General features: G+C 43.2%; 3 protein-coding genes, 2 non-coding genes and 2 pseudogenes across 9 annotated transcripts; 3 read left to right on the forward strand and 4 right to left on the reverse strand.

Annotated features, from left to right (window-relative positions):
* The first annotated feature begins 2,257 nt into the window (after positions 1-2,257).
* FIGNL2 (fidgetin like 2) lies at positions 2,258-30,661 on the forward strand. Of its 3 annotated transcripts, XM_043883886.1 has the most exons (3): positions 2,258-2,577; positions 21,800-21,897; positions 26,136-30,661. In XM_043883886.1, exons 1-3 carry the CDS (start codon positions 2,570-2,572, stop codon positions 28,115-28,117), a joined length of 2,088 nt encoding a protein of 695 aa, XP_043739821.1. In that variant the 5' UTR covers positions 2,258-2,569; the 3' UTR covers positions 28,118-30,661. The 3 variants fall into 3 exon arrangements, with proteins under 3 accessions (XP_043739821.1, XP_043739829.1, XP_043739840.1); XM_043883894.1 differs by lacking the exon at positions 21,800-21,897; XM_043883905.1 differs by lacking the exons at positions 2,258-2,577; positions 21,800-21,897 and adding an exon at positions 7,950-14,616.
* A 2,822-nt stretch (positions 30,662-33,483) lies between these two features.
* Positions 33,484-34,404, forward strand: TMDD1 (transmembrane and death domain 1). Its single transcript, XM_043891182.1, has one exon. The coding sequence runs from the start codon at positions 33,484-33,486 to the stop codon at positions 34,402-34,404; it is 921 nt and encodes a 306-aa protein (XP_043747117.1).
* An 831-nt stretch (positions 34,405-35,235) lies between these two features.
* On the reverse strand, positions 35,236-232,100 carry SCN8A (sodium voltage-gated channel alpha subunit 8). 3 transcript variants are annotated; one of them, XM_043883928.1, is made up of 27 exons: positions 231,979-232,100; positions 158,935-159,264; positions 130,271-130,389; positions 128,184-128,273; positions 127,220-127,348; positions 125,345-125,436; positions 115,944-116,165; positions 114,397-114,460; positions 113,175-113,316; positions 111,450-111,656; positions 109,933-110,226; positions 98,660-99,022; positions 86,141-86,273; positions 81,130-81,368; positions 71,445-71,618; positions 69,209-69,565; positions 65,931-66,401; positions 65,072-65,189; positions 64,411-64,565; positions 63,449-63,622; positions 58,015-58,137; positions 51,995-52,279; positions 49,994-50,047; positions 49,349-49,486; positions 48,056-48,160; positions 45,179-45,449; positions 35,236-41,809 (listed from the first exon to the last, which is right to left on the reverse strand). In XM_043883928.1, exons 2-27 carry the CDS (start codon positions 159,208-159,210, stop codon positions 40,662-40,664), a joined length of 5,943 nt encoding a protein of 1,980 aa, XP_043739863.1. In that variant the 5' UTR covers positions 159,211-159,264; positions 231,979-232,100; the 3' UTR covers positions 35,236-40,661. The 3 variants fall into 3 exon arrangements, with proteins under 3 accessions (XP_043739863.1, XP_043739854.1, XP_043739868.1); XM_043883919.1 differs by lacking the exon at positions 231,979-232,100 and adding an exon at positions 231,660-231,783 and having other exon boundaries at positions 98,627-99,022; XM_043883933.1 differs by lacking the exons at positions 125,345-125,436; positions 231,979-232,100 and adding exons at positions 125,594-125,685; positions 231,660-231,783.
* Positions 158,559-158,665, reverse strand: LOC122686528. Its single transcript, XR_006338808.1, has one exon. It is a non-coding gene; the product is annotated as a U6 spliceosomal RNA (small nuclear RNA).
* On the forward strand, positions 204,136-204,208 carry TRNAE-UUC. The gene has a single exon. It is a non-coding gene; the product is annotated as a tRNA-Glu (tRNA).
* A 19,154-nt stretch (positions 232,101-251,254) lies between the features above and the next one.
* LOC122686088 lies at positions 251,255-252,077 on the reverse strand (annotated as a pseudogene).
* On the reverse strand, positions 251,470-251,562 carry LOC122686228 (annotated as a pseudogene).
* Positions 252,078-276,892: the final 24,815 nt, after the last annotated feature.

Consider the following 276,892-nt stretch of genomic DNA (forward strand, 5'->3'; position numbering starts at 1 on the left):
CTTGGGGAGGAGGAGCCACACTTCACTGCCTGAGCCTGGTGGGCAGAGGAGTGACCAGACCAACCTCACCCCCATCTACTAACGTAAGTCAACCTATGCCTGTTTGCCCATCAGAAACAATTCAGTGCCTCCAAGTTGCAGCCCTTTCCCTTGTGAAGTCAGGTAAAGGCCTCTCGGTGTGCTATCTTACCGGGAAGGCCTTCCTGCGGTCTAACCTCATCTTTCATACCAGCTCTGGAGGAATGGGGGAGGGGTGTGTGTGGAGGAGAACCCCCTCCCTGCTCCAGGGGAGCACCTTATCAACTTGTTCCTCCACCCTCACTCCTGTCATCCACCCCACCCTGGAGCCTGGAGGAGCACGGCCTCCACTGACACCTAGCCACACTGCCCTAGCAGTGCCAGGCTTGGCCTCTAGGCACCAGTGCTGCTGGCTGGGGTCACTCAGCTCATGTGGATATTCCCCTTATTCCTGCCCCTGACCCCTGGGGACCCTGACAGATAGGGTGGAAGGAGTACAGTCGATTCTAGATCCAACTTTGCTGTGTGACCCCAAATGCGTCTCTTCTCTCTGGTCCTCAGGTACCTCATTAGTAAAGAAATTCTCAACAAATTCCTTCTCCCTCTGCTGTCTCGGGATTGTCCCTTCAACTTGGGGTTCAGTTTTCCTACAGCAGCTATAGCTCCGTTTCTTCTGCCTTTCTGATTTTGAAGCCAGAGGTTTCAAATGCCCCACCATTCTGACCCTGTGCCAAGGTGTGGTCCTAGGGATGTAGAATAGAGAGGAAGAGTGAGTTCTGGGGTCAGAGAAGATCCTGACTTTGGTGAATTCCAGAAACTGCCTGGGTTCTAGTCTTGCTTCCTTCTGTGGATTGGGAAAAATATAGGAGCCTCCTGGATTCCCTTAAGGGTACTCTGGGAGATCAAAACCCAGAGCTACCAGAGGAGGCTGGTGAGACCCCAGAGACCCACCACTAGCAGAAGGGAAGGGGAGAGTTTAGAATTTTACAAAACACTGAGGACAGAACACTGCTGGGCAGCTGGAGTGAGAGCACAAGGGTAACCTTGTCCAGCCAGTGCTCAGAGAGGTTGAGCAGCGCCGGAAAGAAACAAAAAAACATCTCAGAAGACGCGACCAGCAAGCTCTGCACTTGCGTGGGAGCACAGGCGATCTTGGGACCCGTGGTGCTCAGCATCTCCTAAGGAGGAAATGTATCTGGAATTTCCAACCTAAGCTCGGATCTCTCTCCTACAACCTCCTGGGGCAAAGTGGGTTCTGCGGGCTGCTCGCTCTGCTGGTTTCCTTTCCTGTCTGGATCGCTGGCTGCTGAAGCCTTGTGTCACTGTGTCTGACAGAATTCTACCCTCGGAGGTGCTGCCCCGGGAGAAGGATGTACCTTTGGGACGCTAGGGTGTTCCCGGCACAGAGTGGACGCTTGCAATGTGTTGAATGAGTGCACTCATCAGTGAACGCCTTTGGACAACTCTAAGCAGATCACATGTGCGGGATTCATCCTGCTTGGCTCAGTGTGGCTGCCGTCTTCTTGGGGAAAGCCCTCCAGTGAAGCCTGCAGTTTAGACATCACATCACACCCTCCATTGCCCACCTCCTGGGCTCTCGGTCTTCCCCCCGAACCCACCCCACTTGGAGTCCGCGAAGAGCAGTGGACTTGAGCTGCGTGTATCCCATCTGTGCATCCGGGCTGGCAAAGCCAACAGTTCACCTGCGGCAGGTGGGAGGGTGGGAATGAAAGAGTGAGTCCACCAGGCTTTGGCCGAGAGGCCGAGGCAGTCCAGGGAGTGGGGGTCGAAGGCAGCTAGCGGACGGGGCGGGCCGGGCCTGCTGTTTTCCCCTTTGCCCTTCGACCCAGGAAGCCGCTCACACCCGGCGGACACGCTCGGCCGCCCTACTGCTCAGTCCCGGCCTCCCGCTTCGGGGACCGCTCCCCACCCGGCCCGGCCTCCACCCCCACCCCAACTTCCCGCTCCAGCGGCCCAGGAGAGGCGGGGGCGGGCCTGAGAGTGGCGCAAGGACACTCCACACCAAGGGTCATTTGCGCTTTTTTCCCCTCGGTGGCTAATTTATTTTAGAGCTAGGGAGGAGAGGGGCGGGGCCAGGCCGGGCTGGTGGAGGGGAGGGGCCCGGCGAGCCTAGGGGAGATGGGGGCGGGGCGGGGGCGAGGAGGGGAGGGCGGGGAAGCGGCCGGGGGTGGGGAGGACCGGGGAAGGGGCGGGAGCTGGGGGAAGGGAGGGGCACTCGGGGAGGGGAGGAGCGGGGAAAGGGGAGGGGAGCAAAGGCCTGCGAGGGAGGGCGCTGGGGGCGGGCGAGGGGAGGCGGGGGTGGGGGTGGGGGTCCTGCCTGCGGGGGGAGCCGGGGCGGCCCCTTGTCCGGCCACCCCCACTGCCCAGTCCTGCTCCCGCCCGCGGCGGCCGCAGCAGCCGCAGCAGTAGCGGCTCCAGGATGGTGAGCGCCGCTGCCCCCCAGCCCCGGCCTGTCGCCCCCGGCCCGCGCCCCGGCCTCGGGGCCGGACGCCCCCTCAGGCCGCGCACACTCACCTAGGACCCGGCCGGGATGCCGAGGTACGAGGCCGCGGGCCCGGCGGGGGCAGGCACGGGAGCGCGCGGGCGGGCCGAGGTCAGGGGGTGGTGACCGTTCGGTCGGGGTGTCCGGAGCTTTGTCCGCGGGCGCGGGGCACTGCGAGGGCCGGAGAGGGCGGGGGCTGCGGGTCGCGGGGTTCAACGAGGAGGGGGTCGAAGGGCAAGGCCAGCGAGAGACCCGGGCGGGTGCGTGGGAGCTGAGGGTCACTTCCCGGGGGGAGGGGGCGGGCAGGGAAGGGGCTCTCCTCTCCGCCGCCGACGGGCACCCTCTTCGCCGCCCCCTTTGGTGCGGAGGCTGCAGCAGTAGCGAGCGGCAGGCTCTGGGGGGAGCCTGCGGGATTGGGGGGTGGGGACCCAGAATTTGCGGGTTCGGGTCCCAGAAGGATCCAGTGTCCAGAGCCCGAGGGCCGGCCCGAGGCCCCTCCCACTCCGTCAGGTCTTTGTCCAGCGGCCCCTGTGTGTGAGGGAGGGGGGTGGGGACTGGGTTCCAGGCCCGGAGATTCCCCAGCATCGTGACGGGGCAGTGACAGGAGACTGAGGCCACTTGGGGCCCTGCGTCTCTCACGCCCACCCCCTGCCTTTCTTTTCTTCTGGTCCGGGAGAGCATAGCCCCCATCTCCGAGTCAGGGTGTTGCGGGAAGCCGCACTTACCTTTACCCCTGAGCTACAGGCTGCTAGGGAGAACCTCTAAGCTCCCGGCTCTCTCTCTAGAGCCCTTTAAACTTCCCCACTCCGAGAGCCCTCTCTTGGTCTACACAGAGATTCCCTTGCTAAGGACCCCGCTCTGTAGAGGGTCCTCCGTTAGGGTTGGGCACACAGTAGGTGCGCAGGAAATGTAGGCCTCCTCCTTGGGCCCCTCCAGTCCCGGTGGCCTCTTGGGCGGAGGAGGCCTGGGAAGGGGTCTGCGCGGGGGCGAGGGTAAGCGGCCTGGAGCCTGCGTCCAGCGGCAGCCAGGAGCCCGGAGCGGAGGGGTGGGTGGGCTGTTAAAGGGACGGTCACTAAATCAGGATTAGGCCGTGGGGCTGTCAGGCTGCCAGGCCCTGTCTCCATGGATACCTAATTTGGAGGAGAATAGAGGACGGAAGAATGTTTGCGTTGTCGTCCGCCAGGGCTGCAGAGGCTAAGCGGACTCCAGCCCTCGGCCAGGCAGCAAGGAATGGGGACCCGGTTCGAACCCCACTCTGGGCTGCGGCGGGGCGGGAGAACTTTTCGGTCTGGGGGCCCAGAGCCTTCCCTGAGGAGTTGCTGGAGTGGGCCAGGTGGTGCGGTGGTCCAAAGAACTCTGACCGTGCACAGGGAGCCCAGACCCTCCCCGAGTCCAACCTGAACCCCGGTGCATCCTCCTGGGAACGGCCGGGCTGGGGTTCCTCAGAGCCCCCCTCCCGGAGCTCCTAGCCGGGAGCAAACGCCGCCCTCCGCTGCTCCGTAGGCGGGGAGGACGGACGCTGGGCGGCTGGAGGTTGAGCGCGGCGGGACCTAGGCGCGCGCGGGTACCCGGCGGCCGCCAGAGCCGCGGGGCAGGGGGCGGGGCGGACTTCCTGGGGTGGGCGAGAAAGGGGCGGGGCTTGCCTGCCGGCCTCGCTCCGCCGGGTGACAGGCCTCGTAAATCCCCTTCTCCCATTTTTAACGCCATTTCATTTATTTCCACTTGATTCCCTGGGAGTCCGCAGCAACCACCGCTGTAAGGAGCGACCCTTGTGCCCTCCCTGTAATGTCTTCTTGAGGAAAGTCCTCTTGGGCCAAAGGGAATTAGCTCTGTGGGGACAGTGGAGTGGCTCCTGGGAGAGGCCCAGTGACCTCCACTTTTCAGGGGGACCCCCCCCCATCTCAGGGGAAGAGGAGGGCTGAGAGACACATGGATGAGTTTGGTCTCCGAGGGCCTGCGGGGTTTTCTGGCCATGGTGTAAGGGTGGGCTGGGCTGAGGATGGGTGAGTGGACAAGTCCAGTGCTCCGCCTGGAACGGGGCAGGAGAGGGACCCGACCCTAGTGTAGTGTTCTCAGAGCCTTGCTCTCGGTCATCCATGGCCGCAGCTTTTTATGGAGCAAGAATCCCCTCCCCTCCCCTGCCTGGGCTGCCGCTTTATTGCAGAGACCTCAGACTCTCTCCACGCAATTTCACGCCTCTCTGCCTTTGCTCTTGCTGTTCCCTCAGCCAAATGCCTTCCCATTGTCCCTGTCTCTCCACAGCCTCCTCATTCTTCAAGGCCCGACTCGGATGCCACACTTCCCCCATGTAGCCTCCCCCAGAGCCCCCAGCTCCAGTCACTCACTCCTCCCTGCATGTTCTCCTAGCCCTGCACCTGTGCCTCCCGTCAGCCTCGGAGGCTGTGTTGGCACTAGGCTTTGCCTCACGGAGGCCAAGGATGTGGCGTATACTTCCTGGCGCCCCATCCCCACTGGGCTTGGCACTTTGTAGGTGCTCCATAAATATTTGTTGGTTGAATAAAAGGGTTTTTGTAAGGGCAGCCTGCAAACCATGGCTTTCCAGGCAAATAGCTCTGTGCTGCTGGGTGGGTGGAGGTCCCTGGGTGGGTCTCTTCCTCCTCCTCCTGGCCAACCCTCCCCCACCCCCAAGTCCAGGAGGACTTTGCCCCTTCCTTTCCCCACAGACCAGCATTCTTTCTCTGCCATTATCATCCTGTTAAACAGAGAGGCCAGTCAGGATCCATATGGATCACATTAACAATTGCTTATTATCTGGGCCAGGACTGCCCCCACTCTCCACCCCCAGCTCCTACTGCTGCAGTTGCTGGACCCTTAGGAACCCAGCTTCCCCCTCCCCCACCATTGGTCAGCCAGGGATTGCAGGGGACAGGCTGATCTCCCTTACCCTCCCTGTGTCTTCTATTTAATTTGCTTCTTCTTGACTTGGCTGGCTCCTCTACCTGATTTAATGAAAACTAGTTTCCCCATGGGAGCATGGCTCAGTGAAGTTACAGGGTTGCTGAGGAGAGGGGTGGACCTGAGTTCAGATACACCTGTGGTCCAAAACACTGAGAGCTTCTGCCTTCCAGTGAACGGAGGCTGTGGGCTGCGGTAGGCCCCAAAGGACTGACTGTGGGGTATACTGGTATATTTTGCCATCTCAGCCCTGAGCTGGCCCTGCTCCCTTTTGGGAGCTGGCAGGCTAGCAAGGAAGATGAAGACAGGAGAGACCCTGCGCAACTGTGTGGGTCCCCACCTTGTGTTTCAGTCGAAGAATCAAGAAATTCAAGAGTGGCTGCTGAGTTAGCTTTGAAGGATGAGGAGTGGAGTTTCTGTTTAAATGCATATAGCCCAAGATGGAATGGAAGGGATCTTCAAGATTACCAGGCTCCACCCCAACCAGGCCTGGGTTCATAACTTTTTTTGATTTACAGACCCCCTCAGAAGGACCAACAAAAGCCATCCCCAGAAAAATCCATTTTTATCAGCTGACACCAGACTTTGCATTCTGCTTTAAAGGGCTCTTGGACCCCCTGAACCCCACGGGGTCTGTGCATCAAGAACCTCTTGCCCTAGTCCAGACCCCCCTGAAGGGCTGAGAGCAGAGTGAGGCCTAGAGCCCAGTATTCTTGCCCTTCACTCTGTGCTTTCTCCATGGCCTGAGGACAGGATGAGCCAAGAGACCAGGGGTATGGGATAGAACTGCTGGGCCCAACTTTGAGTGGGAAAGGTTCACCCTGCCTGGGTCAGGCTATGGGCCAGTCATCTCATCTCTGAGTGTGTCACCTGGAGTGAGGAGATCCAGGGGTTAATTTGTTTCAGGACCCACTCATGCCAAGGATGAGTGACAAGAGAGTCCAGCTCTTCTTTGAGCATTCTCTTAAGTGTCTTGATGAATCATAGCTAACACATAGAACTTATGTGTATATCTTATTCGATATCTCATCAGTGAATTACAACTAATTATGGCACTCTCCTTGTAAGCATTTTTGTGACAGTTAAATGAGGCAGGAGCCACAAGCCCTGAGCTCCAGTCTTGAAGGACTATGGGCCTGTGAGGGTCTGGTTAGAAATGCAGTGGACAGCGCTCAGGGCTATACAGACCTTTCTTGATTTATGATAGGGTTATGTCCTGATAAATGCATCATAAGTTGAAAATATTTATAGGTCAAAAACACATTTAATACACCTAACCTACTGAACAGGCTTCCCTGGTAGCTCAGATGGTAAAGAATCCACCTACAACGTGGGAGACCTGGATTCGATCCCTGGGTTTGGAAGATCCCTTGGAGGAGGGCATGACAACCCTCCTTGCCTGGAGAATCCCATGGATAGAGGAGCCTGGTGGGCTACAGTCCATGATGTTGTGAAGAGTTGGACATGACTGAGTGACAGCACAGCACAGCACAACCTACTGAACATCATAGCTTAGCCTGGCCGACCTTACAGGTGATCAGGAATACTTACGTTAGCCTAAAGTTGGGCAAAATCATCTAACACAAAACCTACTTTATAATAGTGTTCAGTATCTCATGTTAGTTATTGCAGACTGTACTGAAAGCGAAAAACAGAATGGCTTAATGGGTGCAAAATGGTTGTGAGTGTATCACTTGTTTACCCTTGTGATGGCATGACTGACTGGGAGCTGCACCTCATTGCCACTGTCTGGCATCACAGGAGAGGATCCTACTGTGTATCACTAGTCTGGGAAAATATCAACATCCACAATTCAAAGTGTGGTTTCTACTGGGTGAATAGCACAGCATTGTAAAGTCAAAAAGTTTTAAGTCAAACTATCATGGGTTGGGACTGTCTTTGATTACTACTGATGTTGACATTTTCCTGCTTGAGCCAGTCAAGGAGAAGGGACTGCAGTGGAGCCACCTAGGTGCCTTGCTCTCTTTTCCTTTGTACTGAGAAGGCACGGACAGTCAGCCTTTGCAGTTCACCTTGGGGACTAGTGGTGAGGTGGACAGTTCTCAGTGAATGGGAGCATTAGTCAGTGGCTTCAATCCAGCCTCCATAGGCCCCATCCTCAATTTATGATGATCATTCTTGCCTCCCACCCAAGGGGCCAACCCCTGGGTTGCAGTGATCCTGCCAGTCATGTCCGACTCTTTGCAACCCCATGTACTACAGTATGCCAGGCTTCCCTGTCTATCACCAGCTCCCAGAGCTTGCTCAAACTCACGTCCATCGAGTCAGTGATGCCATCCACTATCTCATCCTCTGTTGTCTCCTTCTCCTCCTGCCTTCAGTCTTTCCCAGCATCAGGGTCTTTCCCAATGAGTCAGTTCTTTAGGTGGCCAAAGTATTGGAGTTTCAGCTTCAGTATCAGTCCTTCCAATGAATATTCAGGACTGATTTCCCTTAGGATTGACTGGTTTGATCTCCTTGCTGTCCAAGGGACTCTCAAGAGTCTTCTCCAACACCACCATTCAAAAGCATTAATTCTACGGTGCTCAGCCTTCTTTATGGCCCAACTCTCACATCCATACGTGACTATTGGCAAAACTATAGCTTTGACTAGACCCTGCCACTAGACAGGTCTAATTGCATGGAGAAGTCACATACTCTGTGTCTCAACATCTTCATCTGCAGAAGGGGGATAAGAACACTGGCGAGTGAGCTTGTAGGTAATAGAGGCCTTGGTTTCACATAATGTGCTCTTTGTCTCTGAAGTACATGCCTACCTCTGGTGACCTTTTCAGTGACTCAGAACCCATGCAGGGAACCTCCTCCCAGCACAGGAGGAAGGAGAAAAAGAGGACATGTATGTGAAAGTTCTGGCCCAGGGCAGGGCTTGCCCTGGCCATCTTTGAAGTTCTCTCCAAAGCCGAGTTCAGGCAGTAGGGGGCTCAGGAGTGGGTGAGAGGAGAAGCAACTTGGCTACTACCTCTGGAGTCCCTCCAGCTCCCCTCACTGTCTGGAAGACCCAGGCCACCTGACCCCAGCCCGGTGCTGGGATTAGTCAATCGGGGATGGAGGGGAAGACGTGACAAAGAGACTACATTTTACTCTAACAAACCAGTGTCGAACACCTGCTGGGTCCTGGCACTGTGCCAGGTCCTGGGTGTATCTCAGCCAGGCTCCCAAGGGTGCCCAGCCACGGCCAGGATTCCTGGGCCCCTGAGACTCCACACACACTCGCCGTGCACCTGAGTGGAGCTATCATGCCTTGAATCTCCCGGAGCCACCCTCCGCTTCCTGTGCGGCCTGGGAGGAGCAGAGCACATCTGCAGGCAGCCCTGGCCCTGTTCGCTTTGCTGCAGGCCCCTGCGTGAAGCCCAGCCACACTCCCCATACACTCTGCAGGGCCCTGAGCCAGGCCTGAATACTTTATCCGAGTAGCCATTCATCCAAGGCTTCCCTGGTGGCTCAGACAGTAAAGAATCTGCCTGCAACGCGGGAGACTCATGTTCGATCCCTGGATCAGGAAGATCCCCTGGAGAAGGGAATGTTAACCCACTCCAGTATTCTTGCCTGGAGAATTCCATGGACAGAGGAGCCTGGTGGGCTACGGTCGGTCCATGGGGTTGCAAAGAGTTGGACACGACTGAGTGACTGTCACTCACTCAGTCTTTCATCCAGTGAGCGTTATTTCTAACGTGGTCCCACTTTCAAGGAGATTATAAGACAGTCAGGGACCAGTGGGCAGGCCAAAGGACAGGCTGAGCTTTGAGAGCCACACTCCTGGTTTTCCCTGCATAGAAGGGAGCCACTGAGGGTGGTTGAGCTGGGAGTGGTGGACGGGCCTCAGGATGGGCTGAGGGGAGACTTGTGCAAGAGACTGGTTCCTTCACAGCAGGGCCTTGCATCATTGGCAGACTCCCCAAGAGACTTCTTTTCCCCAAGGGGGCCTTTCATAGGTGACAGAGGTGCTAATTTAGTGGGAATTAAGAAACTGGGAAAGTCCACCTGCTGCTGACTGGCCTACTGGGCCCTTGGATGCTTGAGAGTCTGGGGTGTTATCTTCTTCTTTCAAGCCAGCAGCGGAAAGAAACTAGTGAGATTTGGGTTATACTGAAAAATGACACCTCCCCACCTCATCATGTTCTTCCACACCTACCCGGTCTGCCTGAAGGTTTCTGTCAGGGCAGAGGGGCTCCAGGGAACTCTGGCCATCAGGGGGTATCACTGCTCCCAGCCATCTCCTCAGAGAGACAGTAGCCACTGGTGGCCAGTGACACTCATCCCTTTATGAAGAGGCTCCTTTTCCAAGTAGACTTTGTCCTGTGTGGGATGGCCATTCTCCTATCTTTGTCTTCCACACTGTAGCCCTCTTCAGGCCAGAGTCTCGGGGCCTCAATCCCTTGTTGGGAGAGTGGAAACTGTCTCATAGGGGTAGGGTGGCCAAGAGTTCAGTTTCTGGACTTGCTGGGTTTGTAGTGTCTATTAGACATGTAAGTGGGAATGACCCAGAAAAACTGCAAAGGAGCCCATCAACCTGCCTGGAAGTGCCCCTCCCAATAGACAATTTCTCATGTTGAATGCCTCTACTGATGGGGAGCTCATCACTTTTAGAGAACCCACATGTTATCAGACAGCTAACATTAAGCCCCAAATCTTTCATGGCAAATTCAACTTATTTGAGGATGGTGGGAAGGGGGACAGGTGGGGAGGGGCTGCACAGAGCTGCCACCCAGAGATGGCTCAGGTATTCAGAAATATTTGATCCCCAGAAGTCTCTCCCTCCGAGTAAACACTCCCCATTCCCTAGTCATGGTCTGCTGCAGCTCGCTGCCTCTCTGATCCCTCTCCTTAGGGCTGTGACTATAACCAGGGTCTGGGGTCTCAGACCTGCAAGGACTTACTTGGTGCCAAAGTAAAGTATGGACAAGTTAACTGTGCCTCAGTTTCCTCCTCTGGGAGTTGTTGTGAGGATTACACCAGCTCCTGTGCTTCCAGCAGTGCCCGGCTCTTGTGTTGGGATCTCAAACTGGCACAGACAGGAGTTGCCGTGGCTGTCTGGTCTTTGCCTAGCACCGTCCCCCCACCCCAGCTCCTCTTTCTCTCTCTGTTCCTGTGGCCCTGCAGGTGTGGGGGCCACCCCCTTGAGGACAGCCCTGCCCACTCACACCCAGGTAGACCGGCCAGGCTGCATAGCTGGAGTTACTCAGCTTGGCTCCCCCAGGGCTGGGAAGGGAAAAGAAGCAGGCAGAGGCAGCCACTGGGGAATCCAGGGTGGGCTGCCTGGGCCTGCCCCCTTACCACTGCTGGCCAGGCCGGTGGGGGCATCTGCTCTCACCGACCCCTATGCAGGGGTGGGGAGGCTATATATGGGGCTCCGGAAGGTGGGGTCACCCAGACTTTAAAGCTTAAGCTTTTTGGAGATCACGTGCCACCCAAACTGACTCAAGCCAACTTTGGATCCTAAACCAGGCTGTGGGGAGGAGGTGGGGTTTGAGAGGGGGGCCTTTGTCTGTTTGGCTAAGACCCGTGGTCCACGATCCCTGAGAAGTTCAGGAATGGAGCTGTATTCCAATGTTATTAGTTCCCTTTGTAGCTCCATGTTTTTAAAAGTTCTACCCCCTACAGCTTTATTAAGGTGTAATTGACAAAGTAGTCCTGTGTATCATTTTTTACAAATTGAAGTGTAATCGACATAGATCACTGTGTTAGTTTCAGGTATACGCATAATGATTTGATGTTTGTGTATATGAAGAGATGGTCACCACAATACGTCTAGCTAACATCTGTCACCATATGTAGTTACACCTTTTTTTCTCTTGTGTATTTTTATCTTATGTATTGACAAGTAATTTTGAGAATAGGCCATGGGTTTACTAGGCTGCACAAGGGGCCTATGACTGAAAACTGGTCAAGAGGCCTGCCTGTAGACAGGAAAAGTATGGCTCAGGATGAAGTTGGGTCTGGCACGGAGGGCTCTCAAGAGGGACCTTAAGGGGCATGTGGCTTATCTAGGCAATTTCCAAGTAGCACAAAGGACAGAAGAGACAGCAGGGTCTTGGGGCTCCCCCCTTTATTGGCAGAGGAGGAGTAGGTGAGAGGTGCCCCAGGATGCAGGGCAGCAGGGCCAGGGGTGAGGCTAGGACATCCAGGGAAGCTCTGGTCTGGGACTCAGGCCCCCCGCCCCCACAGTCATACCCAAGAGTGGAGAGCCAAGGGGCCTCACACAGCAGGGCAGAGCCCCCCTTCTCAGGAGGCCCAGCTGGGAGGCTGCAGTTCTCTCCAGGGGGTCCCTTGTTCCACTGGGTCCTTTTGGTGTCAGAGATCCTCCCCCACCCTGCCTTTTCCAGGCTGAAGTACTTGGCCAGCCCCCTTGGGATCCAAGTCCCAGAGTGCCTGGTATGTCGCCCCCATCCCTGGCCCTCTTCCAGGTAGTCCTGAAAGTACCACTCTTCTTCCATTGCCTTCATACTGGCCTGGGGGCATGCTGGGATATGCTGGGTCCTCTGTTTCACAGTGGAGGAAACAGAGAGGTTTAGACACCTACCCCACATCTCTGAGGCTGACCCACTCCCCGAATCATCTGAGCCCCGAAGGAGGTGGGACTGTGACCTACAGATGGACCCCTGGGCTCAGAGACCCACCCCCCTAGTCTCAGGTCAGTCCAGATACCTGAATAACTCAAGTCACTCATGAGACCAGGCTGCATTTGAGGGTCCCTGGAAGCAGCCAGTGAAGGTGAGAAAAGGAGAAAGAAGGGAAGGAGTGTGTTCTGCTGTCCAGTGGGCTTGCACCATAATCCCCTCCTAGCAGTCTGTTGGGGGTACTCAATGACGTCATGAAGATCAAGACCCCGGCCCAGGATGCAATGACCTCTGGAAGATAATAGCCTGACCCTCCAGCCCTGGAAAACACAGACATAGAGTGGGCCCTCCTTCCCTTTCTGTCCTGCCCCAGGGCCCAGGAGTTGAAGTCCACCCTAACCTGCTCCAGAGCAGCTCAAGTAGTGAGAAGGGCATGTGGTGGGGTGGACTGTGCTGTCCTTAAAGCAGTTATCAGCCCCAAAGATTCGCTTTTTTTGGCCTCCATGAAAACTCTATTTGCTCAATACGGTGCCTCACACAGACCTGGGAAGAAGCCCATCGGCTTTGCTGACCTTCACTGAGGGGCAAGCAACTGATACCCTGGAACCTCCCAGAGCTGTAGGTGGTTTAAAAGAGGATGCCTATTAATCAGAACGATTTTCTGTTGCTGAAGTTTCAGGCAGCCTAAGTAAAGCAAACCAAACTGAGGCAGGCAGAGACAAACTGGGTTTTCTTTAGAGGAAGGGGCAAGGGTGATAACTGGGCCAGTTCTCCCTACCTGGTGTCTCCAGGAAGATGAATTGGGGAAAGGAAACCAGTATCCCCTGCCCCGTGTTTCTGGATATCTCCCAGCCCGGGGAAGGGGTGAGATTATGTGGCTGGAAGGAAAGGTCTCTGAGCATCTCCCAGCAGCTCCAGCCGTCAGGAAGGTAAGAGAAAACATGATGGAGGCGCTGTCGGAAAGAAAGGGCTGGGTAGCAGAGCAGAGCTGGAAAAGTGATTAGTAGCTCTGTGATGAGGCTGAAATCAGCCCCAGCGGCCCCGGGGTAGCTCAGGAGAGAAAAAGAGCTGTCATTCATGGAAGGCAGACCTGAGAAGCTCCCCCAAAGGCAGCCAGAACCCAGGGGGTACAGGGTGGTCCCCAAGCCCTGGGGACAGATGCCCTTCATGGAGCTGGGAGTAGGACTGAGTCTGCTACTCAGATAAAGCACTGGCTGCCCGTGTCCCTGGTCCTGCACCCCAGGACCTTCTGCAGGAGTGAGGCAAGCCCGGGAGCCATGCCCAACCTTCTAGGGGAGTAGATGGGCTGTTTGATCAGTGAGTGTGTAAATTGGGATTTTATGGATCGCTTATTCACTGCTGGAGCTGGGGCCCCCAAATTCCTCTGTGCCCCAGAATGCTTAATTTAGTCCTGAGCTTTCCCCTGGGAGAGGACGGAGGACAGCTCCCCACAGGCCCCCTCCCCTCCTGCTGTGTCTCCTCCCAAGGCCCCAGGCTTTGTCATTGCAGGTTGAGCGGTTCAAATGTGCTAATACACTCCCTGGGGGTCACTGGACAGTGGGACTTACCCTTCAGTGCTGTGATTGGCCAGAGAGACCATGGGAGGGAGGTTCATGGCAGCAGCTGGGAGTGTGTGTGTGTGTGTGTGTGTGTGTGTGCATGCACTCACACATGCTTGCTGTGCGCCTGTTTGAGGGGAGGGGTTTGGGGGGTGTCCGTCCTGCTCAGACCACTGGGCAGAGACAAAGGATCTTCATCTAACCTGCAATGAGGATTAAGTCCAGAACAAGCCACATGCCTACCTGGTCAAGCTGGTTAGGGAGCCCACCTGTCTGTCTGCATCCTCTTATTACATCTTGACGTGGTGGGACTTACTCAGTGTACACTGAATGGATGGATGGATGAGTGACCACAAGATGGACTGCGTTTTTAACTGGGGTTGTGTGTGCTCGAATGATTCAGCATCTACAGATTCCTAAATCTGCCCCTAGGATTCCTAAGTATCTCCCCTTCCTCTCACTGCTGACACAAGGCCGGACCTGAAGGACTGACCAGGCCTCGGGGGACACAGCTGTGACCCCCAGACTCTGTTGCCACTGGAGAGTGCTTTTGCCGTGGTCAGCTTTTCCCCTGCCGGCCCCCATCTGTCCATGGCATTTGTGATGAGGATGAGGATGGTAGGGGAGGGGGGACCGGTGTCGAGCAGTTGATGGGGGAGGGAAGGAGGCACAGCCCGAAGGGCTGGATGACAAACTGCCCTGTCCTACTGTCCTCTCCTCCTCTCCAGCCTGCCCCTCCTCTCCTGATGGCAGGCGGGACAGGCTAAGCTGGCGGGAAATGCTTGGTCTAGTTAGTTTTCTGCCCTTCCTCCCTGGCTCCTGGGGAAGCTGGAGTCCTGAGCAACAGAATCCCAAGTCCTAGGGATGTCTTACCTGGAGACCCTAAGAAATGAGAGTTCAAGAGAAGCCGGAGGAGGCTCCAGCTATAGCGTGAAGCACCCCAGCTGCAGAACCGATCCTGGCTGAGATGAAAGCAGTGCTGTCCTGAGGAACTTTCTGCAGTGGTGGGGACGCTCGTGGGTACCACCACTCCATGTGACTAGTGAGTGCTTAGGGTGTGGTGAGTGCTATTGAACCGAATTCTTAATTGAATTTCACTTCAATAATATATTTTTATTTTTAAATAATAGTCATAATAAATTATTTCATTTAGAATAATTGATACATTTTAATGAATTTACATTTAAATAGTTTCCCACAGCTAACGGCTGTGATGCACAGGATTAGAGGCTGTGTTCAGAGATGGAAGCCAGGCTCTTGCGTGCAGAGCCCTTCCTGCCTGTGTGGACCTTAGGCGGGGTTCTTCCCAGGGTGCAGTGCCCTCTCCCCAGTCTGTCAGAGCACCCCAGCCCCAGGGTGGATCATCTGCTCCTGTGGGTAGCTGAGTGGCCCTTAGGAGGTCCTGGCCAATGAGAGGGCCCAATACCCAGGGACAGACCCACAGCCCAGAATGGGAAAGGAGTGGCTTCTGGAGCTCTAGACTTTGAGGCATCTTAGAACTTCCTTGGGGGTGTCAGTCCTAGAAGGCTTCCTGGAAGAGGGAGTGGGGAGTGGGCTGGGGCTTGTGCCTTAGAGCCTAGCCCTGCGTTTGGTGCCCAGACACCTTGGCCAAGACTGGGTGAGGGAGGGGCTGGCAGCATAGGCTCAGAGTCCCAGCTTCCCTGCTTACTAGCTGTCGTGACCTTGGGAGAATCAGCCCCCCTTCTCTGAGCCTTCATTTTGTCTTCTGTAAAATGGGGAGAATGCTCCTATCTAGCAGGGAAGCTGTGAGGATAAAACTGAATGGCAGTTATTAAAAATTCTTTGCAAACACTAAGAGGATGGTAGAAAGGGAAGGTTTACCCTCAAGGGTGCTGGGCCCCTGGCCTGGCCTCTCAAGATCACAACAGATGGTCATAGCTTGTCTGTGGCCCTGACCGCGGACACAGGCAGGGATTTCTGCACTCTCCCCTCCCCCCAGCGCATGTGCACACACACAACCCAGATGGGGGCCACTTGGCTAGCCTCCTGCTGTTTGGCATTTGACATATGAGGAGTCCAGGGCCAGAGCACAACCCCCCCACCCCAGCCACCCCCATCCCAGAGAGGAGCCAGGCTGGCGGGGAGGCCTTACTACCTCAAGGAAGCAGGATCCCAAGGGCCCTGATCTCTTTACCATGTGTCCGGTGGCCTTTGATGGGAATTCCATTGCCCCTTTTGTCCCCTCTCAGAGGCCTGGCTGGGGAAAGAGAGAAGGAGGAAGATTTTTTTTTTTTGGAAAAAAGAAAAAAGCCAGGTGGGGTCCCTGGGGGCTATTGGGCTGAGTGCCCTTCAGCTCCAGTCAGATCAGGGCTGGGTATTTCCTCTGGTGTTCACAGACACGAATTCCCCTGTCCACGCCTGAAGAAGTTCCCTGGCTTTGCCTCTTGCTACTCTCAACAGCTGGTGTGGGCTCAAATTTCGTCACCTGGATTTTTTTATTTGGACACAGAGGTACTTTCAAGCCTCTTTGCTCATTTATCCATCCATCCATTCATTTATCCATCCATCTATTCATCCATCCATTTATCCAGGCATTTATCCATCCAGGCATCCATTCATCCACTCTAGAGAGTCTATTAAGAACTTATTGTGTGCTCAGCACTGACCTGAGTTCTTGGGAAATGAAGTGAACAAAACCAAGTACCTGCTTTCATGCAACTTTCCAGTGGGTAAAAGACGAGAAAGAACAAGTAGGTCAGATTATGATGAGTGCTACAGAGGACATCAAGCTGGGGGGTCTGGGTCTGCTGCGATGACAGCTGAGCAGAGGCCTGGCGTGAGGCAGGGTGAGTCGTGTGGAGATCTGGGGAAATAGCATCACAAGCACCAAGTTAGCAAGGACAGGGCCTCCGAGTGGGAGCAGAGCCACTGTGGAGGGAGCTGTGAGGAAGCCACTGTGCCTGGAGGGGAGGCCCCAGGGGGAGTGGCGGGAGGGGAGGACTGGAGGAGAAGGGAAGCAGATCGGGAGGACGAGGTTGGCCACTGGGAGGACTCTGACTTTTATTCTCTGTGACATAGGAGACTCTGGAAGTTTCCAGGTGGAAGAATGACATGCTCAGACATGTTTTCAAAGGTCCTGTGGCTGCGTGTTGAGACTGGAGAGTGGGGGACAAGGGTGGACGTGGGAGGGGAGGTGGCAGGCTGCTGCTGTCCCCTGGGTGAGAGGTAGTTGCAGTTTGGATAGATTTGGAAGCCCGAGCCAGTCTGATCTGCTGGTCTGGGGTGTGAAAGAGAGTGGTTAGAGACAACCCCACGGTTTCTAACCTGAGCACTTAGAAACGATGAGACTGCCATTTCCTGAGATGGGGACTTGGGGTGAGGGAGTGAGAAACTCGGAAGTTTGATTGGGACATGTCAGTCATGCCCATTTAACATTTAAGTGGGAGAGTCAGGGAGAAGTTTGACTGTGCCAGTAGGGTGTGTGAGGGAAAACTAGCTGGAGAATCCTCAGTGTACAGCCAGTTGTCAAAGCCATGAGCCTGGATGGGGTCTCCAAGAAATTAATGTGGAGAGAAGGATCCAAGACAACCCTGGGCTCAGCAAGGCTGAAAAGAGAGGGGGTGAAAGGAGGGCATGAAAGAAATAAAGGAGGAGAGGGGGTGGGGCACCCAGTGAAGAAGCTTCAGGAAAGAAGGGTGATCAGCTGAGTCCACACTGAGCCGAGGACTGGCCCTCAGACTGACTGTCAGATTTAACAACACGCACACAGGCAGCTGGAGTGCTGGGTATGAAAACCTGGTTGGAGGGGGTTCAAGTGAGAATGGGAGGGGAGGAATCAGAAATTGTAGTATAGGCATCTTTTGAATTCTTTCTTTGTTTTGTTTTTTATTTTGGTAAAAAGCAAGCAGAGAGCAATAGGATGTAGTTGGAAGAGGATCAAGAGATTCTTTTGAGCTCCCTTGACTCCGAGATGGGAGAAGGAGCAGCCTGTTTGTGGGCTGAAGAGGATGACCGGTAGAGGGGAAATTGATCACGCAGAAGAGGGGAGACTTGAGGGAACACAGTCCGACCTTTGAAAGGGGATGGGATCCAGGAGCAAGAGGAAGAACAATCTCTATTTTTGTTGCCAGGAGGGACTTTCTCTGGCTCCCTCAAAAGGCAAGGGGTCAGTTAGGACTGGAGTGGCCAAGGAGGATGCATGAAGAAGGAAGGGACTGCTGTGGGCCCTGAAAGATGGGACAGTGATGGTTGGCAGAGGGAGGACTTTCAGTGGGTGGCCTTGGGTAAGCAAGGCCCAATAGGCCAGAGTGAGCAAGCAGGGCTGTTTTCCAGGTTTCTTTTGGCTCCAACCATTGCGACCTCCTGGCACACATCCCCTTCCTCATTTCCCTAGGCTGTCCCATCTCCCTTCTCCAGTTCCAAGTCTCCACCATTCTCCAGCCAAGGAGCAAATTTAGGGACCGGGAGGAGAGTGTTCAAATCTGCTGGCTGGACTCCTGCTCCCCTGGGATCTGCTCTTCAACTGGATATCCTTGCCTTCCCACAGCCTGTGGAGGTGGAAACCAACGGCCAGAAGGAGGAGGCCCTCTTTCTGAGCTTGGGCAAGTGGGACCTCCTCCCTGGGACCCAGTTCTATAATATCTACTTGGGTGGGGTGTTGGGCTTCTCTGGTGGCTCAGCCTGCATTTTGGGAGACCTGGGTTTGATGTCTGGGTTGGGAAGATCCCCTGAGGGAGGGCATGGCTACCCACTCCAGTGTTCTTGGCCAGGAGAATCCCATGGACAGAGGTGCCTGGGGGGCTACAGTCCATGCAGTCACAGAGTTGGACACGACTGAGCGACTAAGCACAGTGGGTGGGGTGTTGTGCGGCTAGCGATGACAGGGACGTGCCAGCACTCCCTGCTCAGCCCAGTGGCCGAGGACACACCCCAGTGCTCTCTGCCTGCAGAGACCCATTTTAGGTGCTGCTCTGATCCCCGCCGCCGCCGAAAATAGGCTCCACTGCTTCCAGAATTGATTCTTTTCTTTCTTGCTCTTTAGACTTTTCCCTTTTTTTCTTTTTAAGGTTTTTTTTTTTTTTTTTTTGCATGTGAATGGCTTTTAAAGTCTTTATTGAATTTGTTACAGTATTGTTTCTGTTTTATGTTTTGTTTTTTGGCCCTGAGGCATGTGGGATCTTAGTTCCCCAAAAGGGATGGAACGCAAACCCGCTGCATTGAAAGCACAGACTTTAACTACTGGGAAGTCCCTCCCCTTCTTTCTTTCTCTTCCTTCCCCTCTTTCTTTTCCTTTCTCTTCACCCCTCTTTCTTTCCTTCTTCCTTTTCTTTTCTCTTTCTTTCTATGGACACGATCACTCTTACTTTATCTTCCCTGTTAGATGATAGAGTCACAAGGAAGGGTCACAGTCTGATTCATTTTGCCCCTCTGACAACTTCTGCTCAGTGGCCAGCACTCTGAAGGTATTAATACATGGAAGCGTTTTCTGGCTGGATGCGAGCAAGACAGTGAACCTGCAGAAAATGGGCTCCAGCCCACAGACCACAGAGTTCTGTAGCTGCCTTTCAGGCCTCCTTTGGCTCATCCCTTAAGCACTTCTTGAGCCCCATCTTGTGTCTAAGGCAGGGTGCGGGGGACCCAGCTGTGCTGGGGCTGCTCTCTGACCAGACTGGGGGAATAGCTTCCTAAGGTGGGCACAAGAGCCGAGGCAGGCGACCCGTCCTGTCCTCCAGAGTCCCCTGCGTGTCCCCTGTCCTCTCCTCTTACAGTAACTGGGGGTTGGCACGAGGTGGGGTCAGGGCCCCGTGGATGGGGAACAGTCCCCTTCAAGCTCTGCCAGGCAGCTAGAGAACCACTGCACCTCCCCACCCCCCAAACACCACCACCCAGGGCACCAGTTGTGAGCAGGAGACAAAAAGCCAGGACAAAAGGCCTATGGGAGCCGTGGTGAATAGATTAATGAGATTTCCATACGAGGCCGACAATAGGATTCTCCACTCCAGCCCCTTTGTCCCAGGCTGAGATAATGGAGCCCGAGGAGCTGCCCCAGGAGGGCGACATCCACCCGGGCCCCTGTCCTCACAGGCCTGGAGCCCCAGCGCAGCTGCCCCTCTTTCCGGCCCTGCCCCCAGCCCCGTGGGTGAGGGAACTCTGAACCAGAGAAACCCCATGAGTAGGGAAGGGGTGTTACGGGCCTTCTTAGGGAGTTGGAGGGGTGTACTGGGGTCCCTGCCACCTCAGCCTGTATAAAAGTTCCTAGTGAGAGAAAGTTTGCTGTCCACCATCTATACTGTCTCATTTGAGAGCTGAAGAAAGTGAGGCTTGGAGAGGTTGGGTGTCTTGCCGGTGAACACATGGGGACCGCTCAGGGTATCTGCTGCCTCTTGATGCCACAGTGGGGATGGAGGAGCGTCTGAGGCCTGTGTGAGGGAGAAACACACTCTTGAGTGTGCCCCCTTCCTCTCACACACCTCTACCTCGGTGCTCCCCTTCTGACACCAGATGTGAGGGTTTTCCACACACCAACCCATTCTGGGACACCAGCTGGGTGTCCTAACCGGCCTGGTGGTAGCGGCAGATCCCAAGGGGTAAGGGTGGTCCTGCAAGACCGCCCCTTCAGGTGCCAGTCACACATCCAGGCTGTTACCTGTGCTTCTGACTGATGGGGCGTGAATCAGAGGTTCCCACGACCCTCTTCTCGGATTGATGAACTTGCTAGAGTGGCTCACAGATCTCACAAAACCAGTTTACTTACCAGATTATCAGCTTATTATAAAAGGATGTAAGGCAGAAGCAGCCAGATGGAAAAGATGCACAGGGCAGATGTGGGAAGATGCCCAGAGCTTCCATGCCCTCTCTCCCAGCAGTCACCCAACCACTCCTCCCCAGTAGCTTTCCCAAACCCACTGACTAAACCATTGGCCACTGGTGATTGAGCTCAATCTCCAGCCCCTCTCCTTTCCCCAGGAGGTGGGGGGTAGTTTGTGTTTGGGGGAGCTGAAGGGTCCAACCCTCTAATCATGGCCGGTTCCTCTTGCCACCAGCCTTCATCCTTAGGTTTCCCAGGAGCTTTCCAAAAGCCCTCATTAATATAAACTCAAGTGTGGTTGAAGGGGGCTTGTTACGAATAACAAGACACTCATTTCATCTTTATTGCTCTGAAGCTATTTCAGGAACTGAGGACAAGAGACCAAATATTATGAAGTATGTTCCTGTCACACTTATGCTTAGGAAATTCCAAGAGTTTGGGGAGCTGTGAGCCAGGAGGAGTGGATGAAGACTAACTATATATTTCTTTTAAAAAATATTTATTTATTTTTGGCTCTGCTGGGTCTTTACTGTTGCGTGGGCTTTTCTCTAGTTCAGTGAGCAGGGGCCGCCTTCCAGCTGCAGTGCGCAGGCCTCTCACTTTGGTGGGTTCTCTCTTGTTGCAGAGCACAGGCCCTAGAGCTTGCAGGCTTCAGTAGTTGCAGCACACAGGCTCAGCAGTTGTGACTTGAGGGCTCCGGAGCACAGGCTCAATAGTTGTGACACACGGGCCTAGGTGCTCCGTGGCAGGTGGGATCCTCCCGGATCAGGGATTGCACCCGTGTCCCTTGCATTGGCAGGTGGATTCTTCACCACTGAGCCACCAGAGAAACCCTAAATATATATTTCTTACTGTAAATCACACTACCACAGCCCGTGTCAGGCCTGATGCAGTGTCCTGGGCCTGGTCCACAGGGATGGGAGAGGCCCATGAGGGCTAAGATCAGTGCGCTGAGTGCCTTGGCCTTTTGTAAAGGCCCAGACACTCCCTCTTTGATCCTGGAAGACTTCTTGCAAATGAGGGGGAGGGTTTATGGAATTCTTTTCTCCTCTTTCATCCAGCAATCCTTTCTGTTACTATTTATTGATCACCTATGAGTTAGAAGGACTGGACTCTGTGTGGAGTCACGCAGAGTTCCAGCCTTCAAGGGTCCACAGACAAAGAGCTTAAGTGACAGTTTCTCCATGGAGCCCCAGCCACCCCCAGGGAAGGCGGTCGACTCAAATAAGGAGCTGTCTGCACAGCCTAGGGGCATGGATGCTTATCAGATGGCGAGTCTGCTGGGAAAGAAGAGCTCTCCTTGGGCTGCTTTGCAGTGAGAGGACACACATTCTTCCGCCTGTGGGGGCGCTGGAGACTGGGGCTCCCCCAGGGGAAGATTGCAGGTTTGAAGTGTAAACACGCAGCTCTTGAGGTGTAGCCACATTTCCGGGCAAACACAGAAATGTTTCCACAGGGCCAAGGGAATGGGCCTTGGAGGCTGTGTCACGGCCTCAGGCACTTCTGTGGCTGTGAGTACCGAGGACTGGACCAGGGAGCCAGTGCAACCAAGAGGTATGGGCCTGGGGTCTGTACTTAAACTGCTGGGGTCTGAATCCTGCTCCCCTTGGTAAAAGCTGGGTGACCTTAGGATGTATCAATCTCTCTGTACCTCAGTCGCTTCACCTGCCAAATGGGGATTGAGACAATAGCATTTCTCCCGAGGTTCTTATGAAGGCTACACCAGATAGTGCGTAAAGCACAGAGTGGGGGCTGGCTCTCCCCCCATGGGGACAGTGGGGAGCCAGCATAAGGACCAGTCTGTTTATTAGAGCTGGAAGGAACCTCCCTCACAGAGCATCCTCCACATTCCCCCAACCTCAAGGGGAAGTGACTTGTTCAGATTCACTCAGCAAGGCTGGGCCACTGCTCAGGTTTCTACCTGTACTATTTGTCATACTGCTTCGTACCTGACCCCGGATTCTGTAGTTATTTATTTGGCCATGTCAGATCTGGGCTCTCCAGTTGTGTGATGCTTGGGCTCAGCAGTTGCACTGAGTGGGCTTAGTTGCCCCAGGGCATGTGGGATCTTAGTTCCCTGACCAGGGATCGAACCCTTGTCCCCTGCATTTCTAGGCAGATTCTTTAACCACTGGCCCACCAGGGAAATCCGTATTTATCTTTTTAAATCCTCATGGGCACTGTGCAGGGCAAATGTTACGCTGTTTTTCAACAGAGAAATTGAGCTTCAGTGACGTCCAGCAGTCGGCCCAGCCTAACACTGTAAGGGTCAGAGCCTCGATTCAAATCCAGTTCTCTGATTCGAAACACACATTTTCCCTCAAGTCTCTGGGGCCTGTCTTAATGACTAGCCCAGCTGATATAGGGACTGGAGTATGTCCTATGAACCTGGGGAGGAGGTGGGGAGCCTCTTCAGGGGAGATCCCTCCTGCTCCTGTGGGAAGCAGACCACAGAAAGGCCCCCGCATCTCTGTGTGAGAGAAGAGGGCTGTAATTGGCCTGAGGGCAGGAACAGGGAGACAGCATGCTCTGCCTGCTCTCACCGCAGATAATATCATGCAGGTAGATGGTGATGCTTCAGGGAAGAATGAAGGAGGAGGACAAGAAAGATGGGCTAGTAGTCAGTGGAGGACTTAGGGTCAAGGAAGTCTTTTTGAAGCTGGGAAAGAATTAGGCCTGCTGTGGGGGCAGAGCCAGGGCATGGTAGTGGGGAAGCATAGTCAATTAATGGAGCAAGGTCCCAGCCTAGGCTGGAGAGGTTGAGCTGGAGAGACCCTCAGGCCTCCTGGTCTCTAAAATGGATGTAGATGTAGATAAAGGTGAAAACGAGGCCAGAGGTGATGGAGATGTGCCCCCAGCTACCATGGAAGGGAATTGCCTGAAGCAGAAGGCCTGTGTCTGAGCAGATTGAGGGTAGAGATCAAGTGGGTAGGATGAGCTGCAGGGGCTGGGAAACCCCAGAAGGGGCTGAGTCCAGAGCAGATGAGATTGACCAGTGTGGAACTGGCAGGACAGGTTTAGAGGGCCAGAGGTAGTGGGTTTCTGGAGTCCACAAGGACTGAGGTGGGAGTGATTCAGTGTGGACCACGGCTTGAGTGCTTGGTCTGGAGAGTGTGGACCTGAGTGAAGACCACTGCCGGCCAGGGCAGGAGCTGGTGAGAGGGGCTGGGAAGATACCCCATGATGCTGAGGAGGAGCAGCAGATCTGGCAGATGGTGAAGGAAATGTGTGTGAACAAGTCCAGACCCAGAGTCTTCTTTGCTGTGTCTGTGTCTGTCCTTCTGGGAGGGACCACCTTTCCTTCCAGCATGCCCAGTTACTAAGTTCAGGGAGAGTGCTCTCATCAGGTCAAATCTCTTTTCTCTATGTTAAGGAGCCAAAGTATACATAATAATGAACAGAAAAACAGCAACAACATAAAACAGGTTTAGGGCCCATGTCGTAACACAATCTGTACAATTCTGACGTTACCACATATGACCCTGTAACAGGAACCACTTGAGATTTCTTATGTCCCAGGAAATTATCTCTTTTGACAACGGGTAAAGCCTCTGTTCTCTGGAGACTCCTCAGTAGGAGCTGCACATATGCCTCCCTCACACCTCCCCCTCAGTTCTGCTGTCTCTGCTTGCTCTCTTGTCATTGGTGGCCAGGATCACCTCTCAGATGGAGGTGAAACAATTCTTAAGAACTCCCCTTCTGGGACTTCCCTGGTGGTCCAGTGGTTAAGACTGGGCGCTTCCAATGCAAGGGGCGTGGGCTCAATCCCTGTTTGGGGAACTAAGATCCCAAATGCTGTGCAGTGCAGCCAAAACAAACAAAAAAAGAATTCCTCTTTTAAAGCTCTAGTATCTATGGCTCATGCCTTCCCTAGGGCAGCAGGAATGAGGGTAACCCGTTTTATTTTCAAAGACTGACCTCACCTCACTGATGCCAGGTCAATCATAACAGGTGGTGCAGTCAAGCTACTACAATAAGGGCAATTGCCTGAGAAGCAACCTGATAATTTTCAAACTCTTCTTGTACCACTGCCCCACAGATACCCACTTCCAGGGTTCCGGTGACCCAGCAGTTCTTGGTACTCCCTCCAGGCTTGCAGTGTATGGTTATACAGGTTGTGCACTACACACAGGTCCTACTTCTAAAGGGGCACAGGTCACATCATAGACACAGATTTGTTTTATCACAATTTCTCAGAAGGTGGCAGTAAGGCATCTTGAGGTGGGGAAGAGGGCATATGAGCTATTCTAGCCCTAGCTTTCTCAATGCACTGTGCTCCGAGTCTTTGAATTGCTGGAATCCTCTAGCCTGTCAGGTCAACTCGGCCTATCACCCTTCAAGTTCCTGTAAAGACACCCCTCCCTGGCAAGGCCTTCTCGACTAGGCACAGTATGCTCCCCTGAGCGTAGAGCTCTGGGCACACACCTCTGCTTTTCACCTCCTAAAGGATGTTATCTCTTCCTCCTGGTTGAAACATCATATCCACTTTTCAATCTGCTCCCATGCCTGGCACAGCTTTTAGTATGTGCTCAGTAAAATTCTGTTGAAGCAAGAATATTGACCTGTAAGCTTAACTTACTAAGAGCTTAGGACTGAGAAATAATCATTGGCAAAAACTGTCTCTGGCATGTCATGGGCCCATTTAGTCTTTGAGCTGTTATTCTCAGATCAGGCAAACGAATTGGAGCATACATTTGGAGAGTGCCGTTCCCCAGGCCTTGAATCCCTTTTACCAGTTGGGCTCATGCCTGGACCGGTGCTGAGGGACAGTGTATGAAGTAAATACTTCTGCAGTGTTTATATCATGACCACCTAAGAGGCCATTTCTTTAGGTCCATGAAAAAAAGTTCTATGATCTCTATGCCAGGAATATTTTTGCTTGTTTTGAGTATGATGGTGTGTTTTACTTTGCAGAGTTATTTGGTTCCTGGGAAGCGCAGATAAACTTGTGAACAACTTTCTGTTTTGTAATATTCATTTTTATTTATTTTGCTGTGCTGGGTCATAGTTGTGACACACAGGATCTTTGTTGCCACAAGTGGGATCTTTTGTTGAAGCATGCGATCTCTTAGGTGGGACATGTGGGACCTAGTTCTCTGACCAGGGACTGAACTCGGGCCCCCTGCATCGCGAGTCTTAGCCACTGTACCACCAGGTAAATCCCAATTCTATGATGGGCACTAACTTTGTCCCATCTTCTCCAGAAGACATTTATGTCTATTCGAAACAACCTTTTTGTATTGTGGTGAAACATTCTGGGAATGAGGCAGGTGGCAGCACCTGCTCTGGGTATGCACCCATCACTGGCAGAGTTGGGTCTGGAACCCAGGTGCCCTGACTCCATCAGGCAGATACTACAAGAAACCACGTGGAAAGCAAGTGATGCTTCTGGGTCAGCCTCTGGGGTTTCCCAGGGACAGTGAGACTCTGCCACAGACACCATCCTTCACTACAGTAGGTCTGACCGTGTGTCCTACAGCGCATGGCTGGAGGCACCAGGACAAAACAATAGTCATTGCCTAGTAGGTGAGGTTAGGACCCAAAAAAACCATCATTTTCAGATGCATCTTGATTCTGAGGAAAGTTATTTTCAGACAACTTTAATTGTGGGACAAGACAAATACGGTGATTTTGGTGCCTGAAGATGGCCCGGGTAGGGTGGAACGCTGTGGGTGGATGCGGGAAAACCAGCCTGTCCCAAGCTACGGTTTAAGAAGGTTCGCCTGCGGCTGGCAGTCAGTGGGTCCTTAGAGGCTCTTCAGGATCTCACTAGGTGCTTCTCTTGCCTGCAGCTCTGTCGAAGATGCACTGGACACCGGAACACGCCCAGCCCCTCAACCAGTGGCCAGAGCAGCACCTGGACGTCTCCTCCACCACCCCGTCGCCGGCCCACAAGTTGGAGTTGCCCCCTGGGGGTCGCCAGCGCTGCCACTATGCTTGGGCACACGACGACATCTCTGCCCTCACTGCCTCCAACCTTCTCAAACGCTACGCCGAGAAGTACTCGGGGGTCCTGGACTCGCCCTACGAGCGCCCCACCCTGGGCGGCTACGGCGACGCCGCCTTCCTCAACGGCGCCAAGGGGGACCCCGAACCCTGGCCGGGGCCAGAGACTCCTTATCCCTTGGCCTCGCTCCACGAGGGCCTCCCGGGAACCAAGTCGGGCAGTGGGGGCGGCTCCGGGGGTCTCGGCGGTTCCCCGGTTTTAGCCGGAAACCTGCCTGAACCCCTCTACACCGGCAACGCGTGCGGGGGCCCGTCGGCGGCGCCGGAGTACGCGGCGGGCTACGGCGGGGGGTACCTGGCGCCGGGTTACTGCGCGCAGACAGGCGCCGCGCTGCCCCCGCCGCCCCCGGCCGCGCTCCTGCAGCCCCCGCCCCCGCCGGGCTACGGCCCCTCTGGGTCTTTGTACAACTACCCCGCGGGGGGCTACGCCGCGCAGCCGGGTTACGGGGCCCTCCCGCCGCCGCCCGCTCCGCCCCCGGCCCCCTACCTGACCTCTGGTCTGGCGGCGCCCACGCCCCTGCCCACGCCCGCCCCACCCCGGCCGTCACCCGCCTCCTACGGTTTCCAGGGGGTAGCGGAGGCCGGGGTGTCGCTGAAGCGCAAGGCTACAGACGAAGGAGCCGAAGGCCGCTACCGCAAGTACGCCTTCGAGCCCGCCAAAGCCCCGGCGACCGACGGCGCCTCCTACCCCGCCGCGGACAACGGCGAGTGTCGGGGCAATGGGTTCCGGGCAAAGCCGCCAGGAGCGGCGGAGGAGGCGTCAGGGAAGTACGCTGGTGGCGTTCCCCTCAAAGTCCTGGGCTCCCCCATCTACGGCCCGCAACTTGAGCCCTTTGAGAAGTTCCCGGAGCGGGCCCCGGCGCCGGCTCCCCGCGGGGGCTTCGCGGTGCCGTCCGGAGAGCCTCCTAAAGGTGTGGACCAGGGGGCTCTGGAGCTGGCGACCAGCAAGATGGTGGACTGCGGACCGCCGGTGCAGTGGGCGGACGTGGCGGGCCAGGGCGCGCTCAAGGCGGCACTGGAGGAGGAGCTGGTGTGGCCCCTGCTGAGGCCGCCCGCTTACCCCGGCAGCCCGCGCCCGCCGCGGAGCGTGCTGCTCTTCGGACCGCGGGGCGCTGGCAAAGCGCTGCTGGGCCGCTGCCTGGCGACGCAACTGGGCGCCACCCTACTGCGCCTGCGCGGAGGCACGCTGGTCGCGCCGGGCGCTGCCGAAGGCGCGCGCCTCCTTCAGGCCGCCTTTGCGGCTGCGCGCTGCCGCCCGCCCGCGGTGCTCCTCATCAGCGAGCTGGACGCGCTGCTGTCCGCCCGGGACGACAGCACGGCCGCCGCAGGCGCACTGCAGGCGCCGCTCCTGGCCTGCCTGGACGGCGGCTGCGGTGCGGGAGCCGACGGCGTGCTGGTCGTGGGCACCACTTCACGGCCCGCGGCCCTGGACGAGGCGACCCGCCGGCGCTTCGCTCTCCGCTTCTACGTGACGCTGCCCGACGGCCCGGCCCGCGGGCAGATCCTGCAGCGGGCGCTGGCCCAGCAGGGCTGCGCGCTGAGCGAGCGGGAACTGGCCGCCTTGGTGCAGGGCACCCAGGGCTTCTCTGGGGGCGAGCTGGGGCAGCTGTGCCAGCAGGCGGCGGCCGGGGCGGGCCTCCCGGGTTTGCAGCGCCCCATCTCCTATAAGGACGTGGAGGCAGCGCTGGCCAAGGTGGGCCCTAGGGCCTCACCCAAGGACCTGGACTCGTTCGTGGAGTGGGACAAAATGTACGGTTTCGGACACTGATGGCGCACCAGGAGGCCCAGAGAGCTGCCGCCCACTCCCTGCCCTTCTGTCTGCGAAGGGTCTTCTTTAACCCCACCGGGCTGGGGCGTGCCGGAGTGAGGGGTGTGGGGTGGGCGAGCGGAGGGGGCTGCCGGTGGATTTTTTTTTTTTTTTTCCGTGGAAAGGAAAATGCTTGTGCTAGGCAGAGAGATGCCATATGCGCTGTGTACTCAGGTTTTTTCCTATTTATTGTGGACGGGAAGCTCGCCATCTCTGCCCCGCGGAAGACTGGCCCCGGGGCCTAAGGAACTCCTGCTCTCTCGCCACAATCCTTTTGTCTCCTCGCTGTCTGAATTGCTCCCTCCCCCTTCTCCACTTCTCCCTTTCTCTGCTTCTGGTGGTTTTCTTTCTCCGTTGCTTTGTCACTGACCATACACCCTTCTCTCGCTTCCCCCCTCCGGCCGGGTTTCCCTTTTGCTCCTCCCCACCCTGTCTCTCCGTCTATCACCTTCAGTGCTTCTGTTTCTGTCCCTTGCTCTCCATCCTCTCTGTGTCTTGGTCCCTGTCCCTGCCTTCTGTCCCTCACATTCAAAGACTGCAGTGTCCCTTTGCGGAAGATCTGGAGGTTAAGGGGCTGAGGAGGAGGGGGTTCCCTTCACCCCTTATCCCTCATCCAGCTGAAACCTTAGGTCTGTGGGAGTCAAGCAAAAAAGAAAAACACCCAAAGAAGGGGGTTTTGTTGTTGTTGTTTTTGAGGAGGAAAATTCCAGAAATGTAGCTTGTTTAATATTTTAGGCCTCTTATTTTTGTAAGATGTGTAGACTTTGCTGTTTTTCTTTTGACGACTCAGGAAGAAACTGACCTCAGAAAGAATGTTAGATTTTGGCTGCTTTCCTGTGTGTGTTCCCCCCACCCCCAGCCCTTCAACCCCTTAATCCCCAGGGAAGCAGGTTCTCTCAGAAGACTCAGAAAGTGAGACCTGAGGGGAAGGGGAGAGGAAGACAGAGAGGCCACACTCCAACCCCTGCGCTTCTTGGGATAGAAGCAGAATGTATTGTAGGGGCCTCCCCCTCAGGGCCAAGGTTGTAGGCAGAGGTGATGAGGACTGCGTTGTGGCATTTGGAAGGAGGTAGGTCTTGCTCCCTTCCTGCAGGCCCCACCCCTCAGCTGAGTGGGGTGTTTTGTGTGGAGGGTTGGTTACCCAGAGTTGGGATGCCCTTGCCCACTGCCTGCCCCAGACCTAGCAGGTAGGCTGAGAGGGCCCAAATGGGAAGATGACCCAGGTGGAAAGTCCCCAGAGAGGTCCTCCCACCTGGTCCCTGTCTAGGCAGAGGTCTCCTGTAACTTATGCTAAGATTTCTTCTGGAGGGAAGGTAGTCTGGCCACAGGTCTGATTGGGCACAGAGTTCATTACAGACTCAGCCTCCATGGTCTGCTGGGAGGCTCTGAGGAGGGGTGAGTGAGTGTCCGTCCATTGCAGGAGAAGGTTCTGAGGGGACTCTTACCTCTCCTGTTCTCTTAGGGTCCTAGGTCTAGAGCTCCAGGGGCTATGAGAGGGTGAAGGAGATGGGCAGCTGTGTTCCTCTGAATAAACATTGGACTTTTATTCTCAGTCCCAAACTCTCCACCGGAAGCCCAGGCTTAGGCACCCTTCCTTGTGAGAACTGTATTCTTCTTCCCACCAACTTTCCTGTGATGGGGCTTTGGGGAGCCCATTTCACAACTCTGACCTTGGTCCAGAGGTGGGGGACAAGCCACCACCCCACTTCTCTCTCCCACCACCTTGACAGCTCCTGCAGTCTCTCCCACCTCCCACTCCCAGCTGGAAGGAAGTCCAAGGGGATGTTTCAGGTGCCAAGGTGCTGAGGGTCTGTGCTGGCTGGCCTAGGAGTGCTAACAGGAAAGCTGCTCTGTTCTCTCTTCTCCCTCCCTGCCTTGGTCCCTGCCCTTCCTTCTGCTCCTCGGAGCTGGCTGACTGAAGGTCTCAGAAGCAGGGGTGCAGGGTCTCCGCTGTGAAAAGCCCGTGGGGGGAGCAGGGAGTGAGCAGGTTCTCTCAGGTGTGTGTATGTATAAGGGGGGTGGGTGGGTGGAGGGCATTGGGGAGGGGGTTTGGGATCTCAGCCATCCCTTCAAGAGGCAGACAGCTCTGGGGGTTGGGGGGAAGAGCTCACTGACCGAGACCCAGGGCCCCCACCGCCTCCTCTACTGGCCTTGGGGAGCTTTGCACAAGGAGACAGCCCCTAGTCTACTAGCACCTACCTCTTGGGCACTGGGGCGAGTGGGAGAAGAGCAGGTCCAGCTCTGGCAATGTTGTGGGGGGGGGGCATACCAAAGAATCCAGGGGCAGGGATGGGGGGAGGGCAGGCTGGCTCTCTTCTTCCTTTACCCACGTTGGGGTTGGGGTCCTCCCCTCCAGCTGTAACCATTTCTACCTCATTTTGATGCGTGTTGTACATGGATGTATTTATCTCCTGTCTGATGACGCTCTGCAGTTCGGTCTGTCTACCTCAGAAGAGACTGTATTTTAAAAGAAAGTATGACACAGTATTAAAGCGATGACACGTGGTTTCCAGAGGATTTCTTGGGGGCAGCAGGACGTGGGGAGTCCTCTGGGGAATGCGTGGGCTTCCAGGTCTGCTGGTGCCACGGATGTGGCTCTGGGTGAGTTTGTTTCTTCAGCAAAACATGACCATTTCTGTTACTCTGGCACTGTGAGTGCCTACCACACAAGTGAAACCACGGCGGGGCGGGGGAAACTCCTCAATAGGGAAGGCCTGCCTGCAATTCTGAGCTCCTAGAGGCTCAGTGTCGGGGCTGACTTAACAGCCCCAGCCCCGACCTCTGAAGCATGAGGGATGAAGAAGGGCTCATATGTTTGCTGAGTGAGTGAGTGGGTGAATGAATAGATGAATGCTGAAGAGGAAGTTTCACTTAGAACCTGGACAGCAGCCCTTGTTGGCCAGAGCTAGGATCATATTTGTAGTCCATCCTTGGATGGAGGGAAAGGGGACAGAGGGCAGGGTGGAGACACCGTGTGTTCCAGTCTTTGAGGTCACTTGGGATCCTTCATCCACCACCATCTGTCAATCCCCAGACTGACAGCTCAACATAAACTGGGACACAAAAAACTGGGGAGGAACATCTTGTTAAAAAGGCTGTATGGAGATGTCCATGAGAGGTTTGGACCCACAACTTGCTGAGGACCTGAATGTGCTCAGCAAAATGATCAAAAATGCATGGAATGGCCAGGGAAGCAGGCCCCCTGGCTTCCACTGGCCCAGGCTTAGAGCCTATCCAGGGCTTTCCGGAGCCAAAGTCCGCCCATGGCCAGATTCTATGAAGCAGTTTCTGCTCCGAGAGAAACAATTGGTGTGCCTGGGTATGTGGGCTCCAGCACAATGAACTGCAGCTCAGTGACCCCAACCCTCTCGGCCCTTGGAGGTTCAGACCCCCCTTGCCATCTAGTTGGTTTACTGCACACCTACTCTGTGTAGACAGCACTCAGGATACAGAAGTGGTTAAGTACAGCCTCAGTTCTGGAGAGCCCACATTACAGGATGGGAAAAGCTCAACAATGGATCATTTGAAAATATAGCTAGATAAAGCTGCTCGAGGAGGGACCTTATCCAAATTTTTATATTCTTACATCTAGCACAGTGCATATAGGAGACACTGAATAAATCCTCGAATTCATTTCCAGCAAGTGTCCTGATGAAGGATGCACAGGTTATTTCGAGAATGCCCAGAAAAGACCCTGACTCGTGGGGGGGGGGGGGGGCGTGGTACTGGCGCTGGGTCAGAACAACTCCCTGGACGGGTTTGGGTGGGTTCAGCTTGACAAAGTTATGGAAGCTGGAAACTGTACCATACCTGTGACTATAGTTACAAGAGCATAAAGTGAGGGCAAGAGTGAGGGGAAGGGAGAGGAACAATGGGACCATAAGGCTGCACCAGGAGGCTCTTCCATGAAGCCTGTGGGAGCGGGGTGGGGAGGGGATTAGTCGCTGGTGGACAGGGACTGATTTGCAAGCTAAAGAGTTCACACATGGATTCAGCAAATCTTTAACTGAACACCTGTTCTGCACTAGTTGCTACAGGGACAACAGGTAGCCCTTACAGTCAAATGGGGCCGCTTCCCAGGCACAGTGGTAAAGAATCCACCTGCCAATGCAGGGGACGCAAGACAGGTGGGTTTGATCTGTGGGTTAGGAAGATCCCGTGGAGGAGGAAATGTCAACCCACTCCAGTATTGCCTGGAGGATCCCATGGACAGAGAAGCCTGATGGGCTATAGTCCATGGGGTCACAAGGAGTCAGACATGACTCGGCACCCACACAGTCAAATGAAGGAGACAGTATGAAGACAGAGCTGTAGGGTGCTGTGCGAGCAGATAGGGGTGCCTAGAGAAGACATAGGGCCAAGGCTGTGGGTGGGAGGCAGGGAGGGCATCCCAGAAAGGACTTGTCAGCTGAGGAGTGACTGAGGCAGAGCAGAGAGTGCAGTCCAAGATCTAAAGAAGTACCTGAGCTGAGCTTACTTGGGGAAAGAAAGTGAGTTCAGCCCCTGTGTGTGGAGGCAGCGTGGGGACGTGAGGATCGCTTACCTTATCCAAACAGAGCATGAGGGTTTGGATGCACCTGCGGGAGGACAGGAAAGGGTAGTCTATACATATTCAGTAGGTAATAAGAAAGCTTCCCATGTGGGCTAGTGGTAAAGAACCCGCCTGCCAAAGTAGATGTAAGAGACGGTTTGTACCCCTGGGTTGGGAAGATCCCCTGGAGGAGGGCAGGAAAACCACTTAAGTATTTTTGCTTGGAGAATACCATGGACAGAGGAGCCTGCTGGGTTACAGTCCATGGAGTTGCAGAGTCGGACACCACTGAAGCAACAGCACGCAGGTAATAAGAAAATTTGGGAATTGATTGGATATAGGAAATAAGGAGAGTAAGGGGCCTAAGGCTTCTGGTGGAGGGTGAGGGGCAGTAAATGGGAATCATGAGATGTTGGAGACCTGCTAAGTTTGACGGAAATGGGCCAGGCAGGAGGCCTCCAGCAGGCATTTCAATATAAGGGCAGGGGATCCTCGCCTCCAGTACCCCTACCCAATCTCTGGGTATTGAAAACTCATTTCAGCCTCGGGGTTTTTACGAGCCTCCCCTTGTAACTCCTCCTTTCTGGGTGTTAGGAGATCCTCCTCCAAGTTGTGTTGGAGGACCCCCTTCTCATCCCTGGGTGTTCCCCCCGCCCCTAGTCCCTGGATGTGGGAACCTGGTTCCTGCCACCCAAACCTGGATGTTGGCCCCCCCTCCCCCACCCGCGGGCATTCGGAGCTCCTCCCCCCACTGTCGGTGGATCGCAGTCACCCACCCCCACCCCACCCCCCGGCGATGGCGGCACGGGCTCCGGCGGGGACCCTGGCGCTGGCGCTCTGGGGCTGGGCTTTGGCTCCAGCGGGGGCCGTGGACGCCATGGGCCCTCACGCGGCCGTCCGCCTGGCCCAGCTGCTGACCCCGGAGGAGTGCGGCCACTTCCAGTCGCTGCTGAAGGCGCCGGAGCCTGACGTCGAGGCTGAGCTGGCCAGGCTTTCGGAGGACCAGCTGGCGCAGCCCGAGCCTGTGCCCACGTCGGCGATGCCAGGCCGACGGCGGCGGAGGCGCGAGGCAGCGGGGGAGCCGGCGGGCCCGGCGGCCGAGCCTGCCGACGTGTCCGACGGCTGCCGGGAGGGGCTGGCGGCCTGGCTGGCTGCCGAGGCCCCGTCCTTGTCGTGGGACCGCGTGGCCCGGGCCCTGCGGCGAAGCGGCCGCCCAGACGTGGCTCGGGAGTTGGGCAAGAACCTCCACCAGCAGGCAACGCTACAGCTGCGCAAGTTCGGGCAGCACTACGTGCCCACAGCCGACGCCCCCGCTGTCCCCGTCCCGGCCCCGGCCCCAGCCCCGGCCCCGCGTTCCCGCCGCTCCTCGGTCCCCGAGCCCAACTGGGACGAGCTGGAGCTGATCGTGGAGCGACTGCCCCAGGGGCCGTATCAGCGGAGCCCCGCGGGCTGGGCTGGGCCGCTGGCTCTCGGCTTCCTCACCGGCTTCGGGGGGGCGCTGGGCGTCGGGGCGCTGCTCATCCTGCTCATTCCGTGGATCACCGGCGGCGATGGCGACTGGGAGTGGCTGGGCAGCCCCCGACCGCCCACCCCGCCCCTGCTTGGGTCCGCCAGGGCTGCTGGCTGCGGGGAAGCGGAGCCGCTCTTGACTGCAGAGCCGCTGGCGTCCCCTGAGGCCTGGGCTGCAGGCGGGCCCCGTACCTCCTTGCCTCTGTGACCCCAGCTGTGAAATGGGAGCACAGACCTGGTGGTGTGCCGCTTTTGACATATAAAAGTTACAGAATACGCAACAGTGGGAAAGATCAGTTTATCAGTTGTTTGGGAATGACTGCATAGCCAGTGGGGCTGCCAGTGGAAGAGGAGGGGCTCAGGTGCCGGTCTGCCGGCTAGGGAAGGGGAGGCAGGGCCCCCCCAGTTCGTGTCAGCTTTTGTTCCTTCTTCATCTTGCACTTAACTCTTCCACTAAGAGCTACCGTTTATTGAGCACTAACTGTTCCAGGCCCTAGGCTAATAAGCAGTTACATACATTATTTGTTACCCTCTTCAGAAACCCAAGAAGGAAGGTATTATCTACATTACACATAAGGAAACTGGTCACAACTAGTTAGTGGCATAGTCAGGTGTTTGAATGCAGAACTGCTTTGAACCAAAAGTTTGAGCTCCAGAGGGGAAGATCTGTGAGCAGCAATGGAGCTGGGGGAGAAGGAGGAGGACACAATGAGATGCAGGGCTTCAGGTTACTCTGAGGCCCTGCTGGAGCTGTGCCCACTTCCAGGGGTTGCTGCCCCCAAGCTGCTCTCTCCACTCAGGCAAGGCCTCCTAAAGCTCTCCCTGGAGTCCCAAACTCTCCCTACCCACCTGAGTGAGTGGGGCATTGCCAGCCCCACTAAGGGAGCTGAGCCTGGGTGAGACCCCACACCGACTTCACTGACTGTGCCCCCACCACGGGGAAGGACAGCAGACGCCCTGGGGTCCTGCTAGGTGGGCATCCCTGGGCCAAGGGGCTCTGGTGTGAGAGTAATGACAGAATGACAGGCCAGTCCAAGAGGAGAGTTGAAAACAAGATTGACGTAACCCTTTATTGCAAATTCTAAAGTAAAAAGATGTACAGTACAAAGTAAAATTGAAATTTCAGACTATAAACTTCCAATCCACTTATACATTCTCATTTCTCAAGCATTTCTGCCATTTCCGCATAAACGGAACAGGGAACAAGTCGAGGGGGTGAGGGAAGGAGATACAGCAAGGGTAAAAGAATTGTGTCTAGAACAATCACAAACCCCAGAAGCAAGTGAAAGGAAAGACATTTTCTCGACCTGCTGTCCTGGTGATGAGAAGCGGGGGTGGTTGGAGCAGTGCAGTTTAAAATGGCTCTCAGAATAGCAGCATTTATGGTACCATTTCATCTTCCGGAAGTCCAAATAAATACTTTGCCCTTCCCTAGTGCCTTTGCCTCTGTATCTCAAAAAACACTTTACAAAACATTTAGTTAAAGCCTCACAACACCCCTGTGAGGTAGGTCAGTATTATTATCCCCATTTTACAGATGGGGAAACTGAGGCACAGAGAGGTTAAGTGACTTGCCCAAGGCCACACAGCGAGTCAGTGGTCGAATTAGGGATGGAACACAGGAGTTCTGTCCCTTTTCTGGAACCACTGGACCGCGCTCCCCTTTACCTATATACATTCTTCACACACACACACACCACACGTGCACACCTGCCCACCCCACCCCACTTAGCCTCTATGTACAGCAAAGAGCAGTGGGGGGCAGGGGCAGGGGGTGCCTCAGGAGCGTTTTGACAGGAAATCTTGGTGCTCTTGGAAGGGGAATCCAAGAAACCACAATGCTGAGCCACAGCCCAGATGGCAAAACTTGGGCCCCTCCCCACCCAGACTCCCTCTTCTCTCCTGATGTCCCCCCTGGCTGGCTAGCTGCAGCCAATTCTTTAGGGGGTGGGGGTACCTGAAAATGAACGAAGCTTTTTGCAAAACTTTGGGCAACATCTGAGAAAAGAAAGAGGCATCATTACAGAAGATGCCCAGGACTCAGTCACTAAGTCACAACCATGGCCATCTAACCTCCACAGTAGGCCTGGAGGCTGGGGGCCGAGAGGGGAGGATGGGGACTGACCTACCAGCCATCTCTCTCCAGAGCGGAGCTCCTGGAGCGGACTAGAGTGGGCACTTCAAAATCCTCCTGAGTGTTCCTGGACTGGGAGACGTGGCCTAGAGAGGGGTGTCCCCAAAGCGGGGCGGGGTGGTGCCAATGAGACCAGCTGAGTCTGCTGGTTTGGTGGGGGAGATGGAGGGCAGGGCTCAGCAGTAGCTAGCAGAGTGGAGGCTGTTGGGCATTGTGCTCGCCCGAGCTGTGGGGCGTTGGAATGGTTTTCTTCTTAAAATACTGGTGAAAAAGGCAGGAGTAAGGCCAGCCCAGCTGGGTTGGCTGACATCATCTCTGGGGGCTCTGCCGGGGGACCGGTGAGGAATAGGTATCATGGGCCTGGAAGCAGTGGCCCAGCAGGGGGACGAATGCCACACACGGTGGGTGAGTGGGGACCTGGGGAGATCAGGACTTCGTTTTTCTCTCCAATCTTGGCTTTTTAGCCAGAACTTTGTGAGAAATCCTCATTTCTCTCCCTTTCGTTCCCCTCCTTTCCCCAAATGTGCTAAAGTCCCACTTCCCAGGAATAAAAAGTATTGGGAGAGTCAAGCAACAAACGCACACCAAGACAGGCTTCCCTTGTACAGTAAAAAGGGTCGTTTTTATTTTGTTTCCTTTTGGCTTATAGAAGTGATGTACGTTTCATCATGTCTTGGTTAGAGCAGTGCTGGCCTCCATGCATTCACTAATACACTAGTCTTTACTACTGGTCTTTTACAAGCTTACGTTGGTTGCAGCAAAAAATGAGAGAACTCTGGGCATTGCTGTTCCAGGGGCTTTGACCGGGAGTTTCTGTTAATCTCTCCTCAGTCAACTTCTGATGCCAAGAGTGGCTTATTCAGAGGGGCGGGTGCAAGGCAGCTGACTTGGGAAGTGTCTCCTGCTCTCGCCCTCGGCTTTAAATGACGGAGTCTCCTCATCCTAAGCAACAAGGAGGTTAAAGAAAAGAAGAGGGGAAAGTGTTTTTCACACACAAACCAGCAACCATGTCAGCTGCTGCTCGGTGGCTTTGGCTCTGCGTTTTAAATTAACAGCATCACACATGTCTTTTTGCTTTTTGTCCTTTTTTTAAAGGTGGATTCTGGAGTATAAATACTGCACCAAGGACCTGGCTACAAAAAATAAATATTTATATCGTATTTATATATCTATATATATATATGTGCAGTGATACTGTGGCTGCTGCTGCTTTTTGATTGGCTTCGTTAATATTTGGCAAAGCGTTGCCACTTATCCACTGGGTGAAGACATGCGAGAACGCCTTCACTGACTCTTTCAGTTCAATGCCTGTTAACTGCGGGTGTAAACTGCTGGTGATGGTGTCACTTACTACCAAAGAAGTGTGGAGCAGGGCGGGTGAGTGCGAGAGTGCGTGAACGAGTGGGTGGGTGGAGGGCCATCAGGTGAGGAGAAAGAAGGTGGGAAAAGTTTTTTAGAAACAAACAAACAAAAAAAAAGTGAAACTTCAAATAGAGTGGAGGTGGCTTCTTCCCTATGAAGCTGGCTGATGGGTGTCAGATACCAAGGCCTGTGTGTGTCACTGAGGAGACAGCCTGCTGGGTGGGGAGACCAGGGCCTGGGGGAGGAAAAAAGATCAGAGCTCAAAAAATCTCATTAATATGCTCTAGTAGCTTAATGACATCACTAGCACGAGCACTTGGAGGACGAGCGGGATCTTATAGCTCTGTGGCCCATCTCAAGACCTAAGAACAAGAACAATTATGAAGTTTTAGCCAAATCTTGCATAGAAGTGGTTAGAATTTATTGCACATTGGAACAAAAATATATATATTTTTTTGTTGTTTTGGAAAAGACCATTAGCAATAAAAAATTTTTTGTCTGTCTGTCTGGTTTGGGGATGTACATTGGCTGACAGCATCTAAGTTCTAAGAAGAAATAAAAGTATAAAAAATAAAAATAAACATGACAATGGCATAAGCCAGAAGCCATTTCCTATTTAATAAGTTAATACTTTGTATTTACAAAAAGGCATGCCAATAAAATAAAATAATATATTACAGTATTTATAATTCTCTTAAAAAGAATAACCACACGTCAGCTTCTGTTTTGTGCTGTTTACGATGTAGCCTGTACATGTTAACTATACATTCATCCTAGCAGTTAGCAGGGTCACTGAAGAAAACGCCTTCCCAACCTGGAATCGGGTGTAGTACAAAAAGTTCTATGGATGGTGTCGCAGAAGCAGGCTTCTGAGAACTGGACAGAGTTTCTAATGGTCCAGCAAGATAGAAAGCTCTGCTTACTGACTGGCTGCGGTTTGTTCTACGCAAAACTAGTCAGGTGGACTGTGAAATTACATCCAAAGTGCTCCTACTGCAAGGCCGATTGGTGTGTCTGACTATGGGTTGTTTTTCCCCCTCTACCGTATGGTTCAGGAAGAATTCATTTTGATTTGGTTTGCATGCTGAGGTCTCTCCTCATTCTTTGAATCGACTTCCTGACACATTCACCTGCAGCATCTTAGCTCTGAAATCTAGTCATCGGATGAGAAACCCCTGGACTAAGAACTCTCTTCCCGGAAGTGGGAGACAGAACGGAAGCTATGACGCTCCCCGCCAAAGCCACCCTCCAATGACAATGTGCAGGTCGCTAAGCAGATGGCAAAATTGGCTGAAAGGGAATGTGCTGGGGGAAGCTGGAAGTTCTTAAGGATTCATATTAAATCGCTTTCTCATGAGAACCAGTGCAATAAAGAAATCAAGTGGGGCTGGGTTCAGAGGCGGCTCCATCTCTCCTGAGGTCCCACCAGTGACCATTTATCCTAATAAGAAATGAAAGAAACCACAGCCATAGCTCAATGCTGCTGCCCTCACCCACCTCTGTGGATAAAGGAAGCCCTGCATGGTGGAAGAATGTGATGGAGGCAAGAGGAACTGTGCAGCGATTGAGCTTGTGACAACTACTCCATAGAAGAGAGAGGCCCGTTCGGAATATCTGAACCCCTCGTCATGTGGACCCCAGCCCGGAGAAAGCCACAATGCAGAAGGACATGATACTGATGAAGTGAGCACCCCTTTACCCCCAACGAAAGGTTGTTTTAAGTTCCCCAAATGACCTTCTAGAGATAACATGCTACTCTGAATAGCACTTTTATCTCTGCCCCCAAAAAGTGTCAGTTGTCCAGTATGAAGGCTAAACAATCATCATAAATATTGCAAGATATAAATGAAAAAAACTTTTTTGATTTTTGTTTTTAGCCCTAAGATTTGGTTTTACAGTGACATTAATACAAGCCATTCGAGATCAAAGTTTCCCCACGTACAGGACACAGAGCAGCATTAAAGAGTTCATCTTTCAAAATGTGCAACAATGGCTGTATGTTAGAGATGTCTGTTAAACATATACACACAACGGATCCATCTGCTTGTTGGACTGGGTTTGTTTTTTTTTGTTGTTGGTGGTGGTCAATTGGTTGGTTATGTTTCCCTACTCAGAAGGTGTATGAAAGACTTCTAAGAATTCAGAAAGAATTGCAGCGGGTATGGAATGCTTACCATTTTTTCTCCAAATACAGTGAACGGTGCAGGGCTGGGTCCTGTCCAAAGGCTGACCCAGTGCAGGGGACAGGATCAGTAGTGTCCTGTGGTGTATGGTTCTCATGCATGACTCCTGATCACGGCATGCCATCATGCAAATCATTTCTACGCATTGAACGAACACAATGTTTGGAATCGGCCTGAGCAAGTCCTCCTCAGCCTGAAGAAACCTGATTGTTTTCCCCCACCCATCTCCAAACCACGTGAAGCCCATGTGGAGAAGATGCGGCTTTATGTCAAAGAAACTGACAAGTAAATGACATGGGCTAAATGTGAGTGTGTGTGTTTTTTCTTTTTGCTGCTTAGCTTAACTAATGTAAGAATGCAAATAGAGTTTGCATGAACAAACAAACTTTTAAAGTGATGCTTTCTGCTTCTGAGAATCAACAAAATGAAAAACAAACAAAAAAATCCATCTGGCTGCAACGGAAATACACTGGTCCCGGCAGCCTCACCTCTGTTTTATGTATCCTGTTAGTTTTGTCCTAAGTTGCATTGACTGATGTGGAACATGCAGTAACCACCTGCCCAAGCATTAGAAAATCTGTGAGTCCAGGGAGCAGGGTCCTTTGCCCTTGGCAGGTCACTGCTCAAGATGCAACCGTGGTACGTGGTAAGCAGACTACGTTTGGTATAGATCTTCGGGATAAAGTGTCTCCACAGCTGTTCTGCATTGATAATATTCAGGAAGTTTGTAAACAATCTTTCACTTGCAAGTTTTAAGTCTGTACAATGTTGAATTTTTGCTTTCCTCTAACACTTGGATTCTCTGACCTCTTTTTGTCTTTTGGCTCTTTCCCTTCGTCCTTCCTCCGCCCGTTGCTGTTTCTCCTTCTCGGGTTTAGTCACACTGTCATAGGAGGGGAGGGAGGCTGTGGACGGGGTGCTCTCTTTTTTCTCCCGGTGTGTGCCTCCATTCTCCAGCTTATTGGAAGTTGTCTTTTTGCAGATGAAGCCCCGCCTGGCTAAATGTCCCCGGTAGGCGCGCTGCAGGACCACTGCTGATACCTCTTCCTGCTTGCGCCGCAGCGTGGTCGTGATTGGCTCATAAGACACTTTGGAAGGATTGGATGCCACGAACCTCTCCTCCATCTGTTGCCGAAGGATGTCTAACTCCCCGCTATCTCCCAGGACCCGCTTGGTGAAGGCAAAAAGGATGTCCAAGCAGTGGATGCGATCCCCGCTGACCATTGGCAGATCCATGGCGATGAGCTCAATGGTGTTGGGCTTGGGCACGCGGAGAGGATGCTCCAGGGCATCTGCAAAGTCTGCCAGCTTACAGTACTCAATGAACTGGGTGGCATCGGGGTCGAACTTCTCCCAGATCTCATAGAAGGTCTCAAAGTCGTCCTCGCTCAGAGGGTCTGCACTTTCCTCTGTGGCTACGCTGAAGTTTTCCAAGATGATGGCAATGTACATGTTCACCACAATCAGGAAGGAGATGATGATGTAGCTCACAAAGAAGAAGATGCCCACCGAAGGGTTCCCGCAGTCTCCTTTAAAGCCGCTCCCTGGGTGTTCCTTATCCAAATTGCAGTCAGGGGGCCGGTTTAGGATGGGCAGCAGGAGGCCGTCCCAACCAGCCGAGGTGGTGATCTGAAAGAGGCAGATCATGCTGTTGCCGAAGGTCTCAAAGTTGAACATGTCATCAATGCCAGCCTCGTGCTTCACGTATGCAAAATTAGACATCCCAAAGATGGAGAAGATGAACATGACCAGGAAGAGCAGAAGGCCGATGTTGAACAGAGCAGGCAAGGACATCATTAAGGCAAAGAGCAGGGTACGAATTCCCTTGGCGCCTTTGATCAGACGCAGGATACGCCCAATACGGGCCAATCGGATGACTCGGAACAGGGTTGGGGAGACAAAGTATTTCTCAATGATATCAGCCAGGAACATTCCTAAGAAGGGGAACGGGAGACATGTTACTGAGATTGGAGATGCCCCTCCTCTTTACTTATGTCACCTGGCACTATGGAACCCTTAACTACAAAGGACTTTATAGAGTAAGTGCCTTACTAGCCAATCTGAACTCTCATAATAAAAAAAAATTTTCTTAAAAGAAAATCACGTTTCATACATGTAGAAAAGCAGAGAAAACAACAGTACCCAGAGACCAAGTCTGCTTCCACTTATCACCCCGAGAAGCAACCACTATCCCGTAGATGGCATGCATCATCTCTGTCTTCATAATTTTGCTAGGTATGAAATATATAGGTGGCAGTCTACAAGGTTTAAGGAATTATACCATATCTATCTTTCTAGATCTCTAATTTGCCTTTTTTAAAATGTTTTTTTCCTTCTAGATCTCTAGTTTGCTTTTGAAACCTAACATCACGTTTCTGAGATTGATCTCTGGTGTTAAATTTGGGTTTTTGTTTTTGTTTTCAGATTTGTCTGTGCATGACTTCCTGAGATGTTATGGATTCTCCTCCAAACTGCTGTCAAATTGCCACATTCACAAACAGTGAATGAGAAGTCCCGGCTCCACCCTGTGGTTGCAAAATCTTAGTCAGTCTGCTAAGGTCATCAATTCTCAGGGCATTTTCTTCCTGACTCTGGAAAGACATTTTTGGTTTCTCATGGCCTCATGTCCCTGCCCCACCAAACTCGCCTGCAAACTAAAGGGACTTCTCAGGAGTGGTTTTCAACTCACAGTTTCTAGATTTTGTGTTTAAAGTCATAAATCAGAAACCAGTATCAGCAGATAAAAATGTCAAGGCATTAACAGGATATGAAACACACATATCAAAGGGCCTGTTTCTGTTCACATTCCTCCAGGGGTCCACCTCCACCAGACCACTTGCCTTTAAAACTACAGAGCGAAAATGGGACGGTCACAGAAGGAAGAGGCAATGAAACGGCTGGGAGACGACAACTGAAGGGCGGCATTGACACCACGTGCTCTTCCTTCCGTGTCCTCTCCTGCCGTGGAGCCCCCATGAGACAGAGTGAGCTTCAGCCCACAGGAGACTTCACTTAAATAAAGAAATAGCCTCCAATCCTGGGGACTCATAAACACTGGGGCAGTGAACTGCAGAAGACTTATTTGAAGGTCTTATGCTAGGAAAGAATCCTAAATTTCAGTAAGGGACGAGGTACAGGAAGTGCACAGTAGGCAGACAACCTGTTGGGGTTTCGTCTGGAGCTAGAATCTCGGGAGGCATTTGAACTTTCAAGAAAATCTACCTCAGCTGGGACCCAAGAGGACTTTCTCAGCTTTCCTCTTTTTACCTCTCAATTAGGTCATAACCAGTGACCTTAAGAAATCAGGTAATAAAAAAAAAAAAGTCAGGTAATGCAGGTGATGTTTGCATTCCTTATATGATGGAGAGGAGGCTTCAGAGAGGAGACGATGCCTGAGTAGGGTTTTGAGGATGAATGTTTTACTGTGCCAGAGAAAAGTGGGGAGAGATAGGCAGACAGCTATCTAGGCAGTGGAGTCAACTTTTAAGGGGTTCTCTAGGAGGTGCCTACAAGACCCAGTGCTGGGCTTCCCTGGTGGATCAGATGGTAAAGAATCTGCCTGTAACACAGGAGACCTGGTTCAATCCCTGGGTTGGAAAGATCCTCTGGAGAAGGGAATGGCTACCTACTCCAGTTATTCTTGCCTGGAGAATTCCATGGACAGAGGAGCCTGGTGGACTATAGTCCATGGGTCGCAAAGAGCTGAACACAATTGAGTGACTGGCACTTTCATTTTCACTTTCTCAGAGGTTCCAGGGTCAGTTTTACCCCAACTCCTCTTAATTTAAAAAGATTTAAAAAAAAAAAAAAAAAAAAAAGATTTTTTCCCACACTTTTGTTTCTGAACAAATTAATGATATTAAAAAAAATCCCAAGCATCAAGAGAAAACACTTCTTCCTACTTATTTTCAAGTACCATCTGAAAATAGGGGGCATTGATCTGTGGGTTTTCCATCCCACTCAATGATGGGTGGGCAGAAAAAGTTCAAGAACAGTGGTCAAGGGCAGCATTATCCAAAGTGTGTTTGGTAGGAGGTTTCGAATGTGGAGCTGAGGCCAGGGGCTGGGCTTGCTCGCTCATCAGCTGCATATCTCAGTAATTGCTCTGTGCCTTGGTTCCTCAGGATATTTACAGGGCTGTTGTGATGACTACATGAATTAAAACATGTAGAACACTTAGAATGATGACCGGCACAGAGGATATTCCATTGAAGTCTGAGAAACACTATTACTTGAAAACAGGGTGTTGTGATTGGATAAAGGTGGGATGGTGTTTTAAACAGAATTCTTTACTCCAAGACTTCCAAGAGCCTCCTGTGGACTAATGTGCCCTGTGACCCTCTGAAGGGAAATACAATGTACAGTGTTGCCCAAAGTGGTTTCATTATGGGATTCTTTCCTTGAGGAGAAATACGTGAGATCATTCAACACATTTTTGGGCCTGGTGCTCTGGAGGACAGAACTAGACAGCGGGAGAACAGGTGCTTTCTGGTGCCCACAGTCGCTACCTCAGCTCTGGGACAGGTTCCCTGTCTTGGGCACTGTGGCTCAAGTCACACCCACCTGGGACCAAGGCAGTGCGGCATCATTAAAGAAGCCCATGAGGAAGGCAGGGAAATTTTGAAGAGGGTGGGCAACAGGACAGCTTTTCTGCTGCCTGCCAGGACACCAGCCCTTCCAGGCCCTTTGTTGGTTAAAACAAACGCCACAAAGTCACTGTTAAAAACCAACTTGAGTTCTGTTTCTGCCACCTCTGAGTTGAGTGACTCTGGACATCTTCACAGCAAAGAGATAATAAAATACCTTGATTCCTGGGCTGTCATAATGAGATAACACAAGTGAAGAAACTCTCAAACTACTTGGCACCGTAAAATCGTAGTAAATGAGTGTTGGCAACAGCAGAAGTGTTAACACAGCCATCATCACCAGAATTCTCATTAATATCCAATGTAACAATCTCTTAGCATGACTATTTTCCACGTTATACTGCTACTGATAGCCAGATTTTAAAACACAATTTTTTTTACACCTTCCCCATTAGAATGTAAACTCTTTGAAAGCAAGAACCAAATCTAATTTTTTCCCCCTCTTCAACCACAGAATTTATAGTCCAAGACTACTGTGAACACTCATAGAAACTTGCTGACCCATGTCAATGATGTAGGGCAGACCCACAAGATGACTGAGGGTACCCCGGGTGTAACCCTGGGGGCCCCTCGGCCCCGTGTCATTTGCCACACTCCCAGGAATCCCATCCTCAGGGTCAGCCGGGTCCCTTCCCCTGCCCCTCCTGCCCCACTCACCCACAATGGAGAGGATGACCACCACGAAGTCGAAGATGTTCCAGCCAATGGTGAAGTAGTAGTGCCGCAAGGCAAACATTTTGAGCACACACTCACAGGTGAAGAAGATGACGAAGACCAGGTTGATCCAGTAGAGAATGTTCTCCATCTGCTTGCTCTGAGTATCTGTCTCCACCATCATCGTCACCATGTTAAGGCAAATGAGCATCATGATAACAATGTCGAAGGCTTGTTGAGTGACAAAATCAAAGACGATCCCTTGGATTTTGTTCTGGGTGGGGAGAGAGGAAAGACAGAAAAGGCTTCTTGAAAACCTTCCCCAGCAGACTGTGGGAGCTGCCACCCTATGAATCAAAGTTCTCTCTGCTTTCTTGGTTGCAGTGCTGGCCAGCAGCAGGAGATGGACAAAGACCACTGTCAACGTTCCCTCATCAAGAGCTCTTTAAAATCACCACTCTTTTCTTTCTGCCATCACATGCTTCCGTGTGCCTTCCTACCTCTCCAGCTGTCCCTTTTTGGTCTCATTTGCTGGCCATTTCTTCTCTCCCTTCATCTCTTCTTTCTTCCCTGGAGAGCTCAAGTACCATCTTTTCCTACTGCTCACACATTATCTCTATACTTAGCTTCCCAAGTGTTTTCTCTTCCAACTTGTATCTTTCCTCCGAACTCCTGGGCTGTTTGCTTGGCACTGCTCCTGGATGAATCATAAGCATCTCGAGCTCAACAAGTCCTTTCTCCCACCATCCCCCAACTTGCTCCTTTCTCACTGCGATTATTCACCCAGTATCTAAGCCAGAAATCTAAGGGTCACTCTTGCTCTTCCCTTTCCCTCATCCTCATCCCACGCACTGCAGGAGGCCCTGTTGATTCTTCCTTGAATTCATCCACTTCATTCCATTTCTGTTGCCCTACTCTAGCCTAAGCCACCATAGTCTTAGACCCTCTGGACCTCTAGAAGGGTCTCCTGACTGGTCTTCCTGCTTCTTCTCTTGCCCTTATCCAACACAGTCTCCACAGAGTGGCAAGTGTTGATTACTTAAAAACAGAAATGGATCGCATCACTCTCCTACTTAAAAGCTCTCACCGGTTTCCCATCAGGCTTGCAACAAAATTCCTGTGGTTAACCTAGGTTTAAAAGTGCCTTCCACAGTCTGGTCTTGCTCACCTTACACCCCCTCCTCTAGTTGATCACCACCTAGCTACACTAATATTTCCCACTTTTAAGGCCTCATTTGCTTTTCCAGGATCTCCTTCGCCAGCATTCTGACTCCTTCTCATCCACTCAAATAGACCCGACTCTGTTGGAAGAGATCCTCCACGCGAGGCTTCCATTATTTTCTATCATGGCCCTTCAGTGCATTTTTTTCCCCTCACAACATTCCACATTTTATAATTACTGTTGGTTACTTATTATCTATAGCCCCACTACACTGTAACCTCCATGATAGTGGTGTCTAAATTTTATCACTTTTTGCATAGTGCTTGGCACACAGTAGGAGATCTGTAACTATTTGTGGAATAACTATTGACACTTCCTACCACACTGAACATTTCTATGTTAGTGGGGGAGAAAATACACGCAGGGTCCCATGTACAAAGCACTGAAGAGAGTTTTAGAAATGTCAGCCCTCGTCCATTCCCTCTGGCCACACTTCTATCACAATGCGGAAACTAACATCAAAGAAATATAAAAAACATTCTCTTTCTTAAGAGCTCCCTGATTTTTTTCGGGTACCTAGGCACTTAAGCATATGCTTGTTTTTAGGATTACTTAACTTGGGGTTTTCAAACTGTTCTGCAATGAGCAAGGGCTTTCCTCTCCCTCAGGATTTGGGGAGAGGAGGTCACCAGAAACAGGGGATGTGGGGCTAAGTCAGGAAAAGGCTCTCAGACACCCATTCTTGTCTTTTGCTCTCCTCAGAAGACTGGCCCGAACCTGGGACTCCCATTCTTGACTCAAACAAAATAGCTCCACTTTTATTTTTACAAATTAGGCTGTCAGGTATGCTTTTAAGCATTCTGCTGTAGGTTTTTTAAATTTTATTTTAAATAAAAAGTTACTTTAAATAAAAGTTACAGAAGATGGTACTCTGAGCCTGGCTTTTGGGGGTCACATCCCACCTAGCAGGGTGTATGGCTTCAGGAACAGCATCTCTTTCTCTGAAGCAAAAGGACAATCCCCAACACAAGGGCCATGCAGAATCACTGTCCCCAAGTCTGTTTTACAAAAGGCTCAGTTCAAGGGAGGAAATCGGACCACCTGACTTCCCTAGTTTCACCCTTTCCTGCTCTCACAAATAACTAGAAAGAAGCATTATTTTCACTTTCAGGCACATCCCTGCAAAGACTTACTTGTTAAGGACAGCATGGAGAAAACAATGACCAAATCCTATCTTGTGCTTATAGGAAAGAGATCAGCTTTCACTTCACATTCTGCTGTTAATTTTTATGTGGTCTCTTAAAACAAACATCTCTCTACCAGGGCGAGAGAAAATGTGGTCAACACGTCGACTCTCTGTTGCCACCCAAGGAAGGCTCAGAGAAAAGGCTGGGTGCAAATGCAAAAGCCACCCACTACCTTAATCCCTGTCCTCCCTTCTTCCTCAGATCTTTTTGTTTTTGGCCGCTCTGCACAACTCACCGGATCTTAGTTCCCTGACCAGGGACTGAACCCGTGCCCCTGACAGTGAAAGCACAGAGTCCTAACCACTGGACCACCAGGAAATTCCCGTCCTCAGATCTTGTGGATGGACAGCAGGGGTGGACTGGAGGGCACAGGCTGCCCCTCATTTGCCCCCTCCTTTCTCTGCAGTAACTCTGCCATGTCTTTCTTCGTAGGGAGTCTCACCCTGCCCTGGGCTGGCACAATGAACTCACCAGAGGGCGGGGGATGGGTTTCTGTGGTTTCTTTGAGCCCAGCTTTTTCATGGCATTGTAGTACTTCTTCTGTTCTTCGGTCATGAAGATGTCCTGACCTCCAAAGTAAACGAGGGAAAAAGAAGATGCGCAATTACAACTGGCTCTTACATGCTGTAGGTACAGCCCTGAGAACCCAGAAGGCCTTACGCCCTTCACTGTAAACCAGGGGTCACCCTCTTCACTGTAAGCCAGAGGTCAGTTTAGCTAATGGCCATCCCAGAGTGAGGAAGACCTGACAACTATTCTAACTCAAAAATACACCTATCTTTGTTTTCAGCTTGGGATTTCTGAGACCTGCTAGGAGATGGGAAGGAAGGAAGGAAGGAAATAGACTGACAGACCCGCAGGGAAGGGTAAATTTTTGAGAGCCATGATTCCAAACACATCTTCATAAATTTTGGAGGGGCCTTCTTTCCTATGGAGAAGGAAACGGCAACCCACTCCAGTACTCTTGCCTAGAAAATCCCATGGATGGAGGAGCCTGGTGGGCTACAATCCATGGGTTTGCAAAGAGTAGGACACGACTGAGCGACTTCACTTTTCACTTTACTTCTTTCCTAATACAATTCTTGATAAAGACATTTTATTTATTTATTTATTTTTGAAAAAGACGTTTTAAAATGAAAGGATTTTTAAGTCCTAGCTAGTGGCCCATTTCTGACAATATTAAAAATTCAGAAATCTTGGTGGGAGCAATTTGAGAAGTTCCTTGGAGTTTGTTGGGACACACTTGATTTAGAAAATGAACAAGAGTAATCTTTTCAATTTGCTTTAGAAAAAGTGTTAACCATCTGGGACAAGTGAGGAAGTGAGCTTTCCAAGGTTGATCTCTCAAATCCCAATGTGCTGGTGGTCCAGGAAGTAACAAAGATAATGACAAGTCGACAGAGTTTCTACTTCTCACTAAAGCTGTTCATCTGCTGCTTTCCTTTTCAGCTGTTGCTAGACCCTCTGGGACCCAACCTCCCTCTGGTGGGAGGTCAAACCCAGTAAAGAGCCTCAAGGATTGCTAGTAAATTTGGTACCAGTAAATTGCTGGTTTGGTCTAGTAAGTGTGGAAAACCTCATACTGCAAAATCCAGCAGAAGACAACGAGCTGGCTGGGGCTAATGTACTGTCGGGCTGTGCCACAGTGATGTCATGATGTGGATTCTAAAGAAAGAGAGGAGTTTTTCTCCAGACAGAGGGACAGAAGTGCCGAGAGGCACTGGGTTGACCTCTGGCCACCGGCAATGCGGGGAGGAGACCTATCTTTTTCTTTTGTTGATTGAAGTTATCAATGATGACACCAATGAACAGGTTCAGGGTGAAGAAGGAGCCGAAGATGATGAAGATGACAAAGTAGATGTACATGTAGATGTTGTCCTCATACTTAGGCTGCTCATCAGGCTGTCAAAGGAAAGGAGAGAAAAGAGAGTCAGCTCCTAGCTTGGGGGATCAGGTAGGAGATTTTGACATGCCAAGGCCATCAGCTACATCAACCACCTGAGCTGTTGAGCAAGCTGGGGTGGGAGCCCTAGATTCTGTCTGTCTGCTTTTCCACACTGGCAGGTCCTGCCCTGATAAGGTGTTATTCCTGCCAGGACACAGGTGGAGAATATGCAAACTGTGAGGGGTAGGAGAAGGGAGGGCTGTCTGCTAGGAGCCACACTTAGTTCAAATCAGCACCAAGAGTAGACAGTTCCATGAGGGTCAGGTGAAAGCCAGCAGCCTAAGCATCTGCACCCACTGTTAAGAGAGTGAGTGATAACTCACTGAGAGAAGTAAAGTGATCTATAATCAATAAGACAAGCAGTAACTGTTCTAACCCTTTCTCTCTTTCTCGACTGAGCTTCACCATGCCATGAGCTTTCTAATCATTTAAGAAGGTTGTGCTTTCACCAGGTATATCCTTACCTTTCGGGAATCTACAGCTGCATACATGATGTCCATCCAGCCTTTGAAGGTTGCCTGGCAAACAGAGTCAGTCATTAGACTGTGCCTGTTAGGGGGTGGGTGGGTGGAGTCTAGGTAGGGTCAAAAAGGCAGGCTTAGGTTCTGTAAGAACACAAGTCAGGGAGTTTGGGTGCAGCCTCACGTGGACACAGAAATTTTCTGTTAATACAGGTCCCAAGGGAGCTTTGTCTAAGTCCCTGAGTATAACATCAAAGTCTGGCAGAGGAACATGCTGACAATGGTAGTTGAGTCAATACTTTTACAAAAGGTCTTCGGAATGAGTCTAAGAAGGTTGCCTAAAGCAAGGGCAAACTCATATTTATGAATGGCAGGGATCTACTGAGGTTACTTAGAACTTACCTCTCCTCCATGAAGGGGTTGTTTTAAAAAACGGTGTTAAACTAAGTAATGGCGGTTTGAAAAATTCATAGTTGCATTAAGAAAAAACCTCAACCAGAACTTTTCCCTTTTAAGTAACACAAATTCACCCTACTGTAGTGGCAATACAGGCTTTATTCTAGGCAGCCCCTACCCAGTTCTCATTGTGCCTAACCTGATTTTGGAAACTAATATGGGCAACCAATTTAACAGCCTCCATGTTTACCATTTATTTTGTTTCATTAACTCAACCAGATTCTAAGTTTTCTCAGGGCCTGGGTAGTTCTTTATTCATCTGATGGCCCTGGTAATGCCCAAGCACAGTGCCTGGCATATGGTGGGGACTCAGTACAACGTTTGGCCAGCTGATGGGCACTGGTTTCTTGAAGCTGCTCCAATTCTGGTTCAATTTGTGGGTCCAATTTTTTTTTTTTTTTAGTTCTACCACTTTATTGCTACCAACCCATTTCCCTCCACCCTTGTGCACACATGCTCAGTCATGTAATCCCATGGACTTCAGCCCGCCAGACTCCTCTGTCCATGGACTTTTCCAGGCAAGAATACTGGAGTGGGTTGCCATTTCCTTCTCCTGTGGGTCCAATTTTTTGAACTGGGACAGAACAACTAAAGAGCTGTGGAATGGGTTAAACCACTGCTCATCCCATTAACTCAGCCTCCTTCTACTAGCTAACAGTTAAGAGTTTACTATACTCAAGTGCTTCACCTGCACTATCATATTTAATACTCCCAGAAACTATATGATGTAGAAACAGGTGTAATAGTAACAAAGAAACAAAATAGCAAACATTATTAATTAAGCATGTGCCTGCTGTGTGCCAGGCATTGTGCTAGGGAACGTTAATAAGTCACCATGAATCTGCTTAACCACCATGCAAGGTATTACTATTCAAATTTAACAGATGAAGAAAAAGACTCAGGGAGGTTGAGTAATTTGTCCGAGGTTACATATCCAATAAACGTCAGAGTGTGGCTCAAACCTACATTTGATTTCAAAGCCCAGGAGCCTTCACTGCATCATACTATCTTGTCAAACACTCCAAAAAATTGGCCAGAGAGAAAGAGAAAACTAGACATGATGAAATGCTTCATTTCTTGCTCTGATACATTGAGACCCTTCTCTGCGGTTGAGATGACACAGTAGCAACATCATAGCACCGTCATATTGTCATATTCTTCCGTTAACTCTAGCATAGCAGTAATGTGGGATTGTTCTGCTCCATCAAAATTGCCCCTTTTTCTTCTTTTTGGTCTGTGACTTACCTACTTTAACTACATACTTCTGTCCTGGAGAGAGAAGGTGATTTCTCTGCAACCATACTGCGTTGCAGAAATCCTTATTTGTTGCTAAGCAGAACTCAGCTTCTAAGCACAATGACAGATTCCCTTGACTGAGGTCTTGGAGACCTCACAGTACTCAGGAGAGGTGTTTCCCTGGAACTGCTTTGGGAAATGACAGTGACCCCTGACTTAAGAGCAACCCTGATTCTGGACACAGGGCTGAAAAAGAACGAAATGAGATTTCTGCTAGCCGTCCAATTCTCACAGGACTGAAAACAACCTTACCACTTGAAGAAGCGCCAGATATCCTGCCCCAACGTTGTCAAAGTTGATCTTCACGTTCTTCCATCTGATTTCTGTGTTGTTCCCCTCCATGAGCTTTTCACACTCTGTTTTATTGTTGACATCTTCAATTTCAAATCGGATCTCAGAAGACTCATTAAAGCAATAGTGGTACTTTCCCGCAAACAGGTTAACTCCCATGATGCTGAAAATCAGCCAGAAGATGAGACAGACCAGCAGCACATTCATGATGGAGGGGATGGCGCCCACCAAGGCATTCACCACCACCTGCATTGGAAGGGGGAGGTTGCTGAGTGTCGGGAAGAAGTACAGGCACGCGCACTCTTTTGATTTCCAGGAGGGGAATGACACTGTGTGGCTTGTTATGACTATGGAAACATTATGTTCCCTTTGGAATTAAGTTTATCAGACAGATCCATAAACAGGACCAAAATTTTGTATATTTCTGAAGTATACTTTGGGGGATTCTAAACATTACTTATTTATTTCATTGAACACAAAGTCCCCTGCCCAAGTTGACCTAGCTAGGTCTCTCTCCTAGGCACCAATCTGGGACCAAAAAAATCATTTCATTGTCTAGTCTTCCTTCTTACTGACTCATGAAATATGGCCCCCATAGGACAATCTGAGTGATTTCAAGCTCACCAGTTGCCTTTCTACAGACATTCCCCCTCTGCAAATCAAGGTGAGATTGTTCAAAATCACAGAGAACTACCCTGTGGGGTTAGCAGTGAATCACTCAACAGTACATAAAATCTCTTTTATGACTATGCAAGGCCAGTTATCTTATTTCAGGCAAGAGCTGAGCATGCATCATTTTGCAGGCTCAAGAAAAAAAAAAAAAAAGCTATATTCCCTCTACCAAACAGTATAAAATAAAATCTGAACAGTTGTGTTTTTCACGCAAGGTTCATTATTCTTCTTCAGTCTTTTTATTTTTCTGACTTTGCAGGCTTCTCAGTCTGAGTCGGCCCCTGCTTGGCTAATGCTGATATCTCTCTGGTCAATCCCGGGTGTGACTTGACTCTTCACAATGTACTATTGGAAAAAGGAGTGACTTAGGGTTTTTGGAGCATTTCGGGTTAGATCACTGCTCTTGAAACCCCCCAAACTGGCATACTGTTAAAAATCACTGACTACAGTAGACTCGGGAATGAAAAAAAAAAGGAAAAGAAGTCCCATTAGGAATCCAAGTTTCTGGGTTGTTTTTAACTTTGCTTCATACTATAGATGAGAAGAGCCAGACAGTACTTCCACTGTTGTAGCAGTTTTCACTAGAGGAGTTCAAAGTGCTTACAAAAATAGCATTTCAGGTAGTGGGACAGAAAACAATGCTGGCGATCATTCCTGCCCTGATTCTTAACTGCTGTTGTCTTAAGCAGGACTAAGGCCCAGAAAGGTGACCCTGAAATGGGAAGCATGTTTCTTTTCTAGCATCCTCGGAGGATAAGTGGAGTTAAAACAGAGATCCTGGATATAAACAAACTCTTCTCATGTTTTGTTAGAAGGAGGTGACAAGTATCACCACGCTCCTGCATCTGTTTTTCAGTGTAGGGAAGAAGATAGGATCCGCTGCCAACCAGCACGGGACCAAAAGGGCGACAAGGGTCGTGCTGTACAAGGAACACCAGGGGGCAGCTCTGGGCTCTAGTTTGAGCCTGATCGGGATCCGATTTTCCTTATCTTCTGTTGCACCTTAGATTGTACTGCCACTCATTGGAACATGTGGCTCAGAAGAACTGTCTCTTCTGTCCTCTATCAGAAAGGCAATGATATTCTGCTAAGGGGTCACTCTCCCTTAAATTAAAATATTAGTTTTGTGTTTCTCCAATTCATGTATGAAGGCCTTTAGACTGAGAGGCAGTTATTTCTTAATTCTTAGACCAAGAAATCTCTTTTAGATCTAATAGTTTTGTCCTTGGAATAAAATAATTATACTTCCATTGTTCATCACTTTAAGCAAGGAGAGCCAGGATATCTGAAATCTGGAAACTCCCCAAGGTTATTTTTGAGAATGATACTCATATTTACTTATGTTACCAAATTTGTCAGGTGATCAGACTTGAATTTAATCTCCTCTTTCTATAGCTGTTCACCCTTTGATGGGAGCACTACGAGGCAATGAAATGTGCAAAAGAACAGTCAAAAGGAGGATGACCCACAAATGAAATAATTATTTCTCAAAAGTAAGAGAGTAGGTTATGTAACGTTTCAAAAGCTCCAGTCTATGTGACAGCATTTTGCAGCAGTGCTTGGATGAGAGATGATGACCTTCTATTAGACCATCACAGGTCTACAATATGGAAGTTGGTCCCCAAAGAGCTGAAACCTAGAAATCTTGCTTTTTATATCAATTAGAATATACCTACTCCAGGAACTCTTCTGGCTACCTTAATCTAGTCTAACCTGTCCTACATGGTGTGTGTCTTACAGTCAAGTATGGGGTAATATTTACAGCAGGGAAGAATAATCAGCTACTTTCACTTTTATACTCACGGATCTGCACAAAGGAATCCATACCCAAAAGTATTTACTGGGTGTTCTGTGATACGTAGAACATAGAAATCCCATAAAGTCCAATGTGTACTTAAAGATGTAAATGTGCTTTCACTTATAATGAAATGTACTTTCATTATAATCAAAGACGAACTTAGCTTCATTTCATGAATAAAACAGTAAAGAGAGTTGATGAAATTTCTAATAATTCTTCCTTGTGAACATTAGCTAATATTCTCAGCAACCAAAGAGCAAGAAAATATGCTTTCTTACTTTGACTCTTAAACTACAGATATATATGTATATATATATAAAAATAAATGATGTTTCCAAGGATAGTTACATAATAAATTGGATCTCCTCTTCTGCCTTCTAATAGCTCAAATTACTCTATATTGTTTTTAATTATGATGAAATTCATTATTTTTAAAGATTAGGTATACAAATATTACTTAAAGCTGGGATCTAGCAATCTATAAAGCTACTTTTTTCAATAGAAGTTTATATTTAGCGATTGATACAAATCTCATTTAATTGATGAAAAATTCCAATGTGTACTAATTCTTTCAGCATTTTTGTCTTCTCTATAACGCCTGGAACATTATTGCTCATTAAATACTATAAAACCTGTCAAATAGCTTTTACTACATGGCAGAGGGAACATGGCTTTAATGGACAACTATGTACCGACAATCAACAAAAATGCATGCATGTTTCATAGCATTACTATTGTGTACCCTCAAAAAATTTAATAGCACAGCAAAATCCTTAAATGAAGATTACTATGGAGGAGAGAAAAGCAAAGAACTCCATTAAGTATTCCTTTGCTGATAGCATGAGTATTTCAGTGTTCTGGTCTTTGGTTTGAGGAAGAGACTGAAGTCAGGGTCCCAGGACAAGCTAGGGCCTTATGGTCCCTCACAAGTGAAGGTCTGAGCCTCTCACTGGAGCAGCACAGTGACAGTTGAGTCCATCTGCGTTGACGGTACTTAGTTCTTGTTTAACAATTTCTAAGGGTAAGTCTCTCAAGTGGTGGCATACCCAAGGACTCAAACCAATAAGTGGAAAACATTCCTGTGGAAGAGCAACGTTCAAACGAAACATTGGTCCCTAAATCTGCTTATTACTGGGGGACTTATGATAAGCTCAGGCAAATTTGTCTTCCCTTCTTGCAGTTCTTGCACAAAAGGGCTGGGGGACTACTGCCCAGGAATGGGTTGTAAGCCCTCACCTCCGGCTCAACCAGAAATGGCCATGCTGTCGATGACTGGAGTCAACCAAAGGCGGGGACATCTGTTACCAGAACTTTCCTTACTGAATGTCTATTGTTTGAAAGTCTGATTTGGGGTTCAAACTTGTGCCTGCCTTGATGATCTCATCTCAAAAAAACCTTTGCTAATGCTTTTCAAATAAAACTTTCTATTCTAAGGTCACCCATTCCAATCTCTGGGTTCCTAAATGACTAGAAAGTTGACAAGTTTTGAGGGAATGAAACTGGGAGTCCAGGAAAGGAGAGGAAAGGAGGAGGAGCTAAAGGGAAGAGGTATGGCCACTAGAAGGGCCCTGGTGTTCAGACTATTCACACAAGGTCCTTGAGAGTCAACTGGCCATAGCCGGTCAATGAGGGCGATCTCTGCCACAGGGTGGGACTGGCAGTAATGGGCACCCAGACGGAGAACAGTTGTAGCAAGTGTCAACTGGGCATCTTTTTTTCAGGCTTTCTTTGGGTATTACTGGTTTCATTTTAGGAGATCTGGGACCCATCCTGGGGCATGTTGGAGGATCACAGGCTACTGAGTTGAGGCACAATGTTGCCATTATTGCCTTCAGTCAACAAAATGGATGATCAGCTCTGTAACAAAACCAGTACAACTTATTTAAAATATTTAACTAACCTCTTCTGAAAATAGTAGGAAGGTTGGGGAGGAGGGAAGAGCATTTTAACCCTATTTTCAATGACACCAGAGCCCCCTAAAATGCTAAGCCCTCTTCAATAGACGCTCTCCCCACTTACATTTAGCCTGAGCATAACAATGACCTAATTGCACACATTCTGAAATCTCTTATCTGTGGGAGAAAGACTTAGAATCCCAACTTTTGTTCCTTAAATTCAAATAAATGTATGCTGCTGTGGAATGGACCTTCCTGCAGATGGTTTCAGGTGGGCTGCAGAAAGGTTATATTTAGTAAACCAAACTGTGACTGTGCTACAGCAGAAATGCAAATGTCTTACAGAAAGCATTTGTCTGGATAAACTAAAATAATACAATCCCCAAGTCCAAGAGAGATTGTTCATCTTCCTGGACAGATGTGGGTGGCTTCATGGAACAGTGGCCAGGAACCCACAGATGAGAACAGACTGAGGCAGTACCGTTCTGGTTCCTAGTTTCCCTGAGCAGTCTTGCTCTGTGTGGGCCACTGCCGACAGTTTAACATTTGATCTCTACACGTTGAAAAAATATCCTCTGGTTTGCTCTCCTGCATGTACTCAACATGTGAGTTAAAGTGAGTTTTCTTGGTCTCGTTAAGTATAACAGACCTCTCTGATTACCATGGGACAACTATTACCACCAAAAGCCAGACGTCCATTTGATTTTAGGAAACTGACTATGTGTGTGTTCATGCACACACATGTGACCACACGCAAAGTTTTTTTAAACCAAGAGAGACAGCAAAAAGGCACCAAAAGAGGGAGCCTTATTTCTCAGTTGGCAGGGTGACAGCACCTTGCACTGTTTGGAGTATCGCCCAAGCAGGTAACAGCAGGGGTTGAGAAATTTCAGAAGAATTAGCTGATAGTCATCTATTATTGTATCTGGTTGTTATTTTAGCCGTGTTACGATAGGGGACCAGAGAGCATGGGAAGAGGGGGAGGGGATGAGGAGGAAAGCTTTGCCATCAGACAGAGGCTGCCAGTCCTTACCGGACTGGGCTGAGAACAACAAGGTGCAATAAGAGGAATCAGAATAGGAAGAAAAGCATTTCTTTTCCCAGGGTCATGCCAAATTCTGTTCTATCCCCATTTCCAGGCCTACCGTCCCAGTTTCTAGCCCCTTCTCAGCTGCTTTCTCAGTGACTCCAAGGCCACGGTCCCCACTGGCTCACGCCCCTATCCAGCACTCTCCCTGTCTGTGGCCTCTGCTTTTCAGTAAGTCTGTGGGTGACAATTCCCCTTCTTTGCACCTGGTGATTCTCCCTATTGAATCAACAGCCCAGAAAGCCGCCCCAAGTGCTACAGGTAAGCCAGGCCAAATGAGAATAGCCAATGTTAACATGGTCTGCAATGGCATGTTGTTGGGGGTGGGGCCAATATTAATATGATGAGGCAGCTTAATGTGAGTCCCCTTCGCACGGGGCAGGTGCGGGGGAGAGAGAGTGGAGGATCAAGACAGCAGCTGCATCACAGAATTCGTGTTTGAATGATCTTCCCACCGTGTGATCAGTTCTAGCATGCTTAAACAGTTTCCACTGGCATGCAGAAGGATCAGCTGCTCTTAGTATCTTACCCTCATCCCTTCAAATCGTGATAAGGCTCTTAAGGGTCTCAAAGCTCTTAGGGTCCTAAGGGACTTTATGGCACCTAGTTCCGAGTAGCCCAGGGCATTAGCTATAAGGCTGACTAAAGAGACCTACACGGAAACAGAAGAGAAAAAGAAAAACAAAAAAAAGGAAACAAAAGATAAAACAGCAACAACAACAAAAAAGAAACAGAGGATCCGGAGTGTTAGAATAAAACCCCTAGCACTGATTATACAGACTGGGCCCCGCCCCCCCGGAACAGGAAGTGTGTTACACCAGCTGCCTACTTCAACTTGGACTCAAACGACCTGGAAGGAAAGGTGGTTGAGGCAGAAGAAAAAAACACAAAGGGAAGAGAACGTCGAGAGAGGGCAGTAGAACAAACATACAAGTTGGCAAAGGGAAGAGGCTGACGGGATAGGGAGAATGAGGAAGTTCCATTGGAAGGAGAGGAGCCTGAACAGATGACAAAAACCTTACCCTCGCCCTTTACAGTCTCTGCAGGTCCCAGAAGTTCCCATTAAATTAAGCCAGACAAATTTAATGGTACCTATGGAAAAGAATACAGATAAATACATACACTCCACACTGGCTGCCCCCTCCTCAGCTCATTCACCACGGACTTCCAACAAGGACAAGCTCTCTTACTCCTGGTTGACGAGAAACCATTTGTTTGAGAATTGGATGAGTTACTACATCAACAAGGATACAGATTCAATAAGTACCACAGTAGACTTTCCAGTTCCCAACAAGAAAAGGACCAAACGAAGAAACTTCTTGACAGAACTTTGGCTCCATGGGAACTCAAGTGACTCTCTCACTTTTAACTGCAACAATCCTTCCATCTTTTTAACTATGATCACGGCTCCTTCATGGTCATGAGAACTTGGGTGGGTCTGGACAACTGAATCCATATTTTCCCTTATAATTCCCATACTTTCTCTCCACAAAGCCCCAAAAAGAATTGGCCTTGGGTCTAACTTTTCTAGGAAAATCTTCTCTTATTCTTATCGTCAGGATAATGGCTGGAAGGCTTCTTGGATGAATTTTTACTTTACAGATAAGGAAACAGACTCATACACAAGAATTTGCCCAGTGTCAACACTGGCAGTTCTGCAGCCAGGATTAAAGGCCCAAGCTCCTGATTCCCAGGCAGAACTCTTTCTTTCATAGACAGGTCAATGCCCCCACTGGCTGGATGACAAAAATCCCAATAAAGGATTATGGTATATGCACAATTTGGAGCTGTGTATATTGCCATCCTGGACAGAAGTAGTCTGGTGTCTAGGCCTGGAGTCACAGTCAAACGCTTTCCTGCTTTTACAGAGGCAAACCCACCTTATTCTACCAGAGCTCTCAGAGTGGCTATCTCACAGATCCCTTAACTACATGGAGGGCTGCCTGGGCCTAACCGGAGAGAGGCACAGAGCTCTTCAGGGGGAAGACTACCTGAAATACCTTTAGTTAGACTGTTTGGACTCTGGGTTTCTTAGAGAAGTATTTCCCTGATACTGTACCACAAGTCTGGGATAGGTTGATGCTCTCATCAACAATTCTTAAATTCCCTGTACTGGGAAGTAATGATTATAGCTTGGTTTAGCCTAAACTGATGATATTTTAAAGCAAATTTAGAGGCAAAAAGAGAGAAACAATCCACAACTTGGTTCTTGGTTTCATTTGATGCTTTTTATCTATAGCTGAGGGATTTACTTCTTAAGATTCTGTATCTCTGAACTGTACAAAAAGTTTTTGTTTTTTTTTAAAAAAAAACAAAGATATTTATAATTAAGCAGCAGGCTGGCAGGGGTAGAAGTAGCAGGTCAATGGCCTAGTGAGAGTCAGGGATGAGCGGGCTCAGAGGTTTCAGTGTTTAAAGCAGAGTGAACCTTCGGCTATGCCTGTCTTAATAATCCATGAGTGGAGATCTCTTCCCTGGAGGCCCAGGCAGTAGCCAAAGCAAATCTGGAATGAACTGCTGCCCTCTTTGGCTACTCAGGTTCTTCGAAGGGTAGATGGCTCAGAGTGTAATTTCTATTCAAAACAACAGCCTCAAAAGCTTTATCTAGAACACAGCAGTACCAACCAATCATTTTCCCTCCATCCATCATTGACAGTAAGAATCTACATGGAGGTGTCTTTTGTCTAAAACTGCCAGGTGCAGCCAACTCTTAACCCTGAAGCATCTAAAACTGTCATATTCTTAAGTGAGACCTGAGTGGGTAAATCTGAAGGTAAGCTACTTCAACCAAATACTCGAGGTCAAAATATCCTGCATAACTATGCCAGGTAAAGATTACAGAAAACTAAGCTTCATACAAGGCAAGATGATTCTGGTTCTTGGTGGGGGAGAGTGGTGATTTATCTGATAATAAATAGGTCCAAAGTGGGGAGAAGGGTGGAGGAGGTACAGATGCCAATTCAGAAGCTGGCTGTAAATGCTGCTGAGATAGTCTGCTATTCAACTGACCAGTCTAACCAAGGTCTCCTCCTAAGACAGCATTAGCAAGTGTCCTATCTGGGGAGTTAGTGGTAATTTTAAAATCTGCTGAGTCTCCACGTTAAACACTCACTGGACATAATCAGAACATTGCTTAAAATAACTAAGGAAAGAATAAAACCTGAAAAAGAAAAGGGACTGAGGGCCAGTAAAAATCCAGGCTACCTGTGGCTGCAGGCCTAGAAGAAAAGGGAGACACTGGATGACTTTTTTAAAATGACATGAACATTTCCAAACGGAGAGTGTGTTCAATAGTGAATTCAGGATGAGGTGAATGGTCTTTGCAAGTTCCCATCCCTGGAACAGATATGCTGGCTAATCTCTGGATTTGCTGGGGGTAAATTTCCCTGGGAAAAGATGATGAAATTCTTTTCCAGGACACCATCTCCAGGGCAGCCAGGGACCTGGGCAGGAGAAAACGTTGCCTCTGGGAACGCACATGGCTTATACACAAAGAAAGTTCATCTTGGAAGTTGTCTAGATCATCTCCATGATTCTAAAAAGTACTCTTAGCGGCTCTAAGAGGCAATGAGGAAGAATGAAAATCCATCAGAGGAACAAACATGGTGATGAGTAACAGGTTCCGGCATCAAGTCACTGGTGGATAAAATGGGAGGAAAGAGTTTCTCAGAGGCTGCCAAATTAGGACCGAAAATTTACACCTGCTGGATGTTCCAAAATGCCAAAGGGACCAGACATTTTATTTAAAAGGACAGCAAAACCTCTGATGGTTCCAGCTGTCCAGGTGTCAGTCTAAACCTTATTCTCAACTCATAACTCAAACAGTGCAGCCAGGGCATGGACTGCGGCTGCCACCCCTACCCCACTCCAGCACACTCTGCTTCACACTGGTTACGTGTCTGTGTCGCATCTTTTCAGCCCTTTGAGAGAAGTAATCTTGTCTTCTATTCTCTTGTATTCCCCACAACACCTGGCAGAAGGTTTTGTGCTATGGGTGTTGAATAAACATTTGATACATGAAGAATAAATGCACTGCTCTGCCTGAGAGAAAACAAGAGTCCTAGGAAAGACCTGTTCCCAGAATGCTGGATTTCCCCAAGCCTGGAATCAGGTAAGAGTGGCCTGGACAGCCAAGGTGAGCTTCCCAAGGGCCAGGGCCATACCTCCCTGCCCCCTGTGACTCCCTATGGCTCCTAGGACAATTCTACATGGAGAATGGTATTTTGTTTATTTCTGTTTACTCATTACTGGTCCAGAAGTGTTTCAGGGGTCAGAGCCAGGTCTCATGGCAATGTAAGAATCTAGCAACTCCCCAAAGTTAGGTGGATTTAAGGATTACTGTCAGCAGGCTCCATGTCTTTCTCATGTTTTTTGCTTCCCCGTCACTTAATATAAAGAGTGCTAAAAGTATTTGCTAAATACACAGTGACCTGCAGAACTGTTAATTCTTTTATAATAGCAGCAGAATGTGGGGTACTTGATTGCCCACCCAGAGGGAAGAGGAGGAGATGGCACAGGTTAGGGTGAAGAGGAGGCAGGTCAAGGTGGGGAAGGTTAGTGCTGAATCACAGCTTCCCTAGGGCTGTTGGAAGTGTGGGAGTGGACATACCTATCTGAGTTCCCGGAACGTCTAGAAGACAAGGGGCCCCTAGGTCTCCTGTGCGTGTCCACCTGACTCTAAGCGGTCCTGAGGAGTCACAGTGAAATAAAGGCTCCAGGGTACTTCCGCTGTTCTGTAGAAAGAGAACTGGCCTGTGTCACCTCAGTTCTCTGGGTCTGATCCCAAACCCATTCCTCACCTCCTAGAACTCATGCTTCCCACCTGCGGGAGGAGGTAGAGGCCCTTCCATCACAAGGGGCTGCCACCTCTGGCTAGGAGGGGCCCATGCCGGCCACCATGGGGCAAGACCTCCCTGGTTCACTGTAAGGGCAGTGACCTCCTCACCTCATTGGAGCACAGTGCCAGCTCTAGGAAGGAGTCAAGGAGGCTGTGTTGGGAAAGGAGTGCATTAACCCAGCAGAGACCACCCTGGTGCGGAGTGCCAGGTGCCTCTGACTTCTGTGCTGCTTCGTGCCAGCCCAGAGGAGCTCCATAGGTGGTTCACCAATGAAACCTATTTTAAATGGACCAACCCAGCTGCCAAACACTCCCCTTCTCCGCCCTCAGAAGGACATGAAGTCACCTTCAGCCCTGCTCCTGAAATTCCCATTCGTTCTCATTCAAATGCTGATTTGACTAGGAGAAAAAAGCTTCAGTGATCAGACAGAATAAGAAGCACTCATCATGGTTAGAAAGCCCAATAAGGAACAGTTCCTGGCGGAGTGAGAAATAGTTACAGGTGATGCGGCTTCACCCTGAAAAATAACACAGCAGGTAAAGACCACTGAGCCATGGAGATGGTCTCGAAACCTGGAGGAAAAAAGGACTTTTTAAGTTTGATCACCACTGTGGAAATAGCCATGTGTGGGAAGGAGTAGGAGTCGGGGGAGGGTTTCTTTTGCGTTCTTTCCTCTCCTTGACAGATTTGCTCTCATGAGTCTGGTATGAAGACTTGAGATGGATGGGAGTGTACCTGGGGACGGTCAGCAGGAGAGTCTACTTAGATCCCACCACCACCCACCCCATCCTCTCAGCTCTCTCCTGGCAGCAGAAGGAGGACAACACTGCTGGTTTGGGGCCAGAACCTTTCTGTTCCCAGTCTAATAACAAAGCTTGGACACCAATGATTTCTCTTCCCATTCCTGATCTCAGAAACTTCTACAAACCACTAGTGAACTGGTGACTTAGGCCCTGGAGCAAATACGGGGACTTCAGGGTCGCTTCCCAAGTCAGCACCTGAGTGCTCCGAAGAGAACCCAAGCGTCCTATCGGGCTATCCCCTGGGCCCCAGGCAACTCTAGCCACAGTCCCTGCTTCTGTTTCCCTGCTGGCAGCGGAGGGAAGGAGAAAGCAGGACACGTACAGCCACGATGAGGAAGTCCAGCCAGCACCAGGCATTGGTGAAGAACTTGACGAAGCCATAGGCTGTCCACTTGAGCAACATCTCCAGGATGAAGATGTAGGTGAAGACTTTATCAGCGTACTCCAGGATGGTACGGATGGTCTTCCTCTGCTCGATGTAGATGTCCTCAAAGGCCTGGAAGAGAGGCAGCAGCTGCCTACAGTGCCTACAGAGAAACAGGCAACACGGAAGTACCACCCCCCCCACCCCCGCAACCCCTGGCAGCCTTCCCACCTGTGCTGGCCGGTCATCAGCTCCCCATCTTCCTTCACTCTACCCCTTGCTACACGTGGCTTTTCTTTGTGAAAAAGTTTTCTTGAGATGTCATTTTCATCCCTCATAATTCATCTATTTAAAGTTTACAGCGCAATAGCTCTTAATGCATTCAGAGTTATATATTCATCACCATAGTCGATTTTAGAATATTTTCATTAACCTCCAAAGAAACCCCACACCCTCCAGCTGTCACCCTGTAGTCTCCCGATCTCCCCCTAGTCCTGGCAACCACCAATCTGCTTTCTGTCTCCGCAGACCTGCTCCTTCTGGACATTTTGTATAAACTGAACCATATAACATGCAGTCTTTTGTGAATCAGGGATACTAGGGAAGAAAGGGAAGTTGCTTTGAATGAGGCAAGCTAAGCAGTGAAGATACTTGGTCATTTGTATTCTTATCCTGATGAAAAGGGGGTCTTGGACTCAAGAGGGATCATGCTGAGGTCTAGGATGAAGATACAGACAAGTGTGAATTCTAATCCCCAGGGCTCAAAACACCAGCCCGAAGCACTGGAGTAGATTGTTACTCTTGGTCTACAGCCAAACTGTGTTATTAGAAAAACTGGGCTTAGGCCCGTCCAGTCTTTTCTGCTGGTCGCTATACCCCTGCCCAGTCAATCCCCCAGTAAATTCTCCCCCGGACCTCACCAGGGCACCACTGCTGAGTAGAATCATGAAGATGATGAAGGTCTCGAACCAGTTGTGCTCCACGATGAGGAAGCAGGTTTTCCGCAGGATCCACCAAGACTTGCCCAGTCCTTCCTCAATGTTGACCTGGCAGCACTTAAATCTCTGGACACAACCTAGCACCGGTGGGAGAGGCAGATCAGATTGTGGGACGTGCCCCGCCCAGACGCGCCCTCCTCTTCTTCTCCCAAGGCCCCCCGGGTGCTGCCCCACCACACAGCACAACAGTTCAGCAGCTGACTCAGAAGTGGAGAGGGTGGTGGGGCTGAGGCTATGCTGCCAGGCAGCCAGGGCAAGGCCCTCTGATGATGGGAAGATATCCGATAAAGAAGCAGTGAGAGGGAGGAGGAGAGGGTAGTCAGGAGGCAGACACGGTGGAAGTCTTGGGACTGATGTCGAGAAAAATGGACAAACAAAAATTTGAGAATAAAAACTTGTTACAGCTGAGAATCAAATGGGGAAAATGGTATCAACCTCCCTGAAATTGATGAGGCGGGGAACAAAGTTCCTGCAGATACCCACAGAGCCCCCCTCTCCCCGGCCAACCACTGACCCTAGCATAAACATTGTCTGCAAGCCATGCAAGTGCTACATGTCATCCGCCCTCCTGGCCCCCTTTCACCTTCCGTGAAGCAGGCATCTGGATCCAAGTACTCCTCAGGCTGCTCCACAGGGACTTCTTCAACTTCTGGTTTGATGTCAATGGTGCTTCCTTCAGAGGAGCTGGTGTCGTCCAGTTTCTAGATACATAAGGAGAAAGGAGAGAAGCAATGCTACAGCAGCATGTCCGCTCTATGCTGACTATGCTGCCTTTGGCACTGATTTTGCAGCAGCTACAATTCAGGCTAGAAACTCATCCTCATCCAATTGACCATGGGCTACCAATTACCACAGGGCCTTCAGAACCTGTCAGGAGGGAGTACAACATCACAGCCTGCTCACGGATGACAGGGATCCTCCCTAAGCAGAAGGTGCCTATAGCTGGTCTCAGTGGTACAGCTCAGACAGATTGACGGCAGGGAAGTATGCGAGGGTTTCCTGCAGCCTCTGATCCAGATGACTCAGAAGCAACAGAGGCAGATCTGGGAACATCTCAGGAATCTAGCTCGTCTAGGGGTGGGTAGAACTGGTTCTCAAAGTTGAAAGTGAAGTGAAAGTCGCTCAGTCTTGTCCAACTCTTTTGCGACCCCATGGACTGTAGCCTGCCAGGCTCCTCTGTCCACAGAATTCTCCAGGCCAGAATACTGGAGTGGGTGGCCATTCCCTTCTCCAGGGGATCTTCCTGACCCAGGGATTGAATCCAGGTCTCCTGCATTGCAGGCAGATTCTTTACTGTCTGAGCCATCAGGGAAGCCCAAAAGTTCAAAGTTGACAGTTGGCTATTCCAGAATCTCTCTGCCAGGCCCACGGCTGGACCACTGCCAAGGCTGATCATTTGCTCTTACACAGGATCAAGACAGGTTTCTCAGCTGGGACCTTACATCTTTGCTGCCTTCAGGATCCGACTCGCTGCTGACGTCCTCGGTGTTTAGGTTCTCAAAATCGGACTCGCCGACAGCGATGGGCACTCGCACGGTCAGGTTGGGATTGTTGATGAAGGACATGTGGTCCTCGTCGATGATGTACTTCTCCACGCTGCTGCCTATGCCGCTGGTGGTGCCATTGCCATTCTTCTGGAAGTCACCGTTCCGGTGGATGTCGGCGCCGGTGTGGTTGGCGATGCAGTTGGCTTTCTTCTCGTACAGCTCGTCCAGAGGTTTCACTTCGTCGGCCTCGCGCTGCTTGAAATGGGCCTGCATGAAGGCATGCACTTTCAGCTTGATCCACGCTACGCCCTTCTTGATCCGGATCACGGAGATTTGCAGGTTGTTCATTTCTCCATCATCGTCCGTGGCGGCCAGGTTGTCAGCACTGAAGGAGCTCAGAAGCAAGGCCAGAAACAGGTTCAGCACCTGCGCCAGGAGCAGTAGGAAAATGGCGAGTGAATGGAGAATGGTGTTGGGTACAGTCATCCACCAAACTAGGGCTGTAAACTGCAAGCTCACAGGCTTACGTAAAAGACTCGAGAGTTTCTACTGTGTACTGTTTCACTCACATAGTGTTTTAAGTGCTCATGTCACTATGTGTATATTTTGTTTGGCTTTGGTTGTAATACGACGAGTTTAGTACTCCTTTTTTTGGTTCTTTTGTAGTGCTATTCACATATATATGTACTTCAAAACATACTGCTTTTCTTATAATCAGAAAAAGCAAAGGTTATATCCATTTTGGGAGAAAATTCTCCAAAAATACAAACAAAAAGGTGGGCATGGATTATTGAGAAGGATCAAAGAATGCCTAGATGCCATGTGTTCTTGAGCAGCAGATGTCCTGGAGGACCCAGGTTAGAAAAAAATTAGGCTTGGAGAACCAGACTTTCATATAACAAATCTAGAAGGTCGAACTGAAATATATTCCATGCTATCCTATTTTAAGAATTGATTTTGTTTTCCTAACATTTATCATAATTAAGTAGCTCTAGCAAGAGGGTGATGGTGACTTTTGCATTCTATATGTAAGTGTCAGGCCATTAGAAACAAGCTTCATTTATGTTTTTTCTTTTTTTTTTTAACCACGTTGGGCATTAAGATTCATTTATTTTTCTTAAGACTTACTTTTGAAAAGTGGGAGAGATGTTCACTTCTTGATTTACACTTGGCCCTTACTTTGTCATACTTCTGAAGAGTAAGGCATACATTTCAGGTGGAAGTAATCATATGTGCAAGGTGGGAGAAACAGAAATGATATATGAACTCTACGTATCTGGGTTACCTTGGCTACTTGCAGCATTACAGAGGAATACAGTCAGTTAAATGGAGGTCAGCTGATGAGGGCTTTGAAGGCCAGGCTGAAATATTTGAGTTTTAATTGGATCCACTATTGGTCCTTGAATAAAGGAGTCACAGATGATGACAGAGATTTGAGAAAGTCATTCCTACTAGGTACACACATGGTGGGTTGGGAGGAGGGGTTAGGAGTTAGGAGCCTGCTACTTCCATGAGTTGATACGGGTCTGGATCAGGCTATAGGAATCTCAAACCTCAGCAAGCAGAGGAATCTCCTGGAGTGGGATGCTTGTTAAAAACGAGCATCTCCTTGGTCTCACCGGAGAGATTCTGATTCAGTAGATCTGGTGTAGGTCCTGGGACCTGGCCTTTTTTAATGAGTGAAACTCAATGTGACTGTAACGAAGGTGGTCTTCCTTGGACTTTTAGAAATACCAGATGGGTTGTAGAAACGGAAAGGAAGGGGCAGATCTCAAAAATACTACAAAGAAAGATGCATATATAGAAATGCTAAGAAGAAAGATATGAAAGATATCAGATATTTACCTGGAATGGAGAGAAAAGTCACAAGAGACTTACAGATTCCTAGAGATGACATGGGCAGAAGGATTGAGCCAAGGGGAAACTGGGAAAAGTGTCATCACAGGCAGAAATAATAGTGGATTTTGTCGTGTGCTCAGGTGTCTGCAGCCAGTCATGGGAAGATGTCCCTGAGACTACTAAGCACAGGAGACTGGAGAAGTGGGAGCTCAGGGCTGGTGATTGTCCATTGACTCTACAATGGACAGTAGCTGTAGGCAGTAGCTGTCTTCACTGAAGGAGTGGGAAGACTGGAGAGATCAGGACTGAGGGGAAGATGGCTGGGAGTGGAGAATGGGAGTGACTAAGAAACATTATATTGCCTGTTTTTATAGGCCCAATGAAAGACTAGGGTGGGCAAGGCTGGTTCAGAGGTTAATGAGTAGGAATGCCCTACTGGTATATGCTTTTCTATGGCAGAAAAAGGAAGAGAACCACTCTGGATGAGCTTATAAGGGGTCATCTGAGTGTGTCTTCTTCCAGCCCTCCTTGTTGTACACTTGCAGGTGGGCTTTGGCCTGATTTGAAAGATAAGTACTTCTCAAACTATAACATGCATGTGGATCACCTGGGGATCTTGTTAAAAATGCAGATACTGATTGTGGGGAGTGAGTGGCCTAAGATTCTGAATCTCTAGTACACCCTTGAACGTTCTCATTGCTGCTAGTCCTCGGATGACACTTTGAGAAACCAGGTGTTAATTTCTGTTGGTGAACATTCTATTTACAGAGGCAAGAGACAGCAGGTGGATAGAGTGAAGCAAGGAAGTGATTTGAAATTTATAAACATCAGATAAAATCCTAGGATGGCTTAGATCCATGGTTCTCAAAGGAGGGCAATTTTGCCCACTGAGGACAGTTGGTAATGTCTGGAGACATCTTTGGTTTTTACAACTTGGGCTGGGGGTCACTACTGGCCAGTAAGGAGTAGATGCCAGGGATACTGCAAACACCTTACAATACAATACACAGGACAGTTCCACAACAAATAATTATCCAGCCCAAAAGAGCAGGCTGAGAAGTTCTGAGGTTTTTTTTAATAGTAGAAAGACCATAGACTTTGAAGTCAAGGATCTAATATAAGCCCTGACACTTATTAGTTGTGGGACTTTGGAGAAGTGCCTTAACTTTGCTGAATTTTGTTTCCACAATTGTGAAAAGGTTGACAGGTTGTGAGGCTCATGACCCAGTAGGCCTCTGAAAACAGCAGTCTCTTTTCCTTTGTACCTTAGGGTTCTTGGGCCAAGAAAGAATAAAGACCAACACAGACATGGAAGGACTAAGTAGACTGGGCTTCTGGGTCAAGAATAAAATGCTCAGAGCAAAGAACAAAAAGATGTACAAGTTAGTACTAACCACCAAGTTGCCAATAACCATGACCATCATGAAGACAATGAGGCACATGGCCTGGCCAGCCACCTCCATGCAGTCCCACATGGTCTCGATCCATTCCCCGCACAACACTCGAAAGACAATGAGGAAAGAATGGAAAAAGTCATGCATGTGCCAGCGAGGGAGTTCACAGTCCTGGTTGATCTTGCAGACACATTCTTTGTAGCTCTTTCCAAAGAGCTGCATCCCCACCACGGCAAAGATGAAGACAATAATGGCTAGCACAAGGGTCAGGTTGCCCAGGGCACCCACTGAATTTCCAATAATCTTGATCAGCATGTTCAGGGTGGGCCAGGATTTGGCCAATTTGAAGACTCGGAGCTACAGAAAAGAAACCCAAATGAAATTCAATTAATTTATTCTTATCACATGGCTACAATAAAAACATACTAAATTAGTAAGATCATTACATTTTCTGAGCACCCTTGGAAAATTCTCAGCGTTTTCTAACAGTATCTTAAAACTGAGAGAAACTGAGGCACAGATGAAGGAAAACTAATTAACTGCAAAATAAATGAAAGATTTAGAACTAAGAACCAAGAATACTAACTCTAGTCCCTGAATTAGTCTCTAGGTCAATCCACCTTTTAAAAATCCATACATGAACATATATTGATTTTCCCTTGACTTCTCAGCAGTCATATTAAAGAAAATGTGATTTGTAGTTAACCAAAAGATGAGCTTGGTAAGGACAGTGAGAATAAATCATCTGTCTTTTTAAAAAAGCAAGGATTTAAAAATTCTACATATTTCTCTTAAAAATTCTACATATCTCTGCCAATAAACAGGTAATGGCTGATACGAAACTTTGTGACATGCTTGGACTAACTGGAAGGAAAAGCACAGCTTCCAAGGGGCAGTTCCAATATACCAAAAACCTTATGAAAAGGGACTATACTGATATTAATTCAGAGGATAGAACTTTTGGTATCTGTTAATCAGAAAATTTTTGTATTCTGTGATGAATGATTATAAGGTCTTGACTAACCAGCTGAGAATTATAATGAATAAAGCCCATGAACAGAGATCACCATCATATGTCTTAATAACTACACATGTATAACAGAATGTAACAGGAATTCTGGTAGAAGGCAACCACGTTGATTTGGACAATTTTTTTTCCCTACTGAAAATTTGAGTTTTATCTGAGAGTTCAAGATTTAGCAGGTGATGCTCTGTACATAACCTGGGTCTCTCACAGTTTTTCACCATTCTGACTGGCTATTAATTTAATCAAAGTATTAGTGATAATGCTTCTACTACTTAATTCTTCATCTTATCTTCTAAATAGCAAGAACTACTCTCAAAAAGCCTACTGTTGGCTGGATCCTAAACAAAGACCAGTAAGCAGAGGTTCCAGAAATGAGACAGATGTTATTTGTGACTTGGACTGAATGAGATTTCTGTTTTATAAACAGTTTCACTCTAATCCAATTCTCTGTCTTAGATAAGCTGAATATCCTTAAATCCTTTCCGTTGTGAGTGCTTAAGTATTTTCCCAATAAGAGAAACAAATCTAAGCCATTTCTGATGCTCTGTCTGAGTGGGATACCCTCAAGGTAACTCAGCTTCTCAAGGGACTCAATCAGGACATCACTCATGCCTATGCTTCATGGGAAGCTATTCTGAGGATATTGTTAACTGTTAATACTTTCAGAGGCATGTTAGTAATTTGAACACTAATTTTTTCAAATACATTAAAAAAAATCCTTCTTAGCTAAAGATCTGTGTTCAACAACTAATTTCAATATAACTTTAAAAAACATTATTTTATTCTCATTTTCTGGAAGGGGTCACCATGATAGAAGATATGAGCCATCTCTGGAAAAGGGAGAAATTTTTGCCATTTCAGAGAGATGTTCAGAGAAAGAAATGGGCTCACCAGCGAATTCAAATCAGACCTCAGAATAGCTCTTGTGAATCCTTCTTCATCTTTTAGATTAACCATTATTTTCTGAGGAACTTCAAAAAAATTGATTTATGTTTGTTGACTGATTAAAAAAGCCTACTTTCTATATTAGGTAATTAGCAGAAAAGTTTTTCAATATTTTAGTTGATAAACCAATAGACAGTCAACTGCAACTGTGAGCAGAATACAGCTAAGAATTTTGTAAAATCATCAGATTAACTTATACAAAATTCTTCCTAGTAGCTACAAGACAGGAAAATGTAAAAAAGAAATTGGAGAAATATGGAATACCAATCGGAAAGATCGCAGCACCGAAAGCCCCTCCACGTCTGCTAGACTCAGTTCCATTAAACTGAGGGAGACAATAAATCCATCAAAAATGTTCCAACCTTCTTGGAAATAATAGTAGGGATCCATGGCTATGAGCTTCAGGAACATTTCCGCTGTGAAAATTCCAGTGAAAACCTAAAGAGGGGGAAGGCAGGGGTAAGAAAAAGAAATAATAGAAAGAAGATGCCTCTATCATTATCTTTGAATACGGCATGTCCAAGAAGCCATAAGCATCAGCCTTCACTTAATTCTGCCTCTGAAGACATCAATACCTGGATGTCCCCTGACAACTCCACCCGATGCAGGAAAGTCTTATTTTCCTCTTGAATGAAGAGGAAATGTTCCCATCTTTGTTGCCAGAACTACCCAATTCATATTGTTCAAGAGAGCAGTTAAAAAATTATTCTAAGCAATCAGGAATATCACACAGGTGACTCCTAAAGGGTCAGCAGTCATTTGAATGTGTATGCCAGATTTGGGATATTGACCAAAAAAAAAAAAAATCACTCACTGTGTTCTAATTACAAAAATACAGCATTATTCCTGATTTAACATTATGTGTCTTCTTGAATGCAGACATATACTGCAGAACTTCTTATTTTAAATGGTAAAAGCAACAGAACATTGCTTAAAGTGTGCAAAATATTAGAGAAATAGTCTCACTGCCTTGCATACAATTATTATTTTAATGTACTCCTTTTTTTTCAGATGCATAAAAATATTTTGTCAGAGTTTAAAACCACAGACTACATAATATCTTGGCTTTTCACTTATCTTGATTTATCATGACTCATTTCACTTAACACGTATTTCTCACTTATCATGACTCCATTCATGTTGCAACACAGTCTTCCTAGTTCCCACTTTCATTGCTTGTATAACATTCTACTGGGTAAATACATCCTCAAAGAATTTTCTCATTGTTGGGAGATTCTGGTGCTTCCTTCTGATTTTTTCAATATGATAATCAAGGATGTAATCATTGTTCTAGATTTGGAGCTTACTGGGTATGAGAATGATTTCTTCTCTCTGTTACCTGACCCACTCCCACCTTTCTGCCTTTCAGAGCATCGTGTGTTTCCCCAATGCCTTCTGTATCCTGAGGACCTTAGTAGCATAACATGTAGGCAGAAAGCAAAATCCCATGAACACCAGTTTTGACAAGATCAATACTCTCATTCTAGGCTGACCATGTAATATGTAACTATCACTGAATATCCTGTTTTTAGAGGAGAGTAGTTTATATGCATCAGATTTAAAATTCATAACAAGTTAATAACTGTAACCACTTGGTTACCAAGTTTACATATGAAGGGGCTTGAGAAAAACTTCAGAGATATGGTCTGAGGTCAGAATTAAAAATAGTGAAAAATAATTAGATTATACTTGTTTGGAAATACACTGAATTAATGTGTAGCAAAAACAAAACAGAATGACTTGATGAAAATAAAACAAAAGGGATAAGTGGTTTGGAAATTTTTGGTTTCCATATACATTTCTAAGCTTCCCCCATCCTGCGTTGGGAAGATCTGCTAGAGAAAGGATAGGCTACCCACTCCAGTATTCTTGGGCTTCCCTTGTGGCTCAGCTGGTAAAGAATCCGCTTGCAATGCGGGAGACTTGGGTTTGATCCCTGGGTTGGGAAGATCCCCTGCAGAAGGGAAAGGCTACTCACTCCAGTATTTTGGCCTAGAGAATGCCACGGACTGTATAGTTCATGGGGTGGCAAAGAGTCGGACACGACTGATTGACTTTCACTTCCCAGGTGGCTCAGTGGTAAAGACTCTGCCTACCAATGCAAGACACGCAGGTTCGATCCCTAGGTCAGGAAAATCCCCTGGAGAAGGAAATGGCAACCCATTCCAGTATTCTTGCCTGGAGAATCCCATGGACAGAGGAGCCTGGTGGGCTACAGTCCATAGGGTTGCAAAGAGTTGAACACAGTTGAATGACTGAGCACACTCGCATGCACTTTTTTAAACTGAAGATGCAGTATTCTAAAATTGAAAGAAAATACTCCCTGAAGAGATCTGGTCAACTTAAATCAAAAGTTCATAGTGCAAGCTAAGTGTGTACAGACGGAATGTTACTCTTTATGAGGTCAGTCAAGTAGGGGCAGCTAATCAAATCAACTCTTGACACACATTTTGCCCTTAGCGTCAGCCCATCAAAGATTTCTCTACTTAGAAACATTAACACACTTAACGCACACTAAGTAGAAACTGAATCTGCTGTCCCGTTGGTTCTTGCTGAACACACAGAAAGTGCTCAGTAACAGAACAGGGTGATGAACCTCAGAACAGCTATCCTGTGAATTCTGGTTCCTGAGAGAAGATGCAGTTCTGTGGTGCTGCCTTTTAATGGGAGGCTGGGCCTCCAGATGCCTGGTAGAAACACCTGTGATGGGGACTTCCCTGGTGGTTCTGTGGGTAAGACTTCACACTCCCGATGCAGGGAGCCCTGGTACAATCCTTTAGTCAGTCAGTGAACTAGATTCTGCATGCCACAACTGAAAAAAAAAAAAAGAAAAAAGAAAAAAAGATACCCTGCGTGCTGCAACTAAGACCTGGCACAGTCCAATAAATAAATAAACATTAAGAAAAAAAAAGAAATGCCTGTGACAGAGGCATGTTGCTTCATGCCTTCAGCCCACACAGTCGGCTGCCCTTGTTTGGAGTTTGGGTAAATATAAATTTGTAGCTGTTGGCTGTATGAAGGAATTACTTTTTTGAAAAACGGAGAAGAGCAGATTCAAGGTTATTCTTTTGATGCCATCAACAACTGTATATAAATGTCACTCTTGTGACTGTCATCCAATATTCACCTCAGAATTTATGTTCTAGTGCAGCTGCTATCTGTATAGCTGGGGATCTCTGAGGTCACTAAGACCCTTTCAAGGGGCCTGGAGTCCTCTCTCCCTTTAAAAAGAGGTATACATAAGGGACTACAGGGAAGAAAAATGACAACATGAAAAGGATTCCATTCGGCTGAAAACTTAGTTTAAGCTGCAGTTAAGAAACCATAACATTCCTGTGTATTTGGTGAAGGAGGAAAAAACAACTTCTTGTTTTTCCTTTTTGGCTCATAATCTCAGAAATTACACTTACGTGTCAGGTGAACCTTTTGCCCTTCCTTCCATACTCCTTCCCCTCAAAAGATCCGGTCCTAAAGCCCTATCCACATGGAGCGGGGCTTGGTGTTAGGTGCTGGGGCCCAAACAGGGCATCTGTGCAGGAGGGCGGCTTAGAGTGGGCTGTCAGAGCCGATGCAAGCCAAGGAGAGTGTCCACTCCGGGGGGACAGTCCCATGTCTGAGCAGGATAAGGAGAGTATTTGTGTTGCATGCCTGCCCAGCACAGGGTGTTGAAATCTAAGGCGGATGGGAGGGCGTCCCCCATGGAGAGGGTGGGAGACCTGGCAGAAAGAGTGAGAGCTTAGGCAGGTGGACGTGGCATCCCCAGGGGGAGGCCAGCCTGGTGAGGGGTGTCAGGGCCCGAGTGGGTTGATGGCATCCAGCCATTCAGAGAGGTGGCCCAGTGAAGGGTGTCAGGGCCAAGCAAGCTGAGGGGGAAGTGGCCTAGGATCTAGAGCAAGCTACAGAGGTGGGTGAGTGTGTGTGTGTGTGTGTGTGTGAGTCTGTGTGCCGAGTGAGAAGAATTTCTGGGGAGGAGGGACAGCGTGTATTTCTGCGTGATCATGTGTGTGTGTGAGTGATCATGTATGTGTTTGTCTGGAGCCAGCTACAGAGGTGGGTGGGTGTGTGTGTGTGTGTGTGAGTGTGAGTGCTGAGTGAGAAGAACTTCTGGAGAGGAAGGACAGCGTGTATTTCTGCATGATCATGTGTGTGTGTTTGTCTGGAGCCAGCTACAGAGGTGGGTGAGTGTGTGTGTGTGTGTGTGAGTGTGAGTGCTGAGTGAGAAGAACTTCTGGGGAGGAGGGACAGCGTGTATTTCTGCGTGATCGTGTGTGTGTGTGTGTGTGTGTGTGTGTGTGTGTGTGTGATCGTGTGTGTGTTTGTCTGGAGCCAGCTACAGAGCTGGGCGAGGAGAACTTCTGGGTGGAAGGACAGCCTGAGAGTGAGTGTGTGTGGGGGTGGGAAGTGTCCCTGCAGACGGGCAGCACGGAGCGGAGAGTCAGGGCCTGAGCAGGGCAAGGAATGGTGCCCCGGCGTGGGGTGTCTGAGCCCAAGCAGGATGTAGACAGCTTCTGGGTGCAGAAGCCTGGGCTGGGGTGAGGAGGAGTCCTTGCAGGGGAAGATCCACTCAGGTGTCCGAGCTCAAGTGGGGCAGGGGAAATAAGGCTGCGTGGGGGCCACCTGGCCAGGGAGGATGGGGCCTGAGAAGTGTGAGGAGGGGTCCAAGCAGAGGACACTTGGGTGCTGATGCTAGAGGGCCTGGCACGGGGACTCAGGGTCTGACCAGGGGGAGGGGACCCCCATATTGCAAGAGGTAACAGTGGCTTTTTCTTTTTTTTTTAATGAAATAATATACTAAGGATAGTGGCAACCAGGTTTCTTTTTGTGGGAGAAGGAGTTATAAACATAGAAAGAAGAAAGATAGAATGAGTCCTGTAATGCTAGGTTAGAATAAGTGGTGAGCCCTGTACAGAAAGTGCCCAGCTATGCGTATTGCTCCAACAGATGTTGATTTCTAAACGTCAGTTTCCACTAAAAACAATCAGAGTTGCTTGAGAAATGGCAGATTCCAGGCCTGAGACAGGAAAAAAACTATAAAGTTAGCCTGGAATATTTCTGAGAAAACAAGGCAATGAGGACTTGTTTAAAGAACATGAAAGCTACCTTGAAGGGACTCCCACTGCCAAATCAGGAAGGGATTAAACATCTACATACAGGATAATAATGGATTAAAACCCACTGAATAAAACTGAAAACTGGGAGTCCATACAGATATAATAGAGGAATGAATCAAAAGTTTAATGAAAAGCAGGAAGTTTAGATAGTTTCAAAGTGTCTTTCTCATGAACACTTATTAATTATAAACAGAAAAAGAGTAACTGTACATGGGAGAAGCCTGGCAGAACCTCCTCAATCAAGTGACCAAGGGACCAAGGGCAGAAATGGGACACATGGAAATCACATGCCACCTGGTAGATGCAATGAGAAAACAACAGCTTCACCTGGGTGACAGTCTCGCCAAATGCATGACCTGAGTCTGATCAGGAGGAGGCATCAGACAAAGCCAGATTGAGGGAATTCTACAAAATAACTGGACAGTCATCCTCACAGGTATCAAGGTCACAGAAGTCAAAGAAATACTGAGGAGTTCTCTCAGGGTGAAGAAGGTTAAAGAGACATGATAACTAAACTCAAAAGAGTAACTCTGGAATGTCATTTTTTTGGTATAAAGACATTATTGGGCTTACCAGCAAAATCTGAATGGGCCTGAGAATTTGATGGTAATGTACATGGAGATTTCCTGATTTTGGCAGTTATATCATGGTTCTGTAGGAGAATGTACTTGTTTATAAAAATGTACACTACAAGGACTTCCCCAGTAGTCCAGTGGCCTAGACTGTCTGCTCCCAGTGCAGGGGGCCCAGGTTTGACCCCTGGTCAGGGAACTAGACTCTACATGCCTCAACTGAATAAAAAAAAAAAAAAAAAAGATCCCGCACACAGCAACACAGACAGACAATCTTGGGTGCTGCAACTAAGACCTGGCTCAGCCAAATACACGATAGATAAATAAAAATAAATAAATAATTTTTAAAAACCACACATTACAGTATTCTGGGGTGATAGCCTACATCAGCAACTTACTCTCAAAAGATAGTTTTTTACACTGCACTTGAAACTTTTCTGGAAGACTGAGGTTGTTTAAAAAGCTACCGTATAAACTCACTATTGTGTTCAAATGGTTACCAAAACAACAACAAAAAGGCAGGAAAAGGACGATTACATTTACCTACTAAACAATACAAAAGTCACGTAGCCTCCCTGGCTTCAATTCTCTCTATAAACACGGGGGCTGGATGGAACTATCTTTATGCTTCCTCCTACTACGAACAGTTTTTCTTAGGGAGAGGCTAGAAGAGACAGGGATTGCTAATTTATAGACTGCTGCTCTTATCTTCCCTCAAAAACATCCAAGGACAAACACAACAGTGTACATCTATGTACAAACACAACCCAATTCACTGTCCCAGCTGTGGAAAAAGCCTCTCTCTCCAACCACAGGAGAAGGTCCTAGTCTATTTCACGAGCTAGTTCATCCATCTTTTTTTGGTTGTTGTTCTCTTACTCTCAGGTTCAGTCAAAGGTTGTATCCACATTTCGAAGTCTTTGAAAATTCTCCTACTGAACTACACTTACACAGTTCCTATGTATGAAGAGTACTTTTCACTATTTCCAAAACTTCTGTACGGGTTCTCGTTTTATCCTCTCAAATACTGATGACATGGTATTACTCTCATTTTATAGATGCAAAACATTTCTGGGCAGAAGTCAACGGCTTATTCACAGCTAATATGTTCAAACTAGTAAAGTAATGCTCAAAATTCTCCAAGCCAGGCTTTAGCAATATGTGAACTGTGAACTTCCAGATGTTCAAGTTGGTTTTAGAAAAGGCAGAGGAACCAGAGATCAAATTGCCAACATCCACTGGATCATCGAAAAAGCAAGAGAGTTCCAGAAAAACATCTACTTCTGCTTTATTGACTATGCCAAAGCCTTTGACTGTGTGGATCGCAATAAACTGTGGAAAATTCTGAAAGAGATGGGAATACCAAACCACCTGACCTGCCTCATGAGAAACCTGTATGCAGGTCAGGAAGCAACAGTTAGAAATGGACATGGAACAACAGACTGGTTCCAAATAGGAAAAGGAGTACGTACGACTCAAGGGTACGTATTGTCACCCTGCTTATTTAACTTCTATGCAGAGTACATCATGAGAAACGCTGGGCTGGAAAAAGCACAAGCTGGAATCAAGATTGCTGGGAGAAATGTCAATAACCTCAGATATGCAGATGACACAACTCTTATGGAAGAAAGTGAAGAAAAACTAAAGAGCCTCTTGATGAAAGTGAAAGAGGAGAGTGAAAAAGTTGGCTTAAAGCTCAACATTCAGAAAACGAAGATCATGGCATCCAGTCCCATCACTTCATGGCAAATAGATGGGGAAACAGTAGAAACAGTGGCTGACTTTATTTTTCTGGGCCCCAAAATCACTGCAGGTGGTGATTGTAGCCATGAAATTAAAAGATGCTTACTCCTTGGAAGTAAAATTATGACCAACCTAGACAGCATATTAAAAAGCAGAGACATTACTTTGTCAACAAAGGTCCGTCTAGTAAAAGGCTATGGTTTTTCCAGTAGTCATGTATAGATGTGAGAGTTGGACTATAAAGAAAGCTGAGCGCCGAAGAATTGATGATTTTGAACTGTGGTGTTGGAGAAGACTCTTGAGAGTCCCTTGGACTGCAAGGAGATCCAACCAGTCCATCCTAAAGGAGATCAGTCCTGGGTGTTCATTGGAAGAACTGATGCTGAAGCTGAAACTCCAAAACTTTGGCCACCTGATGCGAAGAGCTGACTCATTTGAAAAGACCCTGATGCTGGGAGGGATTGGGGGCAGGAGAAGAAGGGGACGACAGAGGATGAGATGGTTGGATGGCATCAGCGACCCAATGGACATGAGTTTGGGTAGACTCTGGGAGTTGGTGATGGAGAGGGAGGCCTGGCGTGCTGTAGTTCATGGGGTTGCAAAGAGTTGGGACACAACTGAGTGACTGAACTGACTGCATGTGTCCAAAACAGAGCTCCTGATTTTAAACTCCACCCTGTTCCTTGCTCAAGTCATCCCCATTTCCCCCTCGGTTACCCAATGCCCCAGTCTGGGTACCCTTCCTGCTATCTCTCCCTCCCGCTGCGTCCAGAATATCCTGGACCATTCACTGCTTTCTGGCCCCACTGCTCCTCGTACATTACTTCTCCCTTGAAGACTCTGCCCCTGGAGTGCTTTCCCATTTTAGAGCTTGCTCTGGTTGGCTTGGCTCCCTGAACATCAGCTGCTGACCTTCTCCTTTCTCCCTTTCTTTCACTGATGATTCTGAGCAAAGTTGTCTGAATGCTCACAACTCTAATTTCGGTGTGACCCTAAATTTCTAGGTTTTCGAGAAGGAAAAAATGATGTTATTTGCTGGCCAGTCTCAGGCAATTCTGTTGGTAGTATGTGGCAGTAAAAATCAAGGACTGATTCTGCCAAAAGCAAGTAAAGACTTTAGAAAAAAAAAAACTATAGAAAATATACCATCACTATCAACAAAAAAGTTGATCAAGTAGTATTTCTCATTACATAACCATTGGGCAATAACATAAAGAGTATATCTACATGATGCTGTTGACTGGCTCAAAAATGCTGCTTGACGGCCAAGCCCCAGAGGTCAGTCAACCACACAGCGAGCTGACCCTCAGGCACCTTTCAGAGCAGGTTAACAGATTTCCTGGATAGTCTATGGGGGTGTCCTGCTTCAAGACTATAGGTATTTCATTGAACTGCCCAAAACAGTGGTGGGCTGAAAGTGCATCACTGACTCAGACATGGAGATTGGAAAGATTATAGCAGCATCTTGGATATATACTAGAGAATACAATCAGCTATGACAACTAACCAGATAAGGGATCCCTTTTGCCATGTATGTTTTCGGAATTAGAAGTCAAAATGATATCACTATTATAACACACTGATATAGCATTAAGACTTAAGGCAGAAACTCTGTGTGTGTATGAGAGAAAGAGAGAGAGAGGCGGAGAGAGAGGAACAATTACCAAGCAGTGATCATGCAAAATTACATGGTAACAACTAGAATGGTATGCCCATGGTGCAATTTCTAAGGAATAATGAGGCCAGATGACCTAGAGGATTCTTTCCAACTAATTTTTTACTATCAAAATTTAATCAACTCCTGAATTTTGCACTAAAGAAGACAGTCCCCAAATCACAACTACTTGACTTCTGGATACACTGTATAATCTATTTCTTTTTTAAACTGTGTACTTATCATCTAAATAATATAAATTAAATTTATGACTTGAGCCAACATTAAAATAAATTTGGCACAGATCAACTAATGGTTAGAAACTGGATGACAGCTCAGAAGTTGGACTGGGTGGGGAGACCAGCGTAGAATTTAAAATTTCCTGTAGATAGTCCCCATATCAATAATGAAGATATGACAGTGTGGGAAAATTTATCATTACATGTAACATACTAAAAGACCTCCCCTATTTTTCAGTGGTTGTTACTGAAGGTGAAAGGGGTAGTGATTTGCTGGAGTCATACAGAATTAAAGTGAGAAGCAGAAAGAGAAAGACATCCACAAGTCCTTGGCTGAGGTTGCTGAAACCAACCCACTGCACCATGCCTCCCATTCTGTCACCGGGGTTGGATGCCTGCCAAGAGCTCCTAAATGACGTCTTCAAAGTTCTGCAGAAAGAGAAAACAGCCAAGGGATCACAACAGCTAGCAGAAGCGGCTGGGGCTGTGGCATATGTGGGAGCATTTGTCTTCCAATTAACTATTACTTTCTTTTTGACTAAACTCCAGCTCTCAGTATCAGAAAAAAAATATTACCCACAGGCAAAACCTGTTCAGATGGTGCAATCCGAAGGCCATGCTCCATCTTACCAGATTTCCCACAGCCAAGACGTGTTCAAACTGTGGTGTCATGGGGTGGTGCTCCATTGCCATAAACAGGGTGTTCAGGACGATGCAGATGGTGATGGCCAGGTCCACAAAAGGGTCCATGACAATCAGGTTCACAATCTCCTTCAGCTTTATCCAGTAGGGGTGACACTCCCAGATGAGAAAAGTGTTGGCAAATTTATACCAGCATGGGGGGCACTTCCTCTGAGACTCTTCCAGCTCTGTAGTGAATCAAGAACAAAGGGAGCCCCTCAGTCTTGGGAAGGAAACGAAAGGGTTAGGCTTGGCTGGTCTGTCTCGCTGTTACTGACACGAGAAGGAAGGTGGCTGGGGAGTGCTGAGTATCCTGAGACTTTCCCTCAGTTTTCCTTCTCTTGAAGGCAAAAAGGAGGCTGACCAGCGCCAGGTCACGTCCCTGTTGACAATGAGCTAGTTATAAACAAAACTCAACACACCTGTTTGGGGAGCATGGCAGCCCTGGTTCAACTGGCTTTAACATGCACAACTGTATGATCTCAGGCGAGGTAGTGCTGACTTCTCTGCGCCTCTGTTGCCTCATCTGAAGGGGCACTGACTTCTAGGCTAAAGGACTAAAGGAGTCCTTAATGTTCCTCCATCGCTTACGCACTAAGCAGTTGACAACAGACAGCACAGGGCCTGGCATAAGGTAACTACATAAATGGTGGATACACATTGTATCATTAAACTATTATCAGAGAAGCAGAACACTCTGAAGCCAGACATATGTGGGCACAATCAGCTCAGACAATTGCTGAGTAAATTATTTCCATTTTCTGTGGGAATTAAATGAGCTAAAATACATATAAAGTGCCTCAGAACACCCTAGTGTATATCAAGTCTTTGCTACTGTTATACATTTTCTTTACAGCAGAATCTGCATCGTCAATCAAGCCACCATGTGGCTCTCTCTTCTACTCTTGCGGATGCGGGAGTTCACAGTGCCGTCAGGGGCAGAAACCATGTCCGTTCCTCTCTGTTCCTTCCCTCCTCTTTGTCATCTCTCCCCTCTCTCTCCTTCTCTTCCCTTTTACCCATTCCCACTCTCACCCTTCCCTTCTCTATCTCCTTCCTCTTCCCTTGAGCTCTTTCCTTTTTTCCTTTTTCTTACTCTCTTTTGTTTTCTCCTGTCTCTTTAGTCTGTTACTCTTTTAAAAGCAGAACCCGTTTTTTCAAACAAGTTCTTATTTGACTTCCAATACATAAAACAGACAACCCAGGAGCTGCTCTAGCTGAGGCAGGAAGAGGAGCCTGGAGTCCAGTGTAATCCAAGTCTTCCTTCCCTGAGGTACTGCCTCAGGATCCTAGGACTCTGATAAAACCAGACTGAGAATCCCTGGATGCAATGAGCTCAAAGGTAGTTTTACAAAGCGAAGATGGGAAAGGATGATCAACACAGTAAGCCATTCCGCTACAACAATCTAGGTGTGAGATCCCTTCAAATTAAACATAAAATATAATAGATAGCATCACTAAAGTTCAAGAACCTTGATCTGGACGGATGTTCTTTACGAGGTATAACTCTGAAAACTTGGCAGCATGACAACCCCTAAAGGCCAGGTCTTGGTTTTGTGGGGTTGGATACAACTGTGTCTCCTACTGCCCTAGACCTACTCAAATCCATTAATGAAATCAAATCATTTGGGGAATAGAAAAGAATTTCCCAACATTTCACCAAGAACAAGATGGCTGCTTTGTATCAATCTACTTCCCCCATTTTCAACCAGCTGGATGGTGCCCATGGTGATGGCTTTATTTTAGATGGGGTGCTTTGGTTGGGCTTTTGATTGGCTCCCTGGTTGCTAAGAAAATAGGTTGCCTTGGTTTTTCAGATTTAAGGGCCACAGTAAGCGCCACGTGGGAGTCTGCGTGGGAAAGGAAGTCTGTGAAGAAAATTTGCTTTGGCTTCTTCCTCACAGAACTCCCTCCCTTCCCAAGGTAAATTTAGTTTTCTCCCAAAAAAGAAAATTGAAAAGGTTCTCTTATTTCCATAAATTCTTATAGCACATATTTGGAAATTTGGTTCCGTTCCTTTTTTTAATCTCCCCCTTTCTCCAAATGTCTGCTGATCATGGGCACCTGGAGGTTGAAGCGGTGAGAGTTTCTAACAGTTGATACAATTGCAATGTTTTACAATGAACTAGGCTCCAAGTCCTCCCCAGACAGCAAAGGGTGGAGGGTGGTTTCCCTACCCTATGGGGCACCAGAAAGGGATACTAGGCATCTCCTCCCCCCGTTTATAGAGATGGGAAGATCCTCAGGATAATCTTTTCTGTTTCACAGAGACTAAGTAAAGCTGTGGAGCTAGAAAAGACCGACTAGGTGAATAAGGGGGTTTATGAAGTGACTCGCAACTCTGCAAACTATTATTGGCCCCACATGCCTGGAACGGTAGAAGAATGTGGTCTGGGGAAATGTGTTAACCTATGGGGGGGAGATGTCCAAAAGTTTGTGGAGCTGCTCTTAGTTTGTTCCTGAACATTTTCAGAGAGGTGATTATAGTCTTCTCAACCTTGAGGGCACTGGGGACTGCTTGCAGAGAGAGGCCTCAGGATTCCTCTAAGATGGCAGCCTCAGCAGACCAGGAAGTTTCTGGAGGCAAGGGCCTCTCCCAGCTCACTTCAACAATGGGCCAGGCACAAGGAATACATCTGGTGAACAAGAGTCGCCACTCTCACAGAGCTGACAGCCATGGTTGGAAAGGCAGATACCAGGTAAGCAATTGCACTGACACTTTTGAAGCTGCTTAACCTGAGAATCAATAATGCTAAGCACCATCACTTCCTCATTCTTACTTCAACTCTCTCCCGAAGCTCTACTGCTTTGAGAAGTAAGACTGCATCACTCTCTGCCGATATCCCATGCCTTATCCTCTGAAATACCCCCAAAGTTATGGTTCTGCTGACAGCGAATTCCACTGAGTTTACTGGATCCTGGTGTTTGCAATAGGATGGGGGGAGACAGAGCAGGCAGGATTATCCCGTTATTTACAGTATTCTGGAATTCTCCACTGTGGTTTCTAAACCATTAGATAAGAGGTCTGCTTCTTTGGACTAAAATGATGTCAGTTTCCTAACTGAAGGCCTGAAAAGAAGAAACAATTATTCATTCAACGCTGGCTTTCCTTGTTGCAGCAATCATGAAATACAGAGGGAGAGGTGGTTAAATAGGAATGGATCTTTCTTAATGTCCATTAACTCTTTCTCACAGTGTTCAGCTCCAGCCAACCACTGTTCTTTGCTTACAGCAGCTCTGTCTCATCAGCTTTAGCAAAGAAAATCAAATACTAGGAGAGGGGATCGGAGGGGAAGGCAGCACAGGCACTAAGGCCCCCAAAAGGACTCCTGCAGCCCCAGTACTCCTCCCCAGTTTCAAGCACAACAAAATTCAGTTCAGGATACATCTTTCGAGCATCAGCTTTTGCCACCACCTTGTGCTAGGCCTCTGAGGTAATCAATGAATCACTGATGTAATGCATGGATAGTTCTCCTGCTCTGATGCTTTTACCAGGAATAAAATATGCCTGGTGGAGGCTGTTAGCTTTTCCTTCTCAACTGCCATAGATAGAGAAACCTTGTCTTGCTCTTCAAATGAAGAATAAAATTAGCCAAGCTGTTAATAATATATCTTATCTTGGGATTCTTATGATTTGCAATTATTTACCTGTTATCTCAAAGTGTAAAGTTTAAAGATGTTATATTAGACAATGACCTCAATGAGAATTAAAGAAATCAGGAGCTGAAAACAGTTCAGCATTCCTTTTACTTGACATACTCTCAAGACCAGTCCAGGTTCAGTCTAACTCCTTGCCTACGTGTGCAGATGTGAGCAGTCCAGGGGAGCTTGAGGTTTGTTTCCAGGGATTCTCCTTGCACCACAGATGCCTGCCCCTGCCCAACACACCCACACCCACACCTGCCCACATACCCTCCCCCAAACACTCACAGACCAGAAGTGGTATTTCACTTAAAAGACTCAAAAAAAAAAAATATTCCAGGAACACCAGAATAATTTGAGTCGCCTTATCTCAGGGACTCTAAGTATTATGGCGTAGCCTGGGAGTGTGAACTCTGAAGAACTGCAGTCAGGAACAGTGTGGGTCTATCATGTGACAAATCAGCTAAATTAACATGAATCAAATGAAGAAGCAGCATTTGGAGTCAACCAGAATCCTGTGAGAAAAAAAATCCAGTCACTGACTCTACCACCAAAGAAATCCAGAAGGGCCTGGCATACAGACCACCATCTGGCATACAGATGGGATTCAAAGTGGACCTGGGCTGGGGGGCTTCGGGGTAATGGGAAATGCTCAGTTGCCTCTCAGCAAGTCAGGCTGTGATGTGCAGGAGCCCCTGACATGGAGTCCAGGCTCTGACAGACACGCTGCTGCAGACACGCTATGGTTCAACAGCAGCCGCTCTTCCCCGGGGCACCGGGTGCCAATGTAAGAGGGATTTCGGCTTACCTGTTCACATGCCCGGTGTATTTATGGATATGTGGGGGTGTTTAAAGATAGGCAGAATTAGGTATAATCAAAATGCACAGTGTACTTGTCCTTAAGGGAAAACCAAAAGTTTTGTAAGTAGCTAAAAAGGAAAAGGGGAAGGTACGTCTGGTGGTCGGGGGCATGAGGGGGTTCCGTCATTTTATGTCATGACAATTCTTCCGTCTGCGCTCCTCTCTGTCTCACATCATCTCACCTGTGCCTCACCTGTGATGATTACAGAGCCAAGATTCTCCGGCTCACTCTATGTTGTTCCTCTGTACTTCTTACCTATCTGTGCACAGCTTTGAAGTCCTTACTGGATTCTCCGCATGCAGATTTGGGATGCTGGGTTCTATAACCAACAGACTCTATTCCTAAAGCTCAGAGACAGTTTTTGCAAGCAAAACTCAGACCAAGGGACTATATTCATATTATGCACAGTACATATTTATATCCCAGCAGCTTGAACTAACATCACAGGGCACATACCTTCTACCAGTGTATTTGTAACAACGCTCAATATACTGTTGATCCTGTCCTTTCGTCCATAGGAAGCCAGCTGGTCCATAGAAACTAAGAGAGATCCAGGACCTTTCTTCTTAATTTCCACCTCAGTTGTAGCCTGAAAAAAAAACAAACAAACAAACAGGAAGTTGGGTGGGTGAAGTCTTATAAATGTTAAGGCTATGCCTTACTGGACATAGTCCAGAGGAACAAGAACATATGCTCTTCATTAGATCTTTTTATTCTAATCTTACAGTCCTAATTACTTCAAGAGGTAGAATGAAACAAATTGGCCATGGGTCATCCTTAGTTCCAGAGATGACAAGACCAAGTTGTTTAGATGTATACAAAATCTACAATGAATCCAAGAGCCTGGCTGGGACCCACGTACTTCACCTGCTCAATCTAAGCATGGAGTAGGAAGACCAGATTCCCTGGGGCAATGCCATCAGAAGTAGACCCTGAGGTTTTCCTGTCCTCGTCTCTTACCAACAGCATTTGGATAGAATTGGACCATATGATAAAATAAGTCAAATTCATCTGTACTCGAAATTTCAAGAAGGGCCAAGTCCCTGAGCACACTAAATATTACAGATACTGTCTCCTCCTTGTATAGGAACACCATCACTCTACCAGACTGCCACTTTCAAATGTCAAACCTGGGCCTCACTGAACATTAGCAAGTTGAAGGTCTACCCCAAATATCCTCCAAGCTACCATAAACAAGTATGGGAGGTTTTGTTATCTTAATGAAAGACATTGCCTCATATAGGTGTCCCTTGCCTTTTTACATTTTTATTTTATGAGTTAACCTGCAATGTTCAAATTCCCAACGAAATAAAAAGGGCAGAAAATACCATCAGATTGTTAAAGTATTTTCCACACACTCCACCCTGGGCAATGCTGGTACGGTAGACTACAGCAAAGGGTTTCTTCATGTCTCTCGCTTCTGTCCTTTGTGCCAACGTCAATATTCTACATCAGATTAGGCTTAATAGGGTGGCTTAAAACCCAACTTTCTAGTAACCATGTTGTCCACTGTAACATGTCATCCATATAAACTTGTAGGCTCCTTCCATGTGAAGGTAAGAATTCCATGTGAAGGTAAGAAGGCAGAGACAGTCACCGTCCCTCACAGGACAGGGAAGACATATGTTTGTATGAAGCTAGAGAAGTATTTGTCTAATCAGTGCCAGAGTGTTCTGAAAAGAAAACAATATATTTAGAAGAAACATACTGAAGAGAGTTCCTGGCAGACTATACTTTATCTTTATCCCATTGTAGTATTTTGTCAGACAGTTTCAGATTCAGAGATTTGGTTCACCTTAGGGTTTTATTTGTTCTATTTTGTTTGTTTGGCAGAGCTACAGAAGAAATGCAAAAGAAAAAGAACTGGTTTCCTTGGGAATTCCTATATGCAATACTATACAAACATCTGCATTTGTAAGAATGACTTGTTAACTATTACCTCAGTTCATGATAATGTATATTTCTTTGAGAAATCACTTTTTGCTACAATTCCCAGCCTGATATTCATGACACTTAATAAATGAGATTGAACTACTACATTTTAAGAGTGATAATCATCTAAAAATGAACATAGAAAGTCCCAATACAATGGACATTCTTATTTCTAACATCTATTGACTCTAGATTTTTACTGACCTGCCCTTGTACAAATCTACAGTAGACAGATTTCATAATGCTGACCTCCAAGGTGCTGTAATACCTAGTGGACTGGCTGATTCATCAAAGATGATGAAATTGCATTTAATATGGCTTTGGTATTAATCCAGTTTACTGTTTTCTGGGCACACTGGATATAAGAATACATAAATTCTTCAGACTCTAATAACACCAACTCTAAAAAACAAACTTAGAGAAAATGCTATCTAAAAAGACCTGGTCAAATTATTAGGTTATCATTTGTTGATACCTATCCAAAAGAAAACAATTTTTAGCTTGGGTTAAAAATATCCACAAAAATTAAAGAAAAATTAATTTCCAAACTTAATATTAAGATGGGACAAGTATTATTTATATCTTCCTATGTAAAATAAAAGTAAACTACAGCAGGACTATGTGGAGACAACTTTGAAATATTAAAATTTGTCCCATAATCCATAATGTGTTATAGAACTATAATACATACTGTACATCACTTAAGTTTCAAAAAAGAAACAGATAAAAGATGCCAAGAAATGAATATCTCAAAACCCATATTTAGGAAACTTTAGAGGGTCAAAAGAGAAATTCATAATTATTTTTTTACAATGGCAGGAGTATTTAGCATAGATCCAAATAAATGGCTCCACCAAAAATCTTGGTAACAATAAGATATCCAGAAAATTCCCACATATTTGCAAATTAAACAACAGTCTTCTAAAGATCCATGAATCAAAAAGATGATCACAGGGAAACTAAAAAAATATTTTAACTGATGATAATGAAAACATAATACATCAAGATTTATGGGATAAAGCTAATGAAACTGTTAAGAGAAAAATTTTCAGCTTTAAATGGTTATATTAAAAGATAAAAAAGATATAAAATCAATGCTCTAAGCTTATACTTTAAGAAACTAGTAAAAGAAGATCAAATTAAACCCTAGGTTAAGTAGGGTTTCATCTTATTTACCTTTCATCTAGGTTAGTAGATGAAAGGAAATAACAGTAAGAATGGAAATCAATGAATTGGTAAATGGACAAACAACATACAATTTTAAAAAAGGTCAAATATTGGTTCTTTAAAAAGATTAATAAAACTGACAATTCCCCCCCCAAAAAACAAAAAAAAACCTGATAATTCCCCTGGCAAGACTGATCAAGAAAAAAATAGAGAAAATGCAAATTATAATTTTTAGGAATGAAAAAAGCAGATATTACTACAAATCCTATAGGAATTATTAAAATAAAAAGGATACATTATGAACAGTTTTATGCTGTTTTATCTTAAATGAAATGGACAAACATATCCAAACACAACTTATAAAAACTGACATAGAAAAAATAGAAAATCTAAATAGCCCATATTAATTTACAAAATAATAATAAAAAATCTTATCACTAAGAGAGCTCTAGACCCAGACAGGCCTCCACAATTGAATTCCATCAAATGTTACAGATGGAAGAAATAATACCAATTTTACACAAATTCTTTCAGAAAACAAAGGTTAAGAGAATGCTTGTCAACTTGTTTTATAAAGCTAACATAACCCTGAATATTAAATCTGACAAGAATATTACAAGAAAAGAAAATTAGAGATGAAAATCTCCCATAAACAGAAATGTGAAATTCTTAACAAATATGAATATATAGAATCCAACAATATATACAAAGGATACTATATAATGACCATCAGGGCTTATTCCAGGAAAGCAAAGTTAATTTAATCCTAGGAAAAAAGTCAGTGTTATTCATCACATTAACAGAATAAAGGAAAAAACCATATGATCATCTTACTGATGCAGAAAAAAGAACACTTAACAAAATTCAACACTTCTGCATAAAAATAAAATTTCTTAGCAAGCCATGAATAACAATGCAGCAGTTCCAATCTGACAAAGAACATCTATGAATCTATAGCCAACATTACACTTCTCAGTGAAACATTAAATCCTTTTCCTCTAATACTGGAAAAAAGGAAGGATGTATGCTTTTATCAATTGTATTCAATTTTGTATCTAAAGTCTTAGCTAGAGCAATAAAGCAAGAAAAATAAATTAAGAGCATAAAGACTGCAGTTGCTGCTATTCACAGAAAATATGGTGCATGTAGGAAAAACTATGGAATTTAACAAACAAACAAACAAACCCAAAAACCAAACCCTAAAACAAAAAACCCTCCAAGGCTAACAGAACCAATACATTAATTTATCAAGGTCATGAGCTATAAGGTCAATATGCAAAAATCAACTGTATTTCTATATTCTGGAAACAAATAATTGAAAATGAAAACTTTAATTATACCTTTTACAATAGTATCAATAGTAATTTGAAATTAATTCATTTGAGTTGAATCAAAGACCTAAATGTAAAACTCAGAACCATAAAGCTTATAGAAGAAACACATCTTCATGATCCTGGGGATCAGCAAAGAGTTCTTGGATAGGATGCAAAAAAAACATCGTGGAAGAAAACTAACTGATACACTGCACTTCATTAAAATTAAAAATTTACCTACCTAATAAAAGACTTGAAGATGTACTCGTCATATGGAAATTTCTGGACTTTAGTAAAAAACAAGGCAAAACTTAAAAAAAAAAACAAAAAAAACTAAAAAAATCCATAAAAGATAAACAGTGTAGTTGAAAACGGGCAAAAGATGTGAATAAACAATTAACAAGAAAAGATAAATGTGAAGCCAATAAGCATATAAAGAGATAACCTCAAAAAAAAAAGAGATAACTTCATCATTTTCATCAAAGAAATGTAAATTAAAATCATAATAAATAAATAAATAAATACATTTTTAAAAAGGGACTTCCCTGGTGGTCCAGTGATTAAGAATCTGCCTGCTAACGCAGGGTTCGATCCCTGGTCCGGGAAGATCCCACATGCTGCAGGACAGCTAAGCCTACGAGCTGCAACTACTGAGCCCATGTGACACTACTCAAGCCCACACGCCTAGAGCCCGTCACTGCAACGAGAGAAGCCAGCACTCGTCACAGCTAGAGAAAGCCTGCGGGCAGCAACGAAGACCCAGCACAGCCAAAAATAAATATAAATAAATAAATTTAAAAATCATAATAACATTTCATATCCACTAAAATTCCAAAATCAACACTAATTATGGGCTAGGAATATGGAGCAACTGGAACTCTTAACACATTGTTGGTGGGAGTCCAAAAAATGGTATGACTATTTTGGAACACTTGTTTGGTAGTTTTTTATATAAATAAAGTTAAATGTATATTTACCATATGATCCAGGAATTTCATTCTGAGGTATTTATTCAATATAAACAAAAACACTTATCTACAAAAAGAGCTGTATAAAAATGCTCTCAGCAAGCCATATGACCACAAACTTGAAATAATCTGAATGTCCAACAACAGGAAAATGGATAAACAAATTGGGGTGTATTTATACAATAAAATACCACTCATCAATAACAAAGAATGAACCACTGATACACAAAACAACATAAACGTACATCCAAACATTCTGTTGAGTGAAACAAGCCAAATAAAAGCTACATATTGTATTTGTATATGAGCCTGCAAAAATGCAAGAAAACTAACCTATGATGATACAAATCAGAAATGGTGGTTTGGGGGAAGAGAGCTTGACTAGAAAGAGGCATGAGGGTACTTTTTGGGATGGTCTTATGATAAAGAGGAGTTTCTGGAACAATTCTCAACTGATTAGAGAGTGCCTCCTCCACCTCCCTTTTACCTACATCTTTGGTAATTCTTGGCTGCCAATTACCCAGTGCACTACCGAAATACTGGAATTCCTTTGAGAAGGAAGATGGAATGCAGAGTGCATAAATTTGTATAAGATGTTATCTGTATTGCGGAAATAAAAATCAACTAAGTAAGAAAATCAAAGGCTATTTATTCTGAGTTTGATGTAGTGAGGGAGTCAAGTCATATCATGCACGTTTTGGCAGAAATTCAAAGGCAGGCAGAGGAGTAGCAAAGTCTTGAACAGGAGTAGGAAAAAACCAAAAGGCTTCAGGTGAGCCTGATTCAAGGCTGCTGGTGGGAAGCTGCAGGCAAGCTAAGTAGCAGCAGGGCAGCCTACATGATTGGCTAGGGGTGCTTATTTGGCTTTCTCTGGGCAGTCCTAAATTAGAAACAGGGACAAAAATTAGGGAAGCTGTCAGTTATTAATCTAGTAATCAAGCCCTGGCTGCTTTGGGCTGATTGTTGCAGAAGTTACTGTTTAGCTCCCTGGACTGTCACTAGAGACAGCAATCTGGCTTTCTGAAAGTTTGATTTATAGCAGGCTGGTTTCTTGGTTATTTATTGTAGAGTGTGTCGTGTATGCCTCTTTGACACTTCGTGGACTGTGGCCCTCCAACTCCTTTCTCCATGGAACTAACTCTCCAGGCAAGAATACTCGAGTGGGTTGCCATTTCCTCCTCCAGGGGATCTTCCCGACCCAGGGATCCTACCAGTGTCTCCTGCATCAGCAGGCAGATTCTTTACCACTGTGCCACCTGGGAGGCCCCTGTTTATTGTAGACAAATAGATTAATTATTGTAGGTAAACAGACCTTGGGCAGGTTGCAGGTGAAAATTCTATTTTTATATATAGTCTGTTCATTGTCCATTTGTGTATGCATTTCTTAGTACTCAGCAGATCAGACTGATCAATGGAGAGACAGAGCAAACATATTCATCACTGTTAACTGCCTAAAATGACATAATCTGAAAAAGCCTATGAGGAGCACTACTTAAGAGTGCTAAGCACCAGTTGGGAGCTAAGATGGCATCCAGAGAAAAATGCATCTCTACTACTAAGAAAATTTAATCCACTGACATCAGGCTACATAGGATATACCAAGATGGGTGGGTAGCTCCAGCAGTCCCTCCTCCCTAGGTGAGGTTGTGAAAGCTGGGACTGAAAGTCCAGATACTTGGCCAGTGTTTCTGGGTTTTTTTGTTTGTTTGTTTTTTCCAATTAGAAAAAATTGAGATAAAATGTATATAACATAAAACTCACCATTTGAACCATTATAAAGTATATGACTCAGTAGCTTTTAGTATATTTACAATGCAGATGGGCTTCCCAGGTGGTACTAGGGTGCTGCCAATGCAGGAGACATAAGAGATATGGGTTTGATCCCTGGATTGGGAAGATTCCCTGGAGGAGGGCATGGCAACTCACTCCAGTATTATTGCCTGGAGAATCTCATGGATAGGGGAGCCTGGTGGGCCACAGTTCATAGGGTTGCAAAGAGTTGAACACGACTGAGGAGACTTAGCACACACGGGTGGATTCACAAGGCTGTTACTACTATTTAATACCAGGACATTTTCATCATACCAAAGAACACCACCTGTCAGCAGTCAATCCCAACCCTGCCTCTACCCAGCCTCTGCTGCTGCTGCTAAGTCATTTCAGTCATGTCTGACTCTGTGCGACCCCATAGATAGCAGCCCACCAAGCTCCCCTGTCCCTGGCATTCTCCAGGCAGGAACACTGGAGTGGGTTGCCATTTCCTTCTCCAATGCATGAAAGTGAAAAGTGAAAGCAAAGTCGGTCAGTCGTGTCTGACTCATGGACTGCAGCCTACCAGGCTCCTCCATCCATGGGATTTTCCAGGCAAGAGTACTGGAGTGGGTTGCCATTGTCTTCTCTGACCCAGCCTCTAGGAACCAACAATCTGCTTTTTGTCTGTATGGATCTGCCTTTTCCAGACATTTCACATAAATGGAATAATATGGTATGTGCCTAGCTCCTCTCACCTAGCATAATTTTTCAAGGTTTATTCATACTGTAGAATGTATCAATTCATGTTGGCTGAATGAGATTCCATTATAGGGATTCCATTGTATCATATTTTGTTTCTCCATTCATCAGCTATTAGGTACTTGAATTGTTTCTACTTTTGGCTATTATGAATAAAGATTTTAATAATACTTAAGTATACATTTTTGTGTGAACACATGTTTGACATTCTCCTGGGTATATACCTAGGAGTAGAATTTCTGGGTCACATGGTAACTCTATGTTTACCTTTCGGAGGAGCTGCCAAACTGTCTTTAAGTATTTGCACCATTTTACTTTCCTAACAGTAATGGTCGTCGTTTCTTATGTCAGACCACGGCCAATTGAAGGGAAGAAAACCTGGAGCAGACATTTTCCCAGGTACAGCAGCTTCATCCTCACCTTCCATCTAGAACCTGCTTAGGATTCAGTGAGATATGTCTCTGCTATTGGCTCAACTGCCCAATTCTCATCACCTGGGAGGTGTGGCAAAGGCATCTTCCTCCAAGCATGCTGAGACCCAGGGACCAAAGGAAAGATAACGTACTCATTTTCTCCCCTGCCTGATTTTTTTTTAGGTCATTTTGGGGCGGGGGGGCAGATGAAGGTGTGTATTTTTGATTCATTGTGTTGGGGAGAGAGGAAGAAAACTAACAACTTTTAAAAGTCAGGAGCCTCTGCCTTTTAAAAATTCAGCCCCTAAGGAGTAATAGCGGAAGCAACTGAGAACCTTAATTACTTTAAACCCAGTACAAATTTGTTCCATTTCTCTGAACTCAAATGCAAAGTTTAATATGCATTTAGCCACTGACTTCCAACCTCCTAAATTGTAGCTGCCCTTCTCAAAGAGATATTCTACCATATCTGCTGATGTCAGGCTTTGACCACATTTCCACAGATCTACCCAAGGAATCTCAATTTGCTATTGATTCTAAACTGATTTCACATGGAAATATATAACTGGAAATTTATCAGCCAGTCACCTTTCCTGGGACTAAAATTTAGAGCATTTTAGAAGGGGCCTTAGAACCTAGTCATTTACCGCCAGTTCAAGCCTTGCTAAAATTTTTGTGGTATGTATTCTGCTTCAAAACAACTGTACAAAAATTTCTCCTTCTCAAAGGATCTTTAGAATCTTAGAAGAAATCTGACTCTCTCCAAGTCAAGCAATTCAGCAGAAATCCCACTGTCTACTTTTCCGGTTTAAAAAGACCAAAAATGCACATGGAAAGGAATAGAAATTGGATTTCTGAATACCAAGAATGGGCCAAGTAATATGCTTCACATTTTATAAGTGTTATTACATTTAATCTTCAAATAGCTGTCTAACAAAGGTCCTTTTATCTCACTTTTTTTTTACAGATAAGGATATGGGCTTAGAGATGCTAATTTTTCAGGATCATGAAGAACTCAGGCTTCATAGTTAGCATAGCATAATGGTTAGGGGTTAACGCCGTGCAGTTAGATTGTCTGGATTCAAATCCTAACTATACTGCTTACTGTGCAACCTTGGACAAGTGACTTTATTTCTCTAAGCCTTGGTCTCCTCCTTGTAAAACGCACACAGTAGTAGGATCTAACTCAGAGGGCAGGTGCTGTGAGCATGAAATGAGATAATACCTCTACATTGACAACATGGCTTCTGAGTCATGTGTGTTTTGGACAGTCAGGAGCACCCACTTCCCTTACAAGTGAAAAGCAATGATTTTCCAGCTCAGAGCTGAAGACATGGGAAAAGTCCCTTTATCCTGTGTTTCAGCAAAAAGCAAAAGCAAAAATTCTCAAACTATCAAGAAATCATCACCACTCAACCACAACTGAATAATGAATGAAGATGTGAAATATTTTTGATGAGATTCTAATGAGGTGATGTCTGGATGTCTTTTTTTCATTAAGAATATTGTATTTCTTCATTTAAGCCTAAATAAAAACTACATACGTGGGATAGCTCAAGCATTCATGCTGTGTGAGACCAACCGTGGACCATCAACGGTTCCTATACCAGTCCATAAAGCATGAGTACGTAACTGGAAGCACTCTGATGGTTCAGGCGAAGACAAGTTAATCCATAGCTGCAGACGTATCCAAAATGTTTTGACAGTGAGAATCACCATCTTCTAGCCCAAAGGGGTATAATAATTGCTCATTTGGCCCGGGCTGCATGTAACATCACGAATATATTAATTCCTTCTAGGATAAATGACTGTTTTCCTACTTCCAAAATAAGCAGTCAGGAAGTTCTCTTGGCATCAGAAAGACCTTGGTACCATTTCTACAAGTTACCAAATCTCTGTTAACTGGATAAAACCACCTACTGAATGAGGAGGTTAAATGAGAACATATGTATAAACTGCTGAGCATAGTGTAGTCAGAACTCAATATATGGTAGCTATAAGGATTAGGTCCACTGTAGCAAACTAGAAAGAACAACAAAGTGTAAGAAAGGAAAAAAAAAATCACTAGTAATTTCCCTCCCAATACTGTTAACTTGTAGTCAGTCATCCTTTTCCCTATGCAGTTTGTCTTTACATAGATGATATATCACACAAATGATATGCATTCTATTTTTGTTTTGGTCTGTCTTTTTGGCTTATTCGTGTAACTTAGGTATTTTTCCACACCATTAACTACTAGGAGGAGCTTCCTTATGGCTTCCAACAAAACAGTTTTTCCTAGTTATGAAGCCCTTGAGAATAACACAGTCCTGCCTTCCTCATCTTCCTGCCACTTTGGGATCTGATCTCCTGACCTTGGGAATGCTCAAGTCTGTCAGCATCATCACTCAGGACCACTGCAAAGAAATCTTCTAAGTGCTTACAGGGTGCTGAGCATGCAGGACCCCCCAAAATCCCAAAGGTAGCGTTCCATCGGCCACAGGGTAAGGCAGTGCAGACAGCCGTACATTCCACAGCCATCTGCTCAACTGCCTCTCACATTTTTCTCCCACACAATATAACAGAAGCTGCTAAAAAAAAAAACAAACAAACAAAACCTGCAAACCTGCTTATCTGCCTTTAAGCTGAACTTCAAGCTCCTTCTTCCTGGACACCTTTTCTAATACTTTCTCTTCAAAGAAAAAGCAAGATATGTTATTTGACTTAAATATTTTTTAAAACTGGTAGGATATAAAATTTTACTTTGGTTCTCAACATTTGAACTGTCCCAACTGTACTGTCCATGCTGATCTACCTGTCATTTTCCATTGATTTCATCTCTTATTTTTTCAGAGAATATCATTTTCTATCTAATTGTGGAGCCCAAAATTTATATCTAGACATAGAATTAGTGAAAATCAAAAGTTATATTTAAAGTAAAGATAGTCATTCGTAACATATATTTTGGCCAACTATCTGGTTTAGCGGGGGACTTTGGAACCACTACTTGTTATTATTATTGTTCCTATTACACCTGATCTGAAGCAAACAGTTCTCAAGAAGAGCAATGGTCATGTGACTAGGTAGAGAAGACATTAAAATTAACTGAGAAATTGAAGACTCAGGTTTCTGAAAGGTTTTTCAATGATGAGTTGTGTAACCCCAAAGAGTACAAATTCACTGAGCCTGTTTCCCCATCTCAAAAACAGGAATATCAGCTCCACTTTGTCAGCCTTACGGAATTTTCACTTAGAACAAATAAGGCATGTAAAAGTAAACTGTAGCTTGTAAAGAACCTCCTAAATGTAAGGGGGAAAATATTTTCCTTTTAAATAAAAGAGTAGGAAGAGAAAGGACAACATCAAACATCCTAACTGTCTTTTGAATTTAGGACAGTCAACAACTGTCCGAGAATAGTCCAACAACTGTCCTAAAGTGCTAAATAACAGGTCATTCTGAATAATTACATCCTGGATTGTCCAGTTTTCCTCCACACATGCATCATGCTAATTAAAGGGTCGGCTATCTTCATGCTGTGTTAGAGGAAACTGAAGTGTTACAACAAAACAGACCGACATGCTATCTTAAGAAGCTCAGACCAGCTAAGGAGGGACTGAGGAAAGTTAAGGAATTAGAGGTAGAAAGGATCAGGATCATTAAGGTTATAAGAATTTAAAGCTAGAAAAAAGGTATAAACAGCTTAGAATCTAAAGAAATGTTAAGAGATGGCTATTCCCAAAGAGAGGCGCCATTATCCTAACCCCTAGCCAAGTGATTTTGTGAAGTGACGCTATTATATGCCACTTCTCCAGAGCCTGACATTTGATTACATTTAAAATTCATCTTTCACTTCCTTGTTCCTTCCTCCCCCATGTACCATGTGTTCTTGCCCCAACCACCTACCTTCCCCTCCTTTGATTTATCTCAATCCCCTTATTAAACGTCCAGCTCCCCAGCAGTTTCCTTCACCTCTCTTTGCCTGGCTCTCCCAGTGCCCGCTTCCTATCCTCAGCATCACATATGCACATGCCTCTTTGGAAAAATCACATCTCATTCTTGTAGAGGAGACTAAGAAAATTGTTCAAAGATATATTTGAACTTTTTTTTAATAGAAAGAAAAGAGCTTTAAATTCCAAGCTGTTTCCCTACAAGGAGGCAGGACGTAGGGGGAGAGAAGCAATGGTAGTTTCAAACCCGCATAGACTTGGTCATTGGTGATGGCAGAGGCCCTTCTCATTCCATCTGGGCAGGATCCGCTGGCCAGAGGCATTCAGTCAAAGCAGGTGGGGGTGGGGTCGGGGAGAGAGGCAGACAGAGACGTGCAAAGATGGAGAGGAAGAAACATCCATAAAATAAAGGGTTGATGGGGGAAGGGCAAGAGTCAGAAACAAGAAAGGAAGGTGGGGGTGGGGATGGGGAACCGAGCAAGGAGTAAAGTACAAGGGAAAAGAAGATGAGTGAAGGAGGAGGGCTGAAGAAAGAAACAGAAACAAATCAGGAGGGAGAAGACAGAAGCGGTAGGCGGTAGAGACGTGAGTCCAGACGGGAGCTGGAGGGCACAGGGGACCGAGTGGGATGGGCGGAGCAAAGGAGAGAAGAGAGGAAGGGAGCGGGAGAGACTGCCATGCCTAGCCGCGGTCTACCGGTTTACTTCCTTACACTGTCATCAGTAGCTGCCTTATCTATTTTCACCTCTGGCAGGAGACGCCCGCTGATGTGGGAGCCGGGGCCGCCGATGAGGGACACGACGCCGTTGCAGTCCACCGTGCTGTTGCGCTTGACGCTGCGCCGCAGGCTGGGGAAGATGCGCGACGAGCGGCTGCCCTGGCTGTAGCCGCTGTAGCCGCTGTAGCTGCTGCGGCGCTCGCGCGCCCGGATGGGGATGAAGAGCGAGTCCCGGCGGCCCTCGCTCTCCTCCACCGTGCTGTGCTCGTCGTCCGCAAACTCATTCTCTGAGCCCGGATCCCGGAACCGCCCGGGACCCCGGAAGCTGAAGATGCTGCTCCTGCTGTTGTGGCGGGAGAGGAATGGGGAGCCGGGAATGCTGAGCAGTGACTGTAGGGGCAAGAGGAGAGAGAGAGACGAGAGAGGCAGGGTGAGACGGGAAGGGACCCCACGTAAGACGAACAAAGGCTGTTAGCTTCCCCAGTCTGGCCCCATCCTTGCATTCCTGCTAATCACAGCACAGGTGCTTCCAGAAAGCACTCTAGGATGCTGAATTTCTACTGCCGTTCAGCACCCATCACCACTCACTTCTCCTTGCCCCGTAATCTTGAGGCACACCTGTCTTTGACCTGTTAACCATTCACAAGTTCTATGTGCTGTTCACCTACACACTGAAACCAGGTTTTTCTATCATGCTCTGTGTACCAAATCCACTGGGAAATAGACACTGGGTGTCGATTTTTCATTACTATGAGCTCACGTGGAGTGTGCTTTTAATCTACCAGGTTAGCTTCTATGCCACACTTGGCAAAAGGAGAGATTTAGAAGTGCCCGGTTTGGTGATTGCAGCCGTGAAATTAAAAGACGCTTACTCCTTGGAAGGAAAGTTATGACCAACCTAGATAGCATATTAAAAAGCAGAGACATTACTTTGCCAACAAAGGTCCATCTAGTCAAGGCTATGGTTTTTCCAGTGGTCATGTATGGATGTGAGAGTTGGACTGTGAAGAAAGCTGAGCGCCGAAGAATTGAGGCTTTTGAACTGTGGTGTTGGAGAAGACTCTTTAAAGTCCCTTGGACTGCAAGGAGATCCAACCAGTCCATCCTAAAGGAGATCAGTCCTGGGTGTTCATTGGAAGGACTGATGCTGAAGCTGAAACTCCAATACTTTGGCCACCTCATGCGAAGAGTTGACTCACTGGAAAAGACCCTGATGCTGGGAGGGATTGGGGGCAGGAGGAGAAGGGGACGACAGAGGATGAGATGGCTGGATGGCATCACCGACTCGATGGACACGAGTTTGAGTAAACTCTGGGAGTTGGTGATGGACAAGGAGACCTGGCATGCTGCAATTCATGGGGTCACAAAGAGTTGGACACGACTGAACTGAACTGAACTGAAGCCACTTACTACTCTTTCAATGCAGGTTAAGAACTATGCCAACAGTGGTTTTTCAGTTCTGCTTAAAATGGTATCTGTCCCCTTCTACTCCATTTTTTTCAACTTTTTTTTTTCATCAGAAGTTTAACTATTTGTAAGTTCCCAGAATTGACATTTTCAAGTCAAACTCATATTTATCACTTAGAAAATTTTCATTTTTCTCTTTCAGCTTATACTTCCGTTCCACATTACCTAGAGAATTTTGTGCTAATGTATATCTTTATGCTTCAATGCATTGTATTGACCCCCTTTCAATACTTTTCTGCAACAATAAAGTGTAAACTGTACTTAAAACCAATTTCCCATGACCATGAGCCTCCAAGAAATTTAAAAAATTCCCCTGGATTGTGCTTTTATTACAATTCTCATTAATACAATGGATCACAAATATTCTATGTTTTATAAGTAATTATTAAGCTTAAAATTTTTTTATTAAAATGTATCTCAATGAGATGAATGAGCTTTTCTTTCCCCCAATTGGTGTTTTGATGTTTAAATATCTGTGGATAGTATAACTTATTATTAGAATCATACATGGCTCAACAGAAGCCCCCCTCCCCTTTCTAAGATTAGATTTTAAGTGCTGAGAAATCTTATTCATGTAAATGGTGTCTTGGAACAGAAGAACACTGTTATAGTAATGTCACTCAATTCTTTGAACTCCTTCCAAGTTATATGCCAAAATTACATAGTAAGCTATCAGCAAAATTTATCTTAATGATCTATCAGCTGACAATTAAATCAAGTCCTCTTTCAATATTGTTGAAAGCAAAGAATTGAAAATCACCCAACCTGCCAAAGAACTTGTTACCCAGTTGTTAGAATATTCCATTTCCTGATTTCTAAAGGTATCAAAAAGGCTTTATTTATTATTTACTAATAATTATATCAGTGCCTCTTACAGGGGTTACTCTTTAAAAGGAACTTTACTTGACCTAACAGAAAAGGTTGGAATAATCAAAGCATTGTCAATTTCTATACATCAATGCCAACATTAATTTTTTAATAAAATGATCTTACCGCATGCTTTAGAGATGTTTTCATTAAAACTTTAAAGCCATAGATTTAGCCCATTTAATTTAAAAAATGCCCACCATATGATCTAATTAGCAAAGCCAGTTCCCATTATCAAGGCAATTGGCCAAATCACACTTATTTTTATTGGAAAAAGTATGACCTCATTTTTCATTTTAAATGAATGTATGACTATGTATCCCAGTGACATCCATCCTGCTCCTGAACTTAAAACATCTGAATGCCCCTGATTATAATTCTATATTTCATTCTTATTAGAAGTATGTAAGGGAGGTAAATTCAGAAAGCCTTACAATGGATTTAAGTTTCCCAGATTAAAGAAATGCCAAAGAATGTTCAAACTACCGTACAAGTATACGCTTATTTCACATGCTAGCAAGGTTATGCACAAAATCCTTCAAGCTAGACTTCAACAGTATGTGAGCCAAGAACTTCCAGATGTACAAGCTGGGTTTAGAAAAGGCAGAGGAACCAGAGATCAAATTGCCAACATTCGTTGGATCATAGAGAAAGCAAGAGAATTCCAGAAAAACACCTACTTCTGCTTTACTAAGAGACTATGCTAAAGCCTTGGACTGTGTGGATCACAACAAACTGTGGAAAATTCTTAAAGAGATGGGAATCAGACCTCCTTACAGTCTCCTGAGAAACCTGTATGCAGGTCAAGAAGCAACAGTTAGAACCAGACATGGAACAACAGACTACTTCAAAATTGGGAAAGGAGTATATTGTCAAGGCTGTATACTGACATGGATGTGTATTGGCACTCTGCTTATTTAACTTCTATGCAGGCTATATCATATGAAATGCTGGGCTGGATAAATCACAAGCTAGAATCAAGACTGCCAGGAAAATATCAACAACCACAGATATGCAGATGATACCACTCTAATGGCAGAAACAAAGAGGAACTAAAGAGTCTCTTGATGAGCATGAAAGAGAAGGGTGAAAAAGCTAGCTTAAAACTCAACATTAAAAAAACTAAGATCATAGTATCCAGCTCCATCACTTTACGGCAAAGAGACGGGGAAAAAGTGGAAACAGTGACAGATTATATTTTCTTGGGCTCTAAAACCATTGCTGACAGTGATTGTAGCCATGAAATTAAAAGACGCTTGCTCCTTGGAAGGAAAACTATGACAAATCATACAGCATATTAAAAACCAGAGACATAACTTTGCTGATAAAGGTTCATATAGCCAGAGCTATGGTTTTTTTCCCAGTAGTCATGTAGGGATGTGAGAGTTGGACCATAAAGAAGGCTGAGTACCGAAGAATTGATGCTTTCGAATTGTGGTGCTGGAGAAGACTCTTGAAAGTCCCTTGGACTGCAAGATCAAACCAATCAATCCTAACAGAAATCAACCCAGAATATTCATTGGAAGGACTGATGCTAAAGCTGAAGCTTCAATATTTTGGTCACCTGATGCGAAGAGCTGGTTCACTGGAAGAGTCTGATGCTGGGAAAGGTTGAAGGCAACAGGAGAAGGGGTGGCAGAGGATGAGATTGTTAGACAGTATCATCGACTCAATGGACGTGAATCTGAGCAAACTCTGGGAAATAGTGAAGGACAGGGAAGTCTGGCATGCTGGAGTCCACTGTGTCACAAAGAGTCAGACATGACTGAGGGATTGAACAACAACAGATTAAAGAAAACTCTGTAGACACTAATATTTTGAACTGTTCCTTTGTCTGGCACCCCAAAGATCTTCAGGATTTGGGATGATAGAGAGGTATGCCTTCCTTTTGTAAAGTGGGAGAAGGCTGACTGTGAAAAGAAAAATGGAAAAGGAGAAATGGTGTGACTTTAGACCACAGGGTTCACCCTAGGTATAAGAATATGTAACTTAAAGATCTGAAAATCAAGTTCCTTAAAACTGTGCTTGAAAAATCTTCAAGTGCCCTGAAAGCATGTAATCCCAGTTTGAGGACCAGGGCTCTAAGAGAACAAAACCTAACAAACAACTAACCTCAGACAACCTTCCTTGCTACCCTGAGATAATTAGTTTGCCCAATCATGACTCTAAAGAAATTTCAAAGTAACTTTTAACTATATAAGATGTTTGCCTTAGAGCTTAGGCCTTAACCTTCTTTTAAAATGATTCCACTGGGAAAGTTCTCTGTGGGCAACTCAGCCTGAGTGCCACAACTAACTACTGAGCCTGTGCACCCCAGAGCCTGTGCTCTGCAACGAGAAGCCACCACAATGAGAAGCCTGCCCCCTGCAAGGAAGAGTAGTCCCTGCTCATTGCAACTAGAGCAAGCCCACACATAGTGTCAAAGACCCAAAACGACCAAAAATAGATAAATAACATATGTATTTTTAATAAGGCACACACATGGCCAACTCTTTACTTCCTTCTTCATGCTCTTGTGTTGGCAGAGGGGATCAGTGCCTCCTCTAGCTTACTGCTTGCTATTCCTCATCTCACATATATGTTTGGGCACCCTCACTGATTCATTCTCCTCAATCAGCTCTCAAAGTGTGATTTACAGATCACTACTAGTATATGATCCATTGCTGGTTTGCAATGAGACAGTAAAAAGCTGAGAGAAGCATTTAGAAATTTTAATAGCAATTAGGCATTTTCACAACATCCAAGAATGGGATATTTTTCTCTAGAAATTTACTGTTATTATATTTTATAAGAGTATCTATCAGTTCATGAAGAACTGGGAAAAATAGAAACTGATCCTTCCCTACACATAATTTGAGAAGCACTTCTCTAAACAATGTGACTGGCCAGAAGACTTATAAGTGTCTGGGAATGTACCTATGATTTTGTTTTAATCAGGTATGGTAAGCCGGGCCCAGAGCCTTTGCTGTGGTTTCCTCAGATAGGGATGGTGAAGCAGAGCAGGCACACTGGAACAAGTTTAAAATCGGACAGTTTGAATAATTTTAGACAGGTTTTGGGCTACAGAAAGAATTTTCCATAGTTTGTTGTGATCCACACAGTGGATTTAGGGCTGGGGAAATATTTGCTGGTGTGGAATTAGATGAAAGGATGCTGGGGATAAAGGTCTTGGATTGGTTGATCTGCACATGAAAGGGCAAGCTGCTCGTTATCTCCAGAAATTAAACTAGCACTGGGAGGGGCAGCTCTCTCCAGCCAGCAAGGCTCCTAGCATGTCAAAGCATCATAAAATACAGAAAATAAAATCTGCCTCCCTTCTCACAGCAAGCCTCCGTGGACTGGATCCGTGATTTTTATTAGCAAAATGTTAGGTGCTGACACTGCTTAGTATATTAAGTCTACATATTAGGAAAGAAGTCTGATTTTTATTTGACAAAAGATCATCAAATACTTGTGTGCTAAGTGATATGGATACAGTGGTAAACAAGACATATAACACAGTCCCTGCCCTCTCAAAAGCTACAGCCTAGTAGAAAATATTATGGACTGTATGAGGAAAAATTATATACTATGTTAGACCTCACATAGTATATAATAATACCTGACTATTCTTAACTGATAGGAAAGTGATAGGAAGTGATAGAAAGACAATGACAAATTCAGTGACCCAGGGACACTCAGGAATCAGGATCCTGAAAAAAAAGAAACTAAAAGTAAACAGTGTATCTATTATTCTTTAATTCTTTGTTCCATTCTTGGCAAAAGAGTCCACTGCAATCAACATAGAAGGGAAAAGATGAACTTGTCCCACTTAGCCTTGTACCTCTTGCATCTAGCCCTGATCTGGCCAATTCCCTAAGGAGACACATCCTGAGAGTAGTCACCCTGGCCCCTCCCCAATCTTAATTTTCCTGGATTGAAGGGTTTCATTGATGACTCGGGACCTGTGGCTCTATTAACTCCTGGGATTCAGCTAGTTTATAAGATGGGTCCTGTTTTCAAAATCTTTCCTATCAACAAACCAGGAAGAAGCTTCTGGTCCTTTTCAGGCAGTCACATCACAGCTAACTAAAAATACTACTTTAGATCTAGGTGTCTGCTTGGGAGAACAGCTCTGGGATGTTCTTGATCTGAGGGCATGGCCTCAGATTTTACAGAAAAATTAACTGGGAATTTCAGGGCATCCATGTCAGCTGTCTACTGGAATGAAGCTTAACAATGACTAGGATGTTTGGAATGTAAGAAATCGATGATTTAAATGTCCTATTTCCATGCCATAGTTCATCTTTTCTTCACTTCACTTTTTCTTTCCAATACAACAGTGGTTCTTAAAACGTGGTCTGGGAACTCCTAGGTCCTTGTGCCCTTTTTACGGGGGGTGGGTCACAAGATTAAACCACTGCATAATAATATTAAGAAGATGTCTGCCTTTATCACTCTCATTTCTCAGAGGTACAGACTGCAAGCCTGACAGTTTCCCAGAATTTAAAGACTTCTTATGAGCTTGAGCGAGAATGTATGTGATTTTTTAATATTCTGTGTTAGTACTTGGAAGAGCTGCATAACTCAGTGAAGCGGTATTTCCCAAATGATCAGTACAGGATCCTACAAATCATTCAAGAATTAAATATCTATGGCATAAAATACAACAAAGGGTTTTAATGTAACAGTACCAAGTTACTGATACAGTTTCAGCTTCCACATTGGAACTAACCATTTAAAAACCTACTATTATCCAATTTTGGAATAGCATCAAAGAAGAATATTCACAATTATCTGAAAAGGTTGTTAAAATATTCCTCCCTTTTCCAACTATATCTGTATGAAAACAGATTTTCTTTAAATACTTCAACCAAAAGGAATATTGCAACAGACTGAATGAAGGTATGCTATTCTAGCCATCTCCCATTAAACCACAGATTAAAGAGATTTGCAAAGATGTAAACAGTACTATTTTTTCTATTAAATTTTTTTGATCTGGAAAACAGTTAATTTTTTCAAAAATATGTATGATTTGTGTTAAACATAGTAGGTTTATCATTACCATTTTTTCAATAAATCAGTAAATGAACATTATAAAATTTCTTAATTATTATTTCTAATATAATAAATTAAAAAATCTCTTTGGGGTCCTCAATAATTTTTAAAGATATGAAGACCAAAATGTCTGAAAACTGCTGCAGTAGAATAATTAAAATACTTTGCAAAAAGGGACTTTATAAACTCACCTAAAGCCTAAAAACACAGCAATAATTTTATGTCTCAAGAGGATCTCAAACTAACACTGGAAATCAACTGTACTCCAGCAAAATTAATTTAAAAAAAAAAAGCGGCTCTCAGCAGATCTACAGTACAGGCCACTGATGTTCACTTGAACTGTGTGGTGGGAAAACCAAAGTCACCTTCAGTGTGAAGCCAACCCAACAGATAACCATGTATGTGTGGAGGTGAGTGGGGAGGGGATGGCTAGAGGCTGCAGTACAAGGCTTATGGTCAGAAGGACCTGGTTCGAATCTTGACTCCAACACCTACTAGCTATATAACCTCAGATAAAAGAGTTAATCTCTCTAGGCCTCAGTTTCCTCAACCATTCTTTGAGATAAAAATCAGAGAAACTTCAGGAGAGTCCTAGGACAAAGAATATCACTACCTTGCAGTTTCTAAGGAAATCTTGGCAGTCAGCCATGGCCTCAAGGAATCCACAGTTTTTTCTGATGGGGAAATGAGAAGAAGTGACCATTTTCATGCAAAGCAGGACATCTCAGAAGCCCAGCTTTATTTTTTGAGCTAAGGAGCAATCAGTGCAACTCTGTGCTGAAGCCTATAGATTAATCAGAGCCCATTCAATAGCGAAGTGTTAACAGCACTAAGGTATTTATTAACGAGCTTAGGATGGCTCTCAAGGCAAGGGCTGGATTACAACAAAGCTACAATCACACTTTCCCTCAAAAGAGGCTGAACTAGGAGAAAGGTGAGGTGAAGGTGAGACAGAGATGGTTCCAGGCCATAAAGAAGTTCCAGACGGAGTTAAATCAGTTTTACAAAAGTACTTCATTCATTTTTCCAACAAATCTCTGAATGTACACAGAAGTAGGCCTTAATTTTAGGACTTTATGTGAGAGAGGACAGGATATGAAGATTAGTAAATATAAAACCACAGAGAGTAAAAAGCAACACACAAAGAGGGACATATAAAACATAACGGAAAGATGAAATGATAATTTCTACCTGGGGGTAGGATGGGGAGGGTCAGGGAAGGTCTCTTGGGAGAAGAATGTGAAGAATAAGTATAGTGTGGACATTCAGAAATGGAAAAAACAGGGCTTCTTAGAGAGGTTGTTTCTGGAGCAAAATAGAGGGTAGAAAAGAAGCATCATGTATGAGAAGCATCTAATAGCTCTCTCTGGTGTAAGTACAGGGTGCCTGACGGGGCACAGGGACTGGAGACCGTAAAAGGGAAGCTGAGTCCCGGGAAGCAGGGTGCTGTGAATTCAATGCTGAAGGGTTGGGACTTCTTTAGTAAACAGACAGAACCTGATTAGGGGAAATTCCCTCTCCCAATCTTCTTAATAACTGTTTTAAGCTGTCACTATTTTCTTCAACCTCTCATTCCCTTCAATAAAATTTTAAATTTCCTATATTATTGAAAATGAGACTGTGAGGGGTCATCTTTGTCCATTTCCTGCTCGCCATCTACAAACTTATCCACACACACACTCCTATTGCCCTATGTATTTTTTGGGGGGGGCAAGGACAAGGTGCCCCCTTCCTATTCAAGACAACACCTATTCTCACATCTCCCAAGACTGTTCTATTTTCTTTTCTATTCTACTCTACTCCATTTTCTACTTCCGTCTCCCCTTCTTCTGGGTCCCCCCCCATAAAAGATTATAAAAATGCTTATTTTCACCCACATTCTTTAAAAAAGTTTGAATGGGAAGTTCTTCCCATTCAATATGGCATCCACCCTTACCCTGGACTGAAATCTGTCTTTCAAGTTCTCAAGGACTTCTACTGCCAAATCCAACAGACATTTCCAGTTCTGATCTCATGATGCATCTCTGTTAAGCTTCAATCCACTGATCGCTCCCCTCCCTCTCCCACCCTTGTGCTCTCCAGCCTTCACTGCACTCTTGGTTCTCTCAGCAGCCCTCATGACCAATATTCACTTGTTTTCCTCCATGAGGTCCATCTCCGAAGCCCATGAGCATCAGTGTCATGTTGCATGTCACTGTCCTTTTGCCTGACACAATCTCTCCGCGTCGTGTCAGCCAGTCTCTTGGTTTCAACCACTATCTCTTAGCCCAGGACCTCTTCCCTGAGCTATCATTTGACTATCCATGTGTCTAAATTGGTTTCCCAACAAATAATTCATATTTGGGATGTCCAAACTGGAACATACTTTTCTTCCAAACCTGGAATATTCTTTCTTCTGTCTTCTTGCTCCTCGCCAACACAGACGCTCATTACCTGACTAACCCCTGTTTATCCTTTATTGACCTTCCCCAGAAAATCTGTGCTGAAGCTCCAGGCTGGGATAGACCTGTGCCTTCTAAAACACCTCTGTGTATTTCAACTATGGAACAATACCATCAATGCTATCACAAAAATAATTTTTTTAGTGTACCCCACTTTAGTCTACCCCACTACACTGTAAGCTCCCTAGGGCAGACATGGTGTTCTAACCACCTTTCAATCTCTAGGACCTAGCACAATCCCTGACACATGGTAGGCACTCTATAAATGCCTGGTAATGAATAACCAAGATATGTTTTAGGAAGTGATTGGCTGATAATACATAAAACATGAAAGAGAGAGACAGACCAGAGGGAACGAAGCTGTCCTGGATAACTGCAGTAGGACAAAGTAATATAAGGTCTGAACTAACGTAGGATTAATAGGAACAAAAAGAAGAGGATGGACATGAGAGATTTTGCTGTGATGAAACCAACTGGACTAGCAAAGGACTGAACTGGGAGGGGAGGGAGGTAAGGGAGAGGCACCATGAATCATCTCTGGGAAACGAGAAAAGACTCTGGCTGCCCTGCCATAATCAGGAACTGCAATCTATTCTATACCTTACAGACTTTCTTTAAAATGGGGCATTAAGTAGCTTAAGAACTGGATTTTGGTGGTGTTCTTTGAAGTCCCAAAATATCTATTATATCATGAAATGTATAGTAATACAAAGCTCAATAATTATCCATAAGTCCTCTCCCTTCTCTCTCTCTTAGCTTCCCAATTTAGCAAAGTTGGGTAAAACTAGAGGCTTCTAATCTACCATAGGCTAATTTATCAGCATGACATTATAAAGCTAGAATAATTAATTACCAGAACTTGCCACACTCAAGTAAGGTGACCTAAAGAGTTTCATGACTTTTTTTTTAACCTAAAATTACATACAACTCTTAAACAAAGGTATTTGATCTAAATTCTGAAGTTCAGATGCTAAAAGTTCTTCATGATGTTTTAGAGCAGTGGTCTCCAATCTTTTTGGCACCAAGGACCAGTTTCATGCAAGACAATTTCCCACAGATCAGGGTAGGGGTGGGTTTCAGGATGATTCAAGCATTTTACATTTTTTGTGTACTTTATTTCTATTGTTTTTACATCAGCTCCACCTCAGATCGTCAGGGATTAGGTCCTGGGGGTTGGGGACCTGTGTTTTAGAACACAAGGCCTGCTGGAGTGACACAGACTTTCTTGCTGCAGTAAGTCTGCCAAAGGTGACCAGGTTGTCCTGGGTGAGATTTAGAGCAGAGAAGGGAGGGTGGGACTAGAGCACAGGCAGCCTTTATACACAAGTAGCACTTCTTCCTAGAGGAAAACAAAGTGGAGTGTGGAGGTGGCCTGAGGATGCAGGGATGGGACTGGAAAATGTAAACCTGAAGGGGAATACGAGAATCAAGTAAGATTAGGAAACCTAGAATTTCTTAGGCTTCTGTGACCCAGCACAAACAGCTTACCTGATTCATGATGGAAAACTTCCTCCCTATTCTGTTGTCTGGGAGCCGAAAGCCCTTCCTCCTCATACCATCTTCTGATTCTGACTTGAACACCTTCTCAGGATCCCCTTTCTCCTCTCCTTCAGAGAGCTCCTTTTGCTTCCTCTTCTTTCTCCGGTTTCGTCTCTCTTTGGCACTCTTGGAACTCAGTTTAGAGATTTCAGATGAGCTGCGGGGAGAGCCTGCTCCTTCTTCACCTTCTTCCTCTATGGCATCTTCTGAGACAGTTCCTGCTGAAGTGGCCATCGCCGCCGCCTAGGAAAGTAAAATTTCACAGCAACAGACCAGATTGGAAGCAATTAACTAGAGCCACACAAAGCTAAGCCAAGTGGTGGAGATCACTTCCTTCCTTTCCCAAAGACACGGAAAAAAGGAGGAAGGAAAACCAGTCTGTCAGAGGACACTATGGTGGGGGCCTGGTATCTCCATATCCTAGCTAAATTTGTATGCTGGCACACAGCCCTGCATAATCAGAGTGGAACTTCATGGTGAGAGCTTTGGGACTTACTCTGTTTAGTATCTCAGACAAGAACTTGGCTGCCACCTTGATACCAAATGATCTTTTTTTGGGCAACTCTGAGAATCAATACTATATATTATGGCCCCAACAATGTAAAAAATACATTAAAAAGTAAAGTGTTATCAGTGATAAGAAAACAGACCCCGTATGATTTCAATACCTTTAGACCATGAAATTTTTGCACTTTGTTTTATGACCCAGGATACAGTCCCATGTCTCCCAGTTTATAGTCCATGGGAACGTGAATAGAATTTGCATCTTGCTGTTGAGTGAAATTACATAAACCTTAATTATGTTGAATTAGTTCACAGTGCTTTCCAGGTCTACTGTATCTTTCTACTTTCCTATCTTCTATTAATTTTTGAAAGTTTGATACTTAAATTCTAACTAAAAATCTTTATCTATTTAAAAATAATTGTACAGTGGAACTACATGTAACTTTGTCTGGTATTTTCCAAGTCTCCTGCAAATACCACCATACTTTCATAATTTTTTCTAAAAAAAAAGTAAGATGTTAGGGTTTTAGTGGAATCACAAGTTTGTTTTTTAAATTTTACTTCAATATTTTACTTGTATCTTCTTTTCAAGACTCGTTATGAACACAGAGAATCCCTGAAGGAGATCCTCATGTTTTCCCCAACAAAAAAACCTATGCTTACATGATGCATTATATAAACTGCTCTGGTCACTTTTTTTCCCCTCTCTCCAGCTATCACAGCAGTTGTGCACTGAACAGTTGAGAGATTCAACAGAAGCTCATATTCACAAACAATTTGGCCATTAAGACAAATGTAATAATTGGACTGACCATCTGCAGTTGTTATTTGGGTTATTTCAATCAGATCAAAGACTTCTATTAGACAGTGTGCCTAAAAAGATCAACTGGAGTGGCAATCAGATGGGGCCTTAGTCACCACGATCTGGCAGGAAGGACTATGGCAAACAGTTGATCACCAACCTGTGCTTCTTCCTGTTGCTTCTTAAGTTGCTCTAACATTGCTTTGAATTCAGCCTCTTTCTGCTCTGCCTCCTCCAGTGTTGCCTGATTCTGCTCTTCATAAGCCATGGCCACCACAGCCAGGATCAAGTTCACCAGATAGAAAGAACCCACAAAGATGACCAAGACGAAGAAGATCATGTACGTTTTCCCAGCTGCTCTTAAGGTCTGTAAAGACAAAGACCACTTCTTAAGTTGCTTGCATCTAACGAATCAGGCTGAAAACATCTCATGGGCTGATGTTCCTCTGCAGAGGCAGTACTGCACTTTCAACAGGACCATCCTTTCTTGTGTGGAACTTCTTCACACTGCAGACACTCAGCATCCCCAGCTGCCAAATGGCCTCCCCTACCCCAGACTCACAGGAAATGTCAGTAGTACCTCCTATTTACTGTGATTAAAAAAAATCCTCTTCCATTCCAAATACTCCCAATACACTCCTTCCATAGAAAAATGCTTACTTTTTTAAAAGGAAAAATTGCTCTGAGCTAAGAATTACGTTTGACTTTGTCAGCTGGTTTTAAAACAAGTATGAAGAAATGAAAACAAGACCTCAGGTCATTTATATACTGGTCTTCAAAGAGCATTTACAGACAAATCTCATCTGTGGAATCAGGCCCAACTCATAAGAAGTCCCTATCTTGAGTGACATCCTTCCTTAGTCTTTTGCAATAGGATGAGTTTTTAAAGAGGGATATAATGTAAAGGATGCGGGGGTGGGGTAGGGGAGAAAAAGGAAAGAGGATCCTAAGAGTATTCCTTTCACTAGCATCAAACAAACAGACATCAAAGAACAACTGGGTTTTAGGTTATATGCATATACACAGGACCCATTATCACTTAGTTTTCATTTTTATTCTTCTTAACCACAAATATTTCATGGAACTTAGCATCAGTTACAAATATTTCATGGGAATACTAGGCTGTACAACAGAAAGGAAGAATTCCAGGAACTCCTAATAAGAAACTTTCATTGGAAAAAAAAAAGTTAGTTCAATTAAAGGGTTTCCTTCATGCCTGAGGGGTTCACAATTCTTATTATCAAACTAACTAGCATCATCAAAGGCTTACAGTCAAACGTAAAACAATGGATTATCAGAGAATTTCTAAGTTGGAAGACCCTCAGCAGTCATCCAGACTAACTTCTGTATCACACCCAGCAAAATTAAATGACTTGTCCAGAGTCACCAAAGCAGGCCAACAGAATGGCAGTCTGACCTTAAAAAAAAAAAATTTGTCACAATGTTCTTGAACAAATACAATTGTGCTATAAATCTCAAAATGTTGACATATTTAGGCTCCAAGATCCTTGTGGATAAAACCTCATCTTTATAATGTCTAGCAAAGTGCCTTACACAACATGTTTAAAGAGGCCCTAAGCCCAAACATCCAAGAGGAGAAATACTGAAGATGGTCTGCTGAAATAGGAAGGACAGAGATAGCAGATTCCCAGGCCAGGCAAGAGGCTCTCAAGTCTGTGAGCCTCTACAGCTATACATGATGAGCATGAAAGAAACTGGGCCGAGAGCTGGGAGAATTCACTTAATTTTATAAACCCACTGACTCTGAGAAATACCACCCTAAGATTCTGCATAATGTTTTCACCAAAGGTCTCTTACACAGAATGTCCCCAACCCCACATATTGTTATGTAAATTCCATCACCAAAAAACATGGTATTACTTACTAATTGATACAAGTTTTCCCAGTAGTCCTGGGTCATAAGGCGAAACAATGCCAAGAAGGCCCAGCTGAAAGTGTCAAAGCTCGTGTAACCATAGTTGGGATTCCTTCCTGCCTTCATACACTGGTATCCCTCTGGACATTGCCTGAGGAAAGAAAAGGAAGCACCAGGCTTTTCAGCGTAATCCTACCCGGTCATCAGCTGGAAGTCATCTCTATGACCTTGCAGATAATAAACAGCCATCTATAGAGGCTATGCCAACAAACAGGAACTTTTAAAAAAGAAGAGGAAAGAAACAAAGTAGCCAGGTGAATTTTTCAAAAAATGATGTCCTGGGGACAGTCTAGGATCAGAATTACCTTAAAAATGCGGATACCTCTGTCCTAGACAAGACCTAGGAATAAAAGCTCTGCATATGGGATCCATGAATTTGCATCTTTAAGGGGCATGTCAGATGATTCTTAGGCGTGCCAAAATTTAAGAATCACTGTCCTAGATTCATATCAATGTGCAATTCAACCAAATTTAACTTAGCTACTAACCTAAATGACAAATGCCTAGACATTCCTCTTAATCATCTCTATTCTCTTAACACTCACTGTGACAAACTGTATCATACTGGGATTTCAGTGATCTCAGTTATAATAGTTCTTCTGCTTTAAGACTCACCTGATATTTATTTCAATGTAATTTCTAGTATCTATCAATACTTCAATATAGAAATTAAATGGACTTCTAGTTAATATCACTGAACTGTATATGTAAAAATGGTTAAGAGACCAAATTTTGTTATGTATATTTTGCCACAATGAAAAAAAGGCAGAGAGGAAGATAATACATTGCAACTCTTTTCCCTCCCACATGCTGTCAGGCCTGGCATATTTTGGGTCAACCTTGGGTGCTAACCTATCATGAAAACAGTGCCCTTACTTGATAACTTATTAATTGTGTTAAGACAGAATGAGGGGCGTCTACAAGAGACAGGCAAGATATCTGGTGTTACAGATCCTATCTTTTAAATCTTTGATTTTGGCTTAAGACAATAGTCATCTTCACCTACTAGTAAAATGTCAACTTTGGATGGACAAATATAAAACAGAAAGAAAATCTGAGTCAACCAATTTATTGGGCCCACTACATGAGCACAAAGAAAGTGAAAATATTGTTCATTTTTGTGTGACACATTATTTTATGGGAGGAGAATAAAATTAAGTGAGCTACTTACCCAGCATCAGAACTGTTCCCACAGAGCAAAGGTTCCAGCATACCAGGAACTATGTAGAAATTTGCTAGAAAAGTTTGAAGAGGCAGGAAATGAATATGGCAGACTTAAGTGAATGAGAGAATAAGGTTACACTGCTCCTAACTAGCCCAGCAGAAACAGTTATTGATTTTAGCTCATATAAACCTTTTCTGACAGCAGTGAAACCTGATAAGAATTCCTTCCCATTAACTCTTTTCCTGTATATATTTAACAATGAAAAGTGCTGCCATGTGGGCTTTACTGCAATGTTCTTTCCAGACACCCGATTTCTACTTGTATTAGTACTTCAGATCTATATGCCACGTTCTAGTACTCAAATCAAAGGGTCTAAAAGAGAGGTTTCTGAGTTCTTCACCCCTTTACACAACTCTACCCTTCTAACTTCTCTTTACCATAAACTGATCACTAGTAACCATGTCCTATTTTAAATTAGAAGACACGTTTCTCTTTCCTGTTTGTGTCCTTGAAATCTTCTTTGAACACTTTCTTGTGGGTACTTAACTGTCTTTATTTCCTCAAGAGTGACTAATAGTGATACTGCTAACTTTCACCCCTAGTTTCATAGAAGTACAGGTGGCGCTAGTGGTAAAGAACCCCCCTGCCAATGCATCTTTAAGAGACTCGGGTTCTACCCCTGGGTCAGAAAGATCCCCCGGAGGAGGGTATGGCAGTCGGCTCCATTACTTTTGCCCAGAGAATCCCATGGACAGAGGAGCCTGGTGGGCTACATCCTATAGGGTTGCAAAGAGTCACACATGACTGCAGCGACTTCGCACACACGCACACTACTACACCAAATATTCCTAAGAGTAACACCCAAGTGCTCTGGTTCCTGAAATGAACTTGTTAAAACTCCTAAACTGTGATAGGATCAAACAGTTACTTGGAGATTAACCGACTTCCCTAGACCAGACTGATTGCTAAGGTCTCAGTAATATTAAGAAACCTAAGTGAACAGTGAAAGTTTCTCAGTCTTGTCCTACTCTTTGCGACCCTATGGACTGCACCCCGTTAGGCTCCTCTGTCCATGGAATTCTCCAGGCAAGAATATTGGAGTGGGTAGCCTTTCCCTTCTCCAGGGGATCTTCCCAACCCTGGGACTGAACCCAGGTCTCCTGTATTGTAGGTGGATTCTTCACTGTCTGAGCCACCAGGGAAGCCCAGGTATACTCTAAATGTTTAAATATCTTAGGGGAAAAAAATGATTTTTCATCAAGTTTCTAAGCTCGATTTTTCAAAGCAAAAGTTTAGGGGTACATGTGAATAAAATATAAAGTTTCACTTATCCTTTTAAAGGGAGAGAAAAGAGAGAAGGGGTGAGAGGGCTGATATTTGCAAGCTTCTGAAGATAATCTGACCTCAAGGAATGGGAGAAAGTTCACAAAGCTTCTCCCATCAGTCTTGGCCTTTCTTTTTGGCCAGGCACTTTTGTACAGCCCAGGGGTAGCTCCGTCACTGGCACTGGAGACAGACTTTCTCCCCACTCGTGCAGAGAAAGGGCTACCTACTTTTATTGTTGATGTACTCTTCCCAATCAAAGCCCTTGGTGCCGTTTTCAAGATAGCTCTCGTTGAAGTTGATGGGCCACACCACACACTTGTTTCGCAGGTTTCCCATGAAGAGCTGCAGTCCGATCAAGGCAAAGACACTCAGGCAGAACACTGTCAGGATCATCACGTCTGACAGCTTCTTCACGGACTGAATCAGGGCACCCACGATGGTCTTCAGGCCTGAGGGGAGAGAACCCCCAGAGTGAGAGTCGCCCCACAGCCCTCCCCACCTCCCCCAACCTCCCCCTCAGCCACTCCTCCCCACAGGACCACCCTTAAAACATGGCCACTTCATCTTTTATACCACAGGAATGACAATGGGTCAGTAATATTATCAATTTTCCCAGGAGCAACCATTTTTGAGTCAATACTTCTGGAAAAGAAAGTCCCTTCTCCAGTATGTGGCTCTTTTCTTCCTGGAAGTAGTTTCTTGTCTCTGACTGCTTCTCAGCGACTCAAATGAGTCAAGCTCTTACTTGCCCGGGTGTCTCCACAATTGCTGCTCCCTCTGCCTGGAATGCTTCCTCCATTCTCTTGTCCCTCCTGCCTGCATCCTATTCATCCTCCACTCAGCTGAACAGCAACTCCCCCAGAAGGCCTTCTCTGACTTCACAACTCTTCTCCCTCCCCTACTATGACTATTTTAACAGCACCTATTAGTTTCCTCTGTAGCATTTATCATGGTCATAATTAATTATATCTGTCTTGTTCACAGCTGTGTTTGAATGGCTTAGCCCACAGCAGGTACTCAGTAAATATTAGCTGAACAAACAAATGGAAAATCAGGAATAGAGGCGGCGTCCGGGTTGGAAAGAGAACTACGGGGAAGTTTCAAAGCCAACAATAGGTGAGAAGGTACAATAATATTTTCCCAAGAGCTCTGGAAATGCCAATGTATTGAAAAGGTTAATTATTATCAATTCAGTATTTGTGGTTTGTCTTTTCACTAAAAAAATACACGTCTTCTGCATCACATATATGTCCTGTTCTCTATGATCTTTTTTCTGTCCTAGATTTTAAAAAAACACAAAACCCGCTTGAATTGGCGGCTTAAAGGCAAGCCACTGTTTCAAATGTAAATCTGCAGGCAGATTTCTTAACCGCACAGGGAGAGATCTGGGACAGGAGACAAAGAAAAGTATGGTTGTGGGTTCACGATGTCTGGATCAAGACTGAGTCTACATGTGGCTCTCCTGGGCATGCCCACACATCCGCTCCCTGTAAGACATGGCCCAGGAAGCACTTAGCACTCCTGGGGGCTGAAACACCAGGACGGACGAGCAGACACAGGGCCATGACACACAGTCTCAAGAGGGAGCTTATCCCTAAGTTACTTCTGAAAGCGAGAATATCCAGTGAAATCCTACAGAAATCCTGATCCTGGCTCTAAAGTATGAGTCTGGGTAGATAATTACTAATCTTAATCGAATTATACCACTTACTTGTGTGGCCTGAGCAATATACCTAACCTCTTGGGATCTGTGTTTTCATCTCTAAAATGGGGATACTTATAGTTAAATATCATAGGGCTGTTGTGAGCGTTAACTAAGCGCGACTCATATAAACCCTTAGCACAGTACCTGGCACACGGTAAATAACTCAAATGTTAACCACTTTTGTCTGAACCTCAGTTTACACATCTGTAAAAAGGTACTGATAATACCAATCTCGTTGGCTTGTTGTGAGGTTTAAATAAGATAATGAATATTAAATACCAAGTACACCGCCGGGTACTTATATCTTGTTAGCTATCACTATTATTCATATGTTGCCGTCCTCCAAGAGATACGACTGGGATAATATCACTGCGTGGCTAACCTTGTACGATGGTGATCTAATGGGAGATGTGGACATGACTTTTCTTTTGCTGTATTTTGCAAGTAACCAGCTAGAATTTTCAAAGTTAAGCCTGAGAGTGGTAATGGATGCTGCGTTTAGCACAAGACCTGTCACAAGGCAGGCACTTACTCTGTATGTGCGTGTGTGTGTGTGTGTGTGTGTGTGTTTAATTGGAGGATAATCGCTTTACAATGTTGTGGTGGTCTTGGCCAAACACCTAATATATTTTTAAGTTCTTTATTGAAAGAGTAAATGCATATGAAATTTTCTTCTCTCTTACACAGATATCCTGAAAGACATGGAAGAGAAATTAAAGTAAAAAGAGCTAAGAGTTAGACTGTAGAGACCTCAGCGTGCAAAGGCCTGGGCTTTCTCACAGAGTGGGCCTCTCCTGGAGGCTGTGGCCCCCAAAGGGATCAGGAAGAGCTTGCCTGGGCTCCAGGACATAAGGCATTTCAAGCCAGATTCCTTCTGCTCACAGGGCTGAGCAAAAAGAGTACAAGGCAGGAATCAGAAAGCAGGAGTTCTGGTCCTGGCTCAGCCTCTATCTAAGATGCACTGTGTCTCGGAACAAACTTAAGGGCACCTCCCAGCCTCATTTTCTCATACACCGAACACGGGTAAGCGTAAGAGCACCTGGCAGTGGGCAGTGGAGGAGCTAAGAGTCTTTAAAAGTAGGGTGGAGATATTTGTTCATGATTAAGTAGTTGGAGTTTCAATCTTTTATTCCTAAAGTTCTGGGAAACTGTGTTTCGTTATCATGCAGTTAGGTAAGAAGGTATTGGTGGTATAAAATAAAAGGCAGCTATAGAGAAGGAAAAATTGTCCCCATGTTATGGAACTTATTTCAGTAAGTTGCTAAGGAACAGAGAAGTCCTTCACTACATTTGGTTGGGTTGAAGCAGGTGTATATTGGGTCAATAACTCAATTCTAGGTCCCTAAAATGACAGTTATGTTTTCAAAAAGAGTAATTTTTTTTTAAAGAGTAGTTGACAAATCAGAATGGAAAAGAATATAAAAAGAATGTATATATATGTATACCTGAGTCACTTTTGCTTTACATCACTAATTAACACAACGTTGTAATTCAACTCTACATCAATAAAAAATAAATTTAAAAAAAAAGAGTAGTTGATAGGTCACTGAAGAATGGCTGTAAAGTTTCTTTTCTTGGACTTCTTTATGAGGAGCTCATAGAGCAATCTCTCTTGAATGGCTCAGACAATCACCTATCTGAACACCTGATGACAGTTTCAAGCCACTTTTTACTTCTATTTTCATGAACTGAGTTGTTAGCTGTCATCTGTATCAGTAACAAGAGGATAAAACTTTAAAACAGTCAAACCAACGCATTTGTGACATTAATTCATTTTTAAAAACATATAATTTGAGCATAAGTCTAATCTGATTTTCCTTGGCTGGGAACTTTCTGGACAGTTCCAAGCCCCATACAACAGGAAATTCTAGGCAATGAGCTCAAACCATCTTCTATTCCATAAGGCCAGGCTCCCAGCAGCCTTGTTTGTAGGAAGTGACCTTCTCTTCGTAGTTAGATGTCAGGATGGACATCTGACCTAAATCTAGATCCTGAATTCCAGGAATTTGGAATGGGGCAAGAGAGAGTCCAGTAGCCTTTCATGTGGTGGGAATGATAATAAATAAAAGTGGGGGCTGGGTGGTAGCCATATTCTATCGTTATATAAGGATATTTCTGAGAAGTAAAGGCAGTATGCCTAGACACAGAAAAAGGAAACAGATGCAAGGAGAAAAGAAATATGAAGACAAGGTAGTCCTTGGTGTCTGGGGCTTTCTGGCTCTGTGTTCTGGTTTCACTGGCTTCCAGAAGCCCCAAAACATTCCAGCCTTCAATGTCCTTGAAGGATGCTTGTATCTTTCTACTTGCAACCAGAGATGTTCAACTAAGACACCAATCCTACATGGAACTCCTCGTTTTTCTGGGGATGGACCACAATCAGCTGGTTCAACATCTGTTCTCCATTAACCAGAGGCCACTGCTGATGAAATCTATAAACATGAGTCCAGAAGGCTAAAATATATTTTTCAAGTGTTCTGCTTTGAGGTCTGATCAACACCTTGGTGAAGTTCTTTCAGCTTTCAAGAAGTTTAAAATAGAAACTTAAGTTGGAAATGGTATTCACAGGGCCACAAAGGAACAAATCTTAATTAAACAAAACTGATCACTAAATAACAGAATGGCCATCCAAAAAGTTTGCTCTCTAAGATTCTCATCCAGATTGTTAGGAGAAAATCAGAGGGAGGCAGAGGAAGAAGAAAGGTGATTAGCCCGATGTCTGTAGTGAAGGTAAGCACACAATGACTCAGCAACATTCAATGTAAACAGTCACTGCATTCACTCAGGCATCAGCCAAGACTCTTCTTCCTTCCATAAGAGTTGATAACTGCAAACGACCATATCTGCAGACATCAATGCCAATTTAAGGAGATGACGCCCTCAATGCTTTTCTTAAGCTTAACCTTCATAGTCTGGCTAGCAGTGGCTGCCACATACTAGTTAACGCAGCCAAGCAAAAGTCCTCCCCCTGCAACCAGCAACACAGGCCAAAAAAAGTAAGAAGTTGCTGGCAGAATTCTTGACCTGATGCATGCAGGACTGGAGAATGCCACTGCTCTGGCTGTAAGGATAAGCTGTCTACTTCCTCTGCTGGTTCACAATACCATATACCAGAACAAGCAAGAAAACCGACCATCCAAAGCAGAGCAGAATGCTCCTTCAAACGACTCCTACACAACAGAGCGTGCAACAGAAGCCACGTGGGGGCAGGTTGACGGCGAGAACTCTTGGAAAAGGCTAACATTAACTAGCACTGGGATGTGTCCGAGCAGAAGCAGCTAATATATTTACTACAGAACAAGGAAAGGCAGCTGGACCTAATGTACAGAAAGGTCAGCTCCCAGACAGGAGTGGGACACTTAAAGAACTCTGAGAAGCAAGTGAAGCTGCTACCACAGAATTTTATTCCACCCTATGTCCAAAGGCACCTCTGAACCTCCTATCTCATTTCCTGATGCCCAGTGATCCCTTGAATAAATTAACAAAGCCTGCTTACGTGCTGGAATCCAGGGAAATCAGCTGTGCATACTGGGATCAAGATTTTCCACCAGGCTGACGCCAGATTATAAATAGTCAATTTATCTTTCCTGGTTTGTGACTCAGGTTGAGAAATCTAATGGGTTTTAAGCCACATGAGCTATTCCTCCTACAAAATGAACATCGGAACAGGCCTCAACAGCCGTTAACACGCGGCCCTCACAATAGTGAAGGAATGGCTTCTCAGTCCCACAATCTGGCTCATCCAGACAAGTCCTGGGGTACAGTTGCGCCCAATCACTCTTCTCTGCTGCAGATTCAGTCCTCGCAATGATAGTTCTTAGAGGTTCTTTAGATCAAGAGTAACGTGCGAGAGACTTGGGGGCCCTAGATTTCTTTACTCAAGACCAGATAGATTCGTATCACAAAGTCTGACCACAATGAAACTAGCTCCCAGTGGGGGCAGAGAGATCCCATGAGCCCTCAGTGTTCCACTCAGGACCATGGTGGTAAATTTCAGCTGTCTACCCGGAGAAACAATGTGGAAAAAGGAGAAATACAAAAGCTACTGGATTAATAACCAGAGTATTTTAAAAGAAACAATAAGTCTGAATACAGTCTTAAAACGCATTCTATTCCCCTTTACTATGCCGTAGAAATTGCTACATTCATAATGGGGACATTTTAAAAAAATGCTGTCTTTGTGAATACCGGGGTGGGAGGGAGGACCTCTCATTTTCCCTGCTTTGTATCTGATACCACAAGTAAAGACAGAGAGAAGGTAACAGAAATGAAAGCAGAGAAATATCAAACCCAAGAGAAAAATAATCAAGAAATTACAGCTCTAAAGAGAGCAAAATGGTGAACAGAAGGAGTGCTTCCAGAGGCCATTTCAATGATGATGGAAATGAAAATGGACCAACAGTGAGGCCCTCCCAACCAGTTTTATTTATACCAGTAAGTGCTACTCTCTAAGGAAACTCTCAGAAACCCGCTTTAAGATGTCCAGCGTATCTTGGGGGCATGTCAGTCCTGGGGCATGTGGCCAAAGCCCACAGAGGATGAAACTTCTGACAGTCACTTAGAAGTTCCTTTTGTACCCAGATACATACAAAGTAAAAACAAAGTTTTAAGACATACAGCTTTCTATACAGAATACTTCAATGTCAAGTTGAATACTTCAATGTCAAGTTGAATCTGGCAAGTTCTAGAGCAAAAGAAATTTTCAAAGGGTCTTTTCCTGTAACTGGTCCCTTTAGCACAGTTCGCGTGGCACTGTTCTTCAAGTCGAGTCCTCTGAAGCAAAGGGAAATCATGAATGATAGGTATCCAAGTCTTGAGTCAGCAAATAAAGAGGATCAGAATGTGAGTTCACTCTTTTCTAAGCCACAAGAAGGGTCTAAATTGAAGCATCTTGTATAAAAGGCTGGAGCTAACTGATACACTGTACTCTCCAATCTTCAGGAAGTCCTGGCTGCCCTGACACATCCAGACTATCTACCGAAGATGCTAAGAGGGAGGACAACATCAGCCCAGGTGAGCAGGGTAAGTGCTCTAGGAGAGGAAAAACTCTCAAAAAGGGAGTTGAGAACTGTGAGATTTTACAGGTCCCTTGTCAGTTCTGTGGTAGATCTCACTTCTGTTTTCGGCAGCTTCAGCAAAAGCGTACCATCAAACTGGGAGCAGAAGGCAAAGAAAGTGACAATTCCACTGAAGTGGCCGATGAGAAAACTTGGTATGCAAAGCAATGGCTTTTATTCAGAGGTAGCTATGGCCCTGCTCTGTGACTGCAGAGTCAAAATGACTCCAATTTCCAATCAAGAGATGGCTCAGGTCCACTGACTCAGACTAAGGTTCCCCACCGTGGAAGGAGACCTGGGTAACAGGCAGGGAGGCACAGGGCAACAGCCCTCCAGAAGTAGAATGGGGAGCAAAAGAACTTGGGATAAAAAGTCACACTTTAAGAATTGACTATATCATTGACTTTATTATTCCTTAACGTTATTGTCAAAAACCCCCCCAAAGCTAGCTCAACTAGGAGGTGCTTCTAGAAATGGGAATCCAATAATTTATTTTAAACTGCAAAGTTGGTGTCTAAATCTTCACACAAACTCTTTCTTTGGGTTTAGGTTTCTTCTTTATAATTGCTACTGCTAAAATCATTTATAGAGGACTATTACAGGCCAGGCACTGTGTTTATAGATATATATTTATAATACAGAATGCAAAACTAGACATTAATATATACCTATAAAACTAGAGCATTAAGGATAAATAACGTGCCATCAGTCAGAGTTATCTTGCAGAAATGCTGTGGTCAGAAGTTAATCATACAGCAGAGACAGAGACAGAGGCTAAGAGCTGGAGCAGAGATAGCATCTGCTGCCCTAGTTAGTGAGGAGAGCACAGCTTTCCAATTTAGTTCTGGAAGAGAAGTTTTGAGATCACAAGAACATAAAGGGACAGATGCCTTGCGGAGTACACTGGGGGAAGTGAGTAGAAAACATGGCATCATATTTAAAAGAGGCCAGAGGAGGAAAGAGACCAAAGGAAAAATGACAGTAAAGACTTGGTGGTACAGATGTGTTACAAAAAGAAAAAAAAAAGACAAGGCCTGCTTAAGGGTTAGGCTGCCATCAACAAGCTTCATAAAGGCGCCTAGAGAATGAGCTGGATTTTCTGTCAAAGAGATTTATTAATAAAATGGCTAAGAACTAAACTTTGACAAGTCACGGTTATAGTTTTTTGCCAATAAGAATATACTGTAGGGGACTTCCCTGATGATCCAGTGGTTGGGACTTTGCCTTCCCATGTGTGGGGTGTGAGTTCGATCCCTGGTCAAGGAGCTAAGATCCTACATGCTTGCCTGCCAAAAAAATCAACCCATAAAACAGAGGCAATATTGTAAAAAATACAATAAAGACCTTGAAGATGGTTCATATAAAAAAAATCTTAAAAAAAAAAAAAGAATATACTCCACTGACATCTAGCCTCTGGTTGACAAGGAGTAAGCTACCATTGCTAAAAATAAAGTAATTCACTCACAATAGGGCCGTAATTTATGGGTCCACTTCATGGCTCATGTTTATAAGTAGAGAAACTGAGATTTACCTCCCTAAGGTTCTCAGTCAGCAGAATTCTACCTCTGTACTTCCCTCTCTCTGCATTTGATATCTAGATAACGTTGAAAAGGAGAAAAAAAGAGTATTTTTGGTGCAGCCACAAGAAGAGCCATGTGATGCCAGGAATAGGATGCCTCTGTTCTTCATGTCCCTGTTTCTACAAAACTGCAGCGGAAAGCCTGGCCTCTTGGGAGTCTTCCTTCCCTAAAAACTCCTGAATACAACCAAAGTCCAACCAGCAACAACACAGTCCAGACTTCTGCCATGTTTCTGCCATGTTAGTTAGCCTACTAAATATCTTTCCTTCCAGATTTTAAGACTGGCCTTCTGAAAGATAGTTATTACTGAGCAGCAAGAATTTGAATTAAATTAATAGATCTCAACCTCAGGGGGCCATCGATGGGCTTTGCTGGGGAGGCGATGCCTATGAAATTTCACCTGGTTCTCAAAAGGATACAAAACCTTCAAAAGGTTAAGAACTATTGGGCTAGTTCAATCAGAATCAAGAAAAAGAGGCAAAAAATGTAAAGATTGTCAATCAACTACCTCTCAACTAGCCCCTGATTACTTTTTTTTTCCTTGTAAAGTATTGTACTTTTTTGTTTGCCCATGTGCTTAGATATATCTTATCTTACCTTTGACTTTTTTTTTTTTTAATGGCACCTACATAAGCTTTCATTGGGATTTATGTCTGAGAATGGTCTCTGAATATATATGTAGTAGATATCTACTGGTTCTTATTCTAGTGAATTAGACAGAACAGTATGTGATATACAGTGATTATCAAAGTTCAGGTCACTAACACCAAGGCTTTTAAATTTGTCTGGAACACTGGACTAGTCAATGGGATAAGGGTTCTTCTGTGATTAAATAATTCCATTAACACAGTAACAGTAAAAGTGCAATTCTTCAAATAACATCCCATCAGCAAACCATGCGACAGGAAGCCTGGAAATCACAAGCAATGGAATGACGGTGAATGTTAAAATTACTGTAATTCCACGAGGCCAGGAAGCAAATGATTCATATTCAAACAGACAGCTAGCTCCGTGACAATTTTTCAGGTATCTTAAGATCCAAGTGACTCTTAAGCACGTGCTTTTTCAGAGCATGGATGGAATGGGGGCTGCATGCCTTGCAAGCACTGTCAGAGCAACTTTGGCTTAAGGACCAAAGAGCCATTCCAGAGAACATCTCCTGGGAAAAACATGCGAAATGCAAGGCCATCTCAGCTGTGCTGACGCTGCTTCAGGATGTGGTGGACAGAGCAAATGGAGGAGATAAGAGGAGATGAGGCAAAGTCAGTTTGGTGTTTAAATTTTCTCACCTGGAATTACAGAGATAGTTTTCAAAGCTCGGAGAACCCTGAATGTTCTCAGCGCTGAGACATTGCCCAGGTCCACAAACTCTGTCACATATCTGTAGTAAGGGAGGTCACGCACAGACACAAATGACAAACACGGACACAAACACAAACACCAAAGGAAAAAAAACGAAACCACAACAAAACAAAAAGTACAATACGTCACGTCAGGGCCCTAACCCAACACCTAACACCAACCCCGGGCCATCTTACCTGGGATTACCGAAATAGTTTTCAAAGCCCTCAGAACCCTGAAAGTGCGTAGAGCTGAAACATTGCCTAGGTTTACAAACTCTGTTATATACCTGCAGAATCAAACCAAAGTTAACTTGTAATGGTACCACTGGGCGAGGGTTTGAGAATAGGGGTAAGAAAGGGTCTTATAAGCAAGATATGATTTCATTTTTTTCCTTGAAAAAGAAAAGTTTCAAATATAAGCATTTAAGGAACACATTTTATTTTCTTCAGTTGGGCAAGGAGAAATCCAAAGTGTATTTGAAAGAAGTGATACCACCAGAAGGCTCCTGGGGCTTTCTCACGCAGCATCATGATGTGCAGATCCCAATCAGAATGACTACTCTTAGTCCATTCTCTTTTTCCAGTTAAAAGGAAGGCCAGGAGGTATTCAAAGGCTTATGTCTCCAAGTTTTGTGAACAATTTCTTAGGAAAAGGAGACAGATTTCTGCAGCAGGAGCCCCATGTAAACAAATCTACATTAAAATAACTTCCTAGTTGACAATGGAAAAAATGCCTAAATCTATGCATATATGACTTATCCAAGAATTGTCTGCATATCATTGCAGTCATGCCCACATATGAAGTTTTAGCTTGTGACATACAGGAAAAACACAGATCATGGGATCAGAGCCAATATTCTGTTAAGTGTTCATTTAATCACCAGCTCTGTGCCTAGCAAGGACACACACCAGTGTATTCATAACGCTGGAAAGCTAGAAATTTTCTTAATATAACAGAAAGTCAAAGTTCCAGTTTCAAATGTTCAATGTATATCATTCATTCACACTTTATAGTTGAAATACATCTTTGCATCAGATGCTCAGATCCAAACATATACAAATGCACTCAATCTCTTACACATCTGCGTGCACACATACAAACACACACAATCTACACTATACCTTCACCCCCTACCAAACCACAAAACACCTTCCCCAACATGAAAATGCAAATAATGTCTGCTACACCTCTTCTATCACCATCTAAGTTTCCCGAAGAGATGCATTTTCATTGTTAAAACAACACTAATTACATAGAGCAGCTAGCATGCCAATGTGGAGTTACACTGATCCCAAGTAATAATAGTTTGAGGCTCTGGTCAGCAATTCTTTAGGAAGTGAGCAGATTGGATACTTGGCTTATGCTTTGACTCTAAAATGTGTTCTGAATTCTGTAACATCTGGACAGCCTCAAGAAATTACATGTAACATAATATGCCCAGGAAACTGAGTTCCAGCCTAAGGTTTACACCTAAAAAATATGAAGTCTTCACCAAGGCCTCCTAGTGATAACTGTGTATACCCTGGTCAATGTTATAGGGGGAAACAAAATATAAGGGAGTTGCAATAGAAAATCACTTGCTACTTTTGCTCCCATCTGCTCATCCTCTCCCATATGTACACCCTGTCACTGCCTGAACCCCAAGAGGTCTTCATAAGAATCAGACATATGTCCATACCACTTTACATGGTTATCCTTTAATTCCTCACACAACTAAGCCCATAAACTCACACTTACACTGTCATACAAACACACCCAAGGGTATAACCACACACATACAATCACACCCAGAACAGCAATAAAGTAAGCAGAGAACTTACGCCATCATGATGACACTGAAATCTAACCAGTTCCATGGATCCCGTAAAAAGGTAAAGCCATCTATGCAGAAACCTCTTGCAATGATTTTCACTAGTGATTCAAATGTATAAATCCCTGTGAATGTGTACCTGTCGAAAAAATGGATAGCTTGAGGCAATTTCTAAACAGAAAGGAACTTTAAATGAACCTTCTAAGACAGCACTTGCAGCCTCACTAACAGAGACAAAGCAGAAAGGACACAGCTGATGCAGCAGAAAGAAGTGAGGAAGAGAAAGGGATGCATCTAATGAAAATTACTAAATGCACAAACCACGAAAGCTGGAATGTGGCACTGGGACCTGAAGGGCATCACAAAGGAATAGCTCTGTACTGCCACCTAGCATGTGATCATTTTGAACCAGGAAAGGAGGCCCCAGAGCCAATTTTCACTTGAAACAACATGAAAAGGAAGGCTAAAGTTGGAGAAAAAGGCAGTATCATCAGGAATTGAGGGTAGAAGATGGTGATGGGCCAGTTAAAGCTTTGGCTAACACAGGCTACCATAGGAAAGGGCAGAGGTGGTGAGTCGTCACTTCCACGGCTGGCTTTCTCTTTCTAGAGTTGATTTCTAAGGGTATTTCTTCAATTCCACATGTATCCTCACCCACTCCGTGAAATAAAATGTGGGCAATAATCGAGAAACAATAATTCCCAGAGTTGACTTCTAAGGATACTTACTTCTTAAATTGCAGATGTATCCTCACCCAGTGAAATAAAAAATGGGTAATAACCTAGAAATAATAACTTCCCGAGTTGATGTTTAAGGATATTTCCTAAGTTCCACATGTATCCTCATCCATCTCTGTCACATGAAAAGTGGGCAAATGATTTTCTTCCTTGACGGATATGCTGTGCAGTGCAAGATGCAGTGACTAGATATATTTAAAACAAGCGAGCAGAAAAATAAATACATGAGCTACTTACTCCACATTCTTCGACCAGTCAGGAGGGTTACTAAAAGTCATGAATACACAGTTGGTCAAAATAGTGCACATAATGATCATGCTAAATACTGTAGAAAAGAGTCAAGGCAGAATATACAAAATCTGGCCTGCTTTTATCCTCAGGAAGCAAATACATTTCACATTAAGTATCATGAGAATTAAAATCAGTAACCTGAAAGGAGACAAAGCACAGAGGAGGAAAAGGCAAGGTGATAATGAAAACTGTGGCCACCACCATGAACCATATCAGTGCCACCATATGTATCCACACCCAGCCAGAGAATGTGAGTGGACACAGCAGGATGGTCACTCTTTTTTTCAAAAGGGCTGTCATTGTTCTCCTTTTGGATAAACATTTTTCCTTATTACCATTTATGCCTCTAAATATCTTTTTGCCCAGTAACCAGAAATCTTGCATTCTGCCAGATGCCAAAGTCATTGGATGAGAAAAACAAATTAAATCTATCTATGTTATTGAGGAGTCATTTATTGTTAATTATTTTGCATTACCAATTATTTGAAAATGTTCTTGTATTTAATAGTTTACTTTCTTCCCATAGCCCTTCAAAGGGCTGTGTCCTTGCAGGGCAAAGCAACAGTTAATGTCTGCTGAATCTGTCAAATTTGGGAAACCAGTTGTGGTAAGGACTGGGTAAGGAATTTAAGGACATCTATACCACCGTACTCCTAAGAATTAGGTAATGAGGCAAATTCATCTGATCTTTCTGAGAGTGTCCAGGAATGTTTATGGGTAGCAAATCATTTTGCTGCCATTTCGATTCCATCCAAGATCTTGCTCAGCCCTTCTTGTTCCTGTCCGGCTTAGTCACTAAGTCATGTCCGACTCTTGCAACCCCATGGACTGTAGCCTGCCAGGCTCCTCTGTCCATGGGATTTTCCAGGCAAGAATACTGGACTGGGTTGCCATTTCCTTCTCCATATTCTTGTCTACTGAGAAGAATTAAACTGCTTTAGATTAATATGAGTTACTTAAACTGCACAGAAGTCATATCTCATTTGTTACTAATTCACTCTCTCTTGCTGATGGCATTCACTACCTTCATTCTATTAGTGGAGTTTTAGAACACTTCTTACAGCTGGATTTTTTTCTTCCCACAGCTGGATTTTTCTTCAGGGAATAACAACATGTTCTAGTTAGAATAGAAAAAAACATCATCCTCTGATCCAACAAGAAAGGAGTCCATTGTGAATTATTTATTTTCTTATACATCTTTAGATTTCAGAACTATGTTGCTTATAAGACCCACAAATTCCAGATCAGGCTGCTAAATTCTTAACAAAAACAAAAGGTGCAAAAGCTTAACAAACCTGTTTATGAAGCAGCAACTGCTGGTTTCTTCATCCTACTTGGAGGATACAAAACTCTGAAGCATGGGACTAAGTATCGTCAAATTAAACACCAGCCATGAAGGTTTAAAGTTACTAAGTGAAGTTGCTAAACCCATCGCGTAATTTTTCCTCTGTCATACGCTCTCCTATATTAAGGAGATACAAAGTCAAGCCGCATGAGTAAACTGGCGTTTTCTTTTAAGGGGGGCAAAAATATATATAAAAAATCCATATCAATCCTGCAATCTAGATCTAAACCTATGCACCAAAGAGGCCATTTAATCTGAGACATTATCTTACTTCCTAAGTTTGTGGTTTAAGAAATCAAAGCAGCTCTCTAAAACACTTGCTCAATTATTTATAGTAGCTTTTCAAAAATTCTAATATGGGCTTTAATATGTAAAAAGCTGAATAATACAACTTGTTATGAAATTACTAAAGTCTGAGTGCTTTAAAAATTAAGACTTCAGTAAAGTTACCATCTTAACTTGTCCCTCTTAATGATACCCAGAAAATTCCAGATTCCCGTGATATCATCCTAAGAAAAAAGAATCTGCGGAAGCTCAGCTAAGGCTTTAGCAGAAGTTCTGACTGGAGGAATAGTCATCTACACCAATGATAAAATAGTTAATATACAATTAGGTGGTGGACATTCAGAAACACATACCAGTGAACACACAATGGCTACATTCACTCCACATTTGCAGAAAAGGATATGAATGTATCAAAATTTTAATAGCTATTCTTCTTATCAGGTTAAAAGGACTTAAAATGTACAAGGCAGGCGTGGCACTAAATCTGAAGAGAGTTTTCCCTCTGTTTAATACTACAAAGGTCTGTGAAGAAAGAAAGAGAGAAATTATTAAAGCACAGGAATTAATCACCACATGAAATAACATTTTTCTAGGCAAGAAATAAACTCAAATGGACTCATGTTTTACTTCCCAATTTGGTGTCTAAGGAAACATACCTTAAGGCAATGTACTAAGGCAAGAGAAACTGCTTTCCCTCACCTCCCTTCCTTGCACTGCTCCAGATTACATTACAAATAGATGACACTATCTTAGCAGTTTTAAAGATCAGACTTTTCTTTCAGAAACAAGCCATGTCAACTATACCTAAGCTGCCTGTGCCTGCTCTGGACAAGATTCTGAAGTTTATTAATTTAGGATTCATTCACTCAACAAATAATTACTGAGTGCCAACCATGTGCCAGGCAATGTTCCAGGTGCTTGGGAAGGATCGGTGAACAAGGCCACCCTAGTGAGAGGAGCTTATGTTCTAAGAAGGGAGACAGACAATAAATAAAAAACCTAATGAGTAAGTAAATTATATCAAATGTGATACATGCTGTAGGAAAAGGAGGAAGATCAGGGAAAGGCAACTCGAGAGTGCAGGCGTCAGAGGATGGGTGAATGTTTCATTTTTTAATTGAAATGTTATGCCCATCTTTGCTGTAATGGCAAGGTGACTCAATTACACACATATATACATTCTTTTCCATTATGGTTTATCCCAGGGGATTGGATGTTGTTCCCTGTGCTATACATTAGGACCTTGTTGTTCATCCATTCTAAATGTAATAGTTTGCATCTACCAACCCCAAGCTCTTGGTCCATCCCTCTCAGGTGATCAAGGTAAGCCTACTGAGGAGAGAGATTTGAGCAAAGACTCAAGGAGGTGAGAGGAGTTATTCATCTTGTCGATATATACCTACCAAGTCTACTCTACTTAGCTTTTAAGAACCTCCATTATCAGCCTTGCCAAATTCATTCAACTACATTCCGAGCATAAGTCCTCCTCGTGCCAAACCAGAACAGGTTACAGGAATTCAGACTTTGGCCTTGGCGCTCACTGCCCATCCTACTCAGATGCCTCTTCCTGTTGCATGAATTCAATTCAAATATTTTGGAGCATCTGTTTCGTGCCAAGCATTGTGCTAAGCTTCTTGGATACGAGCTTGAATAAAACTGTACCTTTAGGGAAGACATATATGTGAACTAATACTAATAAACATAAAATTCAATAACAAAAATATACGTAATGTATGAGAGGCAGCAGAAGAGAGAGATTTTTACTTTCCCATTGGATGGACAATTCAAGGGAGGGGAGTGAGCTGCGAGGTGGGAGATATTCACAAAGGCAGGTTACTAAACATTTGGAAGGGGTTTTAAAGGATAAGTGCCAATTCGGAGAGATTAATTGGGCAGATAAAGGGGGAAGGGTTAGCATAGGATTACAAAGGCACAGTAGCTCAGAACTGGGGGTGTTTTCAGGGAATTGATAAGTAATTCAGCGCTGCTGGAGGTTTAAAGAGAGGGGGAACAGCTAACTGTGGAGCTGGAGATGCAGGGCCTACTAGACTGAGGTCCTAAGGACACAGGCCAGTGGCGAGTACTCAGCCCTAGCATCTAACCGTGAAGGTGAAAAAGCACATGGTCAAATGCTGGCCCTTTGAAGTAGCCTTTTGCTTTCGTTTTGTCCTTTAATTTAAAGTAGTACATGTTCACAATCATAAAAAAAAGGAACAGAAGACAAGTTCCATCTCATTACTCAGTGATAACCTTTGCTTGTGTATCATCTTTTCTTATGGATCTTTTCAAACCTTTTCTGTATTAATATAAACACACAGATACTGCTTTAAAAAGACTCTTCTCTCCCTCCCTTACCCTCCCCTCAATTGTACTATAAATACTCTTCTGCACCTTGCATTAAAAAATGAACCCCCACAAAGAAAAACCCAGGGCCAGATGGCTTCTCTGATGAGTTCCTCCAAACGTTTAAAGAATTAATATCAGTCCTTCATAAATTCTTCCAAAAAATAGGAGAAAAGGACACACTTTCCAACTCATTCTTTAAGGCCAGTATTGCCTTGATACAAAAACAGACAGAGATATTTAAAGAAAAGAAAACTATAGACTAATATCCCTTATGAATATAAACATAAAAACCTCAACAAAATACCAGCAAACAGTATCTGGCAGCATATAAAAAAAGGATTACACACCACCAAATGGGATTTATCCCAGAAATACAAAGATAATTTAACATATGAAAGCCAATCAATGTAATACAACATATTAATAAAATAAAGGAGAATTACTGCATGATCATCACAAAAGAGGCATCAAAAGCACTTGACAAAATCCAGAATTCTTTCATAATAAAATACACAGCAAACTAGTAATAGAACAGAATGTCCTTAACCTGATAAAGGGCATCTATGAAAAATCCACAGCTATCATCATATTTAATGTTAAAAGACTAAAAACTTTCTCCTTAAGACCAGGAATAAGACAAAGATTCCACTCTCATCACTTTCATTCAACATTGTACTAGATGTTCTAGACAAGGCAATTAAGCAAGTAAAACTATTTCTAATTGCAGATGAAATAAGCTCTTATATGGAAAACCCTAAGGAAGACATAAACACAAAACAGAGCTCATTAACAAGTTCAGTAAGGTTCTAAGACATAAAAGCAACATATAAATATCAGTTACATTTCTATACACTAGGAGAAAACAATCTGAAAATGAAATTAAGAATACAACGCCATTACAAGAGCATCCAAAAAAATAAAACACATAGGAATAAATTTAACAAAAGAAGTATAAGAGCTATACACTGAAAACTATAAAACATCAGTAAAAGAAACGGGGGAAAAAAATAAATAAATGGAAAGACATCTGATGCTCACGGACTGCAAGGCTTAATATTGCTATGGTTCAGTGCAATCTCTCAAAATTTCAACTTCCTTTTTTGGCAGAAATTAACAAGATGATCCTAAGATCTGTATAGAAATTTAAGGGAACCAAATTACGATCCTGAAAAAAAAGAACAAAATTGAGGACTCACATTGCTGCATTTTTAAACTTACGACAAAGCTATAATAATCAAAACTGGTACTAACATAATACCTTAAAATAGCCAAACACATCAACAGGCTAGAACTGAGAGTCCAGAAATAAACCCACACATCTATAGTCAACTGATTTTTGACAAGCATGCCAAGACAATCCAAAGGGGAAAGAAGAGTCTTCAATAAATAGTGGTGGGACAAACAGATGCAAAAGAATGAATCTGAACCTCTATCTCACACCCGATGTGAAAATTAACTCAAAATGGATAAAAAACCTAAATGTAAAGGTTAAAACTATAAAACTCAGTGAAGAAAACATAGGGATAAATCTTTTTACCTTTGGATTAGGCAACAGTGTCATAGATGGGACACCGAAAGCACAAGCAACCAAGGAAAAAACAGATTAAATTGAACTTCATCAAAATTGAAAACTTCTGTGCAACAAATACACTATTAAGAAAGTGAAAAGACAACGCAAAGAATGGGTGAAAATATTTGCAAATCGTGTATCTAATAAGGGTTTTGCAGCCAGACTAGATTACAAAAACACCTACAACTCAGTAAAGAGACAAACAATCCAAGTTAAAAATGGGCAACGATCTGAATAGACATTTCTACAAAGCAGATATACAAACAGCTAATAAGCACATGAAAAGACACTCAATATTAGTAGTCATTAGAGAAATGCAAATAAAACCACAATGAGATACCACTTTATACCCATTAGAATGGTAATAATTTTTTAAAAGAACATGGAAAATAACAAATGTTGGCAAGAATATAAAGAAACTGGAACTCTCATATATTATTGGTAGGAATGGAAAATGGTTCAGCCACTTTGGAGAACAGCTGACAGATCCTCAAAAGTTAAACACTGAGATACCATATGACCTAGCAACTCCATTCCTAGCTATATACCCAGGAGAACTGAAAACAGGTTCACACAAAAATGAATACATGGATGTTCATAAAAGCATCAAAATACTGCAAAAGTGGAAACAACCCATCAACTGACAAAAACATAAACAAAATGTAGTATATATCCATATGATGGGGTAGTACCCAGTCTTAAAAGCGTTGAAATTCTGACACATGCTAAACATAGATGAACCTAGAAGACATTAGGCTAAGTGAAATAAGCCAGGCACAAAAGGACAAATATTATATGATTCCGCTTATATGAGGTACCTAGAATTAGCAAATACATACAGACAGAAAGTAGAAGAGAGTTTATAAGGGACTTTAGGCAGGAGGAATGGAGAGTTATTTTTTAATGGGTATAAGTTTCTGTTTGAGATGATGAAAAAGCTGTGGAAATGGATGGCGGCGAAGGTTGTACAACATGGTGGGTATATTTAATACCATCGAATAGTGCCCTTAAGAAAGGTTAAAAAAAAAAAAAAAAGAAAGGTTAAAATGGTAAATTGTGTGTTATATATAGTTTACCACAATAAAAATATATACAGTTGACTCTTGAACAACATGGGTTTGAATGGCGCAGGTCCACCTGTACATGGATTTTTTTTCAACAGGAAATCCTGCAGTACTACATGATCCACAGACAGTGGACTCTGCCGCTGCGGAAGCACAGATACAAACGAACCACAAGCTCTAAGGGACCGAGGCGTGAGGGCACCACACATGCAGAGGGCTGCCTGTAGTTACAGGTGGATTTTCGACTGGGTCCTTCATGCCTGTGTCGTTCAAGGGTCAACTGTATATTATTACCTGGAAAGTGAACAGTAAGGTGTTATTGATAAATTTTTAAAAAATCAATTTTATTCCAAACCAAATAATAGAATTAAGAATAGCAATAGCTAAAAGTGTTTCCTAACCCATTGGAAACTTCAGAAAGAGTTAAGGACCTTTTTGAAAAATAAAGACATCTGGGCAAAGAAAAAAAGAAATGAAGAGAAGTCAAGTATTTATACATGCTACAACATGAGTGAAACTTGAAAAACCTTGAAAAGAGTTCAAACACAAAAGGCCACATACTGTAGGATTCCATTTATATGGAATGTCTAGAATAGGCAAATCCTGATAGAAAGTTGGGTAGCCTAGGATTGGATGGAGAGGGGATTAGGAACTCCTTGCTAATGGGTCTCTTGTGGCTGTTTAGCAGACAAGTCACGTCTGACATGTCGTGACCCTATGGACTGTATAGCCCACCAGCTCCTCTTGTCCATGGGATTCTCCAGGCAAGAATACTGGAGAGGGTTGCGATTTCCTTCTGCAGGGGATCCTGTGACTCAGGATCAAACCCACGTCACCTGCATTGGCAGGTGGGTTCTTTACCACTGAGTCACCAGGGAAGCCAGTGGGTCTCTTTAGGGTGATGAAAATGTTCTGAAATTAGAAAGTGATGATGGCTTCACAAACTAGTGAGTAAAAAGCCTACGAACTGTACACGTTAAAATGGTGGATTTTTTAGCATGTGAACTATATCTCAATGAAAACAAAAATACCACAAAAATGAACCATACGAGAGGCGTTAAGACATATTAAAAAGTCTACAGAATGATACCACAAACATCTCTCTATCCATCAGTTAGCCTAGGAAATAACACCTTATCAATATGGTTTCTTTCCGCAGCCAAAAAAGACTTGTTTGTGTGTTTATTTTTGGCTGCACTGGGTCTTCTTTGCTGCACACAGGCGCTCTCCAGTTGTGGCAAGTAGGGGCTACTCTTCGTTGCGGTGAGCAGGCTTCTCATGCTCTTGTTGCAGAGCATGGACTCAACGGCACACGGCTTCAGTGGTTGCAGCTCGCAGGCTCAGTGCTCGTGGCACACAGGCTTAGCTGCTCTGCTGCATGTGGTATCTTCCCAGACCAGGGATGGAACCCGTGTCCCTTGCACTGGCAGGCAGATTCTTAATCACTAGACCACCACGGAAGCCCAAGGTCCCACTTTTTTATGATAAATTTGCAATTCCTCTGACCTCCCCCTTTCCTGAACTCCTGTTACACTCAGAGTTTGTGTCTTTCCTTATTCTCCAAGTTCTTTTTGTACCCTCCCCTCCACCCTCCACTTCTACTAGGTTTCAAGCTCTTGGAGAGCAGGAAACAACCTCACACTTCCTCCCACAGTTTCAATATAATGCTCAATCCAAGTACTCCCGATGCACACTGGCTGGCAGATTTTTTAAAAGTTCCTGTCCTCTCATCTTCTATTCTTCCGTTCCTGGCAGAGTCCCACCATTTTCTCCACGATAGAAAAGCGGTGCTGGTGTTGAGCCATGTGCGTTCTGCAAATGCTCGATGAAGCAGCCCCAGTGCAGAGATTGCACTGAGATCATATTCTTCCTGTACTAGAAGGTACTGGCCCCAGGCAGCGGGTGGGGGTGGGGGGCAGGCGGTGGTGGTGATAACTGCAGGGAAAACTTAATCCTAAAAGCAAGAGGAGGTAGTAGGCTTGGGGTCAGGCTGAAAAGAGGTCCAGGGCCGAGTCTGGCTCTTCCATATTTTGGCCTCTCGAAGGTACAAAGAGCCCTGCTTGAAACTTCTAATCCAATTCTGAGAATATAAAGAAATACTGTGCTGTAAACACACACAGGAAGTTAACAAGTGATATAGCATTATTAACAATAGTACAAATTTTGTTCAAATTTCACAAAATTTTATGCTAGTGTCCGTTATTTGTTTTCATACCTATTCAAGACTCCACACTGTATTTAATTGCATTAAGCAGCTTCAGCAGCATACAACAAATTCTGGTAAATTCTCTTTTCATTTTTATTCTATTACAATTTTTTTTTCTAATTTCCCTTATTATGGCTTCTTAGATACACCATCATTTAAAAGTGGATATTTAATTTCCAAATACATGGGATTTTGTTTAAAGTATCTTTAATATTAATTTCTCATTTTGATACTAATTTCTCATTTAAATGCTTCCTTCTCTGCAATCACTCTGTGTTTTTTTCAGTCAATTTTATTGAGACTTATGATGGCTAAGTTGAAAATCTCTCTTGGTAAATGTCACACTGCACTTGAAAATATGTGGGTTATTTTCAAATTTCTTTTGATATTGATTTCTATCATAATTCTACAATGATAAGAGAACAGACTCTGTATGATTTCAATACCTTTAGACCCCGAATTTTTGCACCTTATTTTATGTCCCTGAATATATTCCAGTGTCTCCTAGTTTGCTTGAATAGAATGTGTATCCTACTGTTGAGTGAAAATTGTATAAATCTTAATTATGTTGAATTGATTCACAGTGCTTTTCAGGTCTACTATATCTTTCTACTTCTCTGTATATCCATTCTATTAATTTTTGAGAGTTTGATATTGAAACTCCAACCTAAAATCTTAGTTTACCTACTTAAAAAATAATTGTAATATATAGTGGAACTATGTGTAACTTTGTTCTGTATATCCCAAGTCTCCTGTAAATGTGTTATCATACTTCATAATTCAAAAAAATAAAAACTAAAGAGCCCTGGACTTTCCTGAAATCTCTTCTCTGAAGTACTTGTATTCCTCTGCGTTTCTATAGCAACCCCCTCCAAGAAAATGTCAAGCCTTTTAAATAACCTCCTCATTCAACCTCATTATATTCCCATGAAGTATGTGTGAAGGAGGGATTATTATCCTCTGTGCATTTCACAAAATCTCAGGAGAGGGACACCACCTATCAAAGGTTAGGCTGCAAGGAGCAACATATGATGCCAAGTTTAGAGTCTCTGTACAGCTTCTGTTTGCCAAATGGAGAAGTAACTCAGTGACAGTACGAACCTGGGAATGAACCTGGTGTGGGGCACAGAGTCTCTGGTGGATGAGAAACCTGAGCCCCTGAGGTTCACTGCATGGAAGCCTCAGCAACAACCAAGGAAGTGCTGGCCCACGTCCCAGGATCTAAAACCACCAGGCCGGGCCTGTACAAAACCTCCTACCTGCCTTAGAAGAAGACAGGCATCAGAGTTTTTTAAAGTAACAAACTCTGCACCTCCCCGATTTCTCATCTTTTAGCCTGGCCATGATGGAAAGACAGGTCTAGAGGAACCGCTGAGGGTATTTCCTATCTCAGGATCAGAGCCTGCACGGCAGCGCAGAGCAGGTGCTCAATAAAAGCTACTTGAGGACTGAACAAATGCTTGCATGGCTGAGGTGAGGGGAAAGAAAAGGAAGGCATTAGGAAACTGACATTGTCAGGCCTTGGCTGAAGAAAAACCAGGAGGTAGCTAGGATTCTGAATGAGTACAGTGATACGTTGGCAAGAATGATGCTGATGATCCTGAGGGAAACTAGGTCTCTACAGTGAATTTTAAAAAGATGGTTTTGTCGGAATAAAGGTTTCCTTACGGACATTTTACGTGTGAAGCAGAAATTTCATAATTAATTTGGATACTGAATACTGCATATAGAATAGTTTAACCATCACTCCTTTCTAAGTATTTATATCCTCTATCTTTATCAAGTATAAAAACAGGAGATCTTTTTTTGGCTCAAAGAGAAATAAACCTCTAGTTTACACTAAATGTCCAGAAATGAAGGTGAGTCCTCCATACTTAAAAGTAGCAAGTTGTATTATAATGAAGCATACTTTATTGTTAAATAATTAGATTTACACATGTTTAACTTATATGCAGTTTTTCAAATATCATCTTTTGCAAAAGGCAAGACGGTGTTTGGACCAACACAAGGTCTCAAAGCTTAAGAATCTCCTCTTAAAAAAAAAAAAAGAATCTCCTCTTACACTGGGACTTGTAGTGCTTATCTGAGAGAATAATATATATCAGGGGTCAGCAAATCTTTTTTGTAAAGGGTCGGATAGCAAATATTACAGGCTCTATGGACCATACAGTCGTGGTGCAGCAACTCAACTCTGCCACTGCAGTTGCAAAAGTAACTATAGACAAATAAGAGGGACTATGCTTCAATAAAACTTAATTTACGGACGAGGCAATTTTAATTTCCTAAAATTTTCATACGTCACAGAATATTGTTTTTTTTTTTTTTTTTACTTTTCCCCAATTACTTAAAGGGTTTCCCTGGTGGCTCAGATGGTAAAGAATATGCCTGCAGTGTGGGAGACATGGGTTCGATCCCTGGGTTGGGAAGATCCCCTGGAGAAGGGAATGGCAATCCACTCCACTATTCATGCCTACAGAGTCCCCATGGACAGAGGAGCCTGACAGGCTATAGTCCCTGGGGTCACAAAGAGTAGGACACAACTGAGAGACTAAGCACAGACTAAGCACAATCACTTAAAAATGTGAAAAGCCTTCTCTGTTATTTTTTGGCTGTGCCAGGCTTCTTGCGGGATCTTAGTTCCCCAATTAGGGATTGAACCTGTTCCTCCTGCAGTGGAAGTCTAGAGTCCTAACCTCCACACCACTGGACCACTCTGGAAGTCCTGTGAAAACCCATCTTAACTCATGGGCCATACAAAAGCAAATGGCAGAGCTGATATGGGCCAGGGGTCAAGGCTGGTAAATCCCTGTTTTGTATGAATACCAGCTCTGACATAAGACAGACTGGTTGCTTAAGAATAATCTGATTATCTTTAAAAAAAAAAAAAAAAACAAACCCACAGATTCACAAGTCCCACCTCAGAGATCTGATAAACAAGCTGCAGAGGAACCTGTGCTCACCGGGATTTGAGAAGTGCCACATCACCTCTCAGGTATTAAAACACATAGGTTGTCCTTCTTCACCTATCTCTGCCTGGCAGTACGACCTGGGGGAGCCCCTACAGCTCTCTGGATCTCATTTTCCTCATCTCCAACTTAAGAGAGGGGGCTGTCTGATGGGTGTGCCCAGGTCCTTTCCAGCTCTGACATCTATGAGCCTACGATTTAGAAAATATATAGACACATCCAATATTGTAAAAGGGCTTCCCTAGTAGCTCTGTTGGTAAAGAATCTGCCTGCAATGCAGGAGACCCTGGTTCCATGCCTGGGTTGGGAAGATCCCCTGGAGAAGGGACAGGCTACCCACTCCAGTATTCCTGGGCTTCCCTTGTGGCTCAGCTGATAAAGAATCTGCCTGCAATGAGGGAGATCCCTGGGTTCGATCCCTGGGTTGGGAAGATCCCCTGCAGAAGGGAAAGGCTACCCACTCCATTCTGGCCTGGAGAACTCCAGGGACTATATAGTCCATGAGGTCACAAAGAGTCAGACATGACTGAGCGATTTTTACTTCCAAAATCAAGTGCAACAAAGGGCAAACCATAGTTTTGAGGAGAAAGCCTACTATTCTATTCTTTCCCTTACATTCCATCTTGGTGGAACTCTCCTGAGTTAGTTATTTTGCTCTTTTGAGTGAAACGGTCAAGGCCGGGGTCAACAGTGCTCAATACTATCCTGACAATTGTACTTATGTGAGAAGTGGGCAGCATGGGGCATTCCCATGGCAGTATTGTACCACGGGCTGCTTTTTCCCACTCTAGATCCTCTACTTTTATCACCTTTTCTGAGCAGAACAGTGACTATGCAAAAGAGAATAAATAAGGAGGATTGGTGATGGGCTGAATTTAAAATATATATATATACACACAAAAGCATTTTAAAGTTATATGCATAGTTGATTTAAATCTCAGTAGGGGATGACAGAGGATGAGATGGTTGGATGGCATCACCGACTCAATGGACCTGAGTTTGAGTAAACTCCAGGAATTGGTGATAGACAGGGAGGCCTGGTGTGCTGCAGTCCATGGGATCGCAAAGAGTCGGACACAACTGAGTGACTGAACTGAATCATTGTTAAACTGCTGGTAAGAACCCAGAAAAGGGGAGTCACCCTTTATTCAATCCTATACTCCAACACAAGATCCTTCAAAGCCCAGGAGGAGTGCAAAGGACAGCTAGCTTTGGATTCTTACATGAATATTTCTTAACCAACAGTCACTTGGTACCCATGAAGTCCAATAATATTTTACCCAATCTGTCTTAAATTAGATCTTTGTGAAGTAAATGAGTTAAAAGGGAAATTGATATTGAATTGTGGTTTATGGCCCAGGGGAAAATATCAGTTTATAACAACAGCCACTGAATGTGTGTGAGTACAAGGCCCATTAGCAGTGGTGGAACAGCTCTTAACGAGTTATGGCACGGACTATTAATAAATGTGTCATGCCGGCATAACATGAGCCTTCTGAAAAGCACAGGCTTTTCATTTCTAACTAGCTATGTGGGGCTTGAAGCACACGTTGGAGGAGCTTTGCCACTGCTAACACCAGGTAAGAGGCATTCCCTTCAGGGTCTACATAAGGAGCAGCGACATCGTGCAAGGCCAAGTACGAGCTCGTTCATATTCATGCCAAACAAATTCTAGCACACGGCAAACACAATGCAATAAATGCACACAGTTACCAAAGTACTGCATGTAGCCAACTCACGAGCAGCCCCCACCCTCACCCTGTGACTAGGTTAATTTTTTTAGCCATTCAAAATGTACACATTAAATAATAAAGGGTGCACAAATTGGAAAGGACACTACAGAGAACTCAGTGTATGGGTGCAGTAATCACAAACAGAAAGCTTCCTAGAGGTTCACCACCCGGTCCCAGGTTTGCTGTGGGTCACAAGGCCCAGGACAGCAGTTCTCCACCCAACCACATTTCTTCCTCCCCTGAGAAGTCATCATTGCCACCAGGGCAAAGGGGACCTGCAGGCACCTGAGGGCCTTCTGGGTCTAATGAACACCTAGGGGTTCAGGGATTGAGCTAATCTACAAAGGGGGAGGTGGGAATCAATACCCTTTGGCTCCATCTGCTGTAACTGTTATCCACACTGCTTTATGACCATCTCCCAGAGTTTGGACCCTAGATCCTAACTGTTTCGACTTCTGGAGCTGCCTAATCCTCTCATCTTTAAATGACTTTTCGAGCCTTAAATTCTTGCCTGCTAACCTTATATATATATATATATATATATACACCTTATTCTCCCAGATCTATGTACCTCTTCTGAACCAAGTAACTATGTGATTAGACTTTTAGTAGTTGTTAGTTCTTTCCTGTCTAAGTATAAATTTTTTATTCTGGTAACTTCTAATGGCAAATCCTCTCTGCCTAATGGTTTCAGAGTGTACACGCACAGAGAGGCACTCTTCTACCAATAATAAATACAGCTGATTGGAAAAACAGCTATAACAGTGGTAAGAGCAGTAGTGAGCAGTAGTAGCCAATTGTCCACTAATCAACAGCTATTTGGCATTCACTTCCGAGTAATTACACAGCCAATATAGCAGGCAACAAACAAACGTCCTTTCAAAGTTTCCCTGTTTTAATAAAGAAAAGCATGAAAGGAGATCATTCCTGGGTATTGACTGGAAGGACTGATGTTGAAGCTGAAACTCCAATACTTTGGCCACCTGATGCGAAGAGCTAACTCACTGGAAAAGACCCTGATGCTGGGAAAGATTGAAGACAGGAGGAGTAGGGGATGACGGAGGATGAGATGGCTGGATGGTATCACCGACACAATGGACTTGGGTTTGGGTGGACTTTGGGAGTTGGTGATAGACAGGGAGGCCTGGCGTGCTGTGGTTCATGGGGTTGCAAAGAGTCAGACATAACTAGAGATTGAACTGAACTGAAACAGATTCTACCTCAGACTAGGAAGCTGTTCAGACATAAATGACCTATACTGTCAAAATGACTATACCATGTTACAGGGAGTCCTGATGTCTTTTATTTACTTATATATTTATTATATTTTGGAAATCTTTTTTGGCCACACCACATGGCCTATGTGATCTAGTTCCCTGACCAGGAATCGCACCCATGCACCCTGCAGTGGAAGCATAGAGTTATAACCAGTGGACTGCCAGGAAGTCCCAAATTATACACTGTACTTTTTAGGGCGGGGGGGGGGGGGGTTGGGGTGGGCTGCATCACATGGCTTGCAGAATCTAAGTTGCTCAACCAGTGACTGAACCCAGGCTTCTGCAGTTAAAGTGCCAAATCCTAACCACTAGGCCACCAGGGAACTCCCCTGATGCCTTTCTTAATGCTAGTCTGCTCAGTGGGTCCCTCAAGGAAAATGACAATTATAGTCCCAACGTGCCCTAGGAAAGGCTCCAGCAAAGGCACAACTGGCCTGAATTTACAGAGTACCTGAGCCCTGATACCCAGCTGAGAAATACTGAACTGAAAAGCAGGACATTAGGGCACAGGCAATTTTTTTTCCTTTAGGCTTATACTTCTGTTTGAGCTACATGAATATTTGTAGCCCTCCTCTTCCAAGGCTCTATTTCATTATACTGAGAACAGAACGAGAGGCCTTTAAATCCCATGTTTATATTTTTACTTCCTTTACTTATTAATAACGGCACCTGTGAGTCTATTTGAAGAAATAACATTTAGCATGTATTAAGCATTTACTATGCAGAAGGAACCCTACTGAGATGCCTTTTACAATACCTGTCTCACAACAACCACTTGATAAAGAAGGTATATTTTATTAATAATGAAACTGCAACAAAAAGGTCAACTTGCCCAAAGTGAAAGTGAGGTCACTCAGCCGTGTCCGACTCTTTGCGACCCCATGGACTGTAGCCCACCAGGTTCCACTGTCCATGGGATTCTCCAGGCAAGAATACTGGAGTGGGTTGCCATTTCCTTCTCCAACTTGCCCAAGACCACCGTTATTTAGTGGTGAAACTTAGAACTGAACCAAGGCAATCTAACGCCAAAGCCTATTCTCTTAATTATCACATCATACTGCAATTTTTTAAAAACTTCAAAACTACTTATCAACTCTAACTCCTCACTTTACAGACAAGAAAGCAAGCACAAGGATTTTCCTGGTGGCCCAGTGGTTAAGAACCCACCTGCCAATGCAAGAGACACCAGTTTGACCCCTGGTCTGGGAAGATCCCACACTCTGCAGAGCAACTAAGCCCGTGAGCCAAAACTACTGAGCTCATGTGCCTAGAAGCCATGCTCTGAAACAAGAGAAGCCACCGCAATGAGAAGCCCTTGCACTGCAACTTGAGAAAGCCTGCATGCAGCAACGAAGACCCAGCATAGCCAAAAATAAATTTTACAAAAATTAAAAATTAAAAAAAAGAAGAGAAAGAAATCAAACACAGTGTGCTCTGCTCAAGCTGAGTCATCTGATCCAAACCTCAGACCCATGAAGAAATCATTTTTACTAAATACTTTTAACTCTGACAAAAAAGAAAGCCCCCTGCATATACCAGAGACATCACAGCAGCTGTGTATGGTATTTTCCCAAGTCAAGCTTGATGAAGATGATGCCAGCATCCCATCTCTCTGTGGCTTTGCTGGTTCCCAATGCTTCTGCATATACTTTCTCATTTGCTTTGACCTTGTGACCGCCATGTCCTCCAACCCACATCTGGAGCAGGTGATACCCATTCCTGCCTACATCCTGATCACAGGAAGACATACTGGCAGAACAGCAGCTGCTTCAGCGCTGAGCCAGCATGCTCCTGTTCCCTGAGGCAGGGCGCTCTGAACCTCCTACCTGGCCTCCCTTCCTCACCATTCTTCAATCAAATTTGCCATTGATCTCCTTCTCCCTTACGCTCCTGGGGTCCCCAGCCTGCACCCGCTCTAGAGCAAAGAGGAAGGTGGATTTAGTATGGAAAGCATACTAATGCCTCTCTTCGTCGCACTGTGCTCGTACCCTAGAATTTCTTCTCGCTTTCCTCTCTCTTAGAAAGCAGCAGAGTAGAATGGTTTGGAGGCTTTGAGGCCACCTGAATTTAAGATCCAGCTCTGTTACTTATTAGTTGTTATGATTTTAGGCAACTAACTCAGGTTGCCATGGCTCCATGTTCTTATGGATGAAATACAGATAATGACTGACAGTACCTATTTTATCAGATTATGAGGGTTAAATGAAAATTCACAAAAAGTCCTGACTACAGTGCCTGGCCCAGAATAAGGACTCCAAACAAATGAAATTACGATGGTGCTGTTGCTGTCATACAGACCATTGCTGCTCCCTCTGGTTCTTGGCAGGGTGGCAGGAGGAGACTCTCAGGGCTAATATTCAACTTATTTAGTATTCACACACGTGGCACAAGCCAGTAGGACCATTGTGCATAAGCTGAACCAAGGGTCTACAGTCACTAGGGCCAAAGTCACAGGACACTGCACTGGTTCGAAACGGGCCCCAGAGGTTATTTCACACTGAGAACTCCAGAAGCAGGAGAAAATAAAAACTGCTGAGTATGTACACAGTGGGGTCCAATCTGCCCCTCTCCTTTATCTCCTGTCTCACCAGACCACACCCCATGCTCCAGTCACAGTGAACTCATGGTTCTAAACACTTTAATGCTGTTCACGCCTCTCTGTCTTTTCATGTACTGTTCTTTTGACCCAAACTACTCTTTCTTCTCTTCTCCAACAAGTGAAATGTTTATTAAACATACTTTAATGCTTCAAGGTACAGTTCAAATATCACCTTTTCAACATTCAACTTTCTCACACAGAATTACCCTTCCTGCCGGTGTGTTCCCACTACACTTTGTACTTACTTCTGTTAAAGCACTTAATATAGTATTGTCATTTTGTTTACACACTGATAGCCCTCATTGGACCCCGAGATCCTTAGAGGCTGTTAAAGTGCTGCATTTAGTATGCCAGCAAATATGGAAAACTCAGCAGTGGTCACAGGACTGGAAAAGGTCAGTTTTCATTCCAATCCAAAAGAAAGACAATGCCAAAGAATGTTCAAACTATGCATAACTGCACTCATTTCACACGCCGGCATAGTAATGCTCAAAATTCTCCAAGCCAGGCTTCAACAGTACGTGAATCAAGAACTTCTAGATGTTCAAGCTGGATTTAGAAAAGGCAGAGGAACGAGAGATCAAATTGCCAACATCTGCTGGAACGTAGAAAAAGCAAGAGTTCCAGGAAAACATCAACTTCTGTTTCATTGACTGCACGAAAGCCTTTGACTGTGTGGATCACAATAAACTGTGGAAAATTCTGAAAGAGATGGGGATACCAGACCACCTGCCTCCTGAGAAATCTGTATGCAGGTCAAGAAGCAACAGTTAGAACCAAACATGGAACAACAGACTGTTCCAAACTGGGAAAGGAGTACGTCAAGGCTGTAGACTGTCACCCTGCTTATTTAACTTCTATGCAGAGTACATCATATGAAATGCCAGGCTGAATCACAAACTGGAATCAAGATTACTGGGAGAAATATCAACAACCTCAGATATGCAGATGATACCACCCTTACAGCAGACAGCGAAGAGGAACATAAAATGCCTCTTGATGAAGGTGAAAGAGGAGAGCGAAAAAGCTGGCTTAAAACTCAACATTTAAAAAACAAAGATCATGCCATCCAGTTGCATCACTTCATGGCAAATAGATGGGGAAACAATGGAAACAGTGAGACTTTTTCTTTTCTTGGGCTCCAAAATCACTGCAGATGGTGACTGCAGACATGAAATTAAAAGATGCTTGCTCCTTTGAAGAAAAGCTATAACAAACCTAGACAGCATATTAAAAAGCAGAAACATTACTTAGCTGACAAAGGTCCGTCTAGTTAAAGCTATGGTTTTTCCAGTAGTCATGTATGGATGTGACAGTTGAACCATAAAGAAGGCTGAGTGCAAAAGAATTGATGCGTTTTAGCTATGGTATCAGAGAAGACTCTTGAGAGTCCCTTGGACTGCAAGGAGATCAAACCAGTCAATCCTAAAGGAAATCAATCCTGAATATTCATTAGAAGGACTGATGCTAAAGCTGAAGCTCCAATACTTTGGCCACCTGATGCGAAGAGCCAACTCATTAGAAAAGACTGATGCTGGGAAAGATTGAAGGTGGGAGAAGAAGGGGACGACAGAGGATGAGATGGTTGGAGGGCATCACTGACTCAACGGACATGAGTTTGAGCAAGCTCCGGGAGATGGTGAAGCACAGGGAAGCCTGGCGTACTGCATTCCATGAGGTCACAAAGAGTCTGACACAACTGAGCAACTAAACAAGAATAACAACTGTGACTTTCTTAGCTTAGCAAGCAGAAGATGTCATATAATACCTGTCTGGGACAAGGTAGACAGTTCATACATATTTGCTGACTGTATGAATGAACCTCTTAGTCATGAGGAAATGATGTAGCTAAAATCAACTAACCTATTACTATATCCAACTTTATGCAAGGTGTCTAATTGACCTTTTCTACTCTGTAGCTCATCCACTCATAAAAATTCATTAATTTTAGTTTGAAAAGTTTTCTTATGTTTTCTATATCTTAGATTGAGGCAGTGCAAGGCCTCATAGGCAGGGCCTCATACTGAGACAGTGCAAAATGACAGAAATTATCTAAAAATGACAGTAGAAAACAAAACTTGCAATACACTCTCTGGAGACAGCATGGCATGGTAGAAAGACGAGTATTAAATTCACAGATCCCAGGAACTGAAACGTGCCTTGTCCACATACTAGGTGAGGGAATTTCAGCAGTAAATTAACGTTTCTGAGCCAAAATTTTTTCTCACTTGTAAAAATATGCAACATTCTACTGACACTTCCCTAATATTGGTGATCCTCAGGAATACAGAAAATTGGAGAGTCATTAATAATACCTAGAATTTGTGTGGTATCATCAACTAAAACAGCAGATGAAATAAGATAAGTAGGTTTGAGGGAAAAAAATTAGTTCAATTTTGAATACACTGAGTTGCCTACGGGAAATCCAGATAGAGATGCCTGGCAAGACACTGAATATTTAAGAGTGTTCTAGGCTGGAGATACAGACTCAAGAGTAGTGAGAGAATGGATGAGATCAGTCAGGAAGAGTGTGCCAAGTGAGAGGAACACGGGTCAAGGACTGAACCCACGGGAATGTCAACACTTAAGGGAAAGGTGGAAGAAATGAAGGAGAAAGAAGGGAAAGAATAGTCCGAGATGTCAGGTGAATTAGGCCAAGGAAGTAAAGAGCTGCAAGAATCAGGGAGTCATAAATAGTGCCAAATACAGCAAAAAGGATCAGTGAGATAAGAACTGAAAAAAATGTCCATTAGATTTGGCAATTTGAGATCACGGAGGATCTTATACTGAGAATGTGGTCAAGAGGGGAGAATGAGAGCCAGGCTGCAAGGATGGAGGAGTGGGTCGTGAGGGCAAGTCAAAGGCTACTCTTTAAAAGCTTCAGTGGCATGGAAAGAGAGATGACGCCTCCTGGGGGTATGGGGTCAAACGTGGGTTGATGAAGGTGGGAAGGCTTTGAGTGTGTTTATAGGCTGAGGGGAAGAACCACTCTGAAAGGGAAAGACTGAAAGTACAGAAAAGAGAAGGGATAACTGGGAGAGTCAAGTGCTAGAGGAGGCTGAAAGGCAGGATCAAAGGCACAAGGAGGACTGACCTTGAAAAGTAGATGGGCTGGGTACTTTATCCTCTGAAATTGGGGAACTCTTTTATTCAAACTTAATTCCACAGGCCAAAGTTTGTAGACTCACAGTGTCTGGAATATGACTGCTTCTTCAGAGCAGGTATCAAACATGTTGCTAGAATCAGAGTTGACAAAAATTTCCTTTTATGGGGAAATCTTAATCTTGAATTCTGTCAAATAGAGTTATACGTAAAGAATTTACAGCTCATGTGAATTTGGAATCAATCAGTAAGAGAAGCATCCCCCTGTATAATGATGTCACAGTCTTACTCTCCTTAACTTAGAAGGGATTTAAAATCTGGTAAATTATAGAGCTAATAAATTAGAGAAGATGATCAATATCACTGCAAACTTGAGACAGCCTTCAACATTTAAATGGTCATTATTATTATTTTTTTTTTTCCAGTGGGTTTTGTCATACATTGATATGAATCAGCCATGGATTTACATGTATTCCCAATCCCTATCCCCCCTCCCACCACCCTCTCCACCCGATTCCTCTGGGTCTTCCCAGTGCACCAGGCCGGAGCACTTGTCTCATGCATCCCACCTGGGCTGGTGATCTGTTTCACCATAGATAGTATGCATGCTGTTCTTTTGAAATATCCCACCCTCACATTCTCCCACAAAGTTCAAAAGTCTGTTCTGTATTTCTGTGTCTCTTTTTCTGTTTTGCATATAGGGTTATCGTTATCACCTTTCTAAATTCCATGTATATGTGTTAGTATGCTGTAATGTTCTTTATCTTTCTGGCTTACTTCACTCTGTATAATGGGCTCCAGCTTCATCCATCTCATTAGGACTGGTTCAAATGAATTCTTTTTAATGGCTGAGTAATATTCCATGGTGTATATGTACCACAGCTTCCTTATCCATTCATCTGCTGATGGGCATCTAGGTTGCTTCCATGTCCTGGCTATTATAAACAGTGCTGCGATGAACATTGGGGTGCACATGTCTCTTTCAGATCTGGTTTCCTCAGTGTGTATGTAAATGGTCATTATTAAATACCCCATTCAACAGGTTAATTCTTAATAGAATAAAATTATTTCATGACCTATACTCTGTAGAAACTATCAGAGAGCAATTCCTAAAATTACCAGTCAGTGGGATTTTACAGTTCAGGTGATTTGCTAATAAAAATAATACACATCCAAGAATTCAGGTAAAAGTTGTTACACCACAATGTGGCTCAGAAGTTTGGATCTGCAACTCAGATCTTGTACAAGGTCTAGAGAAGACCTGAGGTTCTTTTCTGGGGAAAATGCTAGGTTTATCCATATGTGCCCCTATAGCTCACATGAATGCTGAAACCTACTGAACTCCTACCTATGTAAAAACCTGAAACTGGCAAACTCAACAGAGTAACAATACTGGCTTTTACACAACTCAGAATATCTGCGGGATGGGTCCTTTCAAAGGTTATAATTTGACTTCCCTGGTGGCTCAGATGGTATGGGTCCTTTCAAAGATTGTAATTTAGTACTTGCTAAAAGTCTATTTAAGACAGCATTGTAGCCCTTGTTTCTTTTGGATTCTAGTTTAGGTTTCTGTACCACGGTTAGAGTACCACAATCTTTAAAGTACCTGGACTCTATTAACTTTATTAATGTACCTATCACTACCTGCAATAATTTTTATTTCTTTAATAGTTTATTATCTGTCTCCCCAACAAAAACTAACTTCCAAGCATAGTATATAGAACTTGCCTGCTTTGTTCCCAAGGGCATAGAACAGAACCTAGGTATGTAGAAATTACTCAATAACAATTTATCAAATTGTCAGATAAAGGACTGAATGTCTTTAAGCCTCTACAATCAATCACAAACTCCTATCATTTATATTCACTTTTGATGTCACCGAGTCCCCTCACTTTTCACTTCCACCACTATAGTTTAGACCCTCACTATCACTACTTCATAGCTGGCCGTTCTGTCCAAGTTCTCTTTCCCTCCGGTCCAAACCTCACATCACTGTCACATTCACCTCTCAGTCTAACATTACAAGTTCTCCGTGACTTGGCTCCAGCACTCCCTTCCCAGACTCATTGCCCACTCTCCAAATTCCAATCAAATGAGACGATTCAGCTTTCTCTTACACTGTCCTATGTCCTGGTTTCTGAGTCTTTGTTCATATTCTTCTCTCTGCCTATAATGTTACAGTCTATCTCTCATTTCTAAAATCCAAACCCTAATCCAAACATTATTCCTACTATGAAGTAAATAAGGCCTGTTCTGAGGCCCCCTATCAAAAGTGATATCACACTACACACTATTATGTTATAAGCTACATAAGGGTAAAAAACTGACTTTATTAATCTTTATTTCCCACAAGCGAACCCAATACCTCCAAGGCCTCACACAGAGGAAGTACTCAAGAAGTACTGATTGAATAAACAGATCATATTTTATATGAGACAACCCAAACTAATATATATATTCCATGTCAGCGTCTCTCATTTCTGTTATAGTCAGTTAATACTGGGAGGGTAACACAACTCCCACAGCCAAGAAAACAGCAAAACAATAAAAGAAGACATGACAGAACAACTAAGAATATTCAGGAAATTACATCCTTTGTATAATAAAGACTTGAGACCAATAAATCAAGAAGAGCGCTAGGTAGAGGCTATTACCCAATGGTCTTTTGATGACATCGCTCCTAATTCTAAGGCTCTACAAGAGGAGAGATCAGACTGGTGGCACTTAACAGCAGTTTAGCCCTTCAAAATCTCTAAAATATCAAGAAACCTATTTCCTGATCTACTTGCTCAGCCCCTGAAGGAAAGATACACTGGTAATCAGTCTTTTCCCCCAGAGAGTTCCATTTAGCTTGGTAGATGGGAAAACTTTTCATTTGGGGGAAAAAAACCCATGATGTACCCTTTCATGTTCAAAGCACTTAGAAAAGTACATTGTGTTTTCATATGCATTATCTCATAAGACTAACTCATTCATTTAACAGATGTGGGTTGAACACTTACTACAGGGCATGGACACACTGCTCTGGCTAATGAGCATGCAAGAGCATATGAACAAACAAATATATCATAAGCTAGGTGTATAATGGAGAAAAATGAAGCAGGCTGGAACAATAGGCTGTTTAGTTTTGTATTGGGTAGGCAAGAAATATTCTTCACAACAGCACTGTAGGATACCTGGGAGCTTAGTTATTAGCATAATTTTAATTTTCCAGATTAGGGAGGCTGAGACGCTGAATGGTTAAGTGACAGGCCGGAGATTCTCCAGAATCAGGTGGAAATGGGCTTAGGAACAAGGTTTCCCAACTTCTGGCCTATCACTAAAGCTATAAAAGAGGAATGTAATTTAAGAATGGTTAAGTTCCTTTCCATCTAGATAATGATTCTCAGGGAATAGAAAAGAACCCTGTATCTGAATGTTATTAACCCATCACCCTTATAAGGATTTTCCAGCCACTGGCTCACAGGACTTGACTCAATTTGATTTGGTGAATAAAACAATGGAAACATTTTGTTTTTTTTATATTGTTGCAAAACAGTTTTTTAAAACAAAATTTTAAAACATCTAATTTTTATTTAAAACAGAAAGCAGCATCTAGGCTTATTATGCAAAAACAGGCAATGTAATACTGTATTAGCAATATTTCAAATCACACCTAATGAACATACCCTCCTTTAACTGTCTCTGCTCTGCACACCTCTTGAAAGTGTGTGAAACTAGATTCAGCAAGGATTTTCTGCCAGGAGCTCATGGGTCTGGGTGTGTGAGACAGCCTTAGCAGTTCTTCATTTAAGGAAGCTGATGGCACTAATACCAGTGAGGTAAGGAGAAAATTGCCAACACTGCTGGGAACAGGGGGCCCTGCCATACCTAACCGGTTGTTGTTCAGTCACTCAGTCATGTCTGACTCTTTGAGACTCCACGGACTACAGCACACCAGGCTTCCCTGTCCTTCACTATCTCCCAGAGTTTGCTCAAACTCACGTCCATTGAGTCAGTGATACCATCCAACCATCTCATCCTCTGTTATCCCTTTCACCTCCTGCCCTCAATCTTTCCTAGCATCAGGGTCTTTTTCAGTGAGTTGGCTCTCTGCATCAGGTGGCCAAAGTATTGGAGGTTAAACCTAAAAACTATTTCTTATCAAAGGTACCGCTGAGATCTTAATGTGTTAAAGAAATTCAGGAGGAGAAATCAGTTCCAACGTAAAGAATCAAGTTAGGCTATAAAGAAGAGGCCTCAGGGCTAGGCCTGTATGAATCGGGAGTGTCACCAGGTGAAGTTAAAGGACAGAGTATATTCCAAGAGGAGGAAATGAAGAGAAAGCAGGGGGACACTAGGGAAACAGAATAGCTTGCCACAGCTAAAACATATGTGATAGGCATACATGTAAAATACAACTAGATATAAGCCCAACCCTTGCCTTGCAGATACTGTAGATAAGGAAATTGAATCCCGGAGAATTTAAGTGATTTGACCAAGGGCAGACAAGGGGCAAAGGCAGAACTAAAATGAAGGTTTTTATGTTCCCAGTAGGTGCTCTTTTCACTGTACCATTCTGCTGGTAAGTTGGGGGATTGATAATTGAAAGGAAAGATAATTTCCTTTAAAAGTAAAAAAATGTGAAGACATAGGTTAAGTAAAAGTGTCGTGTATTAGTTACTCAGTCGTGTCTGACTCTACGGACTGTAGCCTGCCAGGCTCCTCTGTCCAGGGATTTCTCCAGGCAAGAATACAGTAGTGGGTAGCCCTTCCCTTCTCCAGGCGATCTTCCTGACCCAGGGACTGAACCTGGATCTCCTGCATTGCAGGCAGATTCTTTATGATCTGAGCCATCAGGGAAGCTCTGGTTAAATAAATTCCCTCTAAATTACAGGTATAGCTGAACAGTGGTAGCAGTACTGATACTAAGCCCAAGTCTCCCGAACAAATTGTCTAGGGCTACGAGACTACTTAGAGCTCCTTCACTTGAGAAGGTAAAATACTGGAGCTAAAACAAAGACCTTCCTTTCCCCGAGAAGCAGGCATTTCTTAGGACCCATGCTAAGAAGGGTTATTATACCACAGGAATTATCAGGGATGTGAATGAAGAAGCAGGTTTTGCTTTTTACCCCATCTCCATATTTGCATGCCTCGTTTCAGAAGAACTGAACAAACTGAGACAGAAGGTCAATTAATAAAAAATTAGAAAAGTGGAAAACTAGAAACATGTAACAAACTGACAGGCGGCATTGGCTTTTGACAAAGTTATTGTACATTATTAAACTTGTAAAATGAGAAGGCTGAACTAGACGATGTCTAAGGCCACCATGTTCTAATTTTCTATGATTCTAGGTTGACTCCAATTTGCAGGAAAAGACAGATATGAAAACTTGATGGTAAACTGAACTTTGGGAAATCATATGTAATTTTTAATGCAATATTTAATTTAATAATTAATATTAATTAATAATGCACACTTTAATGTGCCCTATTTAAAAGTACATAATCAATCCTATAATTTGGATTTTTGTTTATAGGACTTTCTTACAAGAGGGCATATCCACTGAACAAAAAGGATACACGTAACAGTCACTGGTTTTAAGGAACAGGAGAAAGAGTAGAAGCTAACTCTGAAGGCCTTCTTTCAATTTAATCCATAGATTTTCTTGCTGCCAATTTAAGACAGCTCTTAGAAATACACATGGCCATTTAAAATTCAACAAACTGCTATAAGCAAACATGGCCCATTCTTTTTAACTTTGCATAGTACTTCATAAAACAAAAAAATCAAGAGTCATTTAACCATTCACTATACAGAAAATGAATAATTTTTAAAAATTCAACAAGTTATTATTAAGAATTGGAGAGTATAGTTTGTAGTGAAGACAGAAAGACTCTGAGCAACAGAGAAAAAGTCCTTGGCTTGATTCACTAAAGAAAGTGTGGAAGGGGAGAAATGAACTGAAAATTTACCCTGATAAAACTTAAGATTTCACAGTATGAAAGAAGGGAAAACAAATAACAAAATTAAGACTTTAATTGACTTTAAAAAATAACAGAAAGAAAACCAAGAACAAAGGCATTCAGGTCAGTTCAAGTTCCTAAAACTACTTGTTTCTTTTTGCTTGTACATATACTGTGTAAATAGCTTCCCTCATAACTCAGTCGGTAAAGAATCTGCCTGCAATGCAGGAGACCTGGGTTCAATTCCTGGGTCAGGAAGATCCCCTGGAGAAGGTAATGGCTACCCATTCCAGGATTCTTGCCTGGAGAATCCATGGACAGAGAAGCCTAGCAGGCTACATACAGTCCATAGGACACGACTTAGTCGGACACGATTTAGTGACTAAACCACCACCACCATACTGTGTAAAGAAACTCTGGAAGATACTAACATGGCTGTTCAGGGAGGCAGGACATGTACAGATGAGAGACAGGTATAAAGGGGACACTTTTTACTGAGGTCTTCTTTACTGAATTTTTAACCATGGAAATATATTACCTTTTTTTTTTTTTTTTGGCTACACCACACAGCTTGTAGGATCTCAGGTCCCCAGCCAAGGATCAAACCCGCACCCCCTGCAGTGGAAACATGGAGTCTTAACCACTGGATGACCTATATTATACTACCTATTTTTAATATTAAATACATTTAAAAGTTTAAATGTCCTTTAAATTCAATTATTTGCAGGTAACACTTGAAAAACAAGAAAGTCAAAGAATGGAGACATCCAAAGTACCAAGAGGTGAAGAACATGTTGTAGCACTGGGAGGTCTGAGACAATTCAAAGAAAGGATGATCTGGATTGTGGAGGACCATCTGGGGAAGTCAGGTGAAATGTTAAATGAACACCACTGTTCAGGGCCCCAAGCAATTCACGACAGCTCACACCAGTACCAGCTTGTACAACGGTATCTTGAAAATGGGATACACATATTTTATGGCCCTGTGTCCCTGGACACTGTAAAGTCTACAAAGGGATGCAACCAGAACTTCACTAATAGGGAACTAGTTTTCTTTCATCCTCTAAAATAAAGAGAGAAGGAAATGAGAAACCAGTTTCCATAAGTCCCAAAAATGATCAATGAGGTAGAAAATGAGAACCAAAAAGAAAAAATTAAGAAATCCATTGGTAGCATTAAGCAAAGAAAAGAGATTTCACTTTGCAAGAATTACTTAAGGCAGCCCTTGAGAAACAAACAGAAAGGAATGTCCTCTTAAAAGTCATTTCTCCTCTCAGGATGTTTTGGTTTGTGGGTTGATTCCCAGTCTGCTTCCTTGTAGGGGAGACCTTGCTAATTTGGCCCAGTGAAAGGCCTATTTAGTAAGAAGTATTAATAATGCTGGTGAAGATATGCAAGTGAATTTGAACAAGCCTATTTCTTTAATCAACTGAAAAAGTCCTTATTTAAAAATAAAATTAATAGCTCTGAAGGGCTACTAATGCTCTCTCTTGTCATAGGTGTTTATTTGCTTTATAATAATCATTAAACTAAGCATTTATATTTTATATATAGATATATAAAGGCACTTATATTTTAAGAATTTTTCTGCATGGTGATATATTTCATTTTTTTTTTCTTTAAAGAATTTAAAAAATATAATTAAAGTTATCCTTTCCATAAACTATCTACCCTGTGGTGAGGCCAAAGGCTGAAATCAGATTTCCTATCTCCCCTACTGGAGTGCCATTAACATCTGGCCTACCCAAAAAAGGGCAGCCATTAGGGCCAGAGACCCACTGTCTTTGGGGCCTCACTTCCAAGTTAGCACCACTGACGTCTAAGGCACTGGGAATGAAAAGAGGCTGTCTACAGGCCAGGAACAAGGGGAAAAGGCAGGCAAAGGAAAACCAGGTTCTGACACTGAACCTAGTTCTCTGTATTTTTAGTCAGTTTTAAGAAAACGAAATTTAATTTGTATCTGAGTTGGAAAAACAAATAGTTCAAATAAAAGCAAAGAGGTTTTAGCCACCTGAAAGGCCAGGGTCCAAAGGGCTTTACCTATCAGTTTATTGCCATAAGGCTTCTCTAGTGGCTCAGACAGTAAAGCGTCTGCCCGCAATGCGGGAGACCCAGGTTCGATCCCTGGGTTGGCAAGATCCCCTGGAGAAGGAAATACCAACCCATTCCAGTACTCTTGCCTGGAAAATCCCAGTCAGAGGAGTCTGGTAAGCGATAGTCCATGGGGTCGCAAAGAGTTGGACACGACTGAGCGACTTCATTTTCACTTTATTGCCATAAGAGTATTTTCTGAAAAAGTTCTACTAAGACTATGGATGCAAGAGCAGCAAAGAGGAGGGAAATATATCTTAAAATATTTCAAAATTTTACAATCGATGAAATATTCTTCTAAAAACAGTTTGATTCCATGTTTCCTTATTCACTAACCTAGACATTTAAACCTTGTCTCCTTCCTCACCCACCTACCCCTATTCAGCAAAAGCCCAGATTAAAAATTTAGATTTTAAAAGAGGAATAAGTAAACAAGGAAATCAAAGACAGTTTATGAAAACTTAGCCCCAGAAAGTGACACTTGACAAAGTCCTTAGAAGTCTTGTTCAACTTCTCAGTTTCTAGACAAGACATTTAGGCACAGAGAGGTGAAGTGACTTACTAAAGGTCATGAACTAGTTTTGAGAATATTTTTTCTTTATTTACTACTCCCCCCCCCCCCCGCCATGAACTATTTGTGGCAGCTTAAGAAACACACATACTAAAAAGATAACTATAAATAATAAACATGATGAATTATGATAGATCAAGGATTTCTTCTAATCTAGTACTTTTTATATCATATGATGTTTTGTTCCTTAAACTTTCTAAATTTCCAGTAGAAGTTAGAGGCTACCGATTCAGCTTTGTTCCCAGTAGATAGCTGTTCTGAGCTGCAAGAGAAGTACGCAGGTGAAGGACCATTTTGTGTAGACAATTACTCAACTGTCTTTGCCACTCAGAACTAAGATGCCTCCACAACTATAGCTTAATCAAGAGATCTGTTCACCTCAAGTCTTACTTCTGGCCCATTGTTAAGACAAAGAAACAGAAATTTCTTTCCCAACTGAGACTGAAAGGCAATTTTAGCTAAGGTCAGTTTAGAAGGCAGTTTGGTTAATAAAGGCAGTTAAGCTCTATATTTGTAAATATGTAATTACACAAAGTCCTTTCCCCTTTCATCTGGAAACACCTATGGTTTTAATTCTTTAAATGACACCTGTCAAATGAGGGATCTCTAAAATGCTATCTGATGTCAGCCTTTAGCATTTATGGCTAACTACTTGTCAACTGGATTAACTGGGGGCTTTGCTTCTTCACTTGTTGCTTAGTTTCAAAAGATAATCATGAGAAAGAAACCCAAAGTTTGGTCAAATATGTTAGGGAAATTTGTAACTCTTGGCCAAATGAAGATTAGTATTTCTTTCACTCACACTCCCTACTAGCAGGAATAACAGAACTGACTCTCATTTAAGAATCAGTGCTGGCGGAACTCAGACAACTGTGTAACAAGGCCAAAGACCTGGTCTTCTCACTGGCCCAGTTTGGTTTACTCTATTCTATTCCTGTCCCCAGTGGTTATGATCTAACGTCACAAAGGAGGCTAGGTTAGAGTACAAATGCATCCCCACTACATTAACAATAGGCTCTGTCGCAATAACAATATCATTTTTATATTTAAAGACAGGATTCTGAATGTGTGTGTGAGCAAGATTCTACAGGGCTGTACCATCTCTCACTATGCCATTTTTTTCTTGCACTATATGAAACAGTCCCCATTTCATTTATGTACCCCCCTTTTTAAAATTTTGTCCCCCCCCCCCTTTTTTTTTTTTTCTTTTTTTTTTTTTTTTAAATATGGAACGCTTCACGAATTTGCGTGTCATCCTTGCGCAGGGGCCATGCTAATCTTCTCTGTATCGTTCCAATTTTAGTATATGTGCCGCCGAAGCGAGCACCCCCCCCCTTTTTTTTTAAATAAATCTTTTTCTGATTTGACATGGAGTCAAAAACAGAAGTCTTATTAACAGACTGAGAAGTGCCAAGACCCACAAATGACTCTTGGGAGCAATTAAACCAAAAAAGAACCCCCATAAACCGGAACGGAAACAAAAGTTTAACTACTTATCCAAACTCTGGCAAAGAGACACAACTCTTTCTCCCCCTCTCCCCTAAGCCTGTTAGGAAAGGGGCATCTGCAGCCGCTGCTCCTTCTCCTCCAACTCACTTTCTGCGTCAAATAGTATGGGTCAAAGTCCTCCAGGGGAACCGCGACCAAGCCTTGTGGGATGTCCCCATAGATGAAAGGCAAACTCTTCCCTGCCTCCAGGTCACTGTTTGGCTTGGGCTTGCTGTCCTCATCGTCCTCCCGATGACTGCCATCGGCCTTGGGTGGTTTCTTGAGCTTGCTCTCGGCAATGCGCCTCTCGATGTTCGCCAGTGACTCAGGGGTGAAAGGCTTGAAACTGTCAGGACCTGGTGGTGCGAGCAGCCGTGCTGCCATCTTCTCATCCTGCAGCAACTTCGTTAGTTATGCTGCGTCCAGGACAGGTCAGCTCTGGAAGAAACAGCAACACAGAGACCATTAATCAATCACTACTCTGAAAGGAGGCCAGACCAAACCATCTCACGCTCAACCTCTATTCACAGTCTTCGCAACATGTGGTTTCTTCCATGACATGGTTATTTTTCTCTTCAGAAAATCTGTGGCACGAATAGACAAGGCTATGTTCATAACCACCCCCTCAAGGGAATGAGCAGCCAAGGAGATCAAAACACGGCTGTCTTCTGAATTGCTAGCTTTTATTAATGACTTAGACACAACTCACCATCAGGGACCAGCTCCAAAGATACATTCCATACCCTCCATGTTTAAGTAAAAAAAGTCAGACAAACACAAATACTATATGCTATCACTATATGTGGAATCTAAAAATGACAAGAGACTAGAGAATATATACAAAAAAAAAAAAGAAGCAGAGAAGAAATCACTGGTTTGTTGTCTAGTTCCTAATTTGTGTCCAACTCTTTTGCGACCCCATGGAATGTAGCCTGCCAGGCACCTCTGTCCATGGGATTTCCCAGGCAAGAATATTGGAGTGGGTTGTCATTTCCTTCTCCAGGGAATCTTCCCGACCCATGGATTGAACCCATGCCTCCTGTATCAGCAAGTGGATTCTTTACCACTGAGCCACCGGGGAAGCCCAAACTAGTGGTTACCCGTGAGGAAAGGGGAGGAGAGGGAGGGTAATACAGGGATTAAGAGGTACAAACTATTAGGTATAAAGTAAGCTACAAGGATATAAAGGACAACACAGGGAATGTAGCCAGTATTTTATAATAACTATAAATGGAATATAACCTTTAAAAATTGTGAATCACAAAATTATATACCTGTAACTTATATAATATTGTACAGCAACTATACTTTAATAAAAAACATAAAAGAGATTTTCTTATAGACAACATTAAAAAAAAGAAGATACATTCCATACTCTCAACAAACATCTATTCTAAGTAAATGAGGATATTTAACACTACCCAGAGGTGCACATCCACTCTGGAAATCTTCCATGCTCAAGTCATCTTCCTCTCCTAGAACTCTACTCCCTAAAGACATAATCTTTCTTCCAAGGACCACACAAGGGCAAACTGTCCCTCTTTTCACATTTCACCTTCTGAAAACGCTAAACCCTTCAAAACTTTGGAGGCACAACATACAGCATAAAAGCGCTTCCATGGGCTTTGGCTCTTTTGTTTGAAGTTCTTTTTCAATTCACAAAGTTTTGTAAAAATCGGTCTGGGATAAAAGTCCAGACAAGCTGATGACCAAGGTCATGCCAGAGAAAATCACAAAGCAATTTTCTTCAAGGAGAGGTCAGACATTGCTCCATGTACCTCCCACTCAGCAGCAGGAAAGCACGCGGAGGCGGAATCTTAAGACACTTGCCTCTGAGGCGACAGCCTTGCAGGGTGAATGACAGCAGAAAGGCCCCTGAGCGGGGCTCACACCAGAAGGGCAGGAAGTGAGAACTGAATCACAAATCAAATTCCCTTCTCAACAGAGAACCTGAAGGAGTGCCATACTAGGGCCAACGATTTCTGAGCAAGGTATCTGAAAAGCCCATTTTCATGTATGTTTATACAGAGTCCTAGGTTACTGAAATACGCATCTGGGAACAAGGGGCTCCCTAATGTCAAAGCTACAGTGTTACAAGGGCCAAAGCAGGTGAATCTCCCTGTGGAAGCTCTAGTGGTGCGGAGGTGCTGCTTCTCCCTCTCATCGTGTGAGCTCCACAAAGACCATCCCGGAAATTGTCTTGAAAGGCCAAAGACTGTTCCCTTCCTCCCACTTAGCCCTTAGGGTCCTCTTCAAGGCAAGTATCCATAAAACTTGGGGCTCCTCCAGAGAACAGTAGTAGAGTTAACTCTAAATAATTTGGCAGGGGAATAACCAAGGGCTCTTTTCATATTACAAATACACCTGCAGACAGCCCCAATTCTCCAACAGTGGCGAGGTGGTGGTGACATTTTCCGTGGTATCCATGCAGGCTGATCGGCTCACTTGGCTACAGACTGGCACCAGGAAGGCCAGAACCACAAGTTCGCTCCCACTGCACACACACAAAATGCCGTCCCACAGATGGCGGGGTCAAAGAAATCATTTCACGTATGAGGCATGGGATTTTAGAGCTGCAAGGAATTTTATATATCCAGACCATTTCAAGAATTAGGAAACTTGCGGTCAAAAGAGATGAAACAACTTGCCCAAGGTCACACGGCTGGGGGGCGGGGGGCGGGGGGAATCACAAAGAACTCTGACTCCTCCTACTCATAATTCTTTTATTTTTTTTTTCTCAGTCACTTTCTTTTTTTTCATTTATTTTTATTAGTTGGAGGCTAATTACTTCACAACATTTCAGTGGGTTTTGTCATACATTGACATGAATCAGCCATGGAGTTACATGTATTCCCCATCCCGATCCCTCATAATTCTTTTATTATGACAAGTATCAGTTGCCCATCTTCTGATCCTACTCTGACTCCCACTACTCCTCAATAGGAATAATCTGGTTTAAGCAAATCACAGGCTAATGCCAATGGTTCTACTGATCTAAGACTTTACTCATACTGTTTTCCCCAAACCTAAAATTCCTTTCCTCTTATCAGTCCCTGAATTGCCTCCAATAAAACCTTACTCCTCCAGAGAACCTTCCCATCAGCTCCAGCCTTTACTAATTTTTTTCCATGTGTGAACTCCAACAGCTTTGTCATGATCTTCGCTAACATTCATCACATGTTTGCTATGTTCAGGTATTGTTCTAAGTACCTTGCTTGTATTAACTCATTTAAGCTTCAGAAAAAAACTCTAAGGTAGATATTATTATTGTCCCCATTTAACAGATGAGGAAAAAGAGGCAGAGACCTAACATAGCTTGTCCAAAGCTACACAGCTGAAAAACAACAAAGTCAGGATTCAAGACATCCTATTTACATTTGTTTTGGCTCTCTGTTATTAATCACTTAAACTATATAAATCCTCAGAGGGCTTGAGGGGTATCTTAAACTTCTTTTGTATCCTTTTCACAGAGAATAAGATTATGCCTGGAACCCATAATTGGTCCAACACCTGGGACTCCTTGGCTTCCTTAGCCACACTCATTCTCAACCCTGGGTCATCCTCGCTTTCTCTTAGAGGGCAAGGAATACTGCAAAAGGAAGTCACCGCAGATGCTGACAAATTCTTGTGACCTGACCACACACACCTGGGTTCTTCACAGGTAACGCCATCCTACAAGAAGTTCTCTGCCTTTGCCTTTGTTTACCCCTGCCTTCTCCAAGACCAGGTTCCCTCAGTGATCCCTGCTCTCCATCACATTCTCAATCTTCACTTTTCCTCTCCTACTTCTGTACCTTCTCCCTTTATATCTTCACACACACACACACCCCCCACCACCTTCATTTGGCTTACGTGATCCTGGTTCTCTTCTGATACCCTGGTTCTATCCATAATTGCAGTCTTTTCTTCCTCTACCACATTTTTCTTCTCTAAGGGCTGGCTTTCTACAATCTCTCTGCATCTCTCCTTTTACGAATCTCATCTACAAAATAATCTCTTTTCAGATTTCTGAGTGAAATCTGATTTTCAGATTTCTGTCACCAGCCCTGATTGCTCTTCTGAGCCCCACAACTGCCTGTCACCACTTCACAATTAAAGCATTTGAAACCACTCATCCTTTTACTCCCAAAACAGATTCCTGCACCTGGCTTTCTTAATTTTGTTACTGGACCATCATTTCTCCAGCCATCTAGTGTGGAACCTCAGTCCTCTTTGACCCGTCATCCTTGTTGTCCTTGACCAATTAGTCACCAGCCTCACTAAGTCCTCTTCCTTCAGAGTTTCCATTTTCAACCTAATTCAGGTCCTACTGCAATACCTTCCCACCTGTGGACCAGTCCTCAGTCCACCTGGCACATCTCCAAAGATCTGTTTCCCTAAAACTCTGCTTCCATTATGTCATTTCCCTCCCTTGAATCTAGTGGAGTTTTAGAACAGAATCCAAACTCCTGCCATTTCACTGCCATTCAAGGTTTCTACAAACTTACACTTCTCAAATATTCACCTACAACTTTATACTTCTCAAACATCCTTTTATGCTGCTTCCCTACTCTGGTGACTCATTTTTAATTTTCTAGCTTTTTTTTTAAGGTAGGACAAAAAAAGTGTACAAATCTTAAGTGCACAGACTGGTTATTTTGTAACATGTGTATTGTGTATTAATATGTGCACACCACATAATAATAAAATATCTATGTAACCACCACTCAGATCGAGATACAGAAGATTTATTCTCAGCCCCCTAAATGGCTCTCCTGTGTTCCCCTATCAATAACCACTGTGACCATTCCTGCCCAGCAGAAGCTATTCTGACATCTATCATCATAGATTAGTTTGACTTTAGTAGACTATAGTATACTCTTCAAACTCAGGTTTCTTTCATTCAACACTGTTTCTGTGAAATTTACCTTTATTGTGGTATAGCAGAGTTCATTCTTTGTATTGCTCTGTAGTATTCCACCTAAGAATACAGCACAATTTATGCATCCATTCTACTCCGATAGACATTTAGGTTGTTTACGGTTTTAGTCTATCATAAGTAAAGGCTGCTCAGGGCCTTTCTGGGCATGCCTCTTGGTGGCCACAGGTGCTCCTCTCTTTCCAGCATACAGGCGGGAGTGGAATACTGGGCTCAGAAGAGGGCATGTGGTTATTTAGCTTTAGTGACACTTCAACCAGCAAGATAAGAGGGTTCCAGTTACTCCAACCAGCGAGACGAGAGGGTTCCAGTTGCTCCACGTCCTCAGCAACACTGAAGAATGACAGTCCCTTTAATTTTATCCAGTTCTAGTGAACATATATATACTGATATCTCGCGGTTTAAAAAAAAAAAACTTAATGAGGTAAAATTAACCATTTTAAAGGGAACAACTCAGTGGCAATTAATACATGCACAATATAGTGCAACCACCACCTCTGCCTGCGTGCTAAGTCACTTCAGTCGTGTCCGACTCTTTGTGACCTTATGGACTATAGCCCACCAGGCTCCTCTGTCCATGGGATTCTCCAGGCAAGAATACTGGAGAGGGTTGCCATGCCCTTCTCCAGGGGATCTTCCTGACCCAGGGATCGACCCTGCGTCTCTTATGTCTCCTGCACTGGCAGGCGGGTTCTTTTTTTTTTCCAATTATTTTAATTGGAGGATAATTACTTTACAATATTGTGATGGTTTTTGGCATACATCAACATGAATCAGCTACAGGTGCACATATGTCCCCCCAACCTGAACCCCCCACCCACCTCCCTCCCCACCCCATCCCTCTGGGTTGTCCCAAAGCGCTAGCTTTGAGTGCCCTGCGTCATGCACTGAATTTGCACTGGTCATCTATTTTACATATGGTAATATACATGTTTCAATGCTATTCTCTCAAATCATCCCACCCTCGCTTTCTCCCACGTGGTCCAAAAGTCTGTTCTTTACATCTGTGTCTCTTTTTTTTCTTTTTAATTTTTTACTGAAGGATAACTGCTTTATAGAATTTTATTGTTTTCTGTCAAACCTCAAGATGACTCAGCCACAGGTGTACACACATACCCCCTCCCTCTTGAACCTCCCCCCATCTCCCTCCCCACCCACCCCTCTAGATTGATACAGAGCCCCTGTTTGAGTTTCCTGAGCCATACAGCAAACTCCCGTTGCCTATCTACTTTGCACATGGTAATGGAAGTTTCCATGTTACTCTTTCCATACACCTCCCCCTCTCCTCCCCTCTCCCCATGTCCATAAGTCTATTCTGTATGTCTGGTACTGCCTTGTAAATAAGTTCTTCAGGACCATTTTTCTAGATTGCGTATATGTGCACTAGAACACAATATTTATCTCTCTCTTTCTGACTCACTTTGCTCTGTATAATAGGTTCTAGGTTCATCCACCTCATTAGAACTGACTCAAATGTGTTCCCTTTTATGGCTGAGTAATATTCCATTGTGTATATGTACCACAAATTCTTTATCCATTCATCTGTCAATGGACATCTAGGTTGTGTCCATGTTCTAGCTATTGTAAATAGTGCTGCAGTGAACAATGGGATACATGTGTCTTTTTCAATTTTGGTTTCCTCAGGGTATATGCCTAGGAGTGTGATTGCTGGGTCATATGGTGGTTTTATTCCTAGTTTTTTAAGGCATCTCCATACCATCTTCCATAGTGGCTGTATCAACGTACATTCCCACCAACAGTGCAAAAGCGTTCCCTTTTCTCCACACCGTCTCCACCATTTATTGTTTGTAGGCTTTTTGATGATGGCCATTCTGACCGGTGTGAGGTGATATCTCAGTGTGGTTTTGATTTGCATTTCTCTAATAATGAGCGATGTTGAGCATCTTCCACGTCTTTGTTAGCCATCTGTATATCTTCTTTGGAGAAATGTCTGTTTAGGTCTTTCCCTCACTTTTTGATTAGGTTGTTTGTTTTTCTGGCATTGAGTTGTATGAGCTGCTTGTATATTTTGGAAATTAATCCTTTGTCAATTGTTTCATTTGCTATTATTTTCTCCTATTCTGAGGCTCGTCTTTTCACCTTGCCTATAGTTTCCTTTGTTGTGCAAAAGGTTTTAAGTTTAATCAAGTTCCATTTGTTTACTTTTGTTTTTATTTCCGTTACTCGAGGAGGTGGGTCATAGAGGATCTTGCTTTGATTTATGTCATCAAGTGTTCTGCCTATGTTTTCCTCTAAGAGTTTTATAGCTTCTGGTCTTACATTTAGGGCTTTAATCTATTTTGAGTTTATCTTTGTGTATGGTGTGAGGAAGTGTTCTAACTTCATGGTTTCACACGTAGCTGTCCAGTTTTCCCAGCACCATTTATTGAACAGGCTGTCTTTGCCCCATTGTATATTCTTGCCTCCTTTGTCAAAAATAAGGTACCCATAGGTGCATGGGTTTATTTCTGGGCTTTCTATCTTGTTCCATTGTTCTATATTTCTGTTTTTGTGCCAGTACCATACTGTCCTGATGACTGTAGCTTTGTAGTATAACCTGAAGTCAGGAAGGTTGATTCCTCCAGCTCCATTCTTCTTTCTCAAGACATCTGTGTCTCTTTGGCTGCCTTGCATATAGGACTGTCGTTACCATCTTTCAAAATTCCATATATGTGCATTAATATACAGTATTGGTGTTTCTCTGACTTACTTCACTCTGCATAATAGGCTCCAGTTTCATCCACCTCATTAGAACTGACTCAAATGCATCCCTTTTAATAGCTGAGTAATATTCCACTGTGTACATGTATCACAACTTCCTTATCTATTGGTCTGCTGAAGGACATTTAGGCAGTTTCCATGTCCTAACTATCGCAAACAGTGCTGCCAACAGACATTCGGGTACATGTGTCTCTTTTAATTCTGGTTTCCTCGGTGTGTATGCCCAGCAGTAGGATTGCTGGGTCATATGGCAGTTCTATTTTCAGTTTTTTTAGGAATCTCCACACTGTTCTCCATAGTGGCTGTACTAGTTTGCATTCCCACCAACAGTGTAAGAGGGTTCCCTTTTCTCCACACTCCCTCCAGCATTTATTGTTTGTAGACTTTTTGATGGCGGCCATTCTGACCAGCGTGAGTTAATACCTCATTGTGGTTTGATTTGCATTTCTCTAATAATGAATGATGTTGAGCATATTTTCATTTGTTTATTGGCCATCTGTATGTCTTCTTTGGAGAAATGTCTGTTTAGTTCTTTTGCCCTCTTTTTGATTGGGTTGTTCGTTTTTCTAGTATTGAGCTATATCAAGTGCTTGTATATTTTGAAGATTAATTCTTTGTCAGTTGTTTCATTTGTTATTATTTTCTCCCATCCTGAAAGCTGCCTGTTCACCTTGCTTATAGTTTCCTTCATTGTGCAAAAGCTTTTAAGTTTAATTAGGTCCAACTTATTTTTGTTTTAATTTTCATTACTTTGGGATGTGGGTCATAGAGGATCTTGCTGTGATTTATGTCAGAGTGTTCTGCCTATGTTTTCCTCTAAGAGTTTTATAGTTTCTGGTCTTACATTTAGATCTTTAATCCATTTTGAATTTATTTTTGTGTATGGTGTTAGAAAGTGTTCTAGTTTCATTCTTTTATATGTGGTTGACCAGTTTTCCCAGCACCACTGGCAGGGGGGTTCTTTACCACTAGCACCACCTGGGAACCCCCAACTACCACCTCTATCTAGTTCTAAAACATTTCCATCACTTCAAAGTAAAACCCTTTATCTGTTAATCAATTTCCCTCCATCCCTCTTCCCTATACCCACCCAACCCCACCCTCCCCAGCTTTTGGCAACCAAGGTGTTCTGTCTCTAGAATCTACTGATTGATCTATTCTGGAAATTCATATAAATGGAATCATACAATTTGTAACCTTTTGTGTCTGGCTTCTTTCATCCACACTTAGCATGTTCCAGTACTTCACTCCTCTCTATGGATGAATAATGTTTCATTACACGTATGTATCATAATTTATTTATTCAGCCATCCACTGAGGAACAACCGGGCGGGGTTCTTTCCACTTCTTGATTATTGGGAATAGTACATGCACATGTACTTATTTCAGTCCCTGTTTTTAGTTCTTTTAAGCATATACCTAGGAGAGGAAGTGCAGGGTCATATGGTAACTCTGTATTTTACTTTTTGAGGAAATACCAAACCATTTTTCCACAGAGGCAAAACCACTTTGCATTCTCACCCAGCAAGGTTCCAATTTCTTTACATCTTAGCCAACACATATTTTCCTTTTCTTTTTTTTTTTTTTTAACAGCCATCTTAGTGGATATGAAGTGGTAGCTCATTGTGGTTTTGATTTGCATTTTCCTAATGACAAATGATGTTGAGCAGTTTTTCATGTGTTTGTTAGCTCACTGGCATTTTAACTTGCTTCTCTATGATGACACTGAACACCTTTTCATATACTGATTGACCATTTAGATATTCTCCTTTGTGGAATAACAGTTAAAGTCTTTGCCCAATTTCTTCTACTGAGTCATCTGCATTTTTCTATTTATTTCATTTTTCTATTTATTTGTGGGAGTTCTCTGTACATCCTGCATACAGGTCTCTTGTCAGATATATTTCAAATACTTTTCTTGTTTTTACTTTCTTAATGGTGTCTTCTTATAAAAAGTAGTTCTTAATTTTACTGAAATTCAATCTATCAATCTTCCCTTTCATGTGTGTATGTTTTTGATGCTACTGTTGTTATAAGAAATCTTTTTTTATCCCAGGGTCATGCAGCAACGAGCTTAAAATTTCTCCTAGAAGTTTTATTGTTTTACCTTCTTATCAGACTTCATATAATTTGGAATTGATTTTTGTATATTGTGTGAGATAGAGGTCAAGGTTCATTTTTTTTTTTTTCCTCATGGATATCCAACTGACTGAGCATCACTTAACTGTCTGGTTACTGTTGTTTTCATTGACTCCTAAACACACTTTCATTTTCTTATTTTAAATCTCCTGAATTCTTTCTTTCCTTCTCATCTAAATTCTGTTCATCTATAAAACCAGCTTAAATTCCTCCTCCTTCTGAGGAATAAAAATAAAAATGAACTTTTTAGATTTAGAAGGAAATTGGAGACCATTTAGCCCAACTTTTCTTAACTTCACAGATAAAAAAATTTAACAGTAAGTTATGTAACTGCTAATCAATTGGTGACAGATGCAGAGCTAGGGCACATGTCTCCTGGCCTCCAGTATAAGGCCCTTTTCACTATGCCAGAGTCTCTGAGGCAATGCACCTCATCCATCATAAAAATAAGTGCAATTTTCAGCCCTGAGAGCTCTGAAAGAGACTGAACCAGACTTAAAGTTGGTAGAGATCGATGATTAGGGCTCCCTTCTGTTGGTCATCCAGGAGTATGAAGACCTTAAAAGGTCAGTTGTAGCCTGAACACACACAAATAAAGATGACTCAGGAAAAGGGGGTTGAAAAGGGAAAGAAAACGGGCACTGGACTTAGGCTATGACATAGATGAAGAAAGAGAAGTCACCAGGAGGAGTTGCTAAGGGAAACACCACAGGCATGGGTACACAACAAATGTCACAAGGAGGATCAAATAGCAAGTAGTATTAAAAACTTGTCTCAGGGCTTCCTGGTGGTGTAGTGGTCAAGAATCCGCCTGCCAACCCAAGGGACATGGGTTCGATCCCTGGTCAGGGAAGATCCCACAGGCAGCAGGGCAACTAAGCCCGTGCGCCGCAAATACTGAAGCCCACGCCCCTAGAGCCTGCGCTCCCCAACAGGAGAAGCCACCGCGGTGAGAAGCCTGCCACCCCCTCACCTTGCAGCAACTGGAAAAAGCCCATGTGGAGCAACGAAGACACAGAACAGCCAAAAAAAAAAAAAAAACAAACAAACACAGAACAGCCAAAAAAAAAAAAAAAAACTCTTAACTTTCTCAGACTTAAAAAAGAACAAATTGGAGGGCTCATACTTTTTGATATCAAAAATTATTACAAAGTTACAGAACCAAAGTAGTGTGGTGCTGGCATAAAGATAGACATATAAACCAATGGAATACATGAGAGAGCCTAGAAGCAAATCCTCACACATATGGTCAAATGATGTTCAAAAAGAGTGCCAAGACCATTCAATGGGGGAAAGGACAGTCAACAAATGGTGCTGGGAAAATCCAATACCCAATGCAAAAGAATAAAGTTGGACTCTCGCCTTATTATACCATATACAAAAATTAACTCAAAATGGATCAAATATCAAAATGTAAGAGCTAAAAATATAAAACTCTTCAGAAGAAAACACAGGGGAAAAGCTTCATAAAGTTGAATTTGTCAATGATTTCTTGCATATGACACCAAAAGCAGAGCAACAAAAGAAAAAATGGATTTATTGTGTATCATCGAAATTAAAAGCCCTTCTGCATCCAAGGACACAATTAAGAGTGAAAAGGCAACACATGGAATGAGAGAAAATATCTGCAAATCATGTATTTCATAAGGGATTAATACTCAGGATATAGAAAGAGTTCCTATATCTCAAAATCAACGAAAAACCAAACTAATTAAAAAATGGGGACAGATGACTTGAATAGACATTTCTCCAAAGAAGATATACAAATGGACAATAACCACATGAAAAGATGCTCAACATCACTAATCATTAGGGAAATGCAAATCAAAACCCCAATGAGATACCACTTCAAACTCATTAAGATGGATATTATAAAAGGCAACAAAACAGAAAATAACAAGTGTTGGAAAATGTGGAGAAACTGGAACCCTTGTGCTGTTATGGAAACAGTATGGTGCATCCTCAAAAAATTAAACACAGAATTGCCATAAGATTCAGCAATCTCACTTTTAGGGACATAGCCAAAAGAACTGGAAGCAGGAATTCAAACAAATATTTATAGGCTCATGTTAACAGCAGCAGTATTCACAATAGCCAAAAGGTGGAATCAACACAAATATCAATAGGCAGATGAATGGATAAACAAAATGGGCTATAGATGTACTGCTGCTGCTAAGTCGCTTCAGTCGTGTCTGACTCTGTGCAACCCCATAGACAGCAGCCCACCAGGCTCCCCCGTCCCTGGGATTCTCCAGGCAAGAACACTGGAGTGGGTTGCCATTTCCTTCTCCAATGCCTGAAAGTGAAAAGTGAAAGTGAAGTCGCTCAGTCATGTCTGACTCTTAGCGACCCCACTGACTGCAGCCCACCAAGCTCCTCCGTCCATGGGATTTTCCAGGCAAGACATACAGTGGCATATTATTCAGCCTTAAAAAGGAAGGAAATTCTGACATATGCTACAACAAGAATGAACCTTTACACCAGTATGCTAAGTAAAATAAACTAGACATGAAAGGACAAATACTGTATGATTCCACTTAACATTGGGTACCTATAATCAAATGCATAGCGACAAAAAGTAGAATAGTGGTTACTAGGAGCTGGGGGGAGGAAGCAAGGGGGTTATTGTTTAATGGGTAGAGAGTTTCAGTTTGGGATGACAAAAAAGTTCTGAAGATGGATAGAAGTGATAGTTGCACAACAACGTGAATAAACTCAAGTCTACTGAACTGTACGCTTAAACGGTTAAAAAGGAAAGTTTTATATTTTGTATATTTTACCATTTTTTTTGTTTGTTTTGTTTTTTGTTTTTTTTTAGTTGGAGGCTAATTACTTCACAACATTTCAGTGGGTTTTGTCATACATTGATATGAATCAGCCATAGATTTACACGTATTCCCCATCCCGATCCCACCTCCCACCTCCCTCTCCACCCGATTCCTCTGGGTCTTCCCAGTGCACCAGGCCCGAGCACTTGTCTCATGAATCCCACCTGGGCTGGTGATCTGTTTCACCATAGATAATATACATGCTGTTCTTTCGAAACATCCCACCCTCACCTTCTCCCACAGAGTTCAAAAGTCTGTTCTGTACTTCTGTGTCTCTCTTTCTGTTTTGCATATAGGGTTATCGTTACCATCTTTCTAAATTCCATATATATGTGTTAGTATGCTGTAATGTTCTTTATCTTTCTGGCTTACTTCACTCTGTATAATAGGCTCCAGTTTCATCCATCTCATTAGAACTGATTCAAATGAATTCTTTTTAACAGCTGAGTAATATTCCATGGTGTATACGTACCACAGCTTCCTTATCCATTCATCTGTATTTTACCATTTTTAAAGAGAAAAAAACTGAAACATTTACTATACCCCTATTATATGCCAGAAACTGTACTGCTGATCAATATAGCTCCTGGTCTTCAGGGACCTTTAAAGTCTCCAGAGGCAGAAGATAAGTAAACAGCAAAGTACAATAAGATAAATCCAACAGGCTTCCATAGACATACACAAGCAAGACACCTAATCTAGTTCAGAGAGATCGGGGAAAGCTTCCTGCAATGAGTGACATCTTAGCTAAAGCCCAAAGTTGGTGAAGTAGAAGATGGCAGGAAAATGGTTACAGCTTTGCAGGAAGAAAAATAGCATATACAGACCACAGACAAGGGAGATCAGGCCCCTTACGTACTGCGTAAGCGTTCAATGTAACTGGACTTTAGAAAACTAACAACAGGTAAACGGGTGTCTATGGGGAGGCAAAATCATGATCATGTGAAATGGTTTTGATTTTATCCCAAAGGCAATATGAAGATCCTGAAGGTTAAATGACTTGATCAAAGTTACACTTTAGGAAGATTATTCCAGCTACAATGCAAAGAATGAGGCAGGCAGGGGGGAGAAGAGGTGGAGAAGGGGCAAGATCAGAGTGAAGATGACCAGGTAGAAGACTGCTGAAGCAGCTCAGTTAAGAGAAAACGAAGGCCTGAACCAGGCAGCAGCAATAGGGGTTATGCACAGAATGGAATGTCAACTAACCGAAGTGGGAGGTAAGGCAGAAGGAAAATTAAGAAAGAGGCCCAGATTTTTGCCATGGGCGATGGGTGCAAGGTAGTAAAATTCAGAGACAGGGAATAAGATGTGATGCACAGCTCTGGGCTTCAGATTATGACTTCACTTTTCAACATGGGGAGCTTCAGTTGCTTTGGTACATCCACATGGAGGCTCTGAAGAGCCAGTAGATATGTGGTTCTGAAGTTCAAGGCAAAGACTTAGGAACAAGAGCTGAAAGGAGAGAAGAAGCTTGGGACAGAACTATAGCTAGACTCTGAGGACTGCCAGCCAGTCTTTGCAGGTTGATATAGAGCTCACTTGGAATGAGCCAGAGGAGCCGCTCTGCACTGGGAGGAAGGTGCGTGGCTCTTATCACAGGAGAAGAGAGAAAAGCAGCCAGATGGACAGAGTTTACACTGTCCCCACTCCCTGGAGCCCCCCTTCCTCCAATGACAACTAGATGCTAGGCGGCCCATTTTCTACTTTGTCACTTACAGATTTCAGTTTGGAAAATCCTGTAATAATTCTAGACATTGAAATAAAAGCAATTTTGTCAAATCTTAATTTTACTCATTTGAAACAGAAAACACTGCCGTCCTAAACCTTTCTTGATCACAGCAAAATCTGGCTTTCCCTCCTAAAATATCTTCTGACTCATCCCCACGCCCGGTGAATGTCAGCACCCATGCTAACTGACAGCTGCCCTGTGCATTCTTCTGTCTCACGGGTTTTCTACCTTGTGAAATCACTTCAAAGTTTGTTCTTCTTAAGCCTCACATCCACCCAACTTTCCCAAAGCTGAGCTATTTTACTATGATTCTCAATAAGTGGTCTCTTCCTAATCCTCATAGGAGAGTCACTCTTGGCTGATTTACATCTGTCTTCCCGCAGACACCCAAGATCTTGTTTATAGAATATTTTGAAAGAGGCCTAATATGGATATAAACTTAAGATTAACCGTCATAAGTAAGTAACTCTATCAGGAGGTACATGTGAAGCACTTAGACTTTGAGTACTTGAATATTTTGATCTAAAAATGCTTTTAAATGAAGTCAAAACCAATGATTATAATGATTTTAAATGGAACCAAAAGTTCCTCTGAGCAGGTCCCATCAGCCCAAAATGAAGACAGATTTCCTCCTTGTCTATGTAGCCATACAACTATCAAGCCTAGCCTTCCATCTGCTTCTCAACAAATAACCAAGCAAGAGGTCATTAGACTTCCATCCGCCTGGCTCTGCTGACACTACAAGTCACATTTTTCCTCAATTTTATCACCCATTCCCCAACACCAGCTTTCTTTTTTTCAAATTTAACTGTCCTTCCCTGTTCCTCTAATTTATTCCACAAGGTACAGGAGGCTTCGCCTTTCCACCCCTTCGTAAACTGTGGTTGTCGCCCTCTCATCTATTGCCATCCTCTTTGCAAGTCTCCTGATTCACATTATTCGAGGCAAACAATTTTTCTTGCCTATTGCTTTATTACCAAAAGGGCTTCGGTGATCTGTGGTTCTCTACTTCTTTTTGCCTCAATTCCAACATGCACATTAGACTTTACGCTCAGTATCCTATGAATTTTTTTCACAGTAATATTGAGACTCCCTTCTCACCTATGTGGTCCCTATCTCCCGTCCCCATGCAGTTGTTTAAAGAGAGTAGATGTTGTCTTATTTTCCACTAGATTGTCTCCACGTATTCCAGAGAACTAAACTACTGACATATGCTTAACACTGAGGAAAGAAATCTCAATTAACAGGTGTTCCTACTCCAAGGGAAGACCAAAGTGTTTAAGCAGCCATATTTTATCTCAAGTATCTAAGGCAGGCTTCTCAGTACAACTCCAGAGCTTGGATGAGAAATGTTCACTTTATACCATCTCCCATAAAGATCTACTGGGCATGGTGGGGACAGGAAAACCCCTCCATATGAAGGAACATGGTTGGGAGAGGAGCAAGGAAGTAGCTGTACACACACAAACATTATAAAATTCCTAATAATGACTGAGGAAATTAATAAATCTCACATGTGTTCTCAGTGGCTTCAGTCATGTCCAACTCTTTGTGACCCTATGGACTGTAGCCTGCCAGGCTCCTCTGTCCACGAGAGTCTCCAGGCAAGAATACTGGAGTGGGATGCCATGCCCTTCTCTAGGGGATCTTTCCAACCCAGGGACTGAACCTGCATCTCTTACACCTCCTGCATTGGCAGGCAGGTTCTTTACCACTAGCACCACCTGGAAAGCCCACAAATCTCATACTTAATGTTGCTTTTTTTCCTTTACTATTGTTAATAGATAGAGTTAATCAGCTTAAGTCCACTGAATATATGATTTGGGGTAGAGATTCACTGGTTCTGACCAAAAATCCAACAGTTTTAAACTCTGCCTCTACTACATAATGACTATGAGACCTACTACTGTGACAAGGAAAACACAGGGGTTAACACAGTGTCTAACATGTAGAATGGGTAGAGTAAGTATTAGCTCTCGATATGATCTGTATCAGCAGTGTAATTTTTTCCATTCCACACACGCTTCATAAAATAAGTAAAAATTCAAAACAACTTTAGCAAATCATTGCATAAATCCTGCTGAACCAAGATGCCATCATTGTAGATATTCATTTTTGGTGGGTAATCTATGATATGAAACCTGACCTAAAAATGTTCACTTTTCAGTTGACACAAAAAAATCCAAATGTGCTGTGCACAGTTTAGCCAAGTTGTACATACTCTCTACTACATCACAGACTACACACAGCCAGGGGCAGGCTTGCCAAGTTTAAGTGAGGAATGAAGATGGTTTCCCTCTTACCAGAGGAAGAGATGGTGGAACGCTTACTGGACTTACCTTTCACATCTGAGGATTAAGATATGGACTATGATAACAAAACATCATAGGGTTATATTACTTTCATCTGCATATAACTTTTTTCATTGTATTCAGAATTCAGAAATTAAGTCATGAGATTTTACAGCTAGCTTTGACTTTTCCATCTTCAAAATATAGCATTTGACTATAATGATTATTATGAGGTTTCTGTTTTCTACTGGTAAGACCTTCGCCCATATGCTTCTGTAAAGCCTGATGATTTGCAGTCAAAACAATAGTTGTGGACATGGTTGTGTCAGCTGTAGACAGCTGACATCACTGTTGCCATAAAGTTTTTTTTAAATTAAGACATCAGATCAAGATCTCTACTACACCTCAAAGGAGATACAATTTGAGGCCAAGCTTAAGAAACTGATATTATAATTCAGACATTGTCACTGACCGGCTGTATGGCCTTTAATAAATCAATTCACCTACCCAAGCTTTGGTCTTATTTATAAAAAAAGGGAGATGAGTGAAATGATTTCTAGAGCTGGCTCTGCAATTTGCCAGCTAACTGACCTTGGGAAAATTACATATTATGATGGAGCCTTCATTTGCTCATTTGAGGGTTAAATGAGATGATAAATGTGAAGTAGGTCTCAATAAATAAATGATAATCATAATATTAACAATAATAATAGTTAACATGGAGTATTTACTACATGCTCTGGGCACAGCTCTAAGAGTTTTTATAATAATTCTTTTGATTCTTCCTATAATCCTGTGAGATAGGTATTATTACTATCCGATATTACTGAAGCACAGAGATTAAGTAATTTGCCCAAGATCACAGAATGGTTTTTAAACCCAAGCTGTCTGGCTTCAGAGTCTGTGTTCTTAATCATTTCACTATACTATTTTTTGTTATCGGCACTTTTTCCCCTTCTCTGCACCTCTTCTGAGATCCCTTTCAGCTCTGCTTTCATAAAAATACACTAATTAGCTACCCTGGACTCTGACAGACTAAGCAAAGTTGGCTTCTCTGAGAGAATTACAAAAATTCTAAATGTATGGAGGCTTAAATCAGAAAGAACTGTGTCCTGATTCAATACCTATCATCAAATAATTATGTGTTGAATAAAGGAATGAACACAGAAGCTAAAAAGAGGTCAAGTACTATTTGGCTAATCCTTGCCATAACCATGACCAGGAATTCACTCATTCAATAAGCACTTCTTGGGTATCTTCTATATGGCAAGCACTGGAAAGCTTACAGCTTAGAAAACTGACATCAGAACACATTCTCCTAAGTCATTATCTGGCAGCCATATTGCAAAGTAAATTTCCATACTGGATGGTAGAAAGCTGGATGAAAACTTTAAAGTATGTTTGTTTTCAGGCAGTAGAGGTCTTTCTCAAATGAAATCTTAGACGAAATGTCAATATATAATACAGACAAAAGCATCTCTGTTCTGGTTGAAGAATGCAGTGAGCCTGGAGTCCACTCTCGCTCCACCCATGTCACCTTAAAGACATTTCTGCAGAGTGTGAAGATGGCTCTAAAGCTATTAAACAAAACAATGATGGAGTCTCTATCAACTCCAGAATTCAATGGACATCTCTAACAGCAATGGACAGTGATTGTTTACTAACAAAGTTCACTTGATATGGACATGCAGAAATACATGAATGTGGTTATCTGCCTGTATGCAAGGTTGGTGCAATGTCTATAGAGATTATTATAACATTGTCGGGCATTTTATAGACATTACCTTTAATTCTAACAACACCAAATTAAGTAGGTATTGACAGTTTCATTTCACAAGTGAAGAAAGTTAAGACTTATGTAAAAAATATGAATTCCCAAGGTCATATGGGAAGAGCTCCCTTCCAAAGCCCACAGGGTTTTCCCTGTAGACTAAGGTCAAGTACTTGCCTAATCCAAAGAAGTTCTACAAAGAGGAGGAAGACTTTTAATGGCAACATAAGAACAGACAGCTACGCAGGCAACGCATATGTTGTTTCACTGGTCAAAAAGGGTTAACACCTCAACTGGGTCAGACCTAGGGCATTCAAGCAACACTGAACACCAAAGCCTTACTAAGAGGTTGGAACATGGGTACCATAAAGGTCTCATCGAGCACCTATGGTTTTAGATCTTCACTTGCAGAATCAATCACTAACATACACATTACCACATGTAAAATAGAAAGCCAGTGGGAGTTTGCTGTATGACGTAGGGAACCCAAAGCCGGTGCTCTGTGACAACCGAGAGGAGGAGGAGGGTGGGAGAGACGTACAAGAGGGAGGGGACATATGTATGCTGATGGCCAATTCATGTTAACATATGGTAAAAAACCAGCGCATTATTGTAATTATCCTACACTTAAAAATAAAACAAATTACAAAAAAATCAATAATACCCAGGCAGACCCATTACATGGTTACTAGAAGATCACCTACTTACCAAACTCAGAAGCAAGGCTCACTCTTCCGTGAGGCTCTACGGGGAAAGGGAAGACAGGTCACCCAAGTAGCTGCTGTGGCTCTCAGACTCGGTGACTACAAGCAGGGACACACACACAACAGAAGGGTCTGAGACACAGCTTCAACCATGCGGTAACGAAACCCACCTCACTGGGTTACCATGAAGAGCAGATGGGAGGGTATCTGCCGAGAGCTCTAGAAGTGTTATACAAATGTAAATACAATCGCCCGCCTGTGAACTGCTAGGAGGTCATTGCAGCAAACAATCCAGTGTGGTCAGCCACAATTAAAACCAGGATAGATCTTTCGTGAACAAGATTTTAGGTTTGTCAAGAATCCTAGGAGATTGAGCTGACAGAGGGACAATATCTGCAAACTGTCGTGGAGGCTACAAATTAACGCAACGTCATATTTGTATGGGCTATAACATTTACAGAGCATTTTCTTTCCTTTACCTCATCTCAGCCTCACTAGTGGTTAAAGGAGCAAATATTGCTAGATCAAATTTCACAGAAAAGGTATTTTGGTTAGACAGACCAACTGACTTGCCTTGACTCAAACTGCCAGTGTCACAGGGAGAAGGTATTAAAGAATCTGCTTGCCAATGCAGGAGATGAAGAGATGCAGATTCGATCCCTGGGATGAGGAGGTCCTCTGGAGTAGGAAATGGCAACCCACTCCGTATTCTTGCTTGGAAAATTCCATGGACAGAGGAGCCTGGTGGGCTGTAGTCCATGGGGTCACAAAAGAGTCAGACACAACAGCACACACACGCACATGTGCGCGCATGCACACACACACACACACACACTTATCCACACACTTACCCATTTTCAAAAGAGGAAGAATTCCTTACCTGTTAAAACTAGCTATCTTCTGTATGCCAAAGAGAACAATGGGTAAGAAGGGAAAGGGGAAAACTCTAAATAATAATGATGATGATGGTGATGGTAAAGAGATCACGAAGGAAAACCCTAAGAACGTGGCTGCTACTGGAGAGGAAGCAACAGTTAGAACTGGACATGGAACAACAGACTGGTTCCAAATAGGTAAAGGAGTATGTCAAGGCTGTATATTGTCATCCTGCTTATTTAACTTATATGCAGAGTACATCATGAGAAACGCTGGGCTGGAGGAAGCACAAGCTGGAATCAAGATTGCCATGAGAAATATCAATAACCTCAGATATGCAGATGACACCACCCTTAGGGCAGAAAGTGAAGAACTAAAGAGCCTCTTGATGAAAGTGAAAGAGGAGAGTGAAAAAGTTGGCTTAAAGCTCAACATTCAGAAAACTAAGATCATGGCATCCGGTCCCATCACTTCATGGGAAATAGATGTGGTAACAGTGGCTGATTTTATTTTCCTGGGCTCCAAAATCACTGCAGATGGTGATTGCAGCCATGAAATTAAAAGACGCTTACTCCTTAGAAGGAAAGTTATGACGAACCTAGACAGCATATTAAAAAGGAGAGACATCACTTTGTCAACAAAGGTCCATCTAGCCAAGGCTATGGTTTTTCCAGTAGTCATGTATGGATGTGAGAGTTGGACTATAAAGAAAGCTGAGCGCCGAAGAATTGATGCTTTTGAACTGTGGTGTTGGAGAAGACTCTTGAGAGTCCCTTGGACTGCAAGGAGATCCAGCCAGTCCATCCTAAAGGAGATCAGTCCTGGGTGTTCATTGGGAGGACGGATGTTAAAGCTGAAACTCCAAAACTCTGGCCACCTGATACGAAGAGCTGACTCATCTGAAAAGACCCTGATGCTGGGAAAGATTGAGGGCAGGAGGAGAAGGGGACGACAGAGGATGAGATGGTTGGATGGTATCACCGATTCAATGGACATGGGTTTGGGTGGACTCCGGGAGTTGGTGATGGACAGGGAGGCCTGGCGTGCTGCGGTTCATGGGGTCGCAGAGTCAGACACGACTGAGCGACTGAACTGAACTGGAGACAGCTGTCAGTGCAGATGGGAAGTTTGGGGACAGAAAGAAAAAGAGGAGACAGGACCTACTATATTGAGTGGGTAAAGTATACTCTTTAGGAAGTCTAGCAGTTTAATGGCCAACACACACTTTGATAACCTCTTCAATAAGCATGCAGTGAAGACAGACATTACTCACTTAACTCTTTTGGAGTTGAATTTGAGTGTGCTTTGTTTCCGCTGGCTTTGCTGCTGTTCTGTTTTGTTTTGATGGTGCCGTAAGACAAAAGCAGTTACATCTGTGTTACAACGGCAAGTGGCAGGGTGTGGGCTGGGACTCCGTGCTTCCGCTTTCTACCTCAGCGCTTCTCTATGACAACACACTGCCTTAAGCACTGTGGACTTGATGGGGACAGTCTTTTCAGAAGTACTTGTAACTATCATCTCCGAATATATAGCACAGCAACACGTATCTCAGTACTGTTAGTAATGCTTTCATAATGCTATTTTTTCAAATGAAATCCTACAACTACACCCTAAGATGGGCTCACAGAAGTTAAATGACACTTCAAGGTCACAAAGAGAGCAGGGAGCAGAGCCAGGACTTAACTCATCATTCAGCATGCTTTTCTGTAGGTTGATGCTTTTCAGGACAAGCACGGCGATAACAAGATAAGAAATGTATTTCTAATCTCATTTGTAATGCGTTAACAAAAGTTAATCTTATGCTTTTCCCTAAGATGTTCAAAGTTCTCTCTCATCTACTCAGAGATGATGAGACTAGCAAAAATCCTGTAGAAAAATTAAAGTAGAAAATTGTTCATGGCTGTTATGGTGCCTTAAGTCTTGTTAAACACCTCACTGAGGATAAATGAAGCTGACTAACCCTTAAAGCACGACCCATACAACCTCTGGACAGTATGGTAATTCTAAACTGGTGGATACACTCTGAAACTGGTATGAAGTTTAGGTTTGATGGTCTTCTGCTCAGAAACCTTCAGACTCTCATTCGCCACTGCTTTTCAGACTCTCCACTGTTTTTGATTAAAATTTCAAATCCTTAAATGAGCACTCAGGGCCCTTTACAGCCTATTAATAGACATTCTCTGCTTGCATCCTATGCTTCATAAACCACTTCTCACTCCTGTATTTTTCCATCCACACACCTGAGGCAGTGCCGCTCCTTTTGCCAGGCATATCCCCTCTAGTCAAAAACAGCTAACATACAATGTTTAGTTTTATGTTTCTGTTTCTTTTCCCTTATCTGATCATAAGCGCCTCAAGCACAAAGATCACAATTATTAATCATTGCATCCTCCAAACACTTTGCCTTGTGCTTTGGCCCAGGAAGAGGAATACAGTAGGACATCAGATAATTATGGCATTTATGAGAGAATAACCTCCAGTTTTTTTGTCTTAAGACAACAGCCATACTGTGAAGCAAATTGATTCTAATACCTTTAAAATAATGCATCTGTATGTCTTGAGACTGTCAATATTCAAGAGAACCAGGGCTCAAACCAACTATATAACTAACTTTCTATTAACTATCTTTCCACATACCCATAGTCCAAGAGTTCTGTGATAAAAGGAAGTGACGGTTTGGGAATGTGGCACTTGTTAACAAAATGAAGCATCACCTTTGGGCTGAAGTGGCCATGCCTTCATTCAGACTACAAGGTGGAAGATGGTAACAGCTTTGAATCATTGGGCCCAACAGGCTGACTGACTCCTGATATTAATTGAAATATGATAGGTTGAGGCAGTCTATAAAAACTGTATTATTAAAAAGATGAATACTCAGGACAGTAGTTCCACTGTGAAAAGCTAGAAGAGGCAGGCAGAAACTTGACTTGCTAATTTTACAGGTATGTTCACTGAAAACTTATTAAGTATATAGTCACAGTTTCTGCCATTTTCTGTATGCACACTATATTGTGATAAGAAGTTTTTATAAAATGAATGATGACTAAAGAACTTAAATAATATTAAGAAAGCATACCGCTTAAAGCAAGGTCTGAAAATAACATTTAAAATCAGATAAGATGGAGGAGGAACAAATTAAAACTTTAAAACTCATTTATTTACTTCAATCCCAGGTATGCTTCCTTCATTTCAGTATTTCCTCATTCATTAGCTCAAGTAAGGCACCAGCATTTAAAACTCTAGCTTTTCACTTCTCCGCTTAAAAGTTCCAGAGAAAATTCTGGAATTCTTATTACTCAATCTAAAGACTTCTCTTGTACCTATGAGCAGAAAACATAGTTTATCAAATGTTTCAGTTTCCAGAATGTTCCCTTCAGCTGTGACCTTTGCATTAACTGGTTCATTCAGTTTACTCTTTAATTCAAGCATCACCAGTGCTTTCTACGGAGAAGGCAATGGCACCCCACTCCAGTACTCTTGTCTGGAAAATCCCATGGATGGAGGAGCCTGGTAGGCTGCAGTCCATGGGGTCGCGAAGAGTCAGGCACGACTGAGCAACTTCACTTTCACTTTTCACTTTCACACACTGGAGAAGGAAATGGCAACCCACTCCAGTGTTCTTGCCTGGAGAATCCCAGGACGGGGGAGCCTGGTGGGCTACCGTCTATGGGATCACACAGAGTCAGACACGACTGAAGTGACTTAGCAGCAGCAGCAGCAGTGCTTTCTATGAGCTGGACACTGGGCTAGATACTAGGGATTAATTGAATAATGAACAAAATATCTGTATCCGATCCTTACGGAGTTTAAATTCCAGTAGAGACAGATTATCAGCCAATTACAATGCAGCGACAACAGTATTAAGGATAAGATACTGGGGATCCATCTAACCCAGAATGAGGGGCAGATGGGTGTGGGTGGGGTAGATGCAGGATTTCCAATAAAAGTAATATCTAAGTTGAGAAGAAAAGGAAGTTTGTTCTATGAATGTGAAATATGAAGTCCTAGGGACAAGACAAAGAGAAAAGAAGAATAAAAAATTAAAATTTAAGTTTATTTCTCCATAGTCTGATCCAGACCATCTTCAATCCCATGAGAATTTCTTCTAACTAGGAAGTAGTCAATTTGTTAATTATGCTGTCAGTCTCTGAAAATCATTATTTGCCTTAACATGATTTTACGTAATACTAAATAGCATCCTTTGTCTTTAAAAATCCCAGTTTTTTTTCCTGTAAACTTAATTTTTATCGTAAAGAAAAATAAAAAGCAAAGAGAACAGTAAAGCACTCATCAAATTAAAGTGTTTGAAAATTACAGCTAGTTAAGGTAACTGAAAAACACTCTCAGGTGGATTGGAGAAAACTCTGAGTGGCTGTCAATACTACCTTACTGTCTTATTTTGATATTCTGTGATCTCGTAAATAAATAGTAAATAAATAGTATTTATTATCACTTTTTCCCTATGGAAAACTTGAAAAGTACAGAAAAATATTAAAAATGAAAATCATCTAGATATGAATGACTGTCAAATCCTTAAATGTTCTTTCCTTTGTCCATAATTTTACAAAGTTGGGGGTCATATTCTATATACATTTCTATAGAATATCTGTGTCCTCCCAAAATTTGTATGTTGAATTACAAAAGATAGAGTCCCTTATAAAAGAAACTCCAGAGAGCTCCCTTGCCCTTCCGGCCATGTGAAGTCACAGTGAAAAGACAACCTTATATGAACCAGGAAGCAAGGACAGACCTGAATCTGCGAGCAACTTGACCTTGTACTTCCTAGACTCCAGAACTGAGAAATAAGTATTCATTGTTTACAAGTCACCTAGACAATGATGTTTTTGTTACAGCAACCTAAACAAACTAAGACGTGCATTTTGAATTCTTATTACAGTTGATTTATTTCCGGTATTAAAAAAAAACACAGATATGGACTTCCCTGATGGTACAGCGGTTAAGAACCCTTGAGACACGGGTTCGATCCCTGGTCTGGGAAGATTCCACATGCCGCAGGGCAGCTAAGCCCATGTGCCGCAACCACTGAGCCCACACTCTAGAGTTCATGCTCTGCAACAGGAGAAGTCGCTACCAGGAAGGAGGAGGCCGCACACCACGAGAGAGAAGCCCCTGGTCACCGCAACTAAAGAAAGCCCTCAGGCAGCAACAAAGACCCAGCACAGCCATAAATAAATAAGTAAATGTGTTTTAAAAAACCACACAGATAGTAATAGAACTTTACAGATACAACAGAAGCTCCCTGTGTAATTTTTCCTATATAATTCCTCTCTTTCCTTCTCAAAGGCAACCACTATCTTGAATTAGGTGTTTCTCAAATTCTTGCACTTTATATTATTTTATATTATTCACCACATAAACAATGTATCCATTATAAAGGACTGTTCTGCACTGTTCTAAAATTTATTATTTTATATTATTTTTGCACTATTACCACAAAGTATCCAATGTAACATATATCCAATATAACATAAAGGATTGTTGCGTATGTTCTGAAACTTTGTATAAATGCAAAATATTGACCATAACCTGAAACTTGCATTATCCCATTTCCTATTAAGGCTGACATTTATTCCTTTTGACATTGTTGCTTAGTTGCTAAGTCATGTCTGAATCTTTTGCAACCCCGTGGACTGTAGCCAGCCAGGCTCCTCTGTCCACGGGATTTTCCAGGCAAGAATACTGGAATGGGTTGCCATTTCCTTCCTCAGGGGATCTTCCCAACCCAAGAAAAGAACCTGCTTCTCCTACATTGCAGGTGCATTCTTTACCACTGAGCCACCAGGGAAGCCCTACCTTTGACATATTTTCCTCTAATTCGTGGATATTCTCAGTTTCATAGTAGTGGTTCATTGTTGACTACACCACAATTTATCTACTCTTCTATTGATGAAACTCTGTTTCCAAAAATGTCATACTATTATCAACAACCATAAACATTTCTGTCCCGGCTGCCATACACTCATATGAGAAAGTCTCTTGGGTATATATACTTAGGAGTTCAAACACTAGGTTCTAGAGTATAAGCATTTTTAATGTCTACACTTGAACATTAAGTATTTTAAATAATAAACCTAAATAGTTCTTCAAAACAATTATAAGGAATATCTTCATCCAAATATCCCTTCTCTAGTTTGGGTCAGGGTACCATAATTAAATAAAATCAAACGAGTAAACGTGGAAGGCTAAGAGACAATGAGCAGCAACCAGGATCTACACAGAGAACCTACACAGTGTTACAGAAATGATTCAACAGTAATTACACCTGATTATCTTCAGATAATGTGCTATCAAGGAACTGCTGAGGCATCCTTAACTCTTACCAGAACTCTCCTCAGACTACATTCAGCAGGAGAGATAAAAAACAAAGGAGAACTTGTAAAAGAATGAAACTAGAACACTTTCTAACACCATACACAAAAATAAACTCAAAATGGATTAAAGATCTAAATGTAAGACCAGAAACTATAAAACTCCTAGAGGAGAACATAGGCAAAACACTCTCCGACATAAATCACAGCAAGATCCTCTATGACCCACCTCCCAGAATATTGGAAATAAAAGCAAAACTAAACAAATGGGACCTAATGAAACTTAAAAGCTTCTGCACTACAAAGGAAACTATAAGCAAGGTGAAAAGACAGCCCTCAGATTGGGAGAAAATAATAGCAAATGAAGAAACAGACAAAGGGTTAATCTCAAAAATATACAAGCAACTCCTGAAGCTCAATTCCAGAAAAATAAATGACCCAATCAAAAAATGGGCCAAAGAACTAAACAGACATTTCTCCAAAGAAGACATACAGATGGCCAATAAACACATGAAAAGATGCTCAACATCACTCATTATTAGAGAAATGCAAATCAAAACCACAATGAGGTACCATTACACGCCAGTCAGGATGGCTGCTATCCAAAAGTCTACAAGCAATAAATGCTGGAGAGGGTGTGCAGAAAAGGGAACCCTCTTACACTGTTGGTGGGAATGCAAACTAGTACAGCCGCTATGGAAAACAGTGTGGAGATTTCTTAAAAAACTGGAAATAGAACTGCCATATGACCCAGAAATCCCACTTCTGGGCATACACACTGAGGAAACCAGATCTGAAAGAGACACATGCACCCCAATGTTCATCGCAGCACTGTTTATAATAGCCAGGACATGGAAGCAACCTAGATGCCCATCAGCAGATGAATGGATAAGGAAGCTGTGGTACATATACACCATGGAATATTACTCAGCCGTTAAAAAGACTTCATTTGAATCAGTCCTAATGAGATGGATGAAACTGGAGCCCATTATACAGAGTGAAGTAAGCCAGAAAGATAAAGAACATTACAGCATACTAACACATATATATGGAATTTAGAAAGATGGTAACGATAACCCTATATGCAAAACAGAAAAAGAGACACAGAAATACAGAACACTTTTGAACTCTGTGGGAGAAGGTGAGGGTGGGATGTTTTGAAAGAACAGCATGTATATTATCTATGGTGAAACAGATCACCAGCCCAGATGGGATGCATGAGACAAGTGCTCGGGCCTGGTGCACTGGGAAGACCCAGAGGAATCGGGTGGAGAGGGAGGTGGGAGGGGGGATCGGGATGGGGAATACGTGTAAATCTATGGCTGATTCATATCAATGTATGACAAAACCCACTGAAATGTTGTGAAGTAATTAGCCTCCAACTAATAAAAAAAAAAACTCAACATTCAAAAAAAAAAAAAACAAAGGAGAGAAGGATGTATTCTGGGGTCATAAAGAATTGGTAACAGAAATTTTGCAAAGCATATTGGTAAAAGCAAACCTCCTTAGCCAAACAGTTGATGAAGATTCGTATTGAAAATATGATTTTTAAGAAAAGAGAGGCTAAAAAATTGATTTTCTTAAACAGACATTTCATGGCAAAACAACAGGTTAGAAAACAGCTGAGAACTTTGAAAACGATAGGGAATATAGAGATGATTTCCCCTTGGCCTGTACCTTCAATGTATTTCTAACTATTATCTATGTATATGTATATATGTACGTAAACACATCCAAGGGTAAGGTAGATAGGTTATAGTTTGAAAAAGCTCCTGGGGATTCTGATACACCATTTCCTTTGGCATCTCTCTTCCCACAGCTCCCTCACCACAGCCTTGGAAAACATTGCTGTGGGTTCTCTATAATGATGACTGATGCAACACGTAACACAGAGCTATACAAACTACTTCCACATATATAACTGCATTTGATTCTCAAAATAACTTGGCAAAGGCAGGTGCTGCTGTTATTCTCATTTTACAGAAGAGAAAGACAAAGCTCAGAGAGGTAAAGCAATTTGCCCAAGGTCACAGCAAGGGATGGGGAGGGAGCTGTGAAAGCACTTGAGGAAACAATAATGAATACAGGTCATGGAAGGCAAACCTGCAGGGAGGTGATGCACTCTGGAAAGACAGTCTGTTCAAAAGAGTTGGGGGCTGCACACAGCGATTCTGGGCTTCAGATGAAACCATGATTTCTTACATTCAAAAAAAAGACTTAAAGCAAATATTAAATTATTTTCTATGCTTTTCTGTATTCTTAAACAATTTCATATTAAAAACAAAAGAATTCTGTGGGCAAAGTTTAGAGATACTATTATATCAAGGTTAGGATGACAAGGAGTATATAGAACCTAAGGCCGAGGTAGAAAAGGTTTTACTTTTCCAGGGATCATAAGAGGCGAAAGGCATAACTAAGTCTAGGGCTGAGATTGACGTGGGAGGACACAAGCTAGAGAGGATAGTTATGCAAACAGCAGACCTAGAGTAGAACCAGGGAGTCTCCAGAGAAGCTGGCAATACATTACACTGGTTCAAGATGATTTCAGTAACCTGAGCCCACACACCCAGGACGAACTTACTCTGGAAACTCTTCCGAATTTCCCCCACTTAACAGAAAAAATTGTTTGTGCCTTTTAAAACAACTGAATGCACCGAAGCACAATCCAGTGAGTCCTGTGGGAAAGAAGCATGACCAGCTGGAAAAAGAACAGAGACTAAGAACGCTGGGGTTTATCTTGGAGGAGAAATTCCTCCTTATCTTAAAAGTGGAGGCTACGGTAAGTAACTTGAGCAAAGCCTGGTGGCCCAGGAGTCACGGGGTAGGGGGCCATACTGCTTCATAAGCTTGCTGGGAAAATCATTTTATATATTAAAAAAAAAGTCTTCCACCTTATCTGTCTTGCTGGTTTTACCTATTTCCCTGATCTTCCCACATTAACACAGTGGGGTGGGGGTGGGGACAGGGCTGTATCTTGCTGAAGGTGCGTAGCTGAGCCAAGAATAGAACCCTCGCATCCTGTCTCTCGGTTCACTTCTGGACCATGCTACCTCAGGAAGGAACATTTGAAAATAGTAGTTCTCTCCCATCTTGCAACCAAGCTGTGCATAAGCACATGATCAATGAATGAAGTTGGCTAAGTGACTCAGCACTGGGCTGGCTCTCCTGTGAGTCAGGCTCAGAATCCTGAGCGGTTGGAAGCACACACTCTTTAAATAAGACTTTAAAACTAAGGTCTTTACCACCCAGGAGCATTGGAAGATTTCAGGGGTACTTTACTTTGTTTGAACACGGATCAGGATGTCACCTCTTACATTTAAGGTGTGAATCAGTTTAATTATATTGTCCACAATTTTCATGGATGTACTTTCTCTGTACTCTGTACTCAGGTAGCAGTCTTAGAACTCAGGACCGGTTGAGGTGGAGAGAGGCAGGAGCAGACAGGACAGTGGGTAAGCGGCTGGATAATAGGAATTAACTAACAATTTAGGATCATATCTGCCTTTCTTCCTCTTTAATGCAAAAAAGACCCCAAAGTAAGGCCTTCTCGTATTCCTCTAAAGATAACAACTATACACACAGATTTGGGGGCACACCAGTAAGCTGCTCCAACCTGACCCTGTCAGTAGCCGTTGGTTTGACCACCTGCTCCCAGCAGGGAAGAAGCGAGCCTCTGAGCAATGACCCCTGTGACAGATGGCATAGTACAGACAGAAAAGGGCCAGCCAAATATATTTCTTCCCACAGAGGGAGGGAGCCTGGGTGTTTAAAGAAAGGAGTCAAAGGAACAAAGCAATGAAATTCACCAAGTGTATCTGAAACTCACCCTCAGGCTATCAATAGTCTTTTGAATGACAAATGAATCAAAACCTCTGATGAAGGGACCTCAGGACCCTGGGTACAACAAGCTGCCACTAGCAAGGTTTTAGAACAAATTATCTTGGGGAAAAAAATGTGACAATGAGCTTAGTGAAGGACTCTCAGAGCCATTAAAGAGAACCTGAGCACTTAAGGCAACCTCAAAATCAACTCCAATTTTCAGAGACTGACTAGTCTTGAAGTAACACAGAGAGTTCAGAGGACAGTGATTGCAGACGTCAGTCTTGCAAGGGACTTTAACTGGCAGGAAAAAAAAAAATTCCATTAGCCCCTGCTTTGGTTGGATTACCAGCACTAGGAGGGAGACCTAAAAGAAGCAAAAGTAGAGAAGCTGGCATAAAAATAGGTGAAAAAAAGGAAGTGTCACTTATCATGTGCCAATGCCCAGCACTCCTCAAGGAGCCTTTACACACAGTACGAAAGAAGCATTATTTGTTGCCATTTTTAAATGGAAAAAAAAAAAAAGGCATTATTCACAGTAGCAGAAAAGTGGAAGCAACCTAAATGTCTACTGACAGATGTGTATACATACAATGGAATATCGTTAAGCCTTAAAATGGAAATTCTGACACAAGCTACGACATGGAGGAAGCTTGAAAATATTATGCCGAGTGAAATAAGTTCATCACAAAAGGACAAATACTATGTGATTTCTCTTATACAAGGTACCAAGAGTAGTCAAGTTCACAGACAGAAAGCAGAATGATGGTTACCAGGGGATAAGGGGGAGGGGGAAAGGGGAGTTATTTTTTAATGGGTAGAGTTTCAGTCCTGCCAGATGAAAAAGTTCTGGAGGTGAATGGTGGCGATGGCTGTACAACAAAGTAAATGCACTTAATGCCACCGAACTATACACTTAAAAATAGCTAAAATGGCAACTTAAGTGTCCAGCAATAGATGAAGGAATAGTGAAGATGTGGCACATACATACAATGGAATATCACTCAGTCATTAAAAAGAACAAACGCTTGCCATTTGCAATAAGACAGATGCACCTAGAGGCTGTTGTGCCAAATGAAATAAATCAGACAGAGAAGGACAAATATTGTATGACTTCATTTAAATGTGGAATCTAAAAACACACACAAAAATGGACATAATAAAAAAGAAACAGAGTCACAGAGCACAAACGTTTTATTGTCAGAGGGGTGGGGGTGGAGGGAGGAGAGAAATCAGTGAGGGAGATTAAGAAGTACAAACTTCCAATTGCAAAATATAGGGGCCATGAATGTGAAACATACAATGTGGGGAACAGAGTCGATAACCATGTGTTATCTTTGTATGGTGACATATCCCAACTAGACTTCTCACAATGATCATTCTGAAATGTACAGTGATACTGAATCACCGTGTCTTGTGACAAGAACTAACCTAGAGTTGCAGGTCAATTATACCTCAAAAACAGACAAACTCATAGAAAAAGAGATCAGATCTGTGCTTATCAGAGGCGAAAGGGTGGGAGGAAGGGGAAGCTGGATGAAGGCAGTCAAAAGGTTCAAACTCCCAGTTATAAGATAAATAAGTAGCAGGGGGAAAATTGGTTAAAGTGGTAAACTTTATGTTACGCATATTTTACCACAATTTTTAAAAAATTAAATAAACACGTAATAGGAAACAAAGTTAAGAAACGTGTCAGGTCAAAACTAGTAAATGGAGGAACCAAGATTCAAGCTTGTAATAAGTCCACCACAGAAGAGCCCAGGCTCTCAGAGGGAAGGAAAAGGGTCAGGAAGAGAACCTTGCTTGACCACAGCTGACCAAGCTGTAATGGCTAATCCACATCGTTCCCTTCCCACTCACTGGACTCTCATTCAGGTGTCTTTACTATAACCTTGTCTAATCTTCTCCTTTCATCTCATAGCCTTCTCCCAGGAGTATACCCTGGTTAGGGAACATCCTGTATATTCCAAGCTCACCATCACCACCCAGCAGATTCCAACCCAAAGAGACTCCCTGAATTGGAAAGTAACTGAATATCACAACTCCAGTTATGTAGGTCCTCTAACCAGTTCTTACTTGCTGAAAAAATTATGCTGCAGAATTCACTTGCAAAGCAAAAGAAAGTTTAAACTGCTAGAGTTCTGAAGCACCTTAACTTGTTTATCTGACCCAGAGGTGCTACACTGGGGAGGTTTTGCCTTTCACAGAAATTTTGGCACTGTCTAGAGACATTTTGGGAGGCTTCCCGTGGCTCAGCAGTAAAGAATCTGCCTGTAATGCAGTAGACCAGGGTTCAATCCCTGGGTGGGGAAGATTCCCCTGGAAAAGGGAATGGCTACACACTCCAGTACTCTTGCCTGGAAAATCCCATGGATGGGTGGGCTACAGTCTGTGGGGTTACAAAGAGTTGGACATGACTGAGCAACTAAGCGTGCACGCACACACACACATGCACACACACACACATTTCCGAGTGCCACAACTGGGGGCGAAGTGGGTGCTACTGGCATTTAGCGGTAGGCTGGGATTGCAGCTAACCATTCTACAGTGCACAGAACTGCCCAGCACTACAACAGAGAATTCTCCCAATTTTCCCAATGAAAGTGCCAAGGTGGGGATGCGCTGACGGCCTGGCCACTCCATGCCACATGCACTGCCTTTACAAACTGCCAAGAGACAAAAGACAGCTCTGCTGTTCAGAGGAACAGAGAGCTTTTACCTGAGGCAGTTCATCTGTGAACAAACAAGCACATTCCACACATTCCATCAGAATTCGCCCCTGCCAGCTTTCACCTATCAGCCTTAACGCTAATTCTTGAGTAGTCAGGTCTCTGATTTACATGACAGTCCTTCAAAGTCAGAAGACAGTTACCACATCTTATAAACACAGTTGATGGACATTTATGTAATTGTCTAGACCTGCTTTTATGCTTAGGTAGGTGTAAGGGTCCTGCACTGAAATTCTCAAGAGCAGGGAACATACCTGCATTGTGTTGCCCAGCTTGCTGGTAAAAATATCCAGCCCAGTACTTAACAGTATATAACTAGTACTCACTAACTAAACATGAAGGTTTAGTAAACATGGTAAACAGGAAGGAAACATGCCAGCCAGAGATAATTCCTGGATCAGACGTGTTGCGTGCTAAATCACTTCAGTCGTGTCTGACTCTTCGCGACCCTATGGACTGTAGTTCACCAGGCTCCTCTGTCCGTGGGATTCTCCAGGCAAGAATACTGGCTGGGGTTGTCATTTTCTTCTCCAGGGGATCTTTCCAACCCAGGGATCGAACCTGAGTCTACGGCATCTCCTGCATTGGCAGATGGGCTCTTTACCACTAACGCCACCTGGGAAGCCCTCTGGATCAGACAGGTACCCTATTTTAGGGGAGACATGCCATCACTAACACACACAAGAACAGGCCTATTGATACCAACACCTGACTCTTCTTTCCACTTTAAACAGTCTCTACCATTCAGGCCAGCAGGACACACACACACACATCCCCCAGCCTGTAAGCATCCCTACACAGCAGGAATCCTCTTCACCCTCCAGAAGGAAAGTAAACCAGACATCTCCATAAGAGGCTGCTAATTCCTGGCCTATTTGCTTAGCTGAGCTACAAAACTGCTAAAAACCTCTGACACTCTACATGGATTATATTATTAATGACATCAGCAGTCTAAGAGATTGGCTCTGCAGAAGCAAGAGGCTTCGTAAGCATTAAGTCTCAACCTTGAAGAGCTACTCTGTACAATGACAAGGACTCACCTCTGAACGAAGTTTGAAGGTTGCTTGTTTGACTGAGACAGATGGATAGCTACAGTGAATAACTGCAATTTTAAGACGACTCTTAAAATCTCAACAACTTGGCCTTTATTACTGTTCCCCCAGTGCATGCACCTACTAGCACACCATTCTCATTCTGACCTCTAACCTCCATCAGGCATGTCCTTCTTCTTTTGTTTCCCAAATTAAACCTACAATGTCTTTAAGTTCTACATCAGGATCTCCCTCAGATCTGATACCAAGTCTGTTTTATTAAATTGTTTCCATGATGATGTCTCCCAGGCTGAGCACCAACTTGTCCCTCATGTGCATATATACTGTTTTAGAATTAGTCCCCAAAGGGTTTATTTATAATAGATGCCCTAAACACTGAACCAGTATCAATGAATCAACAAATACTTATTAAGTACCTATAATGTACTTTTCACTCTAGGTTCCATAGGAGATACGAAACATATACATATACTCTTCACGTACTCTCATTAAAGTGCCAAAACTCACTCAAAACAATCACTAAATATAAGAAAGAACATAATTACTAAATTACAGCTATAGTCGATATATACTACCGAAGTTCAGAAAATAAGATCAAGGTCGCTCAGTTTTCATTCCTTGGAGTTAACATCAGAAACAAGAGGAAAAAGAAATATATTCATCCATTCCCTCAATATTTTCTGAGGCTTTTTATGTATAAGATATTATAATATACCTAACATTTATACTGTACTTTAAGTCTTATACTTATTATCTCATTTCATCTTTAAGAACAGTATAAAATAGGTAGACAAAGTGGTAATCATCAACACTACTGGGTAAATGAGGAAATGAGGCTTAGAAAGAGGAAGACAGTGCCCCCAGGGCTCCTGTTAACAACAAAACCAACAGTGGAACAAGTCTCCTGAACCCTAGTCCTCACAGTCCCAAACAGCTCCCCACAGCCCCTCCATCCCTGATCCAGCCACACACATATGACTATACTCCTTCCCTCATCGCTGCTTTTTAGATGCAATGGTAAAAAGACAACTACCTAAACATAGCTTTGAGTTTTTTAAATATCTGCTCCAGATCCTTAAAAGAAAATCTGTCAGTCATACGCCTTTCCTTATATTTGTCATGAAAAGTGAAAACTCAAATCCATAAAATAAGCTCCTCTAAAGGATATTCAGAAAACAAGTGGAGTGTGGGGGGCAGTAGAAGGGGTTTGGAGACATAGAGCAAAATGAGAGGATGTATTTTTGTATGAAATATTAATGTTGATAAAGGAGAGAAATGTACTCTATTTGGTTATGAGTTTTCCATCTCTTAGATTAAGCCCTGTGTCTTCAGAGACTAGCAAGTGCCTGGGACATGGTAGTGTGACTGAACGCATCTGTTTTTCTTGATATATCATGAGCTCCTTGTGGGCAAAGACTTCATCTCCTACACTTCTGTATTCCTGTTTCAAAGTCATCAGTCAACAACGCACTGAATTAGATTATTCGACTGGTGGGTAGAGAGAGCACCATGTAGGAAGGCTGTGTTAGTACTGTGATCTCTTGGAGCTTGTATTTGTCTGTTTGGCATTCATTAATCACAAGGCCAGACTAACAGCCAGCACTGTTTATACCTCCCCTGCCAGCAAGACCCCGTGTTCTAGACTGTCTCCTTTAACTCTCACACACAAGGCTAGTATTTCCCAGGCCCTAAATCAATTGACAGATGACAGACCAGACCACAAGTTCTGTACCAGACCACAAGGAACAGTCCCTGCGCCCTAAGACCCAAGCAGTTATTCAAACTAGCCAATCCTAAGCCGCTTCCCCTGCCCTGCCTTGCCTTTCCCAGAGCAGAGCAAAGGAAAACCATAAAGGCTCTGGGCCATGCTTCCTCCTTGCTCTGCTTCCTGATCAAACCTGCTGCTCCTCCCTGGGGCCCCATGTGATGGGGGCATGTCCCCTTCTCTTGGGGAATGTAAACGATAAACTCTTTTGATGGCATTGACCTCTCCACGCCTTTATGAAGACTTTATTAAGACTTAAGCTCTAATCAGTTGAATACTATTACTACCATCCCACCAGACACAACAAACCAGACCCTAACCCAGATTATACCTACAGGCCGGCTCACAAAAATCTTACCTTCCCTATTAGATGGCAAACTCCTTTTAAACAAGATTGTCTCTTATATCACATACTCACCAAATTTAATGCTGTGGACACAGCAGCCACATTGTAAGGTGAATGTTACAAAGATAAGTAAATAATTAGTTGACTTTTTTCAGCTCGAATCTTTATCAATTATTAATGATCCCCTCTGCCCTCAAATGGGTGACCATTCTCTAATGCTGCTGCTGCTGCTGCTAAGTAGCTTCAGTCGTGTCCGACTCTGTGTGACCCCATAGACGGCAGCCCGCCAGGCCCCCCCGTCCCTGGGATTCTCCAGGCAAGAACAGTGGAGTGGGTTGCCATTTCCTTCTCCCTCTAACGCTGCACAGCGTGGCAATTTCCTTAAGTGTTTACAGCAGCTTTATCTATAAAGGTACAGTGACTTTAAACTGGAAGCAACCAAGGTGTCTTTCAACAGGTGAATGGATAAACCAATTTTGATGTACCTACAGAATGGAGCATTATTCAGTGACAAAAAGGAACAAGCTGCTGATCATGAAATAATATGGATGAATCTTAAATGCATTTTGGCTAAGTGAACAACTACAAACTGTAAGATTCCATTCATGTGACATTCTGGAAAAGGCAAAACTATAGGTGTAGAAAACAGATAGGTGGCATTAAACAGATTAAACAATTTGACGGGAGGTTACTGACCACAGGGGAAGGCACATGGAAATTTTTAGGGTGACGGAACTGTTCTCCATGGTACAAGGGTGGTAAATGTATGACTTCTGTACTTGACAAAACCCAAAAAACTGTATCTTGTGTGTTAGTTGCTTAGTTGTGCCCAACTCTTTGTGACCCCACGGACTGTAGCCCATCAGGCTCCTCTATCCATGCTATTCTCCAGGCAAGAATACTGGAGTGGGTTGCCATTCCCTTCTCCAGGGGATCTTCCTGACCCAGGAATTGAACCCAGATCTCCTGAATTGCAGGCAGATTCTTTACCATCTGAACATACCTTACAAAGAGTGAACCTTAATATACATAATTTTTTTAAAAATCAAAAAGGATGTCAAGGGATCCCAAGATAGAACGCAGACTGTCACAACTGAACTTAATATAAATGTTTGACATAAACTCACTGAAGGAAGTGACGTGAAACCAAAGAAACCTTGGAAAATGTTTCAACAGGAAACTATAAGGCTAAAGACAAAAGGAATTATACATAAACACTGCACCCTGGTTAGTAAATCTGTTGCTCAGAGAAATATGGGTTAACAATTCTGAACCTGTTTCACATGTATACAGAATTAAATAAATAAGGAAACCCACCATCTCTTATGGTGGATGGTGACAGGCAAGTGTCTCACTGTCAGAGAAGGAACTGTAGATAAGTAAGGGGGGAAAGCTAGAATAAACTCTGCGGTACTGCATTAGAGTCAGAGACAAGAGTGTGGATCCATGTTTACTTCAATGTGTATGCAGATGGCTATACAGGAATAATTTTACGTATGTATATACACATGGATTAGTCCACATATGTGTATTTCCTAGCTCTCTCTGCTGAGGGCTTACTAGCAATGTATACACCCAAAGCTCAGATCTTGGTTTCTCCAAAGAAAAGAACCAGGGCTCCTGAAGAAAATGCTGATTCAAGAGCAAGGGCAGGGAAAATACAAGACGAGCTTGGAACATCTCCTAGTTTCAGAAAGTAAGGAAGTGCTCAAGTGGCAAAAGGACGTGGGCATGTCAAAGGGATAGAGAATCCAACCTGGAGTAGTTCCCAGTAGCTAAAACTGGAACAATCTGAGCAATGAAATAAACAGCATGGTACTGAACGATAAAGTACATGAGTTCCTACTGATATAAATTAATGACAATTAATAAATACACAGGTAAAAAGAGTAAGTCTTCCTTTACAGAAAAATTTCAAATAATATATGCAGATACTACCTCCTCCAGGAGGTGGAGCTTAATCCTCACTCCTCCTCCCCCAAGAGTGGGCTGGACTTAACTGACTCATTTCCAAAGAATATGATAAGGAAACAGGAAAACAGTCACTTTATGGTGGAGAAACCTGGCAAACACCACCTTAACCAAGCGATCAAGGTTACCACCACCAGCGACAGGTCGTGTTAGTGTCATATCCCCAGACAGGATATGCTGAAGAGGGCATTTCATCTCTAAGGTGTTCTTCCTCAAAAACCACAACCCGAGTCTAATCCTGAGAAAGACTTCAGACAAACCCCAACTGAGAGGCAGCCTACAGAATTACTCACCAGTGCTCCTCAAAATTGCCAAAGTCATAAAAAACATGGAAAGTCTGAGAAATTGTCACAGACCAGAGGAGCCTAAGGACAGAGACACGATGACTAAATGCAGTGAGGTACACTGAACTGAACTTTGGAATAGAAAAAGAACATTAGTGAAAAATCAGGTAAAATCCAAACAAAGTGTTGAATCGAACAGTAATGCACCAATTTTGGTTTCTTAGTTTTGACAAATACATGACAGTAATGTTAGACGTGAACATTGGGGGAAACGTGACTGACGCACGCAAGAACCCTCTGAATTATCTTTGCAGCTTTTCTGTAAATCCAAAGTTATTCCAAAAGTTAAAGTTGATTTTTTAATATAATCTAATAGGGCTTCCCTAGTAGCTCAGTGGTAAAGAATCTTCTGCCAATGCAGAAGACTTGGGTTCAATCCTTGGATTGGGAAGATCCCCTGGACAAAGAAATGCCAACCCATTTCAGTATTCTTGCCTGGGAAATCCCATGGACAGAGAAGACTGGCAGCTACAGTCCATGGAGTCGCAAAGAGTCAGACATGACTGAGCAACTAAAGAACAACAGCAGGGCTAATGTCGGGTCAAATCAGTGAGGAAAAATGTACTAATGAAATTTTTATTTGCAAGATTTCTGTATAACAGAAATGTAGGGTCACATTATTGGGCATATCTTTTTATGGAGAGGAAATGAAGCGCCCCTGACATGTTATCTTATAAACTGAATCTACTGTAATGATACCTCTGTTAAGGAAGAAAATGCATTCCCATAGCACACTCATGGTTTGGTGCTTCTCTCCCAGAGGCAGAAATAATTCTCCTGGTATAGGACTACAGGGGCTTCCCTGGTGGCTCAGTTGGTAAAGAATCCACCAGCAATGCAGGAGACCTGGGTTCAATCCCTGGGTTGGGAAGATCCTTTGGAAGAGGGCATGGCAACCCACTCCAGTGTTCCTGCCTGGAGAATCCCCATGGACAGAGGAGTCTGGCAGGCTACAGTCCATGGGGTCGCAGAGTCAGACACGACTGAGCGACTAAGCACAGCACACACAGGACTACAAGTTCTATCTTTGATTAAGAATGCCTTCCTTCTCTCCCATATCACCAATGAGAGTAAGCAGGTTTCCCTGGCCATTTCTGCCCATGTAGCAGAACTCTGGCCTCTTTTGGGACTCTTACTTATCTGGTCTGGACCCCAGCCTGCTATAAGAGGCCTAGAGCTGTCACTAAGACTCTGCCCCTTCCTTCTTATTCACTATTGCCTCTGACACAGAACTAAAGAAAGTTGAACTATCCTAGTTTCTCTGTGTCCAGATTAGATTATTCCCAGAAGCATCACTGTGTACATAAACTGATAGTAGCAATGTCCTAGTCTGTACACAAATAACTGCATAGGTTCTGCATAAAGTATCTGAACTGATAAGCAACACCTGACATCCACCCCTACTATCATGATTTTGAGAGCTCACTATCTACCAGGTCATCATTACAATGTATTTTGCATTCCTAAGTGAAAATTAGCACTATTTAGGATAATGATTTAAAATTCAGAGCATTCATAGGCTGCCTTCTCAGAAAGATGCATACTGATGACTCTGATCTCTAAATCCAAATTTGGTAATGTTCAAAAGAGAATTTCTCGACCCAAACAGACATGGTAAGTTTATGATGAGCACTCTTGATAAACTAGCTTCATATGATAAGAAAAGAAGGTCACAAAACTTTATGATGATAAAAAGTAAAAGATAAAGCATTTAAACAATCAAAAGTTTCTTGAGTCTTTCCTCTACTGCATTACTCTAGAAAGTCACAATCTGAGGAAGACCAAGGATACGCCATGAGCCATCCTCAGTTATCTTCCAGCAAGCCTGCTCTACTCAACTCATTGTAAGAAGTGTCACACTTTACTTTCCCAGTTTGCCCCACAGTGCTATCTGATTCTACAGCCTTTTTTTTTTTTTTTGACTGATGTAGAATAGGTTTGAAGGTCAATTTCAAACAAGAAATGCCAATAATGTTTTACGTAACAACTGTTTCACTGTATTAAACACACAGCCTTCCAAGATAGCTGTTTTCCTTTGTTTTCTACTATATTACATTTCTTGAAGTTGTACATGCCCATCGAAAATTTTCAAACAATATAGGGTTAAAGGTATAAAAATTAAAAACAAGATGACTATTTGAAGAGCCACCCAAATCAGCTTTATCACTTAATAATCTACGCAATTAGAATTCTCACGTGGAAAGCCACACACCATTCACTTTAAAAATAAACTTTTCAAGTCCCTGTCCAGATGCCAAAACAAAAAAACCCCAAAAAGATTTTTTAAAAGTCCTTTTTTCTCCAAATCAATTTCATAGCTAATTTTATTTCTTATTTATCAAAATTAATTGAAGCAGATAATGACACAGGCAAAGCCAAGTAATTATGAAGATTTTTGAGCACCTCACTGATCTGATTTCTAGTCTCAGGTGTCATGTCAAAAGGATCAAAAGGAAGGTTACTAGCAAAATGCTCCATCATGTTGGAAATTTTGACATACAGATTTTCTAATAAAGCCTTGCTTTCAAATAAACACCATAAACCATCAAAAAAACCTGAAGTGACAACTCTTTGGTATCCATATTAAATATGTCTCCAAGACTGCCTCACATTCAACTTTTTCACATCAAATGTGGTGATCCAGGGGTCAGAAAAAAATCATTCTATTTGCAGGGGCTCTGTTTCTCCATCAGTACAGTGAGTGACAGCAGCTTTCTCCTGCCCCCTCTACCTACCGATACAGGCGTGGTTACACACGTAAGCACACATGATGGACAAAATGCTCCTCAGAAGAAAGGTTTTAAAGCAAACCAACGTCTGAGGATTTGGAACTGACTGTCCCATCAGTTGGTCATCCACATCCTCTTGATTCTCACAGCCTTCCTTTTGGATATTTCCTATGTAGTAATTTTACAATTTTTTTTTTTTCCACAGCTTGTTGGCATGTCTCTTACTAGAGTAATAAGGGAGAAGAAAGAAGAAAAATGCCAATTAGCACGTTTTCCTTTTCTTCCACATCATGCTGGTAAAAAACCAGGCACAACCAGAGTTAGATACCAGCCAGAGATAGAAAAAGACTTAAGATTATATGAAGGTTTCTATCACGTCATCTAATAGTCCTCTCCTTACCAAGGTTTAAAAAACTGACGGATTATTTGCAGTTGTATGAAATAAGATACCAATATGCTACTAACAACTTGGTAACTTTCAGTGAACACACATCCTTTCCTGCCCAGTAATGTCATTTCCAGGTATTTATTCTATAGATACTGCCCCACATATGTCAAATAGGTATACAAGGATATTCAATGCAACTTTCCTGTAACAACAAACGACTGAATAAACATTTTTTGGTGGAGTAAAGTCTATCAATAAAGGACTTATTAAATGAATCATAATACATTCTTTAAATGGCATTCTATACAGCTGCTAAGAAGAATGAGGCCTTCTGTAGACCCTGCTATGAAAAGTCCCCAGGACATATTAAGTGAGAAAGCAAAGCATAGAGCAGTGTGCATAGCACACTACTGTTTTTGTTACTATATGCACTTATTCCCATTTTACATATGGTATTGTGCGGAATAGCTCTGTAAGGATACACAAGAAACTGGTACATGGGTGCCTCCAGGGGAAGGAACTGGGTGGCTAGTGGATAAGTAAGTAGAATACCTCTCTAACTTTGTTCCCTTTATAACTTCCAGATTTTGTACTGAGTACAAATACAATCTCTTTTTAAATTTTAATTTAAATTCAAAAATTAAAAAGAAGGAAGAAAGAGCACCCTGAACCAAAAACACTGGAATCCTTCCTTGGGGTGTCTTCTCCATTAGGGACTCTAAGGCTTGTTAGTCCAGTCACTGGATCTTTCAGGACTGATAAGCTGCCTTGAAGCCACCGCCTTTTTTGCCCCTGTCTATCTTGGTCCTCTCTTAAAATGTGTCTAATAAATAGCCAAAGTTTCTGGTTCCAATTAAGATGGATTAAGTATATTCCTCAGTATTTCTCCCAGGGAATTCGGCTAAACTCCACGGACAGACAGAGCTGCTCCATGCATTATCTAAAGACTAAAAAGTAACTGATGGCAGATAGACAGAGAAAACAAACCGTGGCTCAAAATATCATGAAACCTACGGAGTTTCCCTTTTTGCTTCTTCTAGTATCTCCTGGCCTGGACTCAAAGGCAGCCCAAACTCAGAACCGTGCACCAGGTACAGAAAGAAAAAGGTCCAAGAAGACCTCCATTTTTGGCCCAAGAAACAGTAAAGTGATTCCCTAATGGTCAAAGGGAGTAGAGGCAACCCCCTGGTTTTGTCTGTCTGTTTCCCTTCTGTCCTCTCGCCCTACCTTCAGGGCAACTAGGCAGCAGTGGCAGTGACAACAACGTCAGAAAGGAGAACCTTTTCTCCGACCAGAGGAACTGTGATCCCAGGAGCCTTGAAGGAAACTCCATTGCTCTGTTTTCTTTCCTGAGCCTCCTGTCACTTGGTTCTCAAGGGAAAGGTAATCACAGGATGTGCAAGGCAGAGCAGAGAAATTCTAGTCTCAGCTTTCCAGCAAGTGAAGCAAGAAGGAGAATCCTTTGGAACTGGAAAGTCTGGGTTAACAACAGGAAGAAGAGGGAGCTCAATGAAACTGTATGTGAACTCCAGGAATCACCCCCAGGCTGCACATGAAAGTATCTGACCCTAAAGAATACACTGAAGATTTTGACAACTGGTCTATGAGGTATACCACTGCCCAAGTCGAAAACTAGCCACTGGCTGGTATGTACATGGAACAGATACAAATAACACAGCAAATAGCACTTTGAAAACTAAACTGATACTGAACTCCAGCCCAAAGAAGGCAGATAGATATTTGCAGCCTGAACCTAACTAGACTGACTGCCTGATTACATAAACAAATAAATCCATAGGATTTGAACAAGATCCAAAGTCTCATATAATTTTTTAAATGTCAGAATATAAATCCAAACTGATATACAGATGACTCTTTAACATGCTTCCCTTGTGGCTCAGATGGTAAAAATCTGCCTGCAATGCAGGAGATTCAGGTTCGATCCCTGGGTTAGAAAGACCCCTGGAGAAGGGAATGGCAGCCCACTCCACTATTCTTGCCTGGACAAGTCCATGGCCAGGGGAGTCTGGCAGGCTACAGTCCATGGGGTCACAAAGAGCTGGACATGACCAAGTGACTTTCACTTCTTCACTTAAACAACATGGGTTTGAACTGTGTGGATCCACTTATACACAAATTGTTTTCAATAATACTACACAATCCCCAGCTGGCTGAACCCACAGATATGGAACTGCTGATATGGAGGGCCAATGACAAAGTTAAATGTGGATTTTTGACTGCATGGGGGTTGGTGTCCATAACCTCCACACTGTTCAAAGGTCAACCTGTACAAAAAGACTTGAAAATTTCAACATCTCACAAGGGAAAAGATAACCAACAGATACCAACTTCAAGATGTGAGAATTACATAACCTCAGATGACAGTACCCTTATGGCAGAAAGCGAAGAGGAACTGAACAGCCTCTTGATGAATGTGAAAGAAGAGAATAGAAAAAGCTGGCTTAAAACTCAACATTCAAAAAACTAAGGTCATGGCATACAGTCCCATCACTTCATGACAAATAGATGGGGAAAAAATGGAAACAGTTGTTTCTTTGGGCTCCAAAATCACTGCAGATGGTGATTGCAGCCATGAAATTAAAAGACGCTAGCTTCTTGGAAGAACAGCTATAACAAACCTAGACAGCATATTAAAAAGCAGAGGCATTATGTTGCCAACAAAGGTCCGACTAGTCAAAGCTATGGTTTTTCCAGTAGTCATGTATGGATGTGAGAGTTGGACTATAAAGAAAGCTGAGCACCAAAGAATTGATGTTTCTGAACTGTGATGTTGGAGAAGACTCTTGAGAGTTCCTTGAAGAGCAAGGAGATCCAACCAGTCCAACCTAAAGGAAATTAGTCCTGAATATTCACTGGAAGGACTGATGCTGAAGCTCAAACTCTAATCCTTTGGCCACCCATGCGAAGAACTGACTCATTTGAAAAGGCCCTGATGCTGGGAAAGATTGAAAGCTGGAGGAGAAGGGGACGACAGAAGATGAGAGAGTTGGATGGCATCACCGACTCAATGGACATGAGTTTGTGTAAACTCTGGGAGTTGGTGATGGACAGGGAGGCCTGGCGTGCTGCAGTCCATGGGGTCAGAAAGAGTCAGACACAACTGAGCGACTGAACTGAACTGAACCGAAGTGGACTGCAAGGAGATCAAACCAGTCAATCCTAACAGAAATCAGTCCTGAATATTCATTGGAAGAACTGATACTAAAGCTGAAGCTCCAATACTTTGGCCACCTGATGTGAAGAACTGACTCACTAGAAAAGGCCCTGATGCTGGGAAAGATTGAAGGCAGGAGGAGAAGGGGACAAAAGAGGATGAGACGGTTGGATGGCATCACCGACTCAATAGACATGAGTTTGAGCAAGCTCTGAGGGTTGGTGATGGATAGGGAACCCTAGCATGCTATAGTCCATGGGATCTCAGAGTCAGATGTGACTGAGCTACTGAACTGACCTAAAAGCACATATTATAATCATGCTCATAGAAATGAAGAGAAATGATCTTGAAGTAAAAGGAAAAGTAGACAGTCTTGACAAAGAATAGATGAAGAAGAAGGAGAAGAAGAACCAAATGAAAATATCTAAACTAGAAAATATAATGACAGAAATTTTAAAATTCACTAGATGGGCTCTACAGTGTAACTGAAATGACAGGTCAGTGAACTTGAAAATGGATCAACAGAATTATCCAAGCTGAACAACTGAGAAAAAAGACTGGAAAACAAAAATGAACAAAGCGTTGAGGACCCACTGGACAATATCAAAAGGCCTAACATTTGTCTCATCAAAGGCCAATTAGTAAAGGAGAAACAGTGTGGTACAGAAATAATATTTGAGGGAATTCTCCAGTGGTCCAGTGGTTAAGACTTGGCACTTTCACTGCCATGAGCCCAGGTTCAATCCCTGGTCGGGGAACTAAGATCCCAAAAGGTGTGTGGTGTGGTCAAAAAGAAAAGTATTTCAAGAAATAATGGCTCAATACTTCCCAAGTTTAGTAAAAGACATAAACTTATAGATTCAAGAAACTCCGTGAATATCAATCAAGATAACCTCAAAGAAATTCCTACCCAGTAAAATCTAAAGCAGAATCCAACAACATATTAAAAAAATCATACACCAGGACCAAGTGGGCTTTATCCCAGGAATGCAAGGATTCTTTAATATTCGCAAATCAATCAATGTAATACACCACATTAACAAATTGAAAGATAAAAACCATATGATTATCTCAATAGATGCAGAGAAAGCCTTTGACAAAATTCAACATCCTTTTATGATTAAAACTCTCCAGAAAGCAGGAATAGAAGGAACATACCTCAACATAATAAAAGCTATATATGACAAACCCACAGCAAGCATCACCCTCAATGGTGAAAAATTGAAAGCATTTCCCCTGAAATCAGGAACAAGACAAGGGTGCCCACTCTCACCACTACTGTTCAACATAGTGTTGGAAGTTTTGGCCACAGCAATCAGAGCAGAAAAAGAAGTAAAAGGAATCCAGATAGGAAAAGAAGAAGTGAAACTCTCGCTGTTTGCAGATGACATGATCCTCTACATAGAAAACCCTAAAGACTCTTCCAGAAAATTACTAGAGCTAATCAATGAATATAGTAAAGTTGCAGGATATAAAATTAACACACAGAAATCCCTTGCATTCCTATATACTAACAATGAAAAAACAGAAAGAGAAATTAAGGAAACAATACCATTCACCATTGCAACAAAAAGAATAAGATACTTAGGAGTACATCTACCTAAAGAAACAAAAGACCTAAACATAGAAAACTATAAAGCACTGATGAAAGAAATCAAAGAGGACACAAACAGATGGAGAAACATACCATGTTCATGGATTGCAAGAATCAATATTGTCAAAATGGCTATTCTACCCAAAGCAATCTATAGATTCAATGTAATCCCTATCAAGCTACCAACGGTATTTTTCACAGAACTAGAACAAACAATTTCACAATTTGTATGGAAATACAAAAAACCTCGAATAGCCAAAGTAATCTTGAGAAATAAGAATGGAACTGGAGGAATCAACCTGCCTGACTTCAGACTCTACTACAAAGCCACAGTCATCAAGACAGTATGGTACTGGCACAAAGACAGAAATATAGATCAATGGAACAGAATAGAAAGCCCAGAGATAAATCCACGAACCTATGGACACCTTATCTTTGACAAAGCAGGTAAAGATATACAATGGAAAAAAAGACAACCTCTTTAACAAGTGGTGCTGGGATAACTGGTCAACCACTTGTAAAAGAATGAAACTAGAACACTTTCTAACACCATACACAAAAATAAACTCAAAATGGATTAAAGATCTAAATGTAAGACCAGAAACTATAAAACTCCTAGAGGAGAACATAGGCAAAACACTCTCCGACATAAATCACAGCAGGATCCTCTATGACCCACCTCCCAGAATATTGGAAATAAAAGCAAAACTAAACAAATGGGACCTAATGAAACTTAAAAGCTTCTGCACTACAAAGGAAACTATAAGCAAGGTGAAAAGACAGCCCTCAGATTGGGAGAAAATAATAGCAAATGAAGAAACAGACAAAGGGTTAATCTCAAAAATATACAAGCAACTCCTGAAGCTCAATTCCAGAAAAATAAATGACCCAATCAAAAAATGGGCCAAAGAACTAAACAGACACTTCTCCAAAGAAGACATACAGATGGCTAACAAACACATGAAAAGATGCTCAACATCACTCATTATCAGAGAAATGCAAATCAAAACCACAATGAGGTACCATTACACGCCAGTCAGGATGGCTGCTATCCAAAAGTCTACAAGCAATAAATGCTGGAGAGGGTGTGGAGAAAAGGGAACCCTCTTACACTGTTGGTGGGAATGCAAACTAGTACAGCCGCTATGGAAAACAGTGTGGAGATTTCTTAAAAAACTGGAAATAGAACTGCCATATGACCCAGCAATCCCACTTCTGGGCATACACACTGAGGAAACCAGATCTGAAAGAGACACGTGCACCCCAATGTTCATCGCAGCACTGTTTATAATAGCCAGGACATGGAAGCAACCTAGATGCCCATCAGCAGATGAATGGATAAGGAAGCTGTGGTACATATACACCATGGAATATTACTCAGCCGTTAAAAAGAATTCATTTGAATCAGTCCTAATGAGATGGATGAAACTGGAGCCCATTATACAGAGTGAAGTAAGCCAGAAAGATAAAGAACATTACAGCATACTAACACATATATATGGAATTTAGAAAGATGGTAACGATAACCCTATATGCAAAACAGAAAAAGAGACACAGAAGTACAGAACAGACTTTTGAACTCTGTGGGAGAAGGTGAGGGTGGGATGTTTCGAAAGAACAGCATGTATATTATCTATGGTGAAACAGATCACCAGCCCAGGTGGGATGCATGAAACAAGTGCTCGGGCCTGGTGCACTGGGAAGACCCAGAGGAATCGGGTGGAGAGGGAGGTGGGAGGGGGGATCAGGATGGGGAATAGGTGTAAATCTATGGCTGATTCATATCAATGTATGACAAGCCCACTGAAAAAATAAATAAATAAATAAAGGAGAAATTGAAAAAAAAAAAGAAAAAAAGAAAAAAAATCTTGAAAGCAGTCAGAGAAAAATAATGCATTACATATAGGGGAAAAAATAATTCAAATGACTGTGAATGTCTTATCAGAAACCATAGAGAACAGATGACAGTGGAAAAAGAATTTTAAGTGCTGGAAAACAATGGTCAAACCCAGAATTCTACATATCCAGTGAAACAGCTTTCAAAAATGATGAAATAAACTCTCAAAGAAAACCAAGAGAAGTCATCACTAGCAGACTTGCCAAAGATGCTAAAGAAAATTCTTCGGATGGAAGGAAATGATACAACATGGAAACAGAATTTCAGGAAAGAAGGAAGAACACTAGAAATGGTAAATATCTGAGTAAATGAACCAGCCTATTTTACTTCTAAGTTCTTTAAAACATGAAAGATGACTGAAAGCAAAAATTATAACAATGTCTGATGGGGTTTTCAATGAATATAGATGTTACACATATGACCACTACATGATAAAAAGGAAGTGGGCAAGCCAATATTTATGGTATTAAAGGTTCTATATTCTTCTTGAAGTGATAAATATTAATTTTAAGTAGAATGCTTGAATATGTGTACTGTAATTCCTAGCCAACACTAAAATAACTATACAAGTGAAAAAGCAGTAAAAATTCAAAGTGTATGTGTGTGTGTGTGTGTGTGTGTGTGTGTGTGTGGGCCACTCAGTTATGACTGATTCTTTGTGATCCCATGAACTGTAGCCCACCAGGCTCCTCTGTCCATGGAATTCTCCAGGCAAGAATACTGGAGTGGGTTGCCATTCCCTTCTCCAGGGGATCTTCCCGACCCAGGAACCAAACCCAGGTATCCCACATTGCAGGCAGATTCTTTACAATGAGTCACCAGGGAAACTCCAAAAACTCATACAGAAATCTAAGGAGGATATTAAGATGGTTCAAATAATCCAAAAGAAGGATGTAAAGGGAAACAAAGAAACACAAAATAGAAAGGACAGAAAAATGTAATAAAATGGCAGACCTAAATCTAAAATATCAGTAATTAGATTAAATGTAAATGGTCTAAACAAATCAATTAAAAGAGAAATTATCAGGATGAGTTTACCAAAAAGACACACTGTTTGTAGTCTACCAGAAACCTGCTAGATACAATGATGTACACAGGTCAAAAAATGAAAGGGTCCTAAGTGCTATTATATAAGGCTGCCTGGACTGAATTATAGAAAAGGAAAAAAAAACCGTTAATAGACAGACTGGTGAAATCTATGAAATTCTGTAGCTTACTTAATAGAGTAATATACCAATGTTAATTTCTTAGTTTTGATAAATGTACTATGGTTTTATGTAATATGTTAACATTAGGGAAAGCTAAGTAAAGGGCATATAGGAACTCTACGTACTATTTTTGCAACTCATTTATAAATGTGAAATTATTATAAAATACAAAAAATGTAAGTAAAAGGAGGTAAGAATATACTATGAAAATGAGAGTTATCAGAACTATGTTAACCGTATGTTAATAGGCTATATTAACATCAGATAAAGCAGACTTCAAAACAAGGAACATTATCAGGGATAAAAAGGATAGTAAATAATGATAAAAGGGTCAATTCACTAAAATAAAAAATAATCTTAAATGTGTATGCATCTAAGAAAAGACCTTCAAAATATATGAAGCAACAATTGACGGCACTAAGGGAAGAGAAGGACAAATCTACAGTTTTAGAGATTTCAGTCTTCCTTTCTCAGTCCTCAATAGAACAAGTAAACGGAAAATTATCAAGGATATAAAAATATGTACATGTTAAATATATATAATTCCTATTTGTCAATACCTCAATAAGTCTGAAAAAATAAAGAAGAGGTAGGATATAATGTTGCAATTGAATAACAAATAAATCACATTTTAATTTTTTTAAGAAGGAGAAGGAAAAAAATCAAGGCTATAGGAGAGTGAGGGGAGGGAAGAAAGAAGTAAAAGAGATTAAGAAGTACAAACTTTCAGTTGCTATATAAAAGAGTAAAGAGTCATGGGTATGAAATGTATGATGTGGGGAATACAGTCAATAACTATGTAATATCTTTGTATGGTGACATATTGTAACTAGACTTCCATGATGATCATTTTGAAATGTACAGAAGTATATCACTATGTCGTGTAACAGAAACATAGTGTTGTAGGTCAATTATTCTTCAAAAACAAACAAACACAGAAAAAAGATCCAATTTATGGTTATCAGAGGCAGGAGGTGGAAGGAAGGGGAACTGGATGAAGGCAATCAAAAGGAAGAAACTTCCAGTTATAAAAGAACTAAGTATTTGAGATAGAATGTAAAATATGATAAATATAAGGAACACTGCTATATATATGAAAGCTGTTAAGAAAGTTAATTCTAAATGTGATTACAAAAACAAAACAATTTTTTCTATTTCTTTAATCTTATACCTACATAAGATGATAAAACGCTCACTAAACTTTTTGCAATAATCATTTCATGATGTATATAAGTCAAATTATTATGCTATACACCTTAAACTTAGGCAGTGTTCCACAACAATTATATCTGAGTAAAACCGGGAGGAAAAAAAAAATCAAGGATACCATGGAACTGAATAACCAATTGCCTATAATGAACATTTATAGAACATTCCACCTAACAGTAGAATATACATTCTACTCAAGTGCACATAGGACATTCACCAAGACAGACCATATCTTGGGTCATAAAACAAACCTTAACAAATTTAAACATGTTGAAATCATACAAAGTATGTTCTGTGACCATAATGGAATTAAACTAGAAATCAATAAAATAAAAGACTTTGGAAAATCTCCCAATACTTCAAACACTCAAAGCAACACACTTCTAAAGAATTCATCGGTCAAAGAAAAAGGTTCAACATATCAAAATTTGTAAAAATGCAACCACAGCAATGGTTATAGGGAAACTTACAGTATCAAAAGCTTGTATTTAAAAAAAGGAAAGGTTTCAAATCAATGATCTAAAACAACATAGTTTTTCACCTTAAAAAATAGTAAATTAATTCAAAGTAAGCAGAAGGGAAAAAATAAAAAGAGTAGAACTCAATTATATTGAAAACAGAAAAAAATGGAGGAAAAAATCAATGAAATCAGAAATAGGTTCTTTGAAAAGATGAATAAAATTGATAAACTTCTAGCCAAACAAAAAGAAAAGAATGAATATACAAATTATCTATATTAAGAATAAAAGGATATTAATATAGACCCAGACACTAAAAGGATACTAAGAAAATACCATGAATAAATCTATGTACATAAAGTTGACAACTTAGATGAATGCGCCAACTCCTTAAAAGCCACAAAGTACCAGAACTTACCCAAAAAGTATTAGACAACTTGTATTGTTCTGTATCTATTAAAGAAGTTTAATTTGTGGTTAAAAACTCCCACACAAAGAAAACCCTAGGCACAGTTCATTGAAGAATTCTATCAAATATTTTAAAAAGGAATTCTACATTTTCTCTTCCCCAAAATGAACACTTTTAAACTTGTTTTATAAGACTAGCATTATCCTGATACCAACACTTGATGACAAGAAAAAAAAAAAACGAAACTGGAGACGAATATCTTAATGAACACAGATGCAAAACTCCTCAACAAATATTAGCAAATCATACCCAACAATATAGAAGAACACATCACAACCAATTGGTATTTACCCCAAGAATGTAAGGGTAGGTCAATATTTGAAAATCAACCAGTATAATTCATTATATTAACAGATTAAATAATTTGAAAAAATCACATAATTATATCAACTAATACAAAAGAGCATCTGACAAAATTCAACATCCATTCCTGAAAAAACTCAAAAAATTGGGAACATTCTGAAGGGAATTTATTCAACCTGAGAAAGAGTATCTACAAAAACTAACAGCTACCATCATACTTAATGGTGAGAAACAAAGTGATTTTTCCCTAAGATCAGGAAGAAAGCAAGAATATCCACTTTCACCACTTTCATGCAATATCTTACTAGAAGGCTATACTAACGGTGGAGGAGGTAAAGAAATAAAAAGGACAAAGACTAGAAAGAAAGACATAAACCTCATTTTTTACAGACGATATAACTATCCATATAGAAAATCCAGGGACTTCCCTGGTGGTCCTGTGGTTAAGACTCCATGCTTCCACTACAGGGGGCACAGGTTTAACCCTGGTTGGGGAATTTGAAATCCCACATACCAAACATCACGGTAAAAAAACAAACAAAAAAAACAACCCCCAAAACCCTATAATAAAGCTCCTAGAATTAAAGAGTTTAATAAGGCTGTAAGACACAACTTCAACATGAAAAAATCCATCCTATTTCTATATCCTGGAAATGAATTAGAAACTGAAACTTTATTTTAAAAATTTACAATAGCTTAAAAATAGGTATAAATCTAACAATATATGCAAACCTATATGCTGAAAACTATAAAATAATTGTTCTGTCACTGAGTCACGTCTAATCATCAGTTCTTCAGCATTCAGCCTTCTTTATGGTCCAACTCTCACACTGTACACGACTAATGGAAAAACCATATAAAGCGATAAAAGAAATAAAATACTACCTAAATAAATGATGAAGACATTTATCATATTCATTGACTGGAAGACACAATTATCAATTCTCAAACTGATCTCCAGATTTAATGCAGTCCCAAGCAAAACAGGGCTTCACAGGAGGCTCAGTGGTAAAGAATCCACCTGCCAATGCAGGAGACAACAGAGACATACATTCGATCCCTTGGTCAGGAAGATCCCCTGGAGCAGGAAACGGCATCCCGCTCAAGTAGTCTTGCCTGGAAAAACCCATGGACAGAGGAACCTGGTAGGCTACAGTCCATGGGGCTGCAGAGTCAGACATGACTGAGAGAAAGCACACACACAAGCAAAATGCAGGTGGGAGTTTTTGCAGACACAGACCAGCTATGAATTCAACGGAAAGACAAAAGAACTATAAGGCTGTTCAGTTGCTAAGTCGTATCCGACTCTTTGCAACCCCATGGACCGCAGCACACCAGGCTACTGTGTCCTTCACTGTCTCCCAGGGTTTGCTCAGATTCACGTCCATTGAGTCGGTGATGTCAGCTCATCCTCTGCCGCCCTCTTCTTTTGCCTTCAATCCTTCCCAGCATCAGGGTCTTTTCCAATGAGTTGGCTCTTCGTATCAGGAGACCAAAGTACTGGAGCTTCAGCTTCAGCATCAGTCCTTCCAATGAATATTCAGGGTTGACTTCCTCTAGGATGGACTGGTTTGATCTCATTGTGATCCAAGGGACTCTCAAGAGTTTTCTCCTCACCACAGTTCAAAAGTATCAATTCTTTGGCACTCAGCCTTCTTCATGGTCCAACTCTCACATCTGTCTGTATATGACTACTGGAAAAACCATAACATTGACTATATGGACCTTTGTCGGCAAGGTGATGTCTTTGCTTTTTAATACACTGTCTAGGTTTGTTATAGCTTTCCTTCCAAGGAGTATGCATCTTAATTTCAAGGCTGCAGCCACTGTCCACAGTGATTTTGGAGCCCAAGAAAATAAAATCTGTCACTGCCTCCATTTTTCCCCCTTCTAATTGCCATGAAGTGATGGGACTTGATGCCATGACGTTTGGTTTTTTTTAATACTGAGTTTTAAGCAGCTTTTTCAATACTGAGTTTTAAGCAGTTTTTTCACTCTCCTCTTTCACTTTCATCAAGAGGCTCTTTAGTTCCTCTTCACTTTGTCATTAGAGTGGTATTATCTGCATATCTGAAATTGATATTTCTCCCTGCAATCTTGATTCCAGCTTACGATTCATCCAGTCCAGCATTTCATATGATGTACCCTGCATAGAAGTTAAATAACTGGGTGACAATATACGGCCTTGTTGTACTCCTTTCCCAACTTGGAACCAGTTGTTCCATGTAAGGTTCTAACTGTTGCTTCTAGACCCACATACAGGTCTCTCAGGAGACACGTATGGTGGTCTGGTATCTCTTTAAGAATTTTCCAGTTTGTTGTGATCCACACAAAGGATTTCACGTAGTTAATGAAGGAAAAGATGTTTTTCTAGAATTCCCTTCTTTCTCTATGAGCCAATGAATGCTGGCAATTTGATCTCTGGTTCCTTTGCCTTTTCTAAACCCAGCTTGTACATATGGAAGTTTTCAGTTCATGTACTGACGAAGCCTAACTTGAAGTATTTTGAGTACAACCTTACTAACATATGAACATGCTAAATGAGCACAACTGTATGGTAGTTTGAACATTCTCTGGCACTGCCCTTCTTTGGGACTGGAATGAAAACTGATCTTTTCCAGTCCTGTGGTCACAGCTGGGTTATCCAAATTTGCTGGCACACCGAGTGCCACACTTTAACAGCATCATTTTTTAGGATTTGAAATAGCTCAGCTGGAATTCCATCACCTCCACCAGTTTTATTTGTAGTAATGTTTCCTACGGCCCATTTGACTTCACACTCCAGGATGTCTGGCTCTAGGTAAGTGACCACACCATCATGGTTATACTGGTCATTAAGACCTTTTCTGTGTAGCTCGTCTATGTATTCTTGCCACCTCTTCTTAATTTCTTCTGCCTCTGTTAGGTCCTTATCATTTCTGTCCTTTATCTTGCCCATCCTTGCATGAAATGTTCCATTGATATCTCTACTTTTCTCAAAGAGATCTCTGATTTTTCCCATTCTATTGTTATCCTCTACTTCTCTGCAACGTTCATTGAAGAAGGCCTTCTTATCTTTCCTTGCTATTCTCTGGAACTCTGCATTCAGTAGGGTATATCTTTCCCTTTCTCCCTTCCTTTTCATTTCTCTTCTTTCTCAGCTATTTGTAAAGCCTATTCAGACAACCACTTTGCCTTCTTGTATTTGTTTTTCTTGGGGATAGTTTTGGTCACCGCCTCCTGTACAATGTTACGAACTTCCATCCATAGTTCTTCAGGCACTCTATCAGATCTAATCCCTTGAATCTAATCATCACCTCCACTGTGATAATCATACGGAATTTGATTTAGGTCATACCTGAATGGCCTAGTAGTTTCCCTACTTTCTTCAATTTAAGCCTGAATTTTGTAATAAGGAGCTGATGATCTGCGCCACAGTCAGCTCCAGGTCTTGTTTTTGCTGACTGTATAGTTTCTCCACCTTTGGTCACAAACAATAGAATCAATCTGATTTCTGTACTGACTGTTTGGTGATGTCGATGTGTAGAGTCATCTCTCGTGTTGTTGGAAAAGGGTATTTGCTAGGACCAATGTGTTCTCTTGACAAAACTCTGTTAGCCTTTGCCCTGCTTCATTCTGTACTCCAAGGCCAAACTTGCTTGTTACTCCAGGTGTCTCTTGACTTCCTCCTTTTGCATTCCAATCCCCTATGATGAAAGGACATCTTTGCTTAGTGTTAGTTCTAGAAGGTCTAGTAGGTCTTCATAGAACTGTTCAGCTTCTTCAGCATCAGTGGTAGGGGCATAACTTGAATTACTGTGATGTTGAATGGTTTGCCTTGGAAATGAACCAAGATCATTCTGTCTTTTTTGAGATTGTACCCAAGTACTGCATTTTGGACTCTTCAGTTGACTATGAGGGCTACTGCATTTCTTCCAAGGGATTCCTGCCCACAGTAGTAGATATAATGGTCATCTGAATTGAATTTGCCCATTCTGGTCCATTTTAGTTCACTGATTCCTAATATGTCAATGTTCACTTTTGCCATCTCCTGCTGGACCACATCCAATTTACCTTGATTCATGAACCTAACATTCCAGATTCCTATGCAATACTGTTCTTTACCGCATCAGACTTTATTTTCACCAGCAGACACATTCACAACTGAGTTTCATTTCCGCTTTGGCCTAACCACTTCATTCTTTCCAAAATTATTAGTAACTTCTCTGCTCTTCACCAGGAGCATACTGGACACCTTGTAACCTGGAGGGCTCGTCTTGAGGAGTCATATCTTCTTATCTTTTCATACTGATTATGGGGTTCTTGTGGCAAGAATATGAGAGAGGTTTACCACTACTTCTTCCAGCGTTTTTTGCAGACATAGACAAGCTGACTATGAAATTCAATGGAGAAGCAAAAGAACTATTAATAGCCAAACAATTTTGAAGAAAGAAAAATTAGGTTGGAAGACTCACAGTACAAAATTTTAAGCCTTACTGTAAAGTTACATATCTATAATCAGATCAGTGTGGTACTGGTGACAGGACAGATATGTATAAGAATGAAATAGAATAATCTAGAAAAAGGCCAAAACAAATATTGCCAATTGAGTTTTGACAAGAGTGCAAAGTCAATTCAAGGGGAAAAGGGTAGTCTTTTTAATAGTAATGGTGCTAGAACAATCACACATCTATCTGAAAAATAAATATGTAAAAATGAACTTTCACCTAAATTTCATATCCAACGCAAAAATTAACTCAAATGAATTATACATCTAAATGTAAAATGCAAAACCATAAAACTCTTAGAGGAAAGCAAAGAACATATTTGCAAGCTTGGATTATGTAAAGAATTCTTATTTACAACAAAAACATGACCCATCAAAGAAAGAAACTGACAAATTAAACTTACATAAAATTTAAGCGTTAGCTCTATAACGGACCCTGTAAAGAGAAGAAAAAGAAAAGCTACACACTAAGACAAAACATGTTCAAGTAATTTACTTGATGATTGATATCCAGGATATATGTTTTTTTAAAAAGGCTCTCAAAACTCACAGGAGTAAAACAGATAACTCAATTTAAAACATGAGCAAAAGATTTGAATAAAAGATTTGGTTAAGACACTTAACCGAAGACATATGGACAGCAATATATATGTGAAAAATGCTCAAGATCATTAGCTCTTAGGGAAAAGCAAATTGAAACTACAAAGAGATACCACTACATGCCTGTTAAAATTGCCAAAATAAAAAATCTGAATGCTCAATATCACTAATCATCAAGAGAAGGTGAAATCAAAACTACAGTGAGAACAGACAGCTAGGATGAAGCTGCTGCGTAGCACAGGGAACACGGCTTGGTGCTCTGTGACCTAGAGGTGCGGGAGGGGATGGGAGGGACGGAGGCACAGAGGAAGGGGGTGTATGTGTACTCAGAGCCGATTCACACTGGGCACAGCAGAAACTAACAGGACTGTAAAGCAATTATCTTCCAATGAAATGTGAAATTAAAAAAACTACAGTTAGCAATCACCTCACAGCTGGCAGATAGCTATTATTAAAAAAAAAAAAAAAAAAAGATAACAAGTGTTAGAAAGGATGCAGAGAAACCAGAGCCCCTGGCACACTGTTGGTGGGAATGCAAAATGGTGCAGCTGCTATGGAAGACAGTATGGAAATCCTTCAAAAAATGAAAACTAGACCTACCATACAATACAGCATCTCACTTCTGGGTAGTTATCCAAAAGAATTAAAATCAGAATCTTGAAGAAATATTAGCTATACCATGTTCATTGCAGCACCATTCAATAGTAACCAAGATAGGGAGACAACCTAAATGTCCATCTATAGATGAACATACAAAGTAAATGTGGTAGACACATACACAGGAATACTATTCAGCTTTTTTAAAAAAGAAAGAAATTCTGACATATGCTATAACATGGATGAACCTTGAGGACATCATACTAAGTGTAATAAGCCATTCATGGAAAGAGAAATACTGCATTATTACACTTATACGAGATATACAAAATCGTCACAGTCATAGAATTCACATAGAATGATGTTTGCCAGGGCTGGGGGAAGAGGGAAATAGGAAGTTACTTATCACTGGACAGAAAGTTTCAATTAAGCAAGACGAATAAGCTCTAGAAATCCACTGTAAAACATTGGACCTATAGTCAATAACAATGTACACTTAAAATTTTGTTAATAGGAAAGATTTCTGTGGTATTCTTACCACAATAAAACTAAAAAAAAAACAAAAATTCTGACAATACCAAGTGCAAATGCAGATATTAACGACAACTCTTATACACTATTGATGGAAAAGGAAAATGATATAATCACTCTGAAAAAAAACGGTTTAGTAGTTTCTTATAAAGGTAAACATATACTTACTTTGTTTCTCAGCAATTCACCCTTACAGATATCGTTGAATACTGTAAATTCAGGTTCATACCAAAACCTATACATTTATAGCAGCAGTATTCATAATCACTTGAAACTGGACATATCTCAAATATCCTTCAACAAATGAATGGATAAACAAACTGATATATAACCATGCAATGGGATACTACTATGCAAAACAAAGAACAAACTATTGATAAAGATTATAACACAGATAAATCTCCAAGGTACCATGCGAGTGAAAGAAGGCAATTTCAAAAGATTCTATTCTATAGCACGATTCTGTTTAAATGACATTATAAAACAGCAAAACCACAGGAACAGAGAGCCATTTGGGAGCTGGCAGAGATCACACATTAGAAGCTTTGACTACAAACGGGCCGCAGAGAGTTTTTTGAGGTGATGGAACTGTTTTCGTATCCTGACTGTAGTCCTGGTTACATAAATGTAACATGTCTACATGTATTAAAACTCATAGAACTCTAGTCCGAAATTTTTTTCAACTGTCCTCTTGTAAATTTTTAAAACAACAATAAAAAATAACTAAAGCTGTTAAAAATGTTAAAAAGGAAAAAACATATATTTGCCAAACGTAAGCTAGAACTTCAAAAGCTTTTCAAATATTACAGTAATATTGAACTTCTTCTTGTGAAGGAAACAGTCCTCCGTTTGGTTATAGTACCCTAACAGGAATAAATTTCCAAATAGGAAAAAGGACCCTGTGTGTCCCAGCAGCACTGGGTCTTGGCCCAAGGCTACAAATAGATTGCAGGAGTTACGATGCCTCAGTTTCCACCAAAAGAACATCTAATACTCTCTTGCTTAAAACACAGACTAGTATCCATACTTTGAACTCTACAGACTAGATTTTTATAACATCCGCAAAAGTCAGCATTCAGTTCTCACAAGTAAGAGTTCTCAACTAGGTTCTGTGATTAAACCATGGAAGGGAAAAACAACTGGTAAACCCTGAACAACTCACCATCTGTAAACAGAAGCAGTGTCTGTAAGGAGCTAACGGTTCTGGAAACCTGGCTAGAAAAGTGGCATTGCTTCCGGGGAGGACTTTTTCTCCTTCAGGTTTTGCAGTAGATTGCAGAGTGATAAATGCACTGCTCTTTAAAAGGCCTTTCCCCAAGCACTAGCCTGGGCCTTTAAAGGCAGGGCTGCAGAGCCCAAGCAAGACACAGGAGTCACACCCCCCTGGGTGATGACTGCTTACCTCAGCCCTGGGAACCTGGGCAGCCTGCTGAGGAGAGAGAAGTGGAAAATGCCCACCTCCTACAAGCTGCAAGGGACAATACAGACCAGAGACTTCCTAATGGTCAGGAAGGAGCGTGTGGCTAGGAACACAGCATGCTAGCCCCAAGGATCGAGCTGCATATAAGCTTATCAAAATGAAAGACAGAAAATATTCGGATCTAATTAACAACAAGTCCTTGATACCCACTCATGACACAAACGGACTTATTTTCTTTGACCTGTAAAGTTTTGGAGCAATTTCTAATGCAAAGAATCTACATTAAGATCCCAAAATAAATAAACCTTTACCCCTTCGGCCCTTATGGCTTAAGTTTTCCTGTATGAGTCAGAGAGAAAAAAAAAAATAAAAGCCTTGCGAGAGGAGTGAAATGCTCATAGGCTCATTCTGTTTCCCCACTCCACTTAATCACTCAATTCATCACTCAATCTGTGCCTTTCACCACTCCCTTTTCTAGAGACAAGGAAGAAGAAATATTACAAATGAAAGGAAAGTGAAAAAATAAAAATCTAAAAACCTACCAAAAAAAGATGTCCTTTTCATCATAGGAGACTGGAATGCAAAAGGAGGAAGTCAAGACATACCTGGAATAACAGGCAAGTTTGGCCTTGGGAGTACAAACCTGAAGCAGGGCAAAGGCTAACAGAGTTTTGCCAAGAGAACGCACTGGTCCCAGTACACACCCTCTTTCAACAACACAAGAGACGACTCTACACATGGACATCACCAGATGGTCAATACCAAAATCAGACTGGTTATATTCTTTGCAACCAAAGATGGAGAAGCTCTATACAGTCAGCAAAAACAAGACCTGGAGCTGACTGTGGCTCAGGTCATGAACTCCTTATTGCAAAATTCAGACTTAAATTGAAGAAAGTAGGGAAAACCACTAGGCCATTCAGGTAGGACTTAAATCAAATCCTTTACAATTATACACTGGAAATGGCAAATAGATTCAAGGGATTAGATCTGATAGAGTGCCTGAAGAACTATGAACAGAGGTTCGTAACATTGTACAGGAGGCGGTGATCAAGACCATCCTCAAGAAAAAGAAATGCAAAAAGGCAAAATGGTTGTCTGAGGAGGCCTTACAAATAGCTGTGAAAAGAAGAGAAGCAAAAGGCAAAGGAGAAAAGGAAAGATATACCCATCTGAAGGCAGTTTCAAAGAATAGCATGGAGAGATAAAAAAGCCTTCCTAAGTGAACAATGCAAAGAAACAGAGGAAAACAATAGAATGGGAAAGACTAGAGATCTCTTCAAGAAAATTAGAGATACCAAGGGAACATTTCATGCAAAGATGGACAAAATAAAGGACAGAAACTGTATGGAACTAAAAGAAGCAGAAGATATTAAGAAGAGGTGGCAACAATACACCAAAGAACTATACAAAAATATCTTAAGGACCAGGATAACCACGATGGTGTGATCACTCAACTAGAGCCAGACATCCTGGAATGCAAAGTCAACTGGGTCTTAGGAAGCATCACTACGAACAAAGCTAATGGAGGTGATGGAACTACAGCTGAGCTACTTCAAATCCTAAAAGATGATGCTGTTAAAGTGCTGCACTCAATATGCCAGCAAATTTGGAAAACTCAGCAGTGGCCACAGGACTGGAAAAGGTCAGGTTTCACTCCAATCCAAAAGAAAGGCAATGCCAAAGAATGTTCAAACTACTGCACAACTGCACTCATCTCACACACTAGCAAAGTAATGCTCAAAATTCTCCAAGCTAGGTTTCAACAGTACATGAACTGTGAACTTCCAGATGTTCAAGCTGGATTTAGAAAAGGCAAAGGAATCAGAGATCAAATAGCCAACATTCACTGAATCATAGAGAAAGCAAGAGAATTCCAGAAAAACATCTACTTCTGATTCACTGACTATGCAAAAGCCTGTGGCTGTGTGGATCACAACAAACTGTGGAAAATTCTGAAAGGGCTGGGAATACCAGACTACCTTACCTGCCTCCTAAGAAACCTGTATGCAGGTCAAGAAGCAACAGTTAGAACTGGACTTGGAACAACAGACTGGTTCCAAATTGGGAAAAGAGTACATCAAGGCTGTATATTGTCACCCTACTTATTTAACTTCTATGCAGAGTACATCACGTGAAATGCTGGGCTGGATGAAGCACTAGCTAGAATCAAGATTGCAGGGAGAAATATCAACAACCTCAGATATGCAGATGACACCACCCTTATGGCAGAAAGCAAAGAGGAACTAAACAGCCTCTTGATGAAGATGAAAGAGGAGAGTGAAAAAGCTGGCTTACAACTCAACATTCAAAAAACAAAGATCATAGCATCCGATCCCGTTACTTCATGGCAAACAGATGTGGAAACAATGGAAACAGTGACAGACTTTATTTTCTTGGGCTCCAAAATCACTGCAGTCATGAAATTAAAAGACACTTGCTCCTTGGAAGAAGAGCTATGACAAACCTAGACAGCATATTAAAAAGCAGAGACATTACTTTGCCAACAAAGGTCCATACAGTCAAAGCTATGGTTTTTCCAGTAGTCATGTATGGATATGAGAGTTAGACCATCAAGAAAGCTGAGCACCAAAGAATTGATGCTTTTGAACTGTGGTGCTGGAGAAGACTCTTGAGAGTCCCTTGGACTGCAAGGATATCAAACCAGGCAATCCTGAATGAAATCAAACTGTAATCTTCATTGGAAAAATTGATACTGAAACTGAAGCTCCAACACTTTTGAGTGATGCAAAGGGCCGACTCATTAGAAAAGACTGATGCTGGGAAAGATTGAAGGCAGGAGGAAAGGAGATGACAGAGGATGAGACGGTTGGATGGCATCACCAACTCAATGGACATGAGTTTGAGCAAGGTCCAGGAGATGGTGAAGGACAGGGAAGCCTTGGCGTGCTGCAGTCCATGGGGTCACAAAGAGTCAGACACAACTGAGCAACTGAACAACAACAACACAAACCTACTAAAATATTACTTGTATTAGAACATCTAGATTAATAAAACAGATTGCCATCATTTAGCTATGTGGTCTTTATGGACTTTCCTCAACCCAAACTATTTTAAGAATGGCTTCCCAAGAGGTTGCTGTTTAACTGTTCTTAATCACTATTACTTTGAGCATTCAAACTAGGAAACAGGTACAAACTTACAACATGATTGCACAGGGAACCTCCTGATGGGATTATTGTAAAGACGCTTTACATCCCTAAACGACATCATGCTCAGTACCACTGCGCTGCGTGGGAAATCCTTTACAGCCCTAAACAGAGTGCGAAATTTACTAATGTCTTGTACGTGAACTCTGCCTGGTCCACTGGTTCCACACAAACCATGGAGATGTCTTGCCAACAGTGTGAGTGCAAACTGCAGCAAACGTTAATTGAATTTGCAAGAACTCAGTAACTTCGGAGGGGAGAAGGAAAATTAAATGAAAAAATTCAACCAATTAAATTGCTTTTCTCTAGATGCAGTCTGTTATTTTGCATGTGTGTGTTCTGATGTTCTGATCATCCTTTATTTTTTCTTATTCAAAGATCTTTACCTACTGCGAAATGCTAGAACCCCACATCCTTGAGCTCACCCTTCACTCTGAGCTATCACTGCATACTGAAGTGACTCATTAGGGCCCACTCACCACTGTTCTGTACCCCAGCTATACCAAGGAAGTTTATGCAAGTGAAGTCTGACATTTTGTATGGACAGTCCAAGATCAATACCAAAAATGACAAGCAACATTACTGGCTCATAAAGCCTAACATTTTCCTTCTGCTTTCATCTATTAAAATCCTCTCCGTTGCTACCTTTAATTCAGCCTGCAATTTAACTTACTTACTACAATGGCTTCCAAAAAACACAGAGAATATAAGCAAATGATCAAAGAGAGAAAGTCACTGAGTTTCAGTAAGGACAAAATAGTCCTTATGAAAACATACAGTCCTATGAAAAGGCGCATAATTCTTTCTTTATACATTAAACCAAAGGTTAGTTGAGAGTATCAAGGAAAAAGTTGAGAATATCAAATGAGCTAAGTGTCTATATATGGACAGAATGAAAGACCACAAGGCAAGCAAAGGATAGAAACCTACGAAGATTAAGTAATCTTTATCAGTGAGAGAACACACAGAATAAAAAAGTTGGAAGACTTAGGTTTTCCTTAAAGAAAGCATGAGCTCAGGAGAAAAACCCTCTGCAGAGAAAAAATTAAAAATTAGAAATCAGTAGCCTGCTAACCAAGATGCTCTGGACTAGACTGCCAACATATATTACAGAACTTATTTCCTCAGATTTTCTAAAGAGAAGATTCTCTGTCTCTCAACTTTAAAAGAGCAAAATAACTTTTTAACTCCTCCTCCTACCTTCTCCTCAAGTAAAGTTATTCACCAAGTTTTATTGGGCCTTCTGAGAAACAACTTCTTACATTGAAAAATGCTGCTTAAACACACACATCCATGTGACACACACATAAAAATTATATTCATGTTCTTTCCTTTCTGTCTTCATCACTACTATCCAAGTCCAAGGCTTTGTTACCACACAACTAGGCCAAATCAAACAGCCAGTTAACTGGAAGTCCATTCCTTGTTCTATTTCATCCTACTGTACATTCACTGCTGCCCAATCCTCCTAAAATATTATAAACTTTGATGATGTATCATTCTGCATGCCTTTAAAAAAAAAAAAACCTTCTATGTTCTCCATTGTCTCCAAGGATAACTGCAAGCAACGTCAACAAATTCATAATGTTTAGCTAACTCTCCCCCATCTTTGCAGGCTTATCTGCCACTGGGGTATTCTACCTTAGTCCTACTGATTTGTTCTTGGTGAAATTTCTATTCTAATTTGAATATAATTCTAATTATACTCTAATTATATTCAAATCCCCAAATTTATAACACAGAATGGAAGAGATACCTTCAACAGTGCTTTTTGAGAAAATGTTTTCATGTTAAATGACTTAATATCCTTTAAAAAAAAAAAAAAGAGGAAATTTTTAAAAATACATTTAAGAATGTCACTAAATTTTTTTGCTAAGGGGGAATTAATTGATCTAAAATGACCTAGACTGAGAATTCAAATCCTGAAACTATTTTAACAGTCTTCCTCAAAAGACAATGGATATAATTGTGTGGGGGACAAGGAAGAGAAAGTGTTTACAAGCATATCATGTAGAAAGGATACAAAGACGCTGGTAACAGTATTTATCTTTATAGAATGCACACTCAGTGAAGGTGACAGGATAGGAAGACTTAACTTTGAAGCTTCTGATTTTTTTAACCCTTTGCCTCTGTTAACTATTCAAACAAATAAATGTTAAAGATAAATTTTATGTATAGAATGGAGAGATACCTGCAACAGTGCCTTTTGATAAAATGTTTTTATATTAAATGACTTAAAATCCTTTTTTTTAAAAAAAAAAAAGTTAATTAAAAACACGTTTAAGAATGTTACCATTTTTTGTTTGTTTGTTTTATTACAAAGCAAGAAAGTATTCTCCATCTTTTCCAAAGCAGAGATCAGGAAAAGTAAGCAATCTGCAGCAAAGTTCTATCAGAGGAAGGGGTAAAATAACATTTAAAACACAAAACATCCTCCTAAAGGTCTGTGCTAGATCCAGAAGTTCAGGATCACTCTAGCTCAGGGAATAGAACAGAGACATGTATCCAAAGGAGTCTGCAGAGAAGAGAGAACTCTCCCCAAGTTCACATCCAAATTCCCTTGTCCATTTTCACTACAGTCATTCTTTTTTATTAATTGAAGGATAATTGCTTTACAGAATTTTGTTGCTTTCTGTCAAACATCAACATGAATCAGCCATAGGTATACATATATTGTAGTCATTCTTTTCACTTTCTCTCACTCTCCGCTTTGATAATTTCTCACACTCCCAATGGTTTCCTCCTTATCACAGTATAAATCTATTTTAAATGCTTTATTTTCTTCAAGGTATCATTTCTAGAAACAAGACATTTCTCCTTTTAATTTTCACCAAAATCTCTGGCTATCCAATTGGGAATTCTGTAGCAAATGAGACTTCTGGGTATTCTGACCTCCAAGAAAGCACTACCAGTCTCTTTTGAAACCTGCTCAATCCTTCTCTGCAATTTAATAATAATGCATCAATTTGCTTTCAGTTAAAAGCATTTTTATTCAGCTGCTTGCTAAAACAAAAAGATACTAGTGAATGTGAAGCAAAAGCCTGCTGCATTTATCCTTAATTGAAGAAAAATTCCTTGTGAAACAAGAAACTAACCACGTAATAAATTAAGACCTATTTATTTACAGGGCTGTCACTCAGTAAAATGAAGGAAAAATGCCATTTCATACTGGCTTCTGGTGAACATTAAGCTTCTGGAGGCTCAGCTTTCAACTGTCTATACTTTAAAATAAGAAGAGAGTAAGAATAGATGAAAAATGAGCTACTTTTTTAATTGATTTCTTCCTTTATCAATCACTATCTAAAAATTTACAGTAACATTTTAATTTTGACTTTTTCTCCTTTCCCAAGTTCACTATGATGGAAATGCTAATAATCAGTTAAATACTCAAAATGTAGGAAAAGGGCGGAAAATAAATGGCATGTATAATTCATAGCCTAGATAACCCATCCCTGGATAAATAAGCATTCACTGTATTTCTCTGATGTTCTTACTCCCCAGGAACTCAAAAGATTTTACAGCATAAAAATCACACTAATCAACTGAACATGAAAGGAGCCTGTTAATGTGTCTTTTGAGGGATTTCAGTGCTTTCCATTTCCAGATCCTGGGACAAGCTCAGTGAACACCGGAAGCCTCTTACTACCACCAACAGTGAATATAAAACCTCCCTCTACAGACAACACTTTAGTTATCCTAACCCAATCAACTCCTTCCAGGATCAAGAGGCTTCAGTTCCAAACTAAGAGCACATCTCACACCTTTAAGAGTCCCAGCTTTTCTTCTGTTTCACTCTGCTCAGTACGACACATCTCCATATACCTAAGGGAAATCAGAACTATTATCTACTTTCACCTTTGCTCTTTTAGACTAAGAGCCTCCCAGAACTCTTCTACTTCAACTAGGTTACTTTCACCCCCTCAGCAGCAATTTTTCTCTGAGTCCTACACCAATTTCAGCCTTGCATAAGCAAAAGAGTCCAGGTGATAGTGGCCATAATTCCCCTATGGTCCTGGTTATAACTTATGTTGGCAATGTGGGAGCATTTATGAGGAGCCAAACATGTGTTTATGTGCAAGAGAAATTAAGAAAGACAAGCAAACCCAAAGACATGACGACTTTTAAAAAAATGTAGCTAGGATAGCTGCAGAAACAAAACAAGCATGTTACTTCAGTGCCTCCTCTTTTCATCTATACTCTATTTATTGATAAGATACATCCTCTGCTCATTTTCCCTCATCTTTCCTGCTTCCAGAATGCTCTCCTTCAAAGCTACTCTTGCCCTCCCTCTGCCTATTCCAGAATCTTTCATTATGCCCACTCACTAAGATATGTTTAGCTACCTAGGATAATGATAATTTCCTAAAATAAAGTCAAAATTGTTCACATTACTTGGTTATCTGAATATCAGAATATAACACCATTTAATAGAAAAAAAAAAATCTTTAAGCATGAATTAACCAACCTGGGTCCCTATCTCCACTTCATTATTTAATGGTCCCACAAGCCCTGGACAACTCAATCTAGGGTACTCAATTTCCTCAGCTTGAAAATGGGTAGAATAATATCTGTCTTACCTAACTCAAACAATCAACTCATCAAAAGGTTTTTAAAGTTTTTATAAACATAGAGTAATAATTAGGTAGATGGTCAGGGATGAGACCTAAATGTAAGACACTCATTCAAAGAAAGCAGTTAGAAGACTATATAATTGAGGACTTCCCTGGTGGTCCAGCGGTTAAGACTCCACACTCCCAATGCAGGGCCATGGGTTTAATCTCTGGCCGGGGAACTAAGATCCCACATGCTGCACTCCCCGCCCACCTCCTCCCCACAAGAAGGACTATACAATGGGAAAACCTAGAAGAGTGCTGAAGACAAAAGCAACTCCAAACCTGTATAATCACTTAGCACAATTAAGGAGAACCTCAGCCTTTGAGTCCATTCCACCTTCAGATCTCAAGCCATGGCTAAAACCAGCTCAGCTGCCTGCCAACTGGTGAGTGCCAGAGCATTCTTACTTGGTAAAAAGTCCTATTCTAGAATAGTTTGGGAATGAACGTGGAAAGAATTACTTTAGTAACTGCAGTTGCATGGGCATGGTGGTGGTCAGCACCGCAATTGTACAATAAAACTCTTCTCCTTTTACATTAGCAATGTCCATCCAAAGTCAGGATACCTCTTGACTCTATCCTCAGCCAGACTGAAGATAAAGCAACCGTCTGCTTTTCAGACTACTGAAATTTAATATAGTACACAAATACTATATCAAATACACATATAAATACACACTAAGCTGCTAAATCCCGAGAGGAAAAGGAGCTAATATACACTGAGCTCCACGTGTCAGAAACCATAAGGAAACAGAGATTTCATTTAATCCCCACAAACACTATGCCACGTAGGTATTATTATTCCTATTTTTACAGATGAGAACACCAAAGCTCAGATAGATTAAATAACCTATCCAAGGTGACAAAGCTAGTAAGTAGAAGAGTGGAGACTTGAACTTTAGTGTTGCCTATCCCCAAAGCCCACACTGCTTCTGACGTTTCCCTCTCAATGGTGTAACCAGGACAACATTCTTAGGTCTTCATTTCACCTAAACTGCGAGTCCTGGTTGTATATCTATAACTTCACAAAGGGACAAAGAAAATTTTCCCAGATTTCTTCTTTGCCTTTTCTTTACATACATTTACTTCATGTTTCTGCACAAAATTAATCTTTTTAGGTTGAATCACTGGGCTAGATCTAATATGCTACCATTCAGTATTTCAGCAATTAATATACATAAAGGGTGAAAGTTCTGTTCCCTTCTTTTAACACTTTAATAGCCATAGTTTTTGAGCATGATATAATTTTCTAAGCTGGTTCTTGCCATTTAAAGAGTGTTAGTGCTTAGTACAATGCTTCACACACAGTAGGTGCAGAGGGAGAATATTTATTGAGTCCCTGATTGAGAGAAGTTTTCTTTATTCTTCTAGTTAACTGGCTATATTTGAGCCCAATTCTAAGAATGAATTCTTTTACATTAAAGATAATTTCTTGAAATTTTTAAAAAATGATTCCAAAAAAAAAAAAGGAAATTGAAATCTAACAGTCTAGCAGTTAAGTCTCTAAATGACCAACTAGTAGACTGTGAACTTAAGAGTTTAAAAGGCTTGGTTTTAAAATACTTATTTTTATTATTCTGAATAACCTTTGCCAAGTGCTTCTTTCCCTCTTTACAGAAAAACAAAACTGAAATAACCATAAAACACAATTGTTTCACTAACGATGACTTTTCCCCCCATTTCTCACATATTAAAATATTTCTGTAATAAGTATACTTTATTTTTATAATTATGGAAACTCATCTCTGAATAAACTGTTTTTTGGTTTTTTGTGGGGTTTTTTTGGCCAATTGCAGGAACCACCTACACCCCAGAGCACTTTATTCAGACATTACTGTTTATGCAGTTAGACACTGCTTGAGCGATACAAGTTTCCCTGTGCCTGGTCCCAGGTCACTCTATGTAGAGTTGTCCCCAGGCTGCCAGGAGCTGGGACACTGCTAGGAAAAGGCAAGACCCAGAGTGGAAAGAGTGGTACCTCTGAGGAGCTGCAGAGGAGGCAGTGGGCTTTAAGAGAGCCCTTAGGGTGAGCAGAGAGGTCAGGAGTGTAGGCTTAAGGCAGGGCCCAGGGGCAAGATTCCTTGAGACAAGCCCCAATCCTCTCTGAGGTTTCCAGAACAAAGGCTAGGTGTGGGAAGAGCAGGGGGTGTTACCTCCAGGTGCTGCTGAAGCTGGGGAGGATGGCAGAGAGGCCTGCATGATGGGCGTATAACCTGTGGCAACTGGGCCTTCCCACGACACTGGGCGATAAGTATCTGTTATGGGGGAAACCTGCACCATGGCTGGGCTGGAGCACCCAGCACCAGGCCTGGAGGCCATGGGTCCGCTGGGGTGAGCTAGCTGCTGCCTACACCCTACTTTAAGCAACTGCTGAATAAACTGCATTTTTGACACTTTCTAAACAGTGTGGTTTTACTTTCCTTCTTCGATATAATCTATAGGAATTAAGTATTCATTAATTTATGCATGTGGCTCTAGAACAACTTGTTATATACTATCGGCACATTAAAGATAATTATTTTTGCTTCCATTCAAGAATGTTTTCCTTGCTTTAGGTGGATATGTCTCTATCTTCGTATTCTTTTCAAGCAGGTGCAGGTTCTTGTATAATCTCTATAGAACACTGAACTCTTTTCTTAGTAAGAACTCTTTTCTTAGTAAGAAGCACAAGAACGACATCTGCCCCTGATCACGCCCAATTAATGTCTTTTAACTTTGTTACCTTTTCAATGACACAGAAGTACTTCAGTCACAGTGGAACCCCAGTGGAATGCGCTGCTTTATGTGAGGTCTCATATAAGGGGATCCCTGTGCTAGGTGGGAGATCCATACAAGCTGAATTTTATGGCCCTCTTCACTATTTTAGGATTTTAAAATACTTTTTTGACAAATTAGTTTGGTGAAACAATGAATCACATACCGGCCTCTGCTGTGTCAAATCCTTTTCCTAGCTCACTGTTCAAATCAACCCAAATAAGATGCCCTTCTGATCCAGCTTAACTTTGCAATCCAGGTGATTAATTTGGGAGACCAAAATATCATAACATTAATAGTTTCTTGCTACTTGAAATTATCAAAATGTGCTGAAATAATGCAGTCAGCAAAATGTCACTGTGTGACTTACATATGGATCTGTTGCAGCCTGTAAAAACACTGTCTCCATGAGGGACAGCCAAAATGAAGAGTTATGTGGGAGTAATAAAATATGATAACTAGGTCTGCAACTTCAAGTATAACCGAGCTGCGCATGCACACACACGCACACATCTACAGGAGAGCCTGCTGACATAAAAGCAAGAAAAACCCAAACCATGTCCAGCCTGTATGCACTCCACTAGCAGGCCTGCAAGGGAACTGTCCTTTCAGCACCACGGCAAGAGCCCCTGGCGTAAACCTCGACACAGGCAACCAAAGCGGGGCAAGCTGGGCCCTGAGAAACATTTGTTAGAGACCCTGCAAAGAAAGCAACAACCAACTGTGTGGTTGTTTGTTTTTAAGTACACTATCTGCCATTTCATAATCCTTTATTAATTTAAAATAAAATCCTTCAAATGTTCTGATAAAAGCTGACAAAACCCCAAAAGAAAACCGAAGAAGTATTAAGTCAGCCTCTCACACTGAACTCAAAAAACCAGTAACTGGCCTGCACTGTCAAGAACTGCGCTGCAGTACCCACCAGCAACACTACTAAGAAACACAACACACTAACACATACCCTGTATCAGATGTCCACAGAACACAGAACATGCTTAGAGCCCTCTCCAGGGACAGCCTCAATTTCTAGGACAGACAATGTTCGCTGAGTGCCGAGCCATCGCTACCACCCCCCTTCCAAGCAATCAAATTCTCTTTCAGGGAGAACTGAAGGCCTTGTGTGTCATGAGCTCCAAAGAAGAAATGCTGCGGTATTTCAAGAACCAGGTTAAAGGCAATGTATTACAAAGCTTTCAGCATTTTAAGTCTGATTCCCCCAAGATTTCCACCAGGATGGTACCGGATGGTAATGTCACCCAGCCATTTACATTACACATCAAAAATAAAATTTTTTTCCTTAAGAAGAAACAAAAAAAAAAAGTCCCCCAATAATGGTGATTATCTTCTAATGCACGTGGAGAAAAGAGAAGTACAGAAAGACTGTGAAACAGTGAAAACCTACCACACCAGAAATCTCCCTTGGAAAACTAAAACACCCCCAGACTTAGCACACCCCGACCTCTCTGAAGGCTCTCCAGGTTCAAACTTGAGAAACAGTTACAAAAAGAGCCTTCCCCTTTGGCCCCCAGAGCCCTCACCCACACCTTCTGCCTCCATCCCGACTACTCTGGTGCCCACTGTGCATGCATTAAAAGCAATTTTCCCTGTTTGGTAGCGTTTGCTCCATGTTAATTATTTCTCCCTCTCCCTGAATTAGCCAGATACAATGCAAAGTTTCTTCTCCAACCCTCCCCCCCTCCCCAAACAGATGACATCCTTTTATTATGGATACTAATACTGGAACCCCGGAGTCTCCGGATGTAAAATGTATTCCCCCAGGTTTCAAAAACTGCAGTGTAAGTGAGGAAGAGGGCACAGGGTGGGGTACCTGGAAGGAATGCATGGTTTGAAAAATCATATTTATCAGACTGAAAAATGATTCCTACTCCATATCACTTCGAAACTGGGGCCCTTGGAGGGGTCTGAAAGCCCTAGCTAAGCCCCCCCGAAAGTTAACTGCCAAGTCTCCACTGGTGGTTGCTCCTGGCACGGAGGGGATGGAGCTGAGCTCTCAGGAAAAACGCAGAGGCTTTGCAGTCCCCCGAGTACCGAGAGAGAACTACAGAGCTGGGGTCCAAGCCTGTGCAGCTGGGCAGTCCTGTAAGCCCAAAGCTAGCAGAAGCCCAGGGTGCTCGCTGCCGGTGGCACGGTGGGGGAGGGCAGGAGAGAGGAGGAGAGAAGCAGGCTCTGCATCGGGTGGCGTAGGGGTGGGGGTGGGGGAAGGGGATATTCTCAAAGTGATGTACTCCCTAATGCAGGAATCCTAGCCTGCCGAGGAAGGTCCCGGGGGCCCCCAACACAGCCCCAGAGCACCCTGTCAGGAGGGGGACGGACGCATCCGAGTAAAGGACAGGGGAGTCCCGGCTACCCTAAGAACCCACGAGCCCCTGGCTTCTGCAGTTGGTAACAATCTGGAGCTGGATGGGGGAGAAGGATGCAGTAAGACATGGGGGAGGGGGTAGAGCTAAGGAGCTGCTCTAGAAGATCCGGACAGCGCTGCCCTTCCAGTGCAACCGGGCAAGGGGCCCCGACTCTGCCCTGGCTCTGGGATACAGGAAGGAGGGGGTGCTGCACCACGGAAGGGGCGCCGAGGGCAGCCAGAGTCCCCCTGTGCAGCCAAGAGCGGAGGAGAGAGAGGGTGTATGGGGGTGGGGGGCAGTGGTCCTCAATTCTCCTCAGTGATCCCCGATAAACACGTTAGAAGGAAGCAAGACTTCCAAGCACCTGTACAAAACCCGGAGGGCACAAACCCCGCTCCATGGCCCCTAGAGCCCCGCCGCGCACTCTGCGGCAAAGCCCCTGACTGGAGATGGGCGAGCCCCGCTCCAGAGTCCCGAGGCGAGAAAGGGAACCCGGCGGACGAGGAGCGGCGCCGGGGCAGGGGCTCTGGGGCGACTTACGGCAGCGGCGGCGAGGGAGGCAGCGGCGGCCCTAGCGCGGGGCCCGGGAGGCGCGGCCGGACTGCAGAGGCGCCGAGGATGCGGCGGGCGGGACTGCGGTGGGCGCCATCTTGGAGCGCTCCCCGCGCCCGCCCCCCGTGCCGCCCGAGTCCTTGCATAATTGATGACTCGCGCCGCGCGCCGCCGCGCGCGCCCCCCCCCCCGCCCACCCCGCCCCCGTGCCGACCCCCGGCGCGCGCCCCCCGCCCGCCCCCGACCCCCGCCGCGCACGCCGCCCCCGCCCGCCCGCCCGCCTGCCTGCGTCCCGAGGCCCACCTACCCCTGCAGGGCGCGCCCGTTCGCTCGCGGCGCTCCGCGCCGTTCGCCCGTCCGCTCGCTGGCTGTCAGGCCGGCGTCCCCGCGCCGCCCGGACCGGATCCGGGGCGAGGGAGCAGGGCGCCGGTAGGGGGCGCCGCGCCGGAGCGCCTCGCGAGCGTCCCCGGGCCCGCCTCCCCGACGCCCCCACCGAGCCGCGCGGGAGGGGCTCCCGGGCAGAGCGCCGGGACGCGGCCGCGGAACACGCTGGCGGGCTGTCAGCCAGCACGCGGGCGTTGAAACCGGAAAGGTGCTATGTGGACTCAAGGGCCCTGTGACCCTTGTAAATGCCAAGTCTTACCTTTTTCCTGAACGGCAGTCGCAGAAGAAAATGTCTAGCAATATTGCAGTGCTCAGTTGTTGGAATTTCTGACATCTGTAAACACCAGGAACTCAATTTATCCGATCTTTGGCCATCGGAGAAAAAATAAACACACACGCACACCAAAGTCTATTAACAGCAGCTAGAGCCTTGTGATTCAGTGGACAGGGAGCCCTGGTAGGAGGAGGAGGGAGACATCCGTTCCCCCAGACCTGAAACTAAAAGTCACCTTAATCTTTTTGAACCTCAGTTTGTCCATCTGTAAGGTAGGCACAATCATTTGCTTACTCCACACTGTCTTAGGAGGATCTAGATAATGAATGTGTGGACTCTTAGCACTTTCTTGTGCTTCTCATAGATATTTCTTTCTACCGCAAGTTCACAGTTAAGAGGGAAAGTGTGGTCAGGCTGCTACTTACTAACTGGGTAGCCTTGGACATGAACAACTCTGAGCTTCAGTGTCATCTGATTGTAAAAGGGTACAATCATAGGACCAGACCGTAGGTTTGTTGTCATAATTAAAGAGGAGGTTGCATTTTACACACTTATCTGGCACACATAGTGTGCACACTATATACATTTTAAAATAGCTTTATGGAAGTATATTTGATATAGAATAAACTATGCATGGCTAGAGTGAACAGTTTTGATGTATGTATACATGGAACTATCAACAACCATCAAGGTAATGAATATACCCATCACCTCCAAAAGTTTCCCCAGGCCTCTGTGTAATCCCTCCTTACATCACTCTTCCTGCACTCACTCCCTCTCCAGGCAACCACAATCTTCTGTTACTGTATATTAGTTTGCATTTGCCAGAATTTTAAACAAATAGGATCGTATCATATGTATTTTCTTTGTATGGCTTCTTCAACTCAGCATAATAATTTTGAAATTATTCTGTTGTTGATTATTCAGTCATCTATCGATAGTTCTTTCCCTTTTATTGCTGACTAGTAGTCTTCATAGAATAATGAATACTTTTAGAACTAACACCCAAAAAAGATGTCCTTCTCATTATAGGGGACTGGAATGCAAAAGTAGGAAGTCAAGAAACACCTGGAGTAACAGCCAAATTTGGCCTTGGAGTATGGGATGAAGCAGGGCAAAGGCGAATAGAGTTTTGCCAAGAGAACACACTGGTCGTAGCAAACACCCTCTTCCAACAACACAAGAGAAGACTCTACACATGGACATCACCAGATGGTCAACACTGAAATCAGATTGATTATATTCTTTGCAGCCAAAGATGGAGAAGCTCTATACAGTCAGCAAAAATAAGACCGGAAGCTGACTGTGGCTCAGATCATGAACTCCTTATTGCCAAATTCAGACTGAAATTGAAGAAAGTAGGGAAAACCACTAGACCATTCAGGTATGACCTAAATCAAATCCCTTATGACTATACAGTGGAAGTGAGAAATAGATTTAAGGGACTAGATCTGATAGACAGAGGGCCTGATCAACTATGGACAGAGGTTCGTGACATTGTACAGGAGACAGGGATCAAGACCATCCCCATGGAAAAGAAATGCAAAAAGGCAAAATGGTTGTCTGAGGAGACCTTACAAATAGCTGTGAAAAGAAGAGAAGTGAAAAGCAAAGGAGAAAAGGAAAGATATTCCCATTTGAATGCAGAGTTCCAAAGAATAGCAAGGAGAGATAAGAAAGCCTTCCTCAGCGATCAGTACAAAGAAATAGAGGAAAACAATAGATTAAGAAAGACTAGAGATCTCTTCAAGAAAATTAGAGATGCCAAGGGAACATTTCATGCAAAGATAGGTTTGATAAAGGACAGAAATGGCATGGACCTAACAGAAGCAGAAGATATTAAGAAGAGGTGGCAAGAATACACAGAACTGTACAAAAAAAGATCTTCATGACCCAGATAATCACGATGGTGTGATCTCTCACCTAGAGCCAGACATCCTAGAATGTGAAGTCAAGTGGACCTTAGAAAGCATCACTACAAACAAAGCTAGTGGAGGTAATGGAATTCCAGTTGAGCTATTTCAAATCCTGAAAGATGATGCTATGAAAGTGCTGCACTCAATATGCCAGCAAATTTGGAAAACTCAGCAGTGGCCACAGGACTGGAAAATGTCAGGTTTCATTCCAATCCCAAAGAAAGGCAATGTCAAAGAATGCTCGAACTACTGCACAATTGCACTCATCTCACACATTAGTAAAGTAATGCCCAAAATTCTCCAAGCCAGGCTTCAGCAATATGTGAACCGTGAACTTCCAGATATTCAAGCTGGATTTAGAAAAGGCAGAGGAACCAGAGATCAAATTGCCAACATCTGCTGCATCATTGAAAAAACGAGAGAGTTCCAGAAAAACATCTACTTTTGCTTTATTGACTATGCCAAAGCCTTTGACTGTGTGGATCACAATAAACTGTGGAAAATTCTGAAAGAGATGGGAATACCAGACCACCCGACCTGCCTCTCGAGAAACCTGTATGCAGGTCAGGAAGCAACAGTTAGAACTGGACATGGAACAACAGACTGGTTCCAAATAGGCAAGGGAGTACGTCAAGGCTGTATATTGTCACCCTGCTTATTTAACTTCTATGCAGAGTACATAATGAGAAACCCTGGGCTGGAAGAAGCACAAGCTGGAATCAAGATTGCCAGGAGAAATATCAATAACCTCAGATATGCAGATGACACCACCCTTATGGCAGAAAGTGAAGAAGAACTAAAGAGCCTCTTGATGAAAGTGAAAGAGGAGAGTGAAAAAGTTGGCTTAAAGCTCAACATTCAGAAAACTAAGATCATGGCATCTGGTCCCATCACTTCCTGGCAAATAGATGGGGAAACAGTGAAAACAGTGTCGGACTTTATTTTGGGGGGCTCCAAAATCACTGCAGATGGTGACTGTAGCCATGAAATTAAAAGACGCTTACTCCTTGGAAGGAAAGTTATGACCAACCTAGATAGCATATTAAAAAGCAGAGACATTACTTTGCCAACAAAGGTCCGTCTAGTCAAGGCTATGGTTTTTCCAGTGGTCATGTATGGATGTGAGAGTTGGACTATAAAGAAAGCTGAGCGCCGAAGAATTGATGCTTTTGAACTGTGGTGTTGGAGAAGACTCTTGAGAGTCCCTTGGACTGCAGGAGATCCAGCCAGTCCATCCTAAAGGAGATCAGTCCTGGGTGTTCATTGGAAGGACTGATGCTGAAGCTGAAACTCCAATACTTTGGCCACCTCATGTGAAGAGTTGACTCATTGGAAAAGACCCTGCTGCTGGGAAGGATTAGGGTCAGGAGAAGGGGATGACAGAGGATGAGATGGCTGGATGGCATTACCGACTGGATGGACATGAGTTTGAATAAACTCAAAGTTTCTATTCAAGTTTTTTGCCTATTTTTTTCAGTTGGAGTGTTTGTTTCTCATTAATGAGTTTTGAGAGGTGTTTATATATTCTGGATACAAGTTTTTTATGAGATATGGGATTTGTACATATTGTCTCCCAGTCTGGGCGTACCTTTTAATTCTCTTAAAGTTTTTCAAAGTGCAAAAATTCTTGATTTTTATGAAGTCTGACTTATTTTCTCCTCATTTATGGATCCTGCTTTTGGAGTCATATATAGGTTTTTTTTTTTTTCCTTTGACATAGATACCTAGTTTTCCTGCACTATCTGATTGCCCATACACATTTGTCAAAAATCAGTTAATCATTAAGGGTCTAATTCTGACCTCTCTATTTTATTTCATTGATCTTTTTGTCTATCTTGACTCTAAGACCCCATTGCCTTGATTGCTTTAGCTTTTTGATAAATCTTGAAGTCAGATAATATAAGCCCTCCGACTTTGCTTTTCTTTTTTAATATTGATTTTGCTATTCTAGTTCCTTTGCATTTCTATAGGAATTTTAGAATCAGCTTGTCAAATTTTGCAAAAAAAAAAAAAAAAGGCCCTTTGGATTTTGGTCAAGATTACATTGAATCTACAGATGTATTTGGGGAGATTTGACATTATTACAACAACATGATGTATCATTCCGTTTATTTCAGTTCTATTTCATTTCTTTCAACAATGTTCTATAGTTTTCAGGATACAGGTCTTGTTCACCTTTCTGGGATTTATTCCTAAATATTTCATATTTTTGATGCTATTAAATAGTATTTTTGTTTTTTAGCCACTCCACATGGCATGTGGGATCCTAGTTCCCCAACCAGGGATCAAACCTGTTCCCCCTGCAGTGGAAACTCAAAAGTTCCAACTACTGGACCATCAGGGAAGTCCCAGTGTTTCTATATTTTAACTTCTGATTATTCATTGGTAGTATATAAAGTACAATTAACTTTTATATATTGATCTTATGTCCTGAAACTTTGCTAAATTCACTTACTAGCTCTACTAGATTTTTTGTAGATTTTCTACAGAGATGATTGTATCACTGGCAAATAAACCCAGTTTTGTTTCTTCCTTTCCAATCTGAATGCCTTTTATTCCTTTTTCTTACCTTATTGCACTAGCCAGAACCTCTAGTACAATAATGAATAGAAGTGGTAAGAGCAAAAATCTTCCTCATCTTAGGAGGAATACATTTAGCCTTTTACCACTAAATATGATGTTAACTGTAGGTTTTTCCTAGATACTCTATCATGTTGAGAGGAGTGCCTCCTCTTTCCCTGCTTTCCTGAGAGTTTTTTAAATCAGGAATGAATATTGAACTTTCTCAATCCTTTTTCTGCATATGGTTTTTCTTTTTAGTTTGTTAATATGGTGAATTACACAGATTGATTTTCAAATGTTAAACCAACCTAGGGTAGTGAACTGGTCATGGTGTATTATCCTTTTCATATATTGTTGGATTTGATTTACTAACATTTTGTTAAAAATTGTTGCATCTGTGTTCATGAGGTGTTTTGGTCTACAGTTTTCTTGTAATGCCCTGTTTCTGGTATTAGAGTAATGCTGGCCTCAGAGAATAGGTTAGGAGGTAGTCCTTCCTCTTCATTTTTCTGGAAGAGTTTGTGTAGAATTTATATTTTTTGATGGCTCAGATGGTAAAGCGTCTGTGCACAATGTGGGAGACCCAGGTTCAATCCCTGGGTCAGGAAGATCCCCTGGAGAAGGAAATGGCAACCCACTCCAGTACTCTTGCCTGGAAAATTCCATAGACTGAGGAGCCTGGTAGGCTACAGTCCATGGGGTCACAAAGAGTTGGACACGACTAAGCGACTTCACTTTCACTTTCCTTAAATGTTTAATAGATTTGCCCAAATGAAATCATTTGGCCCAGGGTTTTCTTTGAAGGAAAGTTTTAACTACAAATTAAATGTCTTTAATAGATTAGGGCCATTCAGGTTTTTTATTTCTTCTTGAGTGAACTTTGATAGTTGTGTCTTTCAAGGAACTTCCATTTTATCTGAGTCATTGGATTTATAGCCATAGGGTTGTTCACAATAATACCATATTTTTCATTTACAACCTATAGAATCAGTAGTGATGCCAACTCTCTCATTCCTGAGATTGGTAATTTATGACTTTTCTCTCTCTCTTTTTTTTTTCATTTATTTTTATTAATTGGAGGCTAATTACTTCACAACATTTCTCTCTCTCTTTTTTCTGATTAGTCTGGCTAAAAGTTTATAATTTTTACTGACTTTCCCAAAGAACCACTTTTTAGTTTCATTGATTTTTCTCTACTGATTTTCTTTGTTTTCTGTCATTGATTTCCACTCTGATTGTTATTATTTCCTTTATTCTGCTTACTTTGTTTCATTTGTTCTTTTCCCCCCTAGATTCTTAGAGTAGAAACTGAGGTCATTGATTTGAGACCTTCTCCTTTTCCAAAACAGGCATTTATTGTCATACATTTCTCTCTAAGTACTGCTTTAGCAGCAAACCACAAACTTTGATATGTTAGATTTTCATTTTAATTAAGTTAAAGAAACTTTCTAATTTCCCTTTCGATTTTTTCATTGCTTCATGGATTATTTAAAAGTATATTATCTAATTTTCACATGTTTAAGGATTTTCCAGCTATCTTTCTGTTATCAATTTCTAATTTTATTGCACTTTGGTCAGAGAACATGAATTGTGACTTGAACCGTTTAAAAATTTTTGAAACTTTTTTTAATAGCCCAGAATATGACTTATCTTGGTAAATATTCCATGTGCAATTAAGAAGGATGTGTTCTCTGCTGTTCTATAAACATTGATTAGGTCAAGTTGATTAATAGTAATGTTCAAGTGTACTGTATTGTTCTATATCTTTACTGATTTTCTTTCTACTTGTTTTATCAGTTATTAAGAGAAGGATGTTGAAATCTCTGAATATAATTGTAGATTAGTGCAATTCTATCAGTGTTTGCCTCATATATTTTGAAATTCTGTTTTTAGGCACATTAGTGTTTAGGATTGTTATGTCCTATTGATGAATTGACTGCTTTATTGTTACAAAATGACCTTCTTCATCCCTGGTAATATTTTTTGCTCTGAAATTTACTTTGTCTAATATAGACAAATACTGGCATGGTATTTCTTTTCATATTTTAAAAATTTTAACCTATTTATATCTTTATATTTAAAATGGGTTTCTTTTCGGCAACATCTGGTTGAAACTTGTTCCCCAGTCCCCCACTCCTGCCATCTAACAAGTTATGTTTTTCAATTGGGGTGGTTAGACAATTTACAGTTCATGTGGTTATTAATATGGTTGGGGTTAAATCTAGCATTGTGCTGTTCATTCCCTATTTATCTTTCTATTCTTTATTTCTCCTCTTTTTATGCCTTATATTGATTAATGGGTATTTATTTTATGAGGTAATTATAAAGAGAAGGAATGGAAATGAAATCCACAAAAATGGATAAGCAGAATTACTAAAAGCTTTATGTAGTATAATTTATAAGAAAGCCAACATGTAAATAAGTTAGAATTTTGAGATTATAGATTTTTTTAAAAAATTCAATCTCAGGACATGGAGAAACTCTTCTTCCTTGCCTTGGTAAATAGTTTTTATTTTGCATTTTTGAAACTCTATGATTGTTATAGTAAGGATGTATGTCCTTGATACTAAAACTGGCTTTTCCTGAAAACCAGACCCTTTGGGGCTATCATTAGACATTATTTGCCAAAAAGTGAGAGAGAGCAGAGTTCTATATCCTTTCTCCAATATTTTAACAAACTTGGAAAGTCAGCCTCGTGGGATTACATGGGGTTCATGTAATAGAGTTTGTTACTTTTAAGCTCCATACAAACTTTTCAAAATTTTAAGAATTTTTGCTGACTTCATGAGAATCTTTGAAGGCATCAAAAATGTCAAGGATTTCCTTTAACAACTAAGCTCATGTCAGAAAAAATTTCAATACACCTGGAAATGAGTTTACATTTAGAAAGATGAAGGAGGGATTAGACTTACCCAGGGTTGCTCCAGGGGGCAAAACTAAGACCAGGGTGGGGAGTTCCTAGAAGATAAGTGCCAGCTTAATATGAGGAAGGATGTTCTAATAGAGCTGACCAGCAACAAATCAGACCACCCCAAGGAAAAGAGCCAAAAGCATTTGTTCAAGGAGAAGCTGTTAGATCAGTCGTTCTGGACATTTTTAGGATCAAGGACCCATTCGAAAGCTATGAACTTCTTTTTCTTCCCAGATAAATTCACAGATACATGCACACACATGCACATATACTAACACACAGCTTTACATTCTCTTGTGAAACTCATCCTTGACCCCGGGTTAAGGATGACTGATGTACACGGATGTTTAAAGTGTGAAGTGGGACATGCCCCTTCCCACCCTGAGAGCCTGTGACCCTCTTGTTCTGTCTCCATCCTCACCACTACTTTTAGAGGTCACCTAGGGTTTCCTGATGGAAATCCGGCAGAAGTACTTTCCCTCTTTGGATGTTCTGCCTGGCTTTTCATCTCTACCTTTTGACCCAATAATAATTTACTTAATCTTCTATCCCTCATTCCAGACATTACTTCTTCCTCTAAATTTACTGTTCCCTTCAATGGTAACAGGATTTAATACCTTAGCTTTCTGTGATGCCACCAGACTCCAGTCTGGAGATTTTATCTCTGAGATTACTCCTAATCTCCCACACAGAAATATTGGTGATGTGGAGGACATTATTCACTCTAGTCTTCCTTTTCTCTGCAACCAGTGTGAAATCCCGCACGATAATATACACTATGTGCTAGTAGGCTTGTGGACTTTTGGACTATCCTAATTTTGGTTTAACTTACTTTTGGCTTGTTGTTGTTGCCTGTTGTTTAGTCGTAAGTCATGTACAATTCTTTGAGACCCCATGGACTATAGCCCACCAGGCTCCTCTGTCCATGGGATTTCCCAGGAAAGAATACTGGAGTGGGTTGCCGTTTCTTTCTCCGGGGATCTTCCTGACCCAGGAATCGAACCCACATCTCCTGCATTGGCAGGCAGATTCTTTACCACTGAGTCACCTGGGAGGGAAGCCCCCTCCCAGGATTGGCCCTTGTTAGGCCAACTGTCTCTGACTTCATCTCCTAGCTGCACCTATACCACACACACTCACTGGCCTTCCTCATTACTCAGAGACACCAGGGTTTTTGCGCTTGCTAATCCTTCTGCCTGCATCAGCCTTCTCTCTTCCTCCAGACAGCCACAGGGTGTCCCCTTACTCCCTTTAGCTATAAACTCAGATATCTCCTTCTCAGTGATGCCTTCCCTGGTCATCCTATCCAAAATTTCAATTCTACCCCCAAAGTTTCCAGTTCCCCTTCCCTGCTTTATTTTTCTCCTTAGCAAATATCATTATTTAATATACTGTCTATTTTATTTATTTGTCTTGTCTATTGTTTGACTCTCCCACTAGAACATAAACTCTGGTAGGAAGGGATTTTAAGTCTGCTTTATTCACTGCTTTATCCTCAGTATCTAGAAGAAGATCTATCAAGCACTCAAAAAATATATATATTGAATGAATGACAGAAGGAAACTAAAATGGAAAAAAAAAATAAGGTGTTAGCATAGGGTTAGATGAACAGATCCATTGAGCTGAATGGAAATCCCAGAAACAGACCCCCACGTATATAAATCCTTGATGTTTGACCACAGTTGATACTGCAGATCAATGGGGAAATGACAGACTTTTCAATAAATGGTGCTGAATTGGATAACCACATGGAAAATAATGAAATTAGACTACTTCCATGTGAAATAAAGATCTAAATGTGAAAGAACTATAAAAGCTTTGACTCTAATATTGAAGAATAACTACATGGCCTCAGGGAAAAGAAGGATTTCTTAAACAAGACACAAAAAGCACTGTCTGTAAAGGAGAAGATAAATCCAGTCCTCATCAAATTGAATCTTTATTTTCCAAAAGATACCATAAAGAAAATGCAAAGACAAGGTGTGGGTAAGGAAAATATCTGAAACACATATAACTGGCACAAGGTTAAGATTAAGAATTCCTGCAATCAATCCACCATTAGAAACTAGGCAAAACACTTAAGTGCTTCACATGAAGAGAAATCTCAATGATCAATAAGCACATAAAGAGGTGTTCAACTTTATTAACAATGAAAAATCAAATTAAAACCCCAATGAAATGCCTACCAGATTAACAGAAAAATTCAAAATCTGACAGTGCCATATGTTGGCATAGATGTGGGATGAGATCTTTCATATACCATTAATGGGCACCCTTGTGAGACAGAATGGAATTATCCAGGCAAATTAAAGACAAACATATTCTATATCCTGGCAAGTTCACTCTCACGCGTGGACCTTAGAGAAACTCAGGCCCATGTGCACCAGGATACATGGGGAGAAACTGTTCATAAAAGCAATGCTTACCATAGTCAAAGGTCCTTCAACCCTAGAATGAATAACTTAAATGCAGTACAGTCACAGAAAAGACTACAACAATGAAAAAAGAACTAACTAGCCCTACATGAAACAACATGGATGACTCTCAGAAACATCGCGTTGGACACAGAAGCAAGACACAAAGTAGATAGAGCTGATTACTCCCTTTATATAAAGTTCAAAAACAGATCAACTACATTACATAAATTAGGGATCAGATATAGGTGGTAAAATATAAAGAAAAGCAAGAAAATGGTTATCACCAAGGTCAGGACAGTGACTGCCTCTGTGGGGAAAGGAAGGAAATTATAATAGAGAAGGGACAACTGAAGGGCTTCTTGGGGGCCAACAGTGTTCTGTTTCTCAACTTGGGTGGCATTTTACAAGTGTTTGTTTTCTGATTTGTCTTGAAAATATACCCTCTGTTTCATGCCCTCTGCTGTACATATGATGCATCTCATAATAAAATTTTTAAATGTGGAAAAAGAAGAAGCAAGCTTGCAGCTGTAAACACTAGAGACAAAAGTTAAAACATCTAAGAAAATATAGTCCTGTTAAGAAAATGGAAATATTGGATCGATTAAAGAGTGAGATGTCACATGTGCCTGTGGCATAGCTTTGTGATATGGGTGATCCCACCATAAGTACCAGGTAAAAATAAGAAAAATCAGTTCGTAAAACTGTTCAGCAGGTATTCTAGCCAGTGTACAGAAAGATGCTCATCATCTGAGATAAAGTAACAAGAGTCTGAAAGAGTCATTTAAAATTTTCAGTTAAAAAAAATTTTTTTTCAGTTATACTTGAGAAGAAAATTGTATACTAGTGTGGTGTATTACTAAAGTCAATACAAACTACAATAACAGATGTACACTGTAATCCCACTGGCTAAGCACAGTACAATTTCATTTTTCACACGCAGCCAATGGGCAGCAGGGAGCAGAAGTAAAGTAGCTTTGCTCCACATTCATTCAGGAACTTCCCGATGTCAACAATCAGCTTGCAGACCCCACAGAAAGTTTTATGGTTACATCATTTCTGCCCACATTCCATTGGCCAGAATCTAATCACATGGTCCAACAAGCAACGGATGATGGAAAACAAAGTCTTTTGCTAGAAGCCACTTGTTAGCAGCAGCTCTATATTGCGCAAGGGGAACATAAGACTTCATGAAACAGCTGGACTTCACTGCCACAGTGGTATTCATTATTTTATATATTTTTGAAGATTTCAGAATATGTATTTTTTAACCCTCAAAGCTCCACTGTACATCAACTACAGCATTGTTATAGTATGTTGTCTAAACTGTAAACTTCATATTGATAAGAAATGAGTCTTTCAGTCAAACCTCAACATGAATCAGCCATAATAGAAAACAGCAAAATTCTGTAAAGCAATTATCCTTTGATAAAAAATAAATTTTAAAAAAAGGTAATCATCAAAAAAAAGAAATGATTCTTTCATTTTAACAGGTAAGAGCACACAGAAAAAGTCTAACCTCCTCCTCCTGTTTTACACAAAAGTTGACATAGTGTACAAAGTGTTCTGCATCTTGCTTTTATCGCTTAACAGTGTATCTTGGGAAATTTCCAATGCCTTTACGTAAAGAGCCTCCTCATTCTTTGTTATAACTGCATAGTATCCCACCATATGGATACTTTGTCATTTCTTTAAGCAGGGACGGGTCGTGTATCCCCAGTGCCTGATATAGCACCTGATACATAGGGAGGGCACTTTATAATTGTTTGAAAAATGAATAACTCTGCCCTCAAGAAGATGGTAGTATAATAAAGCATACGAACCTAGACATGAAGAAGGCCAAGAACATGGTATATTATATAACAGTATACACGACACATTAAACAAGCAGAGATAGTTTATTTTAAAGGTAATTATTCAAGTGGGACATGATGTCTAAGAGCCCATGTTCTGAGCTCACGTTCAGACCACCTGAATTACAATGAGAGCTCTACCATTCACTAAATATACGACCTCGGGCAAATGATTTACTGTCACTGTGCCTCTATTTCTTCACCTTTCCGTTGGACTAACTAAATGGGATAATACACATTAAAACTTTGCACCATTCCTGGCATAGCCCCAGCACTCAGTACAGGTTAGATATCATCTCAGATGAGATGGGGCTAACAGGGGCAGCCTCGTGGAGGTGTATTTTGATGGGAAAGGAGGAGGGTGGTACAAATAATACAAAGGTCTCAACAGGAAGGAATACCGAGAGCAAAGGTGTAGCGATAGGATCCCTAAGGACCCTGTGGGGGATGTCAACAGATTTGTATTTGGGGCACAGACAGCTTCCTGAGGAGTAATGAAAAAACGAGATTGGTGAGATGTAGACTCTTGACAGCAAATTGAAATTTGTGATTAATACCAGTGTAAGTCAGAGAGATGACATTGCATAGCTCTGTTTCAGGAAGATAATTTTAATAAGCAGTGTTCAGAATAGATCAGAAAGACGAGTGAAAAAAAAATTAATACTGTGTGATGATCATTTTAATGTTTCAAAACATCAAATCACTGTGTTGTGCACCTGGAATTGACAGTGTCATAGGTCAATTTTTACTTTAATTTTCCTGACTAGCCAAATGCATTAATATTATGTTCCTACTTTGTGTTGATTTTGGCACTTCATAAACTTGATCTCATTTTGTTCTCACTCAGCTCTATGATGAAGGTATTATTAGCCCTGTTGTAGAAACAACCTGGCTTGAAGAGGCTGGGTATTATGTACTGCCCGCAGTTGGAGAACAAAGAATCAGCAAAGTTAAGTAGAACCTGAACTTGTCTGATTCCAAAGCAGAGGTGTGCTAGGACTGACACATACAGTCTTGCAAGAGCTGATAGGCAAAATTTCAGGAATTTTGTCAGCATTTGTCAAGCAGTTAAGTGATACAAACTTAAGTAATGTAAAACTTAAGTGATGCAAACTTACACTTAAATTATATTTAAAACAAAAGAATAAATACTGAAACTTCATCAGTTCCTAAATATTATCACTACCTGTGATACTGTCTATGCTCTTAAGGTTATTTACATCTTTTGGGTCTGTAGAGTGGAAATACTAAATAATGTTGTGCTACCTTGAATCTCTTCCCAACTACAATCGGTAAGATCATATTGATAGCTTGAAATTGACCATGATGGGAGTATTTACAACATAACAAATGGGACACATTACAATTCAGGACTTGATTTATCATTTTGCCAATTGTCTAGACTTAAGAAGGTGGTGGGAAAATGTTAGAAATGTAGACTAAGCTTAAAAGTGTATTGTGTCTATAGCTACTACATTTTTCAAAACACAAAAACATTGAGGAACAATTCTTTCAGTATTAGAAGACTGTTATCTGATTCAGCAAGGAAGTCATTTATGTCATTGACAAACCAGTGAAGTTTCAACATATGTCTTTGCTGTTCATTTTGCTCTTATTCACTAATGTAAACAAACACCAACATTGATGACAAAACTGTACTCTTTTGTCAACTGCAGCCATAGGTTGGCTGTGGATACAGAGTTAGGGAAAAACCACAAGAGCTTTCTGTGAGAATGCATTGGCTAATTGGCTATATGGTTGTTGTTGTCCAGTCACTAAGTTGTGTCCAACTCTTTGAGACCCCATGGACTACAACACACCAGACTTCCCTGCCCTTCACCATCTTCTGGAGCTTGCTCAAACGCATGTCCATTGAGTCAGTGATGCCATCCAACCATCTCATCCTCTGTCGTCCCCTTCTCCTCCTGCCCTCAATCTTTCCCAGCATCAGGGTCTTTTCTAATGAGTCAGCTCTTCCCATCAGGTGGCCAAAGTGTTGGAGCTTCAGCTTCAGCATCCAGTCCTTCCAATGAATATTTAGGGTTGATGTCCTTTAGGATTGACTAGTTTGATCTCCTTGCTGTCCAAGTGACTCTCAAGAGTCTTCTCCAACACCACAGTTCAAAAGCATCAATTCTTCAGCTCTCAGCTTTCTTTATGGTCCAACTCTCACATCTGTACATGACTACTGGAAAAACCATAGCTTTGACTGTATGGACCTTTGTCGGCAAAGTGATGTCTCTGCTTTTTAATACTCTCTCTAGGTTTGTCATAGCTTTTCTTCCAAGGAGCAAGTGTCTTTTAATTTCATGGCTGCAGTCACAGTCCACAGTGACTTTGGAGCCCAAGAAAATAAAGTCTATCACTATTTCCATTTTTCCCCATTTATTTGCCATGAAGTGATGGGACTGATGCCATGATCTTCGTTTTTTGAATGTTGAGCTTTAAACCAGCTTTTTAACTCTCCTCTTTCACCCTCCTCAAGAGTCACTTTAGTTCTTCTTCACTTCCTGCTATATGGTCATTTACAACAAAGAGTAGTATATTTAATAATATTTGTAAGCTGTGTGCTACCCATCCTATCAGTAAAATTTATAATAAACATATATATGCATATTTTTCTAGAAAGCCAGTTGCTAAACGTGTATCAACCCTTCAGTGCTCTAAGCTCTCATGTTACCTTGCCTCCCAAGGGGAGAGGGAGACCAACTGTGCTTCTCTGGATCAAGTTAATGAACACCAGCCTCCTTCAAACATAGTATACTTATTTTAGGCAAACTGTGCTATTTTCTTTTAACCTTTTCCCTGATTTTATTCTAGGTCCTTGAAATACATCACTTCTTATTTTCAGCCCAAATTATGCAAGTATGTAAGACTTCCTCTAATTCTGTAAATAGTAATTTTCTGACTCTGCCTTTTCCTTCAACATACTGATTCATCGGTTCTAAGATGCACATTTTCTTTTTTTCACATTTTAACATCTCTGAAATCGAGAATCCTCTTATAGTCACTGTTGGCCCGGCAGCAGCTGTGTCACTGCTTCCCATGTGTGAACTTGGCCATACCTCTTCTATCGGCATCACTGCAGATGAGCTTAACTGATGTCTAAAACATCCTTTAAAAGGCTGCTCACTGAAATAAAAGGTTACCGTAGTCACAGAACGGCAGAGAAACAGAGCAACAGGGACAAACTGGTAGAAATAAACCAAACATTTCACTATGGAGGAATGGCCAAAATGCTAATTCTCTGGTAAAGACCAGCCAAGAGCTTTATAAGACTGAAGACAGGAAGAGGCCCACAACTAGATGAAGCTGTGTTCCATTTTGTACCTGACATACATATATGCAAAAGCAATGTCAATCAGAACATCACGCACCAAGCAAATACAGCAAATAAAGGGAGGAAAAATTGCCAAATCTCTAGGAATAAATAAAATTTGAGATTTGCTGAAATCTGATTACTAGTTTTATTTTCCTCTTCCATTCACAGATTTATATCATCAAACATTGCTTTGCATGTGTCTCAAATATCTTATATGTTTTGGTATTTAACTAGAGAAATATAAAACTACTTTGAAACCAAAAGAAGGCCATCTCCACATAGGATCTGTCCTAACTCTATATGCCTCTCTTTCAGTCTTCCTTCCTTTAGAATATAACAGCAACCAACTGCTTTTTTTCAAATAACTTTTAGATTGATGCATAATGCACATACAAAAACTGCAAAGATTATAAAGGTACAGTTCAAAGAATTACTACAAAGTAACTACCATGCCGGTTAAGAAATAAAACATCAATAGTATCCCAGACGGGTCCCTGCAGTTACTAAATCTACTCTCTTCCCCAAAGAGAGATTCATTTTGCCCATTTTTAAACTTTATATAAGTAGAATGAGATAGTTTACATTGTTTTACTTTTATTTCTTTCACTCAATAACATGTTTGTGAGATTTATCATTAGCCCTATTCTCACATTGAATAAAACTTTAGGAGTGAGAAGGGAGAGTCAGTCAATGCTTTTCAAAAATATTGATAACCCTCCTCTTAAGAGACTTTGGGCTTCCCAGGTGGTGCTAGTGGTAAAGAACCCACCTGCCAATGCAGGAGACATAAGAGATGTGGGTTTGATCCCTGGGTCGAGAAGACCCCCTGGAGGAGGGCATGGCAACCCACTCCAGTACCCTTGCCTGGAAAATCCAGTGACTGGCAGGCTACAGTACATAGCGTCACACAGAGTCAGACACAACTTACCACACACCCACGCAAGAGGCTATGGGATATTTTGATTGCTCTCTTCTTTTCCTCAGTGTGAAAACGTTGACCTTGCCTTACACTTTTTCCTTTCCCTTTATTTATTTATTTTTTTTTTTTTGAGCTGGATTCCCTTTCTCACCACTTCCCAGCACCAGCAGATACTAGATGCTTCCAGTGGGACCCCAGACAGCACTCCCATCTCCCCAGCCTCCCCATCAGGAGAAGAGGCTTATTCCTGGCTCTTGTCCTAGTTGGCCAGCACCCAGGGCTGGTATGGTGCCTCATAGGAGGGCATCCAGAAACCCAGGGGTTTCCTTCTACCTTGTTGCTCTGCCACCTTCAAGATGGCAGTCCTCATGGTCCAAGATAAGGCACCACAACATCGACCTTGTGAGCAGTAGGATAGGGAGTGGGGAGAGAAAGCCCTGTTCTCTTTAAGGGTGCAATCTTGCACAGGTTACCTTTTCTCATAACAGCCCATAAGCCAGAACTTTGTCATATGGCCACATTGAACTGCAAGGAAGAATAAATAGCTATCTTATTTTCTGGAAGACCATGAGCCCAGGCTTAGAAGAAGGGGAGAGCTAATGTTGGAGAGCAACTGGCACTCCCTGCCACCCCATCTTTGGAGTAAATGCCAACACTTTCACTAGGTCCCCCTGCTGAACACCCCAGTATCCAGAAGCACTGAATCCCAGCAGCTCTGCGTCTGAGCAGTGATGTGCCTCAAAACATGCTCAGAACCCTTTGTACCTCTTGGATTCTCTCATCATTTCTGTGCACATGTCTTATTCCCCTACCAGATGGAAATCTTCTTGAGGGCAGGATCCAAGTTGGATTCAGCTTGCATTTTCCATGCTAGGAAGCAATTCTTGCATTAAAATTGGTTCAAGTATTTATCCTGCCTTTCTGTGGGAACTATAAATAGGGATAACCAAATAGGTAAGGAGAAATTTCCTTTTATAGAAATATTCCAGCTAATATATAAAGAAGAAATGATAGGATTAAAATATCACCACTTCATAATTCCTAAAGAAATAATAATGGATTGAACATGACTGCTGACACCTCAAAAGGAGAGACAACCCTACACATTTTTAAACCTCTGCAATTTGGGGGCTTCCCAGGTAACATTGGTAAAGAATCCACCTACCAATGCAGGACACATGAGAGATGGGGGTTCAGTCCCTGGGTCAGGAAGATCCCCTGGCGGAGGAAATGGCAAACGACTCCAGTATTCTTGCCTAGAAAATTCCATGGATAAAGGAGACTGGTAGGCTACAGTTCATGGGATCACAAAGAATTGGACATGACTGAGCATGTGCACACACACACACACACACACACACACACACACACACATGATTATTAGTTTATTAGTATCATCCAGGACTCAGATGTTCAGTATTCCTCCTGAAATTACACAAACAAATGCAAATAGAAAGAATCCAAGTCAAAATTATGTAACAAAACAGCACTCCATCACAAAAGCATGTTAAATTGTAAGAATGTTATTTTAAAACACTGGCACTTTAAGAAAATGATAGTCTTGAAAACCACAGAATTGCCAAATTGTTCTCTAAACTGCTAAGCAGATAAACTATGACCTTAATGAATGAGCTTGAATTTTAGAAAAATCAAATTCAAATAAATCAGATAATTCACACTGAGATGCAAAGTTTATGTGTCTTCTTCCCCCATGTCTATTGATTATAAAGGGGCAAACCATAATATAGGAAAATATACCTGATTTAAAGTGTGGCACACAATTTTAAAAGTTGACCCAATTAATTAAGTATCTTTAATAGAATATCTCAAGTTTCGTAAATAATCCATATTTAGATAAAAAAGAAAAGATATTTATAGCCAGCACTTTTTTCCCAGAGCCTCTGTCAACGTCAACAAAAAAACTTAATATGTCAGTCTTGTATTTTAAGCTCACACTTCTGGGGCTACATTCTCAGGTTTTAAATGAGGGAGCTGCCAATATAACTACCCAGTGCATGGACTGTTTTACTAGTCCCTCAGGGACAGACTTTCAAAATGCTCGAGTCCAATAATCCCATGCTGTGAGTAGACGGGTTAGTCTTCACTTTGTAAATGTAGCTGGGTTCTGTGAACTCGATATCAACTGATCAAGATTTGAGCCTCAGTTATGAAGGAAAACTGTCTCAATTCAACTTTTATTACCCTCATCATGAGTATGCAAGGTATGTAGACAAAAGCTTATTATCAGCTAACTATATGAAAGATAAACACTGTAATAATTCATGCGATCCAAAATGTGCAAAAGGAAAAGACCAGCTTCTGCTCAAGGAGAAAATTTTCAGACCTGTGAAAAGGACAACAATACTAATAAAAAGTTGTATTTGTTTAGAAGCATTCAGAATGTCAACAAAACAGCTGCAACTTTTTTTCTTTTTTTGCAATTACAGGGTGGTGTTCAGTTAACAGAATAAGGATTATTTCATATAAGCTTCATCAGAGACAACTGAAGATGAAAAAAACTTCCATTCCCATATATAACTAACTTGTGCTATGCACCAACAAGAACATGCTTTAAATTTCCAGGCAAATTTGCAACCCCTATATTGTACCAGGCAGGGTTAGTAGTTGTTGAAAATACCACCGGGACAGGGCCATCTAAAGACAGATTCGGTAGTGTGTTAGCTATATAAAAAAAGACGCTGTGCAGTTTAAAAACAAATCATACACAGCCTCACATTTCAGTTTTTTTCTTTGAAAGGAGTGAGCTGTCCACACGGGGGTTAAATTCTTTACAGACAAGAGAAAAGAAACTGGGCTAGAAGCAACTCATCATCTTCTTCCTCTTCATTTTCTTTTTTAAATAAATGTTGACTTATTTATTTCTGGCTGCACTGGGTCTTCATTGATGCAGGCTTTTCTCTATTTGTGGTGAGTGGGGGCTACTCTCTAGTTGCAGTACACAGGCTTCTCATTATGGTAGCTTCTCTTGTTGCAGGGCTCTAGGCTCAGGGGACTCAGTAGTTGCGGCTCACGGGCTCTCCTCATATTCCTTCTTATTCTCACTTTTTTCAGCCTTGATGACTCCTTTGGTTGCTGCATCACAATAGTCACTCAGTCATGTCTGACTCTTTGCAACCCCAAGCCACCAGGGAAGCCTACAATTAAGAGATATTTCTAAGTATAAAGACAGGTCAACTTAAAAAGTATCAGCAGACTAAGTGCTTGACTTTAACTTATAATCAATAAAAATATGGAAGCTTCACGAACCTGCATACCATCGTTGTGCAGGGCCATGCTAATCTTCCGTATTGTTCCAAATTTAGTAAAGGTGTTCACTGTTGCTGCATCCGATTCCCCTCTAGCCGGGCATGCAGCAATACTCTTTTCCTACTTTTCCTCCAGCTGATCAGTCTTCTTCTCACGAGGCTGCTTGTCAGCCGCTGCAGTGTTAGTCCACATCTCTCTCAGCTTCTTTGCAGCTTCACCAGTGAAAAGGCCAGGGTGTTCTCCTTTGATTTTTGGACGATATTCAGAACAAAGCCAGGAAAAGGGCAAAGGAGGCCTCCTGGGTGCATTGGGATATTTGAACTTTTTTGTTTCCTCTTTAGGAGGGATATCCATTTTAATTTCTTCATGACGGGCCTCGTCTGCCTTTGCCATGTCTATGAATGTCCCTTTCTCTTGAGCAAACGTGGTCCTCCACCACTCTGCATACTTCTGAGAAAACTCTTGAGATGTTGACTGAGCATCTGGGTGCTTCTTCTTGTGCTCCTCCAAGCAAGTTTGCACAGAAAATGCATATGATGACATTTTTCTGTTGGCTTCTTAGGATCTCCTTGGCCCACGTTTAGTTATTTTTCCTCAGCCATGCACAGGGTCACCCAGTGCTACCCAGCTCTCATTTGCCCTGGCGCCATCTCTGAGAAACCCAACATACTGCGATGGCTGTAAGCGTGGGAGCCAGACACAGCCTCCTCACCTTCTTCAAACTGTCAACAACCGTACACCTTGTGTCTGTCTGACAAGGTCTTGCAAAAATAGATAATCTGGGGACTTCCCTGGCAGTTCAGTTAAGATTTCACACTTCCATTGCAGGAGGCATGGGTTTGATCCCTAGCCAGGGAACTAAGATCCCACATGCCTTGAGGTATAGATGGAAAAATAAAATCTGAATTTAAAAGAAATATAGAGGAGGGGGGAATATTTTAAATAATACCATAGGTGGGAATCTCTAAAGGACAAATGACCTGGTTTCTTCAACATGCAAGTTGAAAGGAAAAGACAGAAAGACAAAAGGGAAAAACCTACAGATTACAAGAAATTCAAAAGGTGCATCAATCACTTGCAGTATGTGGACCTTATTTAGATCTTGATTTAAACAAACTATGAAAATAACCAAATATGCAAACCTGAAATGAGTGAATATTTGATATGAAGCAATTATTGTTAATTTTTAAGGTCCAATAATGATATTATGGTTATGTCCTTGGTTAGGAGTTCTTATCTTTTGGAGATTCAAGTTGAAATATTTACAGATTAAATAACATAAAGCCACGGGGGAGGGGTGTATAGGTGAAAAAACACAAATGAGTTGATAGTTATAGTTGGGTGATGGGTGCGTGGAGTTTTATTATATATTTTCTCTACTTTTATTTTTGCTTGAAATTCTCCATAATATGTTTTTAATACAAAAAATGGCCTCCTTCATGGTGCCTAGATCAGCACTTACACATGGCAGGTACTCTGTGAAAAATATGTACTGAATTGTTAGACTGCATCAGCTTTAGCAGAAAGGGTCATCTGGGCTCCAGCACCCATTTTCAGTACTGATATTCACCCAATGTCTTACATACAATGACCACTCGCTGCCTTCTTAGAATTCCCATCAGCCCCCTCATGTAGGATATGAATAGACAGCTGATCAGAGCTGAATGCACCTGGGGTAGCAACCAAATCACAGATAGGTAAGCCAATCAGATTTTCTCTCAGTGACTTGAAATAAGATGCTAAGACTTGGTCAGACAAGAAGGGGCCCTACAAATGAAAGATTTTTTAGGGTGGAGGGCAAAAGTCTGCACTACACACTTTTACACGAAAAGAAGTTCAATTTCACTCACTGTAAGAGACATACAAATTGAAACTACAGTGAAAAGCCATTCCGTACCCATCAGATTAGCAAAAATTCAAAAGTGTAGCAACATACATGGTTGGCAAGGTGGTGATGATACAAGGACTCTCATGTATTGCAGGTAATAATACGAATGAGTGCAGCCCTGGGGAGAGGAAGTTGGTAATACCTATCACGTACCTTGTGAGCCAGAAATCCTATTTCTAAGAATTTAAGCTCAAAAGACACCTCGACCAATACAAAACTACATAGGCATGGGGTTATTTATTACTGCATGTGGGTAAGTTACAACTGCAAAATACTGGAATATTCCTTTGTGTCTGTGTATATTCCTTGTGTCTGGCTTCTTTGATTCAGGGTTTTTTGAGATTAGTCTTTGCTGTCATGTGTATCACAGTTCATTTCTATTTATTACAGAATAGTGGTCCACTATATGAGTATACCACAATTTCTTGATCCAGTCATCCAGTGATGGATCTGCATTGTTTCCAGGTTTTTTACTATTATGAATAAAGTGACTATGAAAATTCATATACAAGTGTTTGCGTGGATGTAGATTCTCATTTCTCTTAGGCTAATACATGCAAGTAAAGTTTCTAGGTCACATGGTAAATATAAAACTTTACAATACAGATTTATTTAAAAAACTGCCAATTTCCCCCAAAGTGGTTCCAATAGCAATATATGAGCATTTTAGTCATCCACATCTTTGTCAATGATGTTATTGTCCTTCTCTTAGTTTTAGCCATTCTAGTGAGTGTAATGGTATATCATTGTGGTTATAGTATGAATTTCCTGATGATTAATGTTCTGGAGCATCTTTTTTATGTGATTATTGGCCACTAGTATATCTTATTGGTGAACCAGGGCTTCATGGAGAAATTGCTCATTCCAGAGCTAAAATATCACAGCAGCAGCAGATTCCTTGACATATACACACAGCTTGCTACTTGCAACCAAAGCTTCTGGATTTGAACCACTCTGAAAGTGTGGTTCAAACTGACCTCCTGGAGAGCAGAAGTTGTTTTCTTTTTTGTTGCCTCCCCATGCCCAGTGTGTGGCACTTAATAGATGCTCACAATGGTTTGTTGGAATGAATTTATTTCTGTAGTTCTGTTATTGTCTTACTACATGAAAATCCATAGTTTCCATCCCTGGATCGGAAAGATCCCCTGGAGAAGGGAATGGCTACCCACTCCAATATTCTTGCCTGCAGAATCCCATGGACAGAGGAGCCTGGTGGGCTACCATCCACCGCGTCACAGAGTCGGACATGACCGAAACAACTTAGCACACATGCATGCCCCTAGAAATCCAAGGACCCAAGAAGAGACATTGAAAACAGAAAGAACTTCTTGGCAATGGATGTTAGTATTTTGTTCCTCTCTTGCCTCCATAGACAGTCCACCACCTGGCCTCTTTCATTGACTATTGTGTTTCCCTTTGGCTTGTAACTTCCTCCCAGTATCAGGCAGTAAGATACCAGCCACTGAAGAACACACTATTCCTGGTTTCAGTTTCAGACATCCTGTTTTTCTATGACAATTGTCACTTAAATAGGGGTCTAGTTTCCTGGCTTGAGCAGCTTATTCCCATGCTGGGCATGCATTCTTAGCAGTGATATAGCTGATTGGCACAACAAGATAGCTGGACTTTCTCCTCCCAGGGCAGGGGGAGAAGGTTGGTAGGTAAATATTTCACTACTGCAAAGGGGACGACCCTTTGGGTAAGTGGAAAGCAAAAGCACTCAATGATTTCTTCTGTAAACGTATCAGTTATCTATTGCTGCATAATAAACCTTTCAAAATTTAGTAGCTTAAAACATCAGAAATCCCCATAGACAGAGGAGACTGGAGGACTAAAGTCCATGGGGTTGCAAAGGGTTGGACACGATGGAGCAACATTTTCAAAACATCAACAATTAGTTATTTATCCATTCTGTGAGTTTAAAGGGCAGTTCTTATGTTGGTCTCGCCTGACCCCACTCATGCAGCTGCATTCTGGACTTGATGGAACAGAATGATCTCACTTGTGTGTCTGGGGCCTTGGGTGCAATGGCTGGAATGTTTGAAAGAAATGGGCCTCTCTCCACTGGCTCTTCATATCCTGGACTTCTCAGCATAGTGGTTTCAGGCCAAAATCCCAAGAGGACCAAAGTAGGAGCTGCTAGGTCTCTTGAGACTTGCTTACAAGTCATACATAACCTCTGCTATTTTCAACTGGGCAAAGCCAATCAAAAGGCCAGCCCAGATTCAAGGGGTAGAGAATTAGACTCCATCTCTTGGTAGGAAGAGCAGCAAAGAACTTGTGGCCATTTTAATCCACCACATGATCTGAAAACAGTAGCATACCCCAAGTGCTATGAGACCAAATATATTAAGAAGTGTCAGAACACAGCTGAAGTGTGGATAGGGAACACAAATGAACTAAAACTTGTTTTTGTTTTTCTGACTGTGGGGTACCTGGGTTATTTTGTTTTATTTCTAGAAAAAAGAAGTCAAGAGAAGAATTGTGAGGGTGGTAGAGAGAGTTCAGATCATCAAGACACGATAGAAGGAGCTAGAGCTGTTGGTCTGGTGACGAAAAGGCTCAGAGGAGATGGGGAACTGATTCCAAATGTCTAGAAGACTAGTACATATTAGGAGGCTTGTTTGTATGCTACCAGAAAGCAGAACTAGAACCAGGAGGTGGACATTTCAGGGAAGCAGATTTTCCTTAATTTAAGAGAGAACTAACAATCAGAGATGTACATAAATGAGATGAACTACAAGAGTTGGGCTTCCCTGGTGGTTCAGATGGTAAACAATTTGCCTGCAACACAGGAGACCCAGGTTCAATCCCTGGGTCGGGAAGATCCCCTGGAGAAGGGAACAGCTACCCACTCCAGTATTCTTAGTTAGAAAATTCCAAGGACATAGGAGCCTGGTGGGCTAGTTCATGGGGTCACAAAGAGTTGGACACGACTGAGGGACTAACACTGACTTTTTCACCACAAGCAATAGTGAACCGTTGTTAGGTATGGACGCAAACGTTGGTGACCACTGTTCTAGAAAGTAGGAGTTATGCATGCACCTGGTGGGGCCTCTGGGATTCCGCCCAACTTTGAGACTTGATGACACCACTCCCTTCTGTTGTTACCGTGGGGCCTCTGTGATATGGGCGTTACCCAGCTGCCAGCGCCCTGGGCAGTTTCCGGAGCCTCTATGCTGCCAGTGGCTCCCTGAGCCCTGCAAACCCCCAGGTGACAGCTGGGTGGCACAGGCCTGCACCCAGCCTTCCTGAAGTTCTCTGACAGTTTTGCTCCTTCAGTTTGCTATTGTTCTAAGATTTCCTTCTGATGTTTTCCAGGAAGTGAAAGTGATCCGTCTTACCCTGTCCGGGATGGATGTGTTTCTTGCGGCCCAGAGACAGCAGCCAACATTGACTCCTTTATTTTTAATTATTTATTTGGCTGGGCTGGATCTTGGCTGTGGCATACAGGATCTTTCTGTTGCAGCCTTTGGGTTTCTCTGGTTGTGGTGTGAGGTCCTCTCTCTAGCTGTCCGTGGCCTCAGTAGTTGTGGTTCCTGGGCTTGAGAGCACAGGTTCAGTAGTTGTGGCCCATGGGCCCAGCTGCTTCGCAGCATGTAGAACCTTCCCAGACCAGGGATTGAACCTGTGTTTCCTGCATTGGCAGGCAGATTCTTTACCACTGAGCCACCAGGGAAACCCTAAGGTGAGTGAGATCTCTTTCCTCCTGTGTTTGAAGATTTTTCCACCTCAGCGTGCTATCTTCTCTCACTACTCTGCATCCATAGAAGGCAAGGCTCTCTCTCCTTCCTGCTTAGTTTAGGGGGAGGTGGGCTGTGGCAAGGCAGGTCCTGCATCTCCTCTGGAGCATGTTTGCCAAAGACCTGGTTTTAGCAAGCTGCTCAACCGTGCGCTATTTCACAGCATGCGTTCTGCTTGCTGGTGGTTGTCTGTAAGTCTTGCTGGTTTGGAGTTATGAAGACTCCTGGGGATAGAGAACAGGCTTGGGGACTCCCTCTGTTCAGCTGCCAGAAAACCATTTCCCAACATGGGGTCTGGGCTCTTGCTGCTGCAGCTAATGGGAAAGGACGGCTGTGGATCTCACCATCTGTCAGCCAGCGGGAGGGAGGAGCAGGGACCCAGCTCATTCATGCTCCCTCTTTGTAAGAGCAAGAGCTGAGGAGTGGTCTACATCACCTTCGCGTTTCACTTCCAAACGACTGGCCAGAGCTCAGGCAAGAGACACACTTGGCTTTAAGAAGGCTAGCACCTCTCTAATTTTGGAAGAAAAGGAGACTAGGTACTGGGGGACAGCAGGATTCTCCACCCACTCTCACCCTCCAGTTGGTGTCTAATACAGTAGTATAAATATGCACATTTTTGCAAGGAAAAAAATAATAACAAAGTGATACACTTAAAGCAGCAGAACTTTAAAAATATAAAGATCAGCAACTTGTGATGCCAGAGAGCAAGGAAGTGCTCAAAAATCAAAAAGATGTCAGACCAAGGAACCAGCTTGAAAGAACACCCAGTGGCTAAAGCTGGGACAATTTGGGTGATGAAATTGGTAGTGTGGTATGGATTATAACCCAAAGCAGAGAATATGCATGACATCTTTGCATAAATTAATGATTCAGCATATGGATTCTTGTTGTTTAGTCGCTAAGTCATGTCCGACTCTTTTGCAACTCCAAGGACTATAGCCCACCAGGTTTCTCTGTCCCTGGGATTCCCCAGGCAAGAATACTGAAGTGGATTGCCATTTCCTTCTCCAGGGGACCTTCCTGACCCGGTGATCAAAACTTCATCTCCTGCATTGCAGGCAGATTCTTTACAGCTGAGCCACAAGGGAAGCCCTTATATGGATAGGGGACAAAAGGCAAATGCCCCTTACAGAAGAATTCCAAATAATACAAGCAGACACTCCACCACTAGTAGGTGGAGCTTAATTCTCACCTCTTGTGGGCTGAACCTAATGAATACAGAATGGAAAGGAGGGAAACAGTTACTTTATAGTGGAGAAACCTGGCAAACACTACCTTAACCAAGTGATCAAGGTTAACATCACCAGTGATGAGTCAGGTCAATATCTTCTACCCCAACAGGATGTGATAGGAGGCCCTTCATCTCTTCAGGGCTCTTCCTAAAGTCTCATAAGCCCACTCTGACCATGAGAAAAACACCAGAAAAATCCTAATTCTGGCTGGTTTGTGGACTGGGGGACATGCTGTAAAATATCTTATACCAATACTCTTCAAAATAGCCAAGGTCATGATAAACAAGGAAAGAGAAATTATCACAGACCAGAGATGGTTAAGGAGAAATGGTAACTAAGTGCAAGGCAGTGTCCTGGTTTGGATCCTGGAACTAAACACTGTAAAAACAGCTGGAATCCACAGAGAGCCTAGAACTTAGTTAAAAATAATATACTGGGACTTCCCTGGAGGTCCAGTGGTTAAGACTTTGCCTTCCAATGCAGAGGTTGCAGGTTTGATTCCTGGTGGGGAAGCTAAGATCTCACATGCCTCATGGCCAACCAAGACAGAAAGTTGAAGCAACACTATAACAAATTCAATAAAGATTAAAAAAAAAAAAAAGATACCAATGTCTGTTTCTTTTCACAAAGTACCATTTTACAAAGTTTTAACGAAGTACTATTGTATTGTAAAATGCTAAAGTTAGGGGAAACTGGGCAGGGGTATATGGGAACTCTATATTTTATCTTTACAATGTTTCTATAAAATCTAAAATTATTTCAAACTAAAAAATCTATTACTATATATGTATAGGTACATTTTGTTGTTGTTGTTATTGTTGAGTCACTAAGTTGTGTCTGACTCTTGAAATAAATCCCCAAAGGATTTTGTACCTGTCTAGAAATTCCTCCTAAAACTAAGTTCTAAATTTACGTCGTTATAGGGAATCCTTTTCATTCAGATGGATCTTCAAAAAGACTCAATTAAAGGACTTCCCTGGTAGTCCAGTCTCTCAAGAAAGAGGAAATTCTTTTCTCCTGGGATCTCACAATTTAGTCAGGGAGAAAACTAACATATCCACTGCATAACCATGAGATAGGTAGATAGCACCATTTAGGGAAGTGTAAATGAAGGTCTATGGGAACTCGGTGAAAAGACTTGCTTCTAGCTGCAAGAATCTGGGAAGTCTTCATGTAGGAGGTGACATTTAAATTGGCCTCTGAAAGATGAGTAGGATTTGAATACGATTCTGGAGTCCTTCCGCCTTTGGCTCTAGTCCCCAGGACTAGCTGCTGTTCATACGTCTCTCCAGCAGAGGGCAGGCTGAGCAAAGATGGGCTAGAAAGTCCTATCTTTTAGTCAAGTCTCTCAGGCTGGTCTCAGCACTCCCTGAACTGACGGGACAGGTTTCCAGGCTTGCTAAAAATAGTGAATCCTCGCTATACTAGTTTTGGAGTTACTAAACTCAAGTGTGCCCTCCATATTTACACCTTTGGCTTCGCCTGAAATTGATATACCGAGTTTGCATTTTCTATTAGTTTCCTGTAGGTCAGGGCAGTCAGAAGTCTGGTACCACCTCTCCCTGGGTACTGATGATGTCCTTTCTAGAGAAGTCAGGCCAGGCAGATTTCAGTGGTCCAGGCTGAGCAAGGTGAGAGGAATGCTTCTCTAGGTTGCCATGGAAAGAGGTTCAGCTTTCCTCACCACCCCTTATTTTGTCCCTTCTCCATAAAGAATTGAAGATTGCTTTGGTGCTTGAACTTTCTGCTGTCTTAGGTCAAGTGGTTTACTAAGGAAACATTCCCACTGCTGTAAGGAGCTGTGGAAAGCAGAATAGGGAAGGAGAAGCTAGTGTCTGACTTCAGCTGAAGTCCCAACCTCAGTCTGATCCTGCGGCGAGCTCAGGAATATAACTGGTAGCTATCTTGGGGCAAAGGGACTGTTCCTTCCTATTGCCACACCCATCGGTCACTGGTTTCCACTGCCCCAAGGGACACAGTAAACTCACAGGCACTTGCAGCTTCTTGGTGCCTCTGGGTGAGGTAGCTTCTGGAATGCTTGTGTTACACTCTGCAGACTCTTGTTGGCAGGAACCCTTAGGAGTGAACACAGCAGCCAGGAGTAGACAGGGAGCCGGTGAGAGGGATCTGGGGGGGCCAGTGGCAGCACTCCCAGCATCTGATACTCTCTGCAAGGCCCCTTCTGTTTAGCCGGCTTCCCATAACCGAGGACTTTGTCCCCCCCAGGGAGAGCCTCTGGGAAACCAATGAAGGTTTCAAACCCTCCCTTAAGAGGCATTTCCCAGGATCTCAGCACTGCCTTTGTTGCTCTCAGGAACGTAGATTTTCATTGCAGGGTTCTCTTCACCATCTCTGAATCCCTCCTTACCCAGCTCCTTGAAACTCATCCCGCCAGATTTCTCTACTCCCAGCAATTGTCACTTCAGAAACCCCCTGTTGGACTTTCCTGGTGATAGGAATCTGCCTGCCAGTGCAGGGGACATGGGTTTGATCCCCAGTCCAGGAAGATCTCACAACTACTCTAGAACCTAAGAATGGCAACTACTGAAGCCCATGTGCTTGGAGCCCATAAGGAGCTCCATAAGCAACATAAGGAGCCATCTCAAAAAAAGCCTGAGCACCGCAACTAGAGAGTAGCACCTGCTTGCTACAGCCACAGAATGCCCACACACAGCAGCAGAGACCCAGCGTAAACAAAAATAATTTTTTTTTAAAAGGAAAAAAGCCCTGTGTGTTTATGAATGGCAGAGAATGCTCCAAGAGGCATACATTTTATCCCAGCGACCCTCTGTTTCGCTGAAGAGTAAGTTCTTTGAGGGCAGGGCTGGGTCCAATCACCATTCAGGCAGCTTACTATGGAGTCTCCCCCTGTGGTTCATAGACCTCCAGCGTCAGCCTAACAGGAAGTGCTTGTAAAAATATTAACCCTCCTTCCCCTCACATACAATGAAGAAGTCTGGGAATCTGTTTTTTTTTTTTTTTTCACAAGTTCCCTATATGACTGGTGCTTATTAAAGAATGAGAACCACTGCTGAGCATCCAGGGGCAGCTTAGGGTTCTCCGTAGAATTTTCATAGGTGGCTGACTCCCTCAGTGGCTCAGATGGTAAAGAAACTGCCTGCGATGCAGGAGACCCAGGTTCAGTCCCTGAAAAAGGGCATGGCAACCCACTCCAGTATTCTTGCTTGGAGAATCCCATGGACAGAGGAGCATGGCAGGCTATAGTCCATGGTGTTGCACAGAGTCAGACACGACTAAGCAACCAACCCTTTTTCACTTTCACCACCTCACCCAGCATTCTGTCCCTTATATCTGCTTGACTTTCTCAAGCAGGTATAAAACAATAAGCATTAATTACCTTATTTGTTTTGCCTGTTGCTTCTAGCCTCTCCCCGTTCCCATTAGAACTAATAAGCTTCATGAGGGCAAAGGTCTGTGTCTCCCTGACCGGGGTACTCCAGTGCCTGGACGGCAGCATCTACAACTGCAGGTGTTCAGGGAATATTTGTGGCATGAATGAAGCATTTCTGTGGAGAGGCATCAGTGCAGCTGAAGACAAAGATTATTCCACTTCTAATCTTCTTTCATCACAGACATTATGTTGGGAGTCCCCAAGGCCACCCTCAGGCTCAGTGATTTACTGGAAGGAACCAGAGGACTCAGAGAAGCTCTCATACTCACAGTTATGGTTTATTACTCCAAAAGGATACATATTAAAGTCAGCAAAGGGGAAAAGAATCTGGGTTTAAGTCCAGGAAAAACCGGGCTCAATCTTCAGGTGTCCCTTCCCATTGGAGTTACATGAGGAAGAGATGTGTGTGACAACACATGCAAAGTATTGCCAAGTCAGGAGCATATCCAAGCCTTGCTTCCAGGGGTTTTATTGGGGGCCAGTCAGGTAGGCATACAGTGCACAGTGGCTGACCTTAGCTACCCAGTCTTTAGCTCTCTGCTTCCTAGAGGTCAAACTGATACACATGGTTTCAAGGCCTTCAACATGCAAAAACAAGTATTAGCCAAAAGTTACATTGTTGACATTAAGTATCTGGACAAGTTGGTACCTTGTGGCCCAAGTTCTCAGGTATTGAAAAAAAAATTTTTTTTTTGGTCAAGCAGGATATTCCAAGGGCTCTAAGGTTATTTCCTAGGAGCCAAGTCAAAGGCCAGTTCAGAAGACACGCCTTTCTTTGAAATGTGCAGGGTTTGAGCAACCCAGGCCTGCTGAGTTAACCTTTCTACACAGACATCAAAATCATGCCCTCAGCATGGATACAACTGAGGTTGTTCTGTAATTAATTTATTTGGGATTGATCTGACTTCTCCTTAAACACAATTGTACCTAATTAGCATATACTTGCAGACTAATTCTGCCTCGGAGTTGGACTGAATGTTCGTTTAACAAAGAGTTACCAAGGATTTGCCATGTGCCAGGTACAGTTCCTCACTGGGAATGCAAAAATGAACACAATAGACCTTGTCTCTGTCTTCAAGAAGTTTAGAGTTTTAGGCCTATAAAGACAGTTTTTGGACTTTGGCATGTAAAGGATTATTCTGAGATGACCAATTTCAAAGGTAGGCAGGGAAAAGGGACCATGGAATAAATATAATAAAGATATAAAAATAAAAAGATAAAGATGTGAGTAAGAAAATTCCTACCATATGGTCAGCTCTGCTCTTTGGAATTGCTACTGCAGATCTTGGGGATTCTCCTGTGGTTTGTCTGAGCCTGGAGATTTGCTAGAAGCAAGGCTGCCTTCTGAGATTAAGGGCAGTCAGAGAATATCAATTTTGTGTTCATGTTTATTTATCACTTATATGGCAGCTACTATGATAGACACTTCATTGATGTTAACCCACTGCCACCCTGTGCCCTTATCTGCAGCCTCCCCACCCCCATGTTTCTGATGCAGGCTGTACGTGCTAGGAGGGCAGCAAAAATCACTAGCTCTGCCCCTGGAGCCCCTTCTGAACCCAGCACTTTCCTACTCTCGAATGTTCATCAGCTTAGCCCTCCAGATCCCACTCATGTCTTAGCCTCTCCCTGGCCAGCCCCCTTCCTTATATTCTAAGGAAGCCCTTTCCTATAGGAACATACTCCCTATATCGCACTTTCTGCTAATGCTTCTGGCACTTTGCTTTTACTGAAGTCTGGCTTTCTCCAGATATATTGATTCTCAGCTCAGTAATCAATGAAGTAGTGACAGAATCAGTTTGCAGTCTGAGAAGCCAGCTAGGGCAGCAACGAGGATGGAAACAGGAGTTCAAGAAGAAACACCCAAGGGCAGAGCTGAAGGTCCCAGAGTCACATTTCACTGGATTAGAAGAGGTGAGGAGCTCTAAGACATGTGGGGATGATGGGCCAAGGCAGTGACAGATGAAATGGCGGGAGCTTAAGGAAACCCAGAGCCGCCATTAGCCCATAGGGGGCTTTTGTGCAAATCTGACAGAAGTGCTCCTCCCCCCACCCAAATACAACCGTGCTGGGGTTCAGAGTGTGGGGATGGGCATGAGGTTCCAGCTCCTGGTCCCTCCTTGGCCTGGGCACCTTTTAGTGCAGCCTGTGCATGAATACACAGAGTGACCTTGGGAAACCCAGGTCAGAAGAGGCAGCCCTGACTCTGTTCTCCTCCCCAGACCAGCGGGCCAAAGGCGGTTTGGCAAATTTCTCCACTCCAAACATCCTAGTCCGAGGGGCAGGGCAGACACAGCTGTGGAGTTGGGTGCCGTGGTTTTCAGAGTCTGGCGGCCATCTGGAAGGGCTCTACCAGGAAAGAAAGACCTTGGAAAATCATCCCAGAACTAGTAGGAGCAAGGAAGGGATAAAATAAGGAAGGGGAATAATGCTGGGGCCCTGTGACTGCTGGGCCCCAGAAACAAGGGAGCCAGGCAAGCAGAGCTCATGTCATTACTTTTTGTCCTGGCCCTCACACCACCCTCCCTAAGACACCCAAGTCCCACATCAATACCAGCATCTCAGATTCTGTTACTCTATATATTAATTTCCATATCTCTGAGCTCAGCATCAGCTCAGTTTAGCCCCAGCAAATGCTTGTGGGTTAAACATAGAGATCCATTCTTTCTGTGACCATCATTTGTATGGTATTTATGCACCATAAAACAAACACTAAATACGTGCTATGTACACTGTGTTGTAGCAGAGAAATTACAAAAGCATCATAAGGTGATAGGGATGGAAGTGATCTTAAACTTATTGAAATTCAACATCCTCTCTTTACAGACAAAGAAACTGATATCCAACATAGAGAAGTGTCTTACTCAGAGCCCCCCAGCTGGTGAGTGGCAGAGCTGGGATGAGGAGCTGAAAGAACAGTCAGATGGGGAGTGGAATTTGGGCCCAGTATGCAGGGGAAAGGCGTGCTAGTTGTTGAAGTCTCGGACTTTGCTTTTGCTCCTGACCCATGTGGCCAATGGAGAAGGCAATGGCAACCCACTCCAGTACTCTTGCCTGGAAAATCCCACGGATGAAGGAGCCTAGTAGGCTGCAGTCCATGGGGTCGCTAAGAGACATGACTGAGCGACTTCACTTCCACTTTTCACTTTCATGCATTGGAGAAGGAAATAGTAACCCACTCCAGTGTTCTTGCCTGGAGAATCCCAGGGACGGGGGAGCCTGGTGGGCTGCCGTCTATGGGGTCGCACAGAGTCAGACATGACTGAAGCGACTTAGCAGCAGCAGCATGTGGCCAAAGCAGAAAGGGAAAACCTGAGAGTGAAATCATTGAAGAAGTGTAGGTTGGTCTCTGTTCCCAGTTCCTGGCACAGAGCTCTTAAAACCCTTATAATTTCCTGAGTTATAGGAGGGGACACAGAGCTCCTAAACCCTTGAAATTCCCCAGGTGATGGGACCATCTTTTGTTCTAGTGAGGCAGCTCTGCTTGGGCTCCTGGATGGGGTCTGATCACTAGAAAGACCATGTCATGAATAGAAGCATGGAACTTCCAGGCCCACCCCACCCCCATTCTCTGGAAAGGGGAATGGGGCTGGAAGGTGAGTCAAATAATTGATACTCCTAAATTATGTAACCTCCATAAAGCCCCCAGAGTACAGGGTTAGTAGAGCTTCAGGGTTGCTGAGCACATTCCTACAATGGCACCTCAGCTCCATAGGAATAGAAGGTCCCATCATGGAGAGCCCCACACCTCACCCTCTGTATCTCTTCATACGGCTGTTCACTCATATCCCAGAAAGTATCCTTTGAAATAAATCATCAGTAGTAGGTAGACTGCTTTCCTGGGTTCTACGAGCCACTCTAGCAAATCATCAAACCCAAGGAAGGGATCGTGGGAAGTTTGTAGCCAAGTCGGACGGAGGTTGTGGGCAACCTGAGGACCCCACTACTTGCAGTTGATATCTGAAATGGGGGAGAAGAGGCAGCTTTGTGGGACTGAACCCTTAACCTGTGGAGTCTATGCTAAGACAAGGCAGTTAGTGTCAGAATCGCCTGGTATGGAAAACCCATACGTCTGGTGTCGGCAGTGTTGTGCGTTTGGGTTGAGAAAGAACAGAGCTTTTCCCTATTCACTGAGCATGCTCAGTACTGAATAGAAAATCTCTTGTTTTCACGAAGTGACTCTCAACAGGAAAGGGGGAAGTTGCTAATAAACTGGTGGTATACGTGGAAGGGTTTTCCTACAAAAGTAAAAAGTCTCCCAGAATCTGAGCACAGACTTTCTACACTTTAAAATATTTCTTGAAGTGCCTATTTCCTTTGAAGTGCATCTGTATCGTGCCCAAACTGCAGGTAAAACCCTGACAGTAGGGAACCCATTCTTCCTTTTCTCTGAGTTGAGAGGTCTGTAGTAGACTTGCCCAGCCCAGCATCTGTCAGTTTCTGAGGACCAGAGAAAAGCTGTGCTTCTTGGCAAGGGTTCTCTTCAAGCCCTGAGGGCTGATGAAGATTCTAAACTAGCCCTACCTGTTGCTGGGAGGTGCTCAGTCTGGTGGGGAGACCAAGCTGGAGATCCTGTGATCCTGTTCAGGGAGGCTCAACCATCTCAACTCAGTCCAAACAGAGTGTCCCACACCATGATCCCACTGCACTGAAATGGGCTGCTCACCCCTGCTAGGGAATGTCAGTTGGACTATCAGGCCCGCTCACTCCCCTCCAATTTAGGACAAACTGAACAGAAAAAGAGCTGCTTTCTGGGGAACTAGAGCACGTTCCAACCCAGATAACCCAGGCAAAGGAGAGAGAAAGGACAGGCTCCTGTTCCCACCCTAGGGCCCCAAAGGCCCGTTCTTTTGTACCTTGACTGATTCTGGCTCAGAGTCATTCGTGAGGCCCATTCTAAGTCACTGCAGATGGCTTTCTTTCAGACACATTCTTCGAGCTCAGTATAGGGGCATTCTGGCTGCCCCACAAATAGAATTACAGGACTCTAAAGCTGCTCATGGCCCCTAGGAGCTGGAGTGCACAGCAGACTTTCCGGGGAGCGGGGAGGGAGCAGAATATAGAATACAGGCATGCTTAGTATTATGAAATAATTTTATATTTGGATAGTGTCAACTACAAATTGGCACTTGCCATGGGCACTTGCCATCTATCTCTACAAGGATCATTAATAAATCATGTGCTGCTGCAGCTGCTGACCTTCAACACTCCTGAAGGGAGACCAAGGTGGAAAGCAGAAATCAAGTACTCTGTGCTCTGAAAAACTGGCAGAACAGGTCTTCAGGTAGTTAGATATTTTAAGGAGTCAATTTATGAGCCCAATTCTTGTATTTCCTTATATCTAGAAAAGCACTAAAATCCTTCACGGTGATGAATGTTCCTCGTGACTAGTAGAAACCTTCTGGAAACATGTGTGCTTGAGTGCATGTATTCCCCCTTGACCAAAATCACATATATACTGTCCTTCCTCTCCTCCTCTTTGGAGCAGTTTCTCAGAGCTATCTGAGGTACTGTCTCCCAGGCTACAGTCCTCATCTTGTCCCAAATAAAATTTAACTTGCAACTCTCACATTGTGTGTTTTTTTAAGTTGACATGAGCATCAGGTTAAAAGGCTTGAGAAAACTTCCCCTGAGGATTTCCCTACTGGTTAGGACTGTACGCTTCCACTGCAGGGGGGCAGATTTGATCCCTGGTGTGGGAACTAAGATCCCACAAGTTGTAGAGTGCAAACAAAGAAACAAACAAACAAAAAACAAACAACTTCCTCTCCAGACACTGGGAGGTAAATTAATCTAGTGGAAAGAGGAAGGACTTTGGAGGCATATCTGCCACCTAATAGCCATGTGATTTCAGGAAAATTACTTTGCATCTCTGATCTATAGTTCAGTTCAGTTCAGTCACTCAGTCATGCCCAACTCTGCGATCCCATGGACTGCAGCACACCAGGCTTCCCTGTCCATCACCAACTCCCAGAAGTTGCTCAAACTCATGTCCATTGAGTCAGTAATGCCATCCAACCATCTCATCCTCTGTCATCCCCTTCTCTTCCTGCCTTCAATCTTCCCCAGCATCAGGGTCTTTTCCAATGAGTCAGTTCTTTGCATCAGGTGGCCGAAGTACTGGAGTTTCAGCTTCAGCATCAGTCCTTCCAGTGAATATTCAGGACTGATTTCCTTTAGGATTGACTGGTTGGATCTCCTTGCTGTCCAAGGGACTCTCAAGAGTCTTCTCTAACCACAGTTCAAAAGCATCAATTCTTTGGCACTCAGCTTTCTTTATAGTCCAACTCTCACATCCATACATGACTACTGGAAAAACCATAGCTTTGACTAAATGGACCTTGGTTGGCAAATTAATGTCTCTGCTTTTTAATAATTTGTCTAGGTTGGTCATGGCTTTTTCTTTCAAGGAGAAAGTGTCTTTTAATTCCATGGCCGCAGTCACCATCTGCAGTGATTTTAGAGCCCCCCAAAAAGTAAAGTCTCTCACTATTTCCATTGTTTCCCCATCTATTTGTTATGAAGTGATGAGGTTGGATGCCATGATCTTAGTTTTTTGAATGTTGAGTTTTAAGCCAACTTTTTCACTCTTCTCTTTCACTTTCATCAAGAGGCTTTTTAGTTCTTCTTCGCTTTCTGCCCTAAGGGTGGTGTCATCTGCATATCTGAGGTTATTGATATTTCTCCCAGCAATCCTGAGTCCAGCTTGTGCTTCATCCAGCCCGGCATTTCTCATGATGTACTCTGCATAGAAGTTAAATAAGCAGGGTGACAATATACAGCTTTGATGTACTCCTTTCCCAATTTGGAACCAGCCTGATTGATAACATAGAACAATTATACCTTCTATACAGTGCTCTACAAAAGGTTTGTCTTATTTGAAACTATGTATAGCCCAACAGCATCCATATACTTCAGTCAATTCCAGTTCTCTGGTGAGGCTGAGAGTAGCAGGTAGATGGGGAAGTATCTGGAGGCAGAAGAGGGCTTTGCTGGACACGTGTTGTGGAGAGGTGATGTGAGCAGGAAGGACCCAGAGCTGGAGTTTGAAGAGAACAAGGCCCCATAGTGTCCTCTGAGATATGACGTTCCTGGTATGTCTGTCCTGTGCAAAGGGAGATATGGATGAGAAGGAACCAGTGGGGAGAACAAGGATGGAGAAGTGGGGAGGAGCGGTGTTAGAGAAGGAGGCAGGAAGGACAAGACCCAGATGTCAGTGGATGATCAGCTTCCACCACATCCCCAAGGAAGCTGGCGACACAGTCAGTAATGAGATATTCAGCAGGAGGACGGAGGAAGGCTGATGTGGAGGGCTAAACAGGGCCCTTCTTCCTCTATGGGTGTTCATTTTCACCCTTCCTAGTTGGGATATTGCCAGTGAGATGAAGACCCCAGTTCCAGGGACTTGATCTGCAAGGTCACAATGTCTGGGAGTGTAGTTATCACAATAGCACATAACTCAGGTTCCCTCTGGTTAGAGTTTTTCCAATAACTCATTAAAGGCCACACAAAGCTGAGTGTGTTACCCTGTGATCATATGAGTGGGTTTGTGCTCCCTTCAGCAGGCAGTTAGATCAGAGGCTGTAAAACCCCTCCTTTGGACACTCTTCACAGTTAGTAGGCCCGGTTCAGGAGATCACACGTGGACACAGACACCCAGCTGCCCCGACAGGATCCCTGAGTTTTAGGTCCTACATTGACTTCCTGCCCCTGGTGCTGCTTCCTCAGACTTCTACCCACTGGCTTCCAGACTCCGACGTGCCTGGACCCTCCTTGATGTCTCTGGTCCTCAAAACAGGATTCTCTGCCCTTGTACCTGATCAGTCTTCTGGGATTTTCCCACCTCTGCTGCTCCTGGTTCACCACAAAGTTGATCCTGCCAAGCAATTCCTGCCCTCATTATAGACTCGGCACATAGAACTTGCAAGTTAAGACACCATCTAACCATATGATCCAGAGATCACACTCTTGGGGATATATCTGGAGAAAACTCTAATTTGAAAAGATACATGCACCTCAGTGTTCATAAGCAAACTATTTATGATGCCAAGACATGGAAGCAACCTAAGTGTCCATTGAAAAATAAAGGAATAAAGAAGATGTGGTTTGCAAACACAATGGAATACTAATCAGCCATAAAAAAGAATGAAATAATCCCATTTTCAGCAACATAGAGGGACCCAGAGATAATTAAAACATCATACTAAGTGAAGTAAGCCAAAGACAAAATCATATCATTTATATGTGGAATCTTAAAAAAAATTATACAAATGAACTTACTTACAAAACAGAAATGAGCTCACAGACATAGAAGACAAACATGGTTACCGGAAGGAGGGAAGGATAAACTAGAGGAGTTTGAGATTAAAATATACACACAACTATATATAAAATTGATAACAAGGACCAACTGTAGACCACAGGGAACTATACTCAATATCTTATAGTAACCTATAATGAAAAAGAATCTAAAAAGAATATTATATATGTAAAATATATACACAAATTATGAAAGTGAAAGTCACTCAGTTGTGTCTGACTCTTTGCCATCCCATGGACTATACAGTCCATGGAATTCTCCAGGTCAGAATACTGGAGTGGGTAGCCTTTCCCTTCTCCAGAGGATCTTCCCAACCCAGGGACTGAACCCAGGTCTCCTGCATTGCAGACGGATTCTTTACCAGCTGAGCCACAAATTATATATATATATATATCTAACTGAATCACTTTGCTGTACACTTGAAACTAGTATGACATTGCAAATCAACTATATTTTAATTAAAAAAATTTGTAAAAGAAACCATCTAAACATGACCTCTCATTTATACTAAGAAACTAAGACCCAGAGAAGGAAGTGGAAACTGGCAAACAGCAGAGTCAGGACCAGAACCCTATCTCCTGACGCCCACTTTCCCAGAGCCATGTAGTGACCATGAGACTGGGGGTCTCAAAAAAGTTTTACCAACTGCCCACCCTGTTGGTGAGATCAGCTCCCCGCCCTGGATGTATGTAATGTGCTCATTTATGCCACCCCCTTCCTGGACTGGAAGCCCTGTGAGTTTGTTCACCATTGTGTCCCAAGCCCTAGGGATAGTGCCTGGCTCAGAGTAAGTACATCATCATTATTTCTTGACTCTATAAGCTGGTCAGAGTAGATATGGCCAAAACAATTTACTCAGCTCTCAAAGTAGTCACTTGGGCCTAGGAACTGGATGAGCTGAACCCGTGTCATCAGAACAATGAACAGTGATATGGTTTTGAGCATGAATGTACTTTGGACTCAGGAAGATTTGGGTTTGAATCGTAGCTCTGCCATCTACTGGCTGTACACCTCTTAACCTCAGTTCCCACACCCACAAAAAAGGAGTAACAATGCATACCTCAAAGGATTGTTGTGAGAGTTAAACGAATTATGTATTTCAAAGTACTCGGCTCAGTGTTTGACACATTCTGAGCCCTTAAAGCATGGAAACTTTTTATATTAGAGATGCTGCATGAGCAATTCCTATCCATACTGCCTTCTAGGAGCAGCCGCTACTCATGATCTCTGCTGCCCACGTGACCTTAACCTTGGACATGGCTGATTGGACCAGGGTAGGGTGTTAATAGGGGTTAACTTGTTCAGTCCCCCTCTTCGTGGGACCTTCCAGGCAGTTGCCATCCATCTTGTAATGGATGCTCTTCCTTTGGCCACGGGAGGAACCAAGGCAATTTAGCTTTGGGTAGCCATCGGGAGAGGCGATGGTGCCTCCATGCTGGGAGAAAAGGCTCTTCACCCCTGGATCAGGGGAGCAGCCTGGTGATGCCTGGAGGGCCCCAATGCGCCAAAGCCATCAGCGCCTGAGGGTGCTGGCCCAGCGCGGGGTGGATCGGCACCAAGCGTGTCTGCGGGGTCAGTGGACGTGGCAATAGCAGGAGAGCCTCATTCAGCACTGGACGTGGAGCACAGATGTGAGGCTGTCACTGGGGTCACCGCATTTGTGAACAGACAGGAGTGAGCTCTGAGGGGTACTGAGAGGACCTGGAGGTCCTAGGATAGCAGCTGAGGGGCGGGAGGCAAGCAGGAAAATACTCTTATGTTTTTATGTTTTCTCATGGAACCCTAATATTTTAACCTAGACCCACGTGATCTGGGACCTGCATAACCAAAGGCCCCGCCCCAGGATGGTGGGGATTCGAAGTGCAGAAGCCCTCAGCCTCCTGCTTGGCCTCAGCAGCAGACAACTGCTTCCCACACACTGTCTTCCCTGCACTGTTTGCTCCCTCCACTCGACTCAGACATCTGTTCCCCACCACTCCTTCATCACCACCCTCCCATCTCTCATCTCCTCCCGGGCCATGCAGTCTGTCTGCAGCGCCCTCCCTATCTCTGCCATGGAGTCAGGGGCCCGCCTGTCCATCCTCACACCCCTTCAGGTTCCCAGTGTCCACCCTGCACCCCTGTGAGCTGGGCAGGCCCTGGCTCCTGAAGCAGCTGATTCTGTTCTTGGTCAGCTTTGGCTCTAAGTTCCAACCTTGAACCTAAACCTGTCTCCTTAGGAGAGAAGCTGGTCTGGGTTATGTCCTCTGGAGCTCTGTCAAGTGACTTTGCTCTTTATTCTATACAATGGACTTTTGCTCAGATGTGTGACATCAGAGTGAGGTCCACTCTGCTTGGATCCCCTGCATCCTGTTGCTTTTTGCCTCTGTCTCCCTCATCTGCCTTTCTCTCCGTTGGTGCTTCCCCTTCCTTCCCCAGAGCCTCACCACCTCGTGCTGGTCCACCCACCTCCCTTCTCCTTTTCCAAGTCTTCTTCCTCAGGGCCACAAGAAGAATTTTTCCAAAACATCAACAAGCATACATTTTCCTTGGGACAGCGGCCTGGAACCTATAGGAAAGTCCTCCTTAATCTGGCATTCAAGGTCTCCTTTCCTCTGTCTCCAAGTTCATGGACAGTTGCTTTCTCACACAAAACCCTTTGCTGTTGTTTAGTTGCTAGTTGTGTCCGACTCTTTTGTGATCCCATGGACTGTAAACCACCAGGTTCCTCTGTCCACGGGATTTCCCATGCAAGAACACTGGAGTGGGCTGCCATTTCCTCCTCCAGGGGGTCTTCCCATCACAGGGACTGAACCCTCATCTTCTGCATTGGCAGGAGGATTCTTTACCACTGAGCCACCAGGGAAGCCAACTGCAAGTAAACCAGTCAAATTCACTCTCATCAGAACATTCCGTTAGCACTCTTACCTCTGGGACCTGATCTATATACTGTCTTTTCTCGTCTCCTTCTTTCTCTCCTGTATCATCTTTGGAGGCCTCCCTGCCTAAGGCTCTGACAGGATCCCCTCCACATCCCAGAGAAACCCATAGGCCTCACCACTATGCGTCTCATATGTGATCTTGTTTTTGATATAAGTCCCACTGAAGGTCCTCTGAGAAGTTTTATTCCCCCACCCTCTTCCTAGGTAGGCACTGAACACCTGAGCTTTGAGGATAAAGATGAGATCAACCCTGCTGCCAAGATCCCTGAGTCCTCTCCCGCCTTCTTCACATGTTCCTCCTCCTCTCTTTTTCCAGCAGGCTCTGAAGAGGACACAGAAGTCTCTGTGGGGTCTGACCACTGTCAGATGTGATGAAACCACAGCTCCCCTGAGCCAAGGTAGGGAGGAGCATGCAGTGGGTTATGATGCAACAATTTGGTCACCAACCATGAGTTACCAAGTTCCCCAAATCTTGGATCTGCACTTGAGTTCTTCACATCTTAACAATGCATCCTAAAGTTCCTCTTCTTGAGAAAACATTTCCAGGATTGCTCAGAAGTGATCATTTTCCTTGGCCATTCATGTTTCTTTTTGTTTTCTAATTGTTTAAAAAACCTGCCATATTGTAGGCACTCTTTCTGGACCACTGAACTGTGTTTGTTTCCTCAACTTTGCCTGCTGTTTACAAGTCATATAACATGTACATTCTCTAGTTATACATTTCTATAATGACTTTTCAGTCTGCCCTTTTCCTTTTCTGTATACATCCACACATGACCCCACAGTTAGGAACCTTATGAAGCCACTAGAGAGTGGGGAAGCTGAGGGCACAGATTCCAAACACACAAACATAGACTCACTCAAGTCTCTGCTGTAACAGCTGTGTGTAGACTTAAACAATAACCTTTGTGAGCTTCAGTTTTCATCTGGAGGAGCATCAAGTATCCATTCCGTGTCTTGTGAGGGTCGGATAATGTACATCTGATGTGCTTAGCCAGGCATGTTACACATACATACCCGATGTTGGCTACTGCTGCCAGGGATTCCCCAGTGAGGGCTTCAGCCCTGGTTATGAGGTGCCCAAGGAAGGCCTTTGCTGGTGATGATAGTGAAGATAGAACTGTTAAAAGAGGCCATGGAGGCCCTTCTGACCCAAAATTAGAGCTAGAATTACACAGCCCAAAATTAGTAGAAAACTTACCACTCTTTAGAGCAGTCAAGGCATAAGCATCTTTTCTTTATCCACTGTGTTTCTTAGGGAAATCAGGTGATAACTCATTTAGTAATTTCTGAGTGTGGGGAGGGGCTTTGGGGACTATAGTAAGAATATTACTATGGTAAGACTATTATCGTTTTGGGGATTGGGAATCCCCCAGTCACCCTTCCTCTCCCCTTGGGACCTAGGGACTACACCCCCAAAGATCAATGGCTGAACGAGGAACTGATGGTCTTACACTGAGCTAGCACCCCACAACCCCAAATGGAAGCTGAGCTGGAGAGCGTGGCCAAGGCCCAGAAGCCCCAGCAAGGGGCTGATTTAATACCTATGAACCACACACACAAAGGTTACAATGACCATGACCCCTCTCCCCTTGACTCTAGGGGGTCCACTCCACCACTCAGCTGCAAGTCCGAGGACCAGGAAGGCAGGAGAGAGGCAAGCCTGCTCTGGGAGGAGGCACCAAGGGAAGGCAGAGAGGGGTTGGCCTTACCTACTTAATTTAGTCTCTCCCATACACCTATACAGAAGGTGGTATTATCACTCCCATTTTGCAGGCAAGAAACTGAGGCAGGATGAAGTAAGCTGCCCCAGGTCACACAGCTATGAGGCAGAGCTGTAACTTGAAGCCTGGCAGGTTTATTCCTGGTTTCCCTCTTGTTTACTGGCCGTTTGCTGAGAGCCTCAGTGACACCCACTTAGTCTCCTGACAGGGAAGCTTGGTGCTTCCCTCCACTTGTGAGCACCGACATCAACCAGACAGGTGAGATTATGGGGGTATGCTCTGCTAGGGACCTTTGGGGCAATGGTTGAAAGAGGGAGCAATGTAATTCTTGCACATTTTTCTTGCAAGCTTGTACCTGTGAGTCCCAGCAATTAAACACAACCAAGAGGTAAAAGGGGTGAACTTGTGACCAGGTCTGTAACCCTTGGATCAGCCTTGGACCTGGGCACGTCAATTGCTCTATCTCCTTCTAAGGGACACTAACAAGTCATAGCCTCTGCTGAAGGAACATCCCTCAACTGCCGTATCTGTTGCCGCTTGACCCTCATTCTTCCCCAGGACCCTCATTCTTCCCCAGTCGGCCCTGAGAGGTCCCAGTCCCAAAGGCCCATGATTCACAGGCTGGCCAGGGACCTACAATTTGGCTAAGAAATAATGAGCTGGGCCCAATCACATTCTCAACCTTGGGAATCTGATTCTAGAAATACAGGGACAGTGAAAGCTGTGAGCCATGGGGATTGAAGCTGAAAGGATCTGGAGGTGGTTAAGGCTGTGATAGGTTGGGCAGAGACACAATGACACTGCAGAAGAGCTGTAAGGTAGGAAAACATACACAGTGGAGGGTGAGAATAAGCTGATTGGAAGTGAAGCAGGCACAGACGGGCTGAGTCAGGCCAAGATGAAGGTGAAGCGTGATAGCAGTTGACGTTTGATCTTCCTGCACGTAAGTATCATCTGGAGAGACTCTAACAAATACCAGTGTCTGTGCTTATTCCCAGGGAGTCTGTGTAATCAGTGTGGAGTGGGGGCCAGGCATTAGTAGATTAAAAATGTCCTCAGGTAGAAGCAGGTGGAACACCTCTAACCTGCCGGGAGGCTCCCCAGCCTCCTGAGTCTCTTGTTTTCACAGCCTGGCTCCTGCTCTGCTGGAAGCCCCGTGGTTCAGGTTCCCCTGAGTCCTTTGGCAGATTCTTTTGGATATTCGGTCACTTAGAGCTCCTGCCTTATTCCTTGCTAACAGAAGTTTGTACAAGTATTAGAGCAGCAATATGGTCAAGGAAGATGGGCCCAACCCTGGAGAATGAAGACAATTTGTCCAAGCCAAACAAGATAATCCCATCCCCTTCTCCCATCTTATAGATGCGTATGTGGCCCAATTCTGACCAGTGACATGCTGGGGGCAGGGGGCTTCTGGGAGAAGTTTCCCCCTTTAAAAGAGAGAGAAAGAGAAGCTGGAGAAAGGCCCCCTCACCCTCTGTTGTACTGAAGAGTTATGCTGCCTGATGTGATGACCAGAGCTTCTAGAGCCGTCCTGTGACTATGAGGGGGAAAACCAAGAGAACTGCAGAAAATCTGACCAGAGCCCTGATGTGACTGCTGCCATTAACCAACCCAGGAACCACTTTCCTCCAGGTTTCTTGTTACTCACTCTATGTTTTTTGTGCGCCAGGTACCATCTTGAGCACTTTTCATGTGTAATTTAATGGGTGAAACTGGCTTCCGTTCCTGCACAGCAGCCTTCCCACACACCCCCTGCGACTTAACCCTGCTTGTCTTGTGTCCCACACCGACTTGTCCTGGTTCTCCTTGCTGGAAGAGCCACGGAGGGCTGGTGTCCAGGAGGCTTCCAGCTGGTATCCTTGTAGTCACATTCCACAAGGCTAGCTGACTGGCTTTACCCTTGCCTTCTACCCCCTCGCTCACCACTTCACTCTTACTCCAATCCTTCCTTCTTCCCCTTTCCTCCATCCCTCCAATGACTGGATTTGAGAGGAAAAGAAATGGAGCCCCATGCCCCCTAAAACCAAAAATATCTGGAATGACTGTAGATCTTTAAAATCTGGATTTCTAGACAGTTGGCAAGTCCTTAAATATTAGCAATTGTCCACATCAACCTAGTTGTAGCTCCAAAGTGAGCTTTCTTTTCATGCTATCCT

This window comes from Cervus elaphus, chromosome 3, assembly GCF_910594005.1.
Source record: "Cervus elaphus chromosome 3, mCerEla1.1, whole genome shotgun sequence".
Taxonomy (NCBI): domain Eukaryota; kingdom Metazoa; phylum Chordata; class Mammalia; order Artiodactyla; family Cervidae; genus Cervus; species Cervus elaphus.

Coding starts and splice junctions, on each gene's coding strand:
- TMDD1 (XM_043891182.1), top strand. CDS start 33,484: ATGGCGGCACGGGCTCCGGCGGGGACCCTGGCGCTGGCGCTCTGGGGC.
- FIGNL2 (XM_043883886.1), top strand. Junction 21,898..26,135: donor GGAGCCAGTGCAACCAAGAG/GTATGGGCCTGG, acceptor TCTTGCCTGCAG/CTCTGTCGAAGATGCACTGG.
- SCN8A (XM_043883919.1), bottom strand. CDS start 159,210: ATGGCAGCACGGCTGCTCGCACCACCAGGTCCTGACAGTTTCAAGCCT. Junction 113,317..114,396: donor GGGAACAGTTCTGATGCTGG/GTAAGTAGCTCA, acceptor TTCTTTCCTCAG/GCAATGTCCAGAGGGATACC. Junction 111,657..113,174: donor GGGAAAACTTGTATCAATTA/GTAAGTAATACC, acceptor TTGTCTTTACAG/ACCTTAAGAGCAGCTGGGAA.